General features: G+C 44.5%; 1 protein-coding gene across 1 annotated transcript; it reads left to right on the top strand.

The window, feature by feature from the left end:
* Window positions 1-176664: 176664 nt before the first annotated feature.
* On the top strand, window positions 176665-178131 carry LOC147728276 (uncharacterized). Its single transcript, XM_086963764.1, has 2 exons — window positions 176665-176677; window positions 177518-178131. The coding sequence occupies exons 1-2, from the start codon at window positions 176665-176667 to the stop codon at window positions 178129-178131; spliced, it is 627 nt and encodes a 208-aa protein (XP_086819890.1).
* Window positions 178132-288358: the final 110227 nt, after the last annotated feature.

The raw sequence follows: 288358 nt of genomic DNA, 5'->3' as shown, positions 1-288358 counted from the left end.
TGAAACCCGTCTGGGTAGGATGTAGGACACTGTTGTTTTTCAAAAAGGAGGATAATAAGATGTTAGCATGTTTTTCCGCCAGCTTGCTTATGCCCAGTAGCAAGGAGATAGGACGGTAGTTGGCCCAGTCTTCTGGGTCAAGGTTGGGCTTCTTTAAGAGTGCCTTCACTCTTGACTGTTTCCAGGGGGAAGGAACCATTCCTGCTGCAAAAGAACAATTAATCAAGTCTCTTAAGACTGGAGAAACAATTTCCGAGGCTTTATTAAGGATGTTGGGAGGTACGGCATCAGCTGGGGACCCCGATTTGAGGTTTCCCAGCAAATGCTGGAGAGTGGAGAGATCCTGGGTAGAGAATTCTTCTAGTCTCTCGAGTCCTACCGGAGGGGCAAGCGGTACTATAGCTTCGACCTGATGAAATTTTGAATATATATTAAATACTTTCGCCACATAAAAGGATGCTAGCTCATCACACCGATTCTGTGCGTTAGATGGTCCTGTGACGAGGCCTGCCGGGGAAACTAGAGTTTTGAAATTTTTTTAAATTTCCCTAGGGTGATTAGAAGCAGAGGTGATCTTATCCGAGTAATAACTAGATTGTGTAGATTTTATTTTGTTTTTGTAGGATCGGAGGGCAGTTCTGTATTTATTTTTATCAACCACTGAGAACCCCTCCCTCCACTTCCTCTCTAACTGTTTGCAAGATTGCTAAAGCAGTTATAATTCCGGGGTGTAACAAGCTGTTTTATTAGCTCCGATGCAGAGACAGACTTCTGTCTTCGGGAGAATAGCCTCCAAAGAAGATTCCATCCAGTTGTCAAAAGATGCATTTGTCACTGCAGGATTAGTACCAATAGCTGGAATTGTTTGGCTAAGGTTGGTAACCCATTCCTCCAAAGGCAATTTAGACCAGATCCGACTCATTCTTTTGGATGTTATGGCAGATGCTACCAGGTCTGGAGGAGACCAGACAAAAGACAGGAGCACATGATCTGACCAAGAAACCACAATGGGCTCCTTCAGAGTAATATTATTAAGGTTAGTGAAGAACTGGTCCAACAGATGGCCTGCTCTATGAGTGGGGCCGATGACAATTTGTCTCAATTGGAGCACGTCTAAACCTGACACAAGACTATGGGAGGCAGGAGCCTCTGATTCATCCAAATGGATGTTGAAGTCTCCTAAAATTGAGAAATTGGGGGCGGAGCATGCGTAATTAATAGCGATATTGGGAAGATCGTTACAAAAGTTGGAGCGTGCTCCTTGAGGGCGGTATAGAAGAATCCCCGATAGCGTACATGTATGTGCGAACTTGATAGAAAACGAACAGCTCTCACAATCAGCAATAACGCAACTAGTTATTCTACAACAGTATGTATTCTTATAAATAATTGCGATTCCTCCACCCTGACCTTTGTCTCTGTCCTGCCTCAAGATGGCATAGTTTGAAGGTAAAGCCTTGACCACGTCAGGGTCAGAGGATGCATTTATCCAAGTTTCAGTCAAAAAGAGAACATCAGGGCCTCCTTCTTCTAGGAGCATATTTAGCTCGATTGCATGCTTATGAAGTGACCGACAATTAAGTAATGCTAGGGAATAAGTCATAGTGGTGTCATTAGCTGACCCGATGGAATCACAGGATGAAGGATGAAATTTACAGCCGGGGCACGAACTGTGTGTCCTATCGTGGAAAGTAAAAATTGAACACTACGGATTTCTTATTTCCCTGAAAGCTAAGAGCTGGTCACTATTGTACCTCATGATTCCTGTTCCTGAGGAGGTAGGGTCATGGGTGCTGGCCCCTGGGCTCGTCCTTCCGCGGACGGCACAGGCAGTCTCTCCTTTGGCGCTCCTTCGGCGCGATGATGGCGCGTCCGTTGCTCGCGTCCGCTGCGCGGAGGCATACCCGTCTATCTTTATAGTGAGTCAGGTGGCATCCTGACCACTAGCCCGTTACCCTGATTCCTCCAAGCTAGCCGCTCTAAATTCCGGCAGCCACTGAGGTGTATGAGCTCTCAGCACTTACTCCGCTGAGTGACAATGGGTATGGGGTAAGTGCAATTTAAAATACTAGCAAAATGCAAAATGCCACAGCGTAAAGGTGGTTACCACAATAGCAAGATGCCACAAGTGAAAAATTAAAACTGAGCAGGTAGTTACCACAATAGCAGGATGCCACAAGTGAAAAATCAAAACTGAGCAAAACGCGCGGCAACTCTAACTCCTGGCTTCCGCCTCAGGAGTGACAAGAACTCGCGCCGTGCGAGAAGCCCCTTTCTTTATAGTGAGTCAGGTGGCGTCCCAACCACTAGCCTGCTACCCTGATTCCTCCAAGATGGCCGCTCTAAATTCCGGCAGCCGCCGAGGCGTATGAGCACTCAGCACCTACTCGGCTGAGTGACAATGGGTATGGGGTAAGTGCAATTTAAAATACTAGCAAAATGCAAAATGCCACAGCGTAAAGGTGGTTACCACAATAGCAAGATGCCACAAGTGAAAAAATATAACTGAGGAGGTAGTTACCACAATAGCAAGATGCCACAAGTGAAAAATTAAAACTGAGCAAGACGCGCGGCAACTCTAACTCCCGGCTTCTGCCTCAGGAGTGAGTAGAACTCGCGCCGTGCGAGAAGCCCCCTTTTTTATTGTGAGTCAGGTGGCGTCCCAACCACTAGCCCACTACCCTGATTCCTCCAAGATGGCCGCTCTAAATTCCGGCAATTGAGAGGCAAAAATACATTTTGCAGGCATATCCATTTCACTAGTGCAAGGTCAGTACATGCTCAGTGGCCATGCTACCAGTGTAATCCAGCAATCCAGCACAGGGTTAGTGAAATAAGACAAATGATCCTAATATAACAAGGATAGTATTATATCAGTGGACTACACAACCACTACTCTTGGTATCAACAAATGGTTGTTTAGGATATAACTTAAATGGTTAGCATAAATTGGAGTGTCACCAATTTGAAGAAGCCACACCCATAACCTAATTCGAAATTTGAAAATTCTAATGGTAGGTATTAATGTGACATATCCACCTCGACAATCAACTGGACCCCAACACCACATGCTTCCTTAACAACCTCCACAACATTGGACTCTGCCAGATCGTTACCGAGCCCACGCACTCAGCAGAACACACCCTCGACCCCCTCTTCACTACAGGAAACTCCATCACCTTCAGCCACACCACCGAACTCCCATGGACTGACCATCGTTGCGTCCACTTCACCTTCAGAACACCCACCATGCACAGACACCAGCACCTGCTTCCACAAAGAAACTGGACCAAAATCACCGACGACCAGCTCACCTCCTCACTCAACAACTCCACCCCAACCATCGCGGAAAACGACGACCCCAACACTGCAGCCCGAACCCTGCATAGATGGATCTCAGACAGCACCAACACCATAGCCCCCCTCAAGAAAAACAACAATAACCGTGCCAAGAAAGCCAGATGGTTTACCACCGAACTTCGAGAGTCCAGGCGCACATGCCATCGCCTCGAAAAGGCCTGGAGAAACACCAAATCCACAGAAGCCCACAACAACTTCTGAGCCACCACCAACGCCCACCATCAACTCATCAGAGAAATTAGGAAAAAAGCGATTGAAGACAGAATCTCCACCCATGCACACAACAGCAAGGAACTCTTCAGCATCATCAAGGAGTTTGCCCAACCCACCAGCGAGTCTACCGACATCCCTCCCTCACAAGACCTCTGCGACAAACTCAGCACCTTTTTCCACCACAAAATCAAGAGCATCTACGACAACTTCGACAAAGACAACCAACACACTGAACCCTCACCAACTACCCCGACACCCGGAAACCAGTGATTGAAGACTGGACAGCCCTCACCACCGAAGACACACTGAAGACAATGAAGTCAATCCACTCAGGGGCCCCCACAGACCCCTGCCCCCACCACATCTTCAACAGAGCCGCCGACACCATTGCACCCATGCTCCGCCACACCATCAACCGCTCCCTGGCGACCGCCTCATTCCCCGACGACTGGAAACACGCCGAGGTCAACCCCCTCCTAAAGAAACCCTCAGCGGACCCCACCGACCTCAAAAACTACAGACCCATCTCCCTGCTCCCTTTCCCAGCGAAAGTCATCGAGAAAGCCATCAACAGCCAACTCGCCACACTCATTGAAGAACACAACATCCTCGACTCCTCCCAATCCGGCTTCAGAAAAAACCACAGTACGGAAACCGCCCTCCTCGCCGCAACAGACGACATCCGCACCCTACTGGACAAAGGAGAAACAGTAGCCCTCATCCTCCTAGACCTATCAGCTGCGTTCAACACAGTCTCCCACCGCACCCTAATACGCAGACTCTACGACGCCGGAATCCAGGACAAGGCCCTCGACTGGATCTGCTCCTTCCTCTCTGGCAGGATGCAATGGGTCAGACTCCCCCTTTCCTCTCAGACCCCACACCTACCACCTGCAGAGTCCCCTAGGGCTCCTCCCTCAGCCCGACGCTCTTCAACGTCTACATGGCTCCACTTGCCCCCATCGTCGTAACCTACAGACTCAACATCGTGTCATACGCAGACGACACCCAGCTCATCCTCCCCCTATCCAACGTGCCCAACACCGTCAGACACAACTTTCGAAAAGGCATGGAAGCCGTCGCAAAATGGATGAAAAACAGCTGCCTACAACTAAACACCAACAAAACAGAAGTACTCATCATGGGCCCAAACCCCGACGCCTGGAGCGACACCTGGTGGCCCACCGCCTTCGGAAACCCGCCAACCCCCACAGACCACGCACGCAACCTGGGAATCATCCTGGACTCCGAGCTCAAAATGGACCGCCATATCAACTCTGTCTCATCTTCCTGCTTCAACATCCTCCGCCTCCTTCGTAAGACCTTCAAATTGATCCCCCTCGAACACCTAAAGACAGTCACTCACGCCCTGGTCACCAGCAGACTCGACTACGGCACCGCACTCTACGCCGGAATAAACAAAAACCTCATCCGCAAGCTACAGAACATCCAGAACGCCGCCGCAAGACTGGTCCTCAACCTGCCAAAACACTGCCACATCTCTCAGCACCTGCGCACACTCCACTGGCTCCCCGTCGAGGCGAGAATCACCTTTAAGATGCTCACCCACGCACACAAGGCCCTCCACGGCACCAGACCAGCATACCTGAACAGCCGGCTCAAATTCCAAGCACCCCAAAGGACCCTATATCAGCCCAGCTCTCCTTTCGCCGTGGTCCCTCGCACCAGAAAGACCAGATTGGGAGGCTGCTCCTTCTCCTTCCTCGCGGACAAAGCATGGAACACCCTTCCGTTCCACCTCAGACAGACAACATCGCTCCCCATCTTCGCAAGAAACCTCAAAACCTGGCTCTTCGACAGACCCCCTCCTTGATGGAATGGAACCTGCACCCTCCCCACCCCCAGCGCCTTGAGACCCTTACGGGTGAGTAGTTGCGCTTTAACAAACTCCTGATTGATTGATTGATTGACATATGCAGCATTCACATGATAAAGCTTTGCTTTTCTACTTGATAATCAGAGTGTCAGTGCTAAGGGATATCATTCTTTTTTGGGTCTGAATACAGACAGCTTGTATGTTTCCTGCCGGTCTGTTGAGGTGAATGAGTGGGCAAGTCTTGGCTGAGCAAGTGTGAATTGGTACTTGGGGAAACAGTAAGTGAATGCATGAGTGAGGGTCATGCTTAAATTAGTGTATCTTCATATAGAAGGAGTGAAGGAAATCAAGAGAGCATAGGTGTAGGTGAGTGTAGAGTGTGAGTTGCTGTACGTAGGTACATAGTAAGAAAGTGAATACTTGATTGTGAAGATGTGAGTTCCTGTGTCAGAGTCTTGTGTGAGCTGGTGTTATTGCATGAGTGCGATACTTGGGCCTGGGGCTGTGAGTGAGAGCCTGAGTTTTGCTGTGAGTAAGGATCTTGGATGAGCTGGTTTTATTGAATGTATGAGTGTGAATCATGGGTGAGTTATGAGTGAGCTGGTGTGAGTGGGTACTTAGTGAGAGAGTGAGTGCATGAGTGCATTTTAAGTTGTGAGTGCAGGTGAGAAGCAGTAGCACATACTAATGGCAATGTGGTTGGTTATTGTTCTTAAATATGAACAGGAACTCAGAAAGCAATATCATCACAGATCATGCATCCTTTGTTAATTTGACAGTTCAGTGGCGCACCTGTATCCCGAAGGGGGTGGCATGACGAAAGCAAAAGAGGAGTAGCCAGTCACTGCATTCTTTGATATGTAGAAAACCAAATGCATTTCTATCAAACATTGGCAAAGCCTATTTGCCTTGCTAATAACTGGAAATGCAAGATAGATCTATTGACTGTGTCAATGTTCCTTCATTATTTTAATATATATTGTATCAGGAGAATGAGGCCCCAAACAGTGTTGGTATGGAGGAAAGAGCCTCGGCTCCCATTCCCTTGTGACTACTCAGGTTGTCTCTAGAAAGAGATAATAATAGTGTTTTATGACTGTAAGGTGCCATCATAGAAAAACTCCTAAGCCTGGACTGGAATCTATAAGGGGAATCTCTGAATGGTAGAAATCATTTATGAATTGATGTCTTGTATGTTCGTATGTGGTATACTACCATACCTGTCAAAGTGATACTACCATGTTTACCCCATCATTAGGGAGTTAGGGGCATATGTATCAAATTAATTTTGATTCGCAAACGCTGTGAATCGCAAAAAAGCAGCGTTTGCGACTCAAAATTCGCAAAACGGGATGTATGTGTGAATTCGCATCGCAATATTAAGGAATCGCAAATTTTGCAATTCCCTAATATTGCTCAAGCATTTAAGGAATCGCAAATTGCGATTCCTTAAATGCTATGTATGAAGCACCCAAGTTTCTCATTAAGAAATCGCAAATTACCACCAAGTTGAAGTTGGTGGTAATTTATGATTTCTTTCACAAATGCACTTTTTTGCATTTGCAAAGGTGCCATGTGGCGCACATACATGCCCTTAGGGCATGTATGTGCGCCATATGCGCACACATGTGAATTTCAGTGGTGCAGCAGGGTGTCCTTATGACACCCTTGCACCCTTGAAATTATTCGCAATTTGCGATTCTCAAATTGCGAATCGCAAATTGGGAATAATTGGGAATAACTTCCCATTCATTCCTATGGGCTTCCTGGCCCATAGAAAGGAATGGGAAATGATTCCTTAATTGTGATTCACAATTTGCTAATCGCAATTAGGGAATTTTAAGAAATCGCAAAAAAATGCGATTTTCTACATACATCCCTATTTACAAATCTCAAATAGTGATTTCTAATAAATCGCTATTTTAGATTCGCAAATCAGGATGTTGATACATCTGTCCCTAAATCACATCAGACTTAATTTATTTGCCTCAGCACATTTAATTACCCTAAAGGGCGCCTTACTGGGAAACAGTCGGTTAACAGCCTGATAAAAAGAGAAACCTTATCAAGGGTTTCCCTTTGATGTACAAGTTATGTAAATCAATTATTTAATATATTCTTCTACTTGATAATGTCCCTACGCTGGTGAACATTTCTTTCATTTTGCCATTACTAGCAAGACCGTAATCTTATGAAGTGTGTCGTGTGGCGGACTGATGTCGTTTACGTATTGTTACATACTCAAGGTATGGTTTATTTGCAAATAACTGCAGGTTAGAGTGGACGTGTGTGCAAAGGTGAGCCATGCATTGAGTTTTGTTTTTAAAAAATACTTCTTTTGCCATAGGAGCAGTGGCACTGGAGAAGCAATCATGTTGTAACCTGAGATGATCAAGGTCAAGGTTGTTTAAGCAATTTCCTACATAGTTTGCCAAGGGATTATGATGGATTCTTCTTATGGCAGACACTTCGAGTATTGCTCTCTGATGAGCCTCTCTGTGGCAAATACAGTTTAAGCATGGCCAATACAGGACCAGGGCTAGGGCTATAAGTCTAGAAATAAGGACCATGCCCAATTCAAGGTATAAATGAATAAGCGATGTGCCATGGCTCACGTGTAGTGGTGATCTCATGAAGGAGTTTTCCATCTTTTAAAGTTGTTTGCTCTTACCATACCCCCATAGTTCCGAGCCACAGATTGTTCCTGCCACTGCTTTTTGCTTATGTACTTAGAGAACCACACTCAAGGTGTGGCAGCCGATCTTGTGCTTGAATCTCAGAATGGCGTTGACAGACCGCTGTAAGGTACTAGCTACTTTGTCAACATGGTCTTATCAGGACAGCTTGTTAATAAAGGAGATCCCCAAGAAGTCAAATTTCTGGAAAATTTCCAGTACTTGACCAGCAATTCGTGGTGATTTTATTACAGGTGGAGATGACCTCAATGGCTTTATATTTGTCTTTTGATATTAGATAAGGAGGTACTTAAGGCAACTATAGCTTTCAGAACTGCCTACCCTCCCGTGCAGTACGTTTGTGTGCAGAATAGTATTACTGCATCATCTACAAACTAGAGGATAACTATATTTTTGTTACCCAGCCTGTCTGTATGCCCCTTAAGGAAGAATTCCTCAGTAGTGTTCAGAAAGAGGGAGAACATTAATGGAGCAAGGACACATCCCTGATGCACCCCGAACAGATGCCCATAGATGGTTTGCATTCTGCTCTGCTTCCATAATGTACTCAGACACACGTGCCATTGTGTAGAATTTTGATGGCTCGTAAAAGAGGTTGTTCGACTCCTTGATCAGTAAGCATTTTCCACAATGTTGATCTATTTACCAAGTTAACCCCTCCCATGCTCGTGACTGAACCGTTCCATCACGAGCCTCGGATGGGCTGTGCTGGTGACGGAACGGTTCCGTCACGGCCCGCTTGCCGCGTCTGCACGGCGCGAATTCCGCGCCTACGCTGGACGTTCTGAAGAGCGGGCGGGGCCATGACGGAACCGTTCCGTCACAAGCACAGCTCACCCGCGGGCCGTGACGGAGCGGTTCCGTCACGAAACGGGACTGCCACGCGGCCCTGCCTCCCCCATACCGCTGCGGCGGAATAGCCGCCGCAGCGTAGGGGTTAAAGGCTGATTGAAGGATGATGAAGGAGAGATATAGCGGGCACTTGAGCACTTATGTGTAATTAACACACACCATGTATAGTTTTACGGCTTGAATGATGGTACTGATGCCCTTGCAGAACCTCGCCTGTGCATCTATAGGAACAGTGTTTGTATCTGCCCAGGCCTGCATCCTGTTTAGAAGGATATACCCTGAGGTGATATTGGCCTAAAATTTCTTGGTAGCAGTTTATGTCCATATTTGTGGAATGGGATTATGAGGGCGTTGTTTTTTTCCCAGAACCGCAGTAAATATCTTGGTCAGGGCTATGGACCAGGTCTTGTAGTTGAAACAAAACGTATGGAATGGTACAGTGTTAGGGGTGGGTGCTTTTTTAGCCTTTTGTTTGATGATTGCTCTTTCTACTTCTTGGCACAGGATGATTAAATCCCCCTTTGGTTGGGAATAGCTCATTTTACCCGGTGTGAAAGATGGTTGCTGTTGGGGTATATGTTCTTGTAGAGGTCTACCCAGATCTGTGCTGGCAATTGGTGGTACCGGGATCCTGAGCCTTCTCTGAATATTCCAGACATGTTCCCCCAAAAAGATTTGATATTTATTTACTTTGCTACCCTGCTCAGGTCTTGCCACACTTCTTGATGGCAATGCAATTTCTTACCCCTAAGTAGGGCCTTATATCCTATGCTTATGGCCACAAAAGTCTGTTCTTTTCCTGGTGAGGCATGCCAGTCCTTACAGGCCCTTTTCAGCATCTGCTCGGCAGCTCGGCATTCTTTGTCATATCAATCTGTCGCTCTACTTGACTAATAGCCCTCGAAAGCCAGTGGTTAATTTGTCAAAAAAAGCTTGTGCCAGCCCATTGCTCCTATTAGCATCGCCTATAACTGAACCATCTACTAACCATGAAGTTCTACACGTGGGGATTAGATGTGGCGCAACTGACAGAGCTGTTGACTTAGGAGCTTGGGAACCAGGTTCGAGTCTTGGTGTAGGCTCAACATCCTGCGATTCTGGGTAAATCACTTACAGCGAGATTCATCATTGTAAAATCAGCTCGCAAAAGGCCAGATTCTGAGAATCTGGCCATTTGCGAGCGCAATTTTTGCATTTGGGATTCATCATCCCAAATGCAAAAATCGCAAATTGCAAAATCGCTAAATTGCGAGGAATTGCATTTAAGGAATCTCTATTTGAGATTCCTTAAATGCAATTCATGAACCATTTTAGAATTGCGAAATCGGTATTTTTGGCCGCTATTTACCGCGAAGTCTGACTTCATGGTAAATAGCGAAAACTTTGAAAAAAGCACTTTAGTTCCTTTTTTCAAAGTTTGGACATGTCTGTGCGCAACATCAGTCTACATTTACATTTCAGGGGTGCTACAGGGTGTCCTTTGGACACCCCTGACACCCTTGAAATCGCATCCTCATTTGCGATTAGCAAATAGCTAATCGCAAATAAGGAATGACTCCCCATTAATTCCTATGGGCCTCTAGGCCCATAGGAATGCATGGGGAGTCATTCCTTATTTGCGATTAGCAATTTGCTCATCGCAAATAAGGAAGCTGTAGAAATCGCAAATAATATTGCGATTTCTACATGAATCCCGTTTTGCGAGTCATTAATAGCGATTCCTTAATAATCGCTATTAAGGACTCGTAAATCGGGGCATTGATGAATGTGGCTGTTAATCTCTCCGTGCCTATAAAAAACGAATGTGTCCTTAACTGGTGCCCATGAAAGACCTCCAATACCATTGGGTCGAGTTCATGCTCTAAGCACCAGTGTTGACAATTAAGTGTCGCTGCCGAGCATCGGAAACCACTGCCTAAAATGAAGCATTATCTTTAGCAAACCCCATGTAATCTGAGGGCGCCAGTGAAGCAATACTAGTATTCGCAGCTCATGTCTCCAGTAAATAAAATATCTCCTTTGGGCTTAGAAATTCTATCCAGTTGATGTTTTTAAATTTCGATTGCAGTCCAGCTACATCCCAGGACAGCATGGCGACCCCTTTAACCTTGCTTTGGGCATTATCACTGCCCATGATCGTGCAGGCTTGGCCAGGAGACGGGGCTTTGCTTCCATTCGAGACTTAGATCGAAAGAAGGCCAGCTCTCAGGACTGTACTGGCTTGCTGATTGTGATATTGTGCTGGCAGACTCCGGCATCTGCCTTACAAATTTGTCTTCTGAGCTTCATTTGGCAGTTCAGGGGCTGCCTGGGTGCTTGCTTTGCAATTTTAGACCACGCTGCAGCTATCGGCTTTTTCCAGTGACTTAGTAATTTGAGACTTCACCTATGTTGTTCCAGCTTAGGTTCACTGCTCAGTGAGAGCCAGGGCTGGAGTACATACCTCATTGGACTGGTCCTTATCAGTGGGCTAAGACTCTGCCTCCCAGACCTCCCATTGGAGTGTTTTTCACCTGGTTCTGGAATTCCACTGGATAGTAACAGTGGTGAGGTTGATTGCCCCTTCAGCTCTGGTTGGGGAAACGACTCAAGTACCTGCTAGGAAATGTTTGCATTGAGGTTTCATGCTTGGTTAGTTTTGTGGCCAGAGCTTCCAATATCACCGTAAGAAGATCGGTAAGATGACTACGGAGCATGTAGGGTGGTAGGTAGGCATGGGCGAATTTTGCGAATCTCGCGTTCGCGAATTTTGCGGATTTGCGAACTCGCAATCCGCAAAATCCGCGAATTCTCGCAAATTTGCGGATTTTTTTTTGTGTTCGCGCAGGTTTCTGCCAGGTCGCGAGGGTTTTTGTACAATTTCGCAAACGCGAACTTACCTGTCGGGTCGCAAGTTTTGCGAACTTGTTGTTTCTACGTGTCCAGCCTGTTTGGGACACTCTTCTTCATCACTGCCACCCTCTGTCACCACATGCCACCTCTGGCTCACCCATGCCACCCTCTGTTTCATCACAGCACCCTCTGGTTGTCCAGTGTACATTATTGTGGCAAAGCAAAGCACACCTTCCCTGCCTCAAGTGACCTGAATTAATTTGGGGCTGTTTAATGTGTCACAGAATATTTTTTTAGCTGGCACCTGCTTCCTTAGTGCTTCCTGATTAGTGATCTTTTGCACTTGCTAAGTGCTTTCATTGTTGCAAAATTAGTTACAACACCTGCCCTGCCCCAACTGACAATAATGAATTAGGGGCTGATTAATGTGTCACTGGATTTGAACTTCCAGCCTGGCTCCTGCTTGTCTCCCTTAGCTGTAATTCAGGACCTTTGTGGCATATGTGTAACTATTCTGAGGGTCAGAGCAGGGTCACATAATAGTTGCAAGTAGGCAACTGAACTCTGGAGGGGCCCCTCAGGAAGCACTACAGGAAATGGCTACTAATGATGAGCTTGAACTTTTGAACCTGGTAAGTAGTTTCAGTTTTGCTAAGATCGTATTTCTGCAATTTAGCGCTTATTCGCGGGGCGCGAAGTTGAACTGGGAAGCCGCGAACTCACGCAAACAGTGCGAGCAAGCCATAAAATCCGCTGCTCGCGGATTTGCGGATTTTGCGGGAAATTCGCGAATCTCGCGGATTGCGAATTTACCGAAAATCCGCGAGCGGAACGGATTTTCCTCCCATACTTAGTGGTAGGAATTTTGTGGCCCGGGCAAAAAAGGAAGATTAAAGGCCACTCTAATGTGTATGTGACATCACAAGCAGTGGCATCAAATGACATCACAGAAAGCAACATCAGACAAATTGCTATCACAGGACTATTAATCCTCTTAGGCATGGGGCGTGGTTTGCGCGCCGGCAAGATGGGGGCGTAGCTTTAGAGCTCCGACGCGAGCCTCGCTTTCGGCAGCGTTAACAGGGTTCTCCTGATGTTTGGCGGCTGATTTGCAGACCGGAATGTGAGGCGCGATCTATGCCCTCTTTATTTCCCGGTTCCGCTACCATTTTCGCCAGCTTTGCGGAGGTGCCGTTTTCGGCGGTTGAGACTGCCATTTTGAACGCCGGCCGCGATGTTTCCCGGCGGCCGGCTGCGAAACTTCTGCTATGCGGCAATGTAGCTAATCTCCTGGAAGGAGCCCTGCCCAGAAGGTGAGCCTGCAACCCAGCCTGGTGTTTTGTTTCTGGACTTCTTTCCACTATGACCTTGCTGTAAACTGGCATTTGCGGCTCCGTCTGCCATTTTGAAGCTTTCTTACCTCATCACCTCCTCATAAGGCCTACCTGACTGGCACAGCTCGCTCTTATGCTATATATTGTGGAACTTTGCTCCACCTCACGCTATTTCTGATGCGCATTTCCTATTCTGCGCTGAGGGTCCTGTCTCTAGTGCTCCTTTTTTGCTTTTTATAGGCTGGTTCTGTGTTTTTCTGAGGAGCTGTGAACCAGCAGGATGGCCACCAGTTCTCCGGATGTATAACTCTGTATTGGAATAGCTAGTGTGATTGACACAGATGTTGCCTATCTACTTAATGGTTCTTTTTCCCTCAGAGGGCTATCTTTCAGCAATTTGACCATTCTTATGCACATTGCCTATGCTCGCCAGTATCATATTCTTCATGACACCTGGTTTACCTTCCACCATTCTGATTACTGGAGTTTCTGCGGCCTGTGTATTTTGCTGTATATTCCTTCTCTACCATTTCCTCTGGTTATGCAGCATTAAGTATCGTCGATGGTTCCTGTTGTTTCAGGGACTACTTTTCTAAGCTTTCCACGTTCATTCCTTTGTGGATCTTCTACTCACACTACGCTGGCATAACCTTATCTGTCTGGTTTCCCAGTGACTTCAAATTATTTTCCAGGTGGCTCGCTTCCCTTTATTTGACTTTCTAGTGTTTTGTGGGGAAACTTCGCTCTTTCAAACTGGCTACCACCTTTGCTTTGCCGCTTGCCATGGACTTGGACTCTCATTCCCAAGACATGGAGGAAGAGACGTCGTCCAAAGCTGCTTCGGTCTGTGTAGCCATCCCAAAAGCAGGTAACAGGGGCAAATTGTCATCTTCCTAAGTTTCCTCCAAACGCCTGAAGAAAGATCCGCCATCTACAGGAAATAACTCTTCATCCTCCTCTATGGATCTCATTTTGGAGGAGCTTTGTGCATTCAAGCCTTTTATGGAAGTCACAACCAAAAACATGCAGGCAATGCAGGAAAAATGGTCTTCTCTGGATTCCCGTGTTCAGACTCTAGAACTTTCGCAAGAATCATGGCAATCCCCCTGTTCTCACATTCCGGAGATTCTCCTACTCAAGCGCCAGACAGAGGATTTAGAAAATAGGAATCGTAGGAACAATCAACGTTTATATGGGCTTCCAGAACTTACAGAGGGGTCTAGTCTGACCAAATTTTTTCAATCCTTTCTCGCCAAAATTTTAGATGCTCCGAACTTAGCCTTAATTCACATCCAACGAGCTCATCGCCTTGGCCCTAAAGTCGCTAGTAAACCCAGAGGTGTCATTATGTTATTCCTGCAATACACTGACCTTTTACAGGTCCTTTCAGCTGCCAAACTCAAGAAGCAAATCATGTGGGAAGGACACCGCCTCTATCTGTCGTAAGATGTCTCTAAGGCCACCGCAGATCAGAGGAAGACGTTTTTGGACATGAGACCTCAACTCAGGGCACTCAATGCTAGATATGGTCTTCTTCATCCTTGTCTCTTCAAGGTCACTTATAAAGACAGGACAACCACCTACGAAGATCCTGCAGCCTTGCAAGCGTTTCTCCGACGACATGGCCCTGAAGTCATGGATATGTCCGGGCCTGGCTGACAGGATTTCCGGACTCTTTGATCTCGTTATGGCGTGGTCCGATTGTATCTCTCTTAATGTTGATGTTGTGCTTTTCCTAATGTTTCCTGTTACAATTGTTGTTTCATCCTTCTATATAATTATTGTTCTGATCTAATTGCATCTCTTGTTCCCACTTGATGTACTCCTTTATTCTCTCGTCTTTTTTCTCTTGTTTTTGCAGATGTTCCCCTTTCCCTCTCTATCCTGCTGTACCATTTTGTTCTGTATGCTGCGTCTGGATTCATGGTATTAGAGGTTTGACGTCCGCTCTGGATGTTGTCGTTGCTGTCCCCCGGCGCCACCTCCCCATCCTCGTTCTTGCGTGTTTCGTTTTCGTAAGTATGTATTTCAGTCATTCAATTTGGACATGCACTGTCTTCTTGTTCGTTCTCATTTCTGTCCTTTTCTCCTACTCTCCTTTCCTTGATCTCTCGCTACCTAGTTTTCTCTTTTTCCCTTCCTTCTCCTCCCTCTTTCGCTTCCCTTTTTTACTCCGAGAACTCATCTCTATTTCTCTACTAGTGGTTTCTCTCTTTCCCTTTTCTTTTTCTTTCTTTCTCCTCTTTTGGAATTAACAAAGTTCTTGTCCCTCTTCCTCCAATTTCTGTATTCAATAAACATGTTGTTGTATATTGGTTTTGAACATTTTTGCCTCTCTATTTCTTTTCTCTTCGCTTCTTTTCATTCTTCTTCTACCTTTCTCATTCTCTTCTCTTCCTTTTACCAGTTTTTTTCGATTTTTACTTTTAATGAGCATGTTATTGTTATTAATTTTTATATACTGTTTCATTCCGAGTTACAACATGGAATATTAAGGGATTAAATAATCCCATTAAAAGGCAAAGGGTATTATCACACCTTGCTAGACTTTATACTGATGTTGCCTTCCTCCAGGAACCTCATCTCTCTGAGGAGGAGGATCTTAAGCTTAAACGTTGTTGGGTGGGTCATGTTTTCTGTTCCACCACTGTTGATAAGAAGAATGGTGTTGTGATTTTACTACACAAAAAGTTAAATGTTACTTCAGTTTCTCATGACTGTGATGTTAATGGATGTCGGATCATTGCTAATCTACTGATTGATAATATTCCCCTCACTTTTTTTAATGTTTATGCCCCTACTGGAATTGATAAGTCTTTTTGGCCTTCTGTTTCAGACAAGCTTGCTTCCTTTTCTGGGGATTATATTCTATTCAGTGGAGATTGTAACCAAATCATGGATCCCTTCCTTGACCGTCATTCTAAAGCCAGATTTATACCCTCTAAGATGCACTCCCAATTTGTTAAAACCTCCCAGAATAATAGATATTTGGAGATTGTGCAATCCAGACCTCAGGGAATATAGTTTTTTCTCTCCCCCTCATCAATCTCAATCTCGCATTAATCATATTTTCCTTAGCAAGTCCCTCTCCCAACATGCCATTCGTTCTGAAATAGGTTCTATTCTTCTTTCTGACCGTGCCCCTGTCTTTGTAGATTTGGACCTCCTTCCTTTTTCTCCGCCCTCGGGCAGATGGAGGTTTAATAACGCTCTACTTCAAGATCCTACTTTCTGCTCTGAATTCTCTGCCTTTGCCAAGGAGTTCTTTCTTATTAATCACACTCCTGATTCCTCCTTTGTCATGTTTTGGGACTCTTTTAAAGCTTCCTCTAGAGATTTTATTATCAACGTTGTGGCAAGACGGAAAAAGCTTACAGAGGCCAAATCGACTCAAATCCTGGCAGATATTAAACGTCTAGAACACGAATATTACTCCTCTACTTCAGATTCCTCTCTTAAACGCCTTATTGAAGCAAAGATCTCGTTCAACAAGTTCACAATGGAAGCAGCCTCTAATCTGTTATTAAAATGCAATTCCAGATACTATGGTGGTAAAAATAAAATGGGGAAGCTCCTTGCTAATTATTTAAAGATACGATGAGAACGTACGAAAATTGAATCTATCCATACCTCCTCAGGTGATTCTTGCTTTAAAGATAAGGAAATTCTCTCTGAGTTTGTCAAATTTTATGACACACTATACACCCCTGAACGCATCCCCACGCCTTCAGATCTTACTTCCTACTTCCAATCCCTCCCTCTCCTTCAATTTCTCATGTCAACTTAGACTCGTTAGATCTTGATATATCCCTTTCTGACATCTCCCATGCGGTTTCTAAGCTGCGCCACGGGAAAGCGCCTGGTCCCGATAGACTCGTTAGATCTTGATATATCCCTTTCTGACATCTCCCATGTGGTTTCTAAGCTGCGCCACGGGAAAGCGCCTGGTCTCGATGGCTTCACTGTTGAGTTTTACAACCACTTTGCTTCTCTCCTTCTCCCTAAGCTTCTCCTTCTTTTTCAATCCTTCATTGCAGCGAGCTCCTCGAGCGGTATTTTCAGCAGGCTTTAGTTTGCTTAATTCCCAAGGAGGATAAAGATCACTTTCTTTGCAAGAACTATTGCCCGATTTCTCTGGTTAATACGGACTATAAAATATTAGCTAAGATTCTCGCTCTTCGAATGGATCCCCTTTTGCCGGACCTACTTGGTCCTGAACAATCCGGGTTTGTGAAAGGCTGTCTCTCTTCAGACAATTCACGTGTCTTTCTTAATATGATTAACAAGGCTTCTCGGTTGGATCTCCCTTTCGCAGCTATCTCTTTAGATGTGGAAAAAGCCTTTGACAGAATCGGTTGGGACTTTATGTTTCAGGCCCTTCGTTGGTTTGGCATCTCTTCCAAGTGTATCTCTCTCATCTCCTTACTCTACTCTAATCCTCAGGCTTCCATTTTTGTTAATGGTATGACTTCTGACTTTTTCTCTCTTCACAGGGGTGTACGTCAAGGCTGTCCACTTTCCCCTCTCCTATTTGTTATGGCTTTAGAGCCCTTTCTCACTAAAATTCGTCAAGATGATAATATATCCGGGTTTCACTTTGGTTCCCAACAGGTTAAACTTTCGGTGCATGCGGATGATATCCTCTTTTATTGCTCCGACCCTCTCTCCTCTTTACCTCCCTTCTTGCAACAAGTCTCCTCTTTTTCCACAGTCTCTGGTTACCGCCTAAATGTTGACAAATGCGAAGTCCTTCCTTTGAACTCTCTCTGTCAACAACATCATTTCGCTCAGTCTGGTTTCTCATGGCAATCATCCAAAATTAAGTATCTAGGTGTCCTATTTGCGCCTACTCTTTCCGACACTCTTAAGTTCAATTTTACTTACCTCACTAAAAAATTAGAAACAAATATCACCCGTTGGCATCCACTCTTTTTGTCCTGGTGGGGCCGACTTAACTCTATCAAGATGATGCTCTCCCCCCTCCTTATCTACATCCTTTCCATGCTCCCAATACGTATTCCTGTTTCATATTTCAGGAAAATCAATTCTATACTTTTAAAATTCCTTTGGCGCGGCAAGCGCTCCAGAATTGCCATTGTTACTCTTAGGAAAGATAAAGCGCATTCTGGTGTATGCTTTCCTGACTTTAGGCAATATCATTGCGCTTTTTCTATGAAAGAAACAACTCGGTGGCTTTCGAACGATCCTCCCGTCTACCCTCCCGTATGGTTGACTATGGAATCTTCCTTTATCTCTCCCTTCACTTTTCGTGAAGTTATGTCCTTTACGTCCTGCCCTGCTCGACTTCGAACCCCTATTATCTCAAATTATCGTGCTCTTCTTCTTCCCTTTTTATCTTCATCCTTCCCTTCTCTTCGGTCTTCTCATGATCAACCTATCTGGTTTAACTCTCGGCTTCAAATTCGTAATCGCACTATTTACTGGAATGTCTGGCATTCCCGTGGATTATGCTGGATTTCTCAATTGCTTTCTGTCGACGTCCCTTATGTCTTTCTCGGAATTACAGTCCTCCTTTCATTTACCCTCCAGTGCCCATTCTCAATATAACTCGCTTTTACCTGTCCTCACCTCTTCTCTCCAACCTTTGCCAATCTCCAGTGATATACCTGCTGACCGTAAAACCACTTCATCCTCGCTAGAGTCTTCCCCCTCCGCCTCTTCTCTTTATAATTCTCTCCGGTACATAGATGACCGAGCGAAATCTAAACTTGAGGTTGCATGGGAGTCTGATCTTTCTCAGGAGTGGTCCGTTCTTCTTTGGAACAAACTTCATAAAACCTCTAGAGCTGCTAATACAACACAAACTTTATACTTTATTTATAAGAGAGTCTTGTTTACCCCTCTCTCCCACTCACATTTCTCTCCAGACACACCCTCTACCTGTTGGTCTTGCCCTTTTCCCTCAGCTGACCTCAAACACATGCTTTTTGATTGTCCACACATTTCAAAGTTCTGGAATTCCGTATGGGCTCGAATCCAAAAGATTTTCCATTTTCAGATCCCTTTCTCCCCAGTTCTTGTTTTTCTTGGTTCCATTTCTCCTGACCTTCCTCATTCTGCTAGCCATTACCAACTTCTTGACCTCTTAATAGCTGTTGCTTACCACACTATTACATCTAACTGGAAACAGGCCACACACATCTCTTATCGTTCCTATGGAATGCAGTTTATTTCCATCACTGAATAGACACCAATTTTGTATCTCCAATTTCATTGGCCAAAAAACGGGACCTTTTATGGCTTCCTTTCAGCGACGGCTCGTGGAGGGAGTTACGGTGGGGCAGGAGGGTGGGGAGGGGGAGGGGCAGGGTGGAGGTTGCTAAAAACCGGCATATGGATAATTGCAGGTAAGTAAACAATTTAATTAATAAAACGAATTTCGTAGTGCGCCTTGCATCGCAAAATGCAATGCAGTGTGAGCTACGAAATTCGTTTTATTAAGTAAATTGTTTACTTACCTGCAATTATCCATATGCCGGTTTTTAGCAACCTCCACCCTGCTCCTCCCCCTCCCCACCCTCCTGCCCCACCGTAACTCCCTCCACGAGCCGTCGCTGCTTCCTTTGGTAGCATATCTTTCCTCCACTGCTCCTGCATGCCCCTCCATGGCTCCTGATGTTGTTGAGGTCCGCAAACCGCCATGAATTTAATTTGCCTTTTGCTTAATTGTTCTTCCGTAATTATCATACAGTGCATTTGTGTTTTCTTTACCTTATTTGCTCAAGTTTATTTCATGCTCATTTTACCTGCCTTTTATGAATTTTTAATATAATAACTAATGTGATTTTCCCCCTTTATGAGAATTATGAGATGTTATTGTGATACCTTCTGTGATTTCCTTAAGTTGTAATTATTATCATATCCTTCTTCCTGTTTCTTCTTTCCCTCCCACTCCCCCTTTTTCTCTTATTTTCAATAAAATCAAACTTAAAAAAAAAAAATCCTTCTAGGCATCGCTGAAGTAACCTAGTCATCATGTGGTTCTTGTACTCCTGAATTGTATGGTGGAAAAATTAAAAGGCAAGTCCCGGAAAGGAAGGAAATAATAGCAGGATAAACTATGTAGATGTGGTTAAAAGAAGCCAGTTGAGCTCTCCTCTGGTGAAAGTCTGTGCTGGGGAAAATTACAGTGGTCATATAAATCCTTTGTACTGTGTCTGGAAAAAAAATGGTTCATGATGCTCTGCTGTGAGGCAATAATTCACGCCTTTGTATCATTTGTACAGAGAAATAATATCAACAGTTAGATTTCGCCTCGAGACTACAGTGGAAAAGCTCAGTTTCTTAGCTAGAAACTGGAAGTTCCCCGCTTACTCATCCCAGGAGAATTGGTCATGTACTCCTGCAGTCATTAAGAAGTTCTTGCATCAGATTTTTATATATATTTATTTATTTATTTATTAGGTTTCTAAAGCGAGACAGCTACCCAAAAAGGGTTTACCGGCGCTGAGTGGAATGTTACTAAATAACTCTTGCTTTGATGTTGAACTAAGGGGGATTGGTGAGTTGGACCCACTACAGGGAATGCATTACGGGTGTGTGAACAAGTGTGAATTAATTCGGGAGCCATACTTTGTTTATGGGGGCTTTGCATAGAGCTGCAATATATTTACCATAACGAGAGGCTAGCAATGGCAGACCTGGGTCACAAAGATCCTTTTCCCTGTAGTTTTCTTAAAGAAGACTCTGAGGAAACACTATTACACAGTTTATTTTGGACATCTTGCCTATTGCTACAAACACAATATGGATCTCATTGCACTATGAGGCTGTCTGTAGAAGCTTATACTTAAAACAAAGTATGCTAAATTTGACAATTACTATAGGCAAGGGAATAGCCAGAAAATTAAAATACCCCCCTCCCACTTTGAACCAAAGCTCTTATGGTACCAAGCAAGCCAAGTAAGTAATTGCGACCCTCACCAGAAAAGCTCTCTTGTCTCTTCCATCTAAACAAGTCTTCATTATTCAATTTGTCCGTCCATCCATGTGCCCATACATATCTATTTTCTAAACCTATCCATATATCTCTAAACCTATCCATCCATTCACCAGTGCACTCATCCATCCATCCTTCCCTCTCTCCACCATCCCTTTCACTCATCTAACCATTCTTTCATTCATCCATCTTTCCATCCATCCTTTCACTAATCCATCCACCCATACTTTCAACCATCCATGCTTTCACTCAACCATCTATCCTCCCTTTCACTTATCCATTCTCTTTTTCACTCAGCCAAGCATCCTTTCGCTGAATCATCCACCCTTTCACCCATTTTCTACTCAACCATCCATTGACCCTTTCACTCATCAATTTTTGCACATATCCATCCATCCTTTCTCTCATCCATCCTCTCACTCAATCCATCAATTCATCCTTTCACTCATCCATCCTTTATTTCGCCCTCCATCCACCCTCCTTTTACTCATCCATCCATTCTTTTACTTATCCAACCTGTCATTCACCTGTCCATCTATTCTCCCTATCACTCATTTATAATCCATTCCTTTCACTCATCCATCCATTCTTTCACTCATACATCCTTACATTACATCCACCCTTTCAATGATCCACCCATCCATTCACACTTTCACACATCCACTCATACATCCATTTACTCATCCATCATTTCATTTATTAATCCATCCACCCATTTGTTCCATCCATGTATCCACCCTTCCACTCCATTTAACAATGTATCGTCCTGCCTATCACTGATCTTTCATCCATCCTTTCACTCAGACATCCATTCTTTCACTCATCCATCCACCATTCCACCCCATCCATCCACACTTACACGCATCCATTGACCCTTTCACTCATTCGTTCATTGAACCTTTCACACATCCATCCGTTCATTCATTCACACACCCACCTGTTCATATTAATTATGAGCCTTTATCTGCAGAGTTGCAGAAAAAAGACTGATCTTGGATTCCTTCCCTGCTGTAGCTGCCAATGCAAGGGTGTGTGTGTGTGGGTGTGGGGGGGAGGGAATTTCACGTGCCTCTGCACATGGGCAATTTGAAAACTTGAAGTCATGAACCTGGCATGACGGCATTGTTTCTTTTCTTTTTTTTTGCAGTATTTGCTGTCTGAGCTCGGCCCAAGGTCTTTGGAACGCTTTAAATGAGTACCAATTACATTACAAAAGGTCAGGTTTTTTTTAAACATGGGGATATTTAAGTGATGTGTCCAGAATCAAAGGATTTAGACTAGACTCCATGACTTGTACCTGGTTCCCGAGTTCCATTAAACTACTACTCTGTACTGCGAGTCCGATGGGAGAGAGATTAATTTCCATGGACTTCACAGCCATAGTTTAGTGCTTCGATCCCACGGAAAGATGTCCCCTTCGCCTGGGCCACGCGGATCTGGATATTGGCTGCAAAGCCCGGGGAAGGGGGCTCCATACCTTGACCTTGGAGCCTGGTGCAGTGCCTCCAGGCCCAAAGGACTGCGCTTTGCTAAACTGCTGCTGCTGTAGTCTGGTCTGGCTACTACCTCCTCACCAACCCACCTCTCCTCACCTGATATTGCCCCGCTGGTACTTGGAACAAAGGACCTTCTGTTACCGAGCAACCTAAAATAGTAAGGGCAGACGACAAGGCTTCAGGACATTTGTTCAAGAGAGGTGCTGCCCCATCCCCAAACATTGTGAGGCAACACCATTATTGGCTTTACTGTTTCTCTTTCCCATTCCCCCTTCCCCTGTACCCCAGCAATGCCACTACGGCCTTGGATCTAGCGATCCGATATGGGACGGGGCACTGGAGGAACAGGTGGGCTGACTGCAGTTTGGCCTTTAACAGAGAAGTGGGGCCCCATGCTTTCAACCTGAGCGCGAGGCCTTGGGCAGCTGTCCACAATGCCATTGCCTAGCGCTGGCCCTGGTACTGAACGCAACACCCATTCTAGTGAATTCAGGGAACTAGAAACTATATGACCTTGGCCAGTATTGCTGGGATGGCTCTGGGCACTCGAGTTCTCAACATAAGAGATGCCTAGGTCTAATGATGGGGGTGTCATACAGCTGGCACCTGACTCCTCGTGCAGAAATATGTTGAAATTTGATGAACTACCCATCTTTGCTGGTGAGATGCTTGGTTCCAGCTCAGTCATCTGTTAGGTAATTGCAGATTGGTTAGACCTCTGTCCATCGAGGGGCCATAGCAGGTTTGTAATGCTTCTCTGTTTACTTTTGCCTCTGTCAGTGAGTAGACATCTCCCACAGGTGGACTTTTGAGTGACGTAGAGACTTGCACATGTTTTAAACTCTGCCGTTCCTCGATGCTTGGCTCTTCACATAGTCTGGGGTTGTATTATTCCCACCACTGTAAGCGTGGCTGTAGGGCTATCCAGAGACTGTGCTGGAAGCTTGCTAGTTAAACAGGGCTTTGGCATTTTTAGGTCGATTATTTGAGACCTCTCGTATATACTTTAGTACATACTTGTATGTGTATGTACTTTGCGGCTCTGGAGATCAGCTCTAGGACTTATCTGCTTCCGCGTACTGACTTTTTTTTCTGTACAACTGCCTCCAGTCAACTATCTTGATAGAAAACGACCAGCAGAGGTCAGTAAAATACCAGAATCACTTTAGCATTCTCTAGATTCCAGTCCATAGAAATTGTCTTCCATGAGCATCTGTAGACAATATTGTTTTCAAATCTTGTATTTTCCGTAATATGACCACCGAAGGCCCTGATTTTATATCAAAAACAGAGCTTGGGACTTTACCATTTCCCGCTGAAAGGCAATATTTCTCTCGATGTGTTCCCATACCTGGCGTGTCACGCAGTTTGATGCCTATTTTCCCTCCATGTTAAACAAAAGATGTTTCAGCACCCAGGCTAATGTACTGCATAGCTAAATACATAAAAGGTCTAAAAGGCGAGACCGATTGCATTGTAAATGCTTGTTTTACCACTTTTTCACACCTAGAATGCCTAGTATTTCGAGTGCAATCAGACGCAGGTCTGGAAGTGCTGGGAAGTGGCATAGTTGAGGACTGCTCGATTATTTGTAAGCTGGTAAAGGAACTCCTTACCTCTGCCTTATTTAGTGTGGTCAGTGCTTGAAATCGAAAAATAGAAGTGCAGGCTCTCTGTACCAGAGTACTTGCTTGTTTCTGAGAAGTGCTGGCACTCTTCAAGTAAAAGTATTGCTCTTCTCTTGAGAAGTGCTGGTACTCCCCCTCTCAAAATAAAAGAGTGCTGGTACTCCTTACCGGACAGTATCGACCCATTTAAAGCACTGGGTGTGGTTCTAATTCTGCTGTGGCCTGTACTGGATTGATCCTCTACCAGCTTGATTGGCGTTTAGGAATGCGGTGGAGATTATACTTATCCTTCTTCACTCAAAGGCTAGTGATCCCTCACCACGTATTTGCTAATCTCGTAAAACTTGTTGATCTCGTTTGTCGTGGCCCTCATTCTTTTTGGTTTTTGGCTGCAGCAGTTTGATTTGCCAAGAGCTCTCAATAGAAGTCAGTAATGCTTGTCTAATTTACTTTGTGATACACTGATTGAGGGCAGGGCATTGTACTTCTTTCTGGTGTGTCTGCATTCTTGCAGCTCTGACAAAGCTGGGCCTTGCAGATTAGCAGGAGTTTCGCACTTGGCTTTGTGCAGTCTACAGAGGGAGAAGGTCTCTGGCTGTTCAAGGGAGCTCCTGAACAGCGTAGTAGGGGCTTACTTTGTCTTACTCAGTATCCCTATCTCTTTTTGCAGTGATTAGTTCGGCCTAGCTAAGACCACGCCACATGTGAACACACACACAGACACACACGATCTCGAAAAATAAGCATTGGCAAAGTCAAAAGGTCAGCGCTCAAAAATACTGAGCTATTGGCTTTTCAAGTTTGTTATTAATTAATTGCATGTTTGCACATGCTTCACAACACCTAAGCATGCATGGCAAGCAATCTTCAAATGGGTGTCCAATAACAAAAACTATTCCATCATAGCCACTGATGCGCATGCATGTGTTGTGACACATTTGCATGCATGCATTTAGAGGCATGAGCAAGTGCTGTAATGCTTGTATGCACGTGTCACATAATGCAGGTGGCCATTTTTAATTTACATGTGGACAGCTGTGTCAGACCTCTAAATTAAAATAAAATAAAAACAATCAGTAAAACTAGATGTGCAAAGCATGGACAACCTAGGAACCAACACAGCATCACTTTTCATCTACCAGACTATGGTAAAAATATAATGATGATAGTAAAAAAAAAAGTTGAACACAGGATAGGGAGGGAGACGGGAAACAGGGCAGGCAGTACCAGGGAGCAGAAGATGGGAGAGAGGCAAGTGTGTGGCTCATAAACACAGGCAGCAGGATGGGGAGGAGAGCATCGAGTTGAACGGTGTGTAAAAGAGAGCACTCGCTTTAGGGTGGGAACAGGAGAAGAAAGAAAGGACTGCACTTTCGCGGACTACTTCATACTAAAGTGTTTAAATGAAAAAATTCTTTCCTCTGGTGTGGAGTGAGTTTCAAATTTATTTGAAATAATTGATAAGTTACTTAAAACCACTGCAATAAAAGTTACACATGATATAAATACAAGGATACATGATGTACATAAAATTAGCAATTTTAAAATTAAATCTTGGTATTTAAATTTAAAATTATCGAGTGGAAATCAGTTCTTTAGTAAACAATAAGTGCTATTATAGCAAATTAGATGTTAATACGTAAAAGGGAGAACTGTTTATCATTTTTTTCTTTTTTAGTTTCAGGCGTATTTACAGATCTTGGATTGTCACCGAGGAAATTTGGTATGGAGTGAAAGGATTCAACCCATTCAATTAGACCAGTGGGATATCGAAATGGTCCTGGGTGTAACAAACATATGAATGAAATGCTTCACATCAGGCGTAGGCAAGATAGGAGTGATAGACAACAAAGCCTTCCAACCACGAGCACGGGACTGACCCAAAGCCCACTATGTGTTTAGAGGTAGTGGAAAAAATAGGGCTGGAAAAGTCAGCTAAATCTGTCTGTAGCCGACTACTAAAAATCAGATGAAAACTAGAATGAGCAGAAATATGTGGTGTAAGTATTTGGTGGAGAAAAACCTCTGTGATTTTGTGATTCAAAGGGGCTTATTTATGAGCCCTTGCATCACTTTTGCACCACTGGTGCGTCACCTTTTGTGACACAACAGCAGTGTAAAACATGCGCCTTGTTGCGCCATATTTACAAAGTGACGCATCTAGGTAGATGCGTCACTTTGTAAACCCCTGCGCTACATTATACCTGCCCCAGGTATAATGTATGCAGGGGGGGTGTTCCCATGCAAGAAAGGGTCATAGAAGTGACGCAGTGAAATCTACCAGGTTTCACTGCGCCACTTCTAGGACTCAAATGCTTCAAAATCTTACGCCTGCCTTATAGCAGGCATAAGACTGACGCAAGCCCTTTCACATGGGGCTTGCCCCATGTGAAAGGACACATTACTGTAGTTGCGTCACTTTTGTGATACACTCCAGCAATGCGTCATTTTTGCGCCATACAGATGCGTCAGAAATATTGACGTATCTATAACTCCTTGGAACATGATGCGTCATACAGTAAATATGACGCATCAATCATGTCGCATGGATTGCACACTGAGAAGTGACGCATCACTGCTTTCACGCAGCGATGCGTCACTTCTCATAAATGAGGCCCATAGTACGGAAAATAACTTTTTGATCGAATGATCTGGCATGTGTATAACTCATACCTTTCTCCTCATGTACAAGAAGTTATATCTGAAGAAGAGATGCATGAGGGCTGGGAAGTTAAGGGTTCTTACATCTCATAGCTTATTTTGTCAGACACTACTACCTACAGCATATAGAATGTTATTGAAGTATTTCAACCAGTGGTAAAAAGTAGATCATCTGTATCAAAATATTATAAATATATTGTGCTTTGATACTTTTAGCCCAAAGATTGGAAGAGATTGCAAGGCAATAGAAAAAAAGACTAACAGCACAAAGAAAATATAAAGAACTTGCCAAATGCACAATTTCAGCAGTTGTAGGATGCATTGGGAGGAGGTATTGTTATGTTGTATGTTTCTTTAAGTGCACGAGTTAGAATGTAGAATGATATGTAATGTTGATGTAATGTTGATTCTATGTTTGGCATTCATTCTGTTGTAGCAGTTGATGCTGAAGACATCGATTCCCTGGCTCCCACCTGTTTTATTACTTATCTTATTTTATCATTAAATACCCTTTTGCTATACCTACTCGTTTGGATTACTTCACTACAAATTGGCGACGAGGGAAACTGGACTATTGGACCTCTTTCTGTGGATTCTTGCTGAAGTGTGAATTTCTAAGGATTTTACCGGAAAACGGATCGGAAGAGTATTGATCTCCATGAGTTATGTGACTTTTATTTTTTTTTAGTACTACTGCTGGTTCAGGCTTCGCGTTACTTTTTCGTGTCATACCTTAAATTATTGTAGCCGTTGCAGCACTGGTGTCTCCTGCATCTTTCGATCTGCATGAGCGTTCTACGTGGACGAAGCGTGAAGGAGACTGAGCGCGAGGGAGACTGAGCGCGCAACTGAATACACATCATAATGCATGCGCAAAGGGTGACGCATGACGTAAGGTCACGCAGCGTGACCCAGCGTGGCGGCCATTTTAAGAAGTGTTTTGTTTACCTTCACGAAGCAATCCAACGGTGAGACGAGAGGTTTTGACAGCGTGTGAATTCACATTACGCGTAGCATTTAGAAACCCAGCAGAAGGAGTACATTCCGGTCAAAGAGAAGTAATAACGAGTATATAAAGGATTATTTTGTTTCCTTTACCAGCACAACAGGTGAGGAAGTCGGGAGAAGGGTGTATTTAATTTTTTTTGTTATATATGTGCTTATTGGTGCATGGAAGAAGGTGATTGCACTGTAAGCACTGCTAATAAAGACAGAGACATGGCACAACAGAATTTTTCTATTAGTCCTCCTGAACCATTTTGGGTTAAAGGTACTCAACCCAATATTAAGTGGATAGAGTGGAAAGAATATTTCATTAATTATTTAGAAGCTGTTGATGAAACAAAGAAAATGAAACCTGAACAGAAAAAGAGAATTTTGCTACATTCTTTAGGACCTATTGGGTTAAAAACCTTTTCTAGGATGAGTAAGTCTGATGATCCCAATTTAGATGAATTTGAGAATACTATCAAAAATATGGATAAATATTTTGCACCTAAAGTATGCATTGGGGTCATAAGACATAAATTATTCCAAAGGAAACAAACCAAAGAGGAAACTGTGGATGAGTGGATGGATGACCTAAAAAAACTTGCCATTGATTGTAAATTTGACAATTTACATGATGACCTGATACGCGATCAACTGGTGATGCCCAACAACAACTCTGCTCTACAGGATCGTCTTTGGGTTAATGGTGACGCACCTTTAGATGATGTGGTAGTCATCATGAGGAAGTCCGAAATGTCTGGGAGGTGTGCTACTGTAGTGAAAGAAACTGAAAAAGACTCGTCCAAGACCTCTGGAACGGTTTGTAAAATTCAGGGTCCTATTAAAAATTTTCGTCAACAACAACAACAAGGGAAATGGACTAATCAACCTGTGAGGGTTCAGAATAAGGGCATAGAGGAGAGAAGATGCTACAGATGTGATAGTAAAGAGCATCTAGCTTTTAGTAGACTCTGTCCAGCGTTGAAAAAAAATGTGGTATATGTGGACTTTTAGGTCACTTTAGTAAAATGTGTCGCAGACGTAGCAATGTGAAGTACGTATATGAGGAAGACGTAGAGAGTATGGATGAGGTAGAAACTGAGGATGAATGTTGTGTTAAGAATGTTCGAGGGAACTATGTGATTAACATTTCAGAGGATTCCCTAAAAGGTAAACCTATTTGTGAAATATCTCTTGGTGGAGTAATTGTAAGTGTTTATGCAAACTCCGGTTCACCATATACGATTGTGAACGAAGAGGTTTGGAGGAAGAAATTTGTAAACAAAATTGGTGGGCAATTGAATACACCTGATGTTTGCCCAATCAGTTACACAGGAGATAAGATTGACATGATTGGTTTTAGATGGCTTACCTTTTTATTTAAAGGCAGGTCTACAAGAGGAAAATTGTATGTAGCAAAAGTAGGACCATCAGTTTTGGGGTGGTTTGACCAGAAAAATTTACACATCATTTTGGACCCCAATTCAAAAGATAAAGTATTGATTTTGGATGACTGTAGCAAGATGGGGGAAGCATTATCTGAAAGTTTTCCTAAGGTATTTAGCAGTGAACTGGGTGTTCTAAAGGGATTCGAACTTAGAATTATTTTAAAGGCTGATGCACAACCTAAGGTTCACAAGGTAAGACCCATACCTATACTGATGAGGGAGGAAGTTAAGAAAGAGATTCAGGGAATACTTGCTAAAGGTATTATAGAGGAAATTGAGACGTCTGAATGAATTTCTCCGATTGTGGTTTCCCGGAAACCCAATGAAAAAATCTGTTTATGCATTGATTTACGCCACTTGAACAATAACATCGTGGTTGAGAAATTTCCCCTTCCCAAAATCAACGAAATGGTATCTTCCCTTAAGGGTGCAACGTGGTTCTCCACGGTTGATCTCTCTGCCGCTTACCACCAGGTTATATTAGATCCCGACTCTAAGAATCTTACGGCATTTATAACGCCATTTGGTTGCTACCAATTCAGGCGTATGCCTTTTGGGTTGGCCTCAGCCGCTGCTGTTTTTCAGCGGCTGATGCATAAACTGTTCGGAGAAATGGACAATATCTCGTTTTTTCAGGATGACATTCTGGAGGCGGCAAAAGACAAAGTGGGTCATGATTCAAAATTAAAACAAGTTTTGGGAACCCTACAGTCAGCAGGCCTGACTGTGGAGTTATCTAAATGCAAATTCAGCCAGAGGAGTGTTTCCTATTTAGGACACATTATAAGCGAAGAAGGTGTCAAACCTATACCTGCGTTAGTAGAAAATATTGTAAAATTTCCTGCACCTGTTTCAAAAGATGAAGTAAGAGTGTTTCTCGGCATGGCTGAGTATTGTGCCAAGTTTATAAAAATTTTTGCTGCAATAGTTTTCAACATACGTGCACTTTTGAAGAAGAACACCAAGTTTATTTGGAGTGAATTGTGTGAGGAAGAATTTAATTTAGTTAAGCTTGATTTACAAAACATGAATGCACTTGCTAGTTTTGACCCAAATATTGACTGCCTGTTTACCACTGATGCTAGTGACAAAGGCCTAGGTGCCGTGTTATCACAATGTGATTTGGATGGTAAAGAAAAGATAATCTTGTTTGCATCTAGGGCTCTTTCCCCTGCTGAGAGTAGGTACCCTATCATTGAGAGGGAAGCCCTTGCGTGTGCGTGGGCTTTGGAACATTTTCGAGCATTTATTTGGGGTAAGCCTGTGATCATTCGTACTGATCATAAACCATTGATCCGTATTTTGTCATGTGAGGGTATGTCAGGTGCGTCAGCAAGGTTAGCCAGACTATCTATGCGGATGAAGGAGTACATTTATAAAATGGCCTACCTACCTGGAAGAGATAATCGTATTGCTGATTGCTTATCTAGACTCCCACCTCCTCTAGAGGAATGTGATGATGATCCTTGGAGTGAATACTGTGTGGCATTGGTACACGATTGTGGTGAACCTGCAATAAATAAGACTGAATGGTTGGCTGAACAGGAAAAAGATGTTGTTTTGAAAAATGTGTTAGAGTACATTTGCAAGGGTTGGCCCAAGAAGAGAGATATTCCTGGATTGGATGCCTTTTGGCAGATCCACATGGAGTTGTCCTCTGAGAATGGTATGCTCTTTAGGGGTGATAGAATCGTTCCACCTGTGTCCTTGAGAAGGAAAATTTTGCAACTTTGTCACGAAGGGCATTTTGGAATTGTGAGAACCAAGTCTGTTGTTAAGGGAATGTTTTGGTGGCCAGGTGTTGACAGCGCAATAGAGGAGTTTGTGAGGAAATGTGATGTTTGCATGTCCGCTGATAAGACACTCAGGACTTTTAAACCGAGAATGAGTGATGGTTTGATACCCGATTTTCCTTGGGACACCATTGCAATTGATATTATTGGACCCATTGGAGACTCCAAAGAGTACGGTTTGGTTGCAATTGACCTTTTCTCCAAGTGGCCGATTGTCTAGTTTGTTGAAAGAATTGACACTCAGACTGTGCTTAAATTCTTAGATAAAATTTTTATCATGGAGGGTTTACCTGTTTGTGTGCTGTCTGACAATGGTGTCCAATTTACGTCCAAGCAGGCTAAGGAGTATTTTGACAGATGTGGCATCAAACACAAGACCATAGCATTGTACAACCCTAGTGGGAACGGCACCTTTGAAAGGTTTAACAGAGTGATCAAAGGCGTTATTCAGGCCTCTGTGCATAGCAAATTAGATTGGAAGGTGCAAGTACAGAAGGCAATTTGGTCATATAGGATCACTGTGCAAAATAGCACTGGCATGTCCCCGTTCACCATGATGAGAGGCAGAACAGCGAGGTGTAAGTTCAACCCTGGGTGGTTTTTTGATGGGAAAATAGCAAATTGGTCTCCTGTTGATGTTAAGGATAAATTAGTGTCTACTCATGATAAAAGCAAGGAATTTTATGATTGTCATCATAATACTAAAGATGTTCTTGTCAAGGTTGGAGATTGGGTGAGGGTTAGGAAACCCTTTAAAGTACCTAAAGGCATGAGTCACTTTGAACCACCATGTAGGGTTGCAGAAGTTTTAAGAAATTCTGTAAGACTGGACGATGGAAGGGTGTGGAATCTTAAAAGCATTGCCATGAATCCTAATCAGGATTGTGTGGAGGTGTTTTCTAATCCTAATGACAATAATTTTGATTGGATTGAAGATCATTTTGAGAATAGTCATGTACAGTCTCAACTTGCTAATGATTCCGTGTCTGTTTCTGAACAGAGAAATTTCGGGCAACCCGGTCCTTCTTTGTGTAATGAGGGGGGAGTGGGCGAAGGTTGCAGTTCTGATGTTCAGACAACTACTCGTTTGGATGTATGTGATACTCTTCGGAGCAAGGTTGTTGACGTCCTTCCTGATAAAAGAACTAGAGCCTTGCCTGGTTGGCTTAAGGGGTTTGTTATGTAAATTTACTTACTTGTTTTTTTCCCCCTTGTTTTTCTTTATGTTTCTTTTCTTTATATAATTGTTTTCTTTCATTGTATAGGGGGGATGTGTTATGTTGTATGTTTCTTTAAGTGCACGAGTTAGAATGTAGAATGATATGTAATGTTGATGTAATGTTGATTCTATGTTTGGCATTCATTCTGTTGTAGCAGTTGATGCTGAAGATATCGATTCCCTGGCTCCCACCTGTTTTATTACTTATCTTATTTTATCATTAAATACCCTTTTGCTATACCTACTCGTTTGGATTACTTCACTACAGGTATGCACTTTGATCTGAACATGCAACTGAGCATTCCCCTTTTGCAAATTAGTCTGTGACTAATTTGAGTTTGCCTTCTCTTCTGGAGCGTACTAAAGAGCATATTTACAAGGGGATTGAGCCATCTGAACATCACTTTTCTCGCATTCCAGTGGAGCAATGCCCTCCACCATATTTACAAAAAGGCGATAAGCCACTTTTTGTGGCTTAGCGCAGCTTTGAAAATATGGTACCCTTTCAGGCAGATATCTGTGTGAAAGGGACATGCAATGGGTGTTGCTGTGGGTGTTCCACCGCAACACCCATTGCTTTTTGACGCTGTCCCAGATGTAAAAGGAGGTGTAAATCTGAGGCTGTGCCAAAAACGAACTCCATACAATAACAGGCGTTAGAATGGCGCAATAAGGAGAAATACTTTTAGTTCTCCTTTTTCTATTTGTGCTGCATGCTGTGGCACACATTTGAGGCATACTTACAAGGGGATTGCACCTCCGCATCATCACTTTTTAAGAGGTTTTGGTGGTGCAATGCCTTGCACCATAATTACAAAGTGGTGTTAAGCTAAAAGCACTTGGGAAATAAGTTATCCTTTCACACAGGTATCTACGTGAAAGGGGTGTGCAATAGGAATTGCTATGAGCATTCCATCGCAACACCCATTGCTGTTTGACAGTGCCCCAGATTTATAAGGAGGTGAAAATCTCTGGCAGAGTCAAAAACTATTGCCATGCAATAGCAGGTGTTAGAATGGCACAACAAGAAGAAATACTTTTATTTCCTCTAGTTTTTGCGTTTTCTATGTGTGCTACATTTTGCAGCACACATAGAAAGAGCAAAATGACATTAATGATTGTTTATGTGCAGGAAGGTGCTCCTTCCTGCACATAAACAATCATTAAATAATGGCGATTTGCTACTGCTATGTGTGCTTCATACTTCTATGTATGTAACAGACTGTAGCACACGTAGAAGTAGGATATCCCCATTGTTGACTGTTTATGTGTAGGAAGGGACACCTTCCTACACATAAACAATAATTCCCTGCAAGGCAGACACCCTTGCACTATTATTTATTATTATTATTATTATTTTCGAGTTTTATATATCGCTGGCCAGACCCGAAGGTATCGGAGCGCTTTACAGCATTTGTCGAATAACAGTTGATTAAGCAAAGAGTGGGACAGTAAACAGATTGTTCAAAGATGGGTCGATGATCAGTATAAGTCACGTTGCAATCGAATGCAGAGTAGTCGTGGAGGTGGTAATAGTGCGGGGCAAGAGTAAGATGATGAGATATAAATACGATATAGGTGGTGTTGGCCTAATGTATCCAATATAATCATATTATTGTAGTGTTGTAGGTAACCCGGACATATAGTTGTGGAAGATATTAATTTTTGTGTACGATCAGGCCTATTGGTATAACCGATGACATCTTAGTTTCGTTTCCCCATGTTCACTTAGTCCTTTGGGAAAACACATGATGTACCCCTGTATAGAAACCTAAGATGGTAGCCCAGCCTGAGCATAGATCGTTAGTTTGTAGCTCAGGGAAAACCCAGGTCACATCTGCTCTTCTTGTAGGATGCGCACATTCTTACTGGCCCCGTCCCTGTCAATCTCTGTTTGCAGATAGAAAGGGAGGCACCTTATTGACCTGCTTAGGCGCAGCTACTAGCAATCTATTGTGCCTTATATGGGTCTTCCTGCTGGCTCTCTGACAAGTAGTACTTTTCCATGTTAGGTGATATCATACTGTGTGTGAAACGTATATATGCTTTGTATTGCTTGTAGTCTTCAGTATTCTCTGCGCACCTCTGAGTGTCGTGTAGACTAAGACTCCCCTGCATAGGGCCTATTTTGCAAAATAAACGATTGAACCTTCTCCATTGCCGAATGACTCGTTACTTGTAAATAAGGTTTAGGGGCTATTGGTGAGTATGGCCCCATTATAGAAATGTTCGGGACATCAAAGATGCTGTAAGGAGTTGGTCTTATCGTAGTGACTAGATCCTCAGTTGGTGGCGGATCAGCCATTGTATGACCATTGTCATTTCGTGAGAGCTTGATTGAGGAAGAGCACTTTGAGCTGGCTTTTGAACTCTTTGAAGGAGGGGTTCGTCCTGACATGTATGGCGATGGCATTCTAAATTCTGGGTGCATTTCCAGAGAAGAACCGAGATAAGATCTTTTGTTTGTTGGTGTTCGGGGGGATGAGTAGCATAGTGTAGGTGCTCCTAAGATTTCTTGTCTGTCCTGCTTTGTTGAGTTTGGCAGCTAGATAGGTGGGTTTGCAAGTGTGCAGAGCATTGTGGGCGAGACAGGCAGTTCTGAAGTTAGCACGCAATTCAATTGGGAGCTAGTTGAGCTCTTTGGGAGTGGGGGAGATGTGCTCATATTTCTTCACTCCGTCACCATTCTGGCTGTTGCACTATGTCACAAGGTTGTCTGTGTTGGCGCTAGGCAGCTATTCTGAGTTCCAGTGGTAGAGAAAACACAGGGGTGCTCTATATTGTTCTAAATATGGCGCATACCAGCGTTTTGGAAATGGCAGAGTATGGCGCTCCAAATTTTCCACAGCTTCGCGCTCCATCATTTCCTTGGAAATATGCCCCATAGTTTCTATTGCTTATTTCACTCATCCCCCTTACCTCCCGTGCACCTGAACCCCGCTCTTTGTTAGCTTTTTCCACCTTTTATCTCCCTTTCCATATGGTTCTTTTGTATGGTAGTATTCTATTTAAGGTACTCGATTAACATGGGATCGGCAGTGATCTACAAAGCACACTAAGGGGCCAGTTACGATGTCTGTCGGAAAGGCTCCGAACGGCCTTCGGTTCATCCAAATTCGTGTCGGAAGCCATTTTCTGACCAACTCAGAAACATTTCCAACTGACCTTTTTGATGGTTAGAAGCCATTTGGACTGTACTACCTGGTTCCTACTCACATCTGAACGGCATTAGGAGACTCTGAGTTGGTCAGAGCCGACTCGTACGTCTCTACGGACCGCGTTTCCAACCAAGCGATTATAATGTTGGATTCGGATAACCTTTCTGAATCAGTCTGTCTGACACAGATTGGCTGCCAGAATCTGACTTTGGGGGCCCGTAGCAGGCCTCCCTTCACTCAGAGGCCTCTGATTGGGGCCCATGTAGAGTATGCAAATAGACCTTTATTATGGAAGCCATCTGGTATTACTGTGCCTTGCCAGGTAACGTAGACTCTATTAAGAGTGCGTTCAGAAACAATCGCTATTTTTGCAGCACCGTTAATTATGAACTACATAGAAATGCACATGGTCACGCTTTTCACTGTGAGTGTTGCCACCAGTTTCTTGCTAATTGACAATGAGCACAGAATTTCTCAAAGACAGCAACAGCTTTCCCAAAATAGGCACAACACATTTGCTTGCTCTATTCCCCATTGTTAGAACTGAGCAGTAAATACGGTTCCAAAATACGGCATCACTCAATGCAATTATGATTTTTGCTGTGGTATTTTAGGAGTCAGTATTACTATTTGAGCCTAAAACAAAATTGGAAATCCACTGATTCCAAACAGAATGCACCCCTTTTTTACTTCAAAAAGCACTCACCAACTTAAACTGTCCAGAGCAAGAGTTACATTTAACAGATATCGGAAATTCAACTATGTTACCCTAAAGGGTCCAACAACTTTTGCACAAACAGGTGCAACAATGGATTATGAGATCTTCTACTCATAACATATTTTTGCCCAGGAAAATTGAAGGATTTGAAAGCACTGACCAACCTAGCTATCATCAGTACAAAGGTCAATCTTTAATTTAAGGCTGCGGTTTCCGGTGCTCTGCACCGCACTTAATTGCCATCACTACACTTATGACACTCTTCAACATGGCGACCTCTGACCCTGCTCGCAGGCAGGTTGTTCCCCACGCTGCTCCATGGCTCTGCCTGCACTGTTTTTGCCTAATCTTGTATTTTTCCCCTATGCCTAACTTGCTTTCTTGCCTAGACTTGTTTTTATTCCTCTGTGCCAGTACTTGCTTTCTTGCCCAGACTTGTTTTTATTCCTCTGTGCCTGTACTTGTTTTCTTGCCCAGACTTCTTCTTATTCCTCTGTGCCTGTACTTGCTTTCTTGCCAGACTTGTTTTTATTCCTCTGTGCCTGTACTTGCTTTCTTGCCCAAACTTGTTTTTATTCCTCTGTGCCTGTACTTGTTTTCTTGCCTAAACTTGTTTTTCCTTCCTGTGCCCAGTTCTCCCACGGCCCGCCCATTTTTTCAGCTGCTGTGTCCCTGGACTCCAGGAACGCCACGATGGAAGACACCGCTACGATGCCAGAACCCTCCATGCACTCAACACCGGACGATCCCACACCTGCTTCGCGGCCACCCTGAAGCGCACCCACAGAGCTTTCACCTGCCGGAACTGCAGCTTCACAAGCATCCGCCCAACCATGCTGCCGACCAGGAAAGAACCCAACCACCTCAGTTGCATCCTTCTCAACACCTGCTCCGCCCGCAAATACGCTGTTGAACTCTGGGACCTACTCGACTCAACCTCCCCAGATGTCGCCTTCCTGACGGAGACCTGGCTGAACCTCTCCTCAGCACCCGACATAGCCATAGCTTTCCCGGAAGGCTACAAGATCACCCGCAGGGACCGCACCAACAGAGCAGGAGGAGGAATCGCCATCGTCCACAGGAACACTCTCAGAGTCTCGACCAACACCGACGACACCCTCAGCACCGCTGAACACCTCCACTTCCAGATGCACACTGACCCAAACACCACGCCAGAGGAGCCCTCATCTACAGACCCTCTGGACCCCAACCACAGTTCAGCGTCTCCATCGCCGACTTCGTCAGCACACACGCCCTCGCCTCCATGGAGTACATCCTTCTTCAGGGACCTGAACTTCCACCTCGAGAACAACAACGACACCAACTCCACCACCCTGACAACCTAGTCAACCTCGGACTCAAACAACTCGTCACAACACCCACCCTCTTGGCCGGTCACATGCTTGACCCCATCTTCTCCGCAAGTCCCCCCTTCTCCTTCAACCACACCACTGAACTCTACTGGACCGACCATCACTGCATCCACTTCACCTGCAAGAAACCCACCATGCACCACCGCACCCAACAGATGCCTCACCGCTGCTGGAGCAAAGTCACCGAAACCCAGCTAACCACCACCCTCACCCAAAGCCCACCCGCCAACCCCATCGTCCCCAACACCGCCGCTCGCAACCTCAGAGTGGATCAATGACTGTGCAAACACCCTCGCACGATCAAGAAACCCTCCAACAGTCACACCAAAATGAAAGCCAACTGGTTCACTGAAGACCTTCGGGCCTCCAAGCAACCTGCCAAAAGCTGCAGAAGATCTGGCTCCATGAATTATTATTATTATTATTATTATTGCGGTTTTGTATAGCGCGTAGTTACCCTGGGGCATCCCAGCGCTTTTCAGAACAAAGGCAACGCTCATGTGGGTTCAGGGTCAGCAGTTAACAAAAAGGATATGTTTTCAGATGTTTACGAAAACGAAGGAGACAAGACTCAGAGCGCAAGCTTAAGGGGAGTGAGTTCCAGAGTACCGCGACATTCACAGAGAACCTTCTTCCCCCAGTGCTGGCTTTTTTAACCCTAGGGGTCTTAAGCAAATGTTTTTGATTTGATCGAAGTGTTCTGCTGGCCTTGTAAGGAGTTACCAGATTCAGCAGGACAGGGGGGCCTTTACCCTGCAAGATTTTATGTGCAAGGCAGAGAGATTTAAATTTCACCCTTTCCCGCACCGGTAACCAATGCAGTGCCCTCAGTGCAGGTTTAGACGACCGTGACATGGGGATGTTATTAAGCAATCATGCTGCAGCATTTTGAATTTGTTGTAGTTTATTCAAAGTTGCCTCTGGGGCGCCCAGGTAAATAGCATTGCTAAAACCCAGTCTTGATATGATCAGCCCCTGGATCAAAAGCTTCCGGGATGGTGGAGGAAGAAGAGGCAGCACTTTGCGCACGGATCGGAGAAGGCCAAAACAGACACCTGCCATTTTGGTGGCCTGGGTTCTAAAGGAGACAACACCGGACAGCCACGCAGCCCACAAGAACACCACCCCCAGACACCATCACCTCATCAGATCCACCAAAAGGGCCTCCTTCAAAGACCACCTGGACAACAACACACACAACAGCAAGGAGCTCTTCAACATATTAAAGGAACTCTCCAACCCCAGCTCCAACACCAACGACATCCCACCCTTGCAAGACCTGTGCGACTCGCTGGCCACCTTCTTCCACCACAAGATCACAGACATCCACAAAAGCTTCAACGTTACGACTGCCCCGACAACCACTGAGACCTCCGCCCCCACGAGCACCATCCGCACCAATCGCCTGCTCTCCTGGACCAACGTCAATGACAACAACACCATCAAGATCATGAACATCATCCACTCCGGATCTCCGTCAGACCCAAGCACACACCAAATCTTCAACAAAGCCAGCACAGCCATCGCACCCCATTTCCGGAAAGTCACCAACACCTCCTTTGAGACAGTAACCTTCCCGGAGAGCTGGAAGCACACCGAGATCAACGCCTTACTCAAGAAACCCAAGACGGACCCCACAGACCTCAAGAACTTCCGGCACATCTCCCTGCTCCAGTTCCCAGCAAAGGTCATCGAGAAGACCGTCAATGAACAACTGACCCGCTACCTCAAGGCATACAACATCCTGGACCCTTCCCAGTCCAGGTTCCGCAGCAACCACAGCACCGAGACTGCCCTCATCGCTGCCACCGATGACATTAAGTCCCTGCTGGACAACGGAGAAATGGCGGCCCTCATCCTCCGGGACCTGTCAGTCACCTTCAACACGGTCTGCCGCCACACACTACGAACATGCCTCCATAATGCCAGGATCCAAGAGAAGGCTCTGGACTGGACCACCTTCTTTCTCTCCGGCAGAACACAGAGCATCTGCCTTCGTCCCTTCCTCTCTGAAGCCACCAAGATCATCTGCAGCGGACCCCAGGGCTCATCCCTCAGCCCAACTCTCTTTAACATCTACATGGCACCCCTCACCCACGTCACCTGTCAGCACAACCTCAACATCATCTTCAATGCCGATGACACCCAGCTGATCCTCTCCCTCACCAAGGACCCCCACACCCTCAAAACCAACCTTCACAAAGGAATAAAGGCTGTTGCTGAATTGATGAGGAACAGCCGACTGAAGCTGAACTCGGACAAGACAGATGTCCTCATCCTCGGATCCACCCCTTTGTCCTGGGACGACTCCTGGTGGCCGACTGCACTGGGAAACCCCCAACACCCACCGACCACGCACGCAACCTAGGGGTCATCCTCGAATCCACCCTCTCCATGACTAAACAGGTCAATGCCATCTCCTCCTCTTGCTTCAACACCCTCTGCATGCTCCGCAGGATCTACAAGTGGATCCCCACTGAAAAGAGAAGAACTGTCACCCAGGTCCTCATCAGCAGCAGGTTGGACTACGAAAAAGCCCTCCACAGCCAAACTCCTGAGATGGCTCCAACACATCCAGAACACATCTGCACGCCTGATCCTCGACATCCCTTGCCGCAGCCACATCACACCCCACCTGAGAGACCTGCACTGGCTCCACTTCTACACCCCCACCCGTCAGCTCTGCTCCGCCAACCTTGCTCTAGCCACAGTCCCCTGCTTCCAAAGAGCAACCTCCGTTGGCAGTTCGTTCTCCCACCTCGCCACCAAGACCTGTAACACCCTCCCCATCCACCTACGGCAGACCCAAGACCTGCTGAACTTCAGAAAACTCCTCAAGACCTGGCTTTTCAAGCAGAAGCAGCATTCCCCACTCCAGTGCCTTGAGACCCTCAAGGGTGAGTAGTGCGCTTTACAAATGATATGATTGATTGATTGATTTATGGTGGCCCTGCACATCTAATTTATAGATGAGCAGAACAACGATTGTTCATGAATACAATATACATAAAAAAATACTGATACCTGTCTCCCCAGCCATTCATTTAGGTTTGGGGACCTGGAATGTCTTGAACTGTTGCACTTGCAAGCAAGAGAGATGGTTAGTAGCTGCTTTGGTACCGTCACTGACAGTGATGACACGACAATGGGTGGTGCAAGCTGCAGTGGCCTCCTGGTCAGGGCCCTGGCAGTTATTAGTTTACAAATATACCACTGACTGAAGGTGAAGTTGCATTGCAGCCCCCATGGTCCAGGGATATAAGGGGGCCACAACACCCCAGATAAAGCTGTATTTTATTACTCACCTAAAGAGTAAGGGCTCCCTAGAGGTCACAGTCTCTTTGGTATGCCTCTGTTCAACAGTGCACTTGTTTAGTGAAATTAACCCGCTGTATCCTTCCTCAGTGGTCACTAGTACTAAGCAGGGTGTGTGTTGGCAGCAGGTTGTTTTAAGCTGAGCTTAAGAATGATGATGAATTCAACCCAGATCTGTGACTGGTGATGAGTGTCTGAAAAATGTCAGTGCTCCGTCCATCATCTTGTGTTTGCTTTGTTCACCCTTAGATGGCAGAGTATGTCCAGACATGGGTCCCTTGATTAATTTGCCACTGGATTCAAGCTGGCCTGGCTGATGACGGGTGTTACCCCAAAACTGGGCTGAGGATGCCTGTTTCCGGTTCAGGGAAGACCTGACTTGGCAGTTCGGGCTGGACTGTTCCTATGAGGCACAGGGTCAAGACTGATTTGCATATAGCTGGGTCTGAACTGAGGTGGAGTAGTGAGCTAAAGAACAACGATGGATTCAACCCAGATCTGCGACTGGGGTGAGTGTCTGATAAGTTTCAGCACTCCTTTCATCATCTACTTGTTTATGCTTTGTTCGCCCTTAGTTGGCAGTGTTTGTCCAACCGTGGGTCCCTTGCTCACTTTGCCTCTGGATTCAAGCTAGCCTGGCTGATGAGGGGTGTTACACTGAAACCGGGCCGAGGATGCCTGTTTCCAGTTCAGGGAAGACCTGGCGTGGCAGTTCGGGATCGACTGTTCCAATGAGGCACAGGGTCAAGACTGATTTGCATATAGCTGGGTCTGAACTGAGGTGGAGGAGTGAGCTAAACAGCGATGATGGATTGAGTGTCTGAAAAGTTTATGCGCTCCCTCCATCATCTCCTTGTGTTTGCTTTGTTTGCCCTTAGTTGTCAGGGTATGCCCAGACATTGGTCTCTTGCTCACTTTGTCACTGGATTCAAGGTAGCCTGGCTGATTTATTTATTTATTTTATAGTTTTATAGAGCATGAACCAGACCTGTGAGGGTATCAGAGCACTTTAGAGGCGTGAGGGGGTGGAATACAAGTTGTGAGGATGGGAGAGATCAAATTGGGCAAGCCAAGCATACATTGTAAAGGGGGAGCACGCAGTCTTAATTCCAAGCTACATGTGGGACAAAATGAAAGCAGAATATACAGGAGGTGAACACCGTCAAAGGACCAATCTACAAGTGGGATAACAAATTAAAGCAGATAAAAATGAAAGCAGGTAGGTATAATATACACGCTGTCTCGTCTCATGAGGAGATGCCCCGGAGTTGCCGAAAAATTTGTCAACTGTGGAGGTTGTGGATAATGCCGAGGAGGAGGGTGGAACAAGACGATGAGGTGATTGAAAAGTATTCTTTAGGTGAGGTATTTTCCCATTAAGAAGGTTTTGGTCTCCTTCTTAAAGTGTGCCAGGGACGGAAGTCTTCTGATGGAGGGAGGAAGAGAGTTCCAGATTCTTGGTGCAGCCCCAGAGAAGGCCTGATTGTAGGTTTTTTTCTTCCGGAAGCGGGCTGGTTGTAGCAACAGGTTTTTGGCAGATCAGGAGTTTCTGGATCCTTTGGATATCAGGAGTTTTTGTGCGAGAAATGTAGGGGAATTCGAGTATAAGACTTTGTGAGTAATGCAGGCTAGTTTAAATTGTATTCTGACCTCTAGGGAAAGCCAGTTCAGAGCTTTGAGGTGGGGAAAGATGTGGTAAAATTTTCTTGAGCCTGTTAGGAGTCTAGCGGCGGTGTTGAGGCAGGCTTTCAATGGGGCCAGAGAGTGTTTGGGTAGCCCTACGAGAGTAGAGCATCCATATTCAAGTCTGGCCTAGGGCCTGAGTTGCAGTTTTAAGGTCGGAGGCATCGAGGAAGGGTTTTAGGTTTCTTAGGTAGCTCAGGTGGAATCTAGCCTTTTTGGCCATAGAGTTTATATGACCTTGCATATTCAGGCTGCTGTCAAGGGTTATACCAAGGGATTTTGACGAGTCCACAATGGTAGGAGGGCAGTTTAGTGTTGTGATGGTCTTGATCCATTCCTGGATGTCTGGACTGGGTTTGGGAGGGGAGATCAGAAGAAATTCGGTTTTATTTGCATTGAGTTTCAGCTGCTTGGCAGTGAGCCAATGGACTGTCAGTTTCAGGGCCTCGTTAAGGGGGAGAATGTCCTCAGGGAAAGAGATTTTTATGTAGACCTGAGTATCATCAGCGTACATAAGGTAGGAGAAAATGGCGGCACGTAGCTCCTCGATAATTTACAGAGTTGCCTATGCACACATAAGAAGTGGATCAATTCACAGTTGTGTAAACTTATGACACACAAATCACGGAAAAGCCAAAGACAACAGAACAAAACGCCAGATTTTTCCGCACTGCCACTCTACATCCGTCAACAGGCTAAGTATGTGCTTTGTGTCCTGTATATAGGAAGGCAAGTTTCTCACAATGGGTCCTAAAAAAGGTCCACATACTCCGCTAGTCTTTCTGTAGGTCACCTCATGCCTGAGACAATAGGTCGAAACTGGCCCCAGGATGCTTGTTTCCGGTTCAGGAAAGATCTGGATAGGCAGTTCGGGCTGGACTGTTCCCATGAGGCACAGGGTCAGACTGATTTGCATATAGCTGGGTCTGAACTGAGGAGGCAAAGTGAGCTAACAAATGCGCTCCGTCCATCATCTCCTTGTATTTGCTCTGTTTTAAGCAGATTGACAGATGTTACTTTGTACTCTTTACATCATACCTTGGTTGCACATTCGTTGTGTCTGTAGTTTGTTTTTGTTCGTAAGAACATACATAGTCCTACTAAGCACCATGTATATATTTTTTTGTGGAACGATTCTGGGGCAATATTTTATATTATATCTCTGCTGATATAGTGTGCCGCAACATCAGCAAAAAAGAGTGAAAAAAGGTGTCGAAGGCAGAATTTTGCTTGCCACTGCCTAAATAATTCATAGGAACATCCAAGCCTACAGAGGTCTTTCTCCTCCAAATTGAAACGAATGAAGGGTATTGACTTCTGCGTGTTTAATAACCTGAGCAGCAATTGCAATTGGAACACGTCTGCTTTTGGCTAAACATAGAAGGGGTTCGTGACTCACAAGTCTTTGGCATTTCAGTCTGTCTTTTTTTATTTCAAGCAGACTTCGCGCTCTAATGAAAGGCTGACACTTTCGAACATTTTCATGGACAGGTTTAATTTGTAGCTGTACACTGGCGATCATTATTTGAAAGAACGAAAGAGCACAACGCTATTATCCCTGGTAAAGAAGTCGTCTGAACCGCCAAGATGTCAGGCGTCTACTGCAGTCGCCGTAGGCATATACGCGGGCCCAATAACTTCATTCTACTAAATTATGCAGTGGCATATAAGTATGAACCAGACAGGGGTGTGTGCTACCAGTGAACTGTTGATGCACCCATAATGTGCAGCACACGCTTGAGCACAAGTATTTAATGTGAGCCAGAGCATTACCTCAGCAGGGTGCTGTAAACCAGTGGTTACGAAACTTTTTAAAACCACGATGAAATTTTTAGAGTGACAAACTTTGCGACCCACTTACCTGTAATGGACATAATGAAAGGCGATTTTTGAATGTAACTAAAGCATACTGTGGGAGTGCATTGTCATTTACAGACAGCACAATTTCCATTAAAATGGGCACTTAGGTCCTCACTTACAGAATGTTTGCATGAGCAGTGCAGCAAGTCACCCTGCTGTGTTGCCCTACGACAATGTGAAAGGGCAGAAATGCACTAGGCCTCATTTATGAAAAGTGACGCACTGCTGCGAGAAAACAGCGATGCATCACTTTCCTTTGCGCCCTCCTTGCGACACCAATGATGCATCATATTTACAGTATGACGCATAATGTCACAAGAAGTTACAGGTACATAAGTGTTTCTGACGTATCTGCAGGTGCATAAATGACGCATTGCTGGAGTATGCCACAAAAGTGACGCATCTCCAGCAATGGGTCATTTACACAGGGGCAAGTCCCATGTGAAATGCACCTGCGTCAGTCTTACGCCTGCGAAAAGGCAGGTGTAAGATATTGACGCATTTGCGTCCTAGAAGTGGCGCAGTGAAATCTGCATCACTTCGACACCCCTTTCTTGCACCGGAATGCCCCCCTTCCATACATTATACCTGGCGCAGGTATAATGTGATGCAGGGGTTTACAACATGGCTAATTTTTTACGCCGCTGGTGCATCACAAAAAGAGACGCACCGTTGGTGCAAAAGTGACTCAAGGGCTCATAAATAAGCCCCATAGTATTTATGCAATAAGGTGCATTCCTGTCCTTTCTCCCCACGCAGGCACCATGGTGCAAGGGTGCCTCCAGTGCATGCAGGATTGTTTTTGTCCAGGAATGGGTACTTTCCTGCTCAAAAAAAATCTTAAGATTCATGTTTCTCTTTCTATGTGCACTGCAGAATGCAGCACACATAGAGGAAAAAAACCTCAGGAGGCATATGGATTTGGCAGTTGCCCAGGTTTACATAATTTTGTAAATCTGGGGCTGCGTCAAAATCCATGGGTGTTACGTAGAAACACCCACCGCAACGCTCATGGAACACCACCTTAGTGCATAGTAAGGTGACACAGTGATTTGTGCTGCGTCTCCTTTCTCAAGATTCGTGAGGCCACTCAAAGCCATGCAGGGTCAGAGCCCTATATCACGCACTTACCACTGTACCTGGTGCAAAGGTGATGCAAGACTCTCAAATATAACCCCCTATGTTTTCTTAGACATACAGTTTTATTGATAATATAGCACAACCATGATAATGTGTAGAAATCAGCTATCTGTGAATATGTATTATTTGTGTGTCACCAAGTAAAGTGTCCTGATTTGTTTTGAATTACAAAAAATGTTGCATGATTTTTGCTTTGCTAAGTAATGAATGCATACAGTTCATTACTAGGTATTTACATTTTGTTGTGAGATGCAAAAAATAACAACATCCTACAGCCTTTTCTTGGATCACTGACAATATCGATCACAACAATATTGTGATACAGTACTTCTCATTTAAGATTAGTATATGAGCTGATTAGGATGAGTGTTTTAAACAAATAATGTATGTAAATCTGCCTAGGAATATATTAATGATGAGGTATATTAATGTACAAGACACAACCATAGATATATTGTAAGAAATGTATGCTGGTTAAGCCTGAAAAGCAGAAAGATGCAACATGTGATGTATAAACTTACGAGAGAGATGTCTAATAAAGTTTGTAAAAAAATAAAACAATATTGTGATACAGAAATGTTGTGTCAAACATATCGATTAAAATAATATTGTTATAATACCGAAAAACAAACATAATTTCACACTTATATAGTTAACAAACATACCAAAATGTTGTTTTATATATATATATATATATATTTATATATATATTAAACAGCCAACCAGTGCAGCGCACCATGATCCCCTTACCCCTTCTACTTATGACGGCGTTCCACGGCGAGGTAGCGAACCTCACAACACGAACCAATGCCATTCTCCTTTACGAAAAACACAGCATGCCGTGGACACAGGTTGCTTCAAAAGCGGTGTTTATTTAACACAGGTTAGACCACCTCTATGCATTTCTGGTAAAAAATCTATGTCAGGACAGGAGGCTCCGATTATGCTTTTCTCATTTCTTTAATGAAATGCTCAGCAGCCAATAAACAGTAAAAAAAACTACAGTACCCATGAACACCAGGGTAACAACCATAGAGACCATAGTATAAAAGGCAGTATAAACAGTCTCTCTTCCTCTTTCTTTGCTGCTTCACAGCCAGTTAAGTGCTATTTTGCTTCTTCTTATGATATTTCATGCTTAATTACCGTTATTTGATTAGCGCTGCTACTCGTGCTGCTCTGTGTATGTTACAGGTTATTATGTGTGCCTTTTACCCAATGTTTTTTGATTAGGCTTGCTTTTTGGCTTAGCGCGTCTACATGCTTATCGCGTCTCCTGCCCTTCTTTACCTTGCGACTCGGCCGCGTAATCTTTTTTTTCGCCGTTTTCTCGGCGAATCCTCTGGGTGCGTGTGCTCACCTCCCCTTCGACTGGGCGCTTGTTGCCCGCGTCTCTTGTAGGGGAGCGGGAGACTGGGGTTCGGAGAATCGCGCGATCAGTGCGCGAGCTCCTCTTTGTGTTTCCCGAGGCGGCTGTTACCGCGCATGCGCGGCGGCCATGTTTTCGGCTTGTTTATGTATTTTCCATGATGCCGGGAGCTTCTGAAGGACGTTATTCACGTCAGAGCCCACTGCCTCAGGGAATTAACCCCTCCTATGCCTTTGGCTTCAGGAAAATAGCTTTGGGCTGTATAGCACGCATAGGCTTTGCCTAGAGTGCTTTTTTTTTTTACAGCAAGCCCTCCCTCCACGTTTGAAAGATTTTTTGTGTGCAGGTTTTGCCTGTGCTGCTGGCTTGCTGTGGGGTTTTTGTCACTCCTACTGCATTGTGCCTTTGGCATTTAATATATCTATTGAGTCATCTAGTGGGCATTAATATTTACACGCAGTGTAACCATGGCAGACTATTATGATGATGACTTTTTTATGAGGAGGAGGATTCTGGATCTTTAGAGCAGGATCCTGTTGAGGCATTGGACCAGGGAGTGCAACACTCCATGAATAAGGCGCTTGTGTGTGCAATTAACCCATTGAAGCGCCATTTAAATCAATATGCGCAGCAACAAGGTTGGTTGCCTGCTTCCCGTAAGTCCTCTAAGTCACCTGTCAATCCTCATAAAACTGATTTTTAGAGGTTGGCGAAGAGCTTGGCATCTGAGAAATCTAAATCCTCTGTTGGTGCATCGTCGTCTGCTCCTCCTCCAACTGATACCGACGACACGCACTCCTCCTCTTCTTCTTCTGACCATGTCGACCCTCCTCCAAGGAAGAAGGTGTGCAAAGAGCATTTCGTTGATGCACCTATGCATCCTCCTGTCCTGACCTTCGATCCCTCAGATATTATTCATCCCCACTCAACTTCCTGGCTTCCCTCCCCTGCAGTGGCTGAGTATGTCCAGACGCACATACGCCAACCTTTTGAGAAGGATGTTAGGGCCAGGCTTCGCTCTGAATGCCCTAGACCGGATCTCGCAGACCATTTGGCGGAAACTCCTGAGATGGATCCCACCATGCTTACCTATCTTAAAAAATACGCCAAAGACCCGAAGAAGGGTCTAGATTGGTCTTGGCGGTCCTGTCAGGTCAAGTTGCTTGATTTATTGGGTCCCCTCACCAAAATTCTGGATCTTGGATTCCTGGCAAAGGAGTCGTCAGCCCTTGTTGACCCAGATGAACTTATTGAGTGGAAACAAAGTGCCATTTGCCAGTTGGGTAATGCCAACTGTGCAATGTCATGTGAGAGACGCCGTTCCATCCTTCTGAAGCTTGACCTGAAGTTGGCTGAGCTCTCTACTTCGGAATCTGGTCCTGCGGCACAGGGTCTGCTGTTTGGTCAACCCTTTTTAAAGGAACTGACGAAGTTTGTTGCCACATTCAGTGGTTTGGACAAGGCTCAGGCTTCACTGCGGCGAGCAATGCGTCCGGTTTTCACCTGGGCCGGACGACATAGAGGACGCTCGTTCGGCCGTGGTTCTCCACAACAGTCCCAAAGAGGGTACCAATCCCACAGAGGAGGAGGCCTAGACACCGGTTATAACACCAGGTCCTATTTCTACCCCTCTCGCAAAGGGAGAGGCCAGTACAAGAAGGGACGTTTCGGAGGAAACCAGGGTGGTTACCAGGATTCCAACACTTCAGGTGAGCCTGATTCCAGCTTGCGATGTGGTTCTGGGGGACAGTATACGTTTTTTTCTACACAATTGGTGCATGGGTGCTGGAAACTGTCCAAGGTTACAAAATAGAGTTTTACCAGCCACAGCGTCAGAACCATCCTCCACACCTCTATGTTTTTCCCTTCAAGATCGGGACTTCATTTCTACAGAAATAGACGTTCTCCTAAAAAAAGGGGCGATTGTTCCGACTGTCCGTCATCCCAAAGAGTTCGTCAGCACGGTGTTTCTGGTCGAAAAGAAAGGGGGCGGATCCCACCTGGTTCTCAATCTAAAGGACTTCAACGGAGGGGCCGTTTACAAGCATTTCAAGATGAAGGGGATCCATCTATTGCGAGACCTTCTTCGAGAGGGGGACTGGATGGTTCGTTTCGATCTCAAGGACACGTACTTGTTGATTCCCGTCTTCGGTCCTCACCGTCGGTTCCTTCAATTCCTTTGGAAGGGAACTTGGTTTGAATACCAAGTTCTCCCATTTGGCCTCTCGTCAGCACCTTGGTGCTTCACGAACCTTCTGAGGCCTGTCGTGGAACACCTGCTCGCTCAAGGTGTTTGCCTGATTCTTTACTTGGACGACAGTCTGATTATGACAGACTGTCCACTCAAACTCCTAACTCACCTGGAGTGGTCCGTCAACCTCTTACAATCTCTGGGGTTTCTGGTGAACGTTCGGAAATCTGTCTTGATTCCAACGCAAGTGATAGATTTTCTGGGCTTCAAGGTCAATTCAATTTCGTGTCAACTTCTATTACCCAATCAGAAGATTTGGTATATCAAGAGGGAATTAACTTCGGTTATTTCCAAACAGACTGGGTCATTGAGATTGTTAGCACGAGTTGTAGGTCTGTTGGCGTCTTCCATTCAAGCGATCTTCCCGGGTCCACTGCATTACAGGGCACTGCAGCGCCTGAAGATCCGTCATCTCCCGAGAGGCCTCCGTTACTCAGATCAAATTCCTCTATCAGAGGAAGCGAGGTGGGAGATGCAATGGTGGTTGGACCACATGGATGCTTGGAATGGTCGAGCCCTGTTCGGTGTGTCCCCGGATCTAGTGATAGAGTCAGATGCCAGCCTGTGGGGTTGGGGAGCCCAATGTGGTCCTGTCTCGACGGGGGATTGTTGGTCCTCCCAGGAGTTGTCTTTCCACATCAATTGCCTGGAACTCCTGTCAGGGTCCTTTGCGATCCGATGTTTCACCCCCCTTCAGTCGAGTTGCTGCATACTTCTCCGCATGGACAATGTATCGGCAGCCCGCTATATCATCAAACTGGGCCGAACACGGTCCAGGTTATTGGTGGAGATAGCCAAAAAAATTTGGCATTATTGTCTGCAGCAGAAGATCACTGTTATTCCAGAATATCTTCCCAGCCACAACAATCAGAATGTGGATTCAATTCGAGGCATCGTCGGGATTTTAGCGACTGGAGGCTACATCCTCGCGTTTTCCGTTCTCTCCTCCGGACCTGGGGAAAGTGTGAGGTCGACCTGTTTGCCTCTCGCCTCAACACCCAGCTCCCACTGTTCTACAGTTGGAGGCCGGACCCGGAAGCCTTGGCCACGGATGCCTTTCTTCAGACTTGGCCGTCAGGTCTGTGTTTTGCCTTTCCCCCGTTCATGATGATTCCCAGGGTCCTGGCTAACACAAAACTTTTTCAATCGGAATTGATTCTGATTGCGCCTCTGTGGAGGGCGCAAGCGTGGTTCCCGGTTCTCCTGGAGATGTGTTGTGCGGTGCCTCTGCTACTTCCCCAGAAGTGGAATCTCCTGCTGGATCCTCTCGACGATCCTCATCCCTTGATTCTGTCCGACAATCATCATCTATTGGCGTGGCGAATTTCTGGGATCGCTAGTCGATCCCATATCTTTCTCGAGATGCTTCCAAATTCATTAGTGAGGCCGGGTCTCCCAATACTCACAAACGATACAAAGGATCTTTGAAGTAATGGTGTGACTGGTGTGTTCAACGGGAAGTTGATCCCACTTCAGCAGATGTCTCCATGATCATACATTTTTTGGCCTCTCTTGCTTCCTCCGGTTTGGCTTATCGGACTGTTAACAATTTCCGTTCTGCCATTTCAGCAGGCCATCTTCATATTGATGGGAAACCTGCAGGTGAGCACCCTTTGATTGACAAGTTGCTTAAGGGTATTCGGCTAGCGAAACCTCTGTGTCCTAAGTACGTCTCTTTATGGGATGTTTCCATTGTTCTACGATTTCTGGAGGCTTGGCCTTCCAATTCTTTATTATCCCGTAAACAACTGTCGGCCAAATTGACTATGTTGTTGTGCCTTATTTCCTGCAAACGGGTGTCTGATGTTTGTGCTTTGGACTTGGCAGGTCACAATTTTTTGCCCGAGGGTGTTACGTTTCTCCTTTCCAGACGTACCAAAACTAACACTACTTCGATTACCTATCCTTCCTTTCCCACTCATTCCAACCTTTGTGTTGTTCAGTGTGTCAAAGATTATGAAGTAAGTACTGCTCCTTTACGATCAGATATGCAGGGTCAATTGCTGATTGCTTTGCAGAAACCTTTCCGCCCCGTTACCCCAGCTACATTGGCTCGCTGGGTACGATGGCTCATGTCAGAGGCTGGCATTGATGTTTCAATTTTTGGTGCTCATTCAGCACGTGGGGCGATGGCTTCCAAAGCATTCTCCATGGGTGTCACTCTTTTTGACATTATGAAGGCAGCAGATTGTTCTTCTGATTCTGTCTTCAAAACTTTTTATTATAAACCGATTGATCATATTGCTTCTGTGGTGGTGGATCAGCTTTAAACAAGCATATTCTGAGCCTCCTGTCCTGACATAGAATTCAAAATTTGCGAACATTTGTGACAAGAATTTTCAATTCTATTAAGGACAAGGAGGCGAAGATTATCCCACCTGTTGTTATTTATGCATATATTGCTATTGTACACATGTTAGTATTTGCATATGGATCTCTTCAAATCCCTTGTTTTTTCTCCCTCCCTTATTTTGATTTCATTATCTGCACTGGATGTGTATTACGGCTATATGTCTCTTTTCAGGTTCTGACCCGAAGTAGAGGTTTTTCTGTGCCATCTGCCTTCGCTTGCCTTCAATGGATTTCTGGATCCGGTATTCTTCAGTTGCCGGCATCCTGGTTCATCTTGGACGTCTGCGACGCTTGTTGCCTTCTCTCCTGATGCTCTGCGTTTTTGGTTTCCTGTTTTGACCTGAACTGTTTCCTACACAAAGAAAGAGGAAGAGAGACTGTTTATACTGCCTTTTATACTATGGTCTCTATGGTTGTTACCCTGGTGTTCATGGGTACTGTAGTTTTTTTACTGTTTATTGGCTGCTGAGCATTTCATTAAAGAAATGAGTAAAGCATAATGCTCGCCTCCTTGCCCTTAATAGAATTGTAAATTCTTGTCACGAATATTCGCAAATTTTGAATTCCCTTCTCTACGAGTACTGTGTCAGTTGCAATGTTACGTTAAATAGACATGTGACTTCACCACAGTGAACAGTGAAAACTGACTTCCATTTTCAGAGTTAACTCACTCTGACTTGTAATACGTTAAATTGCACAATATTATAAATGTAATGACAATTCATAAAAAGAAGCGTGATTTCAGTTCATACATTTGAATCCTAAAATTTTACCGTCAATTTCAGAAGGCAACAGAAAAAATGGACTGATTCTACATAGTGGCAATACGATCTCTACGTTTGTGCAACAGATGCTTTTGATGTTAATTCAAGTCAGTTCTCAAAATGTCATAAACAGCGAGCTTGAGTAAAGTACATAAATAAAGCCACCAATACAACTCTGCCCCAGTGGGCGCTGCAACGATGGAGTACGGGCTAAATTGACCCAGTGGCTACCCAGCTGCTAAGTTTTTGCATTCGATGAATTTGATTCACCCCCTGGCAAAAAGGCAGCTACATTTATACATTTAATGACAATGATACTTGCAGCATCTATTGCTCAACCATCATTCATATCAAGCCCCAAAAAGCTAGTTAATACCACCACAACAATTCCGCCCCAGTGGGCATTCCAGCGGCGAGCCAATATAGTGCATTCTTAATATTAGCGGCAATCACAACATCTGCAATTTAACAAAATAGTGACATTAATACCAAATAAATACACATCCTAACCTAAACACATTGTGAGAATATCTAAAAAACTGTAAAAACACAGCAGCATTTTAACAACACATTGTTATTCTAATATTTTTCCACACTACAGTATTGCTGGAGTTGATGATACTATATTAATACTGAATAGCCAATTTCATTAATCATTTTGCTATGGTCTACTTAACCTAGGTGTACTGCAAGTTTGTCGTCACAATTATGGCCAACTGGTACTAGCGTTCTGTACTGATTTATAAGTCTAGGGGGCATATTATCAAGGGGGTTTATCTCTGCTTTTTTGGCTTTAAAAGCCAAGAAAGCGGAGATAAAATTATCTCCCTATTACCTAGCTGTCGCTAACACCAGTTAGCGACAGCTAGTAGGAGATAGTGACCATCTTGGGCCCCACTTTGCATGTCAGTGATATTTATCACTAATGACATGCAAAGTGGGCGTGCCAAGATGTTAGCGACTGGAAACAGTCGCTAACATCGCTATCTCCTATTACCAACTTTTGGAGATATTCGCGCTAAGTGCGAATATCTCCAAAAGCTAACACCTGCCCTGAGCAGTTCTTAGCCATGTTATCAAATGGGAGGTGGATAACATGGCTAAGAGCATTAGCTTGCTAATGCATGAATATCGCTGACTTTTCAGCGATATTCATGCATTGCGGCCGATTTTTATCGCATTTGCGATAAACCTTGGTAATACCAAGGTTTATCTGCGATAAAAATCGCCGCAGCTCGGCGTCAATTTTTTCACGCTAGCCAAGCAATAGCGATAATTATCACTATTGCTTGGTAATATGCCCCTCGATTCTAAACATCGCAGGTCTTGTACTCTGTTGCCTCCTCGTTTACTGACTCTTATTGTATCCAATTCACAAATGCTTAGTAGATTGCTATTCTGGCTGTGAAGGGTCTGGAAATGTCGCGCAACTGGGTATTGCTTATCTCCATTCTTGATCGCGCAAATATGTTCTAACACCCTTTTCTTATCCTGTGGATTGTGCTGCCGATGTACACTTTTTAAGAGGGGCAAAACAGGACGTAATCAGTATTGAAAGATGTGTGTTTAGTAATCTGATATGGCTTAAAGTCGGGGGATAATTAGCATTTTTTGCAATTTCTACTATTCTTACAGGCTTTGCAATTACGACACATGAATAACCCTTGTATTCCTAAAAGTTTTGCTGTATCCTTTAGCGATTTGGTTTTCTTGAAAGTGATCCGTGATAAAGATTCTATGCTTTGTGCTTGATCTTTGTCAGTCTGTAAAACTGGCCAGTATTTCTTCAAACTTTTCCTTAACTCTTGGGCCTATCTGTAGTACGTTGTGATAAACCTGATTTTCTGTTCAGACTTTTCTTTGCTGTCTTCTTTTGCCAACAGCAAAAATGCTCTTGTTCTCTCTTGAACTTCAGATATTGCTTTTTTGATTACTGATTGAGAGTATCCTCTTTCATCACCTGGTTTTCTATGGCAAAGCTCTCTGACGTACTACAATTACGCTTTTGCCGATTTTTCTGTTGCCTCCTGAAATGGAGTGTAAAATTTCAGTATTCAAATGTATGAACTGCAATCACGCTTCTTTTTATGAATTGTCATTACATTTATAATATTGTCCAATTTAACGTATTACAAGTCAGAGTGAGTTACTCTGAACATGGAAGTCTGTTTTTACTGCTCACTGTTTTGAAGTCACATGTCTATTTAACGTAACGTTGCAATTGACACAGTACTCCTGAACAAGGGGATTTTTTCCCGAAACGGGTAGAGGTGGTCTAAATAAACATCGCTTTTAAAGCAACCTGTGTCCACGGCATGCTGTGTTCTTCGTAAAGGAGAACGGAGTTGGTAAATATATATCTATATCTATATCTATATAGATATTCAAGAAAAAAAAGTTGCCGCTCCAGTGGATCGCACTCGCCGGAGGTCAGGCCAAAGGAACAGGGCTGCTATCGTAGTACATCTCCCCACAAACGCTGCCAGTTTGGGATATGTACAATAGGACTGCAAGTCCCATCATGCCATAGTATTACTCACCTGAATCATATTGGGAATTATCAGGCAAAATAAAGGTGGGACTTCCTGACTAAACTTGCTGTTGCTGTTCATTTCCTGCCACTAACTAGCTCTGGACTAGCTTTCACTAGCCTGCTGTGCATACTATTCGCTCTCCTAAATGTTATGGTGGGATTTTCAGGGAGTCTATTGCTTAACACACCATCTGTTTTTATAATTGGACAGTTCTTTTTTATGATGGATTCAATTATCCACTCCTATATATATATTATAATGGTACATCCTAAATATTTTAATACATAACATTATTATAATGTAAATTAAATACATGTAAGTAAAATTTAGGGGCCTATTACAATGTGGCCCGTCAAGGCTCCGGCCAGGACAGCATCATAATGGGCCACGCAGTTTTCTTTCTGACCACCTCATTATGTTGGAGGCAGTCAGAAAGGAAGCTAGCTTATCTTTCTGGTGACTTCTGACAGGGTCCGAGAGCTAGTATGCCAGTCGGATACCGGCTAGTAATCTCAAGACGGGCATTTCTGCCATTGAGATTGCGATGCACGGTTTCCGACATGGTTCCAATGCCAGCCTGTCCAACATGGAAACTGTGCCAGAAAGCGTGTTTGGGGGCCCCTTGCAGGGCCCCCTTAGGTGCACGTCCTCTGGTTGGAGACCAAGGGTTCACCTGTGGTGTACCCCTGTTGATGCCTGCCACGGGGTGCAGGGATGAACTGCACCTCCCTTTCCTCAATGAGAACTTGTGTTACGGCAGTAACATGAGCTCCTATTGAGGTAAGGGAGCATAGAAACTCGCCGGTCAAGACCACTGACCGGTTGTCGGTCGGTCCCATAACCGAGTCAGTGTCGGAAATCGAATAAACCCCTTAATAGTGTATATAAATATATAGTTATATAACCATACACACATGAATATGTATGTGTATTTTTTTTAATATATATATATATATATATATATATATATATATATATATATATATATATATATATATATATATATATATATATATATATATATATATATAATGTAACAATATTATATATATATAATGTTTGTTTAATTTACTAATTTACTACTATATATATATATATGTATATATATATATATATATATATATATATATATATATATATATTACCTACTGGCAGTCGCCAGTAGGTATATATAGTTAGGATTTTTTCTCTATGGGATTTTTGAAAATTCTATGTCTAATAACTTTGGCGTTTGTGGACGGAATTAGCTGACATTTTCAGGAAAATGGAACATTTTGTTTCTGAGCAGCCCCTGAAAATTTGGGGGGTTTCATCAAGGGGGGGCCGAGAAAAAAGGGGGGTCCCAAAACGCGTTTTTCCCATGTTAATTTCCATAGGGCGGTTGGCCTCACTTTTAGCTCGAACGGCTGAATGGATTTGCACGAAACTTGGCAAAATTGTAGGGACTGTTAGCCCGATGTGCCTTTGCTAGGTCTCAATATATGTGCTCCAGTGGATTTTGAGTAATTTAGGTTCAAAAAAATATATATATCTGGGCGGAGCCTAACCACACATCTGATCTGATTGGCTGTCAGCACTTCATCCATGAAGTGTTGGCAGCCATCTTGGGACCAATATACATGATAGCACCTCATTAAAAAGCATTGTAGTTAATAGAGGGTTTTAGGACTTTAGTTACATTATAAATCATTTGTTGATGGTACCATACTCGTTTTAGGAATTGTGGTGTGTTCTAAGGTGATTTTACCATGTGAAAAAGCCTTCTGCTGTGATATCATGAATATTGTTTGAAAGAAAACTAATATCTCATGATTTTCCCACAGTGGTTTGGAAGGGGATCTATAAGCTAAACTGAAAGCATATTTTCTGTAAATTCACATTATCTTTCTCAGTCATGTGAAAATGAAGTCTGACATTCTCAGTAAAACATGTACATCCAACAAGGACAGAGACTGTCAGTTGATTCCTTTGTGCTCTACTGCAGCCTCCTAAAGTGTTCTAAAGAACAACTAGAGCGCTAACAGTCCTACGTATTACAAAGGTATAGCACACCTGGAGCCATCGTGATGGGAATAAAGTGGTAACTCTTAAAACATTTAATTTAAAAAGGAACAAAATGAGGGGGTATATTATGCAATAGAAGGTATTATTAGTGCTGCAGAAAGAAAAATTAGGGCACATTTTGAGTGACTTCTCAAATCCTCTTCTATTTCATTAAAAAATTCTGACATGCAGTCTCCCAAGATGGCCACCAGAGACAAAAGAGCCCAAATGTAGCCCAAATATCACCCAGATGTAGCCCAAGTATAGCCCAATGACAGAATGTCCCAGAGTGTTCTAAAGAACAACTAGAGCGCTAACAGTCCTACTTATTACAAAGGTATGGCACACCTGAAGCCATCTTGATTGGAATAAAGTGGTAACTCTTAAAACATTTAATTTAAAAAGGAACAAAATGAGGGGGTATATTTTGCCATATGAATTATGATTAGTGCTGCAGAAAGAAAAATTAGGGCACATTTTGAGTGACTTCTCAAACCCTCTTCAATTTCATTAAAAAATTCTGACATACAGTCTCCCAAGATGGCCACCAGAGACAAAAGAGCCTAAATGTAGCCCAAATATCACCCAGATGTACCCCAAGTATACTACAATGACAGAATGTCCCAGAGTGTTCTAAAGAACAACTAGAGCGCTAACAGTCTTACTTATGACAAAAGTATGGCACACCAGAAGCCATCTTGATTGGAATGAAGTGGTAAGTCTGAAAACACTCAATTTAAAAAGGAACAACATGAGGGGGTTAATGTTGCCATAGAAAGTATGATTAGTGCTTCAGAAAGAAAAATTAGGGATCATTTTGAGTGACTTTTCAAATCCTCTTCTATTTCATTAAAAAAAATTTGACATGCAGACTGAAACATGCACTTTGAATACCAGCAGCAGACGTCCCTGGTGAGCAGTAGCTTTACTACAGTGATCTAATGTGCAACTAGAGTGCTAACATTCAGAATTTATGGCAAATGTGTGACACATCTGAATGCCTTCTTGATGGAACCAAAGTAAACAAGCATTGAAAATGCAATAGATCTCGCCCTCGTTTAAGTTAAAGCCATTCTGTTTGTAATGAGGTGGCTTTTTAGCTTTGCTTTTATTAGTGTTTTTTCAACTTTCATGTAAATAACATGCATCTGTATGCATATATGTATATGTATGCATGCATTTATGTTTGTATTTATATAGATATACAGATGATATATGTTTATATATGTATGTATATATATATATTCACTGAAAAAACCATAGGTTATAGACCATATATAGTTAGGAATTAGCATTTACAAAACCTTGAAAATTCACTGAAAAAACCATAGGTTATAGACCATATATAGTTAGGAATTAGCATTTACAAAACCTTGAAAATTCACTGAAAAAACCATAGGTTATAGACCATATATAGTTAGGAATTCGCATTTACAAAACCTTATTTTACTCACACAAAACCATTGAAATTCCATATATAGTTAGTTGCACTAACTATATATCGCGCACCCGCAATCCACTGCTGATGATGTCACATATTACATCATTCATGACATGGTCAGTGACATCACTGATGACATCACTGATGACATCTCAAATGACATCACTGATGACATCACTGATGACAACATCCAGTGACTGTATGTTTCTGTAAAGTTAAAATATGTCTTACATATTGAAGAATGAGTGGATGTATAAGTGTCTGGATGAAGGATTTAGTAGGTGCATGACTGACTGTATGAGTGAGTGATTAAATGTGTCTCACTGAGTGCATGGGTTAGTGACTAAACTGTCTTAATTTGTGCATCATTATGTCTGTTGTTCTGTAAACTGTTGCATGTGTTGATAAGTAGCTATATGAGTAACTATATGGGTTATTGATTGGTTGCCCAAGTATTTGTATGGGAGACTGAGTGTGTGTGTGGGTGGCTGGGAGGTGTATGACTCTGTGCATAGATGTGTGAGCAGTTGATTCACTAGATGTATGGTTTCAAAAGTGCATGTGGAAACAGCTGTATGGGCGGTTGACTGTGTGCATGAGTGTATTGGTGAGTGAATGGATATCTCAGTGCTACATGTCAAAGTAAGTACATATGTAAAACACAGTACATGTGAGAGTTGACATATATAAATAACTGTGCATAAGAGCCAGTGAATGTGTGAGTGGCTGTATGGATCATTGTGAACTTGTATCAGGGATTGTATAAGAGAGTAAATATGTGTTAGTATATGATTGAATAAGTAAAGTTTGTATAACTGTATAGTTGAGGAAATGGAGGTGTGATTGATTCTTTGCATGACTGACTAGGTGTGTGAGTAACTCCATGGATGAGTGACAGTCTGTGAGTGTCTGTTTACACTGATTGTATCTAAGGCTATATTAGAGTCTGAAGAGGTTCATCGTAGTATCACATGAATGATATCATCAGTGATGTGATCAGTAATGTCAAATGAGATGTCATCAGTGATGTCATCAGTGATGTCATTTGAGATGTCATCAGTGATGTCATTTGAGATGTCATCAGTGATGTCATCAGTGATGTCACTGACCATGTCATGAATGATGTAATATGTGACATCATCAGCAGTGGATTGCGGGTGCACGATATATAGTTAGTGCAACTAACTATATATGGAATTTCAATGGTTTTGTGTGAGTAAAATAAGGTTTTGTAAATGCGAATTCCTAACTATATATGGTCTATAACCTATGGTTTTTTCAGTGAATATATATATATATATATATATATATATATATATATATATATATATATATATATATATATATATATATATATATATATATATATATATATATATATATATATATATATATATAAATACATAAATATGAAATATAAATATGAAAAAGTATTTACAAATCACATACAGTTTTAAATAAATTTCCAAATCAATTAAATATAAAAAGGACATTTACTAAAAATATTTGAAATACGATATGCAAAAAAAACACACACATATATATTATAAAATTAAACAAATCAACAAATAATATTACATATATGAAAGCAATATAAAAAGGTATTGAAGTCTGGGAATAATTGCCATACTATTCCCACTCCAGATGGTGCTATAAAAGGGAAAGCGCTGTACTCTGGAGAGGTAAAATGTACTTTTCCTTTTCCATTGTGTGCGACAGTAAGGAATAGGTTGGACTTCAGAGGGGGTACACTTATTATTCAAAACTCCAGTCTATGCAACATTAGGGAAGGTGTCAGACTTCGGAAGGGTTCATTTTACTGTTCCCACTTCAGCCTGTGCAACAGTAGGGAAACTGTTGCACTTCGGAAGATTTACATTTACTATTCCCACTTCAGTCTGTACAGCAGTAAGGAAACCATTGGACTCCAGAGAGGTAATATTTACAAATACCACTAAAGACTTTACAACAGTAGAGAAACAGTTGGACTCAGGAGAGATAAAATTTACTATTCCCACTCCAGTCTGTGCAACAGTAGGAAAATAGTTGGACTCCAGAGGGGTCAAATTTACTATTCTCACTTCAGTCTGTGCAACAATAGGAGAACATTAGAATGTGGATGAGTAACATTTATTATTCCTGCTCCAGTCAGTGCAACAGAAGGGAAAGCACTGGACTCAGGATAGGGTAAAATATACTATTCCCACTACAGTCTGTGCAACAGAATAGAACACATTGAACTTCGGAGGGGTAACATTTACTAGTCTGACTCCAGTCTGTGCAACAGTAGGGAAAGCATTGGACTCCGGAGGGGTAACATTTATGATTGACACTCTGGTCTGTGCAACGCGTTGGACTTTGAAGAGGTATACTTTGCTATTGCCACTCCAGTTTGTGCAATAGTACGAAAAGATTTGTACTTCAGAGGGGTAACAATTACTATTCCCACATATATGAAACATAATAAACTTTATTTTATAACAAATATGAAACTCTTAATATGAACTGTATTAATTAACTAAACAAATAAAAAAACAATTAACATGATTAGTAAACAAATTTAAAAAGTCATGTATTTAATATTTAATTAACTTACCACACTATACCCCTCCAAACCTACCAGTCCACACTTAAAATATACCTAAAATAAATTAATGCAACACATTTAACATAATTATTACTCAATAATATCTTAATTAATAATGTCATAATTATTAATTAATTAATATGTTAATAATTACCTTCCCTTCCTATGCCTCTACAAACCCAGCAACCCGCACCTGATAGATAACTTTAAAAATATAATTATTACACTATTTACATATTTTTAATAATCAATCAAATACTTGATAATAATTTAATAATTCAGTGTTAATTAATTATTACTTAAATACCTACCCACCCTTTGCCCCTACAAACCCAAAAGTCTACACATAATAGATGACTTAAAAAATATAATTATCACACAATTAACCTATTTATTGAACAATTAAATAAGCAATAATGAATTGGAAATTAAGTATTACTCAATTAACTTCCCACCCCATACACAAAGCAAAACATCCCAATCCTAATATATAACTTAAAAAATATAATTATTACACAATTTATATATTTATTAAACAATACACTAATGAATTGTTAATTAATTATAGTTAATTAACGTCCTAACCTGAAACCACACAATCCTAGCTACCTGCTACAACATTATAAAGTAATATTTGCAAATAATCTGAAAACTTATAAATAACATGAAATTACAAACTATATTTCAAAATATTTGTTCAAGTAAGTCACAACCAGAAATCAAATTTGAAGGTAAAAAATAGCTTTATTGTAGCTTCTTTAATCAGACTGTGCTCCTACACTCCTGCCTCAGCAACCGCCAGTCCGTGAATGACTGGAGAATCTGAAACAAACTAAAGTTCTAAGGATGACCTGTCAACAAGGAAAGAGAGAGAACCATCATAACATATCTTCTTTTCTTACAGAAAACAAAAAGAAACAAAAATAAAATAATATTGATGCATAGTACATAAAATATTGCAATAATCAAAACATGCAAAAGAGAACAAAGCATTATATCAAATTTGAAAAGATAACGTATTATATCAATGAAACAATGTAAGCAAAAATATAGAATAAACAGCGTATGATAAATTTATCGTGAATGTATGAAACATCTTCTTCCAAAAGAACTAAAACATGAGGAGTCAAAACCTAACAAAATCATCATATTCCCTTGGAAAACAACTCTCTTGTACTGGTTTGCTTGTTTAACCTCATGAACGTTTTTGCTGGAAATAGATTGTTGCAAAGGAGGCCCTTCAAAAGAAGTAGCAGCATCCTTCTTGGAATAAAGAGCAATCCTCCTAAAATTCCAACATTGGCCGTTTTCTAAAACAACATGCCATCTGTGAACCTCTTTAACTCTAAAAGGATCAGAAAATGTATTCAACCCTGCTCGCTTCTACCTAATTTGACCTTGACAAGATCACCCACTTCCACTCTTCCAGTTTTACTAGTATGACTTTCGATAGGAAAAACGGTGTTCTCTTCATGCAGCCAATGAGGAATTAACTTGGTTTTTGCCACTCTACCCCGCATTTTATCAAAAGGGACAACATTGGTCACACTATGGACAGTGGTATTATATGACCACAACATATCATCCACAGCTCTTTAAAGCCCACGTCCACCCTGAACAGCTAATTGAATAGTACCTTTCACCATTCTATTCATGTGTTCCACTATGCCGTTACCTGCCGATTATACACTGAAGTACACATGTGCCTGATTCCATGATTTGAGAGGAATTTACGCATGGCCAATGAAGTTAATTGAGTGCCATTATCTGTAACTAGCACACGGGGAAAACTCTCTTTTAAAAAAATATACCTAAGATGATTGATAATGTTATTAGTAGTATTATTTCTCAAGAACTCCACTAACACCCAAAGTGAACATACATCCACTAAAACCATGGCAAATGGATACTCAGAAGAGAGAAAGTCCATCGTACCAATGAAATCCAAACAAACCTTTTCCCAAGGCAAATCCGCAAGAAATGAGATTGAACCTGAGGTTTGAGAATTAATCCTTAACCTCTTTTCGCTCTCCTTACACAAGGAACAATCCTCAACCCAACCACGAACATTGCCATCAACCCCAGGTCACCAAAAATGTGCCTTAAGATGTTTGATGGTCGTGGTTTGTCAAAGATGACTCTCATGGGCCAAAAGAAAAAGTTTTTTCTTGAGAGACTTTGGTTGAACACATTTTTCACCTCTCATCACCAAATCATCAGACCTTCCAACACTCAGCTCCTCTTGTAATTTAATAAAGGTATGCAGAGAAGGCTTTACATCACCTTCACGCTTCCTGCCAAGGCGTATAGCATTAATTAAATGAACAAAATCGGGATCTTCACTAACAGCTTGATACCACTCATTCCTAGAAATAGAGTTAAATTCATCTGAGCGCACATCCTCTATGCTTGCTACCAGACAAACATTCTCTTCCTCAGCTCAGACTGGATGGGTAGGTGAGATAAACAATCTGCTTAAATGTTCTTCCAACCAGAAATATGTTCCAACTTATATGTAAATTCTTGTAATTTGGCAGCAAATCTCATCAACCGAGAAGAACCATTATTTGCACCACCTGGGGATAAAATTCTTATGAGAGGCTTGTGATCTGTCCTCAAGCAAAACTGTGAGGCCCACACATACTTGCGAAAATGCAACACACCCCATGCAGCAGCTAAAGCTTCAAGCTCTATAACAGCATAGTTTCGCTCTGAGCTACTGAGCGTGCGAAAAGCAAAAGTGACTGTTTTCTCAATGCCATTTTTTTGTGAAAGCATAGCACCAATATCATGAGCACTTGAGTCAACTGTAATGTACGTGTCTCTACCAGGTTCAAAAGTAGTGAGGATACCTGCATTAACAATTTCATTTTTTATGTTATCAAAAGCCTTGTTTTGTTGAGCTTCCCAAGCAAACTGTACTCCTTTTCTTATCAAAACAAACTTAGAGTAGTAGTCAACTAATCCCAAAATTATTTGAGTTGATCCTTCTTAGAAGGAATAGGTGCAAGTCTTATGGCTTTTAATAAATCTTCTTTTGATTTGACTTCGGATTGGGAAATTGTATATCAAAGAAAATCTATTTCAGTCAATAGAAATTTACACTTATCTTTTCTCAAGGTAAGACCAGAATTAAGTAGAATTAGCCAAATTAGAAATATGCTCAAATTCATCCTCACCAGTGATGAGGATGTCATCCTGAAAATAATGTACATGTTTCAAACCCTTCTATAAAGAATGCATCATTTGTTGGAAAACGCTGGCTGCAGAAGCCAGACTGAAAGGAAGCCTTTTAAATTGAAAGACACCTTCAATTGTTAAAAATGCTGTTAACTTCCTAGAATCAGGATGTAGTACTACTTGATGATAGGCTGACCTAAGATCAAGTTTGCTGAAAACTTTAGCCTTATCCATCAATAGTACCATCTCCGAGATATTAGGAAGAGGAAATTTATCAACAATGATGTTCTGATTAAGAGACCTGAGGTCCACACAAAAACGAAGCTTACCATACTTCTTTTGGGTAACAACCACCGGAGAAAGCCACTCTGAGGCCTCAACCGGTTCTATGATGTCTTGTCCACAAGCATCTCCCTAACTTCTTTTTGTATAGCAATGGGAATCCTTCTAAGAGTATGTTTGACTGGTTGAGCATTGTCCTTAAGTTTAATTTCATGAACATACCCCAAAGGTTAACCAAGATCAGAGCGAAAAATAACATTATATTTTGTCAATACAGAATAAATGTTGGGAAAATCTTCAACAACCAAAACTTTGTCAACAGATCTTGGATATAAAATAATGTGCAAGTCATGTTGTTGTACCCAACCTAGAATTGCTGGACCATCTTCAGAAATGTAAAATTTCCCCAGAGCAGACCTTCCCTGAAATTCAAAAGTAGTTTCCATGACACCCTTAATATTAATAACTTCACCCATATATCCTTTGGGTGTGATATCACTATTTGACATAGAAAAATCCGGCCAACAATCTTTAAAAATGCGAAAAGGAATAGTTGTGAACATTGAACTTGGATCAACTAAGGGTGTCACTGAAACACCATTGAAGACAAAGGTAGATTTAGGTCTTTGTAAAACACCAGGACAATTATCTTCAATACAAAGAGAAATGTCAGAGGAAACAAAGTCTTCATCAACAAAGGCAACCCGGGGGGCGCTAGAGGGCGCAGAAGCGGAATGCCTGCTTAGGCAAGTTGCTCCCGGTCCTTGGCAAGCTATCCTCCATTTATCCTCTGCCACAGGGTGCTGAATCGCGGTATTTACCCCTCATCTGCTGCAGAAAGCTATTGTCTGCACTCGACCCAAGTTTGGGGCCGCTACGAGGTTCGGAGCCGGAGTTATCACCGCTTTTGAAATCACCGGAGACGCGCCTGGAGCTTGCGAGCGGAGAGGGCCGGCTGAGGCGGCCTACGCGACACCGGGGTCGGCCACGAGAAGGCAGGCCGTGAGCTCGGACGGCCGCCGGGAGTCGGGACAGATCCAGCGTGGACATCTGGGGCTGGGGCGAGGCGCAGCCCCCCCCCACATGCGCTGGTTCCCCCCCACTGCTGCTGACTTTCAGTGCCCGGATTGCAGGTGAGCCACTCCTCATACACCGAGGAGCGCCGGGTGGAGGGACGCCACCTGAGTGGCCAGAGAGACCCACACCAAGACGGCACTCTCGGCGGGGTGGCGTAGACCGAGGGGGCACCCAGATCCGCCGGAGGCGACCGCGTCTTAGATTCCCGTTGAGGGAGAAATTACTATGCTCGGCTATCTCTATGGGGCAGCTGGACCATACAAATAAGTTTATGTGTGCTGCTGGTCATTTGTGAACTTCTTGGTCTTCTCAGAAGCAGGGCTAGGTGGACTGTGTTACCTCCCGCCAGCGAGCTGCGTGGCTGGACTCTGATCTGTGCCTGACCGCGGCGGGATCTCTGACATCACCGTATCCATACTGGACGCTGACCTTCCCTGTGCCTGGTACCGGCGGCCATCACACCTGCTGCCACATCACGGGGCTGCATCCGCAGCCCGCTAACTCCACGGGAAGACCGAAGCTGTACCACAACTGCCAACTGGGCCTTGTCGCCCGTTATTGCTGGGGCACCTGGGGGGCCCAGGGAGTGCCAGAGGCCTGTACTCTCCCCCAAACATCTACTGTCCCACACCAACGCCATCTTCTCCAGCGGCTGCTACATTGAGATCTGCCTGTGCGCACCACGCTCCCGGACTGCTTCTGTGTCCACTCGTTCGACCTCTGGTCCCATAACGCCGACGGGATATGCGGCAACTGGGCGCCGCGACCTGCTGCCACCATGGTGCGGCCTGATAATCGTCAAGCGAAGTTTTGATGGCACCAAGAGAGGCACTTAATCAGCACCTGAGGATCCTGGGCCCAGTGCGGCGGCTCCGAAGGCCGTTGCGTCCCCCGCTACAGACCTTGACCTACACAGCCTATTTCAGGAGATGAGACAGGGGTTTGCAACTGTTGTTGAAAAGGTCGATGGCGTCACTGCTCGATTGAACGCCTTGGTCCATAAGGTGGATCACCACGAGGAGCGGCTAACGGCTGCGGAACAACGCGTGTCTGACAATACTGATGTCACCTCGGCACACACGATGCAACTAGCTAGAATGGGCAACCTGCTCAGAGTCATAGCGGCCAAAAACGAAGACTTGGAAGCCCGCAGCCGCCGGAACAATATACGCGTCACGAATGTGCCCGAATCCACAGACACGGGCAGGATGGAACTCTATATCGAAAAACTGCTTAAAGGCTCAATTGGGGAGGACTCTTTCTCTCCCCAATTCATTGTAGAGAGAGCGCACCGTTCCCTAGCGCCTGTGCCCAAGCCCGGACTGCCGCCTAGGCAAATTATTGCTAAATTATTGAACTATCGAGACCGTGACACTGCATTGAGGGCGGCCCGGTCTCAACGGACATTACAGTACAATGGTGTCACCTTCTCCATATACCCGGACTTCACACCGCTGGTGCAGGAGGAACGACGCAAATTTCTCCTGGTGAAGAAGAAGCTGCGAGAAGCCCAAGTGGACTATGCTCTCCTATACCCGGCAAAGCTGCGGATTACACATCAGGGAAAGCAGCGCTTTTTCACAAATCCGCAGAAAGTGGAGGATTTCCTGAAATCGCTCCGGAGAGCACATAGGGAAGAACGCAATGCTGCTGAGGAACTAGAGGATGGGGACCCCTCTCCGGCACTGAACGATCACTAAATGCTTGCACCAACTGCACTGGATGCCTTACCTGTACTGTTTGAATGTTGCCTCTTGCTCTGAGCGCAGACACTGAGTAGACTACACGTGATGGACCTACAAGGCCTCAGCATTCCTGTGGTAACGTAAACCAAGGACCACTATCTTTGCCCTAGTCTCCGCCGAGGGCGGTACAGAAATGGAGCTATGGACCCGGTAGTGGCTGTGCGTACTTTATGCTATACCCCTACAGGGTATTCCCCTTAAAACTGCTGCTGTTTTTGTTGTTGTTGCAGGGGTTGGGGGGAAGGGGTGGGGGAGGGATGCTGGGTGGGGTTCGATTGGAATATATGTGCAGAGTCTACACTGGTATGTGCACCTAGGATGGCGGGGCAGAGCGGACCTCACTGCATTACATTGGCTGGCATTGCAGCATTTGTTGTTGACCTATTTATGGCTGCTTTGAATGCAAACACACAATTGACTTGCTTGTCATGGAATGTGCGAGGTCTGAATGATGCTAAAAAGTGTTGAATTGTTATTGCCTATCTTGAAAGACACCACGTCAAGGTGGTCATGTTACAGGAAACCCATTTGTCACCGCATGGTAGGACCAACTTTGCGAGTAGATGGGCTGGGGTCTGCACCTTCTCCTCATATTCCACTTATGTGATGGGGGTTGCTATCCTTATAGCCCGCAGTGCACCGTTTCATAGATTTGGGGAGCTGGTCGATAAGGAGGGACGCTATGCATTGCTGTGGGGTAGACTGGGTCGAGACACATACACATTTGTCGTCACCTATGCACCAAATGTGGATACACCTGCTTTTTTCACCACTCTGTGGGGCAAGATCATAGCCGCTGGGTCACGACAAGTCATTTGGGGTGGAGATTTCAACCTGGCGCTGGTACCTCAGCTAGACAGGGCAGATGGAGTAAGCTCCTATAAGCCTAGGGCACGAGAGGCGCTGGAGGGAGTGATCGCTGAGGGCGAACTGATAGATGCCTGAAGACACTCGCACCCACATGGGAGGGAAGGCACACATTTTACCTCACACACGGGAACATGGGCACGCTTAGACTACTTTCTAGTCACCAGAGGGATCGCCACGGAGATGGTGAGGGTGGCACACCTGCCGAGAACATACTCTGATCACAGCCCCGTCTTGCTTCACCTCCGCACACCTGGGTGGTATAGCCCAAGACCACACTGGAGACTCCGCCCAGAAATCTTATTGGACACTCTGTTTTGCACTGAACTAGGGGAAGAAATAGCGGCCTTTTTCCCTAGAAATAAGGGATCGGTGGACTCGGTCGAACACATTTGGGAGGCATTCAAGGTAACCATTAGGGGCTATTGCATCTCCAAGAGCTATGGTGTTCTGCGTGCAATCCTACATACTATTGACACACTAGAGAAAGAGCTGCGAGCTCTGGAACTCCGTATGGTAGCTGAAACTGGCCCGAACCACACGCTGCTTTTAGAGAAACGCTGTCGAGGTATGAGGAGGAGGCTGCTAGGGAGGTTAAGCTCCGTGGAAAGCACTGGCAAGCCCGGAAATACTGCTAGGGAGATCGACCTGGGAAGGTGCTCGCCACGCTCACACAAATTCCACGAGAACATAATGTCATTCTCGCACTTACTGACACACACGGCGCCACAATTAGGGACTCGGATGAGATCCTCACTGCATTCACGGCACATTACCACTCGCTCTATACTTCAAACACAGGGTCCGAAACGTCTTATGCTGATTATCTAAAAGATGTGGCGCTGTGCTGGCTCAGCAATGGGGACAGGGTGTTCCTGGCAGCACCTTTCGAGCTAGACGGGATTCGCGAGGCCATCATGTCCCTCAGGAACGGCAAGGCCCCTGGCCTCGATGGCATTCCTGCCGAGTTTTACAAAGCATACATTGATATCATGGCTCCTGTCCTTTGTGAAGTCTACTCGGAATCACTATGTGACGGTGCTCTTCCCTGCTCCATGCGCGAGGTGGTAATCACCTCTCTCCTGAAGCCTGACAAAGATACCAGCTCCTGTAACTCTTACCGCCCACTCTCCCTCCTCAACTGCGATGTTAAAATACTCGCTAAGGTTCTGGCCACCCGACTCTCGCTGCTGATGACTAGAATTGTATTGCCAGATCAGTCTGGGTTTGTGGCTGGCCGGTCTACCTCACATAACCTCCGTACCCTGTTCTCTCTGCTTCGCACTATTCATCCCGACGTACCTGTTGCAGCCGTCTTCCTTGATGCATCCAAGGCTTTCGATTCAGTCAAATGGCCTTACTTATTCTCGGTGTTGGCTAGCATGGGATTCCCGAAATTGTTTATATCCAGGGTTCGCCTGCTTTATACTCGACCCACGGCGAGAGTGTTGATCAATGGTCGCCTATCGCAACCTATTGACATTACCAGGGGCATGCGCCAGGGTTGCCCACTTTCTCCCCTATTGTTTGCTATAGCTGTTGAACCTCTTGCTTGTCGCCTGCGTCAACTACAACGGGACGGTGCAGTGCAATGCTTACAGCGACAAATAGATGTGTCCCTCTATGCGGACGACATCACGCTATATGTTAAGCACCCTGAGATGCACCTCAATCCCTTACTCAGGGAGTTTGTTGCGTTTGGCGGGATGTCAGGTGTGCATATTAATTGGTCCAAGTCGCAATTTTTCCCTCTAACGGATGCGATTGCTGACTTTCCCTTTGACTATCCACTGGAGTGGTGCCGGACCGACCTCCGTTACCTGGGGATTAGTATCTCCCGGAATAGGGAAGAGACATTACAGTCCAATTATGGAGTGGCTATCACCAAGCTGACCGCTTCTGTGGAACGCTGGATCACCCTGCCGCTTTCCATGGCCGGAAGGGCTCCCTCATAAAAATGGTAATCCTCCCCCGTTTCCTTTATCTCTTCGTCAACATTCCTTATTTCCCCGGCGCTTTTTTCTTCAAAACCCTGAGGATGGAGCTGCGCAGGCTATTCTGGGGAGGCAAGAACCCATGGCTCAAATGGTCCACGCTTACCCTCCCCTATGACAAAGGAGGTTTCGATGTCCCTGATTTCGAGGCGTATTATCAATGCGCGCAGGCACATTTTGCCTACCCTTTGCTGGCTCCCACGCCTTTCATGCCTCATATTGCAGTGGAGGACTGGATAGTGCACCCCCTTCCGCTCAATGGGCTGCTTCACTGCCCGGAATCGTCCATCACCACGCCGAATACTTCGGTCTCATGAATGAATGAATGAATGATTAGGTTTTTTGTAAAGCGCAACAGTTACCCGCAGGCGTCCCAGCGCTGTATCTGAAAACAAATGAGTGGGGAGTGTCAGGTCATCTGCTGAAAAAAAAGGTTTTTAATTTTTTCCTAAAAAGCAGGATGTTTTGTTCTGAGCGGATGGATAGAGGGAGGGAGTTCCAGAGCCTTGCCACATTTGTAGAGAACATTCTACCTCCACTTCTTTCTTTTTTAAACCTGGCAATGATGACTTGGTAGGCGAGGGTCGACCTGAGCTGCCTGTTAGGATGGTAGGGGGTGATCAGGGTGTGATTAAGGATTGCTCCTTTCCTCCAGTAGGCACGATGGGCGATGCACATACTTTTGAAGTTGACTCTGTCTTTAACTGGCAGCCAGTGGAGGGCTCTTAGTTCAGTTTTCACTGATTGCCGGCGAGGAATGCATAGGAGAGTACGAGCAGCGCAGTTTTGGCTTACCTCGTACTCTCCTACGCATTCCTCGTCGGCAATCAGTGAAAACTGAACTAAGAGCCCTCCACTGGCTGCCAGTTAAAGACAGAGTCAACTTCAAAAGTATGTGCATCGCCCATCATGCACATTAGATGCGTGGCGCCGTATAGCCAAGAGCTTGTCATGTCACCTACCTTACTCACCCAGGCTGCCACTAACCTATCATCCTAATCTCACACTACTGTGGGAACAAGGACTCCGCAGCCTATGCGCACGGATTCATGTCACCTGCTGGGGCGACTTGTTCTCTAACGGTCAGTTTAAATCTGCGGAACTCTTCTTTGCGACACACAGCCACACCCCTCTTGAGCTTTTTTATTACATACGCCTACGAGCGGGGATGAGAGACATCCTACCCGATTTCCCCAACAAACCTGAAGTCCTACCTCCGCTTCATTTCCTGTTATGCTCACAGGATGGGGCCCATCTGGTCTCTGGCCTTTACCGTCAGCTCAGGGGCGCAGCTCCGATGCCAGAATCTAGTGCTCGGGCGCGCTGGACTACTGAACTGGCTACTGACATTACTGACGAGCAATGGCACTGTTGCTGTGCTCTCACCTCCCGCATCTCCGCTAGCAGCAGATTGAAAATCATACATTACAAATTCCTGCAACAGATGTACTATACGCCGATGAGAAAACATAGATTTGGCCTGGCAGGCGATGATCGCTGCGGACGCTGCCGTGCCGAACATGCGGATATTCTGCACCTGGCATGGGAATGCCCTCAGATAGCGTGCTACTGGCAGCAGGTGACAAGTGCCCTTGTAGAGATGTTGAGGGAAGCTGTACCCATGGACCCCTTGGTAACACTCCTCGGATATACTTGGCAGATCCCTAGATCTTGCCGGAAATTTGTCGATACCGCTCTACTCTTGGCCAAGAGGCGTGTGGCATGCCGTTGGGGTCGAGGCAGGGCGCCCAAATTTAAGGATTGGCTGGCAGACTTGACCTACTGTCAGGAACAACATACTACATTTGCTGAACTATTACCCAACTCAAGTCGGCCTAGTGACAACTGGGGTCCTCTAGTGTGCTATTTGCTCGCACGCTCAGATGATGCAGATTCGTCTGAAGAAAGCCCTGCTGCTGTTTAACGTTATGGCTTGAACTCTGACTCAGGCCATTATTCCCACTCATACTTCCATACTCCATTCGGACGGCCTTCAACGGGACCTCTTATCCTCAGGCCACGACGTTTCGGCCTACCTGACATGCCCCACACAGTACCCAACATTGAAGACCTCCCTCCTGTTGTCGCCTATCCCCCCCTATGTTGTTAAGGGTTCCCATGAACCACATCCGACACATATTTGCACTTTTTCTATTCAATACCATTCCGTGAAACCACACACGTCGCTATTTATGGCACTGATGGTTGGCTGTTGTGATTAATGGGCTGCGGCTACTGCGACATGCATGTCTCTGCCTCTCTGGGTTGCCTTACCGGCTCGAAACCTTATCTTTTTTTCTTTGTTCTTCTTTCCGATCGAGAATGAAATGCCTCTTAGTTTCTTCACTGTTGGGAAGTTCTTTTAACTGTTATGTAAATGAACATTAATTTTAAAAACACTGTTCTGCTGCTGCTCATCCTTCACTGCACCGCAACACCGGCTGAGTCACCATCTTCGCTTACAGATGTGTTGCGCCGCCGGGCCTCAGGGATGCCGGCCACGAGGCTGTGTTATGGTTACCTCGATATGCTGCCGGCCTCCGGGTTGTAGGCGCAAAAAGCTGTGTACTATGTTTCATCTTGTGCAATAAAGCAGTGTTGAACTCCAAAAAAACCAAAAAAAAACAAAGGCAACCCTATTCTTAGATGGATTCCTACAAACTTTGCTTATGTGACCTCTCGTCCCACATTTTTTACACAATTTATCTCGAGCAAAGCACCCATAAAAATCTGCAGCATGAGTTATAGTCCCACACCGATAACAACCAACACATTTGTTTTTGTTGTCAGAGAAAGTTCCTTAAGGCTTTGTTTTTGAAACAGAAAATGTAGGTTTAGCATCAGTAGACTTTGTATCAATGTCGGAAGAAGGGTCTTTATCATTCTTGTTGACGACATTACCTGTGTCTTCTTTCTTTGACTCAAGAGCAAGCTCTCTTGCATACATTTATCTGATTCCTCGATAACTTCAGCAATGGTAATTGCTTCCATTAGTGAAGGATTCTTAGCTGCCCAAAGCTTCTCGCGCATCCTCCTATTCTTACATTGTACAATTAATTGGCCTCTGGTAAGTTGATCAGCCATCGGACCAAAATCACACTTAATGGATAATTCTCATAAGCGGGTTACCATTTGATCAACGGTTACTTTATCCTTTTGAGGAATTGTAAAAAATGTGTGTCTTTGCATAACAATGATGACTTGTTTTCCAAAGTACTTCAAAAGTCTTTGTTTTGCCTCATTATACGGATTGTCAATAGGTTGTCCATCTGCATATTAATTTCTGGCAAAAACTTAAACACATGTTGACCAGCTTTTACAAATGAACTCAAAAGAATGGCTTTTTTTCTAGAAGCTTAAAATATGAGACCATCAATAGCCTCCAGGTAATATTCGAACATACCAATCTACTCCTCCCATTCAATTGAAGTAGTGTCACCTTCAATAAGGAAAGGTGGAGTAGGGGCTATTGTTTGACTGGAAGCTATTAATAAATCGTCACACAACTGGACGAAAGAACATGCAAATATGTGAAGAAATAGTATTGATGGAGGTTTAAGCGGATTTAAGCTAAGGCAGGAGTAAAATAAACAATTTAAATTCAATATTCTGAACAGTACTGGTGGTTGGCAACAATGCATAACAGAAAGTCCGCAAAAATTAATTATATAAAATTTCACTCATGGTTGGGAATCAAAATTCTTGTGGTTGGCAATAAATGAACAAAAGTGCAGACAAAATGGCCGCATGTTACGTTCCTTGCGTGCTTCCGTTGTTGTGAAGTAAAACAGAGTCACTGTTGTTGCATAGTAACATGTCGTATGGGATGCACGGCCAACTAATTTCCATAGCGTCAGCTTGAACTAACGAGAGGCTGTGGTTTCTTAGTAAGGCGCTAAATGGGATGCGTGTAAAACCACTTTTCGGAGCTGACCAAATCGGGAGAATTGGAAATTCCCATAGAGATAGAGGCATTCAGCAAGTCAAGAACAGTTGGTAGAATATCTGCCCTGACTGGTAGCAGGATATGGCGGCGCTGGGTCTGACAGGGAGCCTGATTTTATCTGATGCATAATAGAGGCTAGGGAGGCAGGGTCCAGGGGGGGAAGGGAGTTCCAATGTTGCTTGAGTTCCATGCCCTAAGCACTTTTGTGGATTTGGGTTGGGTAGGGGTGAAGGGGGAGTATATATTTAGTACTTTCTGGTGGAAGAATTCCGCCAGGTTGTTGCATCGTAATGGAACATCAATGGAGATCGGTTGCTTCTGGGGCAGTTTTGAGAGGGTTTTGACAATCCAATAGATTTCTTTGGGAGCGTTAGCAGCTGCTAGGATTTTTCCCTCATAGAAGGTGGCTTGGGCAAGTTTTATTTAAATTTTGTACGATTTTATTGCTTTTCTATATTCGGATTTGCTGGGGACTGCATACGTCTGTCTCCATTTCCTCTCTAATCTTTTGCAACTCTGTTTGAGCTGCCGTAGCTTAGGGGAGTACCATGGATATGTCTTGACTTTGCGTTTATTTTGAGTAGGCTTTATAGGGAGTACTGTGTCTAAAGAGCTCTGAAACCACCAAATAAATTTCTTATTGGCAGAGATGGGGTTAGGGTGCCTGTTAGGTTTGGAGGTTTCAAGAGCTGAGATCCAGCATTGTCTGGGGAGCTTGGATCAGTTGCGAACTAGTCGTGATGTTGAGTTGGTAGGGAGGGTATAGTTTGGGATTTCCCAGGTCAGGGGGTTCAGGAAGTGGTCAGACCAGGGAAGCGGAGATGGTGCTCCTGAGGTGAGATCGGGGCAGTTACAAAAGACAGGTAAAGCAAGTATCCTTTAATGTGGGTGGGTTTAAAAACTAGCTGTTTGAGCTGAAGTGCAGATAGGCTAAGGATAGTTCATTAATGGTGTGATCCGAGATTTTGTCCAGGTGGATGATAAGATCCCCCAGGACTGTGATGTTTGATGGTGAATCAGCTAGATTTGCAATGGTCGTCAGGAGGGTGTTAAGGAATTGGCTCATAGGTACAGGTGGGCGATAGAATAATAGCTCAGAGAAGGTAGTCGTGGGGGAGAAATCCATGGAGAAAATGAGGCTGTTTCAGTCTGAGACGTGGTCAGGAGAGAAGCAGCCGTTAAAGTGGTCTTTAAAAACAATAGCTAGCCCCCCTCCTCTGCATTCCTTACGACCCTTCAGTTGTATGAGGCAACCACATGTGAGATTTTGGGCGTGGACCGGCTCTGATTCATTATTAAGCCATGTTTCCATCAGGAAGAGGGCATCAGGGTTGAGTTCCTTTAGTAGTAGGGCAATTTTCAGTGGCGTGCTTAGGGAAAGATCTGTAGTTTAGCAGAAACATTTTTATATTGGCGTGATTTACAGGAGGGACTGTGCCTTACCGGTCTGTCAAAAGTTAAACCCACAGTGGGGACAGTCGGGGTGTGCCTCTGCTACATTCCACAGATGACAGCATTTGTTAGATGTCATTCCTCTTAGATTCCATAGGGTTTGTGAACTAAATGATCTGATGTGGGTCGGGGGACAGGCAGGGGTTGTGGCTCCTGACGCGGGTGCTTGGGACATGTGGGCTAAGTAGTCTGAAGAGTTCAGCCCCCTCTTGTCTCCTGCAGGAAGTGGGTGGGAAATGGTGCTGGATGCTCCCTCCACGCAATTATGACAGCCCAAAGTTGACCGGGGAGCAGTGCGGTTTGAAAACAAACAGGTGAGTAAAAGTAAAATGCGGCAAATTTAAAAGAGGTATTCTATAGTTATAGCAGTTACTGACAACAGTGCTAGTTTTAAAAATATTAGCGCTTCCGCTTGCCTCAGCCTGCAAGAGTCCGCTGTACAATGCTTGTCAAATAACAAGAACAAGGTGCCAATACTGATATCAATAATTCAAATCACAACTGGTCGTCCAAATCAAGAAAAGCATTTCAAGAATGGGAATCGCTATTTAATAGAAGTTTATTTCAATGTTAATACAAAACACTCATTTCTAATTTCATTACATAAGAAACAAGGAACATTGAAAGGTTTATAGGACACACCACACTACCATCACTTAAAAACATCCATTCAAAAACTCAGGCATATCACAGTCAAACAAATCAACACACTCGTACAGAAATATTCACAAACGTTGGAGAGACTACTAAGCCACAGTAAAAAGGACATAGGTCTGCTTCTGTTTTCAAACTCAAAAGTGAAAAGTCACTTTAGACTAGTACATTCCTATGTATCTAACATGTTTGATGAACCAATACAATGAATCACAATAAGGTAATGTCCAACATGGAGCTCCAGGTTCAATTATTTAAACACCCAGATACTCAAGCAGACCAGCTAGGAAAGGGCCTATGCGTTTCGAATCCCATATCATTCATGAGGGATTCTCCTGAGGGCCTCCACATATCTGTGAGAAAAAATGAAAAATATTCAAAAAGCAATGTTAGAGAGGAAGTGTTTGGAAAAAATAAATAAAACCAAAAGACACAGCAAGAACACTACATTGCACTACTACACCAGCCTCCGCAATCAGCTTACCCGAGTTACTAGGAGCATAGGGCGTTCCTTGGTATATACCCAAACTGGTGGAAAGGGAGCCTCGAAGGACTAATTTTGAGCCTAAAATGAAAGGGTGTCTTTTATTATAAATCTGCACGAGATGTCTAATTACATGCTGGGTTGCGTTATAGAAAAACGGGAAAAGATGTAAGCTTACCGGCGATAACATCAATGGTTTGGCGCTTGAAAATACAAGGAGGGGGTTACGACGACAGTCGAGTGGCCAATTGTACAGTGTTCTTTGACGTATGAAAGACGAACTCGGTAAACGTTTTTTACCTGCAGAGGTTTAACATTAAAGTAAGCGTTAGCCAGGAGCGATGCTCCATAGCAGGGGAGAAGAAAGATTTATTGCGGGACTCTCTTACCAAATCCCGTTTTCCTCGTATCTTCTATTTCCCGATGCTATTACTCCAAGCAATATGTGGTGACACGGCCTGAGGATGGAAATACCTGGCCAAATTATTAAACGTGATAGGAGGAATCTTTACGATTTCATATATATCCACACCAGCGAAGCGTGTCTTACCACTACTATTTTATGTGGTTGTTTCAGGACCGGTATTGATGTAAGCAGTCATACGGTTTTAACACTCGGTCTGGAATAAGATAAACATCACGTCATCTAACTGAACAGATACGCGTTGAAGAATCAAAGTTCGAAACAAGGAACGGTTCTTACCGCTACTATTTCATGCAGTAGTTTCGGGGCCGGTATTGGTGTAAGCAGTCGTACACTCGGTCTGGAATAAAGTTTACATCACGTTACCTAACTACACAGATACACGTGGGGAATCAAAGTTATTAACATAGAGTGGTTCCTACTGATTAAGACTATTGGCGTTTTAAGGGCAGTAGGCGGTCCTGCAAAATGTCCAGAATGTTCTCTATTCGACAGCACCTCTACGGGAAAATAAAGTAGATAGCTGTTACGACGGTGCATTACTGATGAACCTGGTAGGGAACGTGAAGCATTACTTACCCGGGGTCAGAACCTCACGACGATGTAAATGGCGTCTACACTGGCACTACTTCCTCGCGCATGAGTGTTACAAGCAGGCGTGGTAGTGTGCAATTTAACAGAACACGTCAAAATGCGATGCCCACAATGGGCGTGTCCTCGCTCGGGTGGATATTACTATCTGGCCATCAATTGATGTGAAAAAATAGATATATATAAAAAAAAGGTTTTTTTTTTTACATTCACCGGATTTCACACCACAAACTTTGATTTGCAGTTGCTGAATGTCTCGTGTTTCCAGGATATGCCTTTGTGCTGGAATACGGTCGCTTCCACTGTGGTCTCACAACACAAGCATGTTCCACATTTGTGGTGCCCTAAAATTGGGGCCAATCCCATCATTTGGCGCAGGGATGGTTGGGTTTCTAGTGGCATCGCTGCTCGCACTACATGGTTTGCAACACTATTCTCTTTTTTAAAAGCGAATAGCGGTTGGTCTTTTAGGCTCTCATCTAGATTCTTTACCAGATGCCAGTTTTGTCCAATAACGCGTTTCAGCTGGTTGGCATTGGGACAGTATGTCGTGACACAGACTTGGCGTTTTAGATCTGGTTTCTTTTTACGTTCAAGAAGTGTCTCTCTAGGGGTCCGCCTCGCTCTTTTCATGCAATTTTTTACAAGTTTTTTTGGGTACCCTCGGTCACCGAGTTTAGATACCAAATTTTTAGCATGTTGATGGTTATCTTCATTATACGTGCAATTTCTGTGCACTCCCAGAAACTGGCCGTAGGGGAGGTTTTCCTTGAGGCTTCTGGGGTGGTTACTTTCAAACAGTAAAGCCTTGCTGCGGTCAGTTGGTTTGACAAATAAAGATGTTGCTAATTTGCCTGCTTTAGGGAACACTTCTACGTCAAGAAATGGAATTCTAGTTTCAGAATGTGAGAGACTAAACTGTATGTCGGGTGTTCTTGAGTTCAACCACTGGTGGAACAGGGTCAAGTTGTTAATTCCCCCTGTCCACACCATGAACACATCATCTATGAAATGCAGCCACGTTCCAATATGATGACCGAATGGATTATTATTATGTATGTGAATGTTTTCGTACATAGACATAAATAATACAGCCAGCTCTGGTGCAAACGGGCAGCCCATTGCCACCCCCTTTACTTGATAATAAAACTCCCTGTTGAAACAAAAGTAATTTTTCCTTAACGCAAAGGATGCTAAGTTGACTAAGAACTTTGTCGGCACTCGCACTGGTCTGGGACGTGAGTCTAAGAAGGATGAAAGCACTGCCACTACTTCATACTGGGGGATTTGAGTGTAAAGGGACGTCACATCTAAGGTGACCAATGTGTCCGTCCCTTCACAAAAATTCACTGTCTCCAATTTAATAATAAATTGGTAGTGTCCTGTAGGTACTAGATAACCTGATTCATAAATTGTTTCAAAAAACAATCTACGTACTTAGCGATGGGCTCCAGTAGAGAACCACATCCTGCCACGATGGGTCTCCCTGGCGGTTTGTCCTGATTTTTATGGACCTTTGGCAGTACGTAAAACATTGGTGTTTTAGGATGTTTGATCTGTAAGTACTCTAGTTCTTTGGCTCCAACAAACCCTTGTTCAAATCCATCTTGGATTATTGCGAACAACTGATTTTGTAGCTCACTTGTGGGATCTTTACCTATTTTGCGATAACAACTCGGGTCATTCAGTTGTCTCATTATTTCATTCGTATAGTCGGTGGTATCCCACACTACTATTGACCCGCCCTTATCGGCCAGCTTTATAATGACCGTTGGGTCATTTCTTAGGGTTGTAAGAGCAGTCATTTGTTCTTTAGTAGTGTTAAATTTCCCAAATTTCTTTTCTCTTTCCATCTCAGAAATGGCAGACAGAACACTTTTTTCGAAAATCACAAGTTCTTTAGGGATCTTATTCCCAGGTGGACAAAAGGTCGACTTGTTGCATAGACCCGTTACTTCAGTCGAAAAGGGGATAGGATTCTCTAAGAAAAACATTGTTAGTCTTAATTTGCGGCAGAATTCAATGAATTCGGTTTTCATTCTGACAAAATCCGACCTTTTAGAGGGCACAAAGGATAATCCCTTTGATAATATACTTTCCTCCGCTTGTGTTAGCACTCTTTTAGAGAGGTTGAAAATAGGGGATACTGTTAGTTTTTGTAGTGCTGGCGGCGGGTTTTCATCTCCCAAGGTATCGTATATCTCACCCTGCCCCTGGGGCGAGTCTGGCCTCTCAATAAAAAAGGATTCAGCGATTGCCCTTGTTGTTGCTGGTTTGAATTCCAATTGCGATTTCTATTAGGGCGATTATTATTACTACTAGAGTTGCTATCAGTGCCAGAGGATGATGCAGTGTCAGAAAATGAGATGAACTGTTTCCTTAATCTACCCTGATTATCGAATAGGTAGCGTCTCGAGTCTAGTTTAGTATAAAAATCCACCTGCCAATATGGATATACGTTATCCAATGAAAAACTCTTTTTGTCTTTCTCAAATTGATTTGTTTTCTGCGTAATCGTGTAGTCTTTAAATTCCTGTATCTCTTTCTCAACTTTTTCTAGTAATGCCTTCGCATCAACTATAGTAGGGTTTGTACTAATTTCAGCTTCTAGTTTGGCAATTTCGTCCAATTCTTGTTTCGAGATCCTGACTGCAGTCTCTACTGTCAGGACCATAAGGTCCCTGCTGCACTTGGTTTCAATGGAAGAGAAACCTTTTTTAAAAATTGGGTCTTCAGTGAAGATTACTGGGATATTTTTAATTTGTAACCCACCTGGAATAGTACCTTCACATAAGTGCTGCAATAAAAAATGACCATGAAGGTCTGTTCTAATTTGCTTCTTTTTTAAGCGAAGCAATTTATCAGATTCGTTCTGGAAAGTAGCAGACACACTCAAGGAAACTGAAGCAAAAACGGGTGGAGTGCTCAGCAGGTTCTTGATGTGGTCCTCAGTATAGGCAAACGTGTCCTTGTCTGCCATTGACCGCCTACTGCCTTTAAAACGCCAATAGTCTTAATCAGTAAAAACCACTCTATGTTCCTAACTTTGATTCCCCACGTGTATCTGTGTAGTTAGGTAACGTGATGTTAACTTTATTCCAGACCGAGTGTACGACTGCTTACACCAGAGGCATTCGACACGGTCTGCCACCGCACCCTAGTACGGCGCCTCAGCAACGTCGGAATCCAGGACAAGGCGCTGGAGTGGATCACCTCCTTCCTCGACGGGAGAACACAGAGAGTCCGCCTACCACCGTACAAGTCAGAGGCCACCGAAGTCATCTGCGGCGTCCCCCAAGGATCATCTCTGAGCCCCACCCTCTTCAACGTCTACATGAGCCCCCTCGCGGCCATCGTACGCAAACACAACCTCAGCATAATCTCCTACGCCGACGACACCCAGCTGATCCTCTCCCTGACCAACGACCCCGCCGCCGCCAGAGCCAACCTGCACGAAGGGATGAAAGAGGTAGCCGAGTGGATGACGACCAGCCGCCTGAAACTGAACTCGGACAAGACGGAGGTCCTCATCCTGGGCTCCTCTCCCTCCGCCTGGGACGACTCCTGGTGGCCTCCCGCCCTGGGCACCGCACCCAAACCGACAGACCATGCACGCAACCTGGGCTTCATCCTGGACTCCTCCCTCTCCATGACCAGGCAAGTCAACAACGTCTCCTCGGCATGCTTCAACATCCTACGCATGCTACGGAAGATCTTCTGGTGGATCCCCACCGAGACCAGGAAGACCGTCACCCAGGCCCTCGTCACCAGCCGACTGGACTACGGCAACGCCCTCTACGTCGGGACCACCGCCAAGCTCCAGAAGAGACTCCAGCGGATCCAGAACGCCTCAGCCAGACTCATCCTCGACATCCCACGAACCAGCCACATCTCCGGACATCTGCGAGACCTTCACTGGCTCCCCGTCAACAAAAGAATCACCTTCCGCCTCCTCACCCACGCACACAAAGCCCTACACGACCAAGGCCCGAGCTACCTCAACAGCCGAGTCAACTTCTACGCTCCCAAACGCCACCTCCGATCAGCCAACCACGCCCTCGCCGCCGTCCCCCGCATCCGAAGAGCGACTACAGGAGGAAGGTCCTTCTCCCACCTGGCCGCCAAGACCTGGAACTCCCTCCCGACCGACCTGCGCCTGACCCAAGACCACCTCTCCTTCAGGAAGAAGCTGAAGACCTGGCTGTTCGAGCAGTAGCGGCTCCCCCCCCCCCCAGCGCCTTGAGACCCCACGGGTATGTAGCGCGCTTTATAAGTGTCACTGATTGATTGATTGATTGATTGAGGTCTTCAAACTTTTTGATGCGGAGACCCCCTTGTAAAACCTTTTTAGGGGTAAGGACCCCCTTCTAACAAAAGTTTCTAGAAACTGGTACTCCTCATCATCATCTTTTGACAACCATAAATGCGCCTGTTAGACCTCATCACATCCATCCATCATTCATTCACCCACACTTTCACACATCCATCCATCCTTTCATCCATCCATCCATCCTTCATCCATCCACCCTTTCATCTTTACATCCATCCTTTAACCATCCACCCTTCCATCCATCCACCCACCTTTTCACACATCCATCCATCCATCATTCATCCATGCAACCTTTTATCCATCCATACATCCATCCATCCACCCTTTCATCTTCCCATCCATACATGCATCCTTAATTCATCCACCCTTTCATCCATACATCCACCCACCCTTTCATCTATCCACCCACCCATCATTCATCCTCCCACCTTTTCACACATCCATCCATGCATCATTCATCCATGCAACCTTTTATCCATCCATACATCCATCCATCGGTCCACCCTTTCATCCTTACATCCCTACATCTATCCTTCATCCATCTATTCTTCACCCATCCACCCTTTCATCCTTACATCCATACATCCATCCTTCATCCATCCACCCTTTCATCCTTCCATTCATACATCTTTCCTTTACCCATCCACCCTTTTATCCATCCACCCATCATTCATCCACCCACATTTTTACACATCCATCCATCATTCATCCATGCAACCTTTTATCCATCCATCCATCCATCCACCCTTTCATTCTCCCATTCATACATCTATCCATCATCCATCCACCCTTTTATCCATCCACCCACCCACCCATTTATCCATCCACCCAGCCATCATTTATCCCCCCACCTTTTCACACATCCATCCATGTATCATTCAACCATGCAATCTTTTATCCATCCATACATCCATCCTTCATCCACCCACCCTTTCATCCATCCATCCATCCATCATTCATCCCGCCACCTTTTCACACATCCATCCATGCATCATTCATCCACGCAACCTTTTATCCATCCATACATTCATCCATTCTTCATCCGTCCACCCTTTCATCCTTCCTTTCATCCATCCATCCTTCATCCGTCCACCCTTTCATCCTTCCTTTCATCCATCCATCCTTCATCCGTCCACACTTTCATCCTTACATCCATACATCTATCCTTCATCCATCTATCCTTCACCCATCCAACCTTTCATCCTTACATCCATACATCCATCCTTCATCCATCCACCCTTTCATCCTTCCATCCATACATCCATCCTTTACCCATCCACCCTTCCATCCATCCACCCATCATTCATCCACCCACCTTTTCACACATCCATCCATCATTCATCCATGCAACCTTTTATCCATACATACATCCATCCACCCATTCATCCTCCCATCCATACATCGATCCATCATCCATCCACCCTTTCATCCCTCCACCCACCCACCCACCCTTTCATCCATCCACCCATCATTCGTCCCCCACCTTTTCACACATCCATCCATGCATCATTCATCCATGCAATCTTTTATCCATCCATACATCCATCGTTCATCCATCCACCCTTTCATCCATCCATTCACCCATCATTCATCCACCCATCTTTTCACGCATCCATCCATCCATCCATCATTCATTCATGCAACCTTTTATCCATCCATACATCCTTCATCCAGCTACCCTTTCATCCTTACATCCATCCACCCTTTCATCCATCCACCCTTTCATCCATCTACCCTTTCATCCATCTACCCTTTCATCCATCTACCCTTTCATCCATCCACCCTTTCATCCATCCACCTTTTCATCCACCCATTCATCATTCATCCACCCACCTTTTCTCACATCCATCCATCCTTCATCCTTACATCCATCCACCCATCATTAATTCACCCACCTTTTCTGTGCCTTTCTCATGGGGGAGGGGAGGGGGGTCAGTATCTCTCTGCGTGTGTTTCCTTCTTTCCCGATCATGGGAGGGCATCTCTGTGCCTCCCTGCTGGGGGCGGGGGATGTGTCACGGAACCCACAGCTCCAGGCGCGCAATATCCATTGACCTCAAAGGGCAGGCTACACTACAGCCTGCTCCCCCAGCCCCCCTCCCCACTTCCCCCAGCTCTAAACGGCTTCAGGGACACACACACACACAGCCACACCCGAGTACTTGACAAGTCTTTTACTTGTTAATGAGGCTTCGATGTTTTTCACACCTCGGTGTGAATTAGGCCTCGCCGTGAGCACCCTCATCAGCCCAAGCCAGGGACAGAATCTGCGACCCCCTTCAAAGGACTCCATGACCCCCCTGGGGGTCGCGCCCCACAGATTGAAGACCTCTGGCTTACACCAATACCGGCCCCGAAACTACTGCATGAAATAGTAGCGGTAAGAACCATCCCTTGCTTCGAACTTTGATTCGTCAACGCGCATCTGTTCAGTTAGATGACGTGATGTTTATCTTATTCCAGACCGAGTGTTAAAACCGTATGACTGCTTACATCAATACTGGTCCCAAAACAACCACATAAAATAGTAGTGGTAAGACACGCTTCGCTGGTGTGGATATATATGAAATTGTAAAGATTCCTCCTATCACGTTTAATAATTTGAACATGTATTTCCATCCTCAGGCCGTGTCACCACATATTGCTTGGAGTAATAGCATCGGGAAATGGAAGATACTAGGAAAACGAGATTTGGTAAGAGATTTCAGCAATAAATCTGTCTTTTCCCCTGCTATGGAGCATCGCCCCTGGCTAACGCTTACTTTAATGTTAAACCTCTGCAGGTAAAAACGTTTACTGAGTTCGTCTTTCGTACGTCAAAGAACACTGTACAATTGGCCACTCGACTGTCGTCGTAACCCCCTCCTTGTATTTTCAAGCGCGAAACCATTGATGTTATCGCCAGCAAGCTTACATCTTTTCCCGTTTTTCTATAACGCAACCCAGCATGTAATTAGACATCTCGTGAAGATTTATAATAAAAGACACCCTTTCATTTTAGGCTCAAAATTAGTCCTTCGAGGCTCCCTTTCCACCAGTTTGGGTATATACCAAGGAACGCCCTATGCTCCTAGTAACTCGGGTAAGCTGATTGCGGAGGCTGGTGTAGTAGTGCAATGTAGTGTTCTTGCTGTGTCTTTTGGTTTTATTTATTTTTTCCAAACACTTCCTCTCTAACATTGCTTTTTGTATATTTTTCATTTTTTCCCACAGATATGTCGAGGCCCTGAGGAGAATCCCTCATGAATGATATGGGATTTGAAACGCGTAGGCCATTCCTAGCTGGTCTGCTTGAGTATGTGGGTGTTTAAATAATTGAACCTGGAGCTCCATGTTGTACATTACCTTATTGTGATTCATTGTATTGGTTCATCAAACATGATAGATACATAGGAATGTACTAGTCTAAATTGACTGTTCACTTTTGAGTTTGAAAACAGAAGCAGACCTAGGTCCTTTTTACTGTGGCTTAGTAGTCTCTCCAACGTGTGTGAATATTTCTGTACGAGTGTGTTGATTTGTTTGACTGTGATATGCCTGAGTTTTTGAATGGATGTTTTTAAGTGATGGTAGTGTGGTGTGTCCTATAAACTTTTCAATGTTCCTTGTTTACTATGTAATGAATTTAGAAATGAGTGTTTTGTATTAACATTGAAATAAACTGCTATTAAATAGCGATTCCCATTCTTGAATTGCTTTTCTAGATTTGGACGACCAGTTGTGATTTGAATTATTTATATCAGTATTGGCACCTTGTTCTTGTCATTTGATAATCCGGCTCAGCCTTACTGATTAGAGCCAGCCCTTGTTTGTTTTGCGGCACAATGCTTGTGGCATGTGGGCTAAGTAGTGTGAAGAGATCTGCCACCTCCGGTCTCCTGCCAGAAGTGGGTAGGGAATGGTGCCGGATACTCCCTCCATGCAATCAGGACAGCCTGTGGTGGACCGGGTAGCAGTGCGGTTCGAAAACAAACAGGTGAGTAAAAGTAAAATGCGGCGAATTTAAAAGAGGTATTCTATAGTTATAGCAGTTTCTGTACGAGTGTGTTGATTTGTTTGACTGTGATATGCCTGAGTTTTTGAATGGATGTTTTTAAGTGATGGTAGTGTGGTGTGTCCTATAAACTTTTCAATGTTCCTTGTTTACTATGTAATGAATTTAGAAATGAGTGTTTTGTATTAACATTGAAATAAACTGCTATTAAATAGCGATTCCCATTCTTGAATTGCTTTTCTAGATTTGGACGACCAGTTGTGATTTGAATTATTTATATCAGTATTGGCACCTTGTTCTTGTCATTTGATAATACGGCTCAGCCTTACTGATTAGAGCCAGCCCTTGTTTGTTTTGCGGCACAATGCTTGTGGCATGTGGGCTAAGTAGTGTGAAGAGATCTGCCACCTCCGGTCTTCTGCCAGAAGTGGGTAGGGAATGGTGCCGGATACTCCCTCCATGCAATCAGGACAGCCTGTGGTGGAAGGGGTAGCAGTGCGGTTCGAAAACAAACAGGTGAGTAAAAGTAAAATGCAGCAAATTTAAAAGAGGTATTCTATAGTTATAGCAGTTACTGACAACAGTGCTAGTTTTAAAAATATCAGTGCTTCAGCTTGCCTCAGCCTGCACACGTCTGCTGCACAATGCTTGCAGTGTGTGGGTTAGGTAGTATGAAGAGCTCCACCCCCTCCTGTCTCCCGCCAGAAGTGGGTGGGGAATGGTGCTGGATACTTCCTCCACGCAATCGGGACAGCCCGTGGTGGACCGGAGAGCCAGTGCAAGCCCTTTTAAGTATCGGGTTCACTAGCAATAACTTGGAGTCAGATGGTAGCATCCAAGCAGACTGATAACGTCTGAAATGACCTTTGATAGCATCTGAACCCTTTTTTGCAGGTGCCTTGTGGCAGGTACAAACAGGAACATTCACAAAAGCAACTAACACTTGTGAGTAGTTTCTATATGTAAATTTACTCTTACACTTTTTAGTAAATTCAGTATGTTTTCTGTTCACAGAATCTGAGTATAAATTTACTTAAAAGTGTACACTTCTCCGCTCCCTGAAAAAGGGACAGAGTGAATTTTAAGAGGTCTTTTACTGCTGACAAAAACAACAAGAGGTAAGTCCAGCACAATACTTGGCTTGCCACTGGTACTGATACACCCTACATAGAATTACTGGAGAAGAGGACTTGAAATAAAACTCCACAGAAAATAATTATTCAAGTATTTGAAATAATTAAAAATATCAATATAACTTAAAATGTAAAAAAATCTAAAATAAAACATTTCTTAATTGACTCTCAATTCAAGAAATGAACTTAAGAGTATTTACTGGAGCCATGCTGTATTAAAAGTAGAACAGAATAGCAGGGCTGTCCCACTCACGAATGAGTACATGATAGTTAAACCCGTCCCTTGTTTTGAGGTTTTTCTTGATTAAATAGAACCTCAACTTGCAAAAATATTGTATTTAAAATTTAGGTACCAGATGAGGAGGAAGATAGTAAGTGTATAATGTGTCAGCTGTCTACAAAGGAAAGTATAGCACACATTCTTCTATTTTTCCCCACCTATATGAAAGCCAGATAGAAATGGATTTCACCGTTGGGAAGGAAAATGGGTGTGAGAAGATATATGGACATGTTACTCATCCTAAAAACAGATAATACCCAGCTTGTTGTTTTGGGAGTTTCGAGATTCTTATTGGCTGCTAATTATACCAGAATGAAGAAGCGTCTTAAATTTTAATTTGGATTTTGTAACAGTGGACTTGAAACTATTAAGCATGTACCTTTTTCCTAGTTGATTATTTTTAGTGTATTTAGTATTTAAAATTTTATTGTGAAATGTATTCCCAGCAACTCTGGGAAAATTACTTTGGTAAAAAGGCACTGTACTTTTATATCTCGAATTGTATCTTACATTTTAATGGCGAACGCACTTTATGTCGGGATTTTGCACATTTGTACAAATGTTACGTTCCATGAATTGGTAATCCATAATTGTGAATATTATTATAATGGACTTAATGAATGTGTTCTTTTTTTGCACTGATTTGATCGCACTTTACATTAGTACTGCATATTTGCACAAATGTAACGTTGTATAAATTGGCAATCTATAACTGTGAATACATTTTATGGTCTGGAAGTATTTGAAAATTGTATGACTTTGCTTTTCTTTTATGATTCTTTGAATCGAATAAAGATACTTTGATGATGATGTTACTACATTTCTTAATATTTTTAACAACCTTTATTGAATTTATAAATTAACGTAACATTAATGTTTATTAAGATGTATTTAAACTACTTGTTTAAAATCTGCATGCCACTTTTAACTGCTCAATAATTATTCATGTATAATATAAAAATTGCTTTTCTTTTTACTTTAGGTCGGAATTTATTTCTTATTTGAAACTATAAAAACATATTTGTTATTTTGTTTCAAATGTTTACATTAGTTAAAGATGTAACATAAAATTAAGTCTATAGTGCTGTAGTATTTTTTTTATTTTGTTCAGAATTAAAATAAATATATAAAAATAATTAGCATTTATATGTAACAGGAAAATAGGTGTGCCGCTCGCAGCTGTCATCAGAGAGGACACTTTGCCGGTTTTTAAACGAGAAGCCTGCTCACCTTTTTACTCCTGACAACGTGGATTGACTTGGACCTTGGGAGCTCTTGGGCGTGAAGTGAAGACCGCGGGTGGGACTGCGAGGCCCAGCTTGGACAGCGCTTTCCACCTACGCTGCAGCTGGGGCCTCTTCCCGCCCTTTCCTCCCTGTATATAGATCATAATCATTTCCGCGCTAGCGGGACGCGCGCAGGACCAGCCGGGCTAAGCCCGGGCAAAGGCGGGCCGTCTGAGGCCGTCCGAGGACGATTGAGGCGGGGCTGGGCCCTGTCTCTTCATTCTACTTATCTCAAGGTCCTGGAACATTGACTATGCCACCGAAGCCTGGGAATGGCAGAAAAACGCGCAGGGGGGAAGGTAAGAGGCACCCTGGACGCTTTTTTATCAAAGGCGGTATCAAATTTGGACCATGAAATATTTGTTGTCGAATCGCGCTTGTCCTTCGAACTCCAACAAAACAAGCGCTGGTCACTAGGTCCAATAAGACAGATACCTTTCCCTCCAACACACAGCTCCCAGAGCATAGGGATTTCCTCATCAATGGATACTAGCATCCCTCTGCTCCTCCAGGACAATTCCCCAACCTTAACTCAAGTCTCACTGAGGAGCCCCAACTACGATCCAGCTATCTCAGACCTTTCTCTAGACTTTTCCCCAGCAGAGCCCTCACTGTTGCAGCTCCCAAATGTGACCCCTATGATTAAAAAGTGTACACCCCCGCAAAAACCACCAAAACAACCAACTTTAACGAAAAGGAAGAGAGGGGGAAACGGTCATTGGGGCAGACAAACTGAAGTACCCAGACTAGGTTCAAGCCCCCAAACGGATATTTGTAAAAAAACACAACAGAATCATTTTACACCACTAAAGATAAAAGCAAAATCCGTCAAAGAATCAATCATTTGAACTGAAGCCAATCATGAATGACATAGAACATCTAGTCAGATCTTTACTTCTTCCTGTCTTAGAAAGGGTATAAAGATTGGGCGATCAGGTAAATAATTTAGTGGTGGAAACCCCCATAAATTCCCAACTTTTAAAGGGCCTGGTAGCCGTTAATACGAACATCAAAACCAGTGGACACCAATCAATAAATAAGGCCGCTACAAAAGCTACTACATCTGGCTCTAACACGACCATTGGGAATGCTAGGCTTTCTAAAGATACTCGACCTGCCCTCCATACTCCCAGCGGGAAATCCAGGAAAACTGAGAAATTACAAACAAAATCCATCCTGACAGGGTCCAGAGAATCAGCTTCTCTTCCACCCAGCACCTATTCATCTGGCACCAAACAGCCAGACATTAAGGTCGCTGACATAGACACTTCTCAACCTCTGGACAAACCCTCAAAACCTAAAGGATGTCATATCGACCTGCCACCCAAGGCGGCTCCATATGCCATAGTCCTAACAGGTGTTCCAGAGCTTGCAGAAGGAAAAAGGGAAGGCTATCCTGAACTAAAGAATAAAGCTATTTATTGGCTCAGACAAAACAGGCCACTGCCCTCCCATATAGATGGAGATATAGTGTTTGTTAGAAGACTGGCGTGGGTTGGCTTAAGACCAAAAGACACTGCTGGGGATGTAATCATTATTAACTTTAGAGACCGAAGGGTGGTCCCGCACTTCGCTGATTGGTATCAGAATCAGGGATGTAGTAGTATAGTGCCCCGAACTCTAACTTACTTTTATCCTGAGGCACTAATTGTTCCCTGCAGCCACCGTGGTGTGCCCACATATCATAAACACAACCTCTATCCTTCCCATCTATCAAAGCGGATGCTACGGTCCACTAATCATTCGGTTTTTGGGAATGTAGAAGGGCCACTTACACATTGGAATCTGTCAACTCAGCAAGGTTTTAATCCACCATTTTGGTCACTTCCTCTAACAAACCGATTTGACGTTTTTTCGGACCTAAATGATCTGGATTGACAACAGGAAAGCACTGTGATACATACACCGGAAATATTAAGTTGTCCAACGTCAACAAACTCCAATCAGTGTGGGTGGCTTAGAACTGATTTAGTGGCAGGGGACCTTATGACTCCAACTGCCCCTATTGGGTCTGCGCTGAAACAGAATGACCAATTAGTTAATCTGACTGTCACAGATGACACACGTCTGATCCAGCATAATGTGTCTGAATCCAATCGATCAAATATCCCTAAACAAATAGATTCCATTCATAGCTTCCTTTCCTGGAATGTGGCCGGTCTAGCCGAGAAAGTGTATCAACAACATTGGCTGGACGTTGTTCCTGAGCATAATGTTATTTGCCTTTAGGAAACATGGTCCCTGGAAGCACATCATATTAGTGGTAACCAAACCTTTCACACACCAGCCGTTTATAGTGCACATGGCCCTCAACATAGGGGGCCTGTGCACATTTGGATCTATTATTGGGGGTATTGAGGTTAAAAGGTTTATGGCAACTGAGTACTATCAGATATTGTGGTTAAAATGGGGCCCTTTGCAAAATGCAACTATACTAAATTTCTATAATAATATACCTCCGGATAGGAGTGAGGTCACTTTGAGTAAACTTCTCTCGACTCTGATCTCCCTACATGATCAGTTGGTAGGTGATAACATTATGTTTTGGGTAGGAGATTTTAATTGCACGATCTGCTCGCATGATTCGCATGGTTTGTGCGGCCTATCGGATTATGGGGAAGGCTAGCCTACCCATTTCAACCATACGCAACTGGGTACTATCCTTATCAATATACTTTTTTATGTTAACTTAACCTTCATAAATGAGATTTGTATACCGAGCATATCATTTCAACCTACCTTTCATGGGAGGGGGTGCAATACAACAATTGATTAAACTTTATTCTCTGCATCCCATGCTGGTTAGTGGCTAGCTGGGAAATGGACCAGGTCCCCATTCTGATCATTACCCTATAGTGTTGAGTATTAAAGTTAAAAAATCAACACGCAGGGCCGAGGTCAACACTCAATATACCTCAGAGATAAGACTAGCCTCAAAAAATGGCTATACAATCAAATGGGACAAAGTAGATCCCCCGGGCTTTTTGGAAAAACTAGTTGCTTCCAACCTCGAAGACCTTATGATCTGTCTAACCCAAGAAGAGCCACCAGACAGTGTAATGAATTCCTTTTCTAAAATACTAGCCACAGTCAAATCTTTATTGACAAGAAAACATTGGAATGGGGTTTAAAAACCCCATAGGTGGTTTGACAGTAAGTGCACTAAAGCACTAACACTTCTCAAAAAGGCATTGCAGACAACCCCAAAAAATTCAGATTTAATCCGCACAGCCAGAAAAACTTATAAAAACACCATAAAAATGAGAAAAGCCACCCTAAAGAACAAGTTATGGGCAGTCCTGAAAGAAGCCTCGAATAAAAAAGACTACAGGTGATCAATGGGTAGCTCATTTTAAACACCTGTATGGCAGATCGACTTCCATCGATGATGGTATCACTTCCGTAGATGAGGATAATAACTCCCTGGCAGGCAAACAGATCAACACGTTCCCATTACATATAACCTTTAGCTGCGAGGAAGTTATTAAAAGCATAAAGGATAGCTCGTAGGGCAAGGCACCGGGCCCGGATGGCGTTCCTATAGATACCTACAAGGCTGAGATAGACTTATGGGCCCCAATGATAACCAACGTTTTAAATAAAGCGTACCAACAAGGTTTTATAACCACTTGGTCTGATGCCATAGTTATACCTATCTATAAAAAGGGCAAGAGGGATGACCCGACCTGTTATCGGCCAATCTCTCTGTTGGATGCTCTGGCAAAGGTGGCAGGCCGAATTATTTTAAATAGAATACAAACCTGGGGGGAGAAAAACCACATTTTCACTGATTTACAGTATGGCTTTAGCCCAGGAAAGGGGACGATGGAACAATGTTTAAACCTGGCCCTCCTTATCGCAAAATATACTCAGGCAAAGAGCGGGAACCTTTTTATTTCCTTTATAGATTTAAGTTCTGCCTTTGACTGTGTAGATCACAAATTCCTATGGCTAACACTTAGCGACATGGGGATCGACAGTCACATTTTATCATATATCAAGGAACTTTACAGAGAGGCAGGTGCAAGGGTAAGGTATGGCCCCAGGGGGGGAATGCTCAGACAAATTCCCCATAGAAAGGGGTGTTAGGCAGGGGTGCATTTTGGCACCCCTGTTATTCACCTTATATATTAATTCAATTGGACAATACCTCCGGGCCATTCAGCACGACTACCCAACTATTAACGGGACCCCCACCCCAATACTACTATATGCCGACGACGCGGCATTAATGTCACGGACCAGACTCGGGCTATAGAGAACTGTAGATAAATTTAACACCTATATGAAGCTCCGCGGCCTGAGAATAAACATTTCTAAAACTTTCACAATGGTCTGTGGGAATGGTAGAAAAAGGGCACCCTGCCCAATTTTCATTGACAATAAGAGAATTGAAATAACAGATACTTTCTCTTATTTAGGGGTACATTTTCACAGGGGGAGCTCTTGGCAAACAGCAGTTAACGCTAGGAAACTAGCATTTTTGCGCACTATTGGCGCCTTGAGAAGCTTTTCTACCAAATTGGCGGGGGAAGCCGGCCAAAGATTTAATTTATATCTACAAAGCTAAGTTCGTTTCAACTGCTATTTATGGTGCTGGCCTTTGGGGCATAGAACACGCACAGGGGACACAACGTTGTGAAAACCAGGTCCTTGCTAATTTATTGGGGGTACCCAAAACCACATCCTCGTACATGTTGCACATAGAAGGAGGCCTTTCTCACATAATAGACTCCATAAGGATTTCACTGATCCTTCTCTGGCACAAGGTCTGGGTTACTCCAGAAACTTCACTAAACAGGGATCTAATAATTGATTGCTGTTCGCTAGATGGGGTGTCTAAAGTCAAATGGCTACGATATGTGAGAAACATGTTTAATGAGTTAAGCCATCCGGAATTCTTTGTAAAACCAAGTACGATGGAAAAGGAACCAAGAAGTTTGATCAAAAATATGGCCATGGACCACCTTGTTACAACTAGGTGGAATGTAGTAAAAGAAAAACACACTGTCATTAGATTCCAGCAAATTACCTCCCACGAAGGGTTACAAAAATATTTACTACTAGTGAACAGTCCTTATGCCCGTATGCTGCTTACTCGCTTTAGGCTAGGCATTTTCTTTCGACTAGTCACATTCCCTCAATGTAATAATTGGGCCATGTCAAATCTCGTATGCACCTGCGATGATATTTCGTATCAATCTAATATTCATTGTGTCTTATTTTGTAACTTTTATCAGGCACCACGCAGGGCGTACTTATTACCCATTTTAAGGACATGGGGGATCCGAACTTGTAAGCTAGCTTTCCTCAAACTGCAACGGCTGGAAGAAGACCATGCTATTCATGCACTGAACTGCTTTTTAAAGCTTGTAGTAAAGTTCCGTAATTCAATGGATTGATCAAAAAAAGTTTTTAACGAATATTTTTTGGGTAAATTAATTACCATGATCTAGTTATGTTTTATCATATGTACCATTTTGTAACAATTGTTCTTAACTTGTGTGCTTTTATGATTTGAATCACTAAATCGAATAAAGCAAGTTTGATTTGATTTGATTTGAACTTGAAAATAGCTTTACTTTAATATTTGTGTCTGTAGTACGTTTAGAACTGCTGTTTGTGAATAGGGATGGGCTTACTCTTTTGTGGATGCTTGTCATTCCATAACTCCCTCACTAATCTCAGTAAACCCATTCTTACTCCTCCCTAACCCCCTCCGAATTAAAAGTAAGTATGACCCTTTTTCCAGACACTACCCCTGGTTGCTCCCACATTTAGTACCAAAGAGTAAACTTACATGTGTGAGGTTCTTCCCATAGAAACGATGGGCGAGGTGGAGATGGAGCTCGTATTATTGTTGTACCACTATACATACCACAAAATGCAGTTTGTAAATAGTCCCGATTGTGGTTTAAATAGTGTTCTCTTCTGTATTAGAGACCGCTGTAAATCTTGTGTCTTCATTCCTACTCAATGATGTTGTGAAATATCAAGTAACGGCCATGCAACAGCATTCTGCACTAGTTGCAGCTATTCGGCAATGTGATAGGTAGTCATAAATAGAAGGAATTACAATAAACCGGGCTCGATAATACCACATCCTGAATAACTGTTATACACTGCTCCACTGGAAGTAAAGGTAATGCCATCCAAAGCTGATGAACATGGAATAAACTATTAGATGAAACTGTGTTCATTTGTTTTTGTATTGAAAGCTCCTTAGCATCACCAAGCTCTTTGCTTCTTCCACTAGCATGGGAAGAGATCCCAATTTGGCTAGCCATCACAATGAGGACTAAACCAAAGATGGTCCACCACTCAAAATCACCATATCCATCTTGTCCCCAATCAGTTTCAATGAATTAGCTGACATCCAATTTGCCACATTTGCCATGGAGAGCTATAATAAGTATGCTACAGAGTGGGCCCCATTGCTAAATGAGACCAGAATCTGTGTATCACCTGCACAGGACATCAAATGAAAACTGTATGAATGGATCAGGGAAAACAGTGAGACCACGTAAACAATGTGTGGCTCAATGAAGACCGCCTTGGCATGTAGACGCAAAAATCCTTCTAGGAATGATGTGAGCCATTCCTATGTTTTTCCTTCAGTACCACAGTGCTGTAAGCCTGCAAAAAGTATTTATAGAGATATCATAAAAAATGCAAAATAAAATGCAAAAATAAAAATGCAAAATGCAGTACTAAAATCCTGCAGAACTACGGCTGCCCTAAGGCCATGATCCAGTATTTCCAATATATATTCTGTGACAAATAAGAGTGCTGACTCTGTGCTGTGTGGGGCTCAAACGTTCTACTGTGAAGGATCTAACAAACTATTCACATCTATAAATCGAGTAATTTGTCTATTGACCAACTTTTCAATTAAAGAGATAGCCTTTGGTGACACAGGATTGGATGGTTGATTTTAGGGATCTCATTACTCTTTTGAGCAGTTACACAGAGAGCAAGAAAAAGCTTCACAATAAACTAAGCTGTAACGTTTGTCTAGAAATCTCCATATCTACCTTCTTAGAACTGGATATAGATAATTGCAAGCAATGGTAAAGCCAATAAGTCTGGGTCTAATCTGCTAAAGCCGGCAGCGTCAATTAATTAAACGTGAGACAGGCAGAAAGGATCCACCGGAGCAGAGAGGGGTATAGTTGTGACATAGGCCCAGATTCATCAAACTAAAATCCGCTCGCAAAGGGGCAGATTCTCAGAATCTGCCCCTTTGCGAGCAGTATTTTTGCATTTGGGATGCATCGTTCCAAATGCAAAAATCGCAATCTTAGAAATCGCTAAATTGCGATTAATTGCATTTAAGGAATCTCAAATTGAGATTCCTTAAATGCAATGCATGAAAGCATTTAAAATAGCGAAATGGCTAATAAGGCACGCAAATTACCATGAAGTACAACTTCATGGTAATTTGCAAAAACTTTGAAAAATGCACTAAATTGCATTTTTCAAAGTTTCATGTTGCGCACACACATGCCCTAAGGGCATGTGTGTGCGCAACATATGTGCACATATCAATTTCTTGGGTGCAACAGGGTGTCCTTTGGACTTCCCTGCACCCTTGAAATCGCAATTTCAATTTGCGAATCGCTAATGAAATTGAGATTGTCTTCCCATTCATTCCTATGGGCCTCTAGGCCCATGGGAATGAATGGGGAGGTATTCCTTAATTGCGACTCGCAATTTGCGAGTCGCAATTAAGGAATTCTAAGAAATCGCTATTTTTTAAGTGATTTCTTGGTGCATTCCATTTTGCAATTCCTTAATAGGGAATCAGTATTTTTCGCTATTGAGGAATCGCAAATTGGGTTGTTGATGCATCTAGGGGATAGTCTCTCAAGCAGATACATTCAAGCACCTGAGTAGAGGCGGAAGGAGGCACTTAAAATGCCAATAGCTGAATCATGCTAGTTGAAGAAGGCATTTGTTGAAAGAGGAAGACCTAAAGCCCACACTATGTAGATTGTTAGCAATAGGTCTGTGCCAAAATCCAGACCTAAGAAAAATGAGAGCGTTTACCTTCCTCTCGCTAAACATTGCTGGGTATAGATGTTACTGTTCAATTTTCTTCTGCGTCACACATGAATCTTCGTTAGATAACAGTCCCTTTCCAAGTGATGAGTCTTTTGATCATGAAATAGCCCGATGGTCTAAAACGGTTAGTTTTGTATTTAGGTCTATAACTGTCAGGTGGTTAACGCAATACTGTATGTCATTTTTGTATGGTAACAAGTGCATGCGATTTTACCTCAAGCACTAATATTACAAATGCGGGCAGGTGATCGGATGTTGCTTATTGCACCATCTTTAATGTTCCTAAAACAGAGCAAAGATTGGCCTGTCCATTCATTGGGTAGTCCAAAGGCCACTATATCCACAATACTTCAAACAATTCTTATGTATTTCTCTAGTTAGACTCAGAGGCCATAGAGACAACAAACACACAAAAAAAGATATATTCTATAAAGTACAGTTCATTAGATACAAAAAACATAATATATGAAAAGTTTCTTTTCTCAACAGGCTCCTTAAAGATAACACATCCCTATTGGTAACATATCTAGGTAGGTCCAATACAGAAAATAATCAAATGCCTGAGATACAGCTATATAGCTGGCTTAAATAAACCGAGGTTTCAAAAATGTATTTCTTGCCTACAGAGTAGCAAGACACAGTAATAGAATATGTGAAATTTCATCAGGTTTTCCTTATGTACAAGTACATTGATATTTCCCGATATTTCAATAATGACCCCAAACGAAATAGCAAAACAAACCTACGAAATATAGGGCTGAGAGTATCTAGCAAGTAACTGATGATGCCTTTCTTTGCTTTGTAGAGTTTAGATGAAGAACCTTAGTGTAGACAAACTGCTTACAAGCAAAGGCAGAAAGTTTCATTGAATTTTCCCCTACAATTCTTCGGGGTACTTTTCAATCCTTGTTTGATGCTCTTTGAGAGTGATTTTCTTATTTAAAATTCACATCAGTGTATTTGGAAAAACACGGTGATTGATCAGTTGCTAGCAGGACACTAGCTGACACAACACACAATCCCATTTGTGGACTGGCCCCCTCCCTTCCTCCCTTTCTCCTGTATCTTCCAGTGGTTCTGTCCATCCAATAGGACTTTCCTCCATCCTGTACATATACCACTCCTCCAGACTCTAGTCACGTTAGGAACAATTTATGTTTCTAGTGCCTGCAATAGAGAAGGGGTAGACATGGAGCTTCAGCCACCTGTTTTTGAGGTTGTCTTTCTTGCCTGATCCAAGCTGGGCAATGTCATCTCAGTAAAAATTAATGATGTGAGCGTCTATCCAATGAGCCAATTGGATTTGGAGAATATCCCTATTGACCCCAAATAATACATCTGCAGCAAGCTGGAACACTACTTGTGGGAATCACGAGCAGCGGGGCTGAAGACCCTCCTACTTGAGCCTCAGATCATGGAAGGAGAAAGATCTTTCCATCATCAACATGGTGAGCTTTGTGGGAATTTGTTGTATTATGTTGAGACAGAACACATGAAGCTAAATGTCTTTGACACAGTTTTGATGACAGCATAAGGTTACACATGCATGTAGCACACAGAGTTCCATGCATGCGGAGGAAAAATAGGAACAGAAATAATCCTCTGTGGAACATACATTCAGATGTCACTGGCATAACACTGGCGTGATTGAACACACCACCGGGTCCAAGTCATCAGAACAAACAGCAACTGTTGTATTGTAGATATGGCCTCGGCAATCATTGTGGTTACAGAAGTCCTGAAACACCTCCACCATGGCGATCGGTTACAGGCCATGGGAGCAGGGCGTTGAGACTGTACATTGATTGCACATTGACTGTGTATATGGTTAGCAAACAATGGTTCCTCAAGAGCTCAAGATTCAGACTGCACTTTACCACCAAACGAACCTCTTGCTAGTCCAATGCCCACCTGATGGTCTGAGTGTAGACTGAACAAGCTAGCTCGCAATGAAGCCATCATAGATAATGCCCTGATGGGTATGGAAACTATTGGCCTTATAGTACAGGCCATAGAGTGGCTTGTGTAGCACACACAGAATGATAGAAAGCCATCCAGGAAGCCATGCAATTCACCTGGTGGTAAGTAATACCAGCGGTGTACATTTTAATGCCTCCTAGTCTAAGACATGGGCCTTGAACTGTCAACAACCAGGAATATGACGTTCAACAGGCAGGTTGCAGTTGTTAATACAGAACTAGCTGCTACAGTGCTAGCATGCTACCTGGGCATCAGTAAATGTCCATCTTATAAATCACCAACTACAGTGGCAAAGTCTTAATCACTGACTTCACAATTCCTTCTGGTTCTCCCAACCATCTCCATTCAGAGCAAGGAGGTGGTCTTCTGGGCCCGCACTATGACTAACCTCATACAACTGATTCTTTGACAAGAAAGAAAGATAATGACTTGTAGAACGTACTTGGAGTGTGTTAATGTTAGCAAGGTAGGCAGAATGTTAATGGAGTTAGGTGTGTGTTGGACATATGGATAAGATGTGAAGCGTTTTATCATTGCATGTACGTGGGTATATTTAGGGTTTTTGTAAGGTGAGGAAGACGGAGTTATAGTGATCTGGAATAGTAATACCTTAAGGTGCTGTGATTTTAGGGCTTCCAAATGGAAGTCACATGATGCAAAATTGGACCAGCCCGGAATGGACCAGGTGTAAGTGTAAATAAGATATCGTACTGAGCTCACTTAGGTTTACATTCAACCCTGGATATATTCTGTAAATCTACTGTGGGCAAATATTGTGTTTATTTATGCTGCTTTTTCTGTGTTCACAACTGCGAATTCGTACCCATCTATTTGTCTGGCCCATTGTGACATGCCATTGTCACTTACAATGGTTGAGTAATGCGTGCCTGTGATTGTCATGTGAATGCACTGTCAATAGGGGGCTATGTGATTTGGTAATGTCAAGTCAAGTCAAGTCAAGTCAAAAGAACTTTATTCGAATGTTCATAGTAACATCCATAAAAGCACATTTCAATAAATTTACAGTTAACACATAAAATTCATATATTGCTGGGAATCACATAAAGTAAAAGATCACAGACAGAATATACAGTAAAAATTAATAAATATAAATAACTATATTGGTTAAAAGTATTTCTCTCGGCAGCAACGCAACTATCCCTCCATACTTTTCCTAAATTTGATTGCAAGTTTTAAAAAGCTACATACAAATAAAGTGCAGTCACAACTTAGTAGTTGGAGGTAGTAAAGTGCTGGTCGAATTTGTGCAAAATTCAATTGTTTGAGGATTGGTTTTAAAAATAGCTTCCATGGTACAAGATAAAAAGGGCAGATGAATAGAAAGTGTGCCAGATCTTGCGGAGACTTTTCGTCGCAGCCGCAAGGTGGCAACACTTGGCCACGATGGGCCCCCCTTGGTACGGCCAATAGAAGATGGAATAGATCTAGGCGGAACCTCGTGAGCAAAAAGCGGTCATAACTGGTCAGGGACCATGACAGGTACGGTTCCAATTGCGGACAAGTTTTTAATAACACATGTTTCCGGACACTGTCTTTCTTTAATTCGGCCTCTTCCCGGGCTAAATACCTAGAAGCAATGAAGATCTTCTTCACAAAAATAACATCAGGTTTAATAATATGCTCTGGGGTTGCAAAAAGGTCAGGACGCCCAAGTTCAGATAAACTTTTGCTGATATATTTGAGCCAGGGAACTTTAAATCCATTTTCCCATGGTAATGCTTCTTTCAGGATTTGTTGGGTGAGGGGTATTTCAGTATTTAACCAACAGTTTAGCCAACAAAGTATGGGATTAATGGCTATTCTGTCACTCAAGTAGGGCTACCCAATTCTTCATGGACTGAAAAGTTACCTGTGCCCCTTGGTACCCTCAAGACCCGTTTTAAAAAACTATTTTCTGCAACCTCCAGGCTTCTAGTGGAAGTAAACCCCCATAGCTCGCTCCCATAACATGCAATAGATATGCTTTTTGCTTGATAGAGTTTGAGCAGTGCAGCCACCGGACTATTGCCCATTTTTCTTGCAAAGTCAAGTATAGCTGCATTAGCCCTGGTTACCTCTCCTATTTTCCTCTGTACTGCGGGTCCCCAATTTAACTGATGGTCAAAAAGGACGCCCAAATAAGAGAATGTCTTAGCCACGGGGATTTTTTCCCCATTAATATTAAAAGAGTTTAGCTTTTTACTCCCCAAGCCTACCTTCATGACATAGGATTTTGAGTTGTTAAAACTCAGATCCCGTGATTTCATGAAGTCATGGAATGCTTTTAACAAAGTTTGTAGGCCTGTTGCAGTCCTGGATATCAGGACTGCGTCGTCCGCGTAAAGCAGTACCGGCAGTCCTTTCCGTCCAACATAAGGGTAATCAACTCCCGTGTCTAAGAGATACTCTTCTAGATCGTTAATGTACAGGTTGAAGAGGAATGGGGCTAAAATACACCCTTGGCGAACGCCCCGGTGTATACCAAAGTCCCTCGTTACTTTTAAGTCTTGTGTATATCTGACATTAGCTCTTGTGTCAGAGTGCATATCGGTTAGTAAGTTAATCAGGTTCTGCTCAATACCCATTTTTGCCATGACATCCCATAGTCTACCTCGGTCTACGCAGTCGAAAGCAGACGATAGATCCATGAATGCCATGTGAAGTGTACCTTCCCTGGCCATAGTGTATTTCCCTATAATCATATACAGTTTCAAACACTGGGTAATCGTTGAATGCCCAGGCCTGAAGCCATATTGAATTGGGGAAATTACATTATTTTCATCTGCCCAGGCTGTTAGTCTATTTAAGATTACACCCCACACTACTTTTGCTACAGAATTAATTAAGGATATTGGTCTGTAGCAGAGTGGGCTGCTGCGATCACCTTTTTTAAATACCGGTACTATAGTAGAAGCCCCCCACGACTTTGGGCAACCAGAAGCTGCCGCCGCATTAACTACAGCGGTAAGGACTGGGGCCCATAGTGATGGGCAGGATTTAAAAAGATCTGGTGGAAGGCCGTCAGGCCCAGGGGCCTTATTACAGGTTAGGCCATGAATTCCTTTTTCAACCTCATTAATTGAAAATTGCAAAAGATTCTCCATAGGAGTAATAGACTTATACTCTGCCTGTGGCTTATCACTTTTAAAAATGGCGCTGAAATGAATGACCCATTATTCTACCTCTGGAATGTTTGTGCCGAGGGCCATATTACTTGGGTCGTCAAACAGGGGTTTATTGATGATTTCCCAAAACCTAGCGCCATTACCCAAGATTTTGGGATCTAAGAGGGACTCCCAGGTGCTTACCTTTACTTCTTTTTTCCGTAATGCGAGGATTTTTTTATATTGTACGCGCATGGCCTTAATACAGGCCTGGTCTCTGGGTCTAGCTTTTAGGGCCATCTTGAGGTCTCTATTTGCTTTTGAACAAGAATGATCAAACCATTTTGGGCTATTTCCAGCTTGCCCTGTAGCTGGCACCATTAGCAAAGACCCTACTATTGCTACGACCCCCTCAAAGGCGGACAAAGTTTGACCGGGAGATGATGTGGGTGACACACAAATTGAAAGATCAGAGCTGCATAAGTTATTTATTGAGCTATACAGTTTATCACAGTCCACCATTGTCCATTTTAGGCGACGATTTCCATTTATGCCCTTTATAGATCCTCGGCCTTCGCTACACTTTCGTAGGTCAAGAATGCCTCCACCCAGATTGATGGAAATCGGGTTATGATCGCTGTGGGCATTCAATTGGATGCGAAAATCCGAAGCAAAGTTAGCAAGGTCCGTAGATAATAGGATATGGTCTATATATGATACATTTGAATTACCTTTGTATGTGGGAACTGGAAAAAGTGTGTACTCCGCCGTCTCAGACATAGCTGCAACTAAATTATTTTGATCCATCAGGTTAAGCTGAGTTCCGCGCCAAGAGTGGTCAAAGTGAAAACCTTTTATGCTGTTGCACCCTAGATGACCCATGGGCGTCTCTCCTGGGTTCCCACAAGGATGGGTGTTAAAATCACCGGCAATCAGCAATTTACTCGACAAGGTCCTCTCATTATCTCTCAAAAAGTCACACAACTGCAGTAAGTTGCATTCTCCATACTGGTTTACTGCGTTGTAAAAATTGATCAAGGTCAAGGTATGTTTACCCCTTTTCAACTCAAGTACTTGAATGTTCTTATTGCCTGTGTGGCGAATGTTTTTGTGGTAGGTAAGAGCCAAACTTATGTAGATTGCCAATCCACCCTTTGCTCTTCCACTACTCGAGGGTTCTGCTGGAGTGAAAAAGCTTTGATATCCCTCTATGTAGGCAAATTTTTTATCTACCAGCCATGTTTCTTGCAAACAAATCACTGCATGTAGTTTGACGAAAGACAACCAGTTAGGGTCACAAACTTTGTCGGTCAGGCCTGCCGTATTCCAGAAAACCAAGCTTGCAGTACAAGGTGATTTTGTGTTTACATCTGGTTCTGTGTTTATATTTGCAGAATTGTCAGCTTTCGGATGGGTAGGCTCTGTTTGTATGATCCCCTGTTCTTCAATGATATTGTGATTATATTCTACATTGGCTTGTTCACGGCTGAGTGCTTCTGGGTGGTCTATTTTGTAATAGTGGGCTCTCTAGTAAGGTTCTTGTATCTCGGCCCGTCTGCTCAGTCGATGATAGACTCATAATGATGTTAAATTCATTTGGGCCCTTTATACCATCACTTTTATCATGTGTTATCTCAAGAGTCGCGTTGTCTTTGTATACAGAGGGGGTTCGCGGTTCAGGTAGTCAGTCTACCCCCTCCAAGCCGCACTGCTCATAACAGGCATTGAATCTATTTGAGGTAGGAACATTGTATTGGTTATTCATGAGAGTGGAATAGGGGTGTTCCTGTTGAGATACCTGATATGATCCTTCCCACCTCTCTGGGTACATTACAAATCGATCTGTAGTTCTATGGTCCCTGGGTATAACCTGACCTGGATATAATAGGTCATCTGCTTTATAGTGGCTATAATTGCCTGTGGTGTCCCAGTTTTGACGTTGATTATTGTAGATATTGGACCCTCTCTGTTCCCTTAGAGGATATGGATGTCTAGTGTTTGACCCGGGACCATTTGAGGGATAGAAATAACTGAGGTCCATGGTGCGGATGAGGCTATTTGTGGAACTATCCCTCCATCTGGTGATATAACTTGCCACGCGAGTGTCTTTAAAGGTTACAATAATACACTCTCCTTCAGTGGACTAAAATCTATGTCTCACCCAGTCTACCCTCCTAACATGGGCTATACGACCATCAAGATGTGAGGGAAGCGGCCAGTGTGTAGTTAGCCAATGGATCACCTTGTTTTTTAGTTCCCCATATGTTTCTGTTTTTCCCTCACCCAAATTAGGAATGCCAATCATAACTATTGTATATGGATGAGACTCGGGGGGGAGGTTAGTGTGGATTGGCTTTTTAGCTGGTTTCCGGTTTGATTTTTCTAAGAGGTCATTTGTGGGCCTGTTTTTTGTCACTATGGGCCTTAGGGATCCATGCTGGTCAACTTGTTTATCCAAGCAAAGACCCTCTGCCGCCCATTCACTCTCATCATTTTCAACTGGGGGGACTCGGGAACTGCGTTAGAATCTGGGTTTGCTACAGATACAGTATTATTGTGAGCATTGGAATTTTTGTTAGAGGCAGTAGGAACTGGTCCTGTCGATTGAGGAGGTAGTGACTGTTTAGTATTGACATTGAGAGATGAATTATTTGGTCGTACAGTCTTGTTGTTAGTTGATTTTGTTGGACGTTTGACTGGCGTCTCTTTTTTTGACAATAATGCTGTGTTTTTGTTTTGTGTGACTTCGGAAATCTCAATAATTTCCTCTAACTTAATAATTCTTTCCCGTATGGGCAACAGCAGGGACCTCATTAAATGTTCTAATTGTATCAAAAGTGTGTTATCACTTGAAATTAATGGTTCAGTCTGACATGACCGGTCTGTGCTGCCTAATATTTTATCTGGCTGTTGGGATACCATCAGACTAGGTGGTAATACAGTCTGGTGAGTAGATGTCTTACTTATCTGTTTGGTCAATCTAAAGGTAGACCAGACATCCTTCGCTAAGAGCTTTTGTTTACAAATTGGTCGGGAGACTAACCTCCTGTTTAGTTTTAACTTTTTCCTATAGAGGTTTTGGGCTTAGTTGTCGAGATGACTTTTTCAGCCACAGAAATATTTATAGGTAATGATCCCCCCGAGTGTGCCTCATATGATGAAACTATAGGCATAACTCTAGGAGAGGAAGAAGTACCTTGATGTACCTGTGGGCTACAGGTCGGTGGCGGGCTACTATCCCCACTGTTACAAATTATTGGTGTGCTTGTATCTGGAAATGAGGTTTCTCTAACTTGGGTGTTAGGCAATCCTGTGAAGGATTGCATTAGAAGCGATTCCTGTGAATTTATTGTAGTATTGAGAGTATTAATAGCAGCAGTGTTATGTAATGATAAATTAGGAAAACACAGATTAGGAGTTAGGGAAAGGCGTCTCTCTGTGTTTTGAATGGCGACTGCCACAACGCCTATAGTTTTCTGCAACATTATATCAATAGCAGTGAGGGTAGGCAGAGGTGTAGTAGGGACCACTTTGTTCCTGGTGGAAGATCTGGTAGCGATGGGTGTTTTTTTGACTTTCATCATGTTGTATTGAGGTGTCCTTAAATAGTCAGATTATCTGCTGCAATACGGTACAGTTACCTTTGCTTAGAATCGTGGATATCAGTCACCGTGCAAGCAGCCAGAAAAATATGGTACTGTCTCTCACCTTGTGCCGTAGGTCACGAGACGATTTCAAAGGGGGTGGCCCGTCCCATCCTCCTTGGGCCTCCGAGGGCCACAGAGGGCCCGCCCTTTGCCCGGGCTTCGCCCGGCATCCTGCGAGACGGGTCTGGTGACGTTTTTAAGCGCCTCCTGGCGCTTACAGGTGACGCGGATCACCGCAAGGGCTGCTGGGTAATGTAGTCCGCCCCTCGCCGATCTCCTCTCGGCGGCCCCGCTCTGGATGGCAAAAGAGCGGCCGGGCAGCGGGAGACAGGCGGGCGGGTCCGCGTTAGGGTCAGGAGGTCAGCAAAGGTTTCGTGGCCAAGAAAATCCTCGATCTGATGTTTCTTTCCTCTTACCTCTTCTGCCTTAATCTCATTTGGTAATGTGTTTTTGGTACATCCTAGTGATGCGGGTGCAATCTATGACAACAATCACATTACAATAGTTAGAAATAGCAAATCACTCTCCTTTAATCTTTTTCATGTAATCGCTGAGAATGATGTGCGTTTCCAGCTGGCATAACAGGTTCTTCATTACCTGTATGATTACTTTTGAGAAAGTGGACCATGCCATAGCATGGTTTATACATGGATCAGAAATATAACACTTCCAGTAGATTAGAGTGATTATATTGATTCTCAGATCGAATCCATCTAAAATACAATGGAGTACCGGCTGTTCATATCCACCATGTACTGATAAAGGGTACTAATTTTCCCTTCTGGTGTGGTCACAGGCTACCGTCACACTGCTTATCTGAGAACAAAGAACACAGATGTGAGATGCGGACATAGTTTTTAAGTGGCACTTCTATTCATTAATTCATTAGCTCAACAGAGAATATACTCATCATCTCATTAGCTGGAGACAGAGTATTTAGAAAACCTGACTTCAATCCGTCAGAAATAAAACACAAGTACACATTTATAATGCGCCAGGGCCTGTAAGGCAAACTTTAAATGAAAAGAACAACCATGCAAGAATCACAATTTTTAAGATATATTAAATGCAATGAATTGGGTGAGGATGTAAAAACTGAGAATAAATGGAGAGATCAAAAAGTAAAAAGGGCTATCTAGATTGGGATGTACCACCTGAGAGTAGGCTTAGAAGTCCCAATTCAGATAAACAGCCGGCTGTAGAACCCACACTTGTGAAAGGCACTGCAGTAGAGTTCTGGGCTCCAAGTGGGCTGCAGGACCGATATACCTGTTCAACACAGAACGGTTAAACTGCATTGACGTAGGTAGTGGAGTCATACTGGTGCAGGTGCTTGACCGCACGCCTACTGTTGTGTTTGCTAAACCCTAAGAACGCAGAAGTGGTAACCATTGGGTCTGGTGGTCATGCTTGACCACAATTTATAAACAAAGAACATTTGTAGCGTAGATATCTCGAAAAATATATGTGAGAGCGGAACTTAAAAACAGGTGTTATAATTGCAAGATGCCCTCGTGGGTTTCATTTGAGCATGCTTGGAAAGTTTCATAATAAAAAATGAAGCAAATGATACTTATGAAATGTCAAGGATGTGCTGGCTGGTTTCCTGTGTGGGTGTGATACGCTGTTCTTGTAACTGTGGACAGTTTCTGTAGTTCTGTGGTTGCCCAAGCTGCCTCGTCGTGTTCAGCACAAAAGAAATTCATGTTCAAGAACATCTGGGCCTAGGGGATTTTATTATCAAAGATGGTAACATGAGGCAGTGGGCTTTTGGCTTGGGCCTATATGCAGGGGTGTCAAAGGATATGTGGGCCACCACTTATTGATTGTGTATGATAAAAATGTTCAGGATAGCACATTTCCAGATTTCAGCTCGCAGGGCCTATACAGGGACCTTAATGCTGCATGGGTCGAGCAAAATGTTAGGTTGGGAATTTAGATAGTAAAACGATAACCTCCATCAAAACACTGAACTGATTGGCTCTGGCATATTGTTTGTGGGTCTGGTATTTCATACCATGACTGCCTTTCTTTTTAGCCAATTTGCAGGGATCAGATTGTGTTAATCTTCCTCTTCTGCATCTTCCTGTCGAGCATGCAACAGTAGGATTGTGATTCAACCTACAACAGGGACCTCGGCTGGGGGGAGCAGTTGAGGGGCTTTGCCACTGCCTTCTTCTTTCCACTTTGCACAAGTCTTTCAGAACCAGTGGAGAACATTTGGCACCACCAAGAGAGAACTCAGAAATCAAGGCATCTGATATATGACAATGGTTCCTGCCAAGCTGCAGGTTCTATTGGATGGACAAACTTGCCACTTTTTGGGAATGACTGGCAGGTCCGTACAATGCCAATCTGATGTGGAACTGGAGGCATGAATGGAACAGTGAAATAGCTCACCTGGCCTTTGGCAAGTTCCAAAGCAAAATAACTCCTTACTGGAAACCCAGCTGATGCAGCATCATAAGCCTATGACTTTGCTGCAGTGTTGTTTTCTTTTTGGTTAATTGTTCAAATATGGGTGGTTGTTTCAGCCTCTTTTTCTTGCTATAGTTTGGGATACAGGGTGAGGCGTGGAGTATGACAGGGCTCACATAATGCAGTATCCTGCGTATGTACCCAAATATTTGTTTCTGCCTTAGTGCGGACTCCGTGTCTGTCAATAAATCATGAGGTAGGAGTTAGATGTTTTCTACCTATCCCGCTAAGTGGTAGATATCTGTGGTGTTTCCTAAAGTTATACACAACAGATCAGGTGACACGCATGCCAGGAGTAGGGGTTGGGGCAGGTTTTAGTCCATAGCAAAGCAGGGGGAGGGATTTAGGGGTATGTTTTCTGGACTGGCACTTGTGTGTAATTGAAATGTCAGCGAGTACATTGGACCTCAGACAACCATCTTACCGCATCTGAATGCAGATTGTTAATGCCTTACTAACTCAAGAGAAATCCAGGACTGCTTGAAGATTGGGCAAGTAACTCTGACACTGAAACAGCCAGATGCAGATCCCACTAACCTAAACAATTTTCATCCAGTCTCAAACATTCCCATTCTTGCAAATCTTTTGGAAAAATGCATACACAATCAACTCTGCCAGTACATTGAACAGTTCAACCTCCTAGAAAATTTCCAACCTGGATTTAGACCACGACAAAGCACAGACACAGCTATACCGAACATAATGGACAGTACTCTCAAAATTCAGGTCTGTAACAATTCCTGCCTACTCATCCTCCTCAAACTTTCCTCCGCATTTGACATGGTCAACCACAGAACCGTCCTAGCACTACTTGCGTAAATATTGGGGATATCTTGATTGTTCTTAAATACTTCACTTCTTTTCTACAAAATAGCTCACAACGAATCAAAGTAGGCCGCTCATTTTCCTAAGACTCTAGACACAGATTTAGAGTCCCTCAAGCTTCTACAATCTCTCCTCACTCTTCAACCTTTATATGGTACAGTTGAAGAGATACTCAAGAATGAAAACATCGCCGACCACATATATGCCGATGACACCTAGCTATACATAAAAATGTCCTCCTTGGAGGATATCGCCCGACTCAATGACATCCTAACAAAAATTCAAAGCTGGCTAACATGAAATCACAAATAAATTAAACTCCCTGAAAACAGAATTCCTTTTTATCTCACCTCTCAACAGCACCATCTCCATATCAGAATGATGAATCACCTAGACGCCCTCAATTAAAAAACATCCATCACTGAATCAACAAAGTCCCTCAAAATAACCTTGGACAAATATAACTAATAGTGTGGCTTACCAGCTTTACCTACTTAATGAAATTGTTCATCCGTCACCAGACTGCAAGATTGCAGTACAGTCACTAGTCGTATTCAGACTGGACTACGGTAGTACGACGTTATTTACTGAAATTATGACTAGCTCCACTCAAGGCAACCCATAACACAAATGCAAGATTGATAACAGGAACACAACAATTCAACCATATTACTCCATCTCTCAAAACTCTCCTCTTGCTCCCTTTGGAAACCAGGATTCAGCTAAAAATAGTGTGGCTCACTGCTAGGGAAGATTTGATGGAAGTAGTGAATACTCCCCCGGTCGGGTGGTCGAACCACCACCTGATTAACTTTGAGGTGTTCAAAGTTAGACAGATTGGCTCTATCTTGAAGGAAAAAAGGAGCTTTCTAAGTAGGGACTGGAAAGGTTTCTTGAGAAAAGCTAGTGTCTCCCCAGTATTCCACCTTGAAGGATCTTTTGACCCTAGAAAACAGGTGGAGGATAACTACCCTATCCTCTATTTACATATTAATGAGCAACTTGACCGTGATGTTCCCCTAAAATTGGATAAAAGAAGTAGATAAACCCTCTGCCCCTTGGTATAACGCTGAACTGCAAAAATTGAAATTTGGCTGCAGACATGCAGAACGGCGCTGGAGGAAGGGATACCTTGACACAGACAAGGTTGCCTGGAAGGAGACTATACTCAATTATAAGAAACATATTGCCACCTCTAAAGCTGAATATTTTGCAGATGTAATCCTGAAGGCTCCTAATACCGCTAAGAGTGTTTTTAAAATCATGAACGATATCATCAGCCCTGCCTGCACAAGAAATAAGGTCTCCCCCACGCAGGAATTGTGTGATAACCTGGCTTTCTATTTTGAAGACAAGATCTGCAAAATTATCAGAGGTTTAGAATGGGATAGCACTGACTCTAGGGCCTGTGGTCCCCCACAGAATGTGAAGGAGGGATGGACCGGGGTGAATAAAAAACTGGTGCAGAGACCCCTTCTCAATTACTTTGATATCTCTTCTGTGGAAGACTTCAATAAAGTAGCATTGAGGGTCTCCGCTGGTTAACCCCTGGACCCTCTCCTCCATAGGGTTTGGAAAGTGCTAGATGCTGAACTATTCCCTTTGGTAAGGCAGCTATGAAGCCAATCCTTGTGCAGCGGGATGGTCCCGTCCTGCTGGAAACAGGCAGTTGTTTCCCCCTTACTGAAAAACCTTCACTTGACCCAGCTTGTCACAAAAATTACAGGCTCAGCTCCCTCCTTCCCTACCCGGTGAAGATCATTGTGCGTTTGGTAAGCAAGGCGCTCTCGCAGTTTCTGGAGGCAAAATATATATTGAAGGACGTGCAATTTGGCTTCCGCCCAGCACACAGGACTGAGAGCGCCCTACTGGCAGTGTTGTACGATCTTCGGATGTGTACAGACAGGGGTTGTCCGGCCATACTGATCTTGTTAGACCTGTCTGCCACATTCGACACAGTCAATCACAAGGTGCTCCTGAAACAGTTTGAAGAAGTGGGGGTTGTGCATCTGGTGCAAAAGTGGCTGTATTCTTACCTATCAGACAGATGTCAGGCAGTGGCCCTTCCCCCCTTTTGCTCAAAGTTCACCAAAATAAGTTATGGTGTCCCGCAGGGATCTGCGATTAGCCCTATACTATTTAACGCCTATATGCATCCCCTGGAGGACGTCATAAAATCTTACGATATAGGCTTGGTGAACTATGCTGATGACATCCAGCTCATTCTTTGCCTGGAGGGTGATCAATCAATCGCGTTACATACTTCCATGCCTGTATGCTGGACATGTTACTTTTGCTAAGAAACAATTCTCTGCAATTTAACACAGAAAAAATAGAGATCCTGTGTATTGGAGATGGGAGAGTGCCATACTCTCTCCCAGCGGACTTTTGGCCCATTCCTGTTGACCCTCCTTTGGTACCGTCTAAGACAGTTTGCAACTTGGGGATCTGTTTTAATGAGAAGTTGACCTTGGAAATACATGTCAACAAGGCCGTAGGGAGCTGCTTCTCCCTTATTAGGGCCCTTAGGAAAAGTCTCCCCATGCTTCCTATTCAGACAAGCGCACTGGTAGACAGGAGCGTCATTATGAGCAGACTGGATTACTGCAATGCTTTGCTGCTGGAATCCCCAAATTATTTAATTGGGAGATTACAAAGAATCTAGAATGCGGCAGCTAAGCTGGCCTTATTGAGACCCCACCAGTCTTCTGCCTCCCAGGCCCTGGCGGACCTCTCCTGCCTCCCAGTTTTGCAGAGGATTAATTTTAAATCCCTCTGTGTCATGTTTGAGGCACTGCATGGTTTGGGACCCTTACAGTTGCAGAACAAATTCAGCTGGTATGCTCGGTCATCTTCGGCTAACTGTCTGAAGGTACCCCCGATCAAAAGAGCTATTCTGGGGGTCAAGCCTTCAGTGTTGCTGCAGCAAGACTTTGGAACAGCTTACCCACGGACTTGCGACAAACGAATGATCTATAGCCATTTAGAAGGAAAATAAAGACCTGGCTCTACCCTAGAGCATCAGGCTAACTTTCTCCCCTGTCACAGGCCTTCCATGTCTCAGCGCCCGGATACCCGCTGGGTCGCAGTGTGCTATATAAGAAGTGGTTACATTACATTACATTACAAAGAACTACACTATAATATTTTGCTGTACCATAAACAAAAGCTGGAGAAGGGAACCAACACCGGACAACATGACCACCCTCAAGCTTGCCACCCGGAAGCACCACCAACTGATCCGCGCCACCAAGAAAACTGCATTCAAGGACCGGCTGGACAACAACGCACACAACTGCAAGGAACTCTTCAACATCGTGAAAGAGCTCTCCAACCCCAACGCCGGAAACAACGACATCACCCCATCGCAAGACATCTGCAACTCCCTCGCCTCCTACTTCCACAACAAGATCGCGGACATACACAACAGCTTCAGCATTCAACCGGCGCACGCCACGACCGCAGCAACGCCGCCCACCACCACCCTCCGCGCCTGGACTCCGATCAGCACCAACGACACCGTCCGCATGATGAACTCCATCCACTCCGGATCTCCGACCGACCCCTGCCCTCACCACGTCTTCAACAAGGCCGACGCTGTCATCGCACCCACCTGCGGGACATCATCAACACCTCCTTCGACACCGCCACCTTCCCGGAGAGCTGGAAGCACGCCGAACTCAGCGCTCTACTAAAGAAACCAACAGCGGACCCCACCAAACTCAAGAATTACCGCCCCATCTCGCTCCTCCCGTTTCCAGCCAAAGTCATCGAGAAGACCGTCAACAAACAGCTGGCCGCCTTTCTCGAGACGAATGGATCCTTCGACCCCTCACAGTCTGGCTTCCGAGCCAACCACAGCACCGAGACCGCCCTCATCGCTGCCACCGATGACATCCGAGCCCTGATGGACAACGGAGAAACAGCGGCCCTCATCCTCCTAGACCTCTCCGCGGCATTCGACACTGTCTGCCACCGCACCCTAGTGCAGCGCCTCAGCAACGTCGGAATCCAGGAGAAGGCACTGGAATGGATCGTCTCCTTCCTCGACGGAAGAACACAGAGAGTCCGCCTACCACCGTACAAGTCAGAGGCCACCGAAGTCATCTGCGGCGTCCCTCAAGGATCCTCGCTGAGCCCCACCCTCTTCAACGTCTACATGAGCCCCCTCGCGACCATCGCACGCCAACACAACCTCAACATCATCTCCTACGCCGACGACACCCAGCTGATCCTCTCCCTGACCAACGACCCCGCCGCCGCCAGAGCCAACCTTCACGAAGGGATGAAAGATGTAGCCGAGTGGATGACGACCAGCCGCCTGAAACTGAACTCAGACAAGATGGAAGTCCTCATCCTGGGCTCCTCGCCCTCCGCCTGGGACGACTCCTGGTGGTGAAGTATTTCAGGGTTCCCAAGGCCTACACGCTCCAGAGATTACCCACATACACAGAAGAGACTGTTGGCACGGAAGCTGTAAAAGGCAAAGAACAGGTTTAATAAAACCCCATGGGGTGGTGGTACACTCAAACAGCACCCTTCGGTATTGCAAGAGGTATCACACCGAACACCGGTGTGACCCCGTTTATATACAATTTTAGGGCAATAAAAGATAGGCGGCACAAGTTAAGACACAGTTTTTAGAGACATACATGGTCATGTTTTGGAATACTGCCAGCTCATTGGAGGGTTTCAAACCCACTGGTCAGTTAGTGGCACATTCCTGAAGGTATACGGGTCAGTGAGAACTGCGCATGTGTGGCTTGACCAGTACTAAAAATAGCCTGTTGCTGGGCAGATGTGAGTGGTCAGTGGAACGGACAAAGGACTAAAGGGCACGTCGGCCACGAGGCCGCTCATGATCTAAGATGGCCGCCACAGTATTCAAAATGGCGTTTATCGTATACAGCCAAGTTAAGGAGGACAACGTGTAGATTCAGATAATCGCTAACACGGACGGGCCAATTACAACAGACGACCCTTTTAGCGTTTAGCTGAATCTACCTCATAATGAACATAGTCTGGGTGTTCGTCCTCGATGTCAATTAACATAATTTGTGTCACCTCCTTATGTAGCATCATTTTATCGTAGGCAAGAGCTCGTCTCGATGGCAAACAGGCCGATAGGCACATTGAACATAATGCAGGACCACATTGGATACACAGGCAGATAAAAAACATTGCTCCCACAAGTATACAGAGAATTGTCAACAGTTTCCAGCCCCAAGTTGCAATCATGGACCAGAACCATCCAGAAAGTGTCCAAGTTCCATTGTCCGGGTGTATTTCGGCAGCTATTTTATGCAGCTTTGAAATCGCATCATACACAGATGGAGAATTATCAGGCACGTAAACACAGCAGCTGCTTCCGATGATCCTACATGCCCCCCCACGATCAGCCAAAACAACATCCAGTACCATCCGGTTTTGGAGGGTGACAATTCTGGAAATCTGCAGTTCTTCGGTAATATTCCCCAGGGCAATAGCAGTGTCATTCGCAACAGCCTCGACAACACGTGTCAGGCGTCTGATCTTCCGACTGTTCAGTGCGGCCCCCACAAAGGAGAATAGTCCCAGATTGAAATCCACATATTGTTGCAACGCAGTGTCCGTTTGATCAATGTCCTCTAGTGCAACAGTTCGCTTAACTCTGTTTAAAACAAAGTCATGGTACAGAGTATAGTCGTTGTGATACATCGGAGGGGCAATGAATACAGGAGGTAGCACAAACGATACATAACATGTACCCAACCACCCCACTGGAAGCTGATGGTACCCCTTCGCTCCACAGATGAAGTAGGTGTTTCGGGATGCAACAAATGAAATGCCATTCGGGCTATCAAACGTGAGAGTAACGTTACATTCACTTTTCCCCACAGCAATCGTGCCCTTATTCCGGATACATAGATCGGCTTTCGTGGCAATGACATTTATAACACGAGCACTGGATACATTCACGTTTCGCTGATTGCTGTATATTCGTGGGGCAGATACATTGTCGGGCCTATACTCCTCCCATTCAAACCGTGTACCCTCAGCCCGTGGAAACCCATCCTTGTCATGGGGACATTCTTTATTTAGGCGAAAAAGCACCCCCCCTTTTGTTGGCCATCTCAAGGTAAAGAGGAGGGTGTACCAGGCGTTGCAAGACCCATTATGCGAAAACGGGAGTGGAATAAGTGGGGTGCCCCCTCTCTTCTGGTGCCCAGGCAACATTCCACACACCCAGCAATTAGAGGTATTGGTCATATTATGTGTGTGGTGAAGAATCTGAATGAAGCTGTTATTTAAATACGTTTGACGGTGGCGTTCTTCATGAAAAGGCAGAGTAAAGTGAAAATGTTCAGACGGTGCCGGGGTAGTCGGCAGCAAATGTTCACGTACAGGCACCACAAGTTCGACTACCCAGGCAATAACAGCTATCACCACAATCGTGAAAACAAAAAGAAAGGCACCCAGTATTTTCTTATCACGCGATACCATTGATGCCATAGTTCAAGAAAGTTCAGTGCTCACAGTTTCTCACAAATAGTCTCTGATACACATACGTGTATACCTAAAAAAAAAAGAAAAATGCGGTGCTGAACTCCGAGGTAGCCGTTGTTTTCTTCTCCGGGCCAAGACGGGTGTCGCTACTCTGGCAGAACTGATCCCCCCCCCTTGGAATTCCCGGTTTCCGTTTCACAAACCTGGAGCGGTTACCAACCAGTCTAAAAAAGGAACAAAAATCTTCTTTATCGCGGTCGTAGATTGTAGCGCTCTCTTCCAGCAGCAGATTGGTCCGGGAAGGCTCCCTCTACTTCGGCCGACGTCACAGCTGGGCTCTTTTCTTTCTCCAAGATCTCTTTATAATCAGTAAGCACAGCAGGAGTCACCAGATCCGGAGAGACTCGACGACAGTGAGTCGAATGCACCCACCGCTTCCTGTTGGTCACTCGTACGGCGGTGCGGGTTGCCAGAAGGACCTGCTCGGGGCCCTTCCACCTGGGCTCCAAACTGCTTGCTCTTTCAAACGAACGGATCATCACATGATCCCCAGGACGAAGATCGTGGCCTTCTCCAGTAGAGTTGTCAGGGAGCGCTTCTCGAACCTGTTGATGAATGGAGAGCAAATCATTTGTTAATCGTGCCAAATAATCATTCATCATAACACAAGGCACATCATGTATCAATCGCGGCTTGGGCACTCCCCAGATATTCATGGGGCGGCCAAACACCACCTCATAAGGTGTAAGGCCAGTTCGTGAATGGGGCACTGATCTAAGAGACAGTAGTGCTAGCGGCAACGCATCTGGCCACTTTAATGATGTAGACGCCACAATTTTGGCCAGTTTAAGCTTCAACGTGGCATTGTACCGCTCGACCAAACCTGCCGACTGAGGGTGGAATACAGCGTGGAACTTTTGCTGAATCCCTAACCCCTTCAGTACATATTCCACAATCTTTCCGACAAAATGGGGCCCATTATCGCTCCACAAAAATTTGCAAACTCCAAAGCGAGGAAAGAATTCCTTAAGCAACACCTTAGCTGTTGTCAAAGCCGTATTGTCTTTCGTGGGGTAGGCCTCAACCCATTTGCTAAAGGCACACACCACCACTAAGACGTACTTCAGGTTATTGCAACGCTCGAGTTGAATGTAATCCATTTGAAGGACTTCAAACGGTGCAGAAGGTGGAACGAACCCTCCTTTCGGAGTATAGGCCCCCTTTCCAGGATTGTGTTGCAAACATACCAGGCAGGTCTGCACTACTCTCTTTGCAGTGTTCGCAATCTCGGGATGTTCCCAAACTCGTGTTAAAAGCTGAGTGATTGCAAGAGCTCCGACATGCGCCAGTCCATGTGTCATCTGGACCATCGCCTGTAAGTAAGCCGCAGGCAATTTCCACTTCTCCATGTCTTTACTTCTCCAACATCCCTCATCATCTAGCACCCCATCTGCTGCCCAAGCCGCAAGCTCAGATTCTGTAGCTGAATTTTGTATATCCCGTATCTCTGCTCTAGCATCACTCCATCGTTCAGCCTGTGATTGTACCACATACATGGGGGAGCTAGTTCGGGACATAGCCGTTTGCCTTGCTATGCTGTCTGCAAAGGCATTTCCTTGGCCCACCTTATCCGTAATTTTCTTATGGGCACTGCACTTCACTATTGCTACTTTTTTAGGGCCAAGCAGCGCATTTAGGAGATCACGCACTAACTCTCCGTGCATAATGTGCTCCCCATGTGACGTCAGAAACCCGCGTTCCCTCCAAAGAAGCCCGAAGTCATGGGCCACTCCAAAGGCGTACCGGCTGTCTGTGTATATGTTCACACATAGGCCAGCACTCAATTCGCAGGCTCTTGTTAAAGCTATCAGCTCTGCTGCCTGAGCCGATTTTTGTGGTATTCTAGCTGTTTCTACCACCGTCTTAAGAGTCGTGATCGCATATGCTGCAGAAGTCGTACCATCTGGCAGCCTCAAACACGATCCATCAACCCACAGTTCCCCATCCACATCTGGAAGTGGCACATCCTGTAAGTCAACACGACCCTTTGTCTGTTCCTCAGTCAGGAAAACACAATCATGATGTTTTTCTTCCTGACCCTCCTCGGCCGGATAGGGCAATAAAGTCGCGGGGTTCAAAGTAGCGCATCTCTTCAATGTTATGTGTGGCGCTAAGAGTGTCAGCTCATATCCTGTAAGTCGTGCACTCGTGAGGTATTGGGTCTTTGTTTGGTTTAACAGGGCGTCTACTGCGTGAGGAACCAACACCAGCAATTTGTGTGATAACACTATGCCCTCACTCTGTCGTATGGCTACTGCTGTTGCCGCTACTGCTCGAAAACACCCAGGCAGCCCTCGTGCTACAGGATCCAAAATGGCAGAGAAGTATGCACATGGTCTCTGCTTATCCCCGTGTAACTGCACTAACACTGACAACGCGCACCCATCATTCTCGTGCACGTACAATGTGAAAAGTTTCGTGTAGTCTGGTGTTCCTAACACGGGTGCAGAACAAAGGGCCTGTCTCAACTGTTCAAAGGCTTTCTGACATTCGTCTGTCCACTCAAGAGGCATCGGTGTAGTTTTGGACAATAATGCTAGCAGAGGTTTTATGATATGTGAGAAACCCATGATCCATTGTCTACAAAAAGATGTCAACCCTATAAAGGCACGCACATCTCTCTGCGTGCGGGGGACTGGTGTATCTAAAATCGCCTGAATTCGATCAGATGTTAATGCCCTCCCCTCCTTAGACAACAGATGACCGAGGTAGGTCACCTGGGGTCTACAGTATTGAAGCTTTTTCTTGGAGACCTTGTGATTGTTTTGTGCCAAAAAGGACAGCAACGCAAGCGTACTTTGTTCACATTGTATATAGGAGTCAGCAGCAAGCAAAAGGTCATCCACGTACTGGATGAGCGCAACGCCAGACTGCAATTCGAAGGAATCTAGTTGTCGTTTTAAAGCCTGGCTGTAGATGCTAGGGCTCTCAGTATAACCTTGGGGAACACGACAAAATCTATACGATTTATTATTGAGCGTAAAACCAAACAGATATCTGCTATCTGGGTGGACAGGGATAGAAAAGAACGCATTCTTTAGATCGATAACGCTAAAAGTGGTGGCTGTCGGTGGAACCAAAGTAAGCAAAGTTGTGATATCAGACACCACTGGGTATTGGGGAATGACAATTTTATTTATTTCACGCAAATCAATAATAAATCGATAGATCTTGCCATCTGAGTCTCTCTTAAGAATTGGTAGAATAGGGCTGTTACAGACATTATAAGGGACCTCCTCCACTACCCCTGCAGAAATCAAATCCTGAACAATATGTGTTAGTGCAATTTCGCCTTCCTTCGAGATCTTATACTGTGGCACTCGTGGTAGAGGGGCCCCCTCCTTAACAGTGATATGTATTGGTGGAATACGCATCTCTCCCACATCCGTATCTGATGTCGCCCACAACGTGTGCGGCAGAGAGGCCAAAGCGGGAATGTCTAAAATGACACAAAATCTGTCACGTTCAGGACAATCATCAGGATCAGGGTAGTTGTCATTCAGAATAACCCGCACTCCTTCTGGAGCGCAGCGTATTGTTGCTCGAAAATATTTAAGCAAATCAATGCCCAAGATATTATCTGGGGTATGGGGCGATAACAAAAATTGGCCAAAACTAAAGTACTTGTCAATGCATAGTGCAAGGGGCTTGGACAAAGGGCTAGGGGAGGGTGTGCCATCAAACCCTACACACGTAATCATTTCGCCAGACAGGGGAGCCCTCGGAACCAAGTGTTTCGACAGAGCGCTACGAGTAGCTCCTGTGTCGACTAGAAACTGATCAGTAGAACCCAAAATACCCGCTGTTACATATGGACCTTGCTGATCTACTGGCACTTCGACTGATTCCTTACCCCATCCTACGCAATCCTATGCATGCACATAATCCTGATGTTCCACATTCTCTCCTTCTAAAATCTGATATTGATTCCGTCTATCAAACGTATTTCGTTCGTCCTGGCCACGGCCCCTCTCCTCAACCTGTCTACGATCACCTCCGCCACCTCTCGCTCCAGTATAACCTCCTCTTGACCTTCCACTGCCTCGACCACGCTGACTACGCTGTTCACGAAGTACCGGACAATCATCGGCCCAATGCCCAAACTCCTTACAATAAGCACACTGATCCTCCGCAATGTCCGTACGACCATACGACGCATTTCCTCCACCTCGTCTACCTCTATCATTCCCTCTACTCTGTGTTCCCCGAACCTGTGCCAACATCACCTTCGTTTTCAATTCCTTCGTCTTTTTCTCTACATTCTCTTTAGCCTCCACTTCCTGCCGCTCATAATACTGAGCCATAGTTAACAAGGACGCAGGGGTCGCCGTGGCCCAGGAACTCTCACTCGACTTCAATCGCTTTGCAATCTCTGGTAGGAGATTAGCCACGTACTTATCTACAAACAAATGCCGACCCGTATCGTCAGTTAAAGATTGACCACTGTAATCATGGAATGCCTCCTCAAAGCGTGTAAAGAAATCTGAAACCGTTTCATCATGTTTCTGCTTGCACGACGTTAACATGGTCCAATCAATCTTTTTGGCGGGAACAAGCGTTTTCAATTTACGCAAAATAGCTGCCGGAAGTTCTAGAATTAGCTGACAAGGCTTGCATGCTGGTGCCCTGTCTAAATCTGCAGCATTTATTTCTTTCCATGTCCCTCCCAATATTGTCTCATCATTATTTTTACGAATCTGCCGCCACATGTCAGGTGGTAATATCAACCCAAAAAACAAATCTATATCTACAAGAGTCATCACACAAGACGATATAGCCCCCTCTACCCCCTCATAGAATGCCGCTGGGTTCTTTCGGAGATCAGGTAAAGAGTTTTTAAGTGCCATGACATCTGCTCTATTCCATGGTGTATACACCCAATTATACACAAAATATCCCTTCGCATCCTTTGACGATTTATCATCATCCGTACCTTCCCCTCTTGGTGGAACATACAAAGGCGCGGCTTCACGCATAGGCATAACATGCAACGCAGAGCTCTTATCTGAACCACGAAGAGAACACTCCTTAACCGCCCCGTCGTTTCCCGGCTCGGACTCCTTTTTCCTCCGTTTCAGTTCCTGTCGTAAAGAAATTGTCTCATCCCGCAGCGCGATCAACTGCTTGAACAGGTCGTCCACATCTGTAAGATCAAAATCACCTTTAGCTAAATTCTCACGATATACCGACAAAGCTTTAGGTTCTAACGTTTCAGAAACTTCACGATATGCATTTACAACTTCATCCGCTAAAGTGGACAAGAAATACATTAATTCAAGATCCGACCACCCCTGTTTCTCCGCTACCAACTGTTCCTGAGTAACACAATGCTTATTCACTTTACGAGCCCAACTGCGCAAATGAGCGGACCTCTCCGCAGTAAACCTGAGAGCCGATACCCCTTTCTGGCTCACTTGAATCTGCCCATCATCCTCGGAATCCGCAGCCGGAGCCGTCGGTGAAACGTACGGAGGCGGTGACCGATCTAACAAAGAAAAATCATCAATTTCATTATTAAGGACAGGATAAAGCGGTCGGCGAATAGGAAACTGACCAGTCATTTGCAATTTACGTTCCCGTTCCTCCCTCTCTTTCTTCTCCTGAGCCTCCTTCTCCTCAAGCTGTAAAGCCTTATCCCGAGCAGCCTTACGCTGCTCTTTGTCCGCCAAGGCAACCTCACGCTTCATTCGTTCACGCACCGCTTTCTCCCACATTCGTACACAATCAAACATATTTTGTCTAGACCTACGTTGAAACATACATTGCTCGACAAATTGGATTTTACTCAAATCGTATGACCCGTGTAGGGGCCATTGCAATTCGGGATCGGCCTTAGTGTACTTATGCCATAATTTACTGTACATAATAGGTGGAAGGCCGTGCTTGATATACATGTCCCTATTTGGCGTTCCCTCTGGGGGAGCTGGCTGTGATTCCGCTAACCTAATTGATGCATCATCTCCTAAGCAACACATTCCCCGGAGTTTGCTGAAAACAGGCATTTTCAAAAAGTATCACGAAAGCGTGACACCAAACCAAAGGGCACTTACAGTTCTTCACACAATTGTGCCGTTCAAAGGGAAAAACAAGGTTAGAGAAACATCTCTACATGCCTGCCTATGTGAAGTGCACTACACATATAAGTTCAAAGGTCACAAATTCAAAATGTTAGCTAACTCAGATCAAAGTTCACAAAATTCAGCGAGCGTCCGAAGACTACCTCACTGATCACAAATCTCAAGACTTCAGTAAGCGTCTGAAGACTACCTTACCGAACACCAAGCTTACCAATTCTCAAAAGTCCAGATTCCAACTGCCAAGGTCTTGTAAGCCAAATCAGCCAAACGGCACTTTCTCAGTGAAGCGGACACTCGAAAACTCAGTCGGAGACCGGCGCCACCTGGAAGGTCAGATCGGAAGGAAAGGAAAAAACACCTTGGCAGCCAAGACTCGGGTCACTCGTGGCAGTGCGCGTCCATGGCGAGTTTCCAAGCCTTCGTCACGACCTCTCCTTCGGGCATCCGAGTCGCCGATGAGTCCCTTCGTGGTCGCCAATTGAAGTATTTCAGGGTTCCCAAGGCCTACACGCTCCAGAGATTACCCACATACACAGAAGAGACTGTTGGCACGGAAGCTGTAAAAGGCAAAGAACAGGTTTATTAAAACCCCATGGGGTGGTGGTACACTCAAACAGCACCCTTCGGTATTGCAAGAGGTATCACACCGAACACCGGTGTGACCCCGTTTATATACAATTTTAGGGCAATAAAAGATAGGCGGCACAAGTTAAGACACAGTTTTTAGAGACATACATGGTCATGTTTTGGAATACTGCCAGCTCATTGGAGGGTTTCAAACCCACTGGTCAGTTAGTGGCACATTCCTGAAGGTATACGGGTCAGTGAGAACTGCGCATGTGTGGCTTGACCAGTACTAAAAATAGCCTGTTGCTGGGCAGATGTGAGTGGTCAGTGGAACGGACAAAGGACTAAAGGGCACGTCGGCCACGAGGCCGCTCATGATCTAAGATGGCCGCCACAGTATTCAAAATGGCGTTTATCGTATACAGCCAAGTTAAGGAGGACAACGTGTAGATTCAGATAATCGCTAACACGGACGGGCCAATTACAACAGAGGCCCCCCGCCCTGGGCACCGCACCCAAACCGACAGACCACGCACGCAACCTGGGCTTCATCCTGGACTCCTCCCTCTCCATGACCAGACAAGTCAACGCCGTCTCCTCGTCATGCTTCAACATCCTGCGCATGCTACGGAAGATCTTCCGGTGGATCCCCACCGAGACCAGGAAGACGGTCACCCAGGCCCTCGTCACCAGCCGACTGGACTACGGCAATGCCCTCTACGCCGGAACCACCGCCAAGCTCCAGAAGAGACTCCAGCGGATCCAGAACGCCTCAGCCAGACTCATCCTCGACATCCCACGAAACAACCACATCTCCGGACATCTGAGAGACCTGCATTGGCTCCCCGTCAACAAAAGAATCACCTTCCGTCTCCTCACCCACGCACACAAAGCCCTACACGATCAAGGCCCGAGCTACCTCAACAACCGCATCAACTTCTACGCTCCCAAACGCCACCTCCGATCAGCCAGTCACGCCCTCGCCGCCGTCCCCCGCATCCGAAGAACGACAACAGGAGGAAGGTCCTTCTCCTACCTGGCCGCCAAGACCTGGAACTCCCTCCCGACCGACCTGCGCCTGACCCAAGACCACCTCTCCTTCAGGAAGAAGCTCAAGACCTGGCTGTTCGAGCAGTAGCAGCACCCCCCCCCCCCCCCCAAGCGCCTTGAGACCCTCCGGGTAAGTAGTGCGCTCTATAAATGTCTCTGATTGATTGATTGATTGAAAAGCTGACAATCTCAGGAGGTGACCGCTCCCTTAGGAGTGCCTGGTCCACATGGTTTGAACTCCTGAGATTCAGAAAGATAATGACCCGCTCTATTACTTTCTCAGGGTTAGCCCTGAGAATATTGAACTCTCTGTCTCCTACTTGAGATTAGAACAAACTCTTTGACCATAGCCTTCAGAAAAGAAGTCAACCGGGCAACTATTCAACAGATTCCTCCTGTAATGACCCGAGCTCAAGGATAGCTTGAGGACTACCTGATACCCATCTATTAGAACACAGGAAAATTGAGCCTCTCAAACAAGTCCCAGGAAAATGACATTGGACAACAAACATTTCTAAAGACTATGGGCAAAATTTACAAAGGTTTTGCATCAGGCTTGTGTTACTTTTATAAAGCAAGCCCGACACAACATCCTTTTTAGGATTTACAAACCAGATTGCTATTTGCATTGGTTTCTAAGAAAAAGTAATGCAAACCAGTGCAAAGTGCTACTTTGCTTTATTCTGCACCAAGAGGGCATGCCATGGGTGGTGCATGGGTGTTCCTGTGTAACATCCCATGGTTTTCGACGCAAAACCCTATCTACTAACAATAGTAGACAGGTTTTTGTGCCAATTGCACTTGAAATCAGACCTTAAAAAGGAGAAATGCTTTTATTTCTCCTACCTTTTCCCACTTTACATGTATACTGCACTGTACAGCATACATACAAAGTTGGAAAACATTTTAAAATGAGTCTAAGCATAGTATGTTGTACTGGAAGGGTACCTTCCTAGTACAAAGCCTGTGCTAACTCCCAGATGCACCTTTGCACTATGATGCAAAGGTGTGTGTGTGCTGCTCAGCAGTCTGATTGTGCGCGGAGCTGGAGAGAGAGAGCAAGATCTCTGTAAATATGGCATTTTCTTCCTCTCTCCTGCCTTTCCAGGCACCTTCACACTATGGTGCAAAGGTGCAAAGGTTTGTGTGGAACTCAGTGACCTAATTGTTGCCCGGCACTAGGAGAGAGAGAAGAGGGTCTTATCTCTTTATGCTGTTTTCCTTCTTTCTCTCTGTCAAGCAAAGCAGTGCAACAACTTTGGGTGTTGCATTGCGTTGTTTTGCAGGTTTGTAAATCTGGCCCAAAGCCTAGATTTACAAAGGTTTTGCAACAGATTTGCATTCCTTTTTTAACACAAACCGGACGCAAAATCCTTTTTGGGATTTACAAACCAGCACAAATTCGTATTTGCATTGGTTTGTAAGAACAAGTAGTGCAAAGCAGCTCTCCCTGCTGCTGTGTGTTGCTCTGCACCAACGGGGCATTCCATGGGCGGCATTCCTGTGCATCGACCCATGGTTTTTGATACAAATCCCTATCTCCTCACAATGGTGGACAAGGATTTGCACTATAAATGAATACCACTTGGAAGCAAGAATTAAAAGGAGAAATGGCTTTATTTCTCCTAACTTTTCCCACGTTGCATGTGTGCTGCACTGTACAGTACAAATCCAAAGTGGGAAAAGTTGTAAAGTTAGCTTAAGCTGAGTATTTAGTACTGAAAGTGTATCCTTCCAGTACAAAATCTATGCTAGAATCACACAGACATCCTTCCTCTATGGTGCAAAGGTGTGTGTGTGCCACTCAGCAGCCTGATTGTGCGCCAGCGCTAGGAAGAGAGCAGAATAGTACAATTTGATTGTAGATATAGCACTTTCTCGCTCCCTCCTGTCACACAACGTAGTGCAGGAACTTTGTGTGCTGTGCTGCTTTGTGTGACAGGTTTGTAAATTTGTGCTCAAATTTAAATATATATACTTTGTCACAGGATTATATTGCTCTATGTGGGTGTGGGTTGTTCTCTTTACTGCACTCTGATACCTATGGGTCATGTTTGTGCTCTATTAAACTGTTTACATAAATAAAATACCATTGTTGGAGGTGGATTTATCTCCTTATCAGGCAGCAGCAAAGGGGGCAGGAATAATCCGCCATGACTGTGGGCGATACTTGAACATCAACACTTTTATGAGATAAGATGAGGATGAGAAACTATTCAGTATGTTTCAGGAACACAGACAAGACATGGTTCGCTCATAATAAACTAATTTAAGGGGTAGCAGTGGTCATTTATTGGGAACAGCACGCTATAAAGCACCAAGGTATGCAGGGTCTAAATAAGGCTCCCAGAGAGTGGACCTATAACTAAGGGATTTGTAAGTTTCACCTTGGATAAGACACAGGAGTCTGGAATTCTGAAGGTTGGTAAAGGAGAACACACTTGTCACACTTACACATACTAGGCCTAAATTGTCTGAAAATGATATTGAAGGTTGTTTATTTAGAAATGCTAGCATAGCATTTTTGTTAACAATGAGCTCATGAATAACGATGTAACTAGGACACGTATTTTTGACATGTGCTGAAGCTGCCCTTTGACTCACATGACGTGCACATACCATTTAGAAATGTATTTTATTTTGAGTGTGCTATTGTTTAGAAGCTTAGGGCCATATGTATCATTCCAAATTGCGATCCCAAATGCTGAAATTCGCAGAATTTGGGCATTTGCGATCGCAATTGGGCTTATTGGTATGTATTTAAGAAAAACTGGCCTCGCAAAAATAGGGAATCGCAAAATTTACTATTCCCTATTTTGCAGTTCATTTAAGGAATCGCAAATTGCGATTCCTTAAATGCAATGTAAGCAGTACAGAAAAAGTGCAATTTGTACTTAAGGAATCGCAAATTACCACCAACTTCAAAGTGCCATGTGGTGCACATAAGCGCCACATGTGCACACATGCACATTTCAGGGGTGCAACAGGGTGTCCTTTTGACACCCTGGGACCCTTGAAATTGCATTCTCAATTTGCGATTCTCAAATTGAGAATAGCAAATTGAGAATGTCTTCCCAGTCATTCCTACGGGCCTCTAGGCCCATAGGAATGAATGGGGAGGTATTCCTTAATTGTGAATCACAATTTGCGATTCACAATTAAGGAATATGTAGGATTCGCAAAATTATTTGCAAATCCTACATACATAGCACTTTGCGATTCTAAAATAGCGATTCGCAAAACATTGCTATTTGAGAATCGCAAAAGAACATTGTGATACGTATGGCCCAAAATTATTTGGAAGCTGTACAACTTCTCATGGGGAGTCAGCAGTTTTCTTTAAATATTGACCTCTTGAACTAAACCACATTTCCTTTACATGTGATGTCAACCCATAATGTTTATATTTTTCGTATCAATGTTGCCTTTTTCTGCATAGTTTAACTTGGTCGTATTATAAGTATGCATAGGACAGCTCTGCTTAAAAGCCAAACAAATAAATGTTTGCAACAAAGTGTAACTGTTAGTCAACAATGTAGACAATTTTACCATCTTGCGGGAGATATTGGGAGAGGTGAACTTTGTCCTAAGCAAGACCTGGGTGCTGATTAAGAGAGCTGACACTGGAGACTCTACTTCGATACTAACATTATTGTAATAATATATTGGTGCATGTACCTAGACTAGAAGCCACAAGCCAGATTCCCTGATGCTGATACAAACGCTGCACATGTGCCCAGTGATCTGATGCTGTTCCTCATCAACCCTTTCCCTTTCCGACTTTGGTTGGCTCACCTATTGCAGACTTCGGTCCTCTGAGCTGATTGAGATTTCCTGAATCTCAAGACCCTGTGCCTTGATCTCGGCACATTTTCTCTTCACAAAACGTTGTGTTTAGTTCTCCTACAGCTTTGATTAGATTTTATAGGAGCTCTTTGCTTGCTCTCACAGTATCCAGAATTTGAGCTCTTTGTGAGTTCAGTCCTGATTCCTTTCCTAACTTATTTAGAATTGGGATTTCTTCCCTTTATAGAACATGCTGTATTATGATTTATGCATTGCATTTTATACCAACCCATTGATGCATTGCTGTCAATGATTTAATACATTTGGGGGCCGATTCCGATCCGATAAAAAGCGCTCTGAATCGTAACCTGTAACGTCCCCCGTACGTACGACGAAGTACGATTCGTACCAGGAGCCGGACTCCCTACGAATCGTACAGAGACCGTACGACTTTAATCTCTGTACGAGGCTCACTCGGAACCCGCTGATATGACATCTGTACGGTTCGCGGCTGGTTTATATGACTCAGCAAGTACGATACGTGTCGAGTACGCACCGTATGACACTTTTTCTACAGGAGCTGAAAACAGCTGTAAAAGCAGGTACGGAACGGCCCCCTCTGGAACGGCGCTTACCCCCCATGATCAGAGAGATATGGCACGAACTCCTACGATCATGGGGGTACGCGCCTTACACCCAGCATACATGGGGTACACACTGTGCCCCATGTACGCTGGGTCTACGGCGTGTACCCCATGTTCGCTGGGTGTACGGCACGTACCCCTGCGATCATGGGGGGAGGAAACGCGGAGTACGGTGTGTATGTGATTGTGCGCATTCCTTAAGAATCACCCTTACCTGACGTGGACCGTACGACTCGCGTCCTGATTAAGAATGGACAAAAATTGCGAATTTGCGGTCTGCGAATTCGTGCGAAATGGCAAAAAAAATCTGCGAGTTTGCGAATTTCCCCGCGAACTCGCGGATTTTTGTGCCATTTGCACAAATATGTGACCACGTGTGCCTGTAACTTTGCCAGCGCGCCAAAAGGCGCCGAGGTCCCTTGAGTGAGCTGGCCATTATAGTGGGGACGGGCGGGAAGACGTATCATACCGCTAGTGTGTGGTGGACGGGGCCAAATGGGCGGGGCTTCTATGCGAGTTCACATGCATCTTGTTTATAAAGGGTCAGAGTCCGAGCAGAGCAGCAGATGAGGAGTTAGCAGCCTTCTGGTCACAGGAGCTACATGGGGATGGCACTCGGGAAACTCATGGATGCAAAAATATGTTTGGCACAGGACCCCAGAATCCTTCAGATGTCCCAGATAGCCCTGCTGCGAGTGTTGGTACAAAGGCATTCTGATCCTGCTCAGTGGGTTCAGGCGCATGCAGCTGCTGCTGCTGGACAAAATCCCATCTCATACTAAACTGCCCCATACAGGCATATGCTGTCGCTGGGCAGTAGGGTGCAGTGGCATGCGGGTGCTCCACACCTGGTACATGCGCATACAGGTGCCGGGGGGACACGTGTTTATTGATGCTGTGTAGCAAGTTATGACATTACATTTTGACTGCACCAGACAGTGGTACCACCTACATGAATCAGGTGCACCCAGGCACCAGACTTCATGGGTCAAGAGCATATTGGTGCTGTGTGGTACAGGTATATATGTACTGGGGCAGGGGGGCACTTAGCACAATGTGTGCTCACACCCAGAGGGCTCCCAGGCAATTGAGCACAAATGATTTTCACACTGAGAGGGCTCCGGGGCAATTCAGCAGCACGGGAGCTCACACCCACTGGGCCCCGGGGCAGTTCAGTAGTGCATGGGCTCACAACCCCAGGGCACCTCAGCACCGCGGGGGCTCAGTCCCACAGGGCTCCCGGGCAGTTTAGCAGCACCACCCTCTGGTTCATCACTGCCACCCTCTGGTTCATCACTGCCAACCTATGGTTCACCACTGCCACTCTCTGGTTCATCACTGCCACCTTCTGGTTCACCACTGCCTCCCTCTGGTTCACCACTGTCACCCTCTGGTTCATCACTGTCACCCTCTGGTTCATCACTGCCACCCTCTGGTTCATCACAGCACCCTCTGGTTCATCACAGCACCCTCTGGTTCACCACTGCCAGCCTCTGGTTCATCACTGTCACCCTCTGGTTCATCACTGCACCCTCTGGTTCATCACAGCACCCTCTGGTTCACCACTGTCACCCTCTGGTTCACCACTGACACCCTCTGGTTCATCACTGCCACCCTCTGGTTCATCACTGCCACCCTCTGGTTCACCACTGCCACCCTCTGGTTCATCACTGCCGCCCTCTGGTTCATCACTGCCACCCTCTGGTTCATCACAGCACCCTCTGGTTCACCACTGCCACCCTCTGGTTCACCACTGCCACCCTCCGGTTCATCACTGCCACCCTCTGGTTCACAACTGCACCTTCTGGTTCATCACAGCACCCTCTGGTTCACCACTGTAGATTATGGGGAGAAAGCACACCTGCCCAGCCTCAACCGGGGTCTGGTTAATGTGTTACTGAATTTTTAGCTTCAAGTCCAGCACCTGCTTCCTTATCTGTAAGTGCTTCCTGTTGTGGTTTAATTTTTGTGACAGCCTGGAGCATTGTGCCGTACTTGTAACTATTCTCTGACCCTGCTTCGAGGGTCAGAGCAGGGTCAGAGAATAGTTGCAAGTAGGCAACAACTCTAGAGGCGCCGCTCAGGAAGCACTTACAGGGTTACAGCAGGTGCCCAAGTTGAAGTTAATTTCTTTGTAACCATTTTGTAAATGGTTACAAAGAAATTAGCTTCAACTTGGGCACCTGCTGTAACCCTGTAAGTGCTTCATGTACTTCAGTTTTTGAAAATACGTCCCGCACAAGAGACCGCGAAATTGCAGAAATCCGCAAATTCCGTGAACGGAACAGATTTTACGCCCATGCTTAGTCCTGATACCCCGGTCTAGATCGCACTCTTCGTACGGCGTACGGGTCGTACGGCGTGTGTACGAGTCGTACAAAGACGGCTCCGGATGCGATTCGTACAGACGGTAATTTTACCGGTTCGGAATCGGCCCCTTGATGAATAAAGATACTTTTCTGAAGAAGACTAATAAAGCCCTTTTTTACACTATACCAAAATCTCATCATTGGCTCACAACTAATATGGCTTATGGATTATAAATGTGTATTGATTTTGAAGGTTTAGAGTCTCTACCCTCACGACAACAGACAAGGTCCGTTGGCCTAGTGTGAATGAAAGTTATTTTATACCTCAAGTAAATCTTCATCTTAAGTCATAACTCTTATGCACCAGAAGTTAACTTGTGGCAGAGTTATGGTTTATGTTGTGAGGAGAGACTATTAAATACTGGGTTAGATAAATACCCTACTTGCCCATGTCCTATTCCCCAAACTCCAGAGCCGAAGACTGACAAGAGGTGATTTTAGAGGCCGTTGCTGTGTTGAAGGTGTGAGTATCAATAGGGTTATATGTCGAGAGTTTTGAATTGTGTATTTGGGTGTATGAGTGATGCATTGGTGCTTAGGGTGAAAAGTTTAAAATGTTATCAGGTTGCAGTAAGACTAAAATCCTAAAATCCTGAGATTGAACAAATAGATTTGTGTTTTGAATTATCTACTAGAGAATTGTAGGTCGTGAGGTAGGTTTAACTACACAATTGAGCTAGCCATTTATTAATTGCTGTGATTGTCATAATAATTGATAAGTGTAGTGGAATCTAACTGCAGAGGTGAAGCTACATTAGTTAAGGTGATTTCCCACTGGTCGAGATTTCATTGGTGTGAGAGTAGAACCTATTGAATGTAAAGTCGAAGGGTGTAAAAGCCTTAAAATTCTAATCGAAGAAATATTCTTGATTTTAGAAAACGACAATCGTTGTTTTTTGTTTCCCTATATTGACTTAGCTGTATTGTGGTAGGAAAATTGTGCAATGCTTGGATTGGTTTTGGAGTGTTGCCTGGCTGTGATATGTTGGATTGCTATAGGTGTGTGCATTGAGATTTGTCAAGAAGTCTTTAGAATTGCAATCTAATAGAGGATTGGAAAATAAAGTCGGACATTTGTGGGAAACAATCAAAATATTTTATGCATTTGAATTGCTATTACTGATTTTGACAAAATAAATCAAACTTTTCATTTTTAAGACTATTAAGACTATTAAGAATTTTGTGACAGGAGATGTGATTATTATGGTACGAAAGGGGGAAAAAGCACCTTTTGAGGTTACACCTGCATACATTATGACAACAACTGTGGAATTACACGTCTGTGGCTTTGTCATTGGTGCAAGATCACTAAAGATGAGGGCCAATTCAGTTTTTTAAAATTTGGGGCCTTTGATCGGAGAGTTGTTAAAAATCTAAGAGACAGGCTCTATCAAATTAAATCTCCAGCTAAACTTGCCCAGATTGAGACATCACATATTTAGGAAAAGTCTGCACATGCTAAAGAGAAAGAGTAGAAAAGGACTAACATAGGACTAAAAAAGCAGTTTTTTAATCATGCAGATGTGAGATGGGATGAGAAACAGCAGAGATGGAGAAAATGCATAGTCAAGCACTCACCTGTGGTTCCCACAGGAGTGAGCTAGAGTACGATATGTTGAGTCCTAACTCCACTACTGAGTCTGAACATCATGGCAAATTTAATATGCATAGGCAACTCTAACCAAATAGGGAAAATGGGATATAAGAGATAAAGCTTCAGTTGTCTGTACCGCCCACTGCGATACCTGTCCTCACTACTTTCTGTGGAAAGACACACTCATGCGTTCTGCATTTTTAAAGGAGCATTACCCTATCCACTTCCCCTATCTCAGAGAAGTGTCAGGTATCTGTTCATTCCCTCTTTCTTACTTTCTTACCTGCACTACTTTTTGACTCTCAAGTGAGTTGCTGAGAAGGGATACCTTGAAAACACTAGTGTCATAATCAATGAGTGCCTCCCTGAGACATGAATGAGCTATGATGAATTAGTACCTCAATAAACTGTGTATATGCAACAATAATGAGGATGACTTTTGTTGTAATTCTCTGAACAGTTCTGCAATTGCGTGATGCTAATTATAGCAAGTACCAAGGTGGTTAGTCAATTATATGTAAACAGTAACATTGTCTTATTATGACCCCAACATAACATTAGTATCTATTTTTCACATCAGCAATTAGTACATTAATACCTAGTATTGGTGCCAGATAGTGTTTGCTGTTCACAAGTTCCAAAATACTCAAACTACTCAATCACGATGTTCTTAGCACAATATTAATGTTGTTTGCACATTAATCCATGTGTTATATGCATTGCAATTGTTTGGTCTTCATCAAAATATCAAGGTTTGTTAGCTTGTTACCTTGTGACCAGTTAGCAATTAGTCTTTGGTCTTATATGTAAATGATATATAACTCAAGGTAATAACACTCTTTAATCTTTTGTTATAGGTCTCACATGTTGCGCCCAGAACTCAACACTCTAGCTGTCAACAATTGAGTCTTTTACAATGAATGAAGATAGGTACGAATTGCATGCATGTAGCACATTCCTGCTTTAGATTTGTCTTAATCTTCTTGTTTTTTTCTCTTTTTATATTGGGTCGTCGGATGCACAGAAGACTGAAATTACAGATTTTCGAATGCACAGGATGCTGGAAACCAGCTCATCAGATGCGTTGCACTAATGGAGCGAAAGAAACAGGAGCTGCGACCGCCAGAAAATCTCTTCAGCCAAACAGTGAGAATGACTAGTACTCCTTGATGGTTGGGTGCAGTTTAAATAACTGGCAACACGCAATATGGCCGCCGGATCTTGTGAGATCACAACTCTTGCCTTTGACAACCAGGGTATTGCTTTGCCATACATGATTGCCTTTGAAGGCGCAAGACTATACACTGGGGAGGGGTAATATTTCTGTGGTTTATGCACAATGCCCACTGACATCTGTGATCAAGCTTTCCTCCTCCATATCAGAGTAGCTAGAAATAACCTCAGCCTCCGAAGAGGCAGGAGGGGGGTCCTAGGCTAGCGTCATGGATGACTGTGTAATAGGGGCCACATAGGCCCGACAGAGCATTCCTCCCAGGGTTCCTTCAAACAGTTTGGGTTTATTGGGATATTTGCGATGAAATTGCTGCAGCAGGTGTGGGGCATGCACATGACCTGCAAGTTCCCACGTGCCATCTTCAGGTCCATATCCTTTCCAGTCTATTAACTAAAAGAGTTTACTGTGCACCCTCTATGACTTAGACCTGGAATTCTGGTTTGATATTCATCAGTAGTGTTGGTGGTTTGATTGTGAGCAATATTCCTTAGGCAACTAGTTTCAACAGTGACACTTAAAACACTGAATGTATCAATAATGTTTTGGGCAATTCCAGTTTCATGGCCAGTTCATTCACTTTCTTTATGATTTTATATGGCCTGATAAACCGATGTTGGAATTTTTTAGGTATTTTTCAACAATTCTTTTTTGGGGCATTCAAAGTTCTTTGCCCTCTTGAAAAGCCGGACTCGGCCTACCATAATGTTCTGCCTGTGTTTTATATTGTGCCTTGAGTCTTCCCAAGTTTTCTTGTGCATTCTAGTGCACTTTCTTCGATTTGTTTCATGAAGAACACCCCTAGTTTAGAAGAACTTAGTTTAAGGTCAACTACCAATATTTTATGATTATAGCCAAAATTTCAATAAAACTGAGAATTTCAGATTGAACTATTCACAACATTATTGTAAGCAAATTCAGCGATTGATAAATATTCCACCCAATATAAATCGTTGTGAAACAGTTGGCATTGCAGGAATTGCTTCGTTACTGGTTTACCCTCTCAGGGCCTCATTTACAATAGAATGGTGCAGCACGGTGCCAAAAGCAATTTTGCAGCTCCGTGCTACGTCATTCTAAAAGTGCAGAATTGAGCTTTAGTTGCAAGAATACGGTGCATTCCAGTACTGACACCTGCACTGCCACTAAAAAAGCCACCTAGCACCAATGCAGACACCCTTGCGCTATGTTGCTAGGGTGCCTGTGTTGTAAGATGATTGATTTTGTGCAGACAGGGAAACCTTTCTGCACAAAATCAATCAATGTAGGCAATTTACTCCTTCTTTGTGTGCTACAGAATGAAGCACATATTGCAAGAGGAAAAACAAGGAGAAATAGATATTTCTCCTAGTTGCGCCTCCCTTAGAATCTGCTGCATTTCCACTTTTACGATTCCTCACAAATCTGGGAATGCTTCAGATTCCATGGGTGTTGTGTGGGAACGCCCACATCAGTACCCATGGAAAGCTGCTTTCACGCAGTGTTCTGTGTGAAAGGGGCACATATGTACACGGCCATGAAAAGTCACATAAAGTGGCTTTTGAGTTGCCTTGTAAATACGCTGCAGCATTTTGAGCCACCAGAGTGTCAAAAGAGTGAAGCTGGCAGTGCAAAAGTGCTGCTATTCAGTCTGTCCATCCATTTGAGATTGATGACTGGCGGATAAACAGATGTCCATTTCCTAAAGAGCACAAAGAGCTCTCCAGAATTTAGCAGCCCCTCTGAGAATGGGAGGAAGCCTATGTGGGTGTACCACTGCCTAAACAAAGGCCATGGACAACTCCTTTGACATGGGCAGGGCCTTTAAGAGGTGAAGTGGGCCATTTATGTTAAGTGTTCCACTGTGACCCGAAGAATTGCGTAAACAGTCGTAGTTTTTACCAGGTCCACCACAAAGTTCAAGGAGACTACATTCCGGGGTATCAGTGGAGTAGGCATTGGGGTTAACAATCCTGTTGGGGCCTAAGGTGAACATTTGCTTTGAGCACAGGTGCCACAATTCTGTACAAATCTCTTTGTGTCCATGGAAATGGATGGCAACCACAAATGTTGTTTGGCTGGTGTTAAAGATTTCTTTTTTTCTAGGGTGCCCTGCCATTGAATGCGTATGGCACCTTTCTAAAGCCTTTGTTTGTATAGATACGGTTGGAATATATTAGGTGTCCTGTATGCAAATCATGTAATTTCGTTGTTGCCACTGGTGAGCCTGCACTACTAAAATTTCCTCATTGGATTTTGTTCAAGTGCTACCTGTGTAAAGAAATCCTTACCAGAGAATGCTGCTCCTTGAAACCGTTCTAAAGCCATGATGTATGGAGATTCACTAGACTGCTGAAACCATTATGGCCAAAGCGTGAAAGGGCATCTGCCTTACCATGTTGATGGCCTGGTTGGAATTGGTTTATGAAGTCATAATCGTTGAAAAATTGCGTCCAGTGTAGCTGATGCGTGGGTAACTCTCAGGAGGATTACAGAAATGTTATGTTTCTGGGGTCCGTACGTATTGTGATAGTGTGTAGACTCCCTAATAGGTAGTGTCTTCACTCCTCGATAGTCTGCCCCTCTCACATATGTATTCATTGTTCTCCTGGGTCAAGCATGCTTGCACTCCTGTCCAATGATGTGCAAAGCAACAGCCCAGACCATGACCACTTCCTCCAAAGTGTGGCATTCTCTTCTCCCAGAAAGCAGAGCATGAAGAACTAACTAAACCAACTCTCAGTATGTCTGATTTCCATAGCTCTCCACCCCCTAACAGATCCCTTCCTTAAGCTCTCCATCTGGCTGGGTCAGAGAGGATGGGGTAGATGGATCTGGCATTCCCTGCCTGTCCTAGTCCTCCTTTGAAGCATCATGCTTTACAACCCTTCCCCCCTGCTCTGGCATTCCTGTGTAGCAGAACCCTCTCCACCAGATAGCCTTTCCCTGGGTGAGCCACTTATCACTTCATCAAAGCAGCCTGGCTAAACATGTTACCTCTGACCAGTCCGGGAAGACCACAGGTAGTCAGAATTTTGGCTTACAAACAAATATGTATACTAACCTATTTTCTGTATATTTTAGGATAAATTTAACCATAGCATGTTATCTTATGTGGTTGGGGATCTACAATGGGGAAAATGAAATATGCAATTTGTCCAACACCTGGGCATGTAAAACATATTTTATAAGGACCTTGCTTATAGTAACATACCCCCCCAACACCCCCACTGGAACACATTGGGGGTCCTGAATAGGCCAAAATACTTTAAATCCTAAATCCCTAGTACTCATAACACCTACGTCGACTTTGGTAGGCACTTTACTATAATGGGAAATGAGAAATGTGCAATTTCTCTATCCCCAGTGCAGATAAAACCTCTTTTATAAAGGCCCTCCTTATAATTACACGACCCCCACCCCTGTGACACGTAGGGGAGATCCTGGGGGTGACAAATATGCAGAAATATTGGAGATTATCACTTTTTAAGTGCCTCTACCACCGACGACGAGTTTGCAGTGAATGTACTTTTAAAATCAGTGCTGCAACACAGGGCTGCTTTTAAAATGACCTCAGGCTCAGCAGTGCACACATGCAAGTGCACAAAGGTCTGCTGGCCTCTAAACTGCCAGGCCCTATTATATACTAGGGACTTATAGGTAGGCTTAATCCCTCACAGCCCTACTTTCCACAAGGGCCATATAGGGTAGGTCATGCCAATTGTAAGTGTACACTAATATATTGTGTACCCTAATGCATGTGTGTGTTTTCAATTGTGTTTTTAGCATAATACTAGTGACAGGCAGAGTCTGTTACCACCAGTCAGCAACAAAAGGGGGTGCACAGGGTACACAGGATGACTTCGCAATACTCATGAAGAACAATGTAATTAGGACATGTACTTTTGACCTGAGGTGAAACTGCCCTTTTGACTTATATAATGTGCACATACCATTTAGAAATGCCTTTCATTCTGAACAAGTGTGCTAGGTATGATTCAATGATGAAAGTTGTGTAAGGTATCAAGGGTTTTATTAGCCTCTTTTAGGAAAGCATCTTTATTCATCAGCTTTATTAAATCATTGACAGCAATACATCAATGGATTAGTATAAAAATGCAAAGTATAATCATAATACACCGTGTTCCATAAAGGAAAGAAATCCCTACTCTAAATAAGTGAGGAAAGCAATAAGGACTGAACTCACGAAGAGCTAAAAATCTGGAAAGTGTGAGAGCAAGCCTAAAGCGCCTATACAATCTAATCAAAGCTGTAGGAGAAATAAACACAACTTTTTGTGAAGAGAAAATACTTAGAGATCAAGACACTGGCTCTTGAGATTCAGGAAATCTCAATCAGCTCTGAGGACCGAAGCCTGCAACAGGTGAGCCAACCAAAGTCGTAAAGGGAAAGGGTCGAACAGCATCAGTTCAGTGTCAAAATGTGCAGCGTCTTTATCAGTATCTGATAATCTGGCTTCTGCCTTCTAGTTTAGGAACATGCACTAATATATTAATACAATATTTTTAGTAAGAGTTCACTACATACTATGAGAAGATATATGCCTCTAAAACCAGTAGGTAGGGAGCAGACTGTGGAGAGCTCCTGAGTGATCTCCTCATTTTGCATCATTCGGAGGATGATAGGTTTGTGATTGAGGAGGACTTGACTGCAGAGGAGGTTGTGCAGGCAAACAGGGATATTCAGTCGGACAAGGAGGTAAGACTGAATGGGCTGCCAATTGAATTATACAAGTGCATGGCACCAAAAATAGGGGTACATATGCTGATTATGTTTAATGGGCCAGAGAGGGGGGTAGCTTGCCTGAAGATCAAAGGATTGCAACAATAATAGTCCTTCCTAAAAAAGATAAGCCGATTGATGCCTACAGTTCATATAGGCCCATCTCATTTACAAACCTGGAGGCCAAGTTCTTAGCCAAGGCACTGGCGATTAGACCAGTCATTACTTCGGCTGTCCACCATGATCAGTCTGGCTTTTAGCCACACAGAGGAACGAGTCTCAACTTGAGGGACTTGCATGGGGTGCGCCACTCGTCCAAGACCCTTCGGACCACACAGGCCGTATTGCTTTCCCTAGACCCGCTAATGGCATTTGACAGTCTTGAATGGAGCTACTTGTTCACAGCCCTGACAAGGTTGGATTTTGGAGCCAAATTCTGCCAGTGAGTTTGGCTTTTATATTGTGGTCCACATGCCCGGGTGATGGTAAACAATGTTATGTCACATTTGTTCGCATTGCATAGGGGTGCCCAGCAAGGATGCCCATTGTCCCCAAAGCATTTCGCTCTGGCACTGGAGCCCTTGGTGCAATAGGTGTGAGGATATTCCCTGATTTTTTAAAAAAAAAATGTTAAATATATTTTTATTGCAGGAATTAGTTCAAGTTACATGCCGGTACCAGGATGTATTAACAGCAGCAATGAAATTAACGAGGCCCCAATAGTGAATACTCCGTTTACACAGCCATTCAGCCCACATCCCAGGGGCTGGGCGGCGCTTACGGTGATCCCATGCAGGATGGTCTCGCAGTCTCCCGGTATCGGCCAGGATAAATGTAAGGCCTACGTCTGCTTTTCTAGACAACTATAAAACATTCAACCACTCCCACCTAATCCAACCCCCCCAGAGGACCAAGAGCCAAGCAAATAGTATGCTAACAACTTCAAATGTGGTGAAAGATTACCTCGCTTTCCCCTGCCTCTATCTACCACCCTCCCACCCACCCCGCCATTGGTGTGCTTGTGTGTGTATCAAGAGCTTGCGGTAGGAAAGCTATCCCATCATCAAGGAGAAACATAGTGAAACAAAATTATTGGGTCGGAAGTTGAACATCCTCATCACTATCTGAGTCACTGGAAGTGTTGTAATCGCGCAGGGCCTGCACCAACGTCTCCCACTCCTGCGCCGCTTCTAGCGCCTTCTCGCTCTGCTGTCGCCTCGCCAATTGGTACCTCAGGGTGCTCTCCCCAGTAGCCCATTTCAGAAATTCATTGCACCATTTAGTGCCCGTTGGACCAACTCGTGCTTTCCAATGCCTAGTTACCTCCCGTTTTGCCAATAGAAGCCCCAGGTCGATAAATTTACTGGAGAGTTTGTTTCTGGGAGTGTGGGGGAACCAATGCAGGATTCCAACCGCGGCATCGAACACCAGGTCCCTCCCAGTAACCTCTTTGAGGGTATCCCCTATCAACGACCAGTAGGAGGAGAGCGCCGGACATGACCACAACATATGTATGAGATTAGCCGCAGGCGCCCGACATCTGGTACAAGCCGCCGAGTCTGAGGCAAAGTATCTCTGTATTTTCTCCGGGGTCAAGTAGGCCCGGTGCAGTATATAAAAGTGAACCAGTTGGAACCGGGCGTGGCGAGTGCCCTTCCAGGCGGGGCGCAACAGCTGGGCCCATGCAGTCTCCGGTATGTCCTTCCCTATGTCCACTTCCCATCTAGTCCTGAGTACCTCCAGCGGGGGTAACCCCTCATTAATCAGTCTGGAATATAGGCATGTCACCACCTTGATCGTCCCTGACGACATCATAACGTATTGGCACGCCGCTGACGTCGGTGGTTCCTCCAGGCCGTTCTGCCAATACGCCTGAATTGCCCTCACAACCGCCGCGTGAAGGAGAAAATCGCCACGGGGAATGTCAAAGCGATCCAAGATCGCCTGGAACGGTAGCAACACTCCGTCCTCATAAAGGTCGCCCATCAGTTGTAGCCCTGCCTCTTCCCAATACCTCAACCGAGACCAGTCACCTCCGTGTGGCAAGGCAGTGAGCATCCCCAATGGGATCTCCGGAGCATACGGACGCTTCAGCTCCGCCCGGTTGTGTATTCGGTTCCAGCACAACCGTATGGTGCGTTCCTCATGTGTGAGGTCCCGCAGGGACAACAGTTGTCATAATACAATGTAGGATATAACGTGCCTGGGCATACCACACCCCCTCCCCTCCTCCGGGCCTCGAAATTCCCGTGCCACCTCCTGGGTGTAAGTCTGCAATTGGGAAGCTAGGTAGTATTTCTCAAAGTCTGGCACCGCTAACCCCCCTTCCGATTTCGGTCTCATCAGGGTCTTGAGCGCCACTCTCCGGCGGCCCGACCCCCAGAGGAAAGTCACCAGCATGGAGTTCAAGGTCCGGAAGGTGGCCGGTGGGATCCAAACCGGGAGCGTCTGAAAGTAGTACAACAGCCGAGGGAGTGCCACCATTTTCAGCAGTGCAATACGGCCAGCCACCGATAGCGGCAGGGTGGCCCAAAAGCCCATAGTACCTCTCAATGCTCAAATACAGCGGGTAATATTGCCGTCCAGGATATCCGCCTGGTCATGATACACATATACCCCTAGGTATTTGAGGCAGCTGGGCTTCCATCTGATCTCTCTAATGGTAGCAGGTTGGGGCTCTCCCTGACGAACCGGGAACAGGCAAGTTTTCGCCCAATTCACCTTCAGGCCCGAGAGCTCTTCAAGGGCCGTGAGCGCCGTGTCAGCCCCGGTCAAGGCCTCTCCGGCATTCTCCAGAAATAGTAATAGGTCATCGGCATAAAGGGAGATAAATTGCTGCCCTGACAAGGTCCGCAACCCCTGGAAGTAGGCCCCAGTTCAAATCGATAGCGCCAGTGGTTCCACCACGAGTGCAAAGAGCAGGGGGGACAGAGAACACTCCTGTCTCGTGCCCCGTTCCACCGGGTATTGTTGGGAAATCAATGGACCCGACCACACCCTGGCCGTTGCCGAGGCTTATAATACCGCAGTCCACCGCAGAAAACCCTCCCCCAGGCCAAAATGTGCCAGGACTCTGTGCAGGTATGTCCACTCCAAGCTATCAAAAGCCTTTTCTAGATCTATCGATAGGACCAATGGGCAAGGGGCCTCAGTGTGGGTCTCCCCCAATAGCCGAAGCAAGCGACGCATGTTCATTGTCGTGTTACGCTTGGGTATCAATCCCCCCTGATCGACATGGACTAGGGAGCTCATGTGGCCCAACAGTCTCGAGGCTAGTATGCTGCTCAGTATTTTGTAGTCGACTGTAAGCATCGAAAGTGGTCGGTAAGATGCCGGGTCATTGCCCTCTTTATCCGGTTTGAGGAGGTGGACCACTAAGGCCTCGCACATCGACCCGGGGAGGCGCCCCAAGCGTTTTGCCTCTCTCTACACCACCAGCAACCTGGGGGCCAGGAGGTCCACGTAGGTGGAGTAGAACTCCACCGGAAGTCCATCCAGTCCTGGAGTTTTATTTCTCGCCATCCCTTTTATGGCGCTACGGATTTCCCCCAGCTCTACATCCCTCCCTAGATCTTTCGCCTGTGCAGGCTCCAGTGTGGGGATCGGCAGTGACTGTAGATATTCGTTCACCGGGGTAGTGTCCTGTGCCAACCTACTACGGCACAACTCCTCATAATAGCGCAGGTAGCAATCAAGGATCTCGGGCTGGGTACATACCTCGTTGCCCGTCGCAGTGCGCATGGTCATCGTGGGGGTGGTTCGCCTCATGGGATTGGCCAGCCAGGCTAGGAGCGCTCCCGACTTGTCCCCCTCAGCTAGTGAACTGGTTAGGTAAGCCCTATAGTCGAAGCTACGGAGTCGTTCAACTTCCACGGCCATCGCTTCCCTTGCTGCCAGGGCCTGCCCCTGCAGTTCCGGATTGCCGGGGCGAAGAAGCTCCATCTCGCGGAGTTTCCGATCAGCCTTAGCCAGATCATCCAGAATAACCATGCGCATTCCCACCTTCTTTGTTATACAGTATCCCCGAACCACCACTTTAAATGCATCCCACTCCGTGGCTCTCGACCCAGCCGTATCCTCATTCTCTACAAAGTACTCAGCGATTTTGTCCTCCAGTTCTGTCTTAAACACCAGGTCTTCTAAGATCTCGGGGCGTAACTTCCAAGTGGGCACACTGGGGGTGCCTGGAAACCACCGGAAGTCTGCTAACAGAGGATTGTGGTCGGAGATGGTCCTAGTCAGGTACTCAGTACTCACTGCCGCGGCTACAAGTTCCGCCAAACCTAGCAGCCCATCCAGCCGCACGTGCAACTCGTGCATGCCAGAGAAGTGAGAGTAATCTCGGGTACACAGGTGTTGCGCTCGCCAAATGTCTGTAAGTCCCCATTGGGCCTGCCATTCCCGCCTACCTTTGGCTACTCGACGAACTGGAGAGTCCGGAAGGGGGGGTGGGATCGGTCGAGATCGACGTCCATCACCGAATTGAAGTCCACCCTAGTAAGAGGGGTCCCGATAAACAGTGGGCCAAGGAGCCCGACAACGCAGTCAGGAAAGAGAGTTGGTCCACGTTAGGCGCATAAATGCAGCATATGTTCAAGGCTCTGCCCCCCAGGTTACCGGTGATGGCCACAAACCGCCCCTCTGGATCTACCACAGTTTTAGTTACCTGTAAGGGCACCCCAGCTCTCACCCAAATCAACGCGCCTCTCGCATACGCTGAATATGACGTGTAATACACTTGCCCTCTCCATCTACGCTGTAGCGCTAATCCTTCTAACTTAGTGAGATGTGTCTCCTGCAGCAGCGCTATTTGTACCCCCCTGCGCACCAGGTAGGCATTAACCTTGTGCCGTCTGGACATGGTGTGCAGGCCCCGCACGTTCCAAGTAATGCATTTTAGGTTGGATATATCAGCCATTGTCTCATATTGTCACGTTCCGTTTCCCCCGGTAATGCTCGAGCATGATCAAACTTTCAATTAGACCCACACCAATGGCAGTTGTCCCCTGCAACAATAACAGAACTCCCCCCAAACCCATACTCCTATCCCACCCCCCAAGAACAGGTCCCAAATAGTACCTTCCAGTCCCCATCCAAACCTTACCCTTCAAAATCCCCTCCCCCCCAACTAACCTGACGGTAGCCACCGGAGGCATGCCTTAAGGGCTGAGTGGGGGCCGAGCGTCAATAGGGGGTCTCCACGCCTCCGTACTACCGAGACATGATCGAGCCCACAATCGTTTTAGACCTGGGAAAAGGTGCAACCCCAACCCACTCCCCTCATCATTAACTAACATCTCCCCCAAAGGACCCCCCGCGCTCACCACCCCCCCCCGTAATCGGAATCAGCTCACCCAGGGTCATCCCTGTCCATCCAGCAGGCCCTCCGCTGAATCCGGGGTTATCACAGGCAGAGTCACACTGTCTGAGTCCTCCGTGTCCGACAAATGCCCACCACCACTGGAATCCGAGTCCTCCGCAGCCGGCCCGCCCTGGGGGCCAGATATGTTGGAGACCAGCTCCACCACCCCTCGCCGCTCCGTCGTCGTCTCCACCGTCGAGGGCCTGCCCGATCTGCCGCGGCGATTGTGGACCCTCTTTGATCTCCGTTGATGACCCCCCTCCGATGTAGATTGGAAAGAGGACCCAAAACCGTCCTTGCCTGCTCTATACAATTCAAGCCAGCTGCAGACATCTTCCGGATTGTCAAAGAATTTGGTTGTGTCATCCGGGATGATGCGGAGTTTCACCGGGAACAACAGGGAGTATTGAATGCCCTCGCTCCGCAATTCCCGCTTGATTGCCAGGAAGGAGGTACGCTTCCGTTGTGTTTCGTAGGTATAGTCCGGGAAAATATTTACTTGGCTGTTCTCCACCTGATACGGTCCGTTTTGCCTGGCGGCGTTGAGGAGGTGATCCCTGTCCCGAAACTGCAGCAGTCGCGCCACCACCGGACGTGGCCCTGCTGCGGCGGTCTGGCCGGCACCCTGTGGGCCCGCTCCAAGGTGTAAAAGGAGGAGAGCCCCTCAGGCGCCACCACAGTCCGGAGCCAGTCCTCTAGGTAGGCCACCATGTCGCCATTTTCGATTTTCTCTGGGAGGCCCACTACGTGGATGTTGTTTCTCCTGTTGCGCCCTTCCGCGTCCTCCGCTCGTCTCTCCAGGTCTCCAATGCGGGTTAAAGCGTCTTTCACGGTGGCAGCCAGGGTCTTTTGCGCGGGTTCCAAGGCTCCTATTGAGCATTCCACGTCTTTAACCCTGTCCGAGAGCTTGCCGTGATCTGCTCGAAGCAGGCCCAGACTTGTCGCCACCTGGGCGATGTCTTGCTGGAGGGCCGATCGTGTGTCCGCAATTGCCTCAAGGATTCTATCAAATTGCGGTTGTAATTGGGGGCCCCCCGACTTCTCCGGATCCATCCTGTCCTCTTTATCGGTGGCCTCCGTGTCCGAGGCCTGGGCTCCACCTTTAGGACCCCTCGGTTTCCCCATAATTGCCGTGTCCTCCAGCGGAGGGCCCAGGAGATGCCAATCCGGAGGGGGGGGGGGGGGGGAATCCCACACACTGCAGACAACGAGTTTGTGGGTGCACGCTGCCGTGAGCCGCCAGCCGGATCCCGGTGGGACAGTGCGGGGGGCCCGGAGTCTTCGTCCGTCCGGCGGGTTACCGCAAACTTGTCCCCGGAACCAACCAGCAGGAGGGGGAAGGTGAGGAGCGGTTGCCGTTTGAAGGCAGCGTCCCCCTGGGTCAGCTAGTCTCCCTAGTCACCGCTGTTTCCTGGTGGATCCTCCGGACCTGGCCGCCACCCGGCGGGCTGTCCCGGCTCCGAGTTGCTGCTCCCGGTGCCCCCTTAAGCCTGAGGGGCCCGCGCGCTTTCACCCGCGAGGGCGCTGGGTATTTCCAATTTCAGGTGCAGGGCGCCATTCACAGCTGCGCCGCCCCCCTCGTTACGTTCGCCGCCTCACAGGGCCCCCGTGGTGTAGGCAGGACGAGAGCGGTCCTGGCGGGCGTCTCCTCGCAGGTTCTGCAAAGTTCTCCCAGCGGGTGGGGTAGGAGGGAGGACTGGTCCGGAGTCAGCTGCCTCTCCGGGTCGCGATCTGACCCGGGTCTACGGAGACGGAGCGGGCGCCATCTTGAGCTCCGCTCCGCTCTCCTCACGGACCCTCGTACTTTCGTCGCCAGCCATTCCCCGGGTCCTCCGAGGTCGCCTCGGAGTCGGCTGCGTCGGCCCCGTTGGCGCACTCCGATTCGGGGTGGCTGGGACGCCCGGGACCCTCCTGGAGCAGGATAAATTCAGGCTCTGTCTCGGAGCCGAGCGTTTAGGCGACTGCCACCATCGACCCTCAAGCCACGCCCTGCCGAGGATATTCCCTGATAAGAGGCATTGACTTTGGTGGGGATTGGGAGGGATGACTTTCACTATATGTTGATGACATTTTGCTCTACACCACACAACCACAAATGACGGTAAAAAGGATTCTACATATTTTTATATCTCTTTGAAGGGTACTCTGGGTAGCAAATTAATTGGGATGAGTTTGTAATTTTCCCCCTGTGGCGACACCCCCAGATCACTGACCCAATGAGCAGTTCTGATTGTTCGAGATGGGTTTAAGTACTTAGGCATTTGTATAACTAGAGATGGGGATGATTTTACCCCAAAAAAAAACCTCTACCCACATCCCAACCGGATTTATGGAGACGTGGCTGATTGGTGGCAACTCCCGCTTGCCCTGACGGGCAGAGCGGTGTTGTTCAAAGTAATGACTCTACCATGACTATTATACAATTTGCTAAACACCCCACATAAAATCCCACATACATTCTTCCATTGTGACAGCTTCTATGGGATGTGGGATGCTCGAGAAGAGCACTCTGCAAACTGTAAGGGGACTGGCCATTCCTGTTATACAAAAACACTACTGGGCATCCCAACTGTCAGTGATTAATACTGGAAATTCTTAGATATTGAAAAACCCGCCTATAGGGTTAATAGACAGACCATGGGTATTCAGGGATACTCCACATTGCTTTATAGCAGGGGAAGAAGGGGCGAGTTGATGCCGCACTCGCAGATGATGGGCCGAGCTTTGAGGGAAGCCACCAGATTCCTGGGATGGGAGAACAAACTGACAGGGACAACCCCCTGTGGGGTAGCGACATGCTTCAAGAGTTCCAGAACCTGCAGGGCTTCCCCAAATGGCAACTGATAGAAATCAAGAAACTTGGAGATGTGTGGAGGTAGCAAGCTTACATCACAGTTGAGACCCCACAGCTGGAATGTAAGATGTTGGACACTGAACACTTTAAGTATCTACAGCTTGGACATGGGTTAAGGTGTCATATACAGGAAGTGTAGTCACTATCAGATGCAGCACCATTAGAGGACCAATTATTGTTAGATCTCATGCCGGCCAAAGCTATTCCCTTAACATATGCAAAACTCCTAAAGAATTCCCCAGATCCTTGGTAAAGCTGAGGGCACAGTGGGAGGAGGACCTGGGCCCTTTGGAAGATGATGATTGGGCAGAAGCCATACAAAGTCCTAGGGAGCTGGCAATACGAGGTAGGTTCCACCATATCCAGCTACCATTGACGGTTTCCTGTGATGGGCGGAGGGGCTGTGCCCCAGAGCTTTATAGGCCCTAGGCTGTGGATGGTAATTGCTAAAGTAATTATCATCCAAATTGCCTTGCCTGACGTTCCTCGAAAACAAACGTTAGGCAGTCAGGCTGTTTTTCTTGGGCACGTGCACTAGTGCGCATGTGCCAATTATGGGTGTGAAATTTAAGCTGCTTATGGGCTAACATGGTGCTAGCTCAGGCACTGTTCAAGATCAAGTTCAAAAGACCTTTATTCGAATTTCATAAAATTCATGACTATTTTCAGGCGTTTTCCATCATTTTACGTACGCGTGTTATAAGTCTCAGAAAAGTGCTAGTGCCATAAATTAGTTCATCTGTGTCTAGGGAGAGCAACATTGAATAAGACTCCCCTAACGAAAGGGGGTCTTTGTTTTCTAAAATAAGGAGTTAAAAGCCAATTAATATATTTTAAATAAAATTTACAGAAGAATAGAAAGTGCAAATCATTCTGTTTACTAATACCATCACACGGACATGGATTGTATTGTGTTGTGTGCTGATAACCCAAGGGAAAGCCCAGTAGGAATTTTACTGAACCGGCCCTTAGCCGAAACAGCAGTGAACTCTCCCAATTGGTCATGGGTAAAGTGAGGTAGGGTGGAAGTGGTTTCCTACAAAATTCATTCCCCATATAACTCACAACAGTTGATTTGAGGGTTTTCCTTACCATTCGTTCAGAGTTATAAAGTGCATACAGTGCTTGTTTGACCTCAATTTTATCGTTGGGCTCAATCTTGCTTGGGTCGGAGAAAAGATCTCCCCTGTCCACGGCACTCAATGTTTTTAGGACTCCCGCAAGCCAGGGGATCGCCATGCCATGGTCACATTTAAGACAGTCTTTTATAATATTTTGCGTTAGAGTGGCTGAATTATTCCTCCAAATCCTGATCCAGAATAGAGCTGGTCTAGTTCTAATAAAATCACATACATAGGGGAGGTTTAGTTCCTCATGACAAATGAATTCGGAAGATGAGATTGGGGCACCCAGTATTTTTCTACAGAATCGACCTTCTTCTCGCTGGATACTTGGATTTTTCCCCAATCCCCAGACCTCAACCCCATATGTAGCTACAGGTAAGCACTGTAATCTAAAAAAAATTTAAATAGCTCAGGCACTGAATACTTTGAGTCCCTGGGGACTGCCCAGTAATGACTTGAGGCAGTGTCATATTTTCACTACAACCCCGGGCGTGTACAGTATCAGCCCTGTACTTTCCCGGGCTGCCTATCAATCCCAAAATCCTCTCATGACCCCTTCCTTTCCCAAGTCCTCACAGGGTGATGAGTTGCGAAAGGGAACAATTTCAGCTTTTGGAAGAGGGTTTGATGTCACAGAGACATGAGTCTCAACTCATGGCTCTGTGAAGGCAGGTCACGTGCTGCATGTTCTGAACAGAATGCACTGCGCATGCTTCTGCACCTCATGTGTCTGCATAGAGCATTTAAGCAGCTCGCCTGGTAGATTTGATATAGAGATTATTAAAATAAAATGAAAAGAAAACTGAAGCATCAATCTGGTGTACATGACGGACTTGTGCAGTTTAACTGCAAGCTACAGATTTTCCAGCCGTCGGGGAATGGTGAGGGTGAGAAGTGCTTGGATGTTCCAGGAAAGAGCAAATGTACAGCTGGAAATTAAATACAGTTTACCAGCAAGCCTTCCTGGCTTTCGAGTGGCCATACTTGTTGAAAGGGGAGTGGTTGATTTCATGCAGGGGTATTTTATTAAACTTTGAGAAGTGCCACGTCTTGAATTGTTCACTGAGTATTTTTAAGGTTCTATATAATCTTGAATTTATGGTCGGCTGCAGGAGTGACCTGTTGGGTGTGGAGTGTCTTGTGAATGTTCGAAGGTTCTTTGATTTAGTGTATGACGTGCTGAATGGCAGCAGGGTAGCTGACATGTTATTGGAAGATGTCTCCATCTGTCTTAGTTTCAGAGTTCAGTATGGTTGGGGGCTTTGCACTGGCTGTAGCCACTGATTGTGATGACTTAGCCACTTATTGTGATTACTTTGAGGGAATGATAAACGCCCAAAAACAATTGTTCAATGTAACCAAGGTTAGACAATTACAGTTCTCGCTAATACTTATAAGAGAGAAAATAGTTTACAAATCTGGGTGACATCATCAGATGCCTTTTATTTCGAACCGCTGGAGAGACAGATGTTCTGGGCGTGATTCTGGACTTCCTAGTTCTCAAGCTGGCACAGCAAACATGTAGAAGCCCTGAGAATACCCACCTATTGAGAGGGGAAGGCTTGCTGTTACTCATTTATATTAAACAGCGAACAACCTTTGACAAAGCAAATCGTACGGACAGGTTTTAGGTGTAGGTGAGTTGTGGTGTTATATATCCGTATGTAATTATGTCTCAGAGAGAAAACAAAATACCGGTCGGGAGGCACACTATGGGAATCACAGTAATGTTGCGAGAGTCAATACATTTTTCAACCCACTTAAAGACCTGTTTTTACATATTTCTATATGACTGATTGCATTCAGCAGCTGTGGGTCCTTCCTGAAGCCTGTTTATAGCATTTTCTTCCAAAGTTGATGCTGCATGCAGTGCAAGACACTGGGCAAGCACAGACTTTAAAAGGCTGAAGTTGTTGGGTTGTACAATTTTCACATTGCAATAACTGTTGAACATATTAATGCAGTAAGATGTAGGGCAGTTTTTTATGTGTTTAATATTTCAAAACTATATGTTCCCGCTGCTTTGTAAGCCTTGCTTACATGAAATTAAATTTCTTTAAAATGTAACATTTGCCAATCTTTTTTTCAATTTTCATCTCTGGAGGAGGATCCAGCCTGGACGCTATGTTTGTCCATTAAGCATGACAGCATCGCTCACTACATAAAAGTCATACCAAACTTTTACGCCGCACCACCTTTAAATGTCACCAGCTGCTACCGCCACAATGGGAAAGATCCGTGGACTTATGGCAAGCGAGCGTTAGTCTAGACCTCAAGTAAACCTGTACCTTAAGTAATCACTATAGGGCGCCAGCAACCTCGATACTGCCACTGTCCTCTTTAATGACTTTACACAAGCCATTCAGTACCAAAGCAAGCCTGTGATTTGAACCTGGATAAGGTATGGTCTGACACTCACGGTTGTTATGCAAAAGTGACCGATACATGAGATGCACAACAAGTGCCATTCACATTGGCTTACCTCGTTCCAACATTGTAAGGAGTGACTCTCAAGAGGTATGGCGCAGCGACCCTAAGCAGCAGACTCCAGAGTGCGGGCTCACGGTTTTATACCTGGTGCTGGCGGCAGCTCAGCTCAGCATCATGTGACTCAGTGCAATAGCTCACTTAATCTCGCCGACGGCCCCAAAGCCTTGAAACCTTAAGTGGTGTAATGTTTGCGTTTCACAAATAGGATTTGTTTTAAGTAAAATGAGTGCCATCCTGATACAACTTTCAGTGAGGGCTACAATTGTGGTTGGGGGTCTGAATGTAGGAATGGATGACAGAATGGATTGGTCTGGGAAGTCTGAGAGAATTGCCATCAAAGATGCGAGGCTGAATAAATTCACCTCATCAGTTGGGATGATTGATATATGGGGAGAAGAGTACCCCAAAGAAAGACAGTACTCTCATAATGTTCGGGGTCTGTCTTGGAAATAATATGTGAACTCTGTTACTATTTTTCCCACCGTAGTGGCACCAGCCAAGGAGACGAAAGCCACTTCAGGGGGATAAAGGTCTTTTGACACGGCAAACTTTACATTACATTATATACCTTCTCATCCTCTTGTAGTGTGCCTTGCACCTAGTTCTTATTTTGCATGCATCGGTGCCTGGTGGGCCCTCTTTCTTACCTGCTCCTTCTCCATGCTTGCTAATTGAATTCAAAGCAGTAATGAAATCTCATTTCATTAATGTATGTACTGTGTTGTTTTTCATGGTATGACATGATCATTGGCGGGACGGTTTTCTAAAGAAATACACGCCTTCCCTAAATTATGCTTCACATTAATAGTATACAGAAAGCACGTTTTTAACAACAACAAAAAAGAGTGGTACCTTCTTGTGAAGCACGCAAATGCTCATGTCCCCTCAAAGTATACATTTCCAGTTTTCTATTCATGGAACTCAAGCTGGAGGAGCTCTGGGGCTCCCAGTCAATGCGGCGTGGTATACACCTAACATAATATTTTTCTTCTAATTCATTATTTTATCCTCTGAATTTAAAAATTGTTACAGGGACATTCATTCTTGTTAATTTTATGGTTAGTTCAAATTCGCAGCCTCAATCAACATTTTTTTAAGTCATTAAAATTAAATTGCAGGGTAATAAAGAGGAATTGGAAGGAAAAGCAAAGTGTAAACATTAACATTTAAATGTTGAAATTAAATAACATGAAATAAAAATTAAATAACGGGATTTCAACTTCCCTTTTGGTGCTGAAAATATGGTTGTTTAACTTAATAGTGTCCTTAGTTAATCATTTCAGACAAAAATTGAGTTTTATTGGACTTATGTGAGTGAAATTATTTTTCAGATTCCTTTTTTCTACCTCTTAGTTCATGCATCTTTTGATCTTTCCACACAAGGTACAGTGTTACATATAATATGACTGTATCTTAAGCATACGGGTATTTTCCTTAAGTATATTTATGAAAATGTGCGAATCAAAGTTGATTACCATATTTTGACATACAACTAAAACAACTTGGCATACATATTCAGTCCTATACTCACACATCCAAGAATAGGATTGTTCATATCCGAGACAGGGCCGGACTGGCCGTAGCGGGCACCGGGCAATCTCCCGGTGCGCCGCATGGGTGAGGGCCGGTTTTGGGTCCCTGGGGCCCATTTTTGTTACATGGTCGTTTTTGCAGCATTGCTGCAAAATCGTCCCTGTAACAAAATAAGCCGGAAACCGGCCCTGGGAAGGATCTTGGCGGCAACCCCCCCCAAACCCCCCTCTCTGGGGGGGCAGGGGCCAGCCGAGCACTTTGCCAGGGCCGGTTATGGTTCCCAGTCCAGCCCTGATCCGAGACCACCAATTTGGGACATATATATTACTGGGAATTGCAAGGCGGTGGGAAGAACAGCGGCGGCTGACGTGGGTCAGAGTTAGGTGCAGGGCAGGGGGGAGGACATGGGGGAAGCGGGTACAATTTTTTTTAAATGTACCTTCTCGCTGCTTCCTTACTGTGTCTCTCCTCTGTAGTCCTCCCTTGCACGGCCAGAGGAAGGACAGTCCTGTCAGCCAATCACAGCGCTGCCTTAGCAGCTTTTTAATTGGTCTGAGCACCGTGTTTTGGTGTTCGGATGCTGACTGGAGGCCCGGGGATGTTCGCCCTGCATGGAGAACATGCGAAATGCACAAGACTATATTTGGGAGGGCCAAGCAGTCATTGCGCACATAGGAGGGTGCTTCCTAATGCTCCTCCCCTGCCCCGGCCCCCGTACAAAACTGCTTAAGTAGGTGAAAATAAAATGATAATAACAACGTTATTATCATTTTATTTTTCCTTTTTTTTTACTGCAAAAAAGCAGTAAGGCGATGCTCCTCCGCCTTAGTGGAGGAGCAGACACTAGGGAAGAACTCAGCAAGTGTGGCAATGTTCTACACTTGACAAATGTGTGACTACAGGGTGACACCCAATTATCTTCTCAGGGTTCAGAGCGAGTAGCAGAACCTAGTGAGAGCATTCCATAAAGACACTCTTTCAGTAATTGATGCCTATATTCCCGTGCATGAATATCGTGAAAACACAGGTCAAGCAGGCTTTACACATAGGCATCTTTCATATTAGCAGCCAGGCATAGACTTTATAGGTGCTGGAGAAAGCCGTAGACCCACTGGGCTTTTCAAAGATGGCTGAACCATGTAGACCAGTATAGATGGAAGGGTACTAATAGCCCCTACCGATTGCTAACAGCTACATTTGCTGCTGTTCCTTGTCCTTTCCCAGTCTAAGCAATCAGTCATAAATTAGTGAGCTGGATTACTGAAGACTGTTTTAACTTCACTTCATTCATTCTGGTATTGTGATACCATTGTCTCCTTTTCGCAAAAAAAGTTTTTTTCAAGACTCGCTCCCATTAATGCTGGTAGTGGCCCACTTAAACTCGTATGTTTTTATGTGCGGGCATACCCAAAGATAGCGCATGCCACATTCATGTGGGAGAGGACTTTGCAACTCCCAGTTTTATATCTGGCCCAAATTGGTGGACTCAGATAGTCCTATATTTCAATGCCTATGTGTATCGTATTAATGTGCAGCCTTTTGATCTTGCACCTCTTTTTCTGTGATCGATACATATTCAGTCCTTTGAATGTATGTATGTATGTATGTATTGCTATTATGCAAAAAGCCTGATTTGATATTGTTTTTCTATCTGTTGTGAGTCATATTTAGTATAATATATTCAATGCATTATAAAGCAATATAACTGCATTTGGATGTTCTTTGTCAGAACTTTAGTGATCGTTTTTCCATTTGAGATTAGCTGCAGGGTTATCAGGACTTTGCGCCGATGTAAATACTGATGTTATATTGTATTTGTGTAGAACTTTTTTGTGCTGGAAAAGTGTCTATCTATAGTGCTAATCGTACCTTATGCTGTTCTGACCTATTCTGTGTCCATGGGTGTCATGTTGGCGTCTGAGAGCAACCACTATGGTGTTTGATACAAAGCCATATAATATACTAAAATTGTGAATTCGAGCTTTGCATGAAAAAATGATGTTTCTTTGAGGCAGGCGCAAAGTAAGAGAAATGTTTTGCATTTTACAAATTGCATGTGTGATGTACATCCAATGTGTGAAATGTTTTTAAAATATTTCGGCATAGGATTTTGCACTGGACAGATACCCTTCCAGTACAAAACCTATGCTAGACAGCACCCACATGCCTCTGCATTCTGGTGCCAAGGAGTGTACCTTGTGCTAGGTGCCAACATGCGGAAGAAAATAGCAGCAGGCTATAATTCGTAAATGTGATTATACATTGCTCTCTCTCCCTAGTGCAAAGCAATGCAGCAACTTTGGTTAAAGGAACTGGTGCTACCCTAAACAATATATGAATTAATAACATTTGGAAAAAAAATCAGAGGGAGCAGCAAGTGGTCCCTTGGATGACTACCTACTTTCCCGGATGTCCCACTACATCATTCACAAAGAGAAGTTGCCCCAAGGAAATTACCATCTCCTTGGCTAATCAGTTATCACCTCCCTTGCCATGTGGGTAACTGATTAATGATTTGAGGCAAAGCAACTGTGGTTGCAAAACACAGAAACATACCATAATGACACAATTGGGAGGATATGTCCCTTACTCCTGACCTTCCCAATGGCTCAGAAATCTTCCTTTCAGCTATTTCCTGCACTAGTTCCTCACTTTCTCTTTTGGATAGGCAAGGAAGCTGGAGGGAGTCCAGCCACCTCCTGATACCCACCATGCCCACTGTCAGAGTGTTTTTATCTTACTCTTTATAAAACCCATTGAAAGCAGTTCAGATTTCCTCCGACTGTGTAAGCTCTTCCTCGTTTTTATTTATGGAGATTGTGATGGGATTCTTGGGGTTCTGCCCTCCAGGCTAGTGTTTCACCTGCTATTTCACTACACTGGAGCTGATCCCTCCAACTTGTTTTCAAAATCTCCTTTTGCTTTATTTCCAACACAGCCTTATATTCCTGTCTATGCAATGCGTTTTTGATCACTATTTTGTTTACTGTTGATTAGCAAATGCTGAGCCACAAAACACATTTTCTGAACGAGGTTAGTCAGGGAATAGATAATAGAACCTTTATTGTATGCGGGTATTTATAACCATTACTATTAATGGAAACAAGAAAACGTACTACACAGATCAAAACAGTACAGCCAGCGTTTGTGTGCGATTATTTAAAACCTTTACAATGACTAAAAACAGAAGATGGGATGTGCATGTTAAAACAGTATAATCAGCATTTAAAACTTAGAGAATTCCACAATGAATAGCACAAAGAGAGTAATGGGCTCAAAAAGTGCCAGTGGAAAGATGCCAATGAGAATTGTTCCTAAATCAGGTGCCATCAAAACGTAGAAACAGTAAGAGGCTTCATTAAATAGGGGAAACAATCTAACCCGTTTGCCTAACATTTGGCCCATTAAAATCTCTTTATAATGCACCAAATTAGTCTTCCAAGTTAGAGTAGGGTTCCCATGGTTGCAAGTGCTGCCGGTGTAGCAGCAGAATATTTCCTAAAGTGCTTGTGTTACAAATGTAGCAGCAATGTATTCAGTTAAAGGCAGCAGCAAATAGTGTACCTTAAAACAATCACCATCAAAATGATGCCTCACTAACACATTTTGCTATTACTTTATCTTAAAAGGATTACAGTGCACATATAAAAGGACCTAGCGTGTTGGTCTATTAATGCTCAAGAGCATCCCAGGCATGCTACTACAGGAAATATGATGACAGACAATTCACAAAGAAGTCAGCGTCAGACATTCAACAGCTGACCCGTATATGCACCCGGACCTGAATGAGTACTACCCTTGCATCAATGAGAGAAACTCATAAATATTGGTACAGAATCATATAGCAGATCAGTTGTTAAACTAATGCCTTTTGAGGTTGGGGGGGCAAGGGTAGGCCTCGCTGGGGGTGCCCCAGGAACAACAGCAGGGCCTTCCAATGAAGCTCCCAAATGGCTAAATCAATTTCATGTGATGGTAACGAATTTTGTCAGCAGGATATTCAAAGTTGTGTTGTCAAGGTTCACGGATGCAATAATGGCTTGCCGGCATGTGCACACTCCCAATTTGTTCCACTCTTCCGGTACCCTGGATCTCCGCTCGTTCAACAAAGCTGGGCAGGGACGCTCGGCATTTTCAAAGGATTCTTCATAGGGTAGTTTCATCAAAGGTTCGAAACTAGTGGGCTAGATGTTTCAGAAACACCCACTCCCCTAGCCTAAGTGCCATACACCTTGCCTTCAAATGGATATATGTATACATGAGATATGATGCAGGGGAGGCTGGTTAGTACATGTTAATGACTGCCAAGGCATGCCTCTCTTGGTGAGGAGAGCTCTATCCGAATGGAATGACCAAAGCTAGAGATTTTTTCTGATACCCGTTTTGAATGTTAATTGACCCAAGTTGCTGGCCAAAAGTTCTTTCGAATTCAGTCATTGCTGGCAATCTTCAAGAAAACAATGGTGCGCTTGACTCGGCACTCCAGAACTGATTTCTGTCCATAACAATGCCTCCAAGCAGCCATCTCGGACCCATGTAGCTTGGGACACAGGCTGAGGTAGGCACCAGCCGCCCACTGGTCAGGAATGCCAAATTACAGTCTGATCTTCTGAGGATTAGATGAAGACCTCAGCAGGTAAAAAAACATGTTATATATCTCTATAACGAGTTCATTCAATAATCGGCCCAGGTTAGTGAGGGAGAGAGTTTGGCTCCCATAACTTTCATCAAGGGCGAGAGACTTTTGCTTCAACTTCTTTCCATTGCTTCAAGAAACAACCCCTGGTGTCGATATGCACCCCTAGGCATTTGTACATTTGATCCAACACAATTTTGTTTCCATTATAAAGCCAGCTAACTCCATGGTATTTTTTCATACCAAATGTAACAACCTTTGTTTTCTTTAGATTTACCTCTAGGTTGTTGGTGGTCATGTAGGTGTGTAGCTGGTTAAGAAGTCATTGAAGGCCAACCCTTGTGAAACTGACCGGGCATACAGCAGGTTACTAATCCATGCCCCACCAATCTTTGGGGTGTGACTGTTAATGACATTGATGAGCTGTGATAGATCTGTTATAAACAGGTTGTAGAGCATGGGGGCTAGCACGCAGCACTGCTTCAGTCCCAGTGGTGTAAGGAGTTTCCTGGATAATTGATCACCATATCCCAATTCAATGAAAATTCAGGTATCGGAGTGCAGCTGGATTATGGCCGCCAAAGGTTTTGGGGGTATTCACCATTTCTGTAGTTTGACGCCGAAAGCTCCCCTTTGTAACCGGTCAAATGCTGCCTTAAATCAACTAAACAGCAGTGCATCAAAGAATGTTACCTTGTCCATCAGGATTGATATTGCCATTAAGTTGGTTAACATACCAGAATTTGCCACAAATCCTGTTTGGTTCACTGGAATAGGCCCCATTTGTTCAACCCATAGACCTAGATCCTCCAGTAGCAGGCTAGCATTGTATTTTGCTTCATTATCAAGGAGCGCAATTAACCTACAGTTTTTAAGGTCAGATCTGGAACCTCCTTTTTGAATTGGATGGGTTATGGTACCACATTATGATTCAGAAATTGTTGAACACCTCAGACAGTGATTAACAAGACTGGTGAACTGCCCTGCCCAGGCCAGAATGTTACATTCTGGTTAAGGAGTGCCTTTGGAAGGCCATTAGGCCCAGGAGCCACGTTCTTCTTACTTCGATATTACACGCTTTAGGCAGCTTGTATTGGAGGACAATTCCCTTGCTGGGGGATGCGAGGGGTGTGGATCTTGCGTTGAGGCATTAAGCACAGTAATACTTTGCACATCCCTATCTAATAGAATAACATCCTCCTCCTTTGCCCAAAAATGTCTAGCCAGAAAGGATTCCAGCTCTGGTTCTGTTATGTTTGGGCAGCCCAGCCCCCTTGGGCCATTCATTTGCCCATTCACCAAGGCCCAAAAATTCCTGGAATTGGGGTTCTTGCTAGCACAAAGGAGTAATGACCAGAATTGCTCTAAGCATTTTCACTTTTCTGCAAAGATTGACTGCTTGTAGGTTTTCTATGTTTGCTTAAATGCGTTAAGGAGCCCTTGTGCACCCATGTTCTTCCAAACTCTCCTCGGAACCTCATTGCGGGCTTTCTTTAGATATTGATCACAGTTGTAGTGACGGTTTGATTGGAACAGCCATACCAACAGGTAGTTGATTAAGATATGCTAGCAATCGGGTAATGAGGCTCGCCCACTCCGTGATCAGTGACTTGTTGCCTGATCCAGCTTTGTCAAGGTGTTTATTACATTCAGCCATGACAGTGTCACTGATGGAGCCACTCCATATAAGACAGTTGAGATTCTCAGTGCGTGTTCCTCTGCACATGACACTGGCCAAGGCATGGTGACATAGATTGGATGTCATAATGAAGGGATGAAAGAGGTAGCCGAGTGGATGACGACCAGCCGCCTGAAACTGAACTCGGACAAGACGGAGGTCCTCATCCTGGGCTCCTCACCCTCCGCCTGGGACGACTCCTGGTGGCCTCCCGCCCTGGGCACCGCACCCAAACCGACAGACCATGCACGAAACCTGGGCTTCATCCTGGACTCCTCCCTCTCCATGACCAGGCAAGTCAACAGCGTCTCCTCGGCGTGCTTCAACATCCTACGCATGCTACGGAAGATCTTCTGGTGGATCCCCACAGAGACCAGGAAGACCGTCACCCAGGCCCTCGTCACCAGCCGACTGGACTACGGCAACGCCCTCTACGCCGGGACCACCGCCAAGCTCCAGAAGAGACTCCAGCGGATACAAAACGCCTCAGCCAGACTCATCCTCGACATCCCACGATCCAGCCACATCTCCGGACATCTGAGAGACCTTCACTGGCTCCCCGTCAACAAGAGAATCACCTTCCGCCTCCTCACCCACGCACACAAAGCCCTACACGACCAAGGACCAAGCTACCTCAACAACCGAGTCAACTTCTACGCTCCCAAACGCCACCTCCGATCAGCCAACCACGCCCTCGCCGCCGTCCCCCGCATCCGAAGAGCGACTACAGGAGGAAGGTCCTTCTCCTACCTGGCCGCCAAGACCTGGAACTCCCTCCCGTCCGACCTGCGCCTGACCCAAGACCACCTCTCCTTCAGGAAGAAGCTGAAGACCTGGCTGTTCGAGCAGTAGCGGCACCCCCCCCCCCCCCCCAGCGCCTTGAGACCCTACGGGTATGTAGCGCGCTTTATAAGTGTCACTGATTGATTGATTGATAATAGTGGCCTGTGCGCTGTGGTCTCTCCCTACCTATGGAGCAATGTGGTCGTTTTCTATGAAAGGAAACATTTCTGAGTTACAGAAGGTGTTGTCAATGAAAGGAGCAGGTTTTCCCATCAGTTCTCGACCAATTTGGGGGTGTCTCCTGTGTGAAGCAGCATTTCAGTACTTTATAACCCATGCTGCTAAGTTGCAGCACCAAATATTTGCCCAAAAACTACGTAGACAGCCTCTTGGCTTGGATTTCATTACAAGACCGGAGGCTACCATTATGCATATAACTTTTAATGCAACTCCAAACAGCCGCATATGTCATAAAGCAAAAGTTCCGATGGAACAATCCCAACAAAACAATTCTAGAAAGCACCAGGCAATCAGCCTCTTTTAAATGCGGCTCCAAGCAGATAAGTCATGTTTTCTCAACTCTCTTTGACATTGCTACTCATGTTTATTTATCATTATTCTTGTCATGTATTTATTGTTGGCCTATTGCTGTTACATTTCTACCAACATCGTTTGGTATATTGTGATGTTTAATCTCCTTACTGTTTTTTACCGAAAACATTGATGTGCCCTTTGCTAATTGCTTCTCTCACCCCTTTCGGAAGGCTCCGTCTTGTCCCCCTTCCCTTTGTATGTTCGAGTCTCCAACCTCCAATTTATGGAGGTCGGCTCTTTCTGGTTGTTTGTCTCCTTTTTTCCCCGTTTTTTAAACAATGCCTATTACTGTCGTAGCGTATAACATTCCCGATTGGTGACTTTGCCTACCTTTCCAAACATTAGTCCTTGTTTCCAACCTCTCTCGTGCTCGGACTTGTTCCGACTCCTATTTCATTTTCCCCGTCTTTGCCGTTCGCAAGGACCAAAGGAAAGGCCCTTAGCAACACGCGCGCTGCGCGTTGTGCTTGCCTACTACTTTCCTCTGACCGCACGCTCACAAAGAGCGTCTCTGAGCAACCAGCTGATCGCGATCGGAGAAACTGTCATTTTTCCGACGCAATCAGCTGATTCACACGAAGAACCTAGTTTTCTCTCATTTTCAAACCTATTTAAGCTTAGAACTAGCTTAATTTAAGCAGAATTTGATTCCTTAATAACAATAATTCACATACTCATAAAAAATGGGGAAATATTATTTATTTAATTGTTATTTAAAAAAATAAAAAAAAGTGGAGAACTAGAGAGAGAATTATTTATTTATTTATACCCCCTTTCTCATCTCTATAATGTCTGACTGGGACTCAGAACAAGACAATGTCTCTCTCCCAAACTTCGATAATGAGGCATTTAAATCCCTTATTCATAAAGAAATGAGGTCTTGTATGTTCTCTACACTTTCTAAAGTCATGGCATCTAAGAGATCCCTTTCTCCTGAAGAGGAGGATGAATTTCAACAGGGATTTGATAATGATAATGACCTCACTGATTTAAGGGGTAAAAAGACTAGAAAAACTAAAAATATTGACTCTACCCCTAAGAGCACTATTTCAGGTCCTAGTACCTCGGGTGTCCCTAGCGGCACAACATATAAAGGTGTCCACCGCGGCACAAATTTTAAAGGTGTCCTCAGCGGCACAACCTATCCAAGTGCTCAAAATATTGAATCTATCTGCCATGATGATTTTGATAACCTTATCCATGATGACTATAATGATACTACCTCAGATTTCCCTGATGAATACATCCTTGATTTGGATGAAGATGAGCAAGATTTTGAATCTATTGATGATAATTTGCCCTCCTCCTCAAAGGATAGCATTTTAGACCCTCTTGGTCAAGAAATGTTTTCTCCCCTTAACATTAGACATCCTAGGAGCTCTGATTGGGCTCCTTTGGAACATGTTAGCAAATTTATCACCAAGTGGATCAGGAATCCTCTTGAGAGAAATACTCGCAATCTCTTACGAATGGAATGCTCAAGACCTTCTATTGAAGGCAAAGTTTGCCAGACACCCAATCTCGATCCAGAGTTGATTAAATATCTGTTCAAACTCGGTAGGGATCCCAGGAAGGGTATGGAGAGATCCCTTAAAATTTGCCAGGACCGAGTCCTTGACATCCTAGGTCCCCTCACTAAAATTATTGATGCCGCCGAAGATAGTCACATCAATGGCTCCACCTTGGACACTAACCTTATCCGCGGTTGGAGTCAAAGGGCATTAGTTCTTCTAGGAAATGCAAATGCCGGTCTCAACTCTGAGAGAAGGAGAGTCGTTCTTACTAAAATTAGCCCAAAATTGAGCGACTTAGCTGATAAAGAGCCCTCTCTCAATCCCAAAGGACTACTTTTTGGTGAAGACCTAATCAAGACATCAGGTAGGTATGTATCAACCTTTACTGCCCTAGATAAAGCTCATCAGAATATGAAGAAAGTCTTCAACCCCAACACTAACAACCTTTTTGGCAGGGCCGGAAGAAGGGGCCAATCTTTCGGCCGTTTTAATCGAAGGCCCCACGGTAGATCCAGAGGCTTTGACACTAGAGGCAGTTACCAATCCTCCTACCAATCTCAATTTTACCCTTAGTAAAAAGGTTTACATTAAAGTCCCCTGTAATCCTTACAGTCAGCCTTAGGGTGGCCACTGGCTATGTAACACAAAATTGGTATTAAATGGTTTAGTTTTGGCATCTTTTCCTTTGCGCGTTTGAGTCAATATAGGTGTTTATGTAAGAACGTGACGGAGGCGCAAGGTAAGGGTTCTTAAGTATTTATTTATGCAACAGCCCCTACACATCAGTGCAGTTCAGAACTCGGGCTACCAACTGACAAATAGACCGTTGGGGTAACAGGGGACTGAAAGAAGGGCAAGGTGGAATGTGAGGGAACCAATCAGGGGGCAGGGAGGACAAAGGGAGCTCACGCGCAGGAGAGCAGTGGAAATCATGCTGTCATGAGCCAGGGGAGGCTTGTGGCATTAACTGTGAATACACCACATCTTCCTCTCTTGAATGTTTAACACAGAGCAGTTACTCACACACGAAATCATCTAGACGTTTAGGTTTGTTAATGGTTCTACCAAACCTTCCCCTGGGAACTTGATTTTCAGACAAGGCTTCAGTGTCAGAATGTGGATCACTGATGGTTCTGCCAAACCCACTCCTGAGATTTCAATTGTCAGACACATCCTCTGAAACAGAATGTGAATGACTCTCCTCCTCAGATGGGGCATGAGAGCATGAGGACTGACTTCACTATTCTGCTCCGGTGTGCTGCTATTGGTATCAACAACAGTGGGTGAGGAGCCACTGTCCTGAACTTCTCAATTTCTTGAACACCTTTCATTGTCAAAATCATGGACTTGTGTCCCCTTTCATGTTCATCATATTCAACCCACAAATCATGTTTTGCACTATTGGTTTGGCTCAACTCTCTTCCCACTGAATGACATTTGGCCAACCTGTTCATATGCCACACTTTTCCATCACTAAGTCTGGCAGTATTGTTACACAGTTTGCTGATTTGGAAGGGAGCGGTGAATCTGCTTTTTCACTTCTTGACCTTCCTTTCAAGACGAACTTTGACCAGATCTCCGATCTTGAACGAGTGATCTTTGACATCGTGTCTTGTGTCGTACCATTCTTTGAAACACATCTGTGCTTTTCCGATGTTGTTCCTTACAGTTTCGGGTGACCACTCTACTTGTTTGAAGGTGGACATCCATCCTAAATCTCTGCTTAGGGGTTGTCTACTTTGCATGAGAATAAATGGTGAATTTGATGTACTGGTACATGGAGTGATTTTGTAGGCCCAGGTGAGTTTGAAAATGTCTTCTTCTCAATTGAGGTTGTTGTTCCTGGATAGTTGTATGCTTCCTTTTAGAACACAGTTGAAACGTTCAACAAGGCCTTTACCCTCCGGGTGATAAAGCGAGGTGGTGTGATGAGTGATGCAATTTCTTTCCAGGAACAACTTAAAGGCATCAGAGGTGAATTGGGGGCTGTCATCAGTCAGTACATGCTTGGGCAGTCCTTCATGCAAGAAGAGTCTGTCCAGAAATAACAAGACAACAGAGTTTTCAATGCTGTGGAAAATTTCAATGACCGGCCATTTGGAGAAGTGATCGATGACAACCAGGATGTACTTGATCACCCCATCGTGACCTTCATTGGGACCATTAATGTCCAGGCCTATATTCTCCCAAGGCATGCTTGTGGGGGGTAACGGAGATAGGGGGACCCTATTGGTGTTGAGGCTTTTATCAGAATCATTGCAACTCACGCAGTCTCTAACAATCACCTCAATCTGTTTATAGATCCCGGGCCACAAATAGCTGTTTCTGACTCTCTGTTTTGTTTTAGAGATACCAAGATGACCAATGTGGCATATACTTAAATGATTTCCTCTGAGTGTGTCGGGGGAACGGCCTTGCCTATTCTGTACAGTACTCCGTGTTCAACACTCATTTCATTCCTTATCTTCCAATAAGTCTGGTTACCTCATCCAGCAGTCTCTTCTCTGGCCAATCATCACTGATGTATCAGCATTCCTTTTGTAGAATGGAGTCTTTAAGCATATGTTCTTTCCATTCGGTATTTGTTATGCCGTCCATGTCAGTGTTCAACAGCAACGCTACCTTCTCAAGATCTATCTGTTTCTCCTGATTTCATAGTTGGGTAAGGGAAACCTGCTTAAGAAGTCAGCAACTTTGTTTCTAATCCCAGGCCAGTATCCAACCGTGTAATTATAGTCTAGTAGCTTGACTGACATTTTGCTTAGCCTGGGGGAGGCATTTTGTAGACCTGAAGCTGAGAGAATTTCAATTAATGGTTTGTGGTTTTTCCGTAAGTGGATGTTGTGTCCCCGTATGTACACTCTGAAATAGTTTAGTGCCCAAGAACATGCAAGCATTTCATGCTCGATCACTGAATATCTTTCTTCAGCTGGGGTCAGTGACCGAGAAGCAAAGGCTACAACCCATTCATGGTTATTGAAATCGTTTTGTGCAAGGACAGCACCAAGTCCCTTGTAGCTTGCATCTGTGGTGACATAAGTCTGAGCCTTGGGGTCAAAGCCTTTCAGAAATGGCGCATTTGCAATATCTTTTTTGATGCGCTCAAAAGCTTCTTGGCATGTTTGGGACCACTCAAATTTGACCTTGTTTTTGAGCAATTGTCTTATGCTGTAAGTTTTTTCTGAAACGGTGCATATAAATTTTGAATAGAATTCTGTTAAACCAAGAAAAGCTCTCACATCATCCTTGTTGGTGGGGGATGAAGCTTTAAGAATGGCATCGACTAACCCCTACTTGGGTTTGATACCCTCCTGACTGATGGTGTGACCCAAATATACAACTTTGTCCTGAGAAAAATTACATTTATCTAATTCAACAGTCAAACCATGTAATTTCAAGATTCCAAACACCTGCTTTAGGCATGCATCATGTTCCATTTGATTTCCACCCATGACAAGGATATCGTCCTGGAAGAACCTAACCCCCACAGTACATTCAAAGAGGAATGTCATGACTCTTTGAAATAGCGCTGCGGCGGTGGCCAATCCGAACGGTACCCGTGTGAAACGATATCAGCAAAATGGTGTTATGAACATGGTACCCATTTTGATTTCACAGATAGGTTTCTTGTCCCTGGTGGGAGCAAGTCTCAGAATGTCATATTCAATTGTGAACATATAATTGACCTCAGCAGACTCCGAAACATCAGACACCTCTGACACAGAGTCTTACTGGCTTTGTATGTGTCTGGAATGTGGGGGAAGCAATCAGGGGGCAGGGAGGACAAAGGGAGCCCACACGCAGGAGAGCAGTGGAATGCATGATGTCACGAGCCAGGGGTGGCTTGTGGCATTAACTGTGAATACCGCAGTTTATCAGCAGAAGGGAATGCCGCTATCTCCAGTTGCTGATCTTTATTCCTAACACCCAATTCTCCTGTATTGTTATTGAATCAATGTACCCTTTTACTTTAAATGAAGTATATATATAGATAGCCCACCTTTTAGTCTACCATGCCTGTTCTTGCCAGGGCCAGCTTCCAGTGCTCTACGTAACATGCTATTGGGTTGGTCGACACAGCCCATGTTATCCTGCAGAGCTATGGTTTTGTGGTTGTTTAACAATGGGATTATGTCTAAAGACATACTGTTAATAGTCCACGAGCACAAGAAGAGCAAGGTTCAAGGACAAAATATTTGTATTGCTGGGACAGTGAGATATCTGTAATTTGTCCATGGCTGTTGTTCCCGGTGGGCAAACAGAGCTGTCATGAGTTCTAGTCGCCACTTAATCAGTGGCTGCCAAGGTGCTAAGATTCGATCAAAGTTCAAGTTCAAAGTTTTTATTTGTATAGGTACTCAACAGAGGACCACAAATTTACATTTTGCAGAAAATAAAAGAAATAGTTACACATTTTAATCAATACAATATTAAAAAAGATTTAAGAAATTTATAAAAATTATAACAGACAAATTCGTTTGGTGGCTGTTTACATAATTCTATTAATTCGCTCACTCGGGAGATTCTGCAAATTCGATAGATAGGGGCAAGGAATCTTGTCCGTGCAGTTGATACTTTTAAGTTTGGACACACGAACAACAAGTGCTCTAAGTTTTGGTCTCCCCCTTCGCACAGGGGGCATAACAAAGATCCTCCTGGCAACCATCTTACTGTATAAGTTAGTATGGGTAAGGTGCCCAATCTTAACAAGGTGATTGACCTCCTTGCACCATGAGTCAATGAAAACCCGATATATGGTTGATTATGCTTATATTCCAAAGAATCTACAAAGGATTTGTATGTTGACAGTTTTTTACAATGTTGGTAATCTAGTTCGTAACTTAACTTCGGGGTGAAGCATTTTAAGAAGAGTTTCATTTGGGCTGTTGTCCAGCCTTTTAACATTTCCGGGCTAATTTCTGCCATTTGAAAAATAATTGTCATATTTTTTAAAAACGTCTGATTTTTAAATTCGCCCTCGAAGATTTCTTGTTTCAACAAATGTCTTAATGTGCCCTCCTTTGCATGGAGAAGATTGTAGCTCCACCTGATTACGTTGGCTACCGCCGTGGCGTAGGAACTTGTGATCGAGAATTCCAAACGTAATGCTTGAACTGGTGTGGAGTCAGAAACTTTCATTATCTTTTTTAAAAATTTTCCCTCTTTGCGGTCCATATAGGTCCATTGTTTCATCGGAATGTATTCTGTTGCATATGACAGTACAGGAGGAATTTTTGCCTTATATATTTTTATTAGAGAGGAGAAATGCCGATTCCCAGTTGACCGATAAAGTCTTAAGAGGGCCTCAGTATGTACTTCTGACTTCCTCATTAAGTTTTCTAACTGTTTTACATTTGTATTATTCTTTGAGAGTATCCTGCCTAAATATGGGTATTCGCTTACTGTTTCTATTTTTTCTCCGCCTAGACTCCATCTATATTTGACACTAGATTTCTTTCTTGAAAAGACCACAATTTTTGTTTTTTTTAAATTCGGAATTAGGAAGTTTGTTTTTGAATAATTATGAAGAATGTCCAGGGATTTTTGCAGACCGAAGGGAGTGAGATCAAGCATCACTATATCATCAGCGTAGAGTAGCACTTGAATGCTTTGTTTAGCAATTTTTGGGGATAAATTTGAGCCCTGTTGTAATTGCTTAGGTAAATCGCTGAGGTATAGGGAGAATAGTAGTGGGGCCAAGAGACACCCTTGCTTTAGGCCGTTAGCTGTTTTTATCCTTTCTGTTAAGCCCTTTTCACCTCCCATTTGTACCTGGCACCAAGTGTTGGTGTGAAGGTTCACTATAGTTTGGAGCAGTAGTTCTGGAATACCAAGTTCCCTGAGTTTGTGCCATAGAGTAGGTCGGTCTACACGATCGAACGCAGTCGAGTAATCTATGAACACTGCGTATACCGCCTGAGATTTTCCTGTTACATATTTGTCTAATATTGTTTGGATGATAGCAATATTATCCGTAACTGAATGTTTTGGCCTAAAACCAGCTTGAAACATTGGGATTTTGTCCAGTGAAAAAGCCCAGTCCTTTAATCTTTGTAGAACCTCTGCTGCAAAGATTTTTCCTGCAGCATCCATTAATGCAATTTGCCGATAATTTCCTGCTATTGTCTTACTTCCCTTTTTGTGTATTGGGATGATGGTACTCCCCTGCCAGGATTTTGGCATTTGTCCAGTTTTAAGAATATAGTTAAATAGGTGTGATAACAACTTACTCCATTCCCTTGGGTTCGCCTGATAGATCTTTATAGGAATCTGATCTGGGCCAGAAGCACCTGTTTTTCTCGCTTTTCTAATGTTCCATTCTACTGAGATAGCTGTAACTCTGTGTATTTGTAAGTCAACGTCTCCTTTGACTTGTGCTGAGCTTTTCCCCTCAGAGTTTATCGGGTTTGCTTTGTATAGATCTGTAAGATAAGTTTCCCAATCCTTTGGTGGAACAGGTATTGCTTGGAGCTTCTTTTTCGTCCCAGTTAGTTTAGCTACGAGGGACCAGTATTTACGGGAATTTATGTCTTTTGCAGCTTCTTGAATGTCCACCCAATTGCGATCTTGAATTTCTTTTTTAATTCTTTGCTTTTCTCTCCTGAGTTTGTTTTATAGTTTATTGATTTCTTTCTTAATTGACATAGAATGATTCAGATATTGTGCACGTACCAGTCTATTCAGTTTTTTCTTCGTAATAGAATTTTGGGTATTTTGTGTGTTATTTTTATTACGGCTATTATTGTTTCCATTATTGGCACCTGTGGAGGCATGATGCAATTTATCCAATAGAAGATTTTTTAGCTCATTAGTAATGTGTTCAAAATTTTCTATTGGGTCATCCGAGATTGTTTTTAATAAGAGATCATTATGTTCAATCAGTGTCGATATTCTGTCCAGTGCTTTGGAGCTCCAGAAAATTCTTCTTTGATCACTATTTATCACAACAGAACTTCTGTGGAATATTAACTGCCTGTCAGTTGCTGTTTGAGGCCTCCATTCAGAATTTAAAATCAACAGTGCATGGTCGCTCTCTTGGCTTGGCTGTATTTTTAGATGAGTGACAGTCTCTATTAGATTCATATTGCATATAATATAATCAATAATGGATAAACTTCCGTTGCCCCGTCTGGTGTATGATGCCGGAATGTCTCCTTCTATGTTTCCATTCAGAATTACCCCTCTTAGGGAAGGTAGTGTCGATAGTAGTAATTTCCCTCTTTTATCACATTTTGCACCCTTGGGGAATTGCGGGGCTGAGAGATCGACAAATTCCTCATCATAAAGTTGCATCCATTTACCAATTTCCGAATTGGAAATTTTGCCGTTTAGATCGCCTGTTATTATGTATGGAATATATAATTGATCTTCTACAATCTGTGTGATGGATTCCATGATTTCTAGAAAAGTGGTATCGTAATTCTTGCCAGGAGGGGCGTATACATTGAATAACAAGATTGATTTTTTAGGTACTGCGTTATGGGTTTTTAGAAGGACCTTTAAACATTGCAGATAGTATGATTTGGTCTGGATAATTTCCTGGGCCCACATATAATCCTCCTTCAAGAGAATGGCCAAACCACCTTTTGCGTGGCCCCAATTGGATGCTTTGGCTGGGATGTCATATACAAAGTAGTTTTTTTGTGAAAATGTTTCAGTTGCCCAGGTTTCTTGTAGCATTAATAGATCTGGATGGTTGCTTATGGCTTCCGTCAATTTGGTCTTAGTTTTTCCCGCCATGTTCCACGATATTATTTTTAGACCATTGCTAAACAGATTGTCCTGGACATGAGGAGGATTTATTGCTGTTCAAGTTCTCAGATACCCATGACCAAGATCTGATGCTTTCTCTGTATTTCTTTTCCTTTAAATCTTGTTGCCATACTAACCTTTCGCCATTTTCCACTTTTACCTTTAGAGTGTCTTTCCCTGAGTGTTTAATTCCTGAGTACGTTACTCTGGACGCATCAGTTTCTCTCAGAGGATTTTTGTATTGAGAGTTTGAGATTTTTCGAATTTGTTCATCATACCCTGGGGGAATTCTGTTTTCGTTAGGATCCCTTCTTACATAGACGTTGTATCCATGTTTGTGTAGTGTTTCCTTTTCACTAATTATAATCCCAGGAATAACGTATGACCAGAAGGTTACTGTAACTATTTTATTATTATCCTGTTGCAGGAAAATTACTAGATCTATCTCGTTGCTGTTCAAGGATTCCAAAGGTTTTATATGGTGAAGGAGATTGATGACCCTTCTTCTATTAAGTGGTATCATATCCATTGGAAAAAGTTCTTCAAGTTGTAATGTTCTGGAGTATGGTGTTCCTACTCCATGTTGGTTTTTTCCTTTGTTATTTCTTTCAGTCGTGTTTTGATGTTGTGATTCCTCAAGGACATTATACGGAAGAAATTCTTTTGCAGCCGGATCTAATGGTTTTAATTTCTCTTCTCTTTTTTTAGAGCTAGTTTCCGTATTTACAATGGTCCCGCACTTTATAGATTCAGTTTCTTGTACTTCTTGTGTGTTATTGACAGTTGTAAACTTTTGAAATTTCAGCTTGCGTTTTTTTTTTCTATGGATACGTCTTAGTGGTTTTTTCCTCTTTCTTTTTCCTTCTACTTGCTCAGTATTTATAGTTTTATTCATTTTTCCTCCTTTTTCACTTTCTAATGTATTATTAAAGCTGACTTTTTGGGTATTTTCATCCATATCTTCATTTTTTGGTGTGTTTAATTTCTTTACCTTTGTGAAAATTGGGTATTGCTTATCATTAACGGAATTTTCTGTAAAAAGTTTTTTCAGTGAGAATATTGGTGTTTCATGTTGTCTTACTAGCTTTCCCGTTTTTTGTTTTGGAACATCTGATGTCTGTGTACCACAGTCGTTTTTTTCTGTCTCTTTTTCTCTATTTTGATAACTTGTGTAATTCCTTTGTTCATTATTGTTGGACTTCAATTGTTTTTTTTCTGTTTCTGGAGGTTCTTTCCTTTTCTTCTTTTCCTCCACTAGATGCTTAAGGATTCCAATTTGAACATCCAAGGTTTGGTCCGAATTTTCTAATATGTTTCCCAGAAAGGAAAGGACCGACTCAAGTATTTCGTGTAAGGAGAACAGGGCTTTTGACATAGGTGTAGCTATGTTAGCTGAATAGTTGTTTTTTATGTAAAAAGGGTCTACAGATGATTCAAGTGTTTGAGGTTGCGCTTGGTTTTTTTGTAAAAGGGGACTATTTATTGTTTTGGGCTCAGGTTGGTTTTGTGATATCTTGGAATTATTTCAGTTGACAGGTATTTCCAGGGCTTTTTTTAGGTGTTGAAGATATTAAATGATTTTCCTCATGACCCTGGGTTTGAAAATTTTTAGAGTTATTAAAAGATTTTTGTATGTTGTCAGGAACCATATCGCTCAGATTTGATTTTAGATTTGACCCAAATTTAGTGAGCGTACATTCTTCTAATCCTGTATGCAATATTGGGTTGGGTATTTCTTCTGTCTCCAGAATTTTTTTGTCGATTTCATTTTTAGATGTTAGGGTAGAGAAATATTCAGTAATAGCCGGGGTGCGTGTAATTCGACCTTGTTTTATTGATTTATCTGAAGTTTTCCGAACAGCGTCCTCTGTACCCATACGTTTCATAAAGATAGTCCTAGATCGTAGTTTTATAAGCCCCATTTCTTTTTTTCCACGATATCTGTTGCTACTTGCTAGCTTCTATTCCCTCGTGGTTAGAGAGCAGAAATTGGCACTAGTAGGGGGAACAAGTCAAATGGAGACTTTGCTTACCAGGAGCAGATGGTTAGCGGGGTGGCCCGTCCCGTCCTAGTTCGACCTCGGACGGCCTCAGACGGCCCGCCCTTTGCCCCGCGCTTGGTCCCGCGCGCGTCCCGTGTCGCGGGGAGCAAGATGATATTTATGCGTTTCGTCGGTGGGTGTGTCCGTGGGCGTGTCGCCTGGGGGAAGAGGAACCAGCTGATCCCAGCTGAGATTTCTGGTCCTCGCAGTCCCCCAGGCTAGGTGCGCTGTTGTTACACACCCTGGCCTCAACCCCTCTGACTCTAGCTGGGAGCGATAGGCAGAGCGTGCAGATTGCAGCTCTCGCTCACACCAGCGAGTCAAGGGGAGGCAGCACCACGGAGCGATGGAGAATGAGCGTCAGCTCTGAGCAGGCAACACTGGATACAGTCAGCGGGGGGAGATCCCTCGCACAGCAGAATAAAGCAGCAGAACACCAATTCCAAGTTCCGGTGAGTGGCTAAGATTCGATCTGGTTACTTCAGATTCCATATTGAAGGTAGAATGTACATCCAAAATGTTGCCATTTTGATGCATTGAGGTTTGTTGGAGGGCTATGCCCGTTAGCTGTTGACGTTGGCAAGGATAACTGGGAAGTTTCTTAATTTCTGTAAAGACTGTGCTGAGAAACCTTGGAAGCAAAGATATGCTTTCTATGATAGGTGAGCAGTAACATACTGATTGCACAATGTTGGTATTCGATTGGACTCTAATGATCAGTTTGTTTAGATTGTTGAGTATACTGTCTATCTCAACTATAAAGGTGGCAAGTGAATTCAGGGGAACATGCACAACCAGTTTGAATGATAATTTATAGCAGCGACAGTGGATGGTAGTGTTTGCAGAAGTTGTGGCCAGATTGCACAGGAAAGGACTGTTGTTGTATCTAGAACAATTGTGCCTTGCAAAGCAGGGCACCTGGTAGGCTCTGTATGAAAGAAGCGCAGATCCAAAAGGTATTGGTCATTCCTGAACTGCTCAAGTTAAACAATTTCATGGGTCAGAGTGGTATTATGTTTCCAGTCGGAGCCCTTATCCCATGAGCAGCTGGTGGACTAATGATAAGTACTGCACTTGTTTCCTGCGAAGGATCGGTCCGAGGGCTAGCTGCTGGGTTTGCATAACCACTGTGATGGGGGTCTTGCACATTCTGTTGGAGATAGTCATTAAAAGGAGAAGGAATAACTTCTGAGAAAGTAAATGAAGGGTCGATTGATAAGACTATTGGTGCGAAGATTATGCCCTGATGAGTCCAAATGAGAGAGAACATTAACCAGACTGTTGGGTTGAAGCCAATACAACCAGAATGGCAGCTTCTTTCTTAGACTCTGCCAATTGGGCTGCCCCACCCTCACCCTCTTGGCTGCTAGTGGAACCACTTTTGTCCAAAGAGGGCAATGCTGAGGGAGGTGGGTGTACCATAGCATAACATTTAGATGTCATGGGCCTTCGAGTTGGGTACACAGGGCTTCCTGTGCCTTAGGGTGATTAATTTCCTTTTTCTGAACCACCTCATGGTCCTCAAAAGCCTACTGCCAATAGCACTGCCTCACGTCGCCTTAACAATGATTTTCCATTGGGCGCTGGGGCCGGGGCACAAGCACATTATCTACCACAGGATGTTTCATTTTTTTTGCAGATTTATATAGCCCAAACTCAACTGAAGGTACTGGAGCACTTTACATTAGCACCAGTTACATACACAAGGGCACATTCATTTTTAGGTTGAGCCCTGAGCCAGCGTGCAAGCTCTGCTCTGGGGCTGATCTGTGATAGTAGAGTACGGGGAAAAGCCACACCCACTCCCCCGCCCATCTTTTTCATAGGCTTGTGGCTTTATCGTTCCTAAATGCTCCCTTCCGATTGGTTTATAGGCTTGTTAGTCTCCCCTTATGATGGCCATGTCATCATTTGTATTCTTCCAATGCTACTGGCCCCTTTACTTCGAGTGTTGCACAGCACTATTTTCTTCCCATACCTTCTACCCCCTCCTGCAGTCCCTGCCTTCCCTCCCCCCACTCCCGTTGTTCGTGCCTTCTCGCCCCTCGCCCCTCGCCTGCACTCCTGTTTGAAATGCAATAAGATTCGCGGAAATGCAAATCCTATTGCATTGCAAATGCTTGTTTTTAGCTCTCTCTCTGGAGCAAGAGAGAGGGAGAGTTGGAAAGCACGGGGAGGAGGAGAGGGGTAGTCGTAACTCAACTGTCCATGAAAGGGAAGCCAGATTGAGCGAGCAGAGAGTGTGACATTATCGCTTGTGAAAATGGGTGCCTGGGACTCCATGAATACCAGCCGAAGGAAAGAGTGACCTTCGAGGGGTGTGCAACCCGGACCGAGAGGCTTCTGTGTGGAACACTGAGGCAGTTGATCTCTCTCTCCTCCCCCTTGACGGACAGTTCCATATTGGGATCCGCTTGCGGCCCCCGGGGGAATGCAGGTCGACAGACTAGTCTTCCCCCGGGGTATTCGCGCGAGGACACGGCGGGCGGAAGTGAGGTAGGGGGTTAGGTCAGGGGTGGGAGGGGTTAGATAGGAGGCTACTTAGGGGGGGACAGGAAACGAACAACTTCCTTTCCTGTCCCCGGTGCCTCAGGGAGAAGTTAGGTTTTGCTAGGCGGAGTGCTAATTAGTCAGGCGGTGAGTGATTTTGTGTCGGGTTCGTTGCCTTGGTGTCCCAGGGCGACGAGTAGGCTAGTTTTCACGGCGCATTTAGGCGGAGTGTGATTTAGCTTAATTTTATTAATTTCGGAGCGGGTGCTCCGGGCGGCAAACGGAGGGTGCCAAACGTCACGCATCTCGCGGACGTTTTGGGCGGGTTACCGATCATCACGCTTCTCGAGGAGGGTGTTTTTTGGCCGGTTTTTCCCCATGGCTGTCCCTGATGCTGAGGCAGTTAGGGCTGCTTTACTGGTTCTTGGCAGGGCTGGGAGGGCAGATCTCCTCCAGCCAGGGGTGCTGGACCAGGCTTGGGTGGGCATGACCCGCCCGCCCAGGGCTGCGTCGGCGGGGGTGGCAGCTGTGGTGGCTGCCTGTAAGGATGAGCCTGCTGGGTCGAGGGATGGGGGGCCCAGGAGGGGGAAGGCCAGAAAGGTTCAGGAGCCTCTAAAGGCGGGGGGTAGCAGTTTGGTTCTCCCGGCTGGGGCGGGGGCTACAGGGGAAGTGGTACAGGAGGGGTGTGGGGAGGCGGAGGGCCCCGAGCTGGAGGTGGATGAGCAAGGGCAGGCCCTGCAGGCGTCTCAGGCCAGGCTGTCTGGGAGTATGTGCCAGACGGCGGGGTACGGGGGGAGCAGTGCTGGCAGTGGGGGGGAGGACCATGATGAGTGGGAGGTGGCGGCTGGGGGCGAATTTGCCCTCTTGCTGTCGGGTGAGGAGTCTGGGGGGGAGGCCAGTTTCTCGGATGTTGAGCAGCCGGTTGACCTGTCCAAGGGGCGGAAGGGGGTGGGTAAGTCCCAGGTTTCCAAGGGCAAGGGCCCCGCCAAGGTACAGCAGCGGGGAGGGGCGGGGCACGGGGCGGGTGGTGCTGTGGCACCCTTGCCCGGGAGAGGCAGGGGGGGGCCGGGGCAGACATCCATGTTTGACCGGTGGGCCCGGATGACCGAGGAGGAGAGGGCGAGGGACCAGCGGCGGGTCATCGAGGAGTATGAGAGGGAGTGGCAGCGCCTGTGTGCCGCCAGGGAGGTGAAGATGGTTGGGGTGCCCGTGGGCGATGGGGCCCAGGCATCAGGGTGTGGCAGGGCGTCGGCCGTTGGCCGTGGTAGGGGGGCCCCTGGGGCGCACGGTCAGTGGGTCTGGGTGGAGACTGCAGGGACTGCCTTGACGGATCAGAGACCTGGTGGCACCGGGGCCTCCCCGAGCGCATACGGCTCGGGGGGGGGGGGTCAAGCCAGCAGGGTCAGCTGGCAGAGGCCGGGGTGGGCCGGCGGGGCGCAAAACGGCCTCCAAACGCCGGGACGAAGATGCAGGGGGGTCCGCGGCGGCCTGCCCTCCACCGAGGGAGCGGGCACCGACCGTGTTGGAGTGTGAGTTTACGCCTGGTGTGAAAGGGAAGGGTGCTAAACGAGTCGTGACTGAGGTGGTGCCGCTGGATGTCCAGGATGATTGGTTGGATTACGAGGATGAGGAGGATGAGTTGGAAGAGGGTGAGTTGCGTGAGCCTGGGCGCGTGTGCAGGGCTAAAGGGGCAGCTACCAAGGTTGGTGCTTCTCAAGAGGCACGAGATGGCGCCGGTCGGGCCACCAGCAGGATGTCGAGGCCGGCGGACGCACGGCGACAGGAGAGGGAGGCTCCTGCAACGTTATCAGGTGAGGGCTCATGGTGGGACGCCTGGCTGGATGGGGGGAGCGGGGGGAGGAAGAAGCCCTGCCGGTCGGTGGGGGTGGGGGATGGGTCTGTGCGGGCTGGAGCCCAAGGTGGTGGGGAGCCGGCGAAGGCTGTTGGGGGCAAGCAGGTCGCGACGGCCGGCGCGCAGACAGACAAGGTGGAAGATCTGGAGGGGAAGGACGAGGGTGTGAGTGGGGTGGAGAAACTGAGGAAGAAGTTGCCGTACATGGGGCTGGGTGTGCCCCTGGGGTCTCATTTGTCGGAGAAGACGAGGGCAAGGATTTGGAGGCATGAGTATGTGGATGTGTTCAAGCTTTTGCACAGGGAGGTTCAGGCGAAGGAGGGGTCTAAGGAGGAGGAATGGGAGCTGACTAGGCGGCCGAGGGTGCCGGTTACTATGGAGAATTGGACTTCTGCCTTTCTGATTTATGCGAGTATTTATTGCGAAAAGCATGGGGATCGGGCTATCGCTTTGTTTAAATACATGGACATGATACGGAAGGCACAGATGCATTTCGGGGGCTTCGCTTGGTTGAGCTATGACGAGGAGTTCAGGGCTCGGGTCAGTGTTAACCCGGATAAGCCGTGGGGGGATGTGGATCAGGAGCTTTGGCTCCAGTGGATGTCCTCGACGCAGGCGGCGGCGTCTACTCATACGGCCAGCGGTCTTCCGGTCACGTATCGGTCTTTTCAGCAGCGTCCCGCCCAATCTGGGGCGGGTAGCCATGGTACCCCAAGTGGTCATGGGGGCCAGCCCGTGTGGTCCGGTTCAGCGGGTCAGCAGTACAAGCCGGTCGCTTCGGGAGCATGCTGGGGGTTTAACAGAGGTTTCTGCAATCGCCCCTCCTGTAAATTCAAGCATGAGTGTTCTAAGTGTGGGGGACGCCACCCGGTCACGCAGTGCCTCACCCTGGCTTCGCCGTCAGAACAGTGGAAATTTGCCAAGGGTAGGGGGCAGCCTGGGCCGAAGGGCCCGTACTCCGGTTAAGGTGGAGGCCATGGGTCCATGGCTCTCCCGGTACCCTGACAAGGAGGCAGCGTTGCGATTGTACTGGGGGTTTGTGGAAGGATTTCGGATTGGCTATCAGGGGCCCAGGGAGAGGCGTTGGGCTGAGAACTTGCGGTCTGCTAAAGAGCTGCCGGGGGTAGTGGCGTGTAAATTGGAGAAGGAGGTGTCGGAGGGCAGGATTGCGGGTCCATTCTCGGAGTGGCCCTTGGCGGATCTCATCGTGTCACCGTTGGGGGTGGTGCCCAAGAAGGACCAAGGGGAGTATCGGTTGATCCATCACTTGTCCTGGCCGGAAGGCGGGTCGGTGAATGATTTCATCGCTGAGGAGGACTCGAGGGTGTTGTACGCTTCGGTGGATGATGCCATTGGGTTGGTGCGGTCGTGTGGGAGGGGGGCGGAGATGGCCAAGTGTGACATCAAGTCGGCCTTTCGGCTTCTTCCCATTCATCCGGCTGATTTCTCTCTCCTGGGTATGCAGTTTGATGGGGCCATTTTTGTGGACATGGTGCTGCCAATGGGCTGTGCGATTTCCTGCGCGCTTTTCGAGACTTTCAGCTCTTTTTTGCAGTGGGCCTTTGTGGACCGCAGTGGGCACCGGCTGGTGTCCCACTATCTGGATGATTTTCTGTTTGTGGGCTCTGGACGATCGGGTGAATGTGGTCAGGCTCTGCTGCAGTTTCAGTTGTTGGCTGAGGAGTTTGGGGTGCCTTTGGCGCCGGAGAAGACTGAAGGACCCAGTTGTTGTCTGACGTTCCTCGGAATTGAATTGGATTCGGTGGCCTGGCGGGCGCGCTTGCCGGTGGCGAAGGTGGCTGAGATGCAGGAAGCTTTGAGGAGTGCGATTGCGGTGCGGAAGCTGGATTTGAGGTCTGTGCAGCGCTTGCTGGGTTTGTTGAACTTTGCCTGTAGAGTGGTGAGGGCGGGGAGGACTTTCTGTAGGCGGCTCGGCATGGCCATGTCGGGCGTGGCCCTCCCACATCACAGGGTCAGGATCACGCTGGGGGTCCGGTCGGACTTGCGGGTGTGGCTGGTCTTTCTCGAAGAGTTCAATGGCGTGTCACTGGATTTTGTGCGGGACAGGATGGTGTGGCAGGTTCAGCTCTACTCGGATGCAGCGGGGGCGGCTGGTTTCGGAATTTTCTGGGACGGTCGCTGGTGCGCAGAAAGGTGGCCGGACCATTGGCTGCGTCAGGGTCGGAGCATTGCTTTCTTGGAGTTCTTTCCCTTGTTGGTGGCGTTGCTGGTGTGGGGCCCGGAGTTCAAGAACAGGTCTGTGTTGTTTCACGTGGACAATATGACGGTGGTGGACTTGGTTAACAATCAGAAAGCGAGAGATCTGAGGGTGCTGCGCTTGCTGCGAAGTTTCATGCTGCTATGTCTGCGTTACAATGTGCTGTTTCGCGCGCAACATGTGCCTGGCGCGAGTAACGAAATTGCGGATGCGTTATCTCGTTCGCAGTGGCTGCGGTTCAGGGAGTTGGCGCCGGGAGCGGAGGCTTGCAAGACCAAGGTGCCGGAGGGTATCTGGGCGTGGGGGGAGTGAGGGTGGTGGGCTTGGTGGAACGGTCACTGGCGGAGTCTACCAGGCGGGCGTACAGGTTGGCTTGGACGGAGTTTGGGAAGTTTGTGGGTCTGGAAGCGGGGGTGAAGGGTTTGCTGAAGGATGAGTGTGAAAGGTGGGTTGTGCGCTTTGTGCTGGACTGCATGGACAAGGGACTGTCACAGACAACGATTGCTGGCAAGTTGGCGGGTGTGTCTTTTTACTGCATGTTATACTTGGGTTTTGATCCGGCTAGTTCGGATCTGCTGAGCCGAATGTTGAAGGGTTGGGGGCGGGTGCGGGCTGAGTTGGGGGGCGGGGAGTTGCCCAGGGAGGCGGTCACGTTTGACCTGTTGAAGTTGATTTTGCAGGAATTGGTTTTTTGTTGCTATGACGGGGGGGAGGTGGCGCTGTTTCGCCTCTGCATGATCTGGATGTTTTTTGGAGCATTTCGGGTGTCTGAGCTGCTGGGGGCGCGGGGGGCTCCGGGTAGGCTGTTTGATGATGTGCGGGTGGATGGGCTTCGTCTGGGCATTTGGTTGGGGCGGTCCAAGACTGACCAGCTGGGTCGGGGTAAATGGGTGTGGTTGTCGGTGAGTGGGTGTGCAGGTGTGTGTCCGGTGAGGGAATGGCTGTGTTTTCGGCAGAAGGTGCAGCGGACGGAGGGGGAGATCTTTGTGCATGGGTCACAGAAGCGTTTGACGTCGAGTCAGTTGTTGGCTGTGCTACGGATGGCTTTGCGGAGGCTGGGTAGGGACCCGGCTCGGTTTGGCACGCATTCCTTTCGAATTGGGGCGGCTACGGCGGCGGCGGGTTTGGGTTGGTCATGGGAGGAGATCAGGAGGATCGGTCGCTGGAAGTCGCGGTGCTGCGAGCGCTACGTGCGCAAGTGAGGGCGGGAGCGCAACGCTTGGACGGCGGCGCTGCTTGGCGTAGTTTCTTGTCTGCCTTGGTACTAACATCTTTTTCTTCGTAGGTTGCGTTCGGGGGCCAGGGGCCAAGACGGTCACTTGGATCGTGGGACACTCGTTTGTGCATTGGGCTTCGAAGTATGCTGCCAGGCAGGTGTACGGTCGTAGCCTGGGCCTGCGGAGCAGCCATCATGAAGTGCATTGGTGGGGTAAGAGCGGAATGAGATGGGGTGAACTGTTACCATGGCTGACAAAGAAAGTGTCGCAGCTGGGCTGCCCGGATTTGATCATCATTCACCTGGGGGAAAATGATTTAGTGAAACAATCGGGGGTGTCACTGACGTACTTGATGCAGAGGGACTTGGAGGTAATGAGGAACAATCTGGCTGGCGCCTGCATTGTTTGGACTGAGTTTGTGCCACGGAGGATTTGGAGGGGTGCTCTTAAGCCGGCGGCTGTGGAAAGGGCCCGCAGGAAACTGAATAGGGCCATGAGACTCTTTTGCGCAGATCGGGGGATTAAAGTGCTGGCTCATGACGGGCTCCAGCTGGAACAACCCCTTCTTTTCAGGGACGACGGCGTGCACCTTTCTCACATGGGAAATGCATTCTACCTCATGGAGCTGCGGGACTTGCTTAGTTGTCTGTGGAACGAGTCAATTTGGTGTGGGAGAGTCTGAGTTCGAAAGGTGCACGCTTGGTGGGGCAGGTAACCGCCCTCCGGGGGTTCCCTGGGTGGCGGGAACCGGGAGGGGTGGGGAGTCCATGACGGGCAGAATCACCCTTACAGGGAGGGGGTTACAGGCGCAGGATGGGAGAGAGTGGTAGACGGGAGTGCGATGGACAGAAATGACCGAGGAGTCGGGAAGTGGAAAGGGGAAGTGAATGGGATGCAAAGAGGTTGTGGTGTGATTTGGGAATGGATGGTGGAGCACGTGAGTGGATGACGGTTGAAAGGCAGAATGTTGGGGGGATTGTTAAAGTTTGATAAGTTGATAATGTTATGTTTTGTAATCTGTCATGCCTGTCCTAATAAATGGCCTTTTACGCAAAACTGATGCGTGGAGTGGTTCATTGCGCGATGCGGCCCCCGGGGGAATGCAGGTCGACAGACTAGTCTTCCCCCGGGGTATTCGCGCAAGGACACGGCGGGCGGAAGTGAGGTAGGGGGTTAGGTCAGGGGTGGGAGGGGTTAGATAGGAGGCTACTTAGGGGGGGACAGGAAACGAACAACTTCCTTTCCTGTCCCCGGTGCCTCAGGGAGAAGTTAGGTTTTGCCACCCGCCCACCCTACAAGAATAAGGGTTTTTGGGTGCGGTGTTGTTCTGGTTGCCGTGTTGGGCAACGTGCCAGTTTAGGACAGGATGGCAGGGGGGAGACGTTCCGGGAACCGGGAGGGGTGGGGAGTCCATGACGGGCAGAATCACCCTTACAGGGAGGGGGTTACAGGCGCAGGATGGGAGAGAGTGGTAGACGGGAGTGCGATGGACAGAAATGACCGAGGAGTCGGGAAGTGGAAAGGGGAAGTGAATGGGATGCAAAGAGGTTGTGGTGTGATTTGGGAATGGATGGTGGAGCACGTGAGTGGATGACGGTTGAAAGGCAGAATGTTGGGGGGATTGTTAAAGTTTGATAAGTTGATAATGTTATGTTTTGTAATCTGTCATGCCTGTCCTAATAAATGGCCTTTTACGCAAAACTGATGCGTGGAGTGGTTCATTGCGCGATGTTGCTGACGGACTTGCCCCTCTGAAGCTGAGTCCAAGGCTGGGGCCGACACCAGATGCCGGGCGCACCCTGGGGTCCACTCAGGTAAAGCTCGTCGGGCGGCTTAATTTGGCACTGGAACAGGTGTAGAACAGTTTTTATTTTTCAAAAGTGAAGGCTGCCACTAAAGGGTGGTTTCTCCTCACATTCAGTTTCAGGCGTCCTTCATGGCAGGACGCGAGGAGCGGTACTGTCAGGAAAGGTGTCCTAGAGCTGCATGTTTATGGACAAACAGTTGCTCTTGTAGCATAGTAAATAATTGCATATTGTGTGCAGAGTTTAATCAAGCCCAGGATTATTTGGTCACCTTTCTCCACCCACTTTGGCTGGTTTTAAAGTGATATTTGCGCAGAGCGGCATTTGCTCAACTACTTTTATTGTCATATAAAAGCATATACAGTTTAATAAAATTCCTAGCAAGTTTAACGATCTGCCCCAAATCTTGTTTGCATTTTAGTAATGATGGCATCAGCGATCATAGGGACACACCCCATACATAATTTAGGACCACGCAACTCTTCTTCGAGTCTGCGCTGCATTAATGCCATTTTTCTTTCTCGATTACAATCGGCTGATTTTGCTGAGCCCTACATGTTGCTTCTGTTTGGGCCAGCCGCATCTACGTGCTTTGTATAACAGAGCGGGCATCGATTACATCTAAACGTCCTGGGATCTAGGCTGGGGAGCTGTAAATACTGTGTTTGAGGGGGCCTCTGTGTGTCTGTACAGTCCTGGAGCGGAGCATGCCCTGCAGCTAATGCCATTTCCTCTGCCCCACTGACAGGAAGGAATCATGGCCCTGGACGGCATAAGGAAGCCAGATGGCTGCTATGCCGATGGCACGTGGGAGTTAAATGTCCTGGTGACGGACCTCAACCGGAATGTCATCCTCAAGGTCATGGGGGAGGTGCACATTGGAAAGAGTGATGCGGAAGCCAGGTGGAAACACGTGGTAAGTTTCATTTGGTTAGGGTGTGGTCCTTGCCTCGTCTCTTAATGTCATTTTCGTTTTAAAAACCTTCTGTGCGCCGAGTTTGACTTGAAACTATTTTCTCTCAAGCCTAACATGATGTTTTCTTAAGAACAGTGGAATCTAATTGTAATTAGGTGGCAAAGCAATCTGTGCAACATTTCCCAATAATGTTTCTAATTCTGTAAAGTGATGCGAATTTTACTGTAGGGATGCATTTGGTGGTAGTCCACGGATGACAAAACATGCTTTCACCAGAGTCAACAACAAAAAAAACAAGCATTTGCGATGCAAAAGGTCTCGCATTAGTTAAATGCAGATCTATTGGCTTTGCAAATGTAAATGTAATGTGGCAGACTTTTTTTCTATTTATTCACTTTTGTAACAATGGCGGCGTGCCTACATTACTACACACGTCAATAAATAACAAGCACTTGCATTGCAATAGGTGTCGCATTTATGCGCGTTTGAGCTATTGGCATTGTAAATGACAATGCCTTTTATGTATGTTTTGGTTTTTAAAACCTAAATAAAAGGGATTGTCATTTACAATGGCAATAGCTTAACCCCTTCGACGCTCATGACGAGCTGGGCTCGTCATGGCGTAGCCCGCTCGCACGCTGATGACGAGCCCAGCTCGTCACGCAAAGTGCGATTTTGAAAAACCCAGCGCGCTAGCGGAATTCCGCTAGCGCGCATGCGGTTAAACTTGCGTAAATGCAAGACCTATTGCATTGCAAATGCTTGTTTAGTAGCCAAGGGGAGATTACGTGATTTGCCCAGAATCACAGGATGCTGAGCCGACACCGAGGTGAGAACCTGGGGGCATATTACCAACAACTAGCGATAATTATCGCTATGTTGGCTTAGCGGGAATAATTTTATCACCGAGCTGCGGCGATTTTTTATCGCTTAGGAGCCATGCTATTATCAAGGTTTATCTCCTAAGCGATAAAAATCGGCCAAAATGCATGAATATCGCTGAAAAGTCCGCGATATTCATGCATTACCGAGCTAATGCTCTTAGCCATGTTATCCACCTACCATTGGATAACATGGCTAAGAACTGCTCAGGGGCAGGTGTTAGCTTTTGGAGATATTCGTGCTTAGCGCGAATATCTCCAAAAGTTGGTAATAGGAGATAGCGATGTTAGCGACTGTTTCCAGTCGCTAACATCTTGGCACGCCCACTTTGCATGTCATTAGTGATAAATTTCACTGACATGCAAAGCGGGGCCCAAGATGGTCGCTATCTCCTACTAGCTGTCGTTAACTGGTGTTAGCGACAGCTAGGTAATAGGGAGATAATTTTATCTCCGTTTTCTTGGCTTTTAAAGCCAAAAAAGCGGAGGTAAACCCCCTTGATAATATGCCCCCTGGTTCCTCTACTCCAAAGTCGGCAGCTCTGGCCGTGAGACCACATCCCCTCCCTAAGTGACTTGTCAGTGCAGCCAGATGGGGAGGTAACCAGATCCGTTATTTTCGTTGTAGGCTTGTGGATTTGTAGATTTTGGAACAGCATGGTCCTTGGGGTGAACCCATAAAGGAGGTCACAGGGTTGATGCTGTCGCGCCCTTACTTGCAAGCTACACCAGCCTAATGCCTATGGTCCAGCGTCTCAGTCGCCAACCACAGCAGCTGTACCAGCAACAATAATCAATAAAGTGAGGGGAGTCTTCACTCACCCCCACTGGAAGTGTCTTGGTTCTAGTCTCAGTGTTCCAACTTGGGACTGTCAGTCCGGTGTTGTTGTGGACTTAAGGCCCCATAGATGTCTCACCTGGTCGGTAAATATTGCTGGAAGGGGGGTGGGATCAGACTCTTCACAGGGCAGGCTTACTAATCTCACCAGATGCCTCTGTGGGCCACACGCCCCAAGCTATGAGTTTCATCAGGCTTTACCCACAACGAACACATGGGCAGTGAGACTTTCCACCTGTGCTGGCCAGCTGGCCATGCCGAACCTCACTCTCACCTCCGATAGGCCAAAACACAAGCGCTGAAGGGTGCTCTGGAGTTATATAGCCATCGAGGTTCAGGGCTGCCAACTGCAGATGACTTTAAAAATCCCCCGGCCACAGCCCGGACAACTCAGGTAGTTTATACGGCTCAGTGGTGGTAGCAATAGCTGTGTTGAAGAAGCACTGTGGTGCAGCATCGACAACGGCTGGCATGGCTTACACAGAAGTGGAAAACCAGATTCACACCGATTTTAGTCCATTGTAGTGCATCTTCTACTGTCTTTTCCTTCTGCTTGTAGCTCCTGGCCCATTTGGACCCTGACCCCCTTAAATAAGTTTTATAAGCATCCCAAATTACACTGTCCATGGTACTCTCCCAATTTAAATGAAAATAACTCCTTGGTGAGGGTTACTAAGTAAGTAAAGTCCTGATGAGTGAAAAGCCATTTAACCCACTGTGGACTTTTCCTCTTGATAGAGCGCGCAGGTCACCCGACTGTAAATTTACCAATACTCACCTGGGCCCATAATTCAATTACACATTTACTTAATCAGATAACCTACACTCTATTACCAGTCTATTTTATTTTCCACTAATTCCTATACCATTGACTTACCAATCCTTGTCACTGGTACCTATGACCACATGGATGAAGGAGCTAGTTGTAAAGAAGGCAGTCAAAAATACAATAACATTTGCACTCATATAATAACCACAGACTCGGGAAAGGTTTACACTCTTTATCTATTCATCATCAAAAGTCATGATCCACAAATTAAAAGCGATTACATTTTCAATAACCAAGATTAGAAACTATATAACTATGCAAAAGATATATTATGCCAACCATTTAGCAAGTTTAAAATAAAGGGAAGGTAAAAACAAAGAACATGCTATTTTGAGAAACACACTTTAACAATTTGACTAAAGGAGGGTGAAGAAAAGGAACATGCTAAACCAACAGCTTTCGCAATTATTAACAGTTTGGAAAAAGAGAAAACAATATGCAATCTTGAAACTCAATTTTTAGCACATAACTATAGGGAAGGTAAAAATTAGAACACACTATAATTTCAGATAATCAAGCATAACTCCTTAAAGGGAGGGTAAAGAAAGGGAACAATTATGCAATCATCATCAATATTTTATTGCTTGAATAATAAAAATCTTTACAATGAACAGAAAAGAAGAGAGAGATTAAGATGAAAATAAAATGACATATATTCTTTTTTTTTTTTTTTTTAATTTTTGAAAACCTTTATTGTGCATGAAGAAAGATAACAAATACGGGCCTACAACCATCCGGCCGGCCACGAACACTCAGTGTAGCACTACAGCATACGTTATGGCGACACAGTACTGCAGCAGAACCGCAAACATTAAGAGCAAGAAAAGCTGGAGGATGTCGCAGCACCGTGGCACAGGATGAATGAAGGTTAAATTTTAAAGTTTTATGTTATGCAACTATCGTTCAGGCCGTAGTGTTCCGTACTGAAAAAATAAAAAATATAAGAACAAGGTCCATGCAGGCGGGACACGACATCGGCAACTAAGTCAGGCAGTTCGTATAACAATAATCAAGTCCCCGCCGGGCAGGATGGCTACACGTTTATCCATGCTACAGAGTAGCGCCTACAACACAATCATAGTAGCACTGTCACCCTACACCCAGCACTCCCTAACATGGGCAAAAAGGTAAAATCATAGAGGAAAAGAAACAGGTCCCATAGAAACTAACAAAAATGAAATATAACCCCCCACCCTACACACATGCAGAGGCTATGGCCTACCCCCCCTCAAGCAGCGTGCCTGTCGCCCCATAAACCCGAAATTTAGGAAGAAGGAAAGTCGGAAGAGAGGAGAAGAGACAGCAAGAAATGCCGAAAGAAGGAAAAAAGAGACAAAAAAGGAAAAATGTCACTATTGAATATAGGGAGGGAGAAAAGGACAAGCTAATCTACCACTCCCAAAAAGAAGGAGGCGGGGAGGAGCCCACCCAGTAGCCGATCTCCCGGACTCCCAGCCATCTGCAACCCTAGCGCCCTGCGGAATAAACAATCAGCGTCATGTAGGAAAGGAGGAGCAATGCTGAGGAAACAGGCAAGGGAAACCGGAGCAGTCCCAACACAATCTCCGCCCGCCCCTGCAACTAGCACCTTGAATGAAGCCTAGCCCTGGCCCGATTTAGGACGTCCCCCCGTGCCCGCCCACCCCGAGAAGCCTGATCCAGCAAGAAGAAGGGGAGAGCCCTCCCCCACAAGGACAAAGGAACAAAATGGCCACTCTCGGCAATGGAGAAGGGTCCAGAGACTAAAGAAAATACGCCAGTCCCAAACCAGTGCAGTACTGAAATTGAGCAGCCAGATGTAACCCACAACACCACCCAAAGCGGCAAACAGTGAGGGCCCCACAAAAGAAGTATAGTTAGGCAGGATAGGCAAACATAGTGGCAGCAGTCTCTGGGGCTCCGTGGGAGGGGTTGCTCTCCGGGCTGGAGAGGGAGACAACGTATCAACACACAAGCGGGAACATTGTAACCCAATCTCCTGAACATCACGAGGTTGTCGAAGAAGTCCACATGTTTCCGGCAACAATGTAGCACTGACCGGGATCAGGGGGGGCTGTGTCGCGGAGCAGGGGGAGAGGATGGGCAGAGTATATTCCGAGCCAGCCAGGCAGCCTTCGACTTTCTCCTCCAACTGTAGCGCGGTCACACGCCATTCGCACCGCAGTTCATCTAAAGCCAGGAGAACAGAGGCGAGAGTAATCCGTGTGTGGTCGTCCATTTCCTCCGCAGTATCTGCCTCCTCAGACAAGGCAGCTTCACTACGGAGCTGTCGGACAGAAGCCAGGGCGCCACCCGCCATCACCACAGAGGAGTCGTCGATCAGGTCCCCACCTTCGAGCATGTAGCGTTTTCAGGCAGTACCTGGGCAGGAGAATATGAGCCGCTCCCCCGAGTCAGGATAGGACCACGTACGCAGGATGCAAGCAATGGGGGGGGGCTCCTTGCCGGCCGACACCGGAGAGGCGAGGAAACGAGGAGGCTGCGGCCACTGAGGCGCCCACGGCGTGCGCTAAGCAATGAAAGGGTGTCTCACCGCTGGTTCCGTGTGGAGCAAGTCAGGAACACCGTCGGCAGGCAGAGCCAGTCACTAGAGCGCGCCAACACAAAGGCCGACCCTCCCGTCAGCCAGTCCAGGATAGCAGAGCCTCCGCAGGGTAATCGTCTCCTGCGGCCACAGCAGTCACTGGCGGCGCTTTGCGATGCAGGGCACGGGTCCGGGCCAGGGTCGCCTCCCACACAACTCTCGACGGTTCTCGGTCCGCCGAGCAGGTAGAGACACCGGAGGAGCCCCTCCGGAATCAGAAATCCTCCTTATTCAATCCGCCGGTGCAAAAGTACAGGATAGGGTTCAGGATCAGTGTGCGGGAAGCAGGGGCGCAGGGAGCCGGGAGATCACACGTCCGTCTCCGCGGCCATCTTGGCTCCTCCCCCAATGACATATATTCTTAACAATAAAAAGTCAAAATGTTCTGACCCAAAAAGGACCTCTCTGGACACGTTTCTTTCGTTGAAACACAGTGTGTGTATCTGGGGTGAGATTTTCGCTAAATGGCGTTTCTACCACCACGTTCTTCTTTCCCTGGCCACTGTTTGCACTAGGTGGTAGGTGCCTTTGTCTGTTCAGTTTCCTGTAGCAGTTTTGTTACCTTGGTCATGAATTTTACTCCCCGGCATGACAGAATGGATGTAGCGCCTCCTAGCCAGCTTATCACCGCTTGTCTGCAAGTGCGGATCTTTAGTGTGATAAAAATTCCCCATAGGTGCCTTCTTCTTAGAGCCAATAGGGCCGGACAAGTGCATAACAAGTGCGTCAATGTTTCCTTATGGTATCTGCATAATCTGCAGTTGAAACTTTCGGTTTGTTGTTTCCAAGAGGGCATTAGATCTTTTGATAGATGCATGCTCATTCGGTACGCTATAAAAGCTTTTTTTAGATGTTGACTGTAGTGCGAAGATAGATATCCTTGCGGTTTTTGGTTGATATAGGAGTTAACTACTGTCCAAGCATGTCGTCGTTTAGTTAAGGTTGTTTTATCTTTTAGCAAGGAAGCCTTTTTTGCTAGTCCATTTACTACTTTACAGAAGTGTACGTGGTCGATTTTATTTTTCCATACTTCGTGCAGAGTCAGTGTGGTCAAACTTGCACTGAGATATTTTCCCCATTGAGTTGTGTTTGCCTGGACTTCCTGATGGTTTATTTCCTTCCAGCAGATGTTATCCATTGACTCACTTGGGGCAGAGCGGAGCTTGTGACACAATTTTGCGAACGTGGACATTGACCGAATTTCTTGGTTCTGTAAGCCAAATTCTAAATGAACTTGGGTTGGCGCTGCTGAGTGTGGCAGATTGAAGACTTCCTTATATATTTTATTTTGTAAATTGTTTAAAATTGTTGATTCCCCTCCTAGCCATGCAGTTAATCCGTATGATAAAGTGGGGATCATTTTTGCGGCCATTACTTTAAGTAAGTGTGTGTAATTTGGACCGCTCACTGTTTTTTGCAGTTGCCTGTATGCGTAAATTAATGATTGCGCCTTCCCTCCTAGTACCAGAATGTGCCTTTTTTGTGTGTTGCCCTGCTCAATGGTCATCCCCAGGTATTTATATGAGGCCTGCTCTTCGAGGACTGAGTTGTTGATTGACCATCTGAAATTAAGTTTCTTCCCCTCCACAAGCCGGAGCACTTTTTTTTAATCTTTATTAAGTTCCAGGTTTTCTTGTGCTAGGTAGGCCGATAACATGTTTACCAAGCGTTGCAAGCCTATTGGGGTTTTGCTTAGTAGAACTATGTCATCGGGGTACTGCATGATTGGTACAGAAACGTTGCTGAGTTTTGGGGCATGGCTTTCCGTTACTTCTAAATTACGTCCGATATCTGCTAGGTATAGGTTAAAAAGACAGGGGGCAAGGACACAGCCTTGTTTTAAACCATCCCGTGTCTCGATTTTTTTGTAAGTTCCCTTGTTTAACCTTTGCCCATGTTTCGCTGTACAGGCTGGATATTGCGTTTATTAAATTATCTGGCATCCCCCACTTTCTTAGCTTGCTCCAAAGCCTTGACCTGCTTACGTGGTCAAAAGCTGATTTTATGTCCTCGAAACATCCATATAGTTGTTGCTTCTTTATTTTGTCGTTTTCCGTTAGCAGGCCTAGGGTGGTTAGGTTTGTGGATGTCCCCATACCTGATCTTAAACCGCTTTGAACCCCAGGTATTATATTGGTTGATTTTTCCTAGTCCTGCAGCTCTTCCAGTAGGCACGAAGCATACAGCTTGGCTTCGACATCTATTAAGGAGATCAGACGATAATTCCCTGGATTTTTTCGGTCCCCTTTCTTGTGAATTGGATGGATTATATTTCCTTTCCATGTAGCTGGAAGGTTACCCTTTGTAAAAATGTGATTAAATAAGACTGTTAAGTGTTTGGCCCAAAAGTCTTCGTTTGATTTATAAACTGCTGTTGGAAGACCATTTGGACCTGGTGCCCCCTCTGGCTTTAATTTTTGAATCAGCGTTTTTATTTCGGCATGACTGGCGTTTGTTTCTGGGTTCTTGTTATCGTGTGATCTTGGACTGACAAGTATAAGTTTAAAACTGTGTTCTTCGATGTCATTGGGTGAACATTGTTTATTTTTATTTCTAAGTGGTTCCTTTTTTAAGTAGCGGTTCTTCATGTGGTTCCCCCAGGCCTTGTTGCTGATCCCAGGGTCCTGTTTCAGTGTTGCTCCTGAATTTAATTTGTTAATAGTTGCCCGAAACTCTCTGGAGGATGCTTTTTTACTTGTAATCAGTAGTTTTTCCCATGTCTGTTCTTTGTATTGTGCCTTCGCCATCCATATTTTATTCCGATATTTTTTTCTCATACTTCTGATGTCTATATTGTTTAAGTTGTGTCCCTTAGCAGCCGATCTCTGTACCCTGGCTAATTTTCTCTTTTCTAATTTTAATTCCACGTTAAACCATGGTGCTGGCTTACCTATGCCGTCTCTAGTCACCTTCGACTGGACTGAGTGTTTTTCCTTTAGTTCCTCCAATAGAATATAGGGAGCGCATCTCACATCACACATAGAGGAGGTGCAGACACCCAAACTAAAGACCAAAAAAGGAACACTGAAAAAGTCACAAATCTAAAGCACGGGGACCCAAAAAAAACTCGAAATAGGCAGATGCGCACTCCCAATATATCATCTCAGACTTAAAGAGAAATTGAAGCTCTTCAAATACAAGCGGCCAATATGTCACCGGACATTCTAAACCCTTGGCAAGTTATCGAAAAAATACTAGAAATGACTGCAAGCACTCACTCGAAAGTCGAGCTCATTCAAAGATCAATGCATGATCTTCAAGGAAAGAGTAAAGAGACAGCCATGCCATTATCAAATAGGCATAATCATCCATACAGAAATCTTAGATATTTATCGTATAATGAAACCAAAACCCTACTCCGGTCATATGTGTATAAAGCCGATACAAATAGAATGTCCTAGCCTCAGAACAGGAAACCTAACCTTAATAACCTAAAACAAATCCAGCTAACCGCCAATACTCAAGAGATGAACTCTAGTAGCTCAGGGAAGCCACTGCTATGCCTACTGCTCAGCTGTCAGTCCACAGCAAAACATGCCTCAGACACCGCTGCCCTCATCATTAGCCAGGAAGTTGATGTGATAATCTTAACAGAAACATGGCTTAGGGAATCTTCTTCCCCATTCATGGATCTGTCCCCGCATTATACCATTGTGAGATTAGACAGACTAAAAAAGACAGGAGGTGGTATAGCCTGCATACTCCGATCTGATATCGAGGTCAGCCAAATACAATCGGACCCTCTTGTATTCTGTGAATACCTCGGTCTTGGTATAAGAACTGCAGATAATCAAAGGTACAACTTACATGCCCTCTACCATCTACCAGGCAAAAATGCCACCTTCATAGACCAGTTAATTGAGATCATCACGGATAACTCTAACAGTCACACTAATAACATATTCCTAGGTGACTTTAATTTACACTGGGACAACAATAAAGACAAACAGTTCAACACACTTAAAGACTTTTGAACAGAGCTAAACATTACTCAAACCAATCAATGCCTCATTATCTCAAGGGATCCTACCGGAGTGCCTAAAAACAGGTCAAGTTTTCCTCATCATCAAAAAACTTACAGCTGACCCGGCAGATCCAAATAACTTTCGCCCAGTAACCAAGATTCCATTTCTTGCCAAACTAATTGAGAAATATGTGCAAATCAACTGAGCAGCCACATCGCTAATTTCAATCTGCTGGACGACTGCCAATCAGGATTCAGACCAGGCCACAGTACGGAAACAGCCATCTTACATATGGGGGATGATGCGCTACAGTTCCTAAATCACAACAAAAAAGATCTACTAGTCCTTTTTAAACTTTCGTCTGCATTTGACACGGTAAATCATGAATAATTGCTAGCCCAACTTCAAGACATGATGGCACTATGTGGAAGTGTTCTGAAATGGTTTGAATCCTCCCTTCAAAACAGAACACAATGATTCATGGTCAACACGTTATCCCCATCATGTTCAAATTCTATTGGAGTCCCTCACGGATCAACACTATCTTCATCACTATTCAACCTATATGTCGAACCCCTTACAGAAATTCTCTGAGACGCAAACATATCTTATCACATGTACGCAGATGACACTCAGATCTACATCAAGATCGCATCACTGGAAGACATCAAGACAATGAATGAAGCCTTAAAAGTGTCATTACAATGGTTAACTAGCAATCATCTGAAATTAAATGCACAAAAAACTGAATTCCTTTTAATATCACCACCAAAGAACCCCACAAATGTGAATTAATGGACCAAACTGATCACAGCACTAAACTGCACCCCTACCTTTGTTGACTTGACTATATCACTTGGAATCACGCTTGATAAGAACCTTGCCATGAAAGCCCACATCAAATCAATGGCAAAAAGTGCCCAGTTTTACCTGAACTATATTAGAAAAGTGAAACCACTCATTACTACGGTGGACCTCAAATTGGCAGTCCAGTCCTTAGTTATTTAAAGGATTGTATATGGATGTACAACACTAGCAGGTGTATCAAAAATATCCCCAGCTCCACTAAAACCCTATCTCAATGCGGCTGTAAGAATCATTACTGGGTCTAGAAAATACGACCATATCGGCCCTCACCTGAAAGCATTAAACTGGTTACAATACGAAGCCAGAATTCAACTTAAACTGGCATGTATTACCTACAAAGCGCTCCACTACAAAGCGCCAAGTCCAGAAAATTGAGCTATCAGGCGGGAAGCAGACCAGCCAGGAGTGCCAGAGAGCTGTTGCTGAAACTACCCATCTTTCGGAAGAAGAAAACGTATGACAGAGCTTTCTACGGAGCAGCCCCCAGAATCTGGAATTCACTCCCTCCAAACATTAGACAAATTCCAAACATGGCAACATTCAAGAGTGAAGCGAAGATCTTCCTAATGAGCAAGTTCCTTCCTGAGGCAAGACACCATCAGTATCCTGATTAATATCGAGACGTCGCATAGTACGGTCCGATATGGATACATCCTGCACAAAATAACCACAAAGACACCAAAACTAACCAAAGAGTGTTGCCATCTAGAGCTGATGTAGGTGTGAACTCTACAGACCAACAACGAATGTAAAGATAAAATCACCAGTTAAGCTGCAAAAACTTCTTTAACTTTACAGTACTACTCTGGAGGTTTAATGTAAAACATACGGAAAATACACATTGGAACCATTTGTATAGGAATACTGTTACACCTTCATACACTAAACAGATCCTAAAAGGGTTATTGTTGAAACTGCTAAGAAAGACAATTACCGGAATCTTATATATATTAATGCTGCTATACCCGTTGTTCTCCAAAATGTATCGCAAGTAACTGTGAAGTGCTCTGATAGCCATGGGTCACGTTTGTGCTATATAAAACTTTATAAACAAAATAAAATAAAAAAAATAAACCTTCAGGTAGCTGGGAATTTCAACTGCATGTTTGCTCCCAACTCCTTAAGCTTTGACATCTGTTTCCCCAGTTCCCATTTCCTCGCCTCTGTAACTCTAAATACATCTGACCGTATAGAGCAGGAGAAACCCTGAAAAGTAACATTTTTCTTTTTTATAGCCTAAGCAAGGACTGCCTCTTTTTTTAAAACTTTTTTTTATTGAACAAGCCATAGGAAAACATTGGTACATTAAGTTTTTCATAATTAGACAAAAATGTCAGACAATATACAAGAGGCAACACTAGACTATACAATACCACCGAAGAAGTACAAAAACTGCAATAGCGTACGACTGAGCATACCGATATTTAAGTGCTAGTACAAAAGAACCAGCTGATATTATACTACAAAATTTCTACTATAATTCATACAAACCTACCGGCATAGTGCAACAGAAATATCCAAAGATATTTTTGCCATTCTTAAAGTACTAGTGCAAAGACGTGCTAAATTGACTAATATAATAACAGCTGGTAAAAAAACCATCAAGATTACTATACGGTTCATAAAGTGCTAGTGCTATAAGGTACGAGAGCCGCCGAATTAAAACAGCGAAAGTATTATTGCAATTCTTAAAGTGCTAGTGCAGTAACGTGCAAAATTGTCATATATAAAGTGTCTGGTGCAATAAAGTGCAGAAACCGCCGATATATAGCAGCAAAGATATTATTACATTCTTAAAGTGCAAATGCAGTATCGCGCAAAATTGGCTAATATATACGATAAAGTGCACAGACAGTTGATATAACACAGCAAATATATACTTGCAGTTCTTAAATTTACTTAAATAAAACAATCAACTTCCTTTTATCGATTCAAGCTTCTCAAAATATTTCCAATTCCTTTCAAATCTTGCAATCGCACCCACTCTACCTGCATAAGCTCTCTCAAAATTACATGTTCTTCTCATTTTATTAACCCATTTTAATTGACATGGGATCACTGTAGATTTCCAATTTTGTAGAATCAAAGACCGTGCTACAACAGTTGAGATAAAAATAAACACTTCTTCTGATTTATTGAACCTATTCCTTTCTTTGCAGATACCAAAAAGGGCCACCTCTGCCTCTGGTAATATAATTTTCCCAGTTGCCATCTCCGAGTCTGCGGAAATCCCCTTCCAGAAGGATTCTAACTTTGAACAAGAGAAGAAGATATGATACCAGCCACCCTGACCCCTAGTTTTACATCTAAAACATTTATTCTCACATTCAGGGAATATTCTCTGCAAGGCTTCCGGGGTATAGTACAACAGCCAGCGAGAAAAAAAGGACATTCGCTTATAATTAGCTGCTCGGAGTGCTTTGTTTCCTAAATGACATATAACTTCCCAGTCTTTATCTGAGAAAACGCACTGTAACGTGAGGCTTATGTTTTTTCTAAATGACTAACAATTATAGGAGATGATCCAGAAGGGAGTAGCTTTTTATACCAGAATCCAATACCCTTATGTTTCTCCCCATATAGAGCTCTTAACAAAATATTGGGTGTTGTGTCTAACCCTCCTATTTCTTTTCTTATAAAATAAATCAGTTGTAGGTATTAAAAAAACATGAGCCGTCTGGGATGCGCTCTATCTGTTACTGTTTGCCAGCTAATTACCGTATTTTGAATAAGTAGGTGCCTTATTTCACAAAATCTGGCGGATTCCCATTCTAACAGGTGATTCAAAGATATCCTAAGACCCATTTTAGCACATTCTACCAATTTCAAATAAATAGATCCATCTGAACCGTATTTTTAAATAAAAGCCGTAATCTTGATGAATACCCTATCAGTGTCATATATCATGTTTTCTTAGGAAGTTTTTCAGTTTTTAAAAAGAAAAAAATTTGAGAGCCTGATTCCTCAAGCATTCTATCCAAAAAAAAATTGTATCTTGTCTGTCTAATCTTTAATAATCCTGCCACTATGTCAAAAAAGCTGCTTCATAATATGTCTTAAAATGGGGAAGAGCGAGCCCACCTTGGTTTACAGAGAGTTATACCACCGAGAGCTTGGCTCTTGAGGCCTTTTTATTCCAAATAAATCTTCTCATCATAGATTCAAGTTCATTAAAAAAGGCCATATTGACTTTAATTGGAATATTACTAAACAAGAATAAAAGCAAAGGCAGTACGTTCATCTTTATCAATGCCACTCTGCCAATCAAAGACAAGGGCAATAAGTCCCATTGTTCAAACAAGCTCTTGATTTTGTTTTTCGTTTTTATATAATTCAGTCGAAAAAGTTCTTGATACTCCCTGGTCACATAAATCCCCAGGTATCTTATTGGATCCCGTTTTTCTGCTTGAGACTGAAGATCTAACGGAAGAAAATCTAAATTTAAATTTAAAATAAGAACTTCCATTTTTTTCTCATTGATCTTATAGCGCCCGATCTTTTCATATTCCTTGAGATCTTTCATGAGATGTAAAATATTTTCTTTATCGGGAGCCAAATACAGGATAATATCGTCCGCAAACAGTTTTAACTTTGACATTCCAGCAATTGGGGGAAATATTGCATCATTATTCCTTATTTTTATTACCAGAGGTTCGATAAATAAGGTAAAAAGCAGGGGAGATAAGGGGCACCCCTGCCTAGTGTCGCAATTTATTTTTATCTTCCCTTCTTGCCTAGCATTGATAATCACCTGGGCTGATGCCCCTTCATATATATTCTGTATCATACTAATAATTGGGGCAGGGAACCCAAAATAACCCAAGGAAGAAAATAACCCTGACCAGTTGACTAAATCAAATGCTTTTTCTGCATCAATCATTAAGATGCATGCAGAGATTGAAATAATATTAAAATAGTCTAGCACCTGTATCAAATAATCTGCATTAGCTGCCATATATTGACCGGCTATAAACCCCGTCTGGTCTTGGTGTATTACCTCCTGGGCTGCGAACAAAAATCTTTGAGCCCAGATTTTCATAAGAACCTTATAGTCTGAGTTCAATAGACTAATTGGTCTAAAGGAATTCACATCCTCCGGATTCTTATCTTTCTTAACGAAACTAATAATTGTGAACTCTTTGAACTCGGAAGGAACCTTACTGCCTACTCTAATATAATTAAATACATTTTTCAAGGTATCTTCTAATTCCTTCAAGAACACCTTATAGAATTTGATCGGGAACCCATCCATACCTGAAGCTTTTGCTCCCGCTGTTTCTTTTATACTATTTTGAATTTCCAGGGAACTTATTTCGCAGCTTATTTGATTGCGCCTAGAATCGGAGATTTTGGGAATATCCAGATTATCAAAATATTCCTTGATCAATATTTCTTCCACTTGAATATCTGTAGAGTAAATTCTCTCGTAATGATCAAGGAATATTTTCGCGATCCCCTCGCTCCGAGTATCTGTTCCACCTAGAGGGTCTTGAATTTTCAAAATGATGGAAGACTCTTGTTTTTTTCGAATCGAATTAGCCAGAAGCTTCCCCATGAGTTGACTATCTTCATACAGCTTTTGCTGAAAGGCCTTTGAGCTGTTTATCTCTTCCAGAGTAAAAAAGTCCCTGAGCAATACTTTGGCTTGTTCCCATTTATTAGGCATTTGATTCAGTTTTAATGCATACTCCTTCTCAGCGGCACACTGAAGGGCAGATATTTTTTCCTTTCGAACTTTTGCCTTGTTACTGGAAAATGCTATAATCTCCCCAGGGCTGCTGCTTTAAATGCACCCCATACCGCAAAAGGCTCTGCTGAATCCTTATTTACTAAAAAAAAATCTTTTATCCAATCTTTGAAGCCCTCTACCCATATCGTATTCTGTAAAAGGGTGCGATCCATCTGCCACCTAGAGCGCACCCCTTCTATATCCTCCAGAATCAATTTGATTTCAACCCTCCCATGATCTGAAAAGGGATTACAACCTATCAATGCGCTGGAAATTTGAAGTGATCTAAAGGATAAAAAAAGTATATTCTGGAGGCTGTATGAAACCTATTAGAATAACATGTGTAGGACTCTGTATTGGGATTCAGGGAGCGCCAAGAATCCCGCAATTTGTATTCTGTCATAAAAGCCTCCAGCACCCCTTTCGTCTTTGGTTTTAGTTGTTTCTTGTTCTTGTTAGAGGTATCCCTCTTTAGATCCTGGATGTAATTAAAATCGCCTCCTACTATAATTTGCCCTGAAGTACCCCTCAAGATTTCACTAATTTCAGTCAGGGCCGAGGTGTCATCAAAAATTGGGCCATAGTAATTTACAAAGTTGAATACCTTTCCCAACAATTTTACTACAACCCAAAGCCATCTACCTTTAGAGTCTCTTTGCATCCGCACGATTTCCCAAGGTAGATTCTTTGAGAAATAGAAGACCACCTGGGGCTTAAGGGCTATTGCCCATTTCAAAAGGGCACCGTACTTCTGTTTGTTGAGCAGCCCATTCGCATTAATGGACAGTATATTGCATGGATCAAATCTCATCTATAAAACTAAAAAATCTTAAACATATTCTGTACCAACCAATTTTTAGAATAGCAAACCTACTGTACTTGTATTTTTTTACTGCATTTACCCCCCCGCCCTGAACCCCCCCTGGAACGTGGGAATCCCCTCCCCGTCCACGCAGCCCACGTCCCTCCCTCCATTTGCTTCTTCGGGTGTCTTCTTATTACACCCTGATGTGACCCATTAACCCAGGAGCACCTGCCTTTTAATTATTCCTTTTTGCGAACAAAAACTCAGATTCCTTACATTTAATCTCCTTTAAGCCTTTAAGCCTAAGCCCTTGTGGATATCTCATTGAGAAGAGACTTAGCCTCCTCTATATCAGTAAACAGAAAGAATTTTCCCTTTACAAGAACCTTCAGCTTCGATTGCTGTGCAATCGAGGCCTGGGCACCATTGGCTTTAAATAGCTGCAGCAATTTTCAAATTCTTTCCTTCTTTTGGCCGCAGCCGCTGTCATGTCCGAGAAGATCCTACATTTTGTAGTTTCAGAAACAGTGAACTGATGTTGTTGATAGGCTCTCGAGAGAATCCGCTCCTTAATCCTGAAATCCGCAAAATTCAATAGGATAGTTCTTGGAAATGGAGAATTCGCAAAACGCTGAGCTGGTACTCTGTGGGCCCTTGTTATCGTTAAGTCTCCCTTAAAGTCTGGTAGGACTACTTTCTGGATGAAGGAGTTAACCCATTGTACTGTGTCGGAGCCTTCTGTTCCTTCCGGGACCCCCACAATCCTCAGGTTTGCTCTACGGGAGTGGTTCTCTAACTCCTCAAGTTTATTTTCCATGGAGATCCTCTTCTTTGTAGCCTCTTTAGTCTCTCCTGATACCATATTCATTTGATCTTCCAAGCCTGATATCCTTGACTCAGCTTCCTGAACCCTATTAGGAAGTGCCAATGTTAATTCCTCCAAATTATCTATTCTGGCGTGAATGGCAGCTAGCTCCGCTCGCTGATTATTTTTAATTTCGCGGATCTCGTCGAGAATTAGATTGAGCATCTCACGAATGTCTAGCTGGTATTTTGCTTCAGATCTCACTTCAGAGCCCAGTAGACTTGAGTCGAGCCCTGTTGCTCCTTCGTTCCCGGGAGTTGCAACTTGCATGATTTCCCCATCACTTGCCTCCTCATTTGCTGTTGGAAGCTGAGTTTGAGGTACAGATACTATCATGTCGGGGCCTTTAGATAAGGCATTAGGGGCTGGTGTATCCAAAGTGATAGAGACCAAAGGAGGCTGTGAAGAATGAGGAGGGAACGATTTTGGAGTTGTTCTTTTTGCGAAAAGTGGAAAGTCTTTCACTTCCTTCCCTCCAGTACCACTCTTTCTCCTCTCTTCTTCTGTCTGAGGCGCTGGCAAGACCAAAATTGGGGACGGATTAGGAGTTTGAGGATGAACTTCCACCTCTGATTGAGAAAATGAATCTACAGTATTGATATTGTCCTTGTTGCCCCCCTCTATTGCTGCCTTTTGCTGTTCTTCGTGCTGCAGGGGGGTAGAAGGGGGGTGGTTCATCATCTGAAGATTCAGGTGTTGTATCTTCAACTGCAGGGCTTTCCTCCCTATTGCCATCTTTATTTTTATCCTTAGCAGCCTTACGTGCCGCCTTTCTAGCCAAAGCGAGACGAGTTGTAGCCTTTTGTCGGGCAGCCGCTTCCACTTTGCTAAGTTTGACCGCATCATCACCCTCCTTTAGTGGTTTGCCCATTTTTAGAAGCGCACCCCTTTTTTTTTTTTTGAGTTCGTTATTATATATATTTTTTTTTGCAAAAGGATTTTGAAACTTTAACTGCAGTAATCCGTTGCGGGTTTTGAGTGACCACCAAAAGTTTTCACTAAATAACTCCTCGCAAATCCTTGCAGGGTCCAAATGCTGAGAGACAACAGTTACTTTTCTGCTGCACCAGACTCTGCATAAATCGCCTGTCACCTGGCATCTAGCCAATTTTCACTTGTTGATTCTATTAGGCGTTATGTTCAACCACCCAGCAACATTTGAATCCAATTACGTTTTTTCTTCCCCTTATGCCCAACTAGCCCAACTCCGCGAGCCTTGCATCCAGCCCAGCTGACCCAGCAGAGATACCGCTGCTCGGAACGAGCTCACCTCGGGAGGGCAGCCAGGTAGCGTATCATAGCGAGAGGAAAGACCGAATCAGCAGGGCAGAGCTTTAGGCAGCACCTCTTCCTCGCTGTCCTCAATGATTTCCTTCTGCGGTTGGTTCATTCACCCGCATTCCTCGCTCGCGGCTCCCAGCTTCAAAGCAGCAATCTGCAGCAACTTGATATCGTCTCGGAAACGCGAACGCCATTCCGGAGGCGGGGTAGTGGGTCACGAGTCACGGGAGACTATGCAGAGGTGTGGAACTCTGCAGCCTCCATCCGCCTGCCTCTTTGACTAGATTGAAAATTAATCCATCTTTTTCCTTGGCTTTCTCCTTTTGGCACTTTAGAAATAAGGATCAGGATGGACTTTCTATAGCTCAGCTTTCAAGTGTACTCGGTGTTGTTAGACTTGGCTTTTTCAGAGGCTGTTCTGCCAGAGGTTTGATTTTTGGCCTCCTGTTTTGACCTTGTTTTAGTCAGGAGCAGCCCGTGCACATAAGAGAGGTGGGGTGGGTTGGGGGGACTCGCAGACAATGAGGAGGGAAATTTTAGGTAAGAGGGGTGAAGCAGTGGGGTAGGGTGGAGAGACTTTACAGAAGGTACAATTAAATAACTAATAAATTTTACTTCCTTGTTGTCTGTCGAGTTCCCCCCACCCCACCCCACTGCTCTTACCTGCATGGGCCGCTCCTGGTTTTTGTTGGTTTTAGGACTCTGGTCACTTTACCACTGTTCATCAGTGCTAAAGTGCATATTCACTCCATGTAAATTGTGTATGGATTGATGTTTCTATGATTGGCTTATTTGATTTACTAGTAATTCCCTAGTACACTGTACTGTGTGTGCCCAGGGCCTATAATTAAATGCTACCAGTGGGCTTGCGGCACTGGTTTTTCTACCCACACAGGCATTCTTTCAAAGGATTCTCAGGCCTGCCACTGTAGTGTCTGTGCGCAGTTTTCACTGCCATGTCGACCTGGCATTTGCACCCACTTTCTAGGCCAAACCTTAATTTTTCTTGCATGCAAGGCCCCCCTCAGTTAGGCCCAAGGTACCCCAATGGGAAGGGTGCAGTGTATACGAAAGGTAGGACATGGACTGGGGTTTATTACATGCCTTGATAGTGAATTACCGTGCATTTTGTTTTTCACTATTGGAAGGCTATCTATCCCATAGTTTAACATGGGAGCTGCCTTGTAACATCTTACAAGCGTAACTTTCTATTGGGACAAGATAGAAAAATTGAGTTTAGGCTTCCTGAACTCAGAATTTAAAAATACATCTTTTAGTGAAGATGATCTGTATAGGGTGGGTTTCAAAATTCCACTTTTAGAAAGTGAAAGACACACAATTGATGGATGGAATTCAGAATAAATCAAAACATTCACCCCCAGTCAAGAGATCTGGGTTAAATCCATCAATATTTTGCTCACCCTGCCACCCCAGTTTAGACCTGGCCATATGTAAATCAGTCTTGACCCTCTGCATCATGGGAACAGTCCAGCCCGAACTGCCAAGCCAGGTCTTCCCTGGACCGGAAATAAGCATCCTAGGACCGGTTTCGGGGTTTCACCCCGCAAAAGCTAGGATAGCTTGAATCTAGTGGCACAGTGTGTCCAGGACCTACGTCTGGGCATTTCCGGTGCACTTAGGGCAAGAAAGCAAAAGACACACAATTGATGGATGCTTGTTTCCAGTCCATGGAGGACCTGGCCTGGCTGTTCGGGCTGGACTCTTCCCATTGGGCGCAGGATCAGGACTGATTTGCATATGGCTGGGTTCAAACTGGAATGGCATGGGGAGCAAAAAACGATGGATTAAGGCCCATATCTCTTTACTGGGGTGAATGTATGACATTGTTCTGAATTCCGTCCATCAATTATTTTTACGTTTAGAAAGTGAGCATTTTCTTACTCAACCATCCTGTGTGCCTCTGCCGTTTGTGTATTATCTCTCGGTGTTTAGAGTGACAGGAGCAGGGGATGTGCAGTCAAACTAGATAGACACAAGAGGGGGGGGTGAGGTGTGTCCTGTCTTTCCTGCGCCACTCATAGCCAGTTGAATAGAGTAGTGGAAAGAGATGTTGCTTGCACCTGAATGGACTGTGGCTGCCTCTCACAAAGCTTTCCCAACCTCCCGTGGTGAACCTGACCTGATCTAGGCTGACCTGGTTTATATGTGCCAGAGGAACTTTGTATTAACTTTAAAGGAAAATGTGCTATAAATATTGGGGCCCTGACCCAAGGACTTTAGAATGCTCCAGGACTAATGAACCTGCCAGGAAGAAGAGCATGAATATCTGCCAGGAGGAGTACTGCCCATTTGCTGCTTCTGTCTCGGGTAGGGAAAAGACTGGACTGTTCTATCTGCATGCTAAGTATCTCCAGGGGCTGGACATAGAGCTTCCCTTCTGTTAAAAGTCTCAGGGAAATCAAAGGTTTCAACATCTGCTGGGTACCGGTTCTAAAACACGAAGTTTCAACTGCCACGGAGAAAAAAGGTGACCTGCCACCATTAATGATGCTGCTGCCGGCTCCATGACCTGAAGGCACCCCAGAGGGCACTACTGCACTTCACACTGCAACCCTGGTCTCTCCGACAATGCCGCCTGGCGCCAGCACAGAGCTACTGCTTGCACCATGACCTGTGGACACCACACTCCACACCACCTCATTTCACTTAACTGCCCTGGTATCACTGACAAAGTCAGTGAGTCCATCACTGATGCCGCTGTCTGCACCATGACTTGTGGACATTGCTTGTGGATAACACAGCGCACCATCCTGCTTCACCCTGCAACTCTGGTCTCACCGACTGAGCCTTTCCAAGCCGACATCAACGCTGCTGCCTGCACCATGGTTTGGGGGGCCCCGCTCGTAAGTTACATGACCCACCGCCGCGTTGCACACCACAGCCTTGGCTCACCAACGCCAGCGCCATGTACTCCACTTTGTCAACCTACACCGGGATCATTCCTAACAGGTGTGTTGCTGCACAGAGTCCATCCTTAATCAAACTCATCTAAATTTTTTTGATGACCTTCCCTTCCATTCCCTTAGAAACATTGTTAATCCACATCTTGTTCTGCCTCGCTTGAACCTAACTTTTCCAAAGTAGCCTGGGTGGTTTTGCTTTCAGTCCCAAGCTCTGCTAGCTAATGGGCATTTTGTTCACTGTCTACAGTAGCTTTAAACGTGGCCCATTCAAATGTTATTGTTCAGGCAGTTAAATCACCAATTACTTCTGATTGTTGACAGGAATCATGTATCTGCCTTTATATTATTTTCTGAAAAGTCAGATCTGTTTTTCATCTTCCTGACTATCTCCACAAGTAACATCTTAGTTTCATGTCCTATTACTTCTCTCTGTGGTATGGTACCACCTGTGAGGCTTCCCAAAGGGGAGGCTATGTGTCTTCTTTTGTTACTCATACTGAAACCCAAAACAGGGGAGGGGTGGTTGTGACTCCTGTGGGGGCATCTGCAGGACCTTCACATTGTCATCTATTTCTGTTTCTAGTCCTTGCAGAGGGGTAAACTATTTGATGTTCTGATTGCCACCTCAATTTCTCCCCCTGAAGTTGTTGGTTGTTTCCCAGGTATTGTCATTGCCTGCCTGTTCATTTTCCTGTTTTTTTCCAGAGCAACCCTGAAGTATGATCTTAGGGAAGGAGTCAGTTTTGATTGCTTAATTAATCTTGGTGACTATCCAGTATGAGGTTTCTTGTTAATAGCGCCTCCTCTTGCCCTCTTAGCTCTAGGCTGTTGGAAAGTTGTATCAGTTTTAGCAAGGCACTCGGTTAAGGCTTTTTAACAATTGGAGTCGACTTCTACTTGCAAAACAAGCATAGGCTTGGATTAGTTCACTGGACCTTAACTGATATCTGTTTGAGCCCACTTGTACTTGTCTTAGTCCTTGACCTTGTACTTTCTAGGCAACCTCCTTAAGAGCCTTGTTCACAATAATATACTCAGTGTGAAAATCTTCCAACATCCCTCTCTCAAGTCCTCCTCCATCTGGCCAAGAAACTGTTTACCGGAATTCTTGACACCAAAAAAATTGACTATATTTACCCCTTCTTCAGGAATCTGATTCCCTTTCCAGCAGCTCTACCCTTAACAAAAATGTCTGTCTTCCTACTACTCAGGTTATTGCTTCTCCAACTTCACCACAGGAACTCCCATTCGCTCTCCAGAAGCAGCCAGGCAGTTCCTCCGAGCTGCTGCCTTCACCTCTACAATTCGCCAACTAGCTGACCTCTGCTTTCCTGGCTCCTCTTTGCTCACCTCCAACTCAAAATATACACTGGCCTGACCTACAACAAGGATGGAAAGACAAAAAAAGTGTGTGCGGAGGTGTTCGATGTAAGTACAGTCATAGCCTGTTCCTGAGATCACATTTCAGAGTTTGGTGAAGAGTCGTAGCCGGGGCTTCGCCTCTGCCTGCCGTCAAGTTCTACTGCTACGTCATCAAAACTTTTTATGTGTCGTAAAGGCTTTTCTAACTAAAAAAATTGGGTACCAAAGTTACAATCCTACAGTTCTATGAATCGCATGGTTTGCGATTGCAAAATGACTATGTACATCTGAACACAAAATCTCACACACCCAGCCCCACATAAGCCTATTAAAGTTCTCATTTGTCACTTCAGTGAACACACCAGTAGCAATCAAACAAAATATTACATTTCCTTTCAATTTGACCATATGTATTAAATGAGTGTAGCAGTTCATCGATTTCTCTCTGTTAGACAGAGTAATAACTAGCCGTGGGCGGCCAGCTACGCTCCGTCTGCGGAGTGTGCGTAGTTCCGCCTACTCCGCATTTTGCGGAGCTGGCGGAGCCAGGCGGCACTACGCACGCTCCGCAGACGGAGCGTAGCTGGCCGCCACCCGCCTCCCTCCCGCCCTCCCTAAATACTTTACAATAAAAGAACGCAATAATTTTAAAAGCACTTACCTTGCCGCCGCTGGCCGCCGCATTCCCCGGGGCTCGTTCTCTTCCGCCTTCCGTATTTTGCAGTAATGCGCATGCGCGGCCGCCCGCGCATGCGCATTTTCACGAGAAAATGCGCATGCGCGGCCGCCCGCGCATGCGCATTACTGCAAAATACGGAAGACGGAAGAGAACGAGCCCCGGGGAACGCGGCGGCCAGCGGCGGCAAGGTAAGTGCTTTTAAAATTATTGCGTTCTTTTATTGTAAAGTATTTAGGGAGGGCGGGAGGGAGGCGGGTTGCGGGGCTGCCGGCCAGTGGTTTTGCGGAGTGGGGCTACGCGGAGTGCGGAGGTGGGCGTAGTTTCTCGCCCACTTCGCGTAGCTCCGCGAAGCCCCACTCCGCGAACTCCGCCCAGGCCTAGTAATAACAGTATTTGCCTCTGCACAAGTTACTTCATGTTGTCGATAACTATCATCTTAAGTTTTGATGGTTATTGTAATAAGCATTTGCAATGCAATAGGTCCCACATAATGAGAGTTTGAGCTATTGGCATTGCAAATGACAATGCCAATAGCTTAAACTTTCACAAATGCAAGACATATTGCAGTTTGTGGAAAAGCTCTCCATGCTGCGCTTTTTTTTTTACCTAAATTTGAAATCTCTGAAGGTAACCAAAAGGAAATCGCTCAGAAATGCACTATCTTGGAAGGAAAACTAGATGATGTATGTACAAGAACCGTAGCATTAGAGGGAGAGGTTGCCGTGCTTTCAAGGGCCTCACAAGCGCAGTCCAACGCAATATCTGACCTGAAAGCCAAGAATCAGACCCTCCAACAGGATATGGAAAGGTTGTAAATTCACGCAAGACGCAATAATTTGAAATTTTTGAGAATACCAGAGGAGTCCGAGAATGGTGATGTTAAAACCATGATTTGCAAGCTCCCGAGAGAAGGTATCTTAAAGACAGACCGGATATTGACTTGGAGCGCGAAATTCAGAGAGCCCATAGAGATCCCTTTCGTAGACATTCTGATAGAAATGCCCCAAGGAAAATTTTGGTTAACTTCCTATCTTATTCTGTTAAAGAATTAATATTAAGTAGGGCTCTGAGGGACTCTTCACTTCAGATAGGGTCCTCAAAGTATTTAATTCGTTCTGATGTGGGTAGAGTGACGGCCCAAAGACAGTGGGAGTTAGGATCCAGAATGCAGGAATTGAGAGGTCTGGGTGCTCAGGTGATGATGAAATTTCCTGCCTCCCTACGAGTGGTATGGAATAATAAGACTTATAATTTCACATTCCCCCACGAAGTAGATGACTTTGTAATAAGTCTAAAAGAGGCTCGGAAAGTATGAGACTAACGGAATGTTTAAATTTGAGACTTTAGTGGATTATATTAATAGAATAATCACCACTTCGTAGAAATACCATTGTAAATAGTTACATTAAAGTTGTAGTTTTGGAATATAAGGGGTAGATGAAGGAGAAATAAACCATAAAGAGATGCTTTAAAAAAAATAAAAAAAAACTTTATGTAAAGCACAGGAAAGAAGGGGGGGGGGGGGAAAAAAAGGATTTTTTTATTTTGTGACTAGATGGGTGAAGGTACATATGATTTGTATAGTATGCATAGATAGGACCAGAATTCCAGTTGGGGGGAGGGGCCTCGAATGGCGATATCTTCGCCAAAGGTAATAAGGGAAGGTTCCTCATGGGGGGAGGAGGGTGGGGAAGGTAGGGAGGGAGCATTTAAAAAAAAAATTCCTCATATAGCTAGAAACTCCGAGAGCACTAAGAGTCAATATGCAACTAAGATCCACTTCCCCTTAGGGGATAATCAAGGAATATGGAGAATAAATTAAAAATAATTAGCTGGAATGTCAATGTACTGAGGGAAAGCAGAAAAATCGGTAGAATTTGTGAATTCATAAATAAGTCTGGCGCCCATATTTTTCTATTAGAAGAAACCCACCTTAATCCACAGGAGTGTAGATTGGCTTTTAAAAATCAAAAATGGATACAGGATATTCTATGTTCTCAGCAGAGCAATATTACTAGAGGAGTGATGATAATTATCAGAATCAATAGTGGAATAAGGGTTGAGAAATATGAAACAGATAATACAGGCAGATGGCTGACTGCATCATTGGTAGTGAAAAACATAAAGATAACATGTACTGTATATTATGGCCCAAACCAAGATGCGCCAGAGGCCTTGGTTAGTCTGAAAACTAGCCTTATCGATTTGAATGCCCCCATCATATTAGGTGGCGATTTTAATTTGGTATTCGATCCTAGATTGGATCGCACTTCTAAGGCTCCTGTACCTCCACTACTTAGATCTAAAAGGGAGCTTGGAAACATAATAAAGGATTTCAATTTGATAGATGTCTGGAGGACTAAGATTCGGAATAACAGAGACTATTCATTTTATAGCCACAGACATAAGCACCACTCACGAATTGATTTTTTTTCTTATCGATCAAAGTCTTCTTTCTGAGACCCTTTCCACTGCTTATATCTCGGCAATATTATCAGATCATTCCTTAGTGGAGCTAGTGCTTAAGCTCCCACAGAATTTACAAGTTAGGAGATGGACCTTAGAAGGATCCTTATTATTACAAGAGAATCTAAAGCTTGAACTATTGAAACATATGACAGAATATTTTCAACTAAATAAGAGCACTGTATCGGAGCAAATATTATGGGATGCTTTCAAGCCTTTCTTAAGAGGTATATTTACATCGGAAATGATAAGAAGAAATAAAATTAGAAAAAAGGAAAATGAAGACTCTTTATCTCTTATAAAGCAAAAAGAGCAAGATTTACAGAAAGCTTCCTTAGAACAACGGATCGATGTGACATCCATTCAAAAGGAGTTAGAGAACTTAAAAATTAAATACCGGGCCAACCTAGATAAAATTATTAAATTAAGGTGGGATACGAGTAGACTCCAGAATTTTTCTTATGGGGAGAAATGTGGGCGAATACTAGCTTGGAAGGCCAGAGCAGATCGTGTTAGGAATCAGATATCCGGATTGAGGATACAGAGCTCTGGCGATATATCATCAGATAGCGGTGAGATCTTGAGTGAAGTTAAAACCTACATGCAAAATCTATATATGGGGAGCAATGACAAAATATCTTTGGAAGAGGTAGCTCAATGGTTGGAGGGAGTAAGTATACCACGCCTAACAGAGACGGATAGCTCTTTTTTAAGCTCACCAATTAAAGAGGGAGAGGTACATGATCAACTTAAGAGGATGGCCAGCGGTAAGGCTGCAGGCCCAGATGGGCTCCCAGCCGAAATATACCAAATAGGGGCGGAAATTTTATGTCCCATTTTAACAGCCCTTTTTAATGGAATACATTTAGAAGGAGATCCTATAACCCCGACATGGTCAGAGGCCACAGTAACCCTGGTTTTGAAACCTAATAAAGACCCCTCATTGGTTGAGTCGTTTAGGCCAATCTCGCTGCTGAACGTGGACTATAAAATCTTTGCAGGGTTTTTGGCAGCGAGATTGGCCAAAGTTATTAAGACTATTATTCATGAGGACCAGAGGGGCTTTATGCCGGGCAGACAATTAAATGAATTGACCTTTCAGGCCATTGCGGCAATTGACTTTGCTTCAGTGGAGGAGGTACCATTAAGTATAGTAGCCATCGACGCCGCTAAGGCCTTTGACCAAGTAAGTTGGATGTACCTGTGGGAAGCTCTGTCAAAGTTTGGCATACCGACTAACTTTATAACATCGATAAAAGCGTTATATTGCCAGCCCAGAGCTAAATTCTTAGTAAATAACTTGCTTACAGATTGGGTTAAAATTACACATGGCACTAGGCAGGGTTTTCCCCTATCCCCCTTATTATTTAATTTATACTTGGAGCCCTTTGTTATCAAATTACGATCAGATGATCTAATTGAACCTTTTCGCCTGAATGAGCTAAATTTGAAATTTGCCCTATATGCTGATGATCTCCTAATGTTCACATCTAATCCCGAAACGTCAATCCCTCAATTATTTCAACAAGCAGAAGCATTTGGAGAAGTTTCTGGGTACAAAGTTAACAAAGAAAAAACTGAGGTCATGCAATGGAACCAGGAGGTTAGGTTTCCTGGTGTAAAGACCCGTATGAGATATCTTGGCATCCAGCTTGTACAAAACATTACAGACATACCCAAAGTTAATTTGGAGAGGGTACTTAAGGATATCAATACACTTTTACACCGTTGGTCGGGATTGGCGTTAAACATCTTTGGTAGAGTTAATCTGTTGAAGATGATCATCTTACCAAAGATCACCTTCCTTTTTAACTCAATACCTCTTTCATTTAGCCCTAAAGATATTGCCAAAATACAGGGACGGATAGGGTCCTTTATTTGGAACTCCAAATCGCCCAGAATTTCTATGAAAAAACTTAGAAGAAAGATTAAAACAGGCGGGCTAGCTTTGCCAGACATTCTCCACTACTGTCAAGCTTTTCACTTTAAGAACTTTAGGTCAATGGCCGATAAAGCTGACACATCTTGTTTGGGTCAACTATTTCAAGCTTTGCTACATAACATTCCTCAAGGTAAAGAATTTTTTTTATTTAAGTTCGGAGACCCGAAGTTCTACAAGAAGGTCAGATTAAAGGTCTTGGGAACAGCTTTGAGAAATTGGGTGTTTATCAAGAAAAAATTGGACATTTCTTACTACACTCCCCTTGCCCCCATATGGGATTCGCCGGGAACGCCGGAATGCCTTAGGGATCAATTATCGATTCCTCTTAGAACAGCGGGCATTGGACAGTGGCAAGACCTCATCGTAGACTCTAGACTAATGGAGTGGGATTCATTATCCAGATTAACAAATGGAACCCTTACTAGATTCAAATTTTATCAGTTATCCAACTGGTGTAGTACTATAACTTGGAATCTTACAACTAATCCTAAATTTGATCTAGTAAAGAGAAAAGGGAGCTGGAAAAAAGAAGTTTCCTTTTGGTACGACGCACTAAATGAGAAAGATTAAGCCACGGAATCTGAACTTAATAAATTATGGGGAGAAGTAATAGCTCTACAACATGGCGAATTGCAAGGTCTTTGGGGAGATTCTTTTAAATTGTTGCATACGGTTGTTAAATCTGTCCCCTTAAAGCGAAACCACTTGTTCACATTATATAGAGCGTATTTTTCACCCAAGAAGCTGTCCAAGTTTACGAATATGGAATACTCTTGTTTGTGCTGTAAACTTTCCAAGGCAGACGACATACATATGTTCGCTGAGTGCCCTAAATTATCTCTTTTTTGGTCCAAAATAGAGGAATTTATAATAGAAGTGTGCAATATACGGTTTAAAATTACTCCGATGACCATTTTCTTTGGGTTAGAGTTTGGATCTCCGCTTAATGAGGACTAAATTTATATTCTATGCAATGATTATAGCTAGACGAGAAATATGTAAACTTTGGAAGTCAGAGATTATTCCTACCTTCGCAGATTTTTTAAGCTATATTATATATATCAGTGAAGCTGATCTTGCATGTGATAATTCTTGCCTTGACAAAACTTGGGCGGCCCTGGTGGCCTGGCGGAACCGATGATATATATTCCTATGATTTCACCTGGGTCCTGTGGACGCTTGGTATCCTACCCAACTGAGGGCCGTATAGACTACAGGGTATGGAGTGGACCTAGCTCACAGTGGAGACTGGAGTGGTATCCCACCTCCCCTCCCAATCTGGAGCCAAGATGGTAGTTTTGGTCCAGTTGGACGGAACATCGCACTGAGGAGAGGAGGAGATACCCTTTCTAGAATACCCACTTCTGGTATATGAGGAATACAAAAAAAAAAAAAGCATTTGCAATGCAATAGGTCCCACATAATGAGAGTTTGGGCTATTGGCATTGCAAATGACAATGCCAATACCTTAAACTTTCACAAATGCAAGACATATTGCAGTTTGTGGAAAAGCTCTCCATGCTGCGCTTTTACGTTAATGTCTGCTACGCCACTTTCTTTAGATGAGCAGCATCTAAAAAAAATGGGGAGCTGCTGCCATTAATGTGAAAACGCCATATGGGGGTCTTTCCCCCCAAAAACAAAAAAAAAATCCGTTTTCAAGTTGACAAACACATGCTTTTTTTGTAAAAGTGCCCCATGCCACAGTTTCACTTTAATAGCGGCCCACACCTTTCTTTAGATGTGGCTCATTTAAGGAAAAGGGCGTGGCCGACATGAAAGTAAAAGCGCCTTATGGAGCGCTTTTACAAAAAAACATTTGCAATGTAATAGGACTCACATTTGCGAGAGTTAAAGCTATTGTCATTTATAACAAAAAGAGCTCAAACTCTCGTAAACGCAAGACCTATATCATTGTAAAGAAGCGGCCACGATTGTCCTAGCTGCTTTGGAGGTAAAAGCGCGCATGGCGTGCTGAATGTTGCAGGTAAGCACATAGTGCCTGCAGTACCAGAAACTCATTAAAGAAAATAGTGCTTACAGACTAAAATAAACATACCATGTAGCAAGAGAAGTAAAAGGGCCGATCCTCATGGGATGTTACAAATGAAGACAAGGTGGTACTAAGGAGAGACTAACAAGCCTAATAATGAAGCAGAAGATGCTTTTTTGAAGGATATTTGCAATAAAAGTTCAGCCTTGAAGCTAGGCTTGACACGAGTTGCTGAGTGGATGCAGAGTCACTTTCTCAAACTAAACGGGGACAAGACCGAGGTTGTGATACTGGGCAAGAACAAAGATCTACGGGGCCCCCAGCACTGACCCAGTGATATGGGGTCTACTCCCCAGCCTGTTGCCGTAGTACGCAATCTCGGTTTTCTCATTGATGAAAAGCTCTCAATGAGGCAGCAGGCCACTAAGGTAGCGTCCATTTTCTTTTGCTACTCTGAGATGGTTACAAATTTTTTTATGGATGTTGCTCTCCTTCTCAGTGGCGTTGCTACTATGCTTATTTGTTTTCTATTTCGTGGTCTCATTGGCCTGAGTAACTATTATGTATGAGTGTACTTACAGAACTGCGTAATGCTAGACACTAGGGGGCAGATTACATTTACAAGCCCCTTGCGCCACGTTTACGTTGCCTTGCGTGAAGCAACAGCGGCGTAAACGTGCCGCATCCCTGCGAGTCATTTACAGCATGACGCATCTAGGGAGATGCGTCACGTTATAAAGCCATGGGCCTGCACCACAATGGGTGCGTTCCTAGTACGCAGGGTGGGCGGTCCAGCGGCTGTGCGCCTCGCAAAATTGCCTGCGTGAAATGTACAAGATTTAACGCAGGCACTTCTGCGACGCTGCTACGTCAATTCAATTCCTTATGTCTGCTCGAAGCAGGCGAAAGGACTGACACAGCATGTTAAGTATTGGGTGGCCCTGAGCATTACTGGAGTTGCATTGCGTTGGCGACGTGACTCCAGCGATGCGCCGCTCTTACGTGACGAGATGCGTCACGCAAGTGCCTACCCTTGCGCCAGGGCGCGCCGCATTGTAAATGAGGCACATCTGCCGTGTCGCAAGGGTAGTTTTGCGTGACGCATTTGATCTGGCGCATCTCTGGAGATGCGCCAGAACGCGTAAGTAAGTATGCCCCTAAGGGGCAGAATTGCAATTACCGTCGCATCCCTGCAAAGTAGCAGGGATGCGCCATTAATTGTGCGGCCCGCTACCACCACCAAACATGGTGCGCCGTATTTGCAATGCGGCGCACCATGGGCCCAAAACGTCACCGAAGCTTTACTGCTGGAGTTGCGTCGCAACGATGGCGCAGCTCCATCAATGCTCTGGGGTACCCTATCTCCCCAATGCTGGGTCAAGCCGTACGTCTGCTTCAAGCAGGTGCAGGGTTTGTGTGACGCATCATTGTCCTAAAGGTGACTGATTGATATTTTGTAGATTTCCCTCAGCCACTATTAGGATGTGTTCCAGCGCAGGAATGCCCTCCCTTGCGCCGGAACGCCCCCTGATGGCGCAGGGCTTTATAACGGGATGCATCTCCCAAATGCGTCACGTTGTTATAATATTATACGCCGCACCATGGCGCCCTTTTTTGTTTAGCTGCTGCGTCACAAAAGTCACGCAAGAACGGCGCAAAAGAGCCGCAAGGGCTTAAATCTGCCCCTTCCTTTGTAACCCTGACAATAAGAAAAATAGTGGCGGTGGATTGATAGTTTGACTATTTAAATGACTGGTAATGTAGCAGGCAACTGTTAGTGTTGTCACTGATCTGACTGAAATCACAATGGAGTTTGTCTGTCACTTTGCGTCTTGCCTGCGGACTGCTGCCTGCCAGTCCTAGGTGAACGTTTCAGTACTTTGTTTAGTGAGTTACGTGACTTTCGAAGTCACAGGTCCGCAAATAAATGAAAAGTAACCATAATCAATATAATTTCGCGGAAATATTTTGTTATTGTTCTTTTGAAATGTTTGATTTGGTTGACATTGACAAGCAACAATCATCCATGTTTTCTGTTCTTTCTTTCATGTTGTACGTCAGCTCCCCCCAGGGGCGAGAGGAGGACACAGGAGCAGCAGGCGGCGGATGCTGTTCAACAGGGCCAGGATCGGGCAGGCGAGGGCTCCTCTGCTGGCCCCAGTAAGTTTTCATTTTAGACTAGTACCTATTTTTCCTAGCGTTCCTCATTTGACTTTTTTCAAAATTGTCTTTGCTCTTCTTGTAGACTGTATCTAAATTCTTATCCTGCCTCTACTATGACTCCCTGTGGTATTACTAGATTATTCTTATTAGTCTGTCTGTGTAGCTAACTAAGATTGCACGGTTGGCGAAACTCCCATGATTCTAGTCAGCAATAGCTCTATCAACTTAGTGCAATCCTCTGGTATTGTAAATAATGTCTTTTGAAGTGTTCTATCTGGACTCATGCTTGCAAAAATTGCAAAACCTTTCGCTCAGTCACTCTAGTCTGGACCAAAAAACACAGATTGTATTTAAGTTTAAAAGCTTTATTAAAAGTAAACACATTTATTAAAATGAAGTCATAATAAAACGAAACGTTTAACTGATAATGGAAAAGTGGTTAGTGCTGACGATTAATTGAAGACATTTCTTGTGGTCGAGCCGAGCTCTCACCTGGTTTCAACTTGATCTTGTTGTTAGAAGTCCATCTTCTGTCTGTGTGGAGAAAAATGGTGCGTGTTAAAAAAACAGCCTTCATCAGTTGTGCCAAAAAGTGCAGCAAGACAACCTTCCCTGGAAAAAGGGACATTTTTTTTAAACTTTAACGTAGACAGTCACAAATTACATTGTTTTCACATGTCTTCATTCCTAGACCAAATACTAGTGACTAGTGAGTGCTTTATTCTAACATTCTTAAATGTACTTTGTAGGTGGAACATCTGGTGGCGGGGCCAGTGTGGAGGTGGTGGTGCTCGACACGGAGGCGGAGGGCGATTCTTCAGGGGAGGAGGCGGCGGCGGCGGCTGTGAGAGTTGAGACGGTGGTGGTGGCGGCCAGAGGTAAGCTCTTATATATTCCTTACTTATTGAGATTGAAGACTAGCTGGGAAGGCAAGAATATGAGATGCATGGCTGGGTGAATGATGAAGCAATGATGGGTGGAAGGACAACAGCCTGGGTGGGTGACACAGAAACTGTATGTGTCCATATACCTGGATCATGCTACTATCTGACTCTTAGATAGCATATGTGTATCTAGAGCAGGGGTACTCCTAGTACGGCCCGCGGGCCGGTGGTGGCCCGGCAAGCCTTCCTTGGCGGTGCGCAGACCTTGCAGACAATCACTGCTCCCCCGGCCCCCACAGAGCAGAGGCTTTTTTGTATTTCACCTGTTAGCGCCCCTGCATCTCCACTCTGACAATCACTGCTCCCCCGGCCCCCACAGAGCAGAGTGGAGATGCAAGGCCACAAAGAGGTGAAATAGAACAAAGCCTCTGCTCTGTGGGGCCGGGCAAGCAGTGATTGTCAGGGTGGAGAAGCAGGGGCGCTAAAACAAACAAAGCCTCAATAATATGTTAATGGTCTTTTAAAGACCTGTTAAGTACTTTGGTGTTGTTGTCTGTGTGTGCGCGTTGAGGAAGCGGTCTCAACCCGGGCTGAAGGCTGACACAGATAGACACACACACAGTGAGATGACAGAGGGGGAGGGAGAGGGAGGGCAGGAGGGAGAGAGAGATGGAGGGAGGGCAGGAGGGAGAGCAGGAGGGAGAGAGATGTATGTAAATGCTGGGTCTGGTGGCTCAGTGGATGAGGGCATCTGCTGCAGGGACCTGTGTGCAACCTCATGGTCACAAGTTATCGTTTTGCTTTAGCCCCCCCCCCCCTCTGACTCCGCCCCCACCAGTGCGGCCCTCGGCCCCAAACTACACTGTAAATGTAGCCCCTGAGAGAAAGTTTGTGAGTACCCATGATCTAGAGAGAGTAGACGGTCAGTGGATGAACTAAGTGTAACTTTGAAGAGCATGTAACACTGCACCCGCACGTCCGTTCCAGTGTAGGAAAGGCAAGGAAAAGAACTTTTAATTTTGTCCAAATACTACCATAAATAGTAGCAGTAGTTTGTATTGCAAGCACTGCATAGATCCGGTTATTATGGTGGCCACTCCCTACCTCTCTTAATAAGTTTAGTAGTACTCAGTCATTCATGTGTGGATGTATCACTGGTCACTCAATAAAAAGCAAAGCACCTAAAGTCATCCCATATATAAGCAAAAACATCCCATGTGAAGTGATAGATAATCAGATTATTTATCTTCTTCAATTTTCCATTTCTAGTACTCATTTCCACTGTAGGGTGAAAGTTAAATTAATTAAGCAGTAGCCCTTGAGTTGTAACAGAGTATTCTCAGTGCCACCCGTAATAGAAAAGTAAGAGCTTCACCACCTGCATGTACTGGACGGGTACAGTAACGCAACGGCAACGCAAGTCTAGGTCACTCCTCATGGCGTGCGTCTCTTTTTCTCGGGTGCAAGTTTACTGCGCTGGCATTATGCCGGCTTGCAGAAAATAACGTACCAATTTTCCAAAACAAGAGATAAGAAGAAGAATAAGACTGGTGTACTTTCATAGTCGACTCCAATGGAAGTCCACAGTGCTCGTAGAATTTGTTCCTTAAACTCCCACTAATGTTAGAGCAAGGATGAAGAAGTGTGAGGTTAGATAGATACTGGCCTCAATAGTTATGTAATGCGCTTGCAAGTTGCTAGTTGTACTGCAACACAAATTTCTGCTGAATGATTGAGTTAATCTTAAAGAGCATTGGTTACAGACTATGTCTTTCTTTCTTCATATAGGTTCTCCTTCCAAACGAACAAGGAGGAAGGAGCTGGCTAGAGCGGCCCGGCAACGGAGGATCGAGGCCACTGTTGCGGAATATCGGCGGCTGGTGGCCCTGGAGGACGTGGAAAGTGTGCAGTCGACAACTACAACAACGTTGTCTGCATCGGCCTCCGTGGCCCCACGGGCTGCCACCCAGCACAGTGGTCCACCCAGACTGAGCCGGGCTGCCAAAGGCAAACGCCACCGCCGAGCAGCAAGGCCAACAGCTGCCTCTCACAGGCATTGCACCTGCAAGGCAGTGAAGGCACGCCTGCGCCGCACTACCCTGATGGTGTCCCGCCTTCAGCAGGAGCTCGCCTTGCTCCGCGAGGAGCATGATGCCCTGGCCCAAAAAGTTAACAGCATCCACCCATAGTGTCCCTTGCCCCTTTTTTAGAGACTTTTGGGGGGTGGGAATTGGGAGTTGGGTTTTTGGGGACTTTTGAAGGACAATCGTTGGGGTTAGGGAGGGTCTTGCGGGAGATTATTTTGTTAGGGATATAAATATACTTTTTCAAACTTTATCTGAGCATACCTGTTTTTTACTGCTTGCCTGGTGGGTGGGGGTTTAACATTGACTGTTTTCCTGAAAGTTTAGTTCCATTTTCTTCCTTTAAGTGTAAATGCCCAAATGTTTTCAACACTAAGTGCCTCTCACAGACTAAGTGAAGTGAATCCAAGAGTCCTAGGACTTTAGTAGTACTACCTTCAGTCTCTCGTCTCTCGTACTAATACTCCATTATACCCCCAAACCACCAAACGCTTATCTTACCTGTAATTTGTGTTTGAAAGTAGGGCTAGACCCAGGGCTGGCTCCACGGGAAACACCGAATAACGTTGGCAATCTTGGTCGGATAAAATTTCCTCATAGCGGTGGTACTAGTGGTGTGACACAGTGGCAGTTGCATGCCTATGAAAAAAAAGAAAATGAAATCTGGTTTGTCCTCCTGAGCAATTCAACGGTACAACTGAGAATATAGCAGGTGACAGAAGTACAGTAGAGCAGTGCCACATTGTAGCCTAACAAATGGTAAAGTATAACTACTAATTCGGTTGAAGTTCTTTCACATTAGCAATGGTTCTTTGTCAAGCAGAGTAAGAATATATCCTCGGATTTCTTCACCAGCCTGTTGCTATCACCTTATCCTCCCCACCCAGCAAGTGTGTGGATTTACTGCTGTAATAATAATTTAGTCACACATCAATCAAAACCACACAGCCCGGGGGAAGAGGGTTAGGGTTTGAAAAATGGATGGGTACGGGGGTTTTTGGGAAAGGTTTTGGGAGACAAGAAAAAATAGCACAGCATAGACAAACTATTGTGAACATAAACACATCTTTGGGTACAAACCTATCCATCAATCTTTGAAAGTGCATGCACTACTGCATGCATGTCAGTGAAAAGTAAGTAGTACATTCGACAACTGTGGAAAGAAAGAATGCGACAGTACAGGGCCTGTGTGGAATTATTGATAACGATATTCAACATAAGGTCTCTGTAGCCAGATACCCGAGAGCCTTGCTGGTCACTATAAATCCATTCACAACAACACTCAATGGGGTTGGTCTGGAAGGTGTCAGGTTTACTCCCCGTGATCCAGTCGATGCAAATATGGTTCCACCTCCAAATGTCACCAACACCCAGAAGTGTAAACACAGGGTGTTCGAGCCATTAGGCGGGGGAGAAAAATAACAAACTAAAATAAAAAATGTGGGATGGGTAAAGGTAGGGTCAGCAGGGAAAGGATACCTGTAACAGAAGACAAGACAGGCATCAGTGAAGTGCTGTCCTAACATACAAGGGTACTCTCATATAGTCTCACTAAATAACCAAGGAATTAGACAAGTACCTGAGCACCAAGAAAACATGACCTTGGATAGGAAATACTATAGCCCTTCTGCCACAATCTGTGAGGAAGGCCTAAGAAACACATAAACATATAGTTAACGAACACACTCCTGTCGCACCAAACACACTCGCGTTATACTAAGACATCAAACCCACTACTCACAACATACCACAAACTTGGTAGAGGACTCAATGTACAAAGGGGGTTCCAAATAGTCAAAGCAAAGATGTATGGTCCAACAAAAAGGAAGAGGGAAAAGGTAGTGTGTAGGAAGCAAGAACTACAACACTGCGCTCTCTAAGTAATGACCCAGTAGAGAATCTTTGGTGAAGGTCAAACAGAAAAACGTAGTTGCGACCACCACTGAATTCTGCCAACAACACACCCCACGGTGCACTACACAAAGAGAACTGGGGTAGCCTGTAGTTACCTCACTACATGCCCAGTTATGGAGGTCCTTTGAAATACACAGTTATACAACGGAGACGCGTAGTTGTCCTTACTACCGCGCTCCGTTTTAATAGTACAAAAACGATCCCCGATGTGAACGCTAACACGTGGTATAGACCGCCACTGTGCTCCGCCACACACAATTCAACCAAACAGGAATTCATCAAAGGTAGAATTCTGTTAGAAAACAGTCACAGAACCTCCCTTAACAATCCGTTCAGGCAGTAATCAGCTGACCGCACGGGCGGCCGAAGAGTTTAGAGCGGCTTTACCTGAAGACGCGTGAAGTCCGTCTACCGCCAAGGACAGAACACGGAAGCGCTCCCCACTGAGCCTCAGGGGGGGGGGGGAAGGTGATAGTCCACAGGAGACACGATAGAAAAGCATGCAGAGCGTCCGCTCTCATGCCGGTGCAGAACAGAAACCAGAATAACGCGCAACAGGAAGCGCGTCTGTTCCCCAGATAAACTTCCTGCAAGTCTCCCGCCTACTCATGGGAAATGTAGTTTCATAGTACGGTAGGCGCTTAGGGGCTGCATAACCTGACAGAAGGTATAGTAGATAGAAAAGGAGAAATTGCTTTTTTTCTAGGTGTCCCCTCACTCACCAGGGTTGCCCCTTGGTGACATGCTTCATCATTGGGGCCATCCCAGTCCTCTACGGCCTGGGGCGTGCTGCGACTTGTGAATTACGTAGGAGCACTTACAAATGACTATGTGTGGTGCAGATGTGATAGTGGAGTGGACTAAGTGATGTGTTAAGGGATCAATTTAGAAGCCTAGAGAGAGCCAAGAAATGCAGTCACAGTCAGAGAAAAAGGCAAGGGCTACTGTATCTATGTGGTTGTAGTGGTCCTGTTGGAAGTGGTAAGTAAGTTGCCTGCAGAAAAAAAATCCTCCTATTAGCGGCACTCCTCCATTGCAGCCGACGCTTCGTCCATCGATGTTGGTCACCAGAAGACACCCTGTAAAAAAAAGCACAGCATAGACAAACAATTGAACATAAACAATTCTTTGGGTACAAACCTATCCATCAATCTTTGAAAGTGCATGCACTACTGCATGCATGTCAGTGAAAAGTAAGTAGTACATTCGACAACTGTGGAAGAAAGAATGCAACAGTAAAGGGCCTAGGTGTAAATTATTGATAACGATATTCAACATAAGGTCTCTGTAGCCAGATACCCGAGAGCCTTGCTGGTCACTATAAATCCATTCACAACAACACTCAGTGGGGTTGGTCTGGAAGGTATAGTAGATAGAAAAGGAGAAATTGCTTTTTTTCTAGGTGTCCCCTCACTCACCAGGGTTGCCCCTTGGTGACATGCTTCATCATTGGGGCCATCCCAGTCCTCTACGGCCTGGGGCGTGCTGCGACTTGCGAATTACGTAGGAGCACTTACAAATGACTATGTGTGGTGCAGATGTGATAGTGGAGTGGACTAAGTGATGTGTTAAGGGATCAATGTAGAAGCCGAGAGAGAGCCAAGAAATGCAGTCACAGTCAGAGAAAAAGGCAAGGGATACTGTATCTATGTGGTTGTAGTGGTCCTGTTGGAAGTGGTAAGTAAGTTGCCTGCAGAAAAAAAATCCTCCTATTAGCGGCACTCCTCCATTGCAGCCGACGCTTCGTCCATCGATGTTGGTCACCAGAAGACACCCTGTCCACTGCCTGCCTGATGCTGAATTGTGGCTCGCTACTGTGAAGCCTGACTCCATCCTTTTTTCCCCATTGCAGAGACTGAAACCCGGCCTGTAATTATTCAACGAAAAACAGGAAGTGATATAATATTACAACACCACTGATAAATAAATATAAGGTATGTAGGCTGTGGAGTGCAAAAAGTCACAATTTGATTTTCCTAGTAGACAGTACAATATTTTTGAAAGTGCGTACTCTGAGTCACCTTTTGAAGGATAAATAAGTATGGGCAAATTAATGTAGCGGATCTTGCCCCTCAAGCTAGGTGTACTGTAAACTGTGTTTTAGAACAAAATTAGATCTTCCTAGCAGTGCTCCCACCCAGACCCTTACTAAAGCCAGTCGCAAAAATGTAGAAGACCCCCAATCAAATCTCAAAAAACGAGGCCTAGCAGAAAATTGGTGACAAAACTTACTTTGAAAGTAAAAGTAGGCCGAAGTACCCCCTTCCTAATTACCCATTACCCACCGTGGATTGCATTCAAACCACTTGCAAGCAACCAAGCAAAAGTAGCCATAGCCAGCATCGCTCCAAGACTCGAAATCCCCCCCACTCAAACACATGCAATAGAAATACTGCTAACCCTAACGAACCCTAAGTTAAGAATAGTGGCAAAGGCTTTCTTTAACTATGCCAAATCCCCCCTTTCCCACCATGGATTTTCTTCAAATGACTTGCAACCAAAATTACACATTCTCACGAGTGCTCTAAGACCCCAGAACTCAGTTGGAAAAATCTAGAACACCCCGAAACACATGCAATCCTGCTGCTAGGGCTAACCCTAACGAACCCTAAGTTACAAAAAGTGCCAAAACTAAAGGCTTTTCCGCGCGGATTTTGTCCCAACCACTTCTACCCGGTATTAGACCTTCCCAGGAATGCCCCAAGACCCAGCAACCAACCCGCCAAGAAGCGTAACACCCCCAAACAGGCCAAAAGCAAAATCTCATACTTGCAATATTTCTGGGCCTTCGGTCCAAACGCGCTGCGTAGCTAGGCCATAAGTCGGGGTTGGCACGACGGATTTCCTGAAAAGCAAATGCAATCAAGATTAGAGTGTCCCAGCAGTGCTCCCAGACCACGAAACTCACCCACAAACACCAGGAAGCCCCCCAAACAGGCCCCCGAAAACGCTACATAGAGCAAAATGTCAGAAATAGCCCAAAAAAAAATCGGCCTGGATTTTGTCCCAACCACTTCTAGCCGGTATTAGACCTTCCCAGGAATGCCCCAAGACCCGTCAACCCACCCGCCAAGAAGCATAACACCCCCAAACAGGCCAAAAGCAAAATCTCATACTTGCAATATTTCTGGGCCTTTGGTCCAAACGCGCTGCGTAGCTAGGCCATAAGTCGGGGTTGGCACGACGGATTTCCTGAAAAGCAAATGCAATCAAGATTAGAGTGTCCCAGCAATGCTCCCAGACCACGAAACTCACCCACAAACAGACGGAACCCCCCCTAAGAGCACCTCAAAGGCAAGCAAGTCATCAAAAACACAAAAAATTTTCCGCCTCGGATTTGGTCCAAACCACTTTTAGTGCTTCCCAGCAATGGCCCCAGACCCGTCAACTCACCTGCAAAGAGGTAGAACAACACCCCCACAAGTGCTGAGTCTTTCTTCATTGGGCGTAAACCAGCCCTCTGCTTTGATGGAAATAGGAGTCTGGAGGAGGAGGATAGAGGAGCATGTTCTTCTGAACTTGTGAACCTGAGGAATGCAGACTGCGGCACCTTCAAATAAATTAGCAAACAAGTGAAGACAGTTCTGCTGATGGGCTTGTTTTTGTGATTATCTGATTAAAGTTTGAATTATATTAACTGTGCACAACAAAGAAAGACAGACACACAGGAATAAAAGTGAATAAGGATGAAAAAGAAAGTTATTGATTCGTTGTCTCATTTTCAGGGCTCGAAGTCGGTATCACGGTCCAGGAATAAGAATAAGGCTTCGTCATCATACTCTGCGAATTCAGACAGGGAGAGCTCAGTGTCACCTGACAGAGTAGAAATTCCCTCATCTATGTTGCTGGCCACCTCCTCTTCATCCGGCACGCTCTCTCGTACTCTCGAAATCTGGTGGTATGAGGTGCTGATTCATCTTGATCATTGTTAACCTCTCCACATTTTTGGGCGAGAGGCGGCTCCGTTTGGGAGTTACAATCCCACCAGCCGCACTGAAAACCCGTTCAGAGGACACGCTTGCGAGTGGGCAAGACAAGTAGTTTAAAGCCAGGTTGGTGAGCTGTGGCCACAATTCTTTTTTCCCATGCCAATACGCCAATGGGTCAGAATTAACATAGACCTCTGTTGAGTCATTCAGATAGTCCTTCACCATCGACTCAAGGTCCTCATCCAAGGTTCCTCCACTTTGCTTAGCTCTTGCTGTGCCTCTGACCTTTTGAGAACCAAACCCACGCAGAGCTAGCCAATCCTCTTCAGCCTCCAATGTTTCTGTTGTCTTTCGTGCAGATGATCCGGTTGCCGGTGTCTTTAACGGCTGAGAGGTCACTTGTGCCACAGCCACAGGTGCAGAAGTGGATTGTTTTGACTGGGGATGGCCTGCTGATGTACTGCCATTTCCTTCAATTTCCAGCCGTTCTGTTTCAAACTTCTTGGCTGACAAGGCTAGCCAACGTTTGTACTTTAGAACATGTTCATCATCAAAAGGAAAGAATGCTTGGCCTGCCAGCGCCTTTTTGTAGCGTGGATCCAGAATAGTAGCACAAATGTAATGCTGTTCTGAGTGGATCTTTTTAAGACGTTCATCACCTTGTAGGAGCTCTAATAATTGCTCGGCCAGAAGCAAAGAGTCTTGGTTTTTATCTTTTCTAAACACAGAACACACCTCCTTCAGTTGGTCCTCCAGCATGTACAACAATGGGATAGCTTTTCCCAAATTAGAGTCCTCCTTGCTGACTGCACGCGTGAAGAACTCAAAAGGACGAAGCATGCGTGTCAGGCTTTCAACTATGTTCCATTGCGGCCCACCCATCCTCAGCTCCTCTGCACCCTCTTTAAGGAAATATTGATCGAGTTCCGTATACTGCTCATACAGACGCTCAAGCATGTAGAAGGTTGAGTTCCAACGTGTTACCACCTCCTGGATGAGTGCTTTCACTGGCATTTGATGTTGATATAGCAGGCTCCTCAGCTGCTTCCGGGCCTTAAAAGAATGGCTGAAATGCTTGCACATTTTTCGGCAGGTGTCCAATACACCGTACGCTGCACTGCCTTTATTACCCAAGAATTTTTGGACAACCAGGTTTATACAGTGCGCCAAACACGGCACTCTGAAATAGTAACCGTCCCTCATGGCCTTAACTATATTGGAGCCATTGTCCGTGGAAACATAACCAACCTTGCGTTTTAGTGGGGACAGACAGTTAAGGACCTTTGTGTTAAAGACATCCAAAATGTTTTCTGCTGTGTGACGTTTCTCCAAACCAAACATGGCTAGTGTTGCATGTTTCCGAGCACCTTTAAAAACAATGTTAGTGTCAACACCTGAGTTTAGCTTTGCTTTAGCCCCTGAAAAAGAGACCCAGTGTGCAGTGATGCACATGTAATCAGCGCCTGCGCCACTGGTCCACATGTCTGTTGTCAGATGTATAGTGTGAACAGCACTCTTCTGCAAAGCTGCCCCAATCACCTTCAGAACATCTTCATGTAGTGCTGGAACCGCAACTCGGGCAAAATAGAACCGGCTAGGAACCTTCCATTTAGGGCAGAGCGCTGTCACTAATTCTAGAAAACCAACCCCTTCTACAAAAGAAAAAGGGAGAAGGTCCAGAGCTAGCATTTTAGCCAGCTTAGTGTTATACAGACGGGTCATTGGGTGGTTGCGTTCATATTGCGCTTCTGTAAACAACATCTTTTTAATGTTGCCCTGGACCAATGATTTACGGGATGATGATGATCTCTTCGACCCAGTTACGCTCGCTGATGAACTTTTCCGCATTGATGTCTCACTCTCTCCCACACTCTTAGTGTGGCTCCCATGGGGTGTGCTGCTGACATGGGAACTGGGTGTAAGTGAAGTGTTTGAATCGTCTTCTTCTACCTCCTCGTCATCAGCAGATGAAAAATCAACGTTTTCATTACGTGCAATTCCGGCTTTCTTGACCGCCTCTAGGTGCGGAAACCATTGGACAGCGTGCCTTCTCTCAAGATGACCTCTCTGGCCTCCGGTACCATAGTTAGAACCAAGCTTACCACGACTAACTCGAAGCTTACAAAGGCTACAAATGGCTACGTTTTCCTTTTTTGGGCAAACACTAAAGAAGTCCCAAACTGGAGACTTGAAATGTCTTTGGGGGCCGGAGGAGGCGGCGATACTGGTGGTGGTGGTCCTGCTGCTAATGCCAGATGAAGTGGAGGATGTGGATTGCCGAACTTCAGTACGTTTTGCACTTTCACCACCACGAATTGAGGTCGAGGACGAGGTGGGTACCTTCTTGCGAAGAAATATGGAAGCGGTAGGTTTTGGTGTACTACTTAACTCCAAATCTAATGATTCCATTTCCATTGCCTCCTCGCCGACATCATCATCACGCTCAGCAGCTTCTCGGGATAGGGTCAAAATGTCTCTTTGCTGCATGCCCGGTGGGGCTGCAGTGACCTTTGTGATGACTGGCTCGTCGTCATCGTGAGAGGCTTCATCACCAGCAGTATCTGTCACTTCTTGTTGAGCCTCATCACACTCCATAGGTTTGAGTTTTTGGACGACCTTCCTTTTACGCTTAGGTACCGGTGTCAGATCATGGTGTGCCTCACTGTCAGACCGCAGTTGTGGTTCCCAAGACGGATCACTTGCATCAGAAGGAGGTGGGCTTGAAGAAGATGTAGACACCCCCCTTGATCTTTTCCTTGCTAGGGATGTGGAAGACAATGAATGATCATCAGGAGGAGTGGCTTCCAATGATACCTCGGCTTCATTGTCGATTTCCTGATGTGCCCCTACTTCGGGAGGAACAACTATTGTGGGCACTTGTGAACCTCCATGCACCTTTGCTTGCGCATCTCCTTTTGCTGCCTCTCCTTCCACATGTACTTGGGCGTGTACTTGCACATGGTGTTGTTGTTGCGGCTGTGGTTGTTCAACACTTGTCAGATGAGTTACAACAACCTGTGTTGATCCAGGGACATTGCTGCTACTTTCTTGCGATGAGCCAACATCACTGGTCGATGGTGATTGGAGAAGTACACTGACTGCCTCTGAAGCACTCAAGGGCTTTGACTTAAGTTGGCGTGGTGGTGGAGGCACTGAACCCAATGGAGCAGGGGTGCTGCTCCCAGCTTGGTCCCCAGCAGATCCTGCTGCTGCAGGCGTACTTTTTTTTTTGCTCCCAAAAAAAGTGGCGGGTGGCACACCAGCCTCCTTGGTAACTTGCTTCTTCTGCTCCTTACTAGCAACTTTCTTGCTAGAGGAGCTACGGAGAACTTTCTTTGGGGGCGGGGCCATCTTCTTCAGAGCAGGTCAGACAGCAGGCCGCAGTTGCACGAATTGTAGAGTTGTCTGAGGCCAGACGTGACGTCGCGTGACGTTATGCTGCACACACACACCGCTGCAGGACTTCTTCCAGGCACTGGTGGTTCTCTTGAGTCTTGTGCACCTAAAAAAAATGGAAGACAGAGGAACATCAGTTCAGTTATAGAGCACAAAAAAATCGAAAAACACTGCAAAATCAGCACAATCCCAATCCATCCATGCCCTCCATAATGTTTAAATTCAAGACAACCCACAGAAAGACTAGGCCCATGCAAGACTCACTACCCCTGGGCATAAATAAAGGTTGAAAAGTAGGCAAAATGGTTGGAGGCCTAACAACAAAGCCTGCATTTAAAATGGCCACTTGCCTGCCAGCACATGGCCAGTGCCTGTAGCTGCACTCAAAATGGCCACCAGCCACATGGCATGTCCCTCCCCATGAACACCCCCAAAAATCGAAAAACACTGCAAAATCAGCACAATTCCATTCAATCCATGGCCTCCATGATGTTTAAATTCAAGACAACCCACAGAAATACTAGGCCCATGCAAGACTCACTACCCCTGGGCATAAATAAAGGTTGAAAAGTAGGCAAAATGGTTGGAGGCCTAACAACAAAGCCTGCATTCAAAATGGCCACTTGCCTGCCAGCACATGGCCAGTGCCTGTAGCTGCACTCAAAATGGCCACCAGCCACATGGCATGTCCCTCCCCATGAACACCCCCAAAAATCGAAAAACACTGCAAAATCAGCACAATCCCATTCCATCCATGGCCTCCATGATGTTTAAATTCAAGACAGCCCACAGAAAGACTAGGCCCATGCTAGACTCAAATACCCCTGGTGAAAAGGCCACAAGTACAGGCCCAAAAAACGAAAATCACTGAAAAATCTGCACAATCCCATTCCATCCATGGCCTCCATGATGTTTAAATTCAAGACAACCCACAGAAAGACTAGGCCCATGCAAGACTCACTACCCCTGGGCATAAATAAAGGTTGAAAAGTAGGCAAAATGGTTGGAGGCCTAACAACAAAGCCTGCATTTAAAATGGCCACTTGCCTGCCAGCACATGGCCAGTGCCTGTAGCTGCACTCAAAATGGCCACCAGCCACATGGCATGTCCCTCCCCATGAACACCCCCAAAAATCGAAAAACACTGCAAAATCAGCACAATCCCATTCAATCCATGGCCTCCATGATGTTTAAATTCAAGACAACCCACAGAAATACTAGGCCCATGCAAGACTCACTACCCCTGGGCATAAATAAAGGTTGAAAAGTAGGCAAAATGGTTGGAGGCCTAACAACAAAGCCTGCATTCAAAATGGCCACTTGCCTGCCAGCACATGGCCAGTGCCTGTAGCTGCACTCAAAATGGCCACCAGCCACATGGCATGTCCCTCCCCATGAACACCCCCAAAAATCGAAAAACACTGCCAAATCAGCACAATCCCATTCCATCCATGGCCTCCATGATGTTTAAATTCAAGACAGCCCACAGAAAGACTAGGCCCATGCTAGACTCAAATACCCCTGGTGAAAAGGCCACAAGTACAGGCCCAAAAAACGAAAATCACTGAAAAATCTGCACAATCCCATTCCATCCATGGCCTCCATGATGTTTAAATTCAAGACAACCCACAGAAAGACTAGGCCCATGCAAGACTCACTACCCCTGGGCATAAATAAAGGTTGAAAAGTAGGCAAAATGGTTGGAGGCCTAACAACAAAGCCTGCATTCAAAATGGCCACTTGCCTGCCAGCACATGGCCAGTGCCTGTAGCTGCACTCAAAATGGCCACCAGCCACATGGCATGTCCCTCCCCATGAACACCCCCAAAAATCGAAAAACACTGCAAAATCAGCACAATCCCATTCAATCCATGGCCTCCATGATGTTTAAATTCAAGACAACCCACAGAAATACTAGGCCCATGCAAGACTCACTACCCCTGGGCATAAATAAAGGTTGAAAAGTAGGCAAAATGGTTGGAGGCCTAACAACAAAGCCTGCATTCAAAATGGCCACTTGCCTGCCAGCACATGGCCAGTGCCTGTAGCTGCACTCAAAATGGCCACCAGCCACATGGCATGTCCCTCCCCATGAACACCCCCAAAAATCGAAAAACACTGCAAAATCAGCACAATCCCATTCAATCCATGGCCTCCATGATGTTTAAATTCAAGACAACCCACAGAAATACTAGGCCCATGCAAGACTCACTACCCCTGGGCATAAATAAAGGTTGAAAAGTAGGCAAAATGGTTGGAGGCCTAACAACAAAGCCTGCATTCAAAAAGGCCACTTGCCTGCCAGCACATGGCCAGTGCCTGTAGCTGCACTCAAAATGGCCACCAGCCACATGGCGTGTCCCTCCCCATGAACACCCCCAAAAATCGAAAAACACTGCAAAATCAGCACAATCCCATTCCATCCATGGCCTCCATGATGTTTAAATTCAAGACAGCCCACAGAAAGACTAGGCCCATGCTAGACTCAAATACCCCTGGTGAAAAGGCCACAAGTACAGGCCCAAAAAACGAAAATCACTGAAAAATCTGCACAATCCCATTCCATCCATGGCCTCCATGATGTTTAAATTCAAGACAACCCACAGAAAGACTAGGCCCATGCAAGACTCACTACCCCTGGGCATAAATAAAGGTTGAAAAGTAGGCAAAATTTTTGGAGGCCTAACAACAAAGCCTGCATTCAAAATGGCCACTTGCCTGCCAGCACATGGCCAGTGCCTGTAGCTGCACTCAAAATGGCCACCAGCCACATGGCATGTCCCTCCCCATGAACACCCCCAAAAATCGAAAAACACTGCAAAATCAGCACAATCCCATTCCATCCATGCCCTCCAAGATGTTTAAATTCAAGACAGCCCACAGAAAGACTAGGCCCATGCTAGACTCAAATACCCCTGGTGAAAAGGCCACAAGTACAGGCCCAAAAAACGAAAATCACTGAAAAATCTGCACAATCCCATTCCATCCATGCCCTCCATGTTGTTTAAATTCAAGACAGCCCACAGAAAGACTAGGCCCATGCACCACTCACTACCCCTGGTCAAGGCCCCAACAACAGGTCAAAAATCGAAAAACACAGAAAAATCAGCACAATCCCAATTCATCTATGGCCTCCATGATGTTTAAGTTCAAGACAACCCACAGAAAGAATCAGTCCACCCACCACTGAGTACCCCTGGGCAAAAGGCCCCAAAACAGCCCAAAAATCGAAAATTCCAAAATTTTAGTTGCAGCAACTGTAATGCCCCAAACAAACTTACTTGTAAAATTTCTAATCCAACAGTGATCCAAAGAAAGTCAAAAAGGCCTCAAATCCAAAGATCCAGCAGCATCCACAAAAAGTAATCCTTCCAGCTCCACATCCAAATGAAAAGTGACCAGGAGATGGACAAAGCACTGGGAGGAGCCTGCTGAACAGGAACAGGAAGTTGAAGACTATGGGGCACTTCCTTCCTCCCACCCCCCTGCCCCCCTCCCCAAAATGGACTCCTCGCTAAAAAAGTGCAGGCAAATGTCAAACTAAGGAGTTATTCACATAAAAATCATCATTTCTAGAAGGTTTATGCTGCTTGCTGGTGGATTTCTTGTGCAGAATTGCAAATTTATATTTTCGCTCGCCGCATCTCAAATCTCGCAATTGCGAAGTACCGCGAGACGTGATCTCGCCGTACTCGCGTTGACAAACTATCGCTGGCAAGCCGCGATGACGTAATCGCGCTCGCCAATTCCCGCGGGATCACACAGCAAGATCCAAAATGGCGCAGCACTCGCAAACTATCGAAAAAAACAACTCGGCAAACGATGATAAACGCCGCGCGCCGCAAAAATTGTATCACTAACGCCGCGCGCCGCCAAAAAAATCCGCTGCGTGCGAATTTGCGGATTTTGCGGGAAATCCGCAAATCTCGCGGATTGCGGATTTCCCGAAAATCCGCAAAATCCGCGAGCGTAACGGATTTTCCGCCCATGCTTAATATGCACTTAAAACAATTTATACCAACGACAAAAAGGAGCAGCAGCATAAGATATTACATCATGTAGTCCATACTAATATAATAAAGAGAGAGCCCAAACCTTTGAGGCGGGTAATCTCAGGAACCACAGCACCAATCACAACACCCAATACAGCGTTGGAAAGGGCAGTTGCAGCAGAAGGACATAGGCTATGCAGATGCCCACCATATACATTTAAAAGGTAAAAGAACAGTGCCAGCAAAGTAGTCCCTTGTGGGCGTGTCTGCGTTGTGCGGTGGGCGTGTTCTGGGGGGCGTGACAAATGCTGGGGGCGTGTGGTACGTTCCGTCCTTCATGCCATGTCTCATATTGTGTGCTAATCCCACCCTGCTCCCTTTAAATAGCTCTGCACCCCATATTCATAACCCCAACACCCTTGAACACTAACCCATCTTAACCCTATAAATATACCCTGTACCCCAAAACCCAAACCTATCCCAAAACCCTAAAAATACCCCTGTACAACAAAACCCCAAACTAGCCCTGAACCCTATAAATACCCCTGTACCTCAAAACCCAAACCTACCCTTGAACCCTAAAAATACCCCTGTACCCCGAAACCCAAACCTAGCCCTGAACCCTAAAAATACCAATGTACCCCAAAACCCAAACGTACCCCTGAAACCTAAAATACCCCTGTACCCCAAAACCCAAACCTAGCCCTGATCCCTTAAAATACCCCTGTACCCCAAAACCCAAACCTACCCCTGAACCCTAAAAATACCCCTGTACCCCAAAACCCAAACCTAGCCCTGAACCCTGAAAATAACCCTGTACCCCAAAACCCATACCTACCCCTGAACCCTAAAATACCCCTGTACCCCCAAAACCCAAACCTAGCCCTGAACCCTTAAAATACCCCTGTTCCCCAAAACCCAAACCTACCCCTGAACCCTAAAAATACCCCTGTACCCCAAAACCCAAACCTAGCCCTGAACCCTAAAAATACCCTTGTACCTCAAAACCCATTCCTATCCCTAAACCCTAAAACTACCCCGGTACCCCATAACCCAAAACTATATCTGAAGCCTTAAAATACCCAAACACCCCAAAACATATACCTCAGTACCCCAAAACATATACCCCTATACCCATACTTACCTTATCCAAACATTAAAAAAAACATGCTTTTACCATTCATGCATTTACAACGAGTTGCGTTGTAAATGTATGTGTGGTAAAAGCATATAAAATGTAATGCCATGTGTTATAATGGCATTGCGGTGTCATGGTACTTTCGTAATGAAAGTATGCGGAGTGATGGTATGCGGAAAGAAAGGTCCGGAATATTGGGTGTTTACCCTCCTCCGGTAAGTACATTGATAGCACGGCGGCCCACATCTCCAGCAGCATACTCATATTTTTTCACCACCCATTTGAAAAATGCACAGGTCTCTCTCATTGATAACCAGCACCGACATACACTTTTAGACACACCTCCCGCCACAAGTTCTAGAATTGCGAACTTTAGAGCTGGGGAGCTATGTTCGAATCTCGGCATCCTGTGAGTCCAGGCAAATCGCTTTGTCTCCCCGTGCCTACAACAAATGAATGTGTTCTTCTGTAATGTAAATTGTGCTCATGCCATGTTGTCGAGTTTGCGCTATATAATATTGCAAGGAAAAATAATAGGGAAACTCGAGTTCACACAATACTGAACGCGCACTTTTAAGTGCATCAGCAGTGCACTGTGAATCGGAGCGTTTCACAGGCCTGTCACAGATAAGAAATGCTATCAAAATAAAATCCTACAAAACAATATACTACTGGCCAGCAGCAATTCATACCCGGACAACGTCGGGACGGGCTGCTAGTGGTATATAAAATGTGGTTCCATAAAAGATATGAACAATTCTGGACTGTACTGGACCCACCCGTGGCTTAGTGTTTAGCCCTAATGATCCACATCCAACCTAGGAATTTTGCTAGGGCAATTACCAATGGTTCCCTAGTGTCAGTCCTAAGGATCCTTAAAGCCTCTAGCCCCACCCTTGGACCAATATTTTGACAAATAGGTTTGAGCCATTTTATTCGAGGGGCTGAATAAGTGGGACATACAAAAAATATGTGGCCGATTGATTCCTTTTGGTCAGTACACCAAAGGCAATATTCATCCTCCTGACCCTTCCAGTTTTTAGTAAACGTTCTTATAGGAAGAGAGCCGACCCTAAACTGGTGGTATAACTTCCTATCACTAGACCTAGTGATGGTGTCCCAGTAGTCTTCTAAAGATGGATCAAGTTTATGCTCAAGAAACAATCCAGACAAGGAAGAGGCATTTGACTGTGCAATGTATTTTTGTCGGACTGATAGCCAATATAGGTCTTTAAAGGCTTTATTTGATGGAAAAAGGTTATTGGCAGGATCTATCCACAGGTTGCCCAATCCCATATTCTCTAAGAGCATTCTTACTTTTTTAAACCATAGGATATTACCCGAACCCACAACAGACCTAACATCCAGGATTGTCTTTGCAAAGAGTGCCAGTTCGGGGGTAGTCCAGATCCTCCTCCATAAAGCCACAGGCTTATAGCGTGCCACATCATCTATTGAGTGACATCCTAAGTCCTTTCAAAGTGGCTTCAATGGGATAGAGCGAGGGAGACCTGTTAGATTTCGTAAGAATTTGTTTTTAACCTTAACTAACGGGGTTAGGTCTGCAAAACCCCAGAGGTCCGCGCCATAAAGAATCACTGAACTTATCCTGGAGTTATAGATCTTTAGAGCGGGACCTATCCTTTTTGTCAGCGAAGATCTCTGTTCTTTGACTAAGCACCCTGATAGCTGGGCAAACTTAACGGAAAGAGTGTCAATCTGGGGCTTCCAGCTTAATTTACTCTCCAAGACAACCCCTAGGTAGGTCATGACATTGGTTGGCTCTAGCTGTATATCGTTCATTGTAACCTGGCCGATCACTGGTCTACTTTTTGAAAGAATCATAAATTTGGTTTTAGCTACATTAACCTGTAGGCAGGGTCGGATTGGGATCACAATTTGGCCCGGGCAGTGATGAAAAAGTGGCCCACATTCCCGGGGCGTGACCCATTCGCGGGGCGTGGCGCAAATTCGCAGGTTATGGCCCATATTCATGGGGCATGGCCCACATATGCTGGCGTGCCCTTTCGTGAAATGCACAAGGAATGTAAGTGGGAGAATATTGTTCCTGGGAAGGACACAGGGCAAAGGAGACAATGTTGTGCAAGCTGAGCAACTGAAAAAAAGCAAAGCCCCTTTCTATCAAAAAATTATTCCCCAGCCCTCCAGCGCAGGAGCACCTGAAAAGTAGAGAGGCCCCTTTCTATTAAAAAATTATTCCCAGCCCTCCAGCGCAGGTGCACCTGAAAAACAGTGAGGCCCCTTTCTACTACAAAATTATTCCCCAGCCCTCCAGCGCAGGAGCATCTGAAAACAGTGAGGCCCCTTTCTACTATGAAATTATTCCTCATCCCTGCATGGCAGGAGCACCCGAAAAACAGGGAGACACCAGCTATTTGTTAATTACTCTGCCCTCCCCAGCCCTTCACTGCCTCAGGGTACTGGCCTGGCATGAGAGGGGATAAAGCAAAAAACACAGCTGCTGGGCTATCCTTGGGTGTGGGGGGGGGGAGGCTAAGGTGAAGATGGTGCGAGTTCCCCACATCACCTGGCCCCCACAGTGAGACCCATTCTTCCTCGCCCACTATGCCCTGAATGAGAAGGGCTGTGGGCGAGGTGTTAATGCAAACACTGTTTCAGGGCTGCGTTGGCCCCAGGGGGGCCGAGGTGAAAATGGCTCAATGGCCTGAGCAACACCTGGCCCCCTGGGAGGCTGATTATTGCACAGACTCACCCCTTACCAGCCCACCATCAGCTTGATTGCTTGGCAGGGCAGGGGGTCGAGGAGAGGCCACAGCTAGTAATCAGGCCTCCCAGTGAAGCTGCTTTCCTCTTCCTGTCAGTGCTCTCTGTGGACTGGGAAGGGGAAAAAAACGGCCCACAAAGAGCACTGAGACACCTGCCCTTTGGCCCATGCACGAGTGCCCGCAGCGCCAATCCGCCCCTGCCTGTATGTCATTGTCATGGCAAAATTCCTCAAATGTATTCCAGGCCGCTTGCAGGTCCTTCTGGGTCTTTGAAAGTATTAGGGTGTCGTCCTCAGCGAACTTGTGTGAAGTTCGCTTTGTGTAGCTTTATCACTATGTCCAGGAGCTCCTGGGGCATCCCCATACTACTTAGAGCCCCCCACAACTTGTTCCTGGGTACTATGTCAAATGCTGACTTAAGGTCAACGAAGGCGGCATAGATAGTGCCACCTCCCAAACTGACAACTCTCCAGTAAATCAATAGAAACCTGAAGACCTGCTCGATGGTACTTATGCAAGATCTAAACCCTGCCTGTAAGGGAGATAGTACGTCCTCAAGCTCTATCCAGCTCTGAATTCTTGCCAGAACCATCCTTGCAACAATTTTCTGGATGGAATCAATCAAACTGATTGGTTCCCGGAATGGAGCGATCCCCCTTCTTGTATATTGGCAGGATCTCAGCTCCTTGCCATGAATCCGGGATACATGCCCCCTTCACAATAGCATTTCCAAGACATACAATATAGGGAACCCAATTAGTTGGGTCATGTTTGAAGAGATCTGGTGGGATACAATCCAGTCCCGGGGCTTTTCCGCAGGGAACCTTTTTTAGAGCATCCTCAACATCTTTGCAGTTGAACAATAGAACTTGATGGGTGGGCTGGGGACGATAGAACTTGATGGGTGGGCTGGGGACGTATGTCATATGGAGAGCAGTCATTTTTCAATTCCAACCCTGAAAACTGGGTCTCAAAATACTCAACCCAGTCCTCCGTAGAAACATGGTTTGCAGGTACTTGGGAATGGGGTGTATTTCCCCATTTAACTATATGCCAGAACTTTGTCAGATTTTTCATCTTGCTAGCATCTAGGAGCTCCTGCCCATAATGCTCATCCCAATCTTTTTTAGCACGATTTAGGACTTTACGATAATTAAGCCTGGCCTTCCTAATATCTGACATGTTTTTCGACCTTATGGCTAATGCCAAAAAGCCATAAGATTCACAGCATAATTTATTATACCATGATTTGCTTGAGGGTTAGCTTATAAGTTTTAAGGGTTTACTCAGTTTGGAAAAGTGGGATTTTATGTCTCTTAAATAATGCTTCATGTAGTGAAGTTATTTTCCCATTTATATCTTCCTGAGTTGGGAGCAAACGCAAAACACACAGAGACCGTGTTACCTCCAGCCTTATCTTTTCCAGAGCCCCAGGGTCATCGATGATCCTAGCCCAGTTAGTTTTTTTCTGTGATATTCAAATTGTTTGATTATAAGTAACATCAATTTCAAGGTTGGGTGTTCATCTGTCTTATTAGCTGGGTCAACAAGATGATATCTCAGACATTATGTGGTGCTTTCTTGCTGTCAATCTCTGTTGTCTTTCAATGGTTGGCACCTTAGCTGCTGACCATTTTGTAACATTGCAGAGCCATTGTTTTAAATTTGGGGATCGACTTGCTTTCCAATTCATTGTTAGGATTCTCTTAGCTACAAGTTCCAGAACTATAAATCTGAGAACATGCTTTACACATTTTGGCCTGTGTAGCTATCTTATAAAAGTGGTGACATTTCCATTTGCTTCTCTGTCACCTCTGACATTTGTGCAACTACTTCTTTCTAGTGCTTAATTGTAAAAGAGTAAGTCCAGGCGCTCAAGTTTTTAAAGGAGACCACATCCACTTTCCCTGGCTCTACCCACTTCCTTCACTGGTTACACTTATTTACTCTAGTGGTGAGATATGAAAGGAGGATGGGTCACCATGCTTAAAACGTTATGTCATATGATCTTAGGTGATTAAAGCCACCAATTATGCCTGGCCTAGTTCATTTTGAAATGTATGGTAGCTCCTGGCGCAGCACAGGTTTCCCTTGCCAAAATGTACCTAGGAAAAACTTTGCTGGGGGATAAGTGCTGTGTAAGTACGAGAGCTTGCAGGTATTGGTGCAGAGAACACTAACATATATCTCTTATGTTCCATTTTCAGACAATACTTATAATTGATGCTATTTATCCCACCTGATAAATTGAGACTCCCTCTTAGTATATAATTTAACATGTGCTAAAGGTGTCACACTCTCCTTCTGGGCATTAGTAATCAGGGCCTCAGCAGAATTACCTAGTGCACAGAAAAAAATTATGCAGTCCTAATGAGCATCATTTTCAATGTCCTTTTGGGAAAAGATATATGCATGCAATATTGTTAGTTACACTTAAGCTTGGATTGGGCCCAAGAGGAGTGAGATATGCGAATACCTACAACCAGTACATAGGTGACAGACTCATCTTTGTGGGATTGTTAGGATTCTTGACTGCTTTGCAGTAGGGATGTCACCTTTTAAGGAAAAGCCAGGTCTTTACTGCATCCAAGACTCTTGTTATCCTATATAAATTAAAGCTACATAAATCACTCGTAGGAGAAATATTAAAGCTGTTTATTATTTCTTTTAGCTTATTTAGTCTTTTCTTTTTAGTACCTCATATTTTTACCAAACATATATACAAACCACATATGCACAATTTATACAATAAACACAAATGACAATTCAAAGGTAACCAATTATGTTGGTCTAAATAGCCCACAATTATTTCAAATAGAATGACGTTGACGTGTAATTATGTGTGCGGAGCGACCAGTTGCACGGTCCCCCGCGACCTCCTCACGTTGCCTGCAGCACTCCCAGAGGTTGCAGCTCCATGTCGCGGCCACCACACTCAACCAGCACTTCTGCCACTGCACTGATGCAGCTCACCGCAAGCTCCACCACGGCAGCCCAGGATGTTGCGGGTTCGGTTACCACTTCGTTCCCAATGTGGTGAGTGAGTGATCTGAGGGGGGCGATATCCTCGGGCCTGTGTACATTACCGGCATGCAGGGAGGACCTGTAATTATGGGACACGACACACTGGCGTTGGGTAGTAGTGACAACCATGCGCGGTTATCGCTCTCTTTATTTATAACCTCCCGTCCGTGCCCGGCTTGAAGGTTTAAAGTGCAACAATGTCATGCAGTGGCCGGATGGCTCACTACAGCTGGGACGCTTTCCAGCTTCGATTTGTGGAAAGACTGTCTGACAGAAGAGCTGCGAGCGGCCTCCTCTCTCTGTCCCCCTTCGCACCCTCATCCACCACCCCCGCACACACCACATCAGGAATCGTTTCTCACTGCTTTGCATATTCACCTTGCTTGGCCTGGCCATATGATAAAATACAACTGAAGAAATTATTGTCAAAAAGGGACACTGAGGAGGAGGAAAAAGCACACAAGGCCATGTATTGTGCATACACAATCTCGGGCATGGGCGGAAACTCTTGGAAGTACTGCTATAATTGCAAAGCAACAGTAAACGAACTCTCAGATTAAAGGTGTAATTTTGACACCTTTCATTGTCGTAGGAGTGAGTATCACATGAACCCCTTGTTGTTTTAAAGTTGTTCCATTCTTGTTCTCCCTCATGGCTTTCTACACTTCTTATCGCTCCAGGAAGGTGAAAGGGTTTCTGAGTTTTAATAATCTTATTTGTAGCATATTAAAGTGTGGTTTTAGAACTGAAAGCATAGGGTGTGATGCTGAACATTCTAACATGTGTTCATGTTTGTAGATTTTTAACATTTCTTCATTTCTTGTTTAAAATGCTAACCGTTTTTGGATTGATTAATTATTAAGGAGACTGCTTGCAGTCTCCCCAAAGTATGAAATAGCACCTGTTATATATAGTGCTATGAGGGCACACCTAGTAACTTTAATGTGCGTAGCAACCTTATTTCCAGCATGTGGTCAACTCTGCAGGCATTGTTGAAGAGAACTTGTTGAAGAGACCTTAAGGAATCCTTGTAAATGGTAGGTTGATCCTGTAGGAACCGAATTTTAAGATGCATTCCTATTATTTGAAAGTTATACTACACTCATACTCATCGCTTTAATCAATGTAACCCTGACGTTATTACTAATGACTGAACATCCTGAAATGCACATATTATGGTGCATCACACTGGTAACACAGGCCCTTGTGATTTTGATGGTGATGGCAATCTGTTACACTCGAGAAAACATGGTTATGCGCTACGTAGTTGAACAATGGGCTACACATATTTTAACTTTGTTAGAACTTTGCATACATTGGCATTAGGATCCCAACATGGCATGCAGTGGCATTAATCTATACAGTGCAGTGTATTCAAGATGCAGTCCATAGTGAGAAACATTACTAGTCTCAACAATGTTGAGTTTGAGGTACACATTGGCTTAAGAAGTTCAAGATTTTATTATTAATATTCTTTTATATTTTTAGGAAAAAGCTTTTATGTTTGTAAGGTTTCTTTTTTGTTAAAAAATATCCTAGCAGTAGCATAAGTAATAAAATAAAATCCACGAAGCAAGAAAAGGGTGCAGTACCACAGGTACACATTGGTATTTGCAACACCATTAGCTAAAAACTTTCAGTAATGCGAGACCTTTACATTGCAAATGCTTGTTTCATTTACGATTGTATCAATATTGTGAGAGGGCTTGCGAGATTGCATGCAATATCAATTGTGTAAGATGCAAAAAGAAGCAACAACATTTGCATGGATTCAATTGCAGTAAATTATGAACTGTCTGCAGAATCCTGCAAACACAGGGCGGAACAAGGAGACACACAGTAAGGTATCATAACACACACTCAGTGCTTAATCTGTAAAAGAATGAGCACTGGTTCCCAAAACTTTACTATGAAGCTTGCCGCCGTGCTGTTAAAAGTTGGTGCTCTGAACACCAAGACTGCACAGTCTTAATTCCAATTCATGCCTTTTAATTCACTAGCAGACACACTCTGCACCTTTACCTTACTCTTGTAGGTTTCTGCTTTCTCCCTTCTTGACAAGTTTTCCAAATTTCTCTTCCTCCCTCTTTCTACTCTGTTTTCCCTCTCATCTCAGTAAACGCCTGATAAGACCAAAATGAGTGCCGGTGATCCCCACCGGCAACCACTGGTTCAAATTAAGTGATACACATGCATGTGCTCACAGATGCCCAAATGCTGACTCCTTCACATGTGCTAGCTCGATCAATCAATCCATCAATCAATTATAAAGCACACTACATACCTGTGAGGGTCTCAAGGTGCTGGGGATGGTGCTACTGATCGAACGGCCAGGTCTTGAGTATCCTCCTGAAGGTCAGCAGGTCTTGGGTCAGTCGTAGGCTCAGTGGGAGGGTGTTCCATGTCTTGGTGGCGAGGTGGGAGAAGGATCTCCTGCCGTTGGTTGTTCTTCGGATGTGCGGGACGGAGGCGAGTCAGAGGTCGGCGGAGCGTAGCTGGTGGTTGGGTATGTAGAAGGAGAGCCGTCTGTTGAGGTAGGCTGGGCTGGTCTTGTGGAGTGCTTTGTGTGCGTGGATGAGGAGCTTGAGGGATATCCTCTTGTTGACGGGGAGCCAGTGCAGGTTTCTCAAGTGGGGGGTGATGTGGCCATGTCGTAGTACGTTGAGGATCAGTCGTGCCGAGGGGTTTTGTTGCGTTGTAGTCGTTTGATGAGCTTGGTTGGGGCTTCCGCGTAGATAGCGTTTCCGTAGTCAAGTTTGCTGCTGACAAGGACCTGGGTGACTGTCTTTCTTGCATCTGTCGGGATCCATCTGTAGATCTTGTGGAGCATGCGGAGGATGTTGAAGCAGGAGAAGGAGATGGCGTTGACTTGCTTGGTGATGATTCCCAGATTGCGTGCGTGGTCAGTGGGTGTCAGGGCTGCCCCCAGTGCATTCAGCCACCATGAGTCGTCCCAGGCTGAGGGGTTGGAGCGGAGGATGAGGACCTCGGTCTTGTCGGAGTTCAGCTTCAGACGGCTGATCTTCATCGAGTCGGCGATGGCCTTTATTCATTCATGGAGGTTGGCTTTGGTGGTCATGAGGTTCTTGGTGGGGGAGAGGATCAGTTGAGTGTTGTCGGCGAAGGAGATTATGTTTAGGTCGTACTGTCGGGCGATGTGTGCAAGCGGGCCATGTGAATGTTGAATGGGAAAGGATCCCTGGGGTACGCCGCAGATGATCTCGGAGGCTTTGGAACGGAATGGGGGAGGCAGACGCTCTGGGTTCTGCCAGAGAGGAAGGAGGTGGTCCATTCCAGAGCCTTGTCTTGGATCCCTGCCCGGTGGAGGCGTGCACGTAGAGCGCAGTGGCAGACGGTGTCTAAGGTGATGGAGAGGTCTAGGAGGATGAGTGCTGTGGTCTCACCGTTGTCCAGCAGGGTCCTGATGTCGTTGATAGCAAACAGTGCAGCTAAGAAGTGTCATATTTATTTTTATTCATAGAGTGGAAGCAAATAACAGGAGGAAACCTAGCTTTAAGGAATGACTATGAGAATGATACACTGTAAATGGCACAGTTTGTCTAAAAAACAGACGATCTGACTGTTCTGTTCCAGAGCACTCATTACAGCACAACTATGCAACATGCAACATAGCTTACACACTGGTACGAGCATCATGTTATAGAGTTAAATTAATTACTTACTGGGACAGCCTTTTTAGTTTTCATTGAGTTGCGAGGGAGGCCTGCTGTGCAACACTCTGTTTGCCTCTGCTGTGGGCTGATTAACGCTCTGGCTGTGCCGAATGCTGGGTGGGCTGTGGGGAAAACACTGCTCATTGATCCACTCTAGGTACACACGTGACGATTCTCCAAGGAGGGATACAGCTGACCTAACTTTTATGCAAGGTTGGGACCCAGGCAGTTTCTGGCGGTAATGTGTGGCTCACAATAAGGCATCCAATTTAAAATATTTTACACACACGCAGTCACATGTGATATCAGCTAGTCCCCGGGGAGACTAGGACCCGTGTCTGAATTTAGTGAGCAGTGCAACCAATTCTCAATATTTCATGTAAAGTGTAGAGCCAGCCGTGAAAAATAAGTGCGGGTGCTAAGCACCGGAAACCACCTGCATAAATTAGACACTGCTTCTTTCCAGTTATATAGTCCCACATCACGTGGAAAACATCTTCATTGTGGTATTTACACCTAAGGCGATTATCTACAGTGCTTGGGTACTGCTCTTCTAGCTGGAGCCAGTTAAACCTGATGTATTTAAATTAAGTGAATTTAAATCATGTTTTTTGTTGTTGTTAATTTCTTGATATATTCTAGGAAATTGTACCATTCCTGTTCGGTGAGTTTCCTGCCACTTTTCTCTTCCACTTTCCCTTTAGTTGCACATATGTTTACAGTATTATCATACAAATATGGTTGCGACAATCATCGAATAATGCAAGTATTCAATTCAAGCATTATGTGAAATATAGAGTAAATAGGAAGTTTACTTAACACAATCAGATGATTCTTAGCAAAATGTTAATGCATTTGTTAAACTGGAATATTCTGCAGTTAATACATTTCAAGGCATATCACATTAAGGTAAAGCCTCTAAATTCCACTGTGCACATTTTAGCATTGTTGAGTTCACTTCTAGTTATTAGAAAACTTGCGTTTAAACGTTTCTGCAGCTTGTACGAACAACTCCATCTACATAGGCCAGTTTGATTTTTTAAAATGCATAATTTCAACTTCAACGTTTATATTAATAATTTCACATATAGCTGTTATTCTAAATAATTTGCATCTTAATTAATTAGCTTCTTCAACACCATGGGGTGCAGTATTTACCACTTGTGGTAAATACCTCATATTTCCAGTTTTCCTCTGGAAATGACAACCTACACCTGAAATTGCATATTTCCACTAGGAATTATGCATGCATTGGAAAGTACTACACAATTTCTGTAGGATCCATTTTAGCAGGCTTTACCTAGTCAAATTTACCTAGGGAACTTGAAGTGTTAAATGTCTTCCACAGTAATCAGAATTCTGATCCCTGAATTTACTAAACTGCTTGTAATCAGGGTGTAAGAGGTACGTGGCAGAAACAATCATATCATTAGTGCACTACAAGATCACAGCTGGAAAAAAACATTCTATGGAAAATCGTGCAGTTACATTGACTTGCCACACTATACTAAACGTTTCACAAATATTAAAATCACGCAGCAATATGCACAGTCACATGACTGCTGTTTTTTTTAATTATATACTGACTTTACACAGAACGTTAAATGACGCTGTATGTGTGTATGTACATTTATGTTTTTCTTGGGCTACCCTCTCAGTTCAGCTGATTTGCCAAATTTTTCATTAAAACATAAAAAAACGGACTCTGAACTACGTTTGTCAAAGTCATTCCACTTTCCTGGTACCGACACAGGCAGCCCACATATGTGTAGTATGACAATCTGTACTTGAGAGAGTAATATCAAAATAATGCCCATGTTTCTTCCCAAATGTACTGTCTTGCTAACACATAAAGTATGGTTACTGCAGATCCAAAGATGTTGTCAGTGGTACTGGCTAGCCTTGTCAGAAATTGCCCCAAAACACTTTTTCCCTCCGTCCTGCAGACATACTCTCTTACCTAAGCAAGATATGGCATCTCTCAATGGAAATTGTTTAAGCATATTCAAAGTTGTCTTCCTCGTTCCATTATATTTACATCTAAATGGGGACATGGGATTAGGTGCCTTTCCTATGTTCTTAAGTTTCCACTCACAAGCTTACTTTTCCTTTGGCTAAGGAGGGAGTAAATGAAGAGCGCCAGTGGTCCATGCTGTGGGAGGCTGGTGGCAATTATCCGATCCAAGGAAATCTTCTATATTGTTGTTCCATAAGGTCTTTCATTAGTGCATCTCAAAATGGCTGCGTGTAAGTATGGCATAGAAATAGCCTCCAAACACATTGGGCCCGATTTCACAGAATAAACTTAAGACTCAATCCTAAACTTACTACTATTTTGGTATTCACAGAATGCACTTACTACTTTTGGCATTCACAGTATGCACTTACTACTTTTGGTATTCACAGAATGAACTTACTTATTTTGGTATTCACAGAAGTTAGGATTTTGTCTTAGGACAAACTTAAGACAAATTTAAGACAGACTTAAGACAAACTTAAGACAGACTTAAGACAGACTTAAGACAGACTTAAGACAGACTTAAGACAGACAAAATCCTGACTTCTGTGAATATCAAAAGTAGTAAGTTCATTCTTTGAATGCCAAAAGTAGTAAGTTCATTCTATGAATACCAACAAAGTAGTAAGTTTAGGATTGAGTCTTAAGTTCATTCTGTGAATCGGGCCCTGTGACAATAAACCTCAACCTCTACCACTCTTCATAATTGGTATACAGACCTCACAAAACGATTAAATACAGACTGACTGGTATGTAATAACTCTTTCTTGACTTGATTACGTTGCTTTTAAAATGGTCCACACATGTGTCATAAAAGCATGGCCAATAGTTCTAATAAAGAAAGTGAAATTAAAAGTGTTGCCCCAAAAGGTTTCTCTAACTTCAACAGACTTGGAACAAAAGGGATTTGGAAATTTGGACCATAGATTGACCGAAGAGCAGACGCCCAGCAGGAACCAATTTAGATGTAGCAATGTTCAACGTGTCATGCCTTAGTTCATATCAGCAAACAAAACAGGTGATGGACCGAATGTGGATCAATGTCACACATTCATCCCAGTCAAAAGATCTGGGCCCAAATCCATCGTTTTTTTGCACTCCACACCACCCTGGGTTAGACAATGGCGATATGCAAATCAGCTCTGACCCTGTGCCCCATGGGAACAGTCCAGTCCGAACTACAAAAGCCATGTCTTTCCCAGAACGGAATAAAGCATCCGAGGACTTGACCGGTTTCGAGGTAACACCTCTCATCAGCCCGGCTAGCTTGACTCCAGTGGTGTGGAGTGCCTGGGACCCACGTCTGAGCATCCCCAGCGCACTTATGGCGGTATTGCAAACAAAACAGGTGATGGACCGAATGTGGATCAATGTCACACATTCATCCCAGTCAAAAGATCTGGGCCCAAATCCATCGTTTTTTTGCACTCCACACCACCCTGGGTTAGACAATGGCGATATGCAAATCAGCTCTGACCCTGTGCCCCATGGGAACAGTCCAGTCCGAACTACAAAAGCCATGTCTTTCCCAGAACGGAATCAAGCATCCGAGGACCGGACCGGTTTCGAGGTAACACCTCTCATCAGCTCGGCTAGCTTGACTCCAGTGGTGTCGAGTGCCTGGGACCCACGTCTGAGCATCCCCAGCGCACTTATGGCGGTATTGCAAACAAAACAGGTGATGGACCGAATGTGGATCAATGTCACACATTCATCCCAGTCAAAAGATCTGGGCCCAAATCCATCCTTTTTTTGCACTCCACACCACCCTGGGTTAGACAATGGCCGCCATAAGTGCGCTGGGGATGCTCAGACGTGGGTCCCAGGCACTCCACACCACTGGAGTCAAGCTAGCCGGGCTGATGAGAGGTGTTACCTCGAAACCGGTCCGGTCCTCGGATGCTTGATTCCGTTCTGGGAAGGACATGGCTTTTGTAGTTCGGACTGGACTGTTCCCATGGGGCACAGGGTCAGAGCTGATTTGCATATCGCCATTGTCTAACCCAGGGTGGTGTGGAGTGCAAAAAAACGATGGATATGGGCCCAGATCCTTGGACTGGGGTGAATGTGTGACATTGATCCACATTCTGTCCATCACCTGTTTTGTTTGCAAATTCCGCCATAAGTGCGCTGGGGATGCTCAGACGTGGGTCCCAGGCACTCCACACCACTGGAGTGAAGCTAGCCGGGCTGATGAGAGGTGTTACCTCGAAACCGGTCCGGTCCTCGGATGCTTGATTCCGTTCTGGGAAGGACATGGCTTTTGTAGTTCGGACTGGACTGTTCCCATGGGGCACAGGGTCAGAGCTGATTTGCTTATCCCCATTGTCTAACCCAGGGTAGTGTGGAGTGCAAAAAAACGATGGATATGGGCCCAGATCCTTGGACTGGGGTGAATGTGTGACATTGATCCACATTCTGTCCATCACCTGTTTTGTTTGCAAATTCCGCCATAAGTGAGCTGGGGATGCTCAGACGTGGGTCCCAGGCACTCCACACCACTGGAGTCAAGCTAGCCGGGCTGATGAGAGGTGTTACCTCGAAACCGGTCCGGTCCTCAGATGCTTGATTCCGTTCTGGGAAGGACATGGCTTTTGTAGTTCGGACTGGTCTGTTCCCATGGGGCACAGGGTCAGAGCTGATTTGCATATCGCCATTGTCTAACCCAGGGTGGTGTGGAGTGCAAAAAAACGATGGATAAAGGCCCATATCCTTGGACTGGGGTGAATGTGTGACATTGATCCACATTCTGTCCATCACCTGTTCTGTTTGTTAGTTCATATCAGGACACAAAGGGTGAACAAAGATAGAGGAAAGATAAGAGATGAGGTGGCAAGTATGAATCATAACTACCCTCTTATCTAGCATATCTCCTAACAAATACAGAGAAACTCCATGATCCATAAACAGAATGAAAGGACGTTTTTCTAAACTCACAGTTGTTTAGTACTTTGAAATAAACAATATATTTAAGGTGCTAGCTGTCATAATCTCAAAAAATGAAATGTGCCTCTTGGGAGCCATTTCACAATGCTTACCTCTTCTTTCACAAAGGGGACAATGGTAGGTAAGAGGGCAACAGTAAAAATAACTTTGTTGAGTTTCTCAACATTATTCATGGCTACTGACTACACATATGTTAAGTTCATAACACTAGTGGTGATGGAGCAGATGTGTTGAAACGGAAAGATTGAACATACCAACAATTACCAGTTATTGCGTTTTGCATTAGAGTTTGGTGAACAGTGTCTGCGCAACAAATTTGGCAGAGTAACCAGTCCACGAAATGGAGAGTTTGCATGCTGTATTTTGATTTTGGCACACCTTCATGTTTTTAATGGTGGCACAATGCTGACACTCCCACCAGACAGCGTGGCCCAATTTGGGCTGCGTGTGTAAGTGCATCAGACTCTATGCCCTATTTAGAGTTGATGGTTTGATATAGTGTTAAGGAATACCAATTTATGCTTCAACATGGACTGTAATATATCGAAACGACAGAGTCCATTTCACATACAACAGGGTGTTCTTCAAAAACTTAAAATACTGCATCCTGTTCTATGTGTAATTATCATGTACTTGCCATGAAGATAAAGGCTCTTTGCAGATCCAACCCTTCTCCCAAACTCTGGTTCTTTTAGTTTGCAAATTATTTTCTCTAATTTCTCACTCAGATCCTCAAATCTGCTGTGGATCTTCAGCCAAATGAGTGGTATGCTGTCTATATTGCAGGATGATCCAGGATGGATGCTTGAATCTGTTTTCAATCAAAAGCACACATTCTAAAAAAACAACAACACTTTGTGAGTATCACTGCCTATGTGTGGGTGTGTGAATAGCTGTGTGGGTGTGTGGGGGCTATATGGGTATGTAAGCTGGTGTGTTAGTGGCTGTGTGGGTGTGTAACTGGGTTTCAGAGTAATTGTGTGGGTGTGTGAGTAGGTGTGTCAATGGTTTTGCTGTATGGGCATGCGAGTGGGTTTGCAAGTGACTGTGTTGGTCCGTGAGCCTGTGCATAAGTGGTTGTATAGATGTGCATGTGGGTGCGTGAGTGGGTTTGTGAGTTTCTGTGTGTGTGGTTCTCTTAGTGGATATATGAGTGACTGTATGGATGGGTGAGTGAGTGTGTGAGTAGTTGTATGGGTATGTGAAAGAGTGTGAGTGAGCCGGTGTGTGGGTGTTTGTGTTCTTTAATTGGGATATGGATCCATGGATCTACTGCAGATTCCCACTGGGGAAGTATGTGGGTGTCTGTGGGGGTATGTGAGCTATTTTCTGTCCCTAAGTGGGTGCGTGAGTTGCTGTATGGGTGTGTGAGTGGTTGTGTGGGTGTCTAAGTGGGTGTGTGAGTGTGTGATGGGTGGGTTTAGGAGTGGGAGAGTAAGTAACTGTGTGGGTCTGTGAGTGGTTGTGTAACTGGCTATAAGGGTGTGTACACGACTATGTGACTGGGTTTGTGAGTGCCGGTGTGGGTCTGTGATTGGGTGTGTGAGTGGTTTTCTTTGTCTGTGAGTAAATTTATCAGTAATTGTGTGGGTGTGTATGTAGGTGAGTGAGCAACTGTATGGGTGGTTGTATGTATGTGTGAGTGTGTGTGTGTTTGAGATAGTGTAGAAGTGGTTTTGTGAGTGGGTGTATTTTTTTAAAATTGGTATCTGGATCCATGGATATGCCGCTGATTCACCTGGATGGTGGTGTTTGTGTGTGTCTATATGGAGGTGTGAGTGCCTCTGTGGGTCTTTGAGTGAGTGTGTGAGTGGTTCTCTATGTCTGTGAGTGGATGTATCAGTGACTGTATGGGTGTGCAAGAAGGTGTGTGAGTGACTGCATGAGCATGTGATGTTTGTGGCATTCAAATTCCTCTTCTATTCCCTCCTCTGGCCAAGATCCTTACTGAGAAAGTATATTGGGGGATATTAAAAGGTCTTGCACATCTCCCCTCACCATTTGCAGCAGTGTTGAACTGACCGTGCTGAGACCGCTGAGATGAATCAGTCTTTCTCCCTGGCAGAATGTAATGCTATTTTAGCTATTTGAGGCAGATTAGTCTTTCATGGTGTTTTACTGATGTCTCCTAGCTTGTCATCACTTTGCAGAGAACTATTTCATTTATCAGGCTGAAGGGATGAGTACTCCATTTATGACCATGGTGTAGTCTAAGGTTGCCCATTTTGCCTGAAAGGGGATGACAAACATGGCTTGCATCAGCACCATCTTACTGACCATGCTCTCGCAGCTGTCTCCATAAATATAATATATTAAATATAATTTGCAATAGCCTCGTTTGTCCATGTATTCTGCCATTTTGTCCCTAACAACATTTTTCGTGTTATAAATGTTTTTCCAGTATTGCTCTTTCTTTTCTCACACAAGAACGTAGACGGATATATGCCTTGGCAGTGAGGATAAGGTGTTCACGCTTTTTAGAGCAACTGCAGTAGTATGCACACACTCACGCTTTATTACTGTATACTGTTTCAAAGGGAAATAAAGGGAATGTGAAATAACTTCTAATTGTCACAGGTGCCTTTTCAATGACATTTTTCCTAACTGCATACATTTAATGTCTGTCTGTCTGTCTGTCTGCCTGCCTGTCTGCCTGTCTGTCTGTCACACTACATGCTGCTTATCTACATTTGATATATTTTTAAGTGCTCCCATAACCATCCAGACCGGGTTGCAAAATAAAAACACTAAGTGAAAAACAAACACACCTTTAATGAAATACATTTTCACCACGCTGTACAATGTACTGCGTGTGTTATTACTACGTTTAAATCTATTTTCTTATTTCGATGTTTGGTACAGACTGTAAAAGGTGCAGCATGATTTTTCTTACATTTAATTGCATGGTGGAAATGTCAATGGTGGTGATTGAATTTGCATTTAATGTATTTAGGTAATGAACATTTTGATAATCATGTTATACATCATGCTACAACAGAACATAAAGCTACTTTCTGCATTTACAGGATTTAGCTGTTTTGCATGCCCATTACTTTGATGTCTCAGGCTTGAGAATATTTCTCAAGTCTCCCGGATTGACATTTTCATTATGTCCATAGTGATATAAAATAATTCTTCATGAAATGCATTTAGCTAAGGGCCAAATTACTTGCTCGATATTGCAGTGTCTGCTATTTTAGAGTGATTAAGTACTGTTCGTGTCTATTAAATCCTATCAAAACAACAACACTTCCTGCCTCTCACTTGGATTTCAAAATATTAAAAAGAAATTTAGCTAGCCTTTCCAGTTGAACTAAAAGAGCAGATAATAGTCTGTGGCATCCACGATTAAAAATAACCAGGGTGATCATGCTATTGAATGATGCTTTTATCATACAATTAAGTCGGCACATTGAATTCATTTCACCTTTCACTTGAGCAGACCACAGTTATTTTAACTCTTGTCCAGCGAGATACTGATGTGTGCCTTGTTCAGTTCAATATTTTGTACGCTTTTTTAACATCCTTTATGTCAAATAACCCGTCCACCTGGGAACATTAGATGTGTATACATTTGGCAAAGGATACAATGCTTTTAAGCACTTAAAATAACTTGTTACCATAGTTGTCACTGACATTAGTACTAACAAGCAATTCCTCTTGGGCTACAGTTCATATGACAGCAGCTAAATTTCAGCATTAACTTGGTCACAAATCAAACGTAGCAAGTGACTTCTCAAGCAGTACAAAACGCTTTAGAAAACTTGTGCATTAGGTCACACGTATGTTTAGTGGGACTTTTGATGCAGCAATAATGCATCTGGAAATCCTGATACTACGTTGAGCACATTTCGAGGTGTGGTATGACCATATAATTATGAGGTTGCCTTTTAGGAATGGGGAATTACCATAGAATTCAGTGTTTCCACACTCTGATTTCTGCATATTTTTTTGGGCCTTCCTGGGTCTTTTTGTGCACAAATTATGCCAGATTTTACGTGGTGGACTATGATCTCAGAAAATCTAAGTAAGGGTTCATTCTCTCCATTTTCATCCATCACAGCCAATACTGATACATTTGTAATGAGGGTCCAGGTGTCCGCATCCCAAATCTGTGGAATGCAGCTGCTACAGAACAATTTTGAGCCTTGCTACAGACATCCAATTGTTCATGGTTACATGCCCCCCTGGTTAATTCAGTCCCCTCACTTGACTGGCTGGCTTTTCTCCCATGTCTTGAGTTTGTACTGCCCATGGAATGTTTTGTCTTTAACCTTGCACTTGATTGACTGTGTTGTATCTTTTCACTGCTGATCTATTTTACTTTTTTATATTTACTATCTCATATAACATTCCATGGGAGTGCAGCCCTACTCCTTTTTACAATCTGTGCGCTACCACTGCATGCTTGACCTCTTTTCTCACTTAATGTGCACTTACAATGTCTTTGTATTCTTTCCCTCAATTCCTGAAGTGTCCCCACCTCATCTGTCACCTTCCACTCTCCCTTCTTTTTGTTAGACATGAGATGTGTTTGACTTCTCTGCAGCATGCCAGGCACTGAATAGTGGTACAGGCGATGCCCTGGTAGTGGGCCTGCAGCACTTTTCCGTGTCTTTTAGCACCCAGTTACGTCACTCTTCATTCCTTCTCCTGCCTATCCAAGTCCGTAGCCAGATGTATATTTTTAGGGGGGGTATGACCTCAGCTATGACCAAACATTAAAACGGTGCTCTATAAGTGCATTCTTTCCCAAATACTGGTTGTACTACTAAATGGTGGTGCTGAGTGATAATGTGGTGGTGCTGAGTGATAATGTGGTGGTGCTGAGTGATGCTGGGATAGCGCTGAGTGATGATTTGGTGATGCAGAGGGCAGAAAGGCACACAAAGCAGTCTAACAAAGGGCTGAAGGGCAGAAAAACAAGGGAAAAACGAGTCTAACAGAGGGCAGAAGGGCACAAAAAACGAGTCTAACAGAGGACAGAAGGGCAGAAAAACAAGGAAAAAACGATTCTAACAGAGGGCAGAAGGGCACAAAAAACTAGTCTAACGGGGCAGAAAGGCACAAAAACGAGTCTAACAGAGGGCAGAAGGGCACAAAAAACAAGTCTAACAGAGGGCAGAAGGGCACAAAAACAAGGGAATAACAGAGGGCAGAAGGGCACAAAGAACGAGTCTAACAGGGGCAGAAGGGCAGAAAAACAAGGGAAAAACGAGTCTAACAGAGGGCAGAAGGGCACAAAAACAAGGGAAAAACGAGTCTAACAGAAGGCAGAAGGGCACAAAAAACGGGTCTAATAGGGGGCAGAATGAATCCCGCCCTGCGTGTTTGTCCACAAAGGTGCCACCTTTTTGTGCAATACCTCTACTCAACTGGAGTACTTTCTACTGTCTAATCAGTAAGTGCTCCCTCGTTGGCTAAATGTATAGGGGCAGATTTACAATAACTGGCGCATCCAAAGGGATGCGCCAGCTATTGTGCGCCGCAGCTCCGCCACCCATGGTGCGCTGCATTTACAATGCGGCGCACCATGTGGCAAAAACGGCACAGATGCGTCACGCATCTGTGCCGTAAAAGCAGCGCATTGCTGGAGCTGCGTTGAGCTTGCGACGCAGCTCCAGCACTGCTCTGGGGGGCCCTATCTCCCTAATGCTGCATCAAGACAGTGGAGAAGTGTGGCTCACTGGTTAGAGCAGGCAGACCCTGAAACAGAGGTCAGACCCGGGACCAGGGTTCAATTCCCGACGCGGCAGGGTCTTGAGCTCAAACATGCCACGGACTCGATAATTCTCGCTTCGGTGCCTGACCTAATCATGGGTTCACATTCTGCAACTCTGGGCATTAAGCTTGCTTAATCTCCACAACGGCCCCCCGCGGCGGGATGCCTGGCTTTCACCTTGAGGATGCCCTGTAGGGGCTATCTCACAGGGAAAATCCAGGACGGGTTCCCAAGGCAAGCGCCGAGATACCTCCCCGGTGATTCGAGCGCTATATAAGAACATACAAAAAAAAAATAATAAAAGACTTGGGCCTGCTTTAAGCAGGCGCGGGGTTTTGACGCAGCATTGGCCTAAAAGTGACTGAGTGAATTCTTGTAGATTTCACTCAGCCACTTTTAGAAGGCGTTCCTGCGCAGGAACACCCTCCCCTGCGTCGGAACGCCTCCTGATGTTGCAGGGCTTTACAACGTGACTCATCTCTCCGATGCGTCACGTTATTAATACCCAGCATGATGGCGCATCTTTTTTGCTGCCGCTGCGTCACAAAAGGTCTCGGTAGAGGGTGGGAGTGGTGAACCAGATGGTGGCAGTGATGAACCAGAGGGTGACAGTGATGAACCAGAGAGTGGCAGGGGTGAACCACAGGGTGACCGTGCTGAACCAGAGGGTTCAGCAAGGGTGGCAGTGCTGCACCAGAGAGTGGCAGGGGTGAACCAGAGGGTGGCAGTGATGAAAAAGATGGTGGCAGGGGTGAACCAGAGGGTGGCAGTGGTGAACCAGAGACTGGCATGGGTGAACCAGAGGGTGGCATTGGTGAACCAGAGAGTCGCAGTGGTGAACCAGAGGGTGGCAGTGCTGAACCAGAGGGTGACAGTGGTTAACCAGTGTGTGGCAGTGGTGAAGCAGAGGTGCTGTGATGAACCAGAGGGTGGCAGTCGTGAACCAGAGGGTGGCAGTGGTGAACCAGAGGTTGACAGTGCTGTACCAGAGGGTGGCAGGGGTGAACCAGAGAGTACTGTGATGAACCAGAGGGTGGCAGTGGTGAACCAGAGGTTGGCAGGGGTGAACCAGAGGGTGGCAGTGGTGAACCAGAGGGTGGCAGTGCTGAACCAGAGGGTGACAGTGGGTAACCAGAGGGTGGCAGTGGTGAACCAGAGGGTGGCAGTCGTGAACCAGAGGGTGGCAGTGGTGAACCAGAGGGTGACAGTGCTGTACCAGAGGGTGGCAGGGGTGAACCAGAGGTGCTGTGATGTACCAGAGGGTGGCAGTCGTGAACCAGAGGGTGGCAGTCGTAAACCAGAGGGTGACAGTGCTGTACCAGAGGGTGGCAGGGGTGAACTAGAGGGTGGCAGTCGTGAACCAGAGGGTGACAGTGCTGTACCAAAGGGTGGCAGGGGTGAACCAGAGGGTGCTGTGATGAACCAGAGGGTGGCTGTGGTGAACCAGAGGGTGGCAGGGGTGAACCAGAGGGTGGCAGTGGTGAACCAGAGGGTGGCAGTGCTGAACCAGAGGGTGACAGTGGTTAACTAGAGGGTGGCAGTCGTGAACCAGAGGGTGGCAGTGGTGAACCAGAGGTTGACAGTGCTGTACCAGAGGGTGGCAGGGGTGAACCAGAGAGTACTGTGATGAACCAGAGGGTGGCAGTCGTGAACCAGAGGGTGACAGTGCTGAACCGGAAGGTGGCAGGGGTGAACCAGAGAGTGGCAGTGCTGAATCAGAGGGTGGCAGTGGTGAACCAGAGGGTGGCAGGGGTGAACCAGAGGGTGGCAGGGGTGAACCGGAGGGTGGCAGTGGTGAACCAGAGGGTGGCAGTGATGAACCAGAGGGTGGCAGTGGTGAACCAGAGGGTGCTGTGCCCATACACGACCGCATGGGTAATTTCACCATGCAAGCGGCCCGCGAACACGCAAAAGCCCCGCGAAGGTGCAAAAAACCTCGCGAACAAGCAAAAAACCCCACGAACACGCAAAAAACAAAAATCCGCAAATTCGCACGAATTCGCGGATTTTGCGGATTGCGAATTCGATTTTTCGCAAATTGCGCCCATACCTAATATATATATATATATATATATATATATATATATATATATATATATATAGAGAGAGAGAGAGAGAGAGATACAGAGAGAGAGAGAGAGGTGCAGGTGATAATAGTGAGTCTTTCACCAGTAGTTTTTTACTCATGTAGTATTTTTTTACTGTTCATTCATATGGTAGTTTCTAAGTCACATGATTATTTCCCTTGTGTATTTAAACCTATCAACTAAGCGACGCTGTTTTGTGAGCAAGGCCACCTTGTTGGCCGAAACGCGTCATTCGTTTGATTAATTGCACTTTATGGATCAATAAAAAGGTTACTGCAGCCGGCAGTGGTTTGAATCAATCTAAGAGTTTGGCGTCTCTCTGTTTGGCGGTTCTACGCACCAGAGCAGTAGTTGTAAGTATATATATATATATATAATTCACTTAAAAAACCATAGGTTTCAGGCCTTATATAGTTAGCAATTAGCCTTTAAAAAACCATTGAAATTGCTCCTATATAGTTAGTTGTACTAACTATATTTCCCGCACCCGCAATCCACTGCTGATGATGTCACATATTACATCATTCATGACATGGTCAGTGACATCACTGATGACATCACTGATGACATCTCAAATCTTCAATTTTCTCAAAAACTACTGGAGGTATTTTCACCAAATATAGAAAAGGCACTACTGCATACCTGTCCCTACCATTTTGCCAAGTTTGGTGTAATTCCGTTCAGCCATTCGGGCTGTAGCCGTGTCTAAAGGTCCCAAAGAAAATACCATTAGAAAATTTCAAATTCAATTTTCTCAAGAACTACTGGAGGGATTTTCACCAAACATAACAAAGGCACGTCTGCATACCAGGCCCTGCCATTTTGCCAAGTTTGGTATAATTCTGTTCAGCCGTTCGAGCTGTAGCCTTGTCAGAATGTCCCTATGGAAATTAACGTGGGGAAAACACGTTTTGGGACCCCCCTTTTTTCTCGGTCCCCTCTTGACGACTCCCCCTGAAACTTTCAGGGAAGGAGCGGAGCGCAGCGAGGCAAGTTTAAGTAAAATTACAGGCAGATCCCTCAATCAGCGCCAAAGTTATTCCCAATAGAATGTTCAGAATTTCCTATGGTAACTAGGTCCTAACTATATATATACCTACTGGCGATATATATATTCAAAACAAATTGCCTCTGCATTGAAAAGGTCACACGACAGCGCCCCGACCATCAGGTCATGTTAAGCCTCGCTTCAGCCTGCATCTCACCCACCACAGATTCTCTTCATGTTGCCGACGCGTTTCGAGGCCAATACGCCTCTTCTTCATGAGCTTGAAAAGAACCAGCATCGAGTGTTCACTTCGTGCAAGTGTGTTTTTATTTAATGACATCCTTAGTAGGTTGGGCTTTAAGCCCCTGTGCATTGTAGGATTCGTAGTCCCAAGAAGTGAATAAAAATTAATAACTTTGGTAAGTTCCTGTCCTGTTTGTTATTAAAAAAGTATTATTTTCCTTCGTAGGTAGACAGGTTCCAGGCAGGGGCCTGGAACCTGTCTACCTACGAAGGAAAATCTGCAAACGCGCCCCCTGGCACGTTTGCAGAGGGGTAACTAATTCCCCTTGAAAACTGGGGGTCCCTGGAGGCCAACCAGCTCACCAGGAACCTCCTGTATGCGCCAGGGCGCTGGGTTGCAGAGAGGTGTAAAAAGGGAGGTGACCTCTTTACACATCTCTGCAAGGCAGCCCCCTGGTGCATTTACAGAGGGGAAATGAATTCTCATTGCATATTGGGGGTCCCTGGGGGCCAATAAGCCCACCAGGAACTTCCAGTGTGCGCCTGGGGGCTGCGTTGCAGAGTGGTGTAAAAAGAGGCATGGCCTCTTTACATGTCTCTGCAAGGCAGCCCCCTAGCACATACTGGAGGTTCCGGGTGGGCTACTTGGCCCCCAGGGACCCCCAGTATTCAAGGGGAATTATTTCCCCCTCTGCAAACGAGCCAGAGGGCGCGTTTGCAGAGAGGTGCCCTAATGTTTGTTTGGGGGGATCGGCAGGGGAAGCATACCCTGCGCTTATCCCTGGGATTTAAAAAAAAAAAAAAATTGGGGGGCCTTTGGGGTCCTTGTGGGACCCCCTGAGCAGTCCTAGGGGGTCAGGAACATCCAGTATGCACCAGGGGGCTGCCTTGCAGGAAGGTGTAAAAAGGGGCATGGCCTCTTTACATGTCCCTGCTAGGCAGCCCCCTGGCGTGTTTGCCAAGGGGGAACCAATTCCCCTTGCATACTGGGGGTCCCTGGGGGCCAACTAGCCCACCAGGAACCTCCAGTATGCGCCAGGGGGCTGTTTGCACAGAGGTGTAATGAGGCCCCGCCTCTTTTTACACCATGCATTCTCATTGGAGTACTCTAATCATCCAGTCACTACCCATCTACTCATTGAATGACCCAGGCAGTCCCCATCCACTACTACAATCACATGTGCACTACACATGCACTCATCTAATGACTTACACACTACTCATGCTATTATCCATGAACTCATTAAATCATGTTGCCACTTCTGAAACATTCATAAAATAACCATGCACCATACTTGAATTTTTCTGATCACCTACATAGTGTCCATACTCTGATGCAATCATTCAGGCAATTTTTCTTTTTTTAACCGGTAAATGTGATTCCATAAGAACCGGTTATCTTTTGGAACAATTTTTACATTTTCTTGTATTTTTTTAAACTTTTTTGTGTGTTTTGTATTTTAAAAACAACAGAGAAAAATGAAGAACAGGAAATGATCTATTGAACAAAAATAAAAGCTCATTATAAAAAAAATAACATTTGTGCACTTTAAGAGCAGCAGAGATAACATCAATGCACTGTTCGCCAACACAGAGCTCGGTGGCGCACTTTAATGCAACTAACTGCTGTATTTAAAAATTCAGGCATGATGTGAGGCCTTGGTGCAGATGGAATCTGTGCAGAAGTTGATGGTGTACTGGGGTCTTCTTCAGCAGCAGCATTCAACTGTCTCTTTCTTTCCTCTCTTGCAAGGTGTGCAGGGTGGATGGGCTCCATATGCTTTTTCATACTACTGGTACCACAAGAGTACTTTTTATCGGAGCCTCTGGAAAGCACTCTTCCACAGATAATGCAAGTTACTTTTCTTGCATTCACCTTTTTTTCTCCCTCTGGTACACTAGAAAAGGACCAAACAATGCTTTCCTTTCTATACGTCTTCTGCTGCACCATCTGTTCTTCCTCTTCTACTGCAAATGGATCAACTTTGGCAAAACTAGAAGCCATAGTTGTATTAAAAATAAACAAACACATCAAAAATGTATATCAATATAAAGAGAAGCAAGAAACAGGTCTTTTCTCTATCAAGGAAAAAAAGTAAGGAAAATATCAGAAGGACGGATCCTCCCTCTTTCACAATGAAATTGATTTCAACCAAACAGATTCCTTTTTTCTTTTGCTGACATGAAGTCGCGTATGGTGCGCCTACTCGTCACACACCCTTCGCGCACCCGTGAATATCATATATATCATTATACACTATAAATAAAAATTTCTATAAACGTTTAGTAAGTATATTAGCAAAACTGTTCAGTCTAATATCATATTCAAACTTTCTATAGTAATTTTTTCAACTTTAAAAATACGCCGAAGTCGCAACTTCGGCGCGATCTCAGCACGATCACGGCACGACCCCGGGAATACGCGCGGGGAGATATGAGCACATTAAGCGGCTGCACCGAGCATTTAGTAACTTTACTTCGGTCAAAATTTTATTGAAAATAATACTTTAAAAATACTTTTATTAATAAACTTAGACAAACACTTAAGGAACAACTTTGATTTATAATACATTTTAAAACATTTCATATTTTTCAAATTACGTTGAAGTCGCGACCCCAGCGTGACTTTTCAAAATGGATACCGGAATGAGCGCAGCCATCGTGTAGGGTGCATGAAGGGTGTGCAACTTCTGTATAATATAAAATTAGAAAAAAACAAATGAATATAATTTTCCTAACTAAAACGTATTCCCACATTTATATATATGTATATATCGGCATTTTTAGCTTTTCTATACTTTTTAATGTTTTTATAGATTTTAAATGCTTATTGTTTTACCCTGTTATTATATGTATATTTCTGTATATAATTATGTCCTTGCTCTACATTCATGCATTTATGCAGTTATTTATGAGTGTGCTCTTTTCTAGAATGTTTTGCCTGTGCACCATTCCGGCATTTGAAAAAGAAAGTCTTTCCTCCCTGTTTCTTTTGCACTGATCAGCTGATTGCAATTGTAACCTGCACTAGCACTTTAAATGTTCTCTCACACATACGCAATGCGTCATGTGATCAAGGCCCAGGTGGGGCTGAAACGCGTCGTTGCGGCGAAGCAGGGTGATTGAAAAATGAAAAATACCTGGCACAAAGAACTTTGGGTCCGCACTTCATCTTTCCTGTGTGAGTAGATTCATGGATGAAAAGACTGCATATATATATATTGATGGCGGACGCGCTGGCACAAAATTAAATAAAAACACTTTCTGCACCAGCAACTCTTGGGTCTACTCTTCGTCATTTGGACGTCTGATAGCTTTTGCTAGCAGTTTGGCGATTTCTTGGATATATATATATATATATATATATATATATATATATATATATATATATATATATATTACCTACTGGCGATAGCCAGTAGGTATATATAGTTAGGATTTTTTCTCTATGGAACTTTTGAAAATTCTATGTCTAATACCTTTGGCGTTTGTGGACGGAATCGGCTGAAATTTTCAGGAAAATGGCACATTTTGTTTCTGAGCAGCCCCTGAAAATTTGGTGGGGTTTCGTCAAGGGGGGGCTGAGAAAAAAGGGGGGTCCCAAAACGCGTTTTTTGCATTGAGTTTTCCATAGGGCGGTTGGACTCACTTTTAGCTCGAACGGCTGAATGGATTTGCACGAAACTTGGCAAAATTGTAGGGACTGTTAGCCCGATGTGCCTTTGCTAGGTCTCAATATATGTGCTCCAGTAGTTTTTGAGAAATTAACGTTCAAACCAAGATATATATCTGTAACAGCGCTCTGGGCAGCGATCCGGTCCGCTTACTTTTCGCTTATCGGAACTTTGCGCGCAGAAAGCTGATTGGCTCTCCGGTGTCTGTCAACATTCTAAACAGTCCGGAGCGGACGCCATCTTGTCTCTCGGTAGGATCGAGAGAGAAGAAGAGGTGGAAAACGAAGGGGGAATTTAATGAAAGGGGGCAAGGTATCCCCCTCTTGACCTCCTAGGAATGTTGTTGGGGTTATTAAAGGGTCCCGTGGGGAAAATAAAAAAAAAATGATTTTTCACGGTAGAAGCGCGGCCGCGAACTGGTAGCGAAACGGGAATTCGCCATTTTGTGCTTCGTAAATTAAATTACTAGTTATAAGTGGGTACGGGAGACGTATCCTAATCCCCTATGTTTCCTGAGGGTGGGTGAGGAGGCTGATATATGTTGATACATCTCTTCCAGCGGCTGTGCGTGAGCTTTTTTTTTTTTTTTGCTGCGTGACAGTCCGGAGCGGCCGCCATCTTGTCTCTCGGTAGGATCGAGAGAGAAGAAAAGGTGAAAAACTAAGGGGGAATTTAATGAAAGGGGGCAAGGTATCCCCCTCTTGACCCCCTAGGAATGTTGTTGGGGTTATTAAAGGGTCCCGTGGGGAAAATAAAAAAAAAATGATTTTTCACGGTAGAAGCGCTTCACGGGCCGCGAACTGGGCCGCAAACTGGTAGCGAAACGGGAATTCGCCATTTTCTGCTTCGTTAATTAAAGTACTAGGTATAAGGGGGTGCGGGAGACATATCCTAATCCCCTATGTTTCCTGAGGGTGGCTGAGGAGGCTGATATATGTTGATATATCTCTTCCAGCGGCTGCGCCATCTTGCCTTTTTTCGAATGCCACAATTTTGTCGTGCACGGCAGCCATTTTAGATGCCAGGCTGGTCCCAGGCTATCACCTACCCCTGCGGATGTAGTTTATGGCCCCAGCTGTAGAGAATTCAGACATGCCAATTCTCCTGATTCAGGCGTGTGAGTACTGATTTCAGTGCTAGTCTCCCGCCTCCCGATTTCTGCAAGCAAAAACCCGGGGGCATATTACTAACAACTAGCGATAATTTTTGTCTATAACTTGTTTAGAGACAAAAATTATCGCCGCACATCGGCGATTTTTATCGCAGATAAACCTTGCTATTATCGCAGAAAAGTCAGCGATATTCATGTATTATCGACCTAATGCTCTTAGCCATGTTATCCACCTCCCATTGGATAACATGGCTAAGAACTGCTCAGGGCAGGTGTTAGCTTTTGGAGATATTCGCGCTTAGTGCGAATATCTCCAAAAGTTGGTAATAGAAGGTAGCGATGTTAGGGACTGTTTCCAGTCGCTAACATCTTGGCACGCCACTTTGCATGTCATTAGTGATAAGTATCACTGACATGCAAAGCCGGGCCCAAGATGGTCGCTATCTCCTTTTAGGTGTCACTAACTGGTGTTAGCGACAGCTTGATAATAGGGAAATAATTTTATCTCCGCTTTCATGGTTTTTAAAGCCAAAAAAGCGGAGATAAACCCCCTTGATAATATGCCCCACGATTCCTTGGGGGTTTCAGCTGATAGGGCTTGGTATTGTGTTACATGGTAATTTTTCCATGAAACGTCAGAGGGTCGATGTAGGGGTTCTAGAAGAGGTGATAAACCATTTAAGCCTCATGAACAAGCGCATGGTCTTTTAAAGATTTCTGAAGTACTCGGGGCGGCGGTGTGTGTGTGCCCTCTTTCAGGAGCGGGCGGGGGGGCACTGCCAGCAACTTGCCAGGTCAGGTAGTGTTCAACACGTGCATCACCCTTTCTCTGCCTGCTATTGCGCTCCATGCTTCGGAAAGGTAAGAAAAAGAACGTGCATTTGAGTTTGAAATGTCCGATCCTGCAGCAGCACACTTCCAAAGCCCACACATGACAATAACCCGATTCAAGGCCCCATTCACCCGTTTTTCAAAAAATAGATAACACTCCAACAAAGTAAGGTTATAAAACTTTATTAACTTTTAACGATAATGAACAGAACAAAAACTAAAAACATTTAAACATTTATTAACACAAAAAGCAACAATGGTTAGAAGCTGTCTTTTGTGCGAATAGTCCCAAGGCAGCACAACGTGCAGAGTTCTGGACGGCACCCAGGTGATGTCGCCTGGGTGCCGCACTGGTTTAGGGATCCTACAATGCTGCTCCGAAAATTGGCGTGGGGCGTCCCGGGTGGGGCGGGGGGAGGCCTCGTCAGTAGCGGTCTGTTGTGCGAATAGTCCCAAGGCAGCACAACATGCAGAGTTCTGGACGGCACCCAGGTGATGTCGCCTGGGTGCCGCACTGGTTTAGGGATCCTACAATGCAGCACAGAAAAACAGCGTGGGGCGTCCCGGGTGGTGCGGGGGGAGGCCTCGTCAGTAGCGGTCTGTGTCCAGTGTCACATGGCTGACACAACATGTACGACAGGCACCCAGGTGATGTCCAGTAAACTGCCGCACTGGTTTTGGTATCCTACAATGCTGCTCCGAAAATTGGCGTGCGGCGGCCCGGGGGGGGGGGGGAGGCGGCGTGAACGGGCCTCCCCAGGTGGCGGCCATTCAGCTGTTTACCGCCCGCTCTTGCGACTACAGCGTCTCGCTCACCATGTACTTGAGTTGTTCCCACTCTTGCGGTGCAGCGATAGGCGGCTGCCACATGACTCTTAAAATGGCGAACGGCTCTTCGGTTTTGGGCCTGGTCCACTGAAATGGCCCTGGGACACCTTGGAAGTCGGATGCTTGCCTGCTAGGGCTTGGGCTCCATTCTCGAAAAGCGTCCCCTCAGCCGTGAAGATTGTATAAAAGTCTTGGGGGCTCCCGACTCCCGCAGGCTTTCGGTGGGGAGCGGCTGCCATGATTGCTCGCGGAATGACCACGACGGAGCCACGAGATGGTGGTGCTCTCATGCTGACGCCAGCTTCAGTCTGAATGATCCAGAAACAAGGTGGGGCTTTCATCGTTTGGGAAAAAAAAATGTTCTAAACCAATGAAAAGTGTTATTTTTTAGGTCATATGACCAAGCCTTCCATCTTTAGGAAACCAAAAGTAAAATGAACCAATGAAAAGTTTTATAAACAAGTCACATGACCTGTTATGCGACATAGGGCTACAAAAAGCGTAGAAAATCCGTTGGCACGTGAGGCGGCGTCAGTAGCGGACCGATGTGCGAATAGGCCGAAGGCAGCACAACGCGCCGAGATCCGGATGGCACCGAGGTGGTGTCCAGCAAATTGCCGCACTGGTGTGGCCATCCTACAATGCTGCGCCGAAAGACGGCGTGTCCAGCTGAATTGCGGTCACTGTTGCGGTACAGTGACTCGAACGCGCCGAGATCCGGATGGCGCCGAGGTGGTGTCCAGCAAATTGCCGTACTGGTGTGGCCATCCTACAATGCTGCGCCGAAAGACGGCGTGTTCAGCTGAGTTCCGGTCACTCTTCCGGCACAGTGACTCGAACGCGCTGAGATCCGGATGGCACCGAGGTGGTGTCCAGCAAGTGGCTGCACTGGTGTGGCCATCCTACAATGCTGCGCCGGAAGTCGGCGTGGGGTGCCCCGTTGGTTTATGAGGTGATGTCAGTAGTGGACTGATGTGTGAATAGGTCGGAACCAGCACAAGGCGCCAAGATCCGAATGGCAAGTCCTGGATGTTGAGTGCCTCAGTTGAGATTTCTGAGCAGTGCTTGTAGAACTGTCTGAAGCTTATTTGCACCTGCTGCAGCTTCACTAGGTCCGGCGGAACTTGTTGCTTTTTCCTTTCTGCTTCTTTTCCTACAATGCGTTTCTTCTGAAGACACGACCAGGTCCCTGAATGTGTGCAGGGGGACGCTATTGAATGAATGAACGCGCCGAGATCTGGATGGCACCGAGGTGGTATCCATCAAATTGCCGCACTGGTGTGTCCATCCTACAATGCTGCGCCGAAAGTCGGCGTGGGGTGCCCCGTTGGTTTATGAGGTGATGTCAGTAGCGGACCGATGTGTGAATAGGTCGGAACCAGCACAAGGCGCCCTGCACTGTTGAGCCTTTTTCAATGTCTGTTTTTTGTTCTTTCCCTTCCATCAAAAACAAAACAAAAATACAAGGCGCCAAGATCCGAATGGCAAGTCCTGGATGTTGAGTGCCTCAGTTGAGAGTTCTGAGCAGTGCTTGTAAGACTGTCTGAAGCTTATTTGCACCTGCTGCAGCTTCACTAGGTCCGGCGGAACTTTTTTCCTTTTCCTTTCTGCTTCTTTTCCTACAATGCGTTTCATCTGAAGACACGACCAGGTCCCTGAATGTGTGCAGGGGGACGCTATTGATTGAATGAAAATGGCGGCTTGACACAAAGCTGACTCAAGCGTTACTGTTGGTGCTATACAGACAAAAATTGGTTTTCAGTTTGTACATTCTTCAGGTTTTTTTTTCCATCCAAGTCTGATTGAGAGTTTGTAGAAAAATGGCTTCAGATTTTCCACATACTACTCTTCAACATTCTTCCTAAATGTAACAATGTGAAACTCACTAGGAGAACGGCTGTTTCTGTTTCCTTTCAAAATGCTGCCACCAATATTTTCTGAATGGAAGACATCATCTTGTAACATAAAGGGCCGAAAGGGGTTCTGGTCTGGCCGATGGTTGGTGGAGACATTTTGACTATATCTTGGACCTGCCCGGCCTCGCCCAAAATGGCGCCGGTATAAATGGGACTCGTAACTCTTTGCCCGCAAATGTATATCTAGAAAATGTTATTGTAAGTGGCCCTGTCGTATTTTAATTACAAAATGTACGTCCACCGATACCGCAACTGTTAGACACCTTTGTTCTTGTCACCTAATGGCCCGCTCGTTACGTTCTTCTACAGTGTAAATGTCTCCTCATCATATACGATTTGAGTTTGCTCCGTGGCCGGCCCACGTGGTTATAGGCCCGTATTTGTATACTGACATTTTCACAATAAAGGTTTTTAAAACAAAACACGGTAGTAGTATTTTCATTTGTAAAGTTTTTACTTTTAGTGACTGTTTTCGAATCAGTAAAAGGCAAGTGAAATAAAGCAGTCCAATTACATGACGGATAAAAGGTATAATATGTAGGAACGCAGTAAAGATAAATGGTCAAGGGCAGTTGTGTTTTTCATGTCTGCAACATAAAGTGATCGATAAGAATCTGATAATCAGGCGTATCGGCGACTAAGACAGCAGGCCGAATCTCTTTTACTCAACGGCTCCGTCATGGAAGGAAGAAACGCCCTTTTTCTCGAAAAAGGAATATATTTTACTTGCCAGACAGTTGTAAATTTTCCGGGAAAGTACATTAGCCTGGAATATTATAACATATGTTTGAAAAAAAAATATTGTTCGAAAATAATAAAAAGCGTAATTTTTAGGTCATATGACCAAGCTTTTCATCATTAAATTAACAAAAGTAAAATGAACCAATGAAAAGTTTTATTAACAAGTCACATGACCTGTTATGCTTACGTTACGCGCTGCGCGCCGCGCCTCGGATCACTTCCGGGTGCGCTAACGCGGCGTGTCATAAAACGCATTACGCGACAACGTAGGTCAAGAATATAGTCTAAATGTCTCCACCAACCAGCGTTCAGAACACAACCCCTTTCAGCAGTCCAAAAAGTTCTGTTAAATGACAACAGAGGGGACAGGCAACAAGAACCATCAGTCAAAGAGGGGAGGGCAAGTTCTTCTCTTCCGGGTCATGTTGGGGCGCTACCGGAACTGATCGAATTGGTAGTCTACAGTGTTTCTGGATGTTTCAGACTAAAGCTGGCGTCAGCATGAGACCACTACCATCTCGTAGCTCCGTCGTGGCCATTCCACGAGCAATCATGGCAGCCGCTCCCCACCAGAAGCCTGCGGGAGTCGGAGGCCCCCAAGACTTTTGTAGAATCTTCACGGCTGAGGGGACGCTTTTCGAGAATGGGATCGAAGCCCTAGCAGACAAGCGTCCGACTTCCAAGGTGTCCCAGGGCCATTTCAGTGGACCAGGCCCAAAACCGAAGAGCCGGCCGCCATTTTGAGAGTCCTGTGGCAGCCGCCTATCGCTGCACCGCTAGAGCGGGCGCATCTCAACTACATGGTGAGCGAGACGCTGTAGTCGCAAGAGCGGGCGGAAAACAGCTGAATGGCGGAAGAGGCACAGTGTAGCAAAAGCGGGCGGAATGGCAACTAAAACGATAAAGGGGCGCCTCACTACAGCTTGTCTTCAGGTCAAACGGATTGTGGGACAAGGTCCAGAATTGAAGAGTCATCAAAAGGCAAAAAGTACCGCCGGACCCCGGGAGCCGGCCGCCTATGTCGGGGGCGATCTCAGGCTACACCAGTGCTATAAGACTTGGGGAGGGTGTCGGAGCCAAGCGTCTTCTCCGAGTCCATGGCCATCACAGCGCCCCTCAGGGGCCTCCGTCAAGCTGTTTAGGAAGGTAACATATCATATTGTTTTCTAATGCAGTCAGGTCCACAAACGACACTCACTTACTTTGAGAATAGTGAAGCTGCAGTAGGAGGAAATAAGCTTCAGACAGTGTTACAAGCGCTGCTCAGAACTCTTAACTATGGCACCCAACATCCAGAACTTATGCTATTTGAGAATGGTAGTGACATCGAAGCATCTCGGGGACCAAAACCATTAACGTACTTTCACGTATGAAAATCTTACTTGGGGAGGGGGCAGGAGCGAAGCGCCCCCTCCCAGTCAGCGCCACCACACCGTATGTTGAAAATCTGAAGCCATCGTTCTACAAAGTCAACCAAACTTGGATTGAAAAATCTAGAAAAATGTACAAACTGAAAACCAGTTTTGGTCTGCATAGCATCAGTAACAACGCTTGAGTCAGCTTTGTGTCAAGCCGCCATTTTGATTCAACAAAGCACAGGCATTGAAAAAGGCTGAAATTCAGAACTCTAAACTATGGCACCCAACATCCAGGAGCTTGCTATCCGGATCTTGGAGCCTTGTGCTGTTTTCGATCTATTCACACATCGGTCCACTACTGACATCATCTTATAAACCAACGTTATGTAAATAGTTTTTTAATAAAATGTTTTACCCTATTTCTTTGCTGGTGTGTTGTCTATATTTTTAATATTTGCATAGGGTTTGTCATTATTTTGTGCGGGATGGGTGATGGAGCCGAGCTGTCTTGCAGCCCTCATGGTGTGGAGCTCAGTTCATCTCACTATTTTCGTATTTCTCAAGAAGGGTTGTTCCTAATATTTCTATTTTAGCGAGGTCAAAAAGAGATCCAATTAGTGGCCTACTGATTTTGCTCGATTACTTTTATTTTTTTACACGATTTTTCACTATCTGCAAAGACTAAACAGAGTATTGCGACTTTGTGCTTGTTTGTAAATAGAGAATGATCCAAAGAGAACCAATTCTAAAACAGTAAATGCTTGGACAACAATCAATCAAATGGAGAGACAAGGAGGTACGACGGATTACAATGGGGGTAAAGGCCTGCGTTAACTACCCTTCTGTATCTGCAAAGAGAGAGTACTAACAAAGGCAAAAGAGGGGAGGGGGGGGGGCAGCGTTCAAAGCACATCAGCGTGCATAAATACGAAAATGTTTTTATCTATCACGTACTTGACATTTTAAAGCTTTTCATATTTGCTATTAAAAAACCAATGAAATTCACAGAAAAAACCATAGGTTATAGTGGATATATAGTTAGGAATTTGCATTTACAAAACCTTGAAAATTCAATGAAAAAACCATAGGTTATAGGCCATATATAGTTAGGAATTAGCATTTACAAAACCTTATTTTACTCGCATAAAACCATTGAAATTCCATATATAGTTAGCTAACTATAAGCGCTAACTATATATCGCGCACCCGCAATCCACTGCTGATGATGTCACATATTACATCATTCATGACATGGTCAGTGACATCACTGATGACATCACTGATGACATCTCAAATGACATCACTGATGACAACTCAAATGATATCAATGATGACATCTCAAATGACATCACTGATGACAACTCAAATGACATCACTGATGACATCTCATTTGTCATCACTGATCACATCACTCATGTGATAATACAATGAACCTCTTCAGACTCTAATATAACCTTACATACACTCAGTATAAACAGACACTCACAGACTGTCACTCATCCATGGACTTACTCACACACCTAGTCAGTCATGCAAAGAATCAATCACACCTCCATTTCCTCAACTATACAGTTATACACATCTTACTTATTCAAACATATAATAACACATATTTACTCTCTTATATAATCCCTGATACAAGCTCACAGTGATCGATACAGCCACTCACACATTCACTGGCTCTTATGTTCAGTTATTTATATATCTCAACTCTCACATGTATTGTGTTTTACATACGTACTTACTTGCACATGTAGCAATGAGAAATCCATTCACTCACCAACACACCCATGCACAGTCAACCGCTCATATAGCTGTTTCCACATGCACTCTTGAACTCATACTCCTAGTGAATCAACTGCTTACACATCTATGCACAGAGTCACGCACCTCCCAGCCACCCACACACACACTCAGCCTCCCATTCAAATATTTGGGCAACCAATCAATAACCCATATGGCTACTCTTATAGCTACTGATCAACACATGCAGCAGCTTACACAACAACAAACATACTGATGCACGAATTAAGACAGTTTAGTCACTAACCCATGTACTCAGTGAGACACATTTAATCACTCACTCATACAGTCAGTCATGCACCTACTAAATTCTTCATCCAGACACTTATACATCCACTCATTCTTCAATATGTGAAACATATTTTAACTTTACAGAAACATACAGTCACTGGATGTTGTAATCAGTGATGTCATCAGTGATGTCACTGACCATGTCATGAATGATGTAATATGTGACATCATCAGCAGTGGATTGCGGGTGCGCGATATATAGTTAGCGCTTATAGTTAGCTAACTATATATGGAATTTCAATGGTTTTATGCGAGTAAAATAAGGTTTTGTAAATGCTAATTCCTAACTATATATGGCCTATAACCTATGGTTTTTTCATTGAATATATATATATATATATATATATATATATATATATATATATATATATATTACCTACTGGCGGTCGCCAGTAGGTAGTTATAGTTAGGATTGTTTTCCATAGGAAATACTCAACATTCTATTTGAAATAACTTTGGCCCTGGTTGAAGAATCTTAGCGAATTTCTCAAAGAAGATGGCTCGTTCCGCTGCGCTCCTTCCCTGAAAGTTTGGGGGGGATTGGTCAAGTGGGGGCTGAGATATAAGGGGGGTTCCAAAACGTGTTTTCTGCATGTTATTTTCCATAGGACCTTTAGACTCGGCTACAGGTCGAACGGCTGAATGGATTTATAAGAAATTTGGCAAAACTGTAGAGTCCGGTTCGCAGATTACGCTTTTTTTGGAATGGTGTAAATCCGTTTAGTAGTTGTTGAGAAAATTAAAGTTAAAGTCAATTATATATCTATAGGCGCGCACGCGTGCGCGCACTCAAGCGGCTGCGCGTGAGCGGAATTTTTTTTGCTGCGTGACGTCTGTTAACGTTCGATTCGAAGGAAATCAGGAAGTTTTGTTCGCCACTTTGTCACTGCGAGTAAATATATTGTTCATTTCAAAGCGTTGAAACATGGAAAGGGGAGAAGGTAGAGATTGTTTTGCTGCGTAGCTTTTCTCGGGGTGTGCAGTAAGGCCCTTAAACGCAAAAAGATATAATTTTTTCCCAAAAAAAAATACGGGGTGCGCGCACCCGGTCGCGCACACCTATTTACAAGAGTGTGAAAATGGAGATAAATCAGAAGTTTGAGTGCTTAGATATAAGGTGGCTCTGAAAAGAGCCATTGTGTTAATTGAGTGTTTTCTGCATTTATAAGTAAGTACCGATGCAGAGCCTGATGTTGCAGAGGAAGATTCTGTTTCCCTCATTCGTGAAATGAACACTGTCTCTCCTATAGACGTCTTGCATGTGGTATCGCAAGTTGTTGTGGTAAATAGAACCCATGCTATAATCTCTGAGGAACGCAGAAACAGATTTATTTACATGTCTCCCTGCTTTCTCAAATTGTGCACAATGTTGATTGGACCAATTCCATTTCTGTCTTTGGCATATATTGGAATATACCAAGGCAGATCGAGGAAAAAGTGTCATCAATTGTCGAAAGGTGTCTTTTAGAAGCATTTCCAGATCTACCCCAGTGATTGTGCCTAGATCGTTCCCACCACAGTGCACAATTATAAGGTCTGGTTCTGGGAGATGCATAAAAGTTTTCACCAATGGAATCAATTGATGACATTTCAATCCTCTTTTGCCAATCCATGTTATGTGTACATTTGGTAAGCCGAGGTTGCAAATTCGTCTCCTTACTGCATATTTTTCACTCCAGTGAATATAACTGTGTCCTATAAGCCAGACCTTCATTTTCAAGGGATTTGTAGTCGTCCTCCGATCGGTTCTGGAAGTGGAATGGTAGTTAGAAGTTGAAATTCTAAATAAAGAAAAAGGAAGAGGCTGGGTGTGGTTAAAAAAATAAAAATGATTGGTTGATTGTAATAAGTGGAGATTGAACAGTACGTTGCATGTTAATGTTTATGTTAAACGAGAAGTACTATTGGGTGTGAAAAAACAAGACATGTAACAGAGCTGTGGATTGGCAGGTGTTTCTGGAGGGAAAATAGTCTTCTTAATTTGTTGTAGAACGTTGAGACATGAACTTTTGACCTGTGCCTTCAGCAAGGTGCAGAATGAGGTGTAACCATGGAAACAGCCGGAGATGGCAGTTGGTGATGGGTTCATTCTTTGGTGCCTCTGTGTCTGACTCTGTTCTGTGGTGGCAGGCGGACAACTGTTTGTTATTGTAGAGATGAAAGGGTGATAAGGAGAGAAATACGACATAGCGTTTGGCCTGTAGAAGCGTGGGAGCAGTGATTAAGTCTGAGTGAAGCGGAACTGTGGCGGTACTTGGTAACAGTAAAAAAAATTTTTTAACAGTGGTGTAACTGTCTGTACGGTGCGCGACCTACTAAGAAAGAGTTCACGGGCCGTAATTGGCTTGCAGGTTCTAGTATCAGTAAGTGAGGTCGAGAAAAGAAAACATTCAGGACTTTATTTATGAAGGCCTTGCGCCACCGGTGCGTCACTGTTTCCTATTTTAAAAAATGAGGCACCGGCGGCGGAAGGTCTTCATAAATAAGGTCCTCAGTGACTACAGTTAAGGTTATGTGGAACCCATGAATAGTTTTTCAATATGAAATCATTTCAGTTGAGATTATGGATTAAAAGAGAAACCGTGAATATTTGAAATGTTTATTTAGAAATGTACTGTTTTAAAGGCAAATCATTATGTAATATGAGTACAGAAATTGCAAAAAACACAGTAATTGGTATTGTCAGTAGTACATGGAATACAAACGCTATAGTTGAAGAAAAATGAATATAGTTGGAAAAAAACATTGTACACTCTTATAAGGAAGTATATTCTATTTTAATAAATGGAAGAAGGTCTCTGGCCTTTCAGTTTAGGAACAATATATGAAAATGCAAGTGGTTATACATCATTACTTTATCAATCAGCTGTCTACATGCGAAGCACTATCAAGTTTGTGTTATGTTACTGTGTACGGGGAAAAAAAGGCGCCAAAAGCGACAAAATGGCGAGAGGTGTATGTATGTAATCTGTTGGATGCTGCGCAAATCACTATTGAGGAGAACTACTGTATTGAGATATCTTTTGAAGGTTGCAGTATTGCATTTGAAATACAGCACAAGTAACAATGGAAATATTGTTGAAAGAACATATTTTTCTGTAAAGTATTTTAAATTAATAATTTTATAGAAAATTAAAGGAGCAGAGGCGTGTGAGGCGGAAATAAGCAGTTGAGATGCGAAATGGCGTTTACAGTTACAAAAAACTCATTTAAAATTTACACATTAATTAGGGTACATGTAGCATATATTAGCGAGTTTTGCATCGAGTACGTTTGAAATAACCTTAGATAAGATATGCAATAGAATTGTTGAGATTAGACTGTAAAAAAATAAAGTTGAAAATCGAGTAGCTGAAGAAACAAATGTAGTCCACATAAAAGACCAAAATTTAAACAACACGAAATCATAATGTCCACTGTTAGTAAAGCCAATAGGTCTGTTCTTCAAAAGAAAATATGGAAAAGAACGTGAAGAATATAGGGAAGCAAAAGGAAATGAGGACGTCAATGGCTTGTATAAGAGTTATTGAAGAATTGTTTAGGCAAAATAGGTAACTTCTGCTTGTAACAGGAAATCACTTTTATGATTTGAAAGTATGTCAGCTATCCAATGGAAAAGAGTAAAGCAGTACTCATGATCTGTTAAAATCGGAGCCTCTTTTATTATCAGAGGGCAGCTCGGTGGGTTTTCGATGTAGTTCTCTGTTAGGAAAGAGTTAACCGTCCATTGTGTAGGCAAAGTATGCAGCAAGTGCTTCTAACAGGAAATCACTGTTATCATCTGAAAACATGTCAGCCATCCAATTGAGAAGATGAAAGGAGCATTCATGATCTGTCATTATTGGAGCGTCTTTTACCATCATAGGGCAGCTCGGTGGGTTTTCGATGTAGCTCTCTGTTAGGAAATCTTGCGCCGCTGCGAATATATTCCAATGACCCAGAACTCCTTGTATCGCTGCAAAGGCCATAAACCCTCCGTTGTAACAAAGCTGTTCATGATCAAGTAACGGATTCATGAGGTGATTGTAATTCGGTTCAGGTGGTACCAAATTGCAGAGACATAAATCCAGGGCCCACGTGAAATCACAGCTCAGGCAATGAAATACAGGCTGCACACAGGTGAAATACGAATATCGAAATGTTAATCGATATGAAGTATTCAAAGTTGAGAGTGGTAAGGTGCCGTAGTACAGAAGCATTCTCTGTCGAAATAGTTCTAAGTAGTCTGGCTCGTTTGCGAAGGCAGGAGGGACATCCATTTTGAATTTCCCAAGATGGTAAAGGAAACGGCGCAGCACTGCCGGTTGTATAGCAACTCCACAGAATTAGGTCGCCGGCTATGCACTGGAGAGGAGCAGAATGACTTGATAAATTTTCTAGGAGTCTAGTCACTTATATATTGCTTAGTAGTTATCAAAAAAGTAGCTTTTCTTGAAGTGGAGGATGCGTTAAAAAATAAGGGAGTCATTTGACCAAGTTGTAAAGCAAGGTCAATTTTTTTTTACATCAATGCTGTTTTCTGTGAATGTTAGCTAAGTGAAAGATATGTGTGTGAGCAGATGCAACGTTCAGTTTTAAATGTGACAATGGAGCTCTTGTTCATGTCTTCCGATTCAAGGTCGGTATTCGCTGCCAAATACAAAGATCAAGAAACGCATGCGTGGGGTAGATAGTCTGCATTCTTAAAGGAAAGGAAATGAAGGGTTATTTTTACCGCGTTAGCATTGTCGTTTAAAAAGTTACAGTGATTTTCATTATACGTTAAGAAAGTGTCACTGATGAAGACTGAAAATAAATCCTTATAAATAACAGGGACTGGTGTATTTTAGAAAAGGTGTGTAACATTACATGAATTGTAAAAAAAAAAATAATGTAATTGAAAGTGTATGGTTTGAAAATGAAAAGTAGAGGTTTATAGTTCACGTTTTGAAAGCGGTTCTAGAGGGTCAGATGCATGATAGATTTATAAAAAATAGAACATGTTTTTCAATAGTATTATGGAAAAAATATGTGCCTTTATGTACTATTTAGATTATCTGCCTGTTGCCTATTCTTTGAGTTTTAGTAATCCTGTTTTCCAGGGGCGGTTTGAGGTTCATGGTGGGGTTGGGCAGGGATGGTAGGTTGGGGGTTGGTAATAGGGGGTCCGGGTGGGGTAGAGTGTGGAGTTTAGTGAAGAGTGAGGGGGGCGGGGGGTTAGGGTGTTTGGTAATGAAGCAGAGTCAGAGGATGCCAAATTTCTTTTATGGGGTGCCATGGAAATATGTATTTATTCTCAGAGGTTTATTATATTAAGGATATATATTAACATGGTGGCACTTGTCGTTTTGTGGTTCTGTGCATGTGTATAATGCTGGCCCTGTACTTTTTGTTTATGGACCTTATTATGACACACAGGGGAGCCACGTTGCACAGTGTGAGATCAGAGACTTAGGAAATAAAACTTTATAATTGTAAGGGCTCTAAGCGATACAAATCGCCCGTTCTCGGTGTAAAAAATATCACCGCTATTGGTGGTATTTTCTACGGTGTTAGTGCTCGAAGGAGAATAGTAACATATATGTGAAATAAAATTATGTAACAGGCTCAGCATTTCACATTATCGCGTGAAAACAAAAGTTGTTCTCACATAGCAATAAGTCTCTTATAATTAAGGGACGGAGTGTATATAGTGCTATTTACTACTCTGCTATGTGAACGATGTTGAATATTTCATAAGAGGAGGCTTTAAAAGTTTTTCGATAAACTGGTTTTCCAGGGAAGTGGATGGAGTGTTCCGTGTAAATTGCAGAATAGAAACTAGTAAGAACCAATTGGAAGTGTTGTTTTAAAGTCACATGACTGCACATGCGTGTCTCGACGCCTGTACGCGATAGGTGGGTGCGCGCACCCGGTCGCGCACTAAATGTAAGCGGTGAAAAAACATCCTATAATATGCTCTTGGAGCACGTTTTGGTAGAAAGAGTTAGTTCTGAAAATAACTTTTTTTTTTTTTTTTTTTTTGGGAAACAAGTGTTATGATGCTTTTGATTTCTTAAAGTTGCTACGACATTTTTCAGTATGTCATACTATCCAAATAAAGTGAAGAAATTTAACTTTTCTTGGAGCATTTATGACTCTCAATTTTGTGTTTAATTAGAGTAAAGCTTTGCTCTCCGTATACAAGAAGTTTTCCACAGTTCGTGCATTCCATGTGCACGTTCGCCAGATATGGTTTCAAGTCCATTTCAGCACTCGATGGAGATACAGGTCGTCCACCGGAAGATGTGCTGATTACTTCTGATAGTAATAGCGTGGCCTCCGTTTTTCTTGTCAAAGGTGGTCGCTCATTTCCTTCAGATTCGGAAGATGAATGCGGAACGGTAGCCATTGCAGCGAAGTCTTCGGGAAGATGTTCGACGTTGTTCTCTCTTGAGAGTAGAAAAGAAAGTGATGGAAGTGGGTGGAGTGCTGCGTGTAAATTCCAGAATAGAAACTACCAAGAACCAATTAGAAGTGTTGTTTTGAAGTCACATGACTTCACATGCAAGTGTCAGGTCCTGTACGGATAGGAGGGTGCGCACACCCGGTCTCGCACTAAAATAAAGCGGCAAAAAAACATCTCATAATATGCTCTTGGAGCACGTTTTGGTAGAAAGAGGTAGTTCTGAAAATAACTTTTTTTTCTTTTTTTTTTTTGGAAACAAGTGTTATGATGCTTTTGTTTTCTTAAAGTTGCTACGACATTTTTCAGTATGTCATACTATCCAAATAAAGTGAAGAAATTTTACTTTTCTTGGAGCATTTATGACTCTCAATTTTGTGTTTAATTAGAGTAAAGCTTTGCTCTCCGTATACAAGAAGTTTTCCACAGTTCGTGCATTCCATGTGCACGTTCGCCAGATATGGTTTCAAGTCCATTTCAGCACTCGATGGAGATACAGGTCGTCCACCGGAAGATGTGCTGATTACTTCTGATAGTAATAGCGTGGCCTCCGTTTTTCTTGTCAAAGGTGGTCGCTCATTTCCTTCAGATTCGGAAGATGAATGCGGAACGGTAGCCATTGCAGCGAAGTCTTCGGGAAGATGTTCGACGTTGTTCTCTCTTGAGAGTAGAAAAGAAAGTGATGGAAGTGGGTGGAGTGCTGTGTGTAAATTCCAGAATAGAAACTACCAAGAACCAATTAGAAGTGTTGTTTTGAAGTCACATGACTTCACATGCAAGTGTCAAGTCCTGTACGCGATAGGAGGGTGTGCGCACCCGGTCTCGCACTAAAATAAAGCGGCGAAAAAACATCTCATAATATGCTCTTGGAGCACGTTTTGGTAGAAAGAGGTAGTTCTGAAAAGAACTATTTTTTTTTTTTTTTGGAAACAAGTGTTATGATGCTTTCGATTTTTTAAAGTTGCTACTACATTTTTCAGTATGTAATACTATGAAAGTGAAGTAAAGAAATGTATCTTTTCTTGGGGCGTTTATGACTTTCAATTTTGAGTTGAATAAGAACGAGGCTCTGCTCTCCGTACAAAAGAATTTCTCCACACTCGTTGCATTTCATGTGCACCTTCGCAAGATATGGTCTCAAGTCCATCTCAGCACTCGATGGAGATACAGGTCGTCCACCAGAAGATGTGCTGGCCACCTCTGATGGTAATAGCGTGGCCAGGGCTCTTGTCGATGCTTTTGCATAATGCTCAGGGTGCCTTTGTTTAACATGCCGCAGCATGGTGTGTATAGAAAAGGAATATTTTCTATTTGGATTTCCCCTTGAGAGCTCCGAATTGCATATCGTGCAGGTTACTTTTGGCGCATTCACTTTCTTTTGATCTTCAGGATAAGTAAAAAAATTGCCAAATGAAAGATTCCTTTTTTCTTCTTAACGGTGGTCGCTCATTTCCTTCAGATTCGGAAGATGAATGCGAAAGGGCAGCCATTTCAGCAAAGTTTTCCGGAAGATGCTTGACGTTGTTGTCTCTTGAGAGTAGAAAAGATTGTGAGGAAAGTGGGTGGAGTGCTTCATGTAAATTCCAGAACAGAAACTACTAAGAACCAATTGGAAGTCTTGTTTTCAAGTCACATGACTTTACATGCTCTTTTCAGGACGTGTAGGCGGTGACACTATCTAGTTACGAACGTGATTTCATACTTAGGAACTAGCATTCAAAAAAACTATGAAATTCACTGAAAAAACCATAGGTTTTACACACGTTATAGTTAGGAAATAGCATTTGAAAAACCTATGAAATTCACTGAAAAAACCATAGGTTTGACACCAGTTATAGTTAGCTGGAAATTTTACTGACATAAAACCAATGAAATTCCACGTTATAGTTAGTTGGACTCACTATAACTTGCTCGTGTAATGCACTGCTGATGACATTACATAGTACATCACTCATGACATGGTCAGTGACATCACTCATGACATCACTGATGACAGACCTCCTTTAAGTGTAATGTAACCCTTAAAACACATATTGGAAAATAGAAATTAACATTTTCAAAAAAATGGAGATACCCATACCAGTTACAACAACCAATTCAGTAATTCCACCATCTATATACACATTCTCTCATTCACCAACAGTTCTATATAGTCACTCATACATATACTCACTCATCATATGTAGTGATACACCTATACATCCTGTTACACACCGACAATCATCCAAAAGTTACTCACACACATACTCACACATGCAAATAAACTATTGAACATCCATTTATTTGCATATACAACTATACACACACTACCACGTTACTTCTAAGGAAACTTATACATACTTACTCTATTAAACAATCACTTATAGAAACACATACTTATTTAAACATGAACTCTTTCTATCTCTTAGTCTCACATATACTGACTTATATATATCAATACTCACATATACTAAATTAAAACATATCTCGTTACTGATAAAGACACTAGTGAGGCAGGCATTCACTCACTAACACACACATATACACACTCATCCACCCATACAGTCCTGCACATATGCTGTCTTCAAAAAATATAGAAACAGTGAGTCAGTCATTGATGGATCTATATGATAAGTAACACCCCCACCAAACCATAGAGACACTCATACTGATACTAAAAAACATCTAATAACCCATATACACACACATGTAGGTACTCATCAACCCATGCAGCCACTTATTCACAAAGTGAAACACTGATACATATATTTAAATATTTTAACATTACTCGCTAATATATGTATTCACTAAGATACACTTAATAAGCCAGTTAACCAATCATTTTTTTTAAAAAAAACATTAATTAAAACATTTATTTAAACATTTATTCTTCCATCAACCTTTACATATACATATATAAAAAATATTTATTTTTCAGTAAGATACACATTCACTGGATGGTGTCATCAGTGTTGTCATGAGTGATGTCACTGACCATGTCATGAGTGATGTAATATGTAATGTCATCAGCAGTGCATTACACGCGCAAGTTATAGTGAGTCCAACTAACTATAACGTGGAATTTCATTGGTTTTATGTCAGTAAAATTTCCAGCTAACTATAACTGGTGTCAAACCTATGGTTTTTTCAGTGAATTTCATAGGTTTTTCAAATGCTATTTCCTAACTATAACGTGTGTAAAACCTATGGTTTTTTCAGTGAATATATATATATATATATATATAAAACGAGTCTCTAAACCCACCTCCAGCTCCAAATAACCAGCGAAAGAAGGAGTACAGACCACTTAGGTACGGCAAGATGTTTCTTTTTATTGCCAAGTCTCACAAATGACGTGTTTCGGGCGCAAAAACCCTTGATCACACAACGGTCACAGCTAACTTTTTCATTTTTAAATGCTTTCAAGTGCACACCCACATACTTAGTCATGTGACTACGGAAAGTGAGGAAATACTATGTGAACTCCAAACCCACCAATATATTTCTATGTGTATTTCTCAGAATGCTGAACATATCCATCAAATTAGACAGACCATCTTTTCATGCATATATATACCTTGATAACCAATGTTATTGAAAAATAAATTTGATATCTCTGGATTTTATGTGCAAAATTTAGTAAAAAAGTTTTGTAAAGTTACTGTGCAAAAAACTGTGCAAAAATCAGTGCAAATAGCTCATAGAATGTGCAAACCGCATGATAAATAATATCCATCAATATCATCAATAACATTAAACCCAAATTTTTGGATAAAAATTGGTAAAAATATAAATAACATTGTTAAACATTATCATAGCGGTAAAATATAATAAAACATGGAAAAGGAGGAAAAAATACATATATACATATTTACAACCTATCTGCTTTCCAACCTGTATGAAAAATAGTTGCCAATGAAACTCATCATAATAATTCATATCCTTTCTCACTATCCTGATTGCTATGATATTAGGGAACCTATATACCATGCATAAAAATTTAAACTCAATCCCCAGCCAAAAAAGATTTATCCAAAAAAGGGGGGAGAGAGAAAAAAAGAGGGAGAGAGACTTTTCATAAGAAAAAAACATACATCCCATAGACACCAGGGAACCTCAATGTCTATAGGAAATGATGCAATTCCTCAGTATTATTTAACCCATTGGGCCATATGCTGTCAAATTCCAATATCATCTTAGTTTCTAATTCATTTATATATATATATATATATATATATATATATATATATATATATATATATATATATATATATATATATATATATATATATATATATATATATATATATATATATATATATAGGGTCCCAGATGATGTTAGAAAAGGACATTGTCAGGGTTTTTCCGGGTGGCATTGAAGGCGCAAAATTCAAATCAACACGCACGGAAGGCTGCAGTAAACCACATGGCCCAGCATGCAGCATTGAAAAGAACAGCTGAAATGCGGTACCCAACAAGGGGTTAACAAACGGAAGCACCGACACACTCCTGGCCGTGTGTGTGAGCTGTAATCACCTTTCTTGCGGCGCCTTCTCCCTGACGAAGCTCACAGTGGTGAGCAAAATGCATTGGAGCCAAACAGAACCATGCCGCTTTTAAAAAGAAATAAATGCATTTTTAAAACTGGACTAAGGTCGCGACTCATTTTCCCTCTCGTGTGGAGGGGCTGCCGGAATATATATATATATATAATAAAAGAAACATAGGAGTGAGGTACATTTGACTTACAAATTTTCATTTAAAAAGCCTATGAAATTCACTGAAAAAAACGGGTTTCAGGCATGCTATAGTTAAAAATTAGCATTTTAAAAAACATAGATATTTAGTGAAAAAACCATAGGTTTCAGCCACGCTATAGTTAGAAATTAGCATTTAACAAACCATAGAAATTCACTGAAAACCCATAGGTTTCAGGAATGTTATAGTTAGTTGGACATTTCACTCGCACAAAACCATAGAAATGTAGGTGTTATAGTTAGTTCAGCTAACTATTACTCACGCACCCGCAATGCACTGCTGATGACATCACATATTACATCATTCATGACATGGTCAGTGACATCACTGATGACATTCCTGCTGACATCTCAAATGACATGACTGATGACATAATCCACATGAAAATCTGATGTACCTCCTCACACATGAATGTAACTTTTGGTACACCCACTCTAAAATACAGACTACAATTTTCGAAAAAATAGACACATCAATACTAGTCACTAAATACCCTGCAACTGATTCATAGGTCTACACACACATTTACTAATTTACCCATACAGTCACTCATACATGCAGTTACTCATCAATACTACCATATGCACTCATACACCTATACAAACACTCACACACTGCCACATATCCAGTTACTCACACACCTAGTCAGTCATGGAAAGAATCAATCATACTTGCATTTACTCACCTATACAATTATAAGACTCCACCTCACTTATTCATACATATACTAAAACATAATTACTCTCTTATAGAATCGCTGATACAAATACACACTCATACAGGCAGCCACTCTCACAATTACTGACTTTCACATATAGTTATTTATATACACCATCACTCACATATACTGCCTTTTACAGATGTAGTTACTTGCATATGTACCACTGAGACATCCACTCACTCACTAACACACCCAAACACATACACACACTCACCCACCCATATAGCTGTTTCACATGCACTCTTGAACCCATACACCCAGTGAATCAACCACTCACACATCTATGCACAGAGTCACATACCTCCCACCCACCCACACACACAGTCAGGCAGCCATACAAATACTCAGGCAAGCAATCAATAACCCATATAGACACTCATGCAGCTACTCACCAACCCATGCAACAGTTTACACAACAACAGACAGACTGATACAGACTTTCACACAGTTTAGTCACTAACCCATGCATTCAGCAAGACACATTTAATCACTCACTTATACAGTCAGTCACGTACCTACTAAATCCTCAATACAGACACTTATACACCCACTCATTCTTCAATACAGCTTGACATACATATAAAACAAATTTAAACTTTACAGAAATACACAGTCACTGGATGATGTCATTAGTTATGTCATTTGAGATTTTATCTGTGATGTCATCAATGATGGCACTGACCATGTCATGAATGTTGTAATATGTGACATCATCAGCAGTGCATTGCGGGGGCGCGAGTTATAGTTAGCTGAACTAACTATAACACCAGAATTTCTATGGTTTTATACGAGTGAAATGTCCAACTAACTATAACGTTCATGAAAACTATGGCTTTTCCAATGAAAATAAAATATATATATATAGGCAGAGGCAGAGGCGTTGGCACGAACGCTACACAATCTTCAGGAGCCATAGGAAAACCCGAAGATCCAAACTAAAAAAGAGCTTACCCTTTGAGAAATCACACCAAGAGGACCTAACATCTGAAGATCTGGTGGTGAATTTATCAGACTATGTATTAACACCTACGGAACATCGAGTACTCAACAAAGGTCTGTCTTTCTGTCCACAAAAACATTTTAACTATACAGACACAAAAATTGATATCTACAAGTATGTTCGAAAACTTAAACTGGCGAAGATATATGCTAACAAAAAAACATCCGAGGCACAAATTGATGAAATCCCAAATGAATCGATAGATGAGAACTCAGCCCTCACAATAGAAATAATACCGCACTTGAAAATATCCATGACTTAGCGAATGACCTATCTGAGGATGAAAGTACAGAGATCACAGTATTGGAAGATCTAGAAATAAACACAAAAAAAACACACAAACAGTGGATGTAGAAAAAAATCTAAATTCTGCCCACAACTTGCCCCTGGAAATAAAATTGACTCTTTTTCAGATGCAGTCATGGAAGAGATAGGCAAAATGGAAAAACTAAGGAATTCTAAAAAAAGGTAGAGAAAATTTGTCAACCAGTGAAAATAAAGCACTTCAAGATTTAGCAAACAACACTAAAATCATAATAAAGCCCGCGTATAAGGGCGGTAATATTGTGATACAAAATGTAGAAGACTACAAAAAGGAGGCCTATTGTCAACTTCTTGATGGAAGCAAATACCGAAAACTGGCATCCAACCCAATGAACAAAATGACTTTTGAAATTTGGAAAAACCTGGAAGAATGGCACAATCATAAACTTTTGAATTCTGAGGAATACAACATTTTATATAAGGAAAATCCAACCATTCCAACAATATATTTTTTGCCAAAAGTGCACAAGACAATGATTAACCCTCCAGGAAGACCTATTTTATCTTCTTGTGATTCGGCATATGAGAATATTGCATCCTACATTGATCACTATTTAGCTCCCATGGTGGCAAACTTGAGCTCCTACATTCAAGACACGGGAGACTTCCTTCGCATCTTCTCAAACACATTATGGAATCCATCATATTTATTGGTCACAATTGATGTAGTGTCATTGTACACATCCATAGAACACTCAATTGGCCTGGATGCATGTGCTTATTTCCTCAACCAAAAAAAACATCTGCGAATTGGAACATTCTGCCATGCTACTAACCATGATTCAAATGTGCTTAAACAATAACATTTTTCTTTTCAATCATGAAATATATTATCAACTGTGTGGCTGTGCCATGGGCATGGTTTTCTCTCCCAACTATGCAAATTTAACAATGGGTTGGTGGGAGAAGGAGATTGCATGGAGTGCGGAATATGGCGACACTTTGGAAAAGATTGTTCTATGGACTAGATATATAGACGATCTCTTCCTGATTTGGAACGGAAGTAAGGAGGACTTTATCACATATTTTGATCATCTAAATAACAACAACATTGGGCTGTCCTTCACCTACAACATGAGCCACCATAAAATTGACTTCCTGGATATTTGTGTTGATATAGATCAAGGCCAAATTCAAATGACTTTATATAGGAAGAAAACCGCTACAAACAGCATCTTACATGCTGAAAGTTTTCACCCTCACTCAGTAATTCGAAGTATTCCATATGGGGAATTTGTAAGGATGAAACACAACTGTTCTGAAGAGGAAAATGCTAAAAAAGAAATTGGAGAAATCATCAAGAGACTAAAAGGAAGAGGATATCGAGAACGAGAACTAAAAAGATGCACCAACAAAATTGAAAATTTGTCAAGTACAGAGATTCTGATCAAACAATCTAAGAAGTCAAAAGAAGAAGAACAGACTCAACAAATTCCAAGACTGATCCTGTCATATAGCAAGGAGTCTCATAAGATACGCCAAACTGTGCAAAAATATTGGTCCATCTTAAAACAAGATGCTGATATGGCAAACCTAATAGGACCGAATCCTCAGATCACCTTCAGAAAAGCGCCATCCATAAAGGATACAGTAATTCAGAGCCATTTCACCCAAAAAAAGAAAACTCAGAATTGGCTGGACAAACAACAAAATGGTTTCACAAGGTTGCCAGGTCTGCAAAGCATGTACAATTGGTGTAAATAAGAAGAACATAAGAGACCCAGAAGGAAGGCTAATTGAAATCCATAAGAAAATCACATGCTCAACAAAATTCGTGGTGTATGCCATTCAATGTAACTGTGGGATGCTTTACATAGGCAGCACCATTTGCAATATGAAAAAGCAAATATTGGAGCACATCAGGGCAGTCAAAAATAAGGACCTATCATATGCCACAGCGAAACATCTTTTGTCATGCCAAAATGGAGATTGGATGAAAATGACTTATTTCGCAATTGACACTGTGGAAGAGCATGAAAGGATGGGAGACCGGAAAAAGAAACTCCGACAACTTGAATCGAGATACATAATCAGATTGCGGACAAAGAACCCAAGAGGCATGAACTTTGATGAAGAACTTTATGTGAACTTAGAATAAAAACAAACTATGGGGCCCCAAGAATAAATCTTTGGAGTAGGTTTACCGGAAAAAATGCATAAGACTTTTAGTACGTATTTTGATAACAAATGCGAAAAATAGGTACTCTACCGTTCATCCTTAATCTCACGATGATATATGTTGAACTCTTGGTAATGCTGTCTTTGTTTTAAGTACTATACTCTAATGAAATGTCATAAATGATGAAATTAAGCAAAAATTGACATAAGCAGGAAATTGAGGTACAATGAGAAATGAATAAGACCTCAAAAATTGAAATATGCGCAATTGTACTATATGCATTTATTTTTGGTAATGTGCAGACTTGTAACATCAATGAAATGTATCCCACTTACAATCAGAGCAATGCCTAACAAAGGTGAATTCCTGTATAACATGAAAGACTACATGTTCCAGAGGGCAATGGGAGTAGTAGAAATGGAAAACAGTATAAACAGGTGCAGGAGAGTATTTACACCTACCGTTAGCAAGGCCGCTAGGCTGAAACGCGTTGGTGTTAGACTGGGCACTGAATAAAACTTATGAACTGGAGTTGCTAAGTGCGGCGTCTTTTGTCAAAAAAAATAAAAAATATATATATATATACTGAAAACACCATAGGTTTCAGGCAGGTTATAGTTAAAAATTAGCATTTAAAAGACCTTAGAAATTCACTGAAAAAACCATAGGTTTTAGGGAAAGTTATAGTTAGTTGGACATTTCACTTGTACAAAACCAGAGAAATTTCCCCGTTATAGTTAGTTCAGCTAACTATAACTTGTGCCCCCCTAATGCAGTGCTAATGACGTCACCTATTACATCATTCATGACATGGTCAGTGACATCACGGATGACATCTCAAGTGACATCACTGATGACATCTCAAATGACATCACTGGTGACATCATCCAGCGACTGTGTGTTTCTGTAAAGTTTAAATATGTTTAATATATATAGGAAAAGGCGTATTAAAGAATGAGCGGGTGTATAAGTTCTGAATGGATGATTTAGTAGGTGCGTGACAGTCTCTATATGTGAGTGATTAAACGTATCTTACTGAATGCGTGGGTTAGTGACTAAACTGTGTGAATGTCTGTATCCCTCTGTCTGTTGGTGTGTAAGCGGCTGCATTGGTTCGGGTATAGCTACATGAGTGTCTACATAGGTTATTGATTGGTTATCTGTGTAGCTGTTTGAGTGCCTGAGTGTTTTTGTGGGTGGGGTATGTGCGACTCTGTGATGGACTGTATCGGTGGGTGAGTGTGTGTATAGGTGTGTTGGTGAGTGAGTGCATATCTCAGTGGTACATGTGTAAGTAACTACATATGTAAAAGGTAGTATATATGTGTGTTGGAGTATATAAATAGTTATAAGTGAGTGTGTGTGATTGTAAGAGTGGCTATATGGATGAGTGTGTGCTTGTATCAGTGATTGTATAAGAGCATAAGAATGTGCTAGTATTTGTATGAGTAATTGAGCTGGTGTGTGTATAACTGTATAGTTAGTAAATGGCAGTGTGATTAATTATTTGCATGACTGACTAGGTGAGTGAGTACCTCTATGGATGAGTTGTGTTGTCTGAGTGTCTGTATGAGTGCAAATGATAGTCCTGTTCTGAGTGACCATAAGTATGAGTGACTGTACGGGTGAGTGAGTGGATATGTGTGTAAACCTAAGAATCAGTGAGTGGGTAAGTATTTATTGGTGTTGGAGTGTCTATGCTTTTGAGAATGTCAGTCTGTAAATTAGAGAGAGTGTATCAAAGGTTATATTAGGGTGTAAGAAGATGCATCAAATTATCACATGGATGATGTCATCAGTGATGTAATTTGAGATGTCAGCAGTGATGTCTCTGCCCATCTCATGAGTGATGTGATATGTGAAATCATCAGCAGTGCATTGCTGGGGCGCGAGTTATAGTTAGCTGAACTAACTATAACAGGGGAATTTCTCTGGTTTTGTACGAGTGAGATGTCTAACTAACTATAACTTTCCCTAAAACCTATGGTTTTTCAGTGAATTTCTAAGGTTTTTCAAATGCTAATTTCTAACTATAACATGCCTGAAACCCGTGTTTTTTTAAAAAGAATTTCAAAGGTTTTTTAAGTGCTAATTTCTAACTATAACATGCCTGAAACCTAAGGGTTTTTAAGTAAATTTCAAAGGTTTTATAAATGCTAGTTTCTAACTATGCCTACAGAGGAAGACATGTGAAGAAAGAAGAAAAAACACATGGAAAGAAGCAAAAGAAATGCAGAAAGAAGCAACAGAAGTCCACAAAGATGAAGAAAACTGCAGGAAGAAGCAAGACATGTGCAGAAAGAACCAACAGAGGAGTAGAAAGAGGCCTTGTTGCAAAATCATCCTGTGCTCAGAACTTTTTCAGACGGGTACTGGTGGTAACTGACTCTGACTAACAAAACCTAGAGCCAGTGCTATGGTAAAATACACTTAGAATACAGTGAAAAGACCTACATACACTAGGGAACACTATACGTTGGGGTACCGCTGTGATTAGCATGACCTCCTCTGTAAGGCCCAAGTACATAACAGGGCAGGGGATTAAAACTACCTTTAAGTCAGAGGTGCATAAATATACTAATTCAACTAGTAGTCCTGTTTGCAGAGTGGTGGAGAAAGGTAGCTGGGCGTCCAACCAACGTTTAGGAATTCCGCTGCGTAGGATTTACAGGAGGTACCAGGAGGGATTCTTGGCCCCCAAACTCCCTCCGGACTAAATTGGACTTCATCCCCCGTCCCGTAGTCTGCCACGAGGTACGTTTGCAGAGTGGTAGAGAAAGGGGGCCATGGCCTCCGAAGACGTCCTAGCAATCCAACTGTGTGGGATTTACTGGAGGTCACAAGAAGGGTAGTTGGCCCCCAAGGACATCCTTGGGGGCCAACTTCCCAAACTATTACCTCCAGTCTTTGGACTGGGGTGAATGTGTGACATTGATCCACATTCGGTCCATCACCTGTTTTGTTTGCAAATTCCGCCATAAGTGCGCTGGGAATGCTCAGACGTGGGTCCCAGGCACTCCACACCACTGGAGTCAAGCTAGCCGGGCTGATGAGAGGTGTTACCTCGAAACCGGTCCGGTCCTCGGATGCTTGATTCCGTTCTGGGAAGGACATGGCTTTTGTAGTTCGGACTGGACTGTTCCCATGTGGCACAGGGTCAGAGCTGATTTGCATATCGCCATTGTCTAACCCAGGGTGGTGTGGAGTGCAAAAAAAACGATGGATTTGGGCCCAGATCTTTGGACTGGGGTGAATGTGTGACATTGATCCACATTCGGTCCATCACCTGTTTTGTTTGCTATTATGTACTAGGGCCTTACAGAGGAGGTCATGCCAATCACAGGGATACCCCAACGCATAGTGTTCCCTAGTGTATGTTGGTGTTTTCACTGTATTCTAAGTGTCTTTTAGCATAGCACTGGCTATAGGCCCAGTTAGTCAGAGCCAGTTACCACCAGTACCCATCTGAAAAAGTTCTGGGCACAGGATGATTTTGCAACAAGGCCTCTTTCTGCTCCACTGTTGGTTCTTTCTGCACATGTCTTGCTTCTTCCTGCAGTTTTCTTCGTCTTTGTGGACTTCTGTTGCTTCTTTCTGCATTTCTTTTGCTTCTTTCTGTGCGTATGGCCGGGATGCCCGCCACCCCCTCCCAACACCGATTCCCAATGGGAGAAGACAGACACAGGTTTGAACTTTTGGAAGGCGGGGGGGGAGTTACCCCCCCGGCCGTATTTATTAAAATATGAAACAAAATTTAAAACATTAAATAAAAGTTTCATGAATTATGTACAATTTTACATTGATTACATTTCGATGAAGACATATTCTTTGGCTAACCTTAACAGATTACTAATACAAAGGTTTCCTAGCCGAGTCTAGCATCCTGTAAATGCATAAATTCTAAATTAAAATTGTACATCCTAGCATTAAGGGCCAACGGCAAGGTCTTAACCGGTGTCAGATCCCTACTACCAAAATCCCGCCCTCACGGTGTGAGTGGCGCATGCGTAGAGGACTTTACCCTCATTGCCAACTGTAACTTCCCTTGTCGTGGGGGTCCCCTTTTCACTCTACGCCATTTTAAAGGTCGTCCGAGTTCCCGTGTGAGGTATCTGTAGGAAGGACAGCGTGGACTCCCCCCATCCCACACTCTCTATCCGCCGTTGCGGATATCCGGCCCCTGGGAAATTCGTAGGAGGGGCATCTAGCCGCCTCCCCCCTGGGAGGGGCCTATGGCTGTCTCCCCCTAGGCGACCCATCCTTAGTGGGTGCCGCCTCCCCGTGGAAGAGGCCAATGGCCGCCTCCCCCCGGGCGCTCCCATCCATTCTGGGTGGCGCCCCCCTCTAGGGACCTTGAAATTACTGCTCACCGATCATGACCTTACCGCCCGACCAAAAAATAAATACGACAGTTGTGTTACCTACTAAGGGGAGAAAAATTCTGACGTAGCCTTGATGAGTCATCCACTTTCATTTTCCTACAACAGAAAACATTATCCTAAAAACAGAAGCCACATCATTATGTGAAGCATTTCCTCACTTCTGTACAAAGGAAAAAAGCCCTATATATTTCTATTTAATCAAACTTTATTTAAGCAAACATTGCCATAAGGGGCTGGTGGGTGGGTCAAAATTGCCGCTTGTTCCGTCGAGGGCTCACGAGCAACAAGTTGGTGCAGCCTTCAGAGCGCAGGAAGAAGAGGACGCTTCTTCAGATTCCCGCTCTATTTATCCATCTGCGGGAGGGCGGGGACCCTCTTCCGGTACGCCTACTGGGGCGTGGTCTTCCGTGCGGGTGTCTAGGACAACCCCTCCTGGGCGGGAAAGGGCGCGCCCCGGCTACGCCCCTTTGGGCATACCAGCCGAGCCACGCCTCCCACCCAAAATGGTTTCCCGGGAGGATCGGGGCACCCAACCATACGTTCGGGGGGACCGAGTGGTCGCCCCTTTCCATATGGCCGGGATGTCCGCCACCCCCTCCCAACACCGATTCCCAATGGGAGAAGACAGACACAGGTTTGAACTTTTGGAAGGCGGGGGGGAGTTACCCCCCGGCTGTATTCATTAAAATATGAAACAAAATTTAAAACATTAAATAAAAGTTTCATGAATTATGTACAATTTTACATTTATTACATTTCGATGAAGACATGTTCTTTGGCTAACCTTAACAGATTACTAATACAAAGGTTTCCTAGCCGAGTCTAGCATCCTGTAAATGCATACATTCTAAATTAAAATTGTACATTCTAGCATTAAGGGCCAACGGCAAGGTCTTAACCGGTGTCAGATCCCTACTACCAAAATCCCGCCCTCACGGTGTGAGTGGCGCATGCGCAGAGGACTTTACCCTCATTGCCAACTGTAACTTCCCTTGTCGTGGGGGCCCTCTTTTCACTCGACGCCATTTTAAAGGTCGTCCGAGTTCCCGTGTGAGGTATCTGTGGGAAGGACAGCGTGGACTCCCCCCATCCCACACTCTCTATCCGCCGTTGCGGATATCCGGCCCCCGGGAAATTCGTAGGAGGGGCATCTAGCCTCCTCCCCCCTGGGAGGGGCCTATGGCCGTCTCCCCCTAGGTGACCCATCCTTAGTGGGTGCCGCCTACCCGTGGAAGGGGCCAATGGCCGCCTCCCCCCGGGCGCTCTCATCCATTCTGGGTGGCGCCCCGCTCTAGGGACCTTGAAATTACTGCTCACCGATCATGACCTTACCGCCACAGGCCGGATAGTTGACCGACTATCCGGCCCCCCCACTCCTCCTAAAGGTCATGCTTCCTCAAACCCCTTAGCCATGCTATGAAGTCTCCTATGAGTAAATCATTTCCCTCCCTGGACAGGTGAACCCCATCATTCAGATACATGCGATCTCCCCGAATACACCCATGAGGAATGCTATGCAACTGCGCGGAGCGAAACAGTTTCCCAACCTTATTGTTAACCCTTTTCACAGAGTGGTTCAACGCTGACACTGAAATGCCCCCCCGCCAACTCTTCCTGGGGATCATGTGGGACCAGGCAATCGTGCACCCCAGGACTTTTTTAGCCAACCAGCTAACTGCTGACAGGATGTGTTCTAATAACACTCATCTTCCCAGTGTCAACAAGTCATTGCCCCCCAGGTGTACTATGACTACAGATGGCGGTGACCTTAGCCGCCCTAAAAGACCCTCAAAAAACGATTGAAATTGGTCAAAACAGAGCCCGCCCTTCCCATGGAAGGTCACTCTATACCCGTATTCCCCAGATGCGTGAGTCGCGTCACCTGCCTTGAATACGTCCCCGGCGCGCCTCACATATGAGTGGCCCACGACCCATACCACTCTCTCTCCAGTCGGTGATCCTCGACCGCTGGTCACCTGATGCTGGGTCGACTCCAAATTCCACCCCGCGTGAAAGGCTCGCGAAACTGTAATTCAAACAAAAGACAAGAAGCGTGAGTGCATGTCAATTGATCTCTACAACATGTGCAATCGCACATACCTTTTGAAGCAACTCGAGGACCAATGGCCTAGCTGTTTTACTTTCTCCGCACTCTGACCCCGGGCTGTAGCTTCAGTAGCAGCCCCTATCCTAAATGAGTGGGTCCCAAAATCGCACAGGTCCATGCCCACGGCAGCGATTGACAGTGCCAGCACCCTCTGAAACTGAAATCTCGTCAGTGGGGTGCCATCCTTGTGCCTAAGCAAGCTCCCCCCCCATGTAGCCGTCCTCAGTGCCAAGTATTCCTCTAAACACTTTATCAGACAAGTGGGGGACCCCCGTGCGCGCTGCACGACAACACTATCCCCCATAGCTCCCTGGTCAGTCTTGGACCTGGCTATCGAGATTACCATCGAATCACCCCATATCTGGACGTGATCCCTGCCCAGGCCTCACTCTATATCCTTCTTGTTCCTTGCGACGAGTTCGCTTACCCGCATAGCCCCATGGAATGCCAAGGCGAAAGCTGCCCGGAACAGAACTGCTTCGAAAAGGGAGGAGCACGTCTCATCTAGCTTTGCTAAAAGTAGAGACAATCTGTCTAAACCAGTCGGGCGCCTCGTATCCTGCTTGCGCCCCTCTAGGCGTTGCCAGCCACGGAGTGCCTTCCTCACCAAAAAGGAACCCGTCGGATCCCTTATGCCATGCACCTGTGCTATGAACGAAATGGCCGCCCTATGTCTATTGGCCGTTGCCGCTGATCGGCCTTCTCTGTGCAGCGCAACCAGGAACCCCAGGAAGGATTCCTCCTGACCCCAGCTCTGTCTCCCTGATGGACCCAAAAATGTGCAGTGGGAACGAAACGCTCCTTTGTATGCCTTCCTTGTCCTGGGAGCTAAGCTGGCTGCCACGAGGTCTTGTAAACCGGGGCACCGATTAGCCATAGTGCTTCGGGGAACGGTGCCGCCTCAAGGTCCGCTGTGGGTAGATAGCCCTGAAAGCCTGCATGTGTGAACGAGAGAGTGCATCAGCTGCATAATTCAGAACGCCTGGCACATGTTTTGCCCTGAACTGTACATTCAATCTCATGCAATGTAATACAATTTCTTTCAATAATCTCAAGATCCACTTGCAGCGGGCTGCCTGCTGGTTAATGCACTCAACCACAGTCATATTATCAGACCAAAACACCACCGAGCGGTCCCTGAAGTTGTCTGGCCATGCCATCAGAGCAACCCAAATGGGGAATAGCTCCAAGAACCCAATGTTACCTGTCAGACTGCTGGAGTGCCACCACGTCGGCCATACTTGCGCCGACCATCGGTTACCAAAGATGTCGCCAAATCCCACCCTCCCAGCTGAGTCAGTCCACAAACCTAGTTCATCCGAAGATGCTGGTGGCGTGTTCCACACAACTCGACCGTTGAAGTCAGCCAGAAATGCCAACCAAATGCGCATGTCCTGGCGAACCTCCGCCGACAGTCTCGTACGGTGGTGTCCCTCCCTGAGACCAACCATAGCTTGTGCAATAGAGCATGAGAAGGGGCGGGCCATTGGCATCACCCTTAAGGCAAAGTTAAGCTGACCCACTGTTTGCTGTAACTGGTGCAGGGTCACCCTTCTCCTTGCCCAGGCATTGTGTCAAGGAAGCCCTAAACTTAGCCACCTTTTCCATCGGTAAACGGAAACAGCCTTCCACAGAATCGAGCTCAATTCCCAGAAACTCCAGTGAAGTAGATGGTCCAACTGTTTCCACTGCAACTTCACTCCCCTGAGGCGGAAGCCGGGGGTTAGCATTGAGCATTGAGCTGCAAAGAGCTTTTATTTAGAATTGTTTGCCCGTTTTTAAAACTGTTCGTTTTATTTTTAAAAATATAATTTGCGCCGCTACATGTGCTTGTAAATTCACCAGGAGCACTGTCCTTTGAAA

Source organism: Lissotriton vulgaris, chromosome 3_1 (assembly GCF_964263255.1).
Source record: "Lissotriton vulgaris chromosome 3_1, aLisVul1.2, whole genome shotgun sequence".
Taxonomy (NCBI): Eukaryota; Metazoa; Chordata; class Amphibia; order Caudata; family Salamandridae; genus Lissotriton; species Lissotriton vulgaris.
This window is presented reverse-complemented; position numbering and strand designations above follow the sequence as displayed.